Genomic DNA, 288,358 nt, shown 5'->3' with positions numbered 1-288,358 from the left:
GGCTGTAGTTTCAAAGAGGAGAATGGGGAGAATAATTGTGTGACTACGTTAAGTGCATTCATTTACAGTGCAAACACGTGCAAGAAGGGCAAATGAGAAGTGTTAAAAGGTTAACTAGCAAGGAAATTGCAAACCAAAGGCCAAGATAGTCCCGGACTGGTTAAAGGAAATACAAAAAACTGGAGAAGTAGGAGGTGTACCTTTGGTGATTGAAAAGCAGAGTTTCTGGAGATATAAACATGAAGCTACCAAACAGCCCCTCCTATACTCTCATTAATTACCCAAGCCTGGAATGGCTTATGCTTCCCAATTTATAGAGGTAAGGATGCTCCACAAAGACTGACAAACTAAGAATTGAAAAATTGTCTCAAATAATGTCTTTATTATAGTACAGGCCTCAGTAAGTGTTTACAATGTAGATCATAACTTCAAACTGTTCACATCTTAGCCCAAGGAATATATACCCTTATTACTTCTCTATTTCATTGTTTGGGCAACTCCCATTTCCAAATCTAAAAAGCCATCATCATTGTCATTTATAACTATAAAGATGGTTGATGATATGACAACCTAGAAATTATCACTGTTGGTCTGACCCAGGTTTTGCAAGTATGGCTATGGCCTGTCCCTGTCACTACTGAAATTGCTTGTCACTACTCAATGCAATGTGTAAATGGTGGCAGCTGCAACTGGAGCAAAGAATTTCTTGCTGCTCATCATGAAAATTGTTCTAAAAATGTCTTCTGCAAGGCAGCTCTTTTCTAAATGTGGCCCATTTTTGGAATTGTAACCATTTTTTTTCTAATAAGTCAAAGGAGTAATAGGCCAAGGAATGAATGTCTACAGAGCTGGTGATAGCCTGGTTGCCTTTGCATGATCTTTCTTGCCCCTCCATAGCTCATGAACTGAGCTAACAGCCCAGACTGAAGCCTCTCCTACTTTCTTACACATACTCAGGTTTGAGATCTACTGGCTCAGACACAATAGCTGGGCTTCTGTGCTGCAATTTGCATTTTCTTGACCACCATCCATACCTGAGATCTTATATCTTCCCCACCAACTGCAACTCAGGACAATGCCTGAGCACACCTGTAACCTGATCCACAGCTTCCCTGCCATCACTCTTATTTTCCTCGTGATCCTACCTGCTTTAATTGCCTTTCTTAGCTCTCATTCTCAATACTTTCCATTCTATAACAGAAGACCCAGGCCAGGAAAAATACAGGGTCTGCACCTCAGAGCAAATATGTCCTTAAACACTGCACTCTGGGCACCAACTTTGTTTTAAGTTAGTCCTGACCCTGAGAAGACTCATCCTGATCTATAGTCCATTCAGCAGGACCTTGATGCCCTGTGCTTTGTTAGTTGCCACTGTGTATCAAACCACTTCCAAAATTCAGTGGCTTAACATATAACAACAACCATTTATTTATATTATGATTCTGGAGAATGGCAGCTTCAGCTGGGCTCTGTTGGACAATTCTTCTGGTATCAGCTGGGATCCCTCATGGAACTTATTAAGCAGTGGCTGGGCTAGGTGGCTTTACTTCTGGGTGTTGACTGACTATTCAATGGATTGCCTCAAATTGCCTCCATGAGGTCTCTCATCCTCCAAACAGGGCTTGTTCTCATGAAAGTTAGGTAAGGTTCCCAGACAGAACAGAAGTGAACATCTTGGTGCCTAGGCTCAATGATGACATAGTCATTTCTGATGCATTCTATTAGCCAAAGAAAATCATGAGGCCAACCCAGATAGAGTGTGAGGAATTAGCTCTACCTCTTGATGGAAGGAACTGTAGAGTCACATTACAAAAAGCCTAGATACAAAAAGGGGTGAAAAATTGCAGCCATTTTAGTCAGCAATCTATCATACCTTGCCTAGCTTCACCCTGCCTAAGCCTCTTCTGCAGGACTGGCCATTATTTAAAAACCCTTAGTCCATTTAATAAAAATTCTATGCCTGATGACCCTATCAAAAACAACAGGTACATCAGTAATAAACAATTAGGGAAAGTTAACATCTCAACTGTTGTGATGCTGTGATACAGATTGGGGCAAGAGCAGACCAATCACAAATTTAACAAGATATAGGAACAAGAAGACCTTGCTAGTCAAGAACCCTATATCCAGCAAGTCTATGCTTCAAAAATGAAGATAAAAGAAAGATATTCCCATATAAATAAAGTGCTAGTAAACAGCATTATTTACAAAAGTCAAGCTATGGAAGCAACCCAAATGCCCATCAGTAGATGAATGGATAAAAAAGCTGTGGTACATTTACACAATGGAATACTATTCAGCCATATAAAAATGAAATCTTACTATGACCAACAGCATAGATGGACCTAAATGGTATTATGCTAAGTGAAATAAGTCAGAAAAAAACACAGATACCGTATGATTACACTTATATGTGGAATCTAGAGAACAAAATAAACAAATTAACAAAACACAAACAAACTCATAGACACAAAGAACAGATTGATGGCTGCCAGTGGAGGGGGGGGTGGGGGTCCATTCAGTACGGTTCCACTGCACATGGATTGATATCTAATTAATTGGATAATTAGCCAACCATTCACTAAGTTTCAACAGTCATCTGGATTTTCAACTATCAAGTCTACATATGCCTCTGAATTCATTAATATGAAAACTTCTGCAGGTTGTGCTGAGATTGTAACATTCCTTAGGCAATGTTCCTAGACTGGTATAACCTTACCAAGAAACTAGCCTTCATGTCAATTTCAGTTCCATCCTCTCCACTCCAACCCTGTCCTTGCCTTCTCTTTATCATGAAACCTCTCCCCTTTGCCCAAAAGGACCCTGGTACCTTATACCTGAGTCTGCCTCAATGGCAACAGCTGTGAAGATTTCTTATCAACATCCATGCTTTTCAAAAAAACAATTTCATGCAAAAAAAACCAAAGTTGTACCACTACCTCATATCATATACAAAAATAACTCAAAATGGACCAAAGACCCAAATATAAGAGCTAAAACTATAAAACTCTTAGAAGAAAACATAGGGATAAACCTTCATGACTTTAGACTTGGCAAAGGATTTTTAGATATGACACAAAAGAAAAAATAGATAAATTGGACTTTAAAATTAAAAACTTTTGTTTATCAAAGAACACCATCAAGAATGTAAAAAGGCAACCCACAAAATGGGATAAATATCCATACACCATGTGTCTGATAAGGATCTAGTCTCCAGAATATACAAAGAAGTTTACAACTCAACAGCAAAAAGGCAAACAAATCAAGAAGTGGCAATGGATTTTAGTGAACAGCTAACAGCTGCTGCCACAGCAGGAAAGCCAAGAACTTGTGCCTTGCTTGGGGCTGAGTTACTCAGTTTTCCTGGCTAGCATGGGTTAAACAAAGACCAAAGTGGACAGGGCTAGTTTCACCCTGTGCTAGATTGCCTATTTTGGCCCAAATTCATCACAACTTTCTGCATTCACATCCTTACCACAGCCTCATCATGGGCAAAATATACTTCTCTGTCCCTTGGCTGTTATTTTGGTCATGGGACTTGCCTTGGCCAATAAATGAAAGAGAAGTAATAGTGTGCCAATTTAAAGCACAGGCCTTAGGATGACTTTGTCTTTATGCTTTCTCTTTTCTATTTTTACTACCACAGTGAGAAGAACATGCTTAGGCTGCCCCACTGATCTCAGTAGGAACATGAGAGACACATAGAACAAAACCAAATTGCTCCAGCTAAACCCAGCTTAGGTTAACCAATCTCCTGTCAACCCCCAGATTTGTGAGCCAAATACTCACTTTTGTCTCCTGACATTTTGTAGTTGTTTGTTATATGGCATTATTGTGGTTATAATTAACTGATACACTGCCCCAACTCCATCACAACTACAGTTAATTGTCACATGGCCAGCAGTGCCCTCATATATGCCAGGTTGGGGCAACGCTTTCAGTCAGCTACTTCAAGCTAAATGTCCTGCTGATTTTCTGGTAAAGCCAAATATGGCTGCATTCTAGAACCCATGGATGCCCAAGAAAAAATACAAACATTCCTCCTTGCTGGTTTATTAGGTACACGATGCTGCTAACTGCATCATATTCAAAACCTCATGACTCATAACACATTCCACAGAAGAAGCAGATGTCATCTGGACAGGATTTCATTGTTTTCTTAATGGGTGCTTTAAGAGCTGCCCATGCTCTCAAGAGCAGGCAATTTATCCAGAGATCAAGATTATTCACTGTGTTTTATTAGTACATTTTATGCAGTCATACTGATTTCAAACAAAGGTGTCTCTTGTCTAATTGTTTTTGCCTCTGATCTGATGGGAGCATTATTTTAGAACAATTGTATCAATCCAAAAGTTATCTTGAGTATAAAATGTAAAGAGACTACACAAAGTGCTTCTACCTATAACAAAGTGTCAAAAACTTCCTGAATCTGACAGCCTTACCTAAAAATTGAGAGTAGCGTTTTCCTTTCTCCCCCTCTGTAATACTATTTCCCTTTTTAAGCAGGAAGACATTAGATGCCATGGAATTCTCAAAAGAACATAGTAAAACCAGCTGCAAATCAAACTAATCTTTTTAAGCCCGCAAGTGGCATGTTGAAATTTTATGAACATGATAATCCCTGAATTGCCCTTACTCTCCCATTTCTACCAACAAAAGTTCCTCCCTCTCTATGAAACCACTTTCATGTTGTGAAACCCTCCCTCTGAACCTCTGAATACAGTAAGCAAAGAGAGGTATACAGATTGCTGGTGAATCTTAAGAACTATGAATCATGTACATTAATGCAGCCTAGAAAATCACCTCCCAGACATCCAGCCACTTCTGCATTTGTGTAGGGATGACATCCCCCACGGGTGCTCACAGCCAATGACTGAACATGGCAGGGGTAATAATTAAGGTAGGCCCACTCCTAGGAGACAGGGAACAGGTCTGATGGTCAATGTTAGCTGGAGGACACCTTGACAATCTTCCCAAACCTTTACTTGACTCCACATCTGTCTAGGATGCTTCCACCCAACCTCTCACTCTTCTCTTCACTACAGCTCACACTTGCATCACGGTGTGACGGTTCTCCTAGCCTTCCCAGGTCCCGTCATCATGTTCTCACACAGGCATTTTTCTTAATAAAAGCCTCACAGACTTCCTGTTTTCTTGACATCTGCTTCTTAGAGGACTGGAACCAACACATACATATGCTCATCCTAACTTGCAGGCCAACTGCTTACAGGAGAATGGTCTCTGCTCTTAAGAAAACCTACTCTTAAGTAAACCCAGTGAATTTTCTGGCTGGCCTAACAGTAAATTCTCTACATTTGCTTATTATAATGTCTGTATGGTGAAGACTCTTTCCCAGAAAAGAGGGTCCTTCACTTGGTGGGGAAGAGAGGGTAAGGGCAATTCAAAGGTTGTTAAATACCTGAGCAGGTTTAACATTCAATCATACCACAACCCAACTTCAAAACTTTAAAGTCTTCTTATTTAGAGACCACAAAGTCTAAACTCCTTGACATGATATATATATACTGTATTTTTAGGACTATCAAATGCACCAGACCATAAGACACACCTAGGTTTTCGAGGAGAAAAATAAGAAAACATTTTTGAAGCAAAAAATGTGGTAAAATATTTAATAACCTGTGATGCCGCCCCCCCAGCAAGCCAGGTAAGCTACATTCAGACTATAAGATGCACCCCCTTTCCCCCCAAATTGGGGGTTGCGTCTTATAGTCCAAAAATACAGTAACTCTGTTATGAGAGCCAAAATCTTTCAAAAGTCATCCCAATTGACCTTCCAAGTTCCCCCCACCTCCTATCACTCAATGCTCTCCTCTGAGCAAATCCATTCTTATTATTTCCCACATAATTAAAATAACATTTGAATAATAAGAGCTCCTGCCCTGCTTAATCCCAATAGTGACAAAATGAAAGTTGGGGGAGGGAGATCAACCTTGGTTGTCTAGGAAGAGTAAGGGAAGGAGAATTAGCATCTGAATAGGGCCCAACATCTAAGCATTCACAACCTGTCTTTGTAATTAAAGCAGCTGATCATTTCAACATAGTTTTTTTTCCTACAAAAATACTATTTGCCTTGGATATTGGTCTTCATGTTGACAAATAGCTGTTTCACAAATGATTTTTAGTTGTCAACTCACAAAGCAGCATTTTATCACAGTTTGTAAGGAGAGTGACTAAAATGTGCTAATACTGATTTGCCTCACCAATGTGCAGGGGCTAACTGAATGGGAATGCTTAGTGACACCTCATCTTGGACACTGCCTTAGCCATGAAACCTTATCTGGAATGTTACATGCCAGCCTATCAAGGTTTGGTCTGTGCTAAGACTCTTACTGCTTTATAGGAATGACATATTCTGTGTCTCCCCATTTCCTGATGTCACCACTATCTCTACCTTGAATTTCCAAACCCATCTTCTGTTCTGCACCCCAGTGATATGATCTCTTCCTAGTTCTTATCTGATTGGTTCCTGATTCCTTATTGGTTCTTGGTCTCTACTATACTTTCTATTTGAAGTATGATTGCTTGTCCCTTCATTGCCCAAAACACAGGGTACTGAAGCACCAGTGGCAAATGGCTCCAGGCCAGGATGTAGAATAATACTAGACTACAAATAGGCAAGAACAGGAAGAACATTGGAACAAAGGCACCATCCCATTCCTCCCAAACAACCTTATCTAGCAACATTAATAAGAGTATCTGTTGCATCTCTAAGGATCAAAAGCCCCCCAGGTCATCTGTGAATGAGACCTCAACACAGAGTACAGCCTGGGAAGATCACAGAATAAAAACAGACTTTAGGGGAGTATTTTTTTCACCAGAGCCTTTATCTAAGAAATATATTTCTCCAGAATGTGATCCACAGAAAACTAGTTCCATAAGTCACTAAAAGGTACTGCATAGGAAAACTATGTTGTATCTTTACTATGGGACTTCACCAGACTTTTGCTTCACTAATAGGAATTATGAATCAGCAAGAAGTAGACACAGGATGCAAGAGTTCTCAGAATCATTTGGCCATGGAAGCTGTGTTTTATTTTGTTTTATAGTGAAGACCTATTGATGTCTTACATAGCCTAGTGGTCAGAGGATTGTGATTTGGGGAACACTAATCAAAAATAATGTCTCTTAGTCATATAGGGGAATAAAAATGATGAAGGACAGTTTCTGAAAAGCCATGCTGCTCCCCTACCCCAAGTGATCCCATACAGTCTTTTCCCCACATGGGAAATTACATCACTCTGGGTAACCAGTTCTGCAAAAGAGTTTGGCTGCAGTGACCTTGAGAAACTTAACAAACCTATCTCAGGCATGGTTCCTTCATTTATGACAAATGGCCATAGAGATGTATCTTCCTACTCTAGTTCCCAAAGCTATAAGAATTAATGAAGTCATTCCTAAGGAGTGATGTGAGTTCCTTGGAGAAAGTCTCTATGTAAATAGAAGGTCTTGTCATCTCAAAGGCTGTGGATTTATGACCTGTACTATGTAGTAACAGCTCTGCAGAGAAAGAACTCCGTTATTTTTCAAAGCCATAGAAGTCTGATCAACATAGTAGCCTTTCAGCCATTGTCATTTATAAACTATCCTTCCAAACACAGCCTTTTCACATGAAGTTAATATTTCTTTTTCTGTGAACTGGTAAGATGTGGCAGCAATGTACCCATGAAAACCAAAATTCTTTAGTATCTCAGTATTAATATTTCTAAGGAATAGAAAAACTAAAGAACTTGCAATGTGAGGTGCATGTATATTACAACATTTACTTCCACAATAGAGGGGAGGGCCCCGTGAATAGGGTGAATTGGGTTCTTCATTAGTTATGCAAATTGGCCTTTGAGACCTAATTCTTAAGTGTTCAATTACATGAAGGGAAAATTAAAGCAAGATTTCAAATTAAGTTGGCACAAAGATAGATTAATTGCATTGATGAATACAAAATGTTTTGGTAATGTGGATTTGTGGTATTTGAAACACTGGTTCAAACTGACTCATAATTTTTATTGCAGACCAGTTTTTTAAATGTTAAAAAGACAGACAAAAGAAGTACAGATAGTAGGATAATCATAAGCATGAAGATTTTTTTAAGTAGCATCAACAAAGATAGAAAACACATGATGTTGATGGACTAATGTAAACTTGGCCAATGTCATGTTCATTGCAGGTGCTCATGAATTAAGTGGGTATAGAACATCTGGCTCAGAGAAAACAGCTGATTATATTCACATTTCATTTTTTTTCAGGGATTCTTGTGCTTTGTACCTAATTTATTCTTGTGTCGTACCTGCCCCAGAGAATTCTTTGCTAGAGCTGAGTTCTTTCTTCTATATAAATGTATCCTCCCACCTTCAGATGTGCCATCTCCATTACCACAATTTTTTCTCTGCCCAAAAGGCTTTTTATCTTCTAACCTGTAATTTTACTTTTGCTCCCACTCTACCTCAACAAAAGTTTCTCAATCCTTTAGAGATAAAATGATAACTGAGAAGTTTTTTTTTAATATCGTATTGCCCCTTCAGTTTTTTTTAAAAACACCCACCTAGTTCAGACTCCTAGGAGGTTCTTGGACTCTGCTTTGTAAGTTCTGCATGTATCTCAGAGTATTGATCTTAATCTAAAATCCCAAATTGCTGCTTCAGAATTAATGATAGCTTAAAACATTCATTCTCTTGCTTTTGAGTCTCTGAAATACATCCATTAAATAGTTGCATAGCTTGTAAGAGTTGTGACATGACGCAGGTGAAGATGAGTGGATCTTTGGGAACTTTTAATCTTAGCCTACTTATGTAATCTCTCTGACAGCATAAGCATTCAAATATACAACCTGTGATTAATTAATAATGACAAAATAGTATGATACCAGCATAATAAATTCTGCACAGAGCTCTCTGGGAACATGCAGAAGGGAGCCAGTCACTTGACATGAAAAATCAGAAGGAGACCACTCAAAGAAAGTGATGTGTTTATCCCCATTATCTCCCTGTACATCATGATTCTATTCAGTAAAGTTCTATTTTTTTTTCAAAACAATTGTTTTGGCCTTAATTTTCTAGTTAAACTTAAGTGACCTCTTTGAACTGTAAACTCAAAGTTCTACTTCTGACTCCCACTTGTGATGTAGGGGGTTTAAAGGAATATTGTTTCCATGATCACAATGAAAAAACCGTATTTCCAATTTATGAGTTTTTCAACCCCATTAAAGAACAGAAGTCACAGAACAACCAAAGGGCAGTGGCAAGAATGCAGAGTAACCAGCCCTCTCTGCTGATGGGAATGCAAAATGATAGAGCCACTTTGAAAAACAGTTTGACAGTTTCTGATAAAACTAAACATACACCTATCGTACATACCAGCAGTCACACTCCTACATACCTGCCTGAGAGAAATGAAAGCTTATGTTCACACAATAATCTGTACATGAATATTCTTAGCAGCTTGATGTATAGTCACCAAGACTTAAAACAACCAGATTTTTTTCATGTAATATGAACCAGAGAATATATAAACAAACTGGCATATTTATATAATGGAACATTATCCAGCAAGAAAAAGGATGAACTATTAATTCATACAACAACATGGATGTATCTTAAATGAATTTTGCTAAATAAGCCAGAACCAAAAGGCTATATACTGATATTGTGTGTATATATATAAAATCTGGAAAAGACAAAACTGTAAGAACAGAAAACAAAGCCGTGATTGTCAGGGGTTGAGGGGTCAGGGAGAAGTGACTATGAAGAGACAGCAAAAGGCAATTTTTCGAGTGATGGGCCTGTTTTGTAAAGGACTCTGGTGGTAGACACATGACTCTATGGTTTGTCAAAACCCATGGAACTATACACGACAAAGAGTGAATTTTACTGTATGTAAATGAAAATTTTCAAACTCTCAGCTAGGATATGGGGGAGAGGATAAAATACAGACTATAACAAATCAAACTATACTACAAATGAATCACATAACCACTCTGAAGGTAGTGAGGGGAACAAAGAACTGACCTAAATCACTTTGGAAAACAGTGTTTTGGTTGGATATTATAAGACTAAAGGCAAAAAGAGCAGTACACAAACACTATAGTCTAGTTGGTAAATTTCTTTCTCATAGGATTATAGATTAGCAATTATGCAGCTATTTGTACTCCAGAAGTTAAAGAAGTAAATACACTGTAGATCATGAGAGCCATGTTGTCACTGTCAGAGCAATAAATTACAAATAAAGAAAGGGGGAATGATAGAATAAACCCTGTGGTGCTACATTGGAGTCAGAAATACCAATATGGGGGTGTGGGTATGTGTCTCTCTCTGTCCAGAAAAAGTCAACCCATTGTTCGTATAACAAGGACAGTTTGAGTGACATCGATGTAATTTGGCAGCCAAGGAGAGTGGACTGGAATGTGCATGTGTAAACAATGATGATTTCACTGTACTAGTCAGTGGGGGCAGTAGACACTGTTGAGTAAGCGTGTGTACTGTGTGACTGTCACATTCAAAATGACTGAGCCAGTAAAGCAATGAATCTGCACCAAATTTTGTGTTAGGCTTGAACATTCTTCCATGGAAACTATTCAGACAATTTAGAAGGCCACAGGTATGGGCAGCTGGTGATTAGGAGCTTCATCATAACAATGCTCCCACTCATGCATCATGTTGTGTGCAGTTTTTTGTTGGAACATCAAGTCACCCAGGTGACTCAGGTCCCCTACAGCCCAGATTTGGTGCCCTGCAACTTCTGGCTTTTCCCAAAACTGAAATCATCTTTGAAAGGGAAGAGATTTCAGACCATTGATGAGGTTCAGGGAAATACAACAGGGCATCTGATGGCCAGTGGGAGAACTGTGAGGTCCCAAGATGTCTATTTTGAAGGAGACTGGAGCTTCATTGTCCTATATACAATGTTTCTTGTATCTTGTACCTTCAATAAATGTCTCTATTTTTCATGTTATATGGCTGGACACCTTCTGGACAGACTATGTATGTATACACACACATACATATATATGCATACAGATAAATATAGAAATCAACAAAGAGGCACATGTACATGTATGACACCCCAGTAGCAGAGTTTTAATCTAAGTACCCAAATCTTGGTTTCTAAATACCATTCTCCAATAAAAGGAACCAGGGCTCCTTGAAGAATTGCCTGATTCCAGAGCTTTGGCAAAGAAAGCGGAAGATAAACCTGGAGCATGTTTTGGTGCTGGAAAGTGAAGTACTCAAAAAATTAAAAATAAAAAAGGATGAGGGCTTATTGAAAGGTCATAGGAGTAAGCTGAAAAGCTCCCAATGGCCAAAGTCAGAACAACTTGAACAACAAAATAAATGGTGATAATATTGGAATATAAAACTAAGAATACATACATATCCATGGGCCTATGATGATATAAGTGAAACTGAATAAATATACAGGGAAGAAGAGATAGCTCTCCCATAGAGAATTCTAATGAAGTAATATAGACGGAATGAGGAAAATTGAAAATAACCATTAGAACACCACAGTAGTAATTGCTACAGGCAAGATCCACCAATGGATGCTAAAATTAGTTTGTCAAAGTTTAAGTGGAAACAAGATTGTTTGCTTAGTGTCAAAGTGTCTCTCCAAAATATTTAGTAATTACAAAAATAAAAATTGTAAGTTTATACTCAAGAATACTGGTAGACACCACTTGGCAGATGAGCTAAGTGTTCAATATTAACATCACTAATACATATGAATATCATGTACCTCCTAATATGATGTGCTGAAAAGGGTGCCTCCCCTCTGTGGTATCCTTCCCACAAATGCATGGCCTCAGTCTAATCATGAGAAAACATCAGGTAAACCCAAATTGAGGGACATTCTACAAAATGGCTCACCAGTACTCTTCAAAAGGGTTTAGGTCATGAAAGACATACCAACACTGTGGAAATGTCACAGATTGAAGGGGCCAAGGAGACAAAACTAAAAGTGATATGAAATCAAGGGTTATACTCAGGAACAAAAAAAAAGGATATTAGGATAAAAAATTAATGAAATCCATATAAATTCAGTATTGCACAAGGTTAATTTCTCAGTTTTTATCATTGTTCTGTGGTTATGAAGGATGAATCACAAGGGAAGACTAGGTGAAGGGTATATGGGAACTCTGTATTATTTTTGCAACTTATCCATAAGCCTACAATTATTTCAAAATAAAAAGTTATAAAACAACACTACAATAAGTCAGAGGGCAAGGGCCCTGGCTGGTGTGGCTCAGTGGATTGAATGCTGGCCTGTGAACCAAAGGGTCGCTGGTTCAGATCCCAGTTAGGGCACATGCCTGGGTTGCGGGCCAGGCCCCCAGTAGGGAGCATGCAAGAGGCAATCACACATTGTTGTTTCTTTCTCTCCCTTTCTCCCTCCCTCCTGCTCAATAATTATTTTTACTTATTTAATAAAAATAAACAGCCCTGGCTGGCATAGCTCAGTGGATTGAGCGCGGGCTGGGAACCAAAGTGTCCCAGGTTCGATTCCCAGCCAGGGTACATTCCCGGGTTGCAGGCCATAACCCCCAGCAACCGCACATTGATGTTTCTCTCTCTCTCTCTCTCTCTCTCTGCCCCCCCTCCCTCCCTCCCTTCCCTCTCTAAAAATAAATAAATAAAATCTTAAAAAAAAATAAACAAACTTTTTTAAAAATCAGAGGTATAATTATTAAACTCCTATGACTGTCTTTTCCAACAATGGTTCCACTTGCTCTTCCAGAACCTTGACACCTCCCTCCCAAGAGATGCTATCTAGGACTTCCGGCCAAGATGGAGGCGAAGGTGAACGCACCGTACTTCCACGCACAACCAAGATTGGAACAACACCAATTTAGAGGCAGAATGACACCCACAACTGACAGAAAATTTATATGAATTAAAGTCAGACAGACAAGAAGTTGAAATAGACCCGTTCATCCAGACTGGTGGGAGGGGTGGAGACGAGCAGCCAGGCGCAGGTCACGGCTTGGAGAACCGGGAGAGTTGGGCGCGTAAGGCAACTGGGAGTGCGTAAGGTATCTGGGGCACGCAAGATCGCAGTGGGTGGACCCTGAGTACACAAGCTGCAGCTGGCAGACCCAGTGAGGTGGCAATTGTGGAGCAGGGCAGAGCGCGCAACCCAGGATCCCAGGGAAGGGACTGAGGTCCCACGAAGAACAGAGCTACCGCCATTGTTCCCTCTCAACCCTGCCCTCGCATACAACGTCACAATCTAGCAACTGGAGTGCCCAGCCCTGGTGAACACCTAAGGCTCTGCCCCTCAACATAACGGCAGTGACGAGATGGAAAAGAAAAGAAAGAGAGAGAGAGAGCAAGAGATGGCTCAAACAGAAGAACAAATCAGTGCCCCAGAACTCATCCTTTTGAGCGACCAAGAGATAGCTAACCTATCAGATGCACAGTTCAAAACACTGGTGATCAGAAAGCTCACAGAATTGGTTGATTCTGGTTGCAAATTAGATGAACAAATGCAGGCTACCATAAAAGAAATGAAGGAAAATGCACAGGGAACCAATAGTGATGGGAAGGAAACTGGGACTCAAAACAATAGAGTGGACCAGAAGGAAGAAAGAAACAACCAAACACGAAAGAATGGAGAAATAAGAATTCAAAAAACGAGGAGAAGCTTAGGAACTTCCAGGACATCTTTAAACATTCCAACATCCAAATTATAGGGGTGCCAGAAGGGGAAGAGGTAGAGGAATAGATTGACAATGTATTTGAACAAATAATAAAGGAGAACTTCCTCATTCTGGCAAAAGAAATAGACTTCCAGAAAGTCCAGGAAGCTCAGAGAGTCCCAAAGAAGTTGGACCCAAGAAGAAACACACCAAGGCACATCATAATTACATTAGCCAAGGTAAAAATGAAGGAGAGAATCCTAGAAGCAGCAAGAGATAAGGGGACAGTAATCTACAAAGGAGTTCCCATCAGACTGTCAGCTGATTTCTTAAAAGAGACCTTACAGGCAAGAAGGGGCTGGAAAGAAGTATTCCAAGTCATGAAAGGTGAGAACCTACATCCCAGATTGCTCTATCCAGCAAAACTTTCATTTAGAATGGAAGGGCAGATAAAGTGCTTCCCAGATGAGGTCAAGTTCAAGGAGTTCATTATCACCAAGCCCTTATTTTATGAAATGTTAAAGGGACTTATCTAAGAAAAGAAGATTAAAAAAAAACATGTATAGTAAAAAGACAGCAAACAATTATTAACAACCACACCTAAAGCAAAACCAAAAGAAACTAAGCGAACAACTAGAACAGGAACAGAACCACACAAATGGAGATCACACGGAGGGTTAGCAACAGGGGAGTGGGAGGAGGGAGAGGGGGAAAAGGTACAGAGAATAAGTAGCCTAGATGGTAGGTAGAAAATAGACAGGGGGAGGGTAAGAAGAGTATGAGAAATGTAGAAGCTAAAGAACTTATAAGTATGACACATGGACATGAACTAAGGCGGGGGAATGTGGGTGGGAGAGGGTGTGCAGGGTGGAGGGGAGTGAAGGGGGGAAATGGGACAACTGTAATAGCATAATCAATAAAATATATTAAAAAAAGAGATGCTATTTATTTTCCCTCCCCTCAAACCTAGGCAGGAGTTTATGACAACCTCAAGGAAAGGAACAGAAACTGCATGACTTTTGAGTCTGTGTCATAAAAGGTGAAACAGTTTCTACTTGTTTCTTTCTCTTTCTCTCTAGATACTCATCCTTGGAATGCACTCACCATTTTGTGACCAAGTCCAGACCACATGAACAAGTCACATGTAGATGTTTCAGGTGAAAGCCCTGCTAATATGTAAGCTAACAGCCAGACATGTGAATGCACATTCAGATAATTCTAGCCCTCAGCCTTCAAGGCATCTCATCAATCACTGAATGGAGCAGAGATATACTTTCCCCAAATTACATATTTGAGAGCATAATTATTGTTTTATTGTTTTAAGTGACTAAGGCTTATGGTGATTTGTTATGCAGCAAGAGATAACTGGAACAGCTGCCCTAAACTGATATGATTAACTGCTATTAGAAGATACTGGATTATATCCATGTCATCCCTTAAAACAAAGCTTGACACACAACAGTAAAAAGAGAATGCAGAGGTGGTATGAGTTTGGTAGCATTTTTGCCCTTTTGTTTCTTCAATGATTTATTTTTCAATATAGTACTCCTTTCTGAAGAAGATCAATACGACAGGGAGTTATTGGAACATATCCTAAGGGCCAATTAGACCCATGTCTCATTCTAAGCACATCCATATTCAAGTTTACCTGTTTGCTTTCAGAACTATATCATCCTGTTTGTCAGTAAGAAGCAAAGTAATCACTGTCCTCAATTTCTCTTTTTCTTCTGTGCTCAATACTCACCCTTTAAGTTTGAACCAATAATCTCCAGGGTCATTAGAATTCTTGCCTTCTGAATAGAGCTGGGACCACATGAATAACCATCATTTGCTTGTAAGGGGATGTTTTAATGGTCTTCGATTAGATTTTTTCCAAAATTTGTCAATTTACACACTAAGAATTATGCTGAAAGTAGAACATCAACTTTGTAAAATATAACAAAAATACCAAATAATAGTTGATGGGTCACTAACCATCTTAGGAATATTAGAGAATACCTTTTCCTTAGAGAGCTCCTAACTTAATTTTCACAGTTAAGCTAAATTTCTACCTTGGTCTTAAAGAAATTCCAAAATAAATTGTGTCATCTTTGAGATATTAACATGGAGAAAACAAAACAGAGATTTTTCAATGCTTATTTTTTCTTCTTAATATAATTAAGGAACAGACTAATATTCTAGGGCAATATATTATAAATCATTTTGTTCTTACATATTGAACTGAAGTGAGGTATCTTTCAACATATTGTCTTTGAAGTCACTGTTACCATCTGAGTGCACAATAAATTCTTGATTCTTTCTACTTTGACAGCAAGGAAGACAGCATCAGAAGACCACTGAATTTTGAATCAGAAACACCTGAGTTGGAATCCTGGCTCTCCATCACCTACTTGCTATGTGTCAAAATTGTAACATGCGTCAAAATCATGTGGAGGGCCCTGACTGGAGTAGCTCAGTGGATTGAGCGCGGTCTGCAAAACAAAGCATCGCAGCTTCAATTCCCAGACAGGCCACATGCCCGGGTTGCAGGCCACTACTCCCAGCAACCGCACATTGATGTTTCTTTCTCTCTCTCTCTGTCTCCTTCCCTTCCTATTTTTTACTCTAAAAATAAGTAAATAAAATCTTTTAAAAAATCACGTGGAGGGCTTGTTAAAACAGACTACTGGGGCCCAACCCAAGGTTTTTAATTCAGTAGTTGTGGGATGAGACCTGAAATTTGTATTTCTTACAAGTTTCCAGATGATATGAAGTTGTACACACTCAAACAAAATTATTCCTTGTTTTTGGATCTCACATTCTATAGCTGAAAAAATTAGGAAGTTTCTACCTACACCATAAATATTTATTTCCTTTATATCAGTTAATACTTATGAAACAGGTTCAAGATCTCTTTCCACGATTCTGAAACCCAAACATTTCAGAAAACAGAGCTTTTGCTTTTTTCTCTTAATTTTTATTCCAATTCATTTGGCAAGAAACTTGGTCTATTAACAGGTTTTTATTACATATTATCTTTATATATTCTTATTATATGGATAGTTTGGTTATTGGGTGCTGTGGACCTACCCCAGTAAAGTTGTTTTGTATTACACAAACTACAAACCATATTACCTTTCTAAAATGAGAAAAGTGAGTTCTAAACTTCTGGCTCTAAATGTCAGATAAGGGACTTGGAACCTGTTTGTAGCACTTCAACCTATTTATATATTTTCCTTGACTTATTTAACTGTTTTCAACTTTCTCAACTTGATCATAAATCCTTCAAGAGCAGAATCATGTATTATGTGGCAATCCTCACATTACCTAGTTGTTGCGCGTGGGTCACCGGCCAGCAGTGACCACGGAACGCTGTGGATGGCTCGCCGAAAAACACGCGAGAAACAAACACACAAACATGCACAGAGACAAGACTAGTTTCTGTGGGGAAGTAGGGACAGAATGGCCACCCCCCCTAGTGGGGAGGGCCCCGATTTACAGTCCATACCTGCTTTTATTGGGCTCATTTTGCATAATAATTCAGGTAAAGTACAGTACTTATCAGGGGGAAGTAAGGAACTATAGAAAACAAGGAACTCTGCTGGTCTATTGAGTGGGGGTCAAAGAGCTGTAAGACTTTGAGGAACAAACTTCCTCCTTGGACCCTTCTCATTCAACTGAGAGCATTCTAAACAAAGAAGGTTTCACAGTAATTTACATGTTCTTTCTTAGGCCTGATCACTCAGGGAATCTGCCCTTTCAGCACAGAGCTATACCACCCTGTCATTGTTTCAGGCTTAGCACGGGAACTAAGGCAATAAGGAGATTTTCTCCCAGATGATGAGAACTCAGGCTATGTCAAAGCCGAGGAGCGAGGGCCCATCACCCCCTTTTGCTGCAGCACCCCAAGTCCTTCTTTTGGGGGGCCTCCCAAAGTGATCGTACCTGGCTTAGGTCATTCCCCGCGTGGGGAATCTTACCCGTCTTTGGCTAACTGACCAAGCTTTTTGGGGTTCAGCAGCAGAAGCAGCATTTCTGCCTGGGAGACAAGCCCTTGTCTCCTTGCTGGCTTATTGTTCCAAGGGCGTTCCCTTAGCCTTAGCCTAGGCAGGGGTTTCAGCTTCTGATACCAGTCAGGGCGGTTCCCAACACCTAGTATATACTGTACATGAAGTATGTGCTAAATAAATAACCACCAGTTTGAATTTGTTCACCCTAACAAGATCTGAGCAACAGATTGACACAATTCCATACTGTTATTTGAAAAGGAAAGATGAATTGAAAATATTGCAAGGCTCTTAAAATTGAAATTCTGACTATAACCCCCATAGTCCCAAATAGTTCTGACAAGAAGAAAATGTGATGACATCCCTACTCTTCTTTGTCCTTGTCACATATTACATACAAGGTATTGAAACTGCACCTTGTTTCCTCTTACCTTAATGAGGACCTGTGCCCTATTACTCCCAATTTTTATTTCACCTCTCTTTTCTACTGGCTCATTTCCATAAACCTTTATATATACTCTCAAATCTTTTTTCATCTTTTAAAATGAAAGAGACTTTTCAATAAATGGTTTTGGAGCAATTGGACATCCATAGGCCAAAACAAAAACAAAAAACTCTTGACCTAAACCTTATACCTCATATAAGAATTAACTGAAAGTGGATTAAGGATTTAAGTGTAAAACACAAGACTATAAAACTTTCAGGAAGTATATATGATAATATCTTTGGGACCTATGGCTAGGCAAAGTGTTCTTAGAATCAACATCAAAAACATGATCCATAAAAGAAAAATCGAGCCCTGGCTGGTGTGGCTCTGTGGACTGAGTGCTGGCCTGTGAACCAAAAGGTTGCTGGTTTGATTCCCGGTCAGGGCACATGCCTGGGTTGTGAGCCAGTCCCCACTAGGGGATGTACAAGAGGCAGTGACACATCAATGTTTCTCTCCCTCTCTTTCTCCCTTCTTTCCCTTCCCTTCTCTTTAAAAATAAATACTTTTTTAAAAAAGAAAAATTGATAAACTGGACCTCATTGAAGTTTAAAACTTTGTCCTGTGAAAGGCCATGTGAAAGGGTGAAAACAGAAGCCATAGTCTAAGGTAAAGTATTTGCAAACCACAATCTCCAGGGAATTTTTCTCAGTAAACATGGCCAATCCCAAAGGGTTATATACTGCATCATTCCATTTATATAACATTTTTGAAATGATGAAATCATATAAATGGAAAACAGAGTAGTTGCCAGGGGTCAAGTTTAGGGTGGGAAGGTGAATGTGGTCATTTAAAGGAGCACATGAAGGATCCTTGTGACATGGAAATGATCTGTATCTTAACTATGGTGTTGGATACACAAACCTACACATGTGACCAAATCGTAGAGAACAAAATACATACACACACATACTAGTAAAACTGGGAAAAGTGAAATCAGATCAGTGGATTGTGTCAATGTCAACATACTGGTTGCGATAGTATCATATAGTTTTGTAAGCTGTTACCATTGAGAGGAAAAGGGTACATGGGTCTCTCTGCGTTATTTCTCACAATTGTATGTGACTCTATAATTATCTCAAAATAAAAAGGTTAATTTAAAAAAATGAAGAGAATTGAACAAAATTTTTTTTCAACCCCACCCAATTTTCCATCTACCTGCCACCCTATTTATTTCTTCCTTTGGTCAGCAAAACTTCATCAGAGATGGTCAGATGCTCTTTACTTTGTGACCTTCCAATCACCACTAGACTAACTTCAGTTTGGCTTCTAACCCCAATGCCCAACTGAAATAGCTATTGCCAAAATGATCGAGAATTTCTTGATCACTAATTCCAACGGACACTCCTCAGTCCCTATCTTAATTGACATCCTGCAGCATTTGACTGAATCAAATGCTTCTGCTACTGCTAAGTCTCCTACCTTGCTCTCCATGACACCCCACTCTTCCAGTTTTCCTCCTACTTCTCTGATAATTCCTTCTGAATTCCTCTGTAAATTTTTGTTTTCTTAAATGCTGATGATCCTTCATGTTCTTTAATCCCAAACCATCTTCCTTTCTCACGTAACTCATTCACATCATCTAAATGCTAGTAACTCCCAAATCTATATCTTCAGGCCATATCCTTGGAGCCCAAACTGTTGTAACTACCTACTACTGTCATCTCCACAATTAACTCAAATCAAGTGTCCAAAACTGAATTGTGATCACTTTCCGTTTCTTTTCCCATGTCTCCTCTGGGTTATCCAATCTCAAATCATAGAAGTAATCATTGGCTAGTCCAGTGGTTCTCAACAGGGTGCAATATTTTTCCTGACCCAGAGGGACCTCTGGCAATCTCTGGAGGCATCTTTGATTCTCATAGCTTGGGAGATGGGGACTACATGTGTTACTGGCATCTCATGGGCAGAGGTCAGGGATGCTGCTAAACATCTTACAAGGTAGAGGACAGCCCCCACAATACATGATAATCTACCCAATAGTGCCATGTCAGTAGTGCCAAGTTTGAGAAACCCTGAACTGGATCCCCACCCTGACCACCCATGTCTAATAATTTCCATGGCCATTCTACCTCCTAAATATCATTTGAATCCACCCAGTATTCTCCAGTACTATTACTCTTGGGCTGGTCAGCATTATCTCTTACCAGGATTACTAAGAGTGTAACTCATTCCCCTGCTCACAATTTATCCATTCTTCTCAATATTAACAGAATGAGTTTTTGAAAATATTAATCTAATCTTGTCACTCTCCTAGTTAAAATCTTTCAGTGTCTTCCCATTGCCTTTATTTTTTAAGTTTATTTTTATTGTATTTTTTTACATTATCATTTAGCCTCCTTATATCCTCTTCCACCTCCACCCACCCCCTCCCCTCTGCAATCACTACACTGTTGTCAGAATAAAGACCAAATATAGACAATTTACCAGAAGCATTTAATTCAGTCAAAAGAAATAAAAATAGTGCCCTGGCTGGTGTGGCTCAGTGGATTGAGCGCTGGCCTATAAACCAAGGGGTCACCAGTTCGATTCCCAGTCAGGGAACATGCCTGGGTTGCGGGCCAGGTCAGGCCCCCAGTAGGGGGCATGGGAGAGACAGCCACACATTGATGTTTCTCTCCCTCTCTTTCCCCTTCCCTTCCCCTCTTTCTAAAAATAAATAAATAAAATATTTTTAAAAGAAATACAACTAGCAAGTAAATACATGAAAGAGTTCAGTTCTTGTAGAAATCAACAAAGTACAAAATTAAATAAGATAGTCGCTCCCAATCAAATTGGGGAAAACACAAGATGGGGCAAAAGTAGGTTTATAGTTGTGAGTACATGAAGCAGAGTTTATTCTTGTATTATTATTTATTAATTATTGTATTATTTTCCAAACAAACCACTCTAAAGCTATTTTCCCCCACCCTATACAGAGAAACAAGTGCCCCTCTATACTGATGGTGAAAAAAATAAATTGATGTAAACTTTCTAGCAAGTAATTTGGAAATATATATCAGGAGCTTTCATAAAGGTCATACCTTCTAACCCAGTAATACAATTTCTAGAAATTTACACTTACAAAATAATGAAGGGTACAATAAAAGGTATATATAGAAATCCACTGCTGCATCATATATAATTTGCAAACTATTGGAAACAACCTAAGTGATTAATAGTACAAAAATTAATAAACCATTCATATATACATGTATATAGTACACATGTGTACACATGTATGTCATAGAATACTGTACACATATTTTAAAGTATCTTTCCAAAGAGTATTCAATGGTGGGAAAATGCTCTCAAGATGATTTTAAGTAAATAGATTATGTTGTAATATTATATAGAGTATGACCCCAATGCCATATGTATGCATCAAAACTTGATAAGAACGTGTACTAAAATGTTAATAGTGTTTATTTTGGGGTAGTAGGTACTGTAAGTTTCTTCTCTATGCTTTCCTGTATTGTTGAAACTATGACAGCAGGCAAGCATAATATTTCAAATACACATTACTAAAAATATTGGTATATGAACTATGTGTGAATGCACATGTGTATGTGTATAAGGGATAAAAAGAGGAAGAGAGAGAAAGCATGTTATGCACAGAGGAACACAGGTATTCAGACTTGAGTTGTAATCTCCATGACAAGGTGACAGATTCCATTTGAGATCCAGGAAACAAAAGTAAGGTTGGCAAGCAGGGTAAGGACAGTCAACAAGGCCCACTTATTTTTTATTGACTGATTTTTAGAGGGAGAAAGAAACACCAGTTTGTTGTTCCACTTATTTATACATTCATTGGTTGCTTCTTGGATGTGCCCTGACCACAGATCGAACCCACAACCTTGGTATATTGGGAGGACACTCTAACCAACTGAGCTACCCAGCCAAGGCCAATAAGGTCCGCTTTCAAGAAGCTCACAAGTCTGAGCTCCCATCCAGGAGGCAAGCTTTGATAGGTAACTAGCTCCCAGATCACTGGTGGGTTAGTACAACAAAGCTTGTTCATCCAGGCTTGCTTTATTTGGCAGTACATACGTAGACATTTTTGCCCTCGTGGTCTTAAGGTTACTACTCTTTTAACAATCCTTCTATACTACATCCCCACACCCAGAAAAGTCCCCTTGAAACTGAGAGCCCAAATAAAGAAAAAAGCAATGCTATTCATATGCAAGAATGGTGACACAAACAAATTAACATTCTCATCAAGAATTTCACACACCATTGCTTAGGCTGGACCACAGGACCTCCACTCCAGATATACGAAGTGCATCAGTGGGTTTTCAAATTAACACTTATTGAAATTTGAAACCTCTTCTTTTTCTTAATTTTTTCCCAGTAATATCTATTGAGTTTCACAGCTGGTATTCTGAGTAATACATATGTGCTTGCAAAGACAAGAAAATAGAGAGAATGAAACCATGAAAAGAGAGAGAGAGAGGAGATAGAGAAACAATTAGAATTAGCTATATGAAATTGTTATACTCTCATTTTTTAATGTATAAAAATGGCAACTGCAATTTCATGTGGTTCACCTCAAAATAAATATCATTCTACATTTTTATAAAAGAGAGGCATTATACATAGGAATGAGCTAGATGTATATGGATTCTACATCTCCCTAATACTAACTCTGATCATCCACTTTTGGATATGCAAAAATATGTGTCTGTTATGTATTGCGCCATGATTTTAGAGACCCACACGAATGGAAGGAAGGCCTTAAAACGAGTGATGTCAAAATGAATGGCTAATGGGTCAAGTGCTAGACCCATGTCTTCTGAGTTGCCATTCTCCCTTTAGATTCTTAACTCAATAAACTCTTGATTGCCCACTTTCTCCGGGACCGGTAAAATCTGTCACTGTGACACCGAGCATTTATTCTTAGTGCTACCTTTACTGCAAAAGACCCAGGTTTCCCCTGTGGTATCAGTCAGAGTGCCCAGGTGCCCATGGTCTGATAAAAGCACACACTTCCATTCTATTGATTTCTTTGTTTTCTGGGTAAGAGCAAACTGCTTCTGATTTTGTCACTTGACAATTTGGCTTTTGTCAAAAGTCAGTGTCTCTCACCTCAGGGAGAGCAAAAGGAGGAAAGGAAACAGCAATAACTGCTTTTCCTCCACACATATATTTTTCTGGCACTCCAGTTTCCATTAGTTGAAAACTGGATCTTTGCCAAGATCTCAGAATGAGGAAGGTGTTGTTCAGCAGAAAAATAAATTGGGCAATGGTTCTCAACTCTGGCTGATTAGTGCATTTTGAAACATGCATTCCCAGGCCCCACCCCAGGCCTACTGAACCAGAATCCCTGAGTCTGTCTTCCTGGGTTAACTCAACAGTTTTTGACTGAGGGATGATTTTGTACTCCAGGGGACATTTGGCAACATCTGGACACAGTTTTGGTTGCCATAACTAGGAGGAGGAGTGTTACTAATAACTAGAAGGTAGAGGCCAAAGATGCTGCTAAGCCTCCTACAGTGCACAGGATGGCGTCACAGGAAAGAATGATCTTACCTCAAATATTAACAGTGTCAAGGTGGATAAACTCAGGTGTAACTCTTCACATAGTTCTGATAATCCCACAGGTTTCAGAACTACCAGTAGAATTAGATATTCTATGAAGATGGGTAAGACTGGAAAAGAGTCTAAATGGGTCATTACAACTTGCTGGCAAGAATAGTTATGAACCACTGAATCTAGCCTATATTTGAGAGAGAAAGAGAGAGAGAGTGCGCGCGCAATAAGAAAAAAAACATACTTCACATTTTGCCCCTCCTGTTTCTTACATTAGTATGTGTGTGGTGGGGGTAACATATGATATATATATAGATATATATATACACACACACACACACACACACACATACACACACACATATATAAAATGAATACACATAATCTTATTTTCTATATATCTGAAAAAGTGGCATTATTGAAAGCAAGATGCATACCCATGGCTTAAGGCATATTCCAGGGGAAGCAATGTTATTAATGGAGGCAAATAACACTTGTATCTAGTTTTGTGCCTTGCCCAATCTTCTTTATAAAACTCCAGAGTTTTGTAGTGAATACTGAGATTCAAATAGGGAGTCAGTAAGCAGAAACAGAGGTTCTGCTATTCCTACTTAATACAAAAGTTTCTACCAATGAAAGTGAAAGGATTTGCATCATTGTTATTCCTTGTTTGGAGACTTTCCCATGGTTTCTGGGAACAGCAATTGCTAGTGAAGAGAAAACATCCCCACAGTCTAGAGGTGGGTGGGAAGTCCATCTTTTTTTAGACTCCTGTATCTCATAACTTCTCTCCTTACATGCATGTTCATTTCAGGGAAAATTTATATAAAAAGAAGATAGCCATATGGGTCTTATTTCTACATCCATTCATCCATTCATTTACACATCCATTATTGCTTGTGAGTCTATTATCCAGGCATCATTGTAGATGCTGAGCCTATAGCACCAAACAGACAAGAGCCTGCCCCTATAGGATTTGCCCTTGCTGGGGAAGATGTACATACAAAACCCAAACAGCTACTCTGCATATAATTCATTAGATGGGCAGAAGTGGTATGGAGACAGGGGACTGAAGCCTGGAAAGGAGAAGAGAGAGTGTCATAAGTGGAAGTGAGAGTACTTACTATTCTATAGTTGATGGTCAGGGAGGCCTCCATAAAGAGGAAATATTTGGGCAGAGAGCTGAAGGAAGCAAGGGAACTGGGGTAGTAGCCAAGTGATTACTGGATGAAGTGTATGCGTGGCCATGGAATAGCAAGTGCAAAACCCCTTAAGGATGTATATGAGAAGCAGAGAATAAGGGACTATCTAGTGGATCTGACTGGACTCAAAATTTTGAAATTTGTTTCATGGTCTTCTGGGGACTTTGTTAAGCTAGCTTGGGTACTGCAACTCTATTCACTCCTTTCCTCCCCTTTTGAAAGTCAAAAACAAAGTAACAACCAACTAAGGTCAGGTAATTATGCAGTTAATTTGCAAAAAACAGAGAAATTTGGGCAATGCATTGTTTTCTGAAAGGAAAACAGAATGGTTCATGGATGGGGAAATATTGTGCTTCTTAGTAAGACAGCATAGCAGTTTCCAACCACTTTGCAAGTGACTAAGGGATTTAGAAAAAAGGAAAAGGAGATGTGACTCCAAAGCTTGATCCTACCAAATAATACAAGTAAATAAACAGAGACACTTACCCAAGACATGTGGCTACTTGCACAGATGGAGTGTCACCATCCCTGGAAAATTATTCATGCTAGGGAAGAGTCAAAAACCAGTGAGCCTTATTAGGAAAATGAGGAATGTGCCCAAGGCCTTTGAACTCTCTCTATTAAAACATACTGATTACTGTACAGTGAATCAATGAACAGGTACCTTGAGGGCCCATGGAGAATGGGGCAAAAAGAAGCCATCAAGGAAAGATTCTCTTCCAGAGGTCTCCCAAGAGGGCCCCCAAAACATGACAGCAGAACAGAAGAAGGTAGTTCCAGACATTTAAAAACTCAAAACAAGAGCAAACCCTAATGTCTCCCTGGTAAATTGTGCATGTTCCCAGATATGGCCTTTATATCTTTAAAACCCCAAGCAAGCTGTCACCTAATGGCTATGAGATGTCCATACAAAAAGGAGCAATATTTTTGTTTCTTTCGCTTTTTCATTTTTCAGTAGCAGATTTTTTTTTCTTACTTCATCCAAAAGCTTCTGACTTCCTGGGATTGTATGCAACGCCCCCAAGAAAGCTTAATTATTCTAATGTCTGCATCAGTGGTTTTTAAACTTATGACCGCAGAATACCCTGGGAGCTTGTTAAAAATTTCACTATTAGCCTTCTCCATCCCCCCCATCCTGCCCTGCCCAAAGGTGATAAATGGAGGTCTAGAAAGAGGCCAGAAATATGCATTCTTACACAAATCCAAAGGCCTTCTGAGGCCTGTAGGTGAAAGGACCTTATGTGGAAAACATTTGGCCCGTCCTCTTTCATTTCCACCAAAATACCCTTTTTCTTAATGATCAAATACGGTTGTTTGGGGAGAGGTGAAGAAGGGAAGCAAAACATGGCAATTGCCCAAATTGCCTTGCAATTGTCTCAAATCTTGCTTCCTGGTTGCAGAAAGTTTGTGTTTATGCTCTTCTCTGTTCCCAGATTCAGGCAATTGTTGACCTAGTACATACCTGTCTACATGGCATAAGATGAAGAGAGGTGGCAGGTCTGCCGACCCAAGGTTGTTGTTCCTAAACACCTGCCCAGAACTGCATCACACCCGGTCAAGTCACAGCATTCCCCTTAAGAAAACAGGAAGGTGCATCAGCCATACCTTGCACCTGGCAGAGACCGTTCAGAGAGCACTAGAGGGTGCAATCCAGAAAAGGAAATCAGGATGTGTGTTACTGTGCCCCTATTTTAATGAAATCAATCAATCTACTTCCTGTCCGTGCCCAGACAGTTAGCTTGTATTTCTTTTATTTGACCAAAAGCAGTGAGTGAGTGAGTGAAAAGAGAAGAAAGCTGGGAGTAGGGCCCCACCCCTGCCACAGCCTCCCAAGTAGCTGTGAGATCTTAGCAAAGTTACTTCTTTTCCTCTGAAGAATCGGAAGGTGGATTTAAAAAACAAACTTCTGAGGGCTGTTTTGCTCCCACTAGTCATGAATCCCATGAACCGAGGAGGGTTCATGTTTAGCTTTCACCGTGGAGATGACAGCCAAATATGAAGTTCTCTCCAGGCAGTGGGGGAGGAGCAATTGGGGCCATCAGACACAAGTGACAAGATTAGGTTGTGAGGACCCAGGGCATCAGAAGCCAGGGTGGAGGCGACCTGGCAGGGTGGATATTCTGGCTCCAGTAGTTCCCTGTTGTGGGGCTGTCCTGTGCATTGCAGGATATTTAGCTGCATTCCTGACTTCTTCCCACTACATGCCTATAGAATCCCCCCACCCAGTTATAATAACTAAAAATGTCTCCAGACATTGCCAAATGTCCTCTTGGCAGGAAAATTGTCCCTGGTTGAGAATCACTAGTTTAAATGCAACAAAACACTATGGCTTTATCCAGCAATAAGTATCCTATACAGTCAAAAGGAACATATGTAATTTGTAGTTTTAGGGTACCATTGTACCCTAAATTGCTTGGGTATTTACCTTGTGAACAGTGTATTTGCTTGGGTATTTACCTTGTGAACAGTGTAAATATGAAAGGTAAAAACTACTGCTTCTCGCCCTGGCTGGCATAGCTCAGTGGATTGAGCGCGGGCTGGGAACCAAAGTGTCACAGGTTCGATTCCCAGTCAGGGTACAAGCCTGGGTTGCAGGCCATGACCCCCAGCAACCGCACACTGATGTTTCTCTCTCTCTCTCTATCTCCCTCCCTTCCCTCTCTAAAAATAAATAAATAAAATCTTTAAAAAAAAAAACTACTGCTTCTCAATTCCAACTCCCAGCAAATTAAGATATATGTAAATAAAGGGAAGTGTCAGGGGGGTGAAGGGGTGAAGACCCAAAGGAATCGAAATGGAGGATTAGAAAAGGCATGAGACAGGGCAGAACCTGAGATTATGGAGGGTCAGCCTTGGTTGAAAGAATGAGAAATCCCTTGAGGGTTAAGGGAGAAATATAAGGTGAGAGAGGAAGAAATCAGAACGTACAAAAGGAGGAAACTTGAAAAGCTGGAGACTGGTCATAAGGGTGTGCATATATGTGTGTCTCTGTATGTGTGCCTGTTTGAATGTACATATGTATGTATCTGAATGTGTGTGTCTATGTGTGTGAGTGTGTGTGTGTGTGTGTGTGTGTGTGTGTGTTTTAAGCAGGTTTCTCAGGGTGGATATAGATAGGGAAGTCTGGAAGGATAGGGAGTTACCACATCCTAAGGCAAAGAGGCTGGATGAAAAGAAGGAGAACTAATAGCTGAACACAAGAGAACAGAACCAGAGGCTGGAGCCAGAAGAAACGGAGGCATGTGTGGGGTAACGCCTGAGCATAGGACATCAGCAAGACAGCAGCAGTGATTTCTAGGAAAATAGAGTCAGAACAGCCACTTCTAGTCCCACCAACCATTCAGTTCACATCCACTGAGTATACACTGGAGCTACACAGAGAAAATTCCTTGGCTCTGCTCTCGAGAAGACTGACTATTTGGTCAAGTTCATGAAGAATAAAACAGTCCATGATTGCCTCTTTGGGAGGAAATACTCTGAGACTTTCAGTTCATGTTGCTTAGAAGATGAAACAGCATAATCAGGAAACAAAAGCAGCTCTCAATCATGCTTCCTACCATCTTCAGTTGGCTTGAAAACAGTGATAGGGATAAGGGGCCTTATATAAGTTTCCAGAAACCCTCTAGTGACCCCTCCACTTGAAGAACGAAGCTCAGATTTACAGCACTGATTTTCACAGAGACCCTCTTACTGTCAAGTCAGCTGAATTTCTGTGAATTTTAGATGCCCAAGGGTAGGGTTTCTGTTTTGAATTAGTTCTTCTTGCCAAGGGATATAAGAAAAGGCTCCCGAAGGAAGCCTGCAGAAACAGCTCATTACTGTGCAATCCATTCCCCCGCCACCTCGCAGAAGATTCAGGCGGAAAAGCTTTGTTGCCACCGTCTGATAACAGAGGTGGTGGCCTGAATACTAACCAGAAAGCCGCAGAGAAGGAAATGTTTTCTGAGAAAATGTGTCTCTTCTGCAAGGAGGAAAACAACAAGACAAAAAAACCACAGGTCTCCGTTCACAAATCTCAAGTGGGCAAAGCTGCCAAGTGTCTTGGGAACAGCTAGGAAGGTCAGGTCTGGGGGTCTGGTGCTGTAGAAGCTATTTTCAAAGCCTCCCTTCACACGTGCTCGCATACAGCACAGTTGGTTTGCTCAAATGAGCACAAACAAAGAAAAAATATGTTTGAAAGGGCAGGCTTCATTATACTCTAATTAATGTAAATCTCACAGAGAAGAACCAAAATAAATACAGTAATTAAAGTTTAGGGGTTTGGTTTGGTTTTGGGGAGGAAGTTCACAAGTGCCTGACAAGGATTCAGATTTGATGTAATTTTAGGAACTGGTTTTTGTATGATAATTTTTCAAAAGAATGAACTAGCTAAAACAATTGGGTTGTTGTCCCAAATCTACGATAGTAGAATCTTTCGTCTCCAGGAAGGGAAATGCACCATGTTCCCACAAAGGAATTTCAGAAAACAAAGAGACTAATGTTAAGTACCAGAGCTCCTAGAGATATTAAAGAAAAAATGCCTGAAACAGTGAGGGGGAAGAAAATGAAACCATTACAGCCCTGTCATACTGAAATAACCAGGCCAGCAGAGCTGAAAGATCAAAGCTGAATCTATTGCTCACTAGGGAAGGGGAAATGGTGCCATGACAAAGTAAGCTCAGTGAGTCTCCCCAAACAGGACTGGGTAGGGTCAAAGAGGAATTTTTGTCAAATAAAGAAGGATACTAAAAGGCATTATTTGACTGGTTTAGAAGGAAACTATAAACTCTCATTAGGGATTGATCATTGCCTGATATATGTCACAAAAGCACAGGCAAATTTCTTAAAGTGGTCCAGGGTGTGTTATAGTGAGGTTCTCTCAGGTTCAGGGTCATGTAGCAACCACCTCAATAATAAAATCCCAAGCTGGGCTAGCAATTTCCAAGTTGTACTTTTCAAGTTTGCCTAATGATCTAACACAGGATGTCAGTAAGGCCAAGTTCAGTGAATATACACATTTCATCGACTGGCATGGCAAGTAATGCCGTGCTTGCTTTCATCTGTAAATACTCACATGCCTTGTGAGGGAGCCAAACATGCAAGATATCAGATTAGGAGGATGAACAAGTACAAAGACCCAGAAGCTCAAATGAGCCTGGTGTATTTTATAAACAGCAAGAAGGCCAGAGGGGTTAGAGCCAAGTGAGGGAAGGGGAGAGTGATAAGAAAGAAATAAAGTAAGGTTCGGATCTCCCAGGACAGGGACTTTTACTCCAATTGTGATTGAAATCCATTGAAGAATTTTGAGCAGGGAAGTGACATGATCTGATTCACAACTTTTAAAAGGTTACCCTGTCTGAGGTGTGAAGATTCTCTAGGCAAGTAAAAGTGGAAGCAGAGAAACCAGTTAGGAGGCTTATTGTGGGAGTCCAGGAGATGACGGTGGCCTGGACTGGAGGAATAATGGGTACAGGTCAGATTTGTGATCTATTTGAAAGGTAGAGCTGACAATGCTTGATGAGGGATGTAGGGTGGGAAGAAAAGAAGAAAATTAAAATGACTTCTGGATTTTCAACCAAAGCACACCTTAAGTATATAGTCAGTATTGAACACTAGAAAAGTGAAGGATTTATGGGGAGGATTAGAAGTTCTAAACACTTGAACATGTTATGTTCAAGATTCTGGTGAGACATCCAAGTTTATATGTATACACACACACAGCTGGATATATTAATTTGGAGCTTATATGAAAGGTAGAGATATAAATTGCAATCATTTTATATAGATGTTTTATAAAGTCATGGGACTGGTTGAGGCAATATAGAAAGTAAATATTGACAGAGAAGACAAAGAGGGGGAGGGAGGGGAGACAAGGAGAGGAAAAAGCACAAGACTGAGCCATGAAGGTATGTTGAGATCATGTTGTGGTTGTTTGTTTAGATGGAAAGTGTTACAGTATGTTTATAGGTTGCTGCTAGAGAGGGGGAGAATGTGTGATGCGCAAAGAAAAGGAAATGAGTGAAGGAAAAAAGTCCTCCGGTGGTTGAAAAGGAATGGGGGGATGCACAGAGGGATACGTTGACCCTAGAGAGGAGTGGTAACAGATGAGTTGTAGCTGGAGAGACGGGAAAATATAATGTTATAGATGCCTACAAGTAAGTTAGTAGAGTCAGTGCTAGTAGGATGAGGCAACCTTTTTCTGAGTAATTCTGGTTTCTCAATGAATTAAGAAACAAGATCATTTAAAAAGAGTGATAAAAAGAGTGATGTTTGAGAGAAAGCAATACTGGTGTTTTTGAGAAAAGAAGACAAGTTTATTAAATAGTGGTGTCAGAATGGGAGAGTAGTCTGATCAGGGAGCTATCACAGGATTGTCCAAGTTGAAATTTATAGTCATCAATTTAAAGTAAGGCCAGTAGCAGGGCTGTGTATTTTTCTCTGGTGACATTCAGCTCCTTATATGTAAATTGGGCAGGGATTCGAATTTAATCTGGATCAGGAGGATCAAATAACTTGGAAGCCAGAGGTTTGAGTAGAAGATCTACTTGGATGTCAAAGTTACAGGAGAGTAATCACCAGAGTAGTAGTGGAGAGGGAGAGAGGAAAGGAGGGAGAGAATCACAGCTAAAATCTTCATTGAAAGAGGGAAGGTGACTAGGAAATCTTCAAATGCAATAAAAGGCCTGTAGTGGAATAAAAAGCTAGCAAAGTGGACGCGAGCACTTCAAAGAAGCTTTAGGTTGGGTGGGGGGGTGGAAGTAGGGGAGCTTCTAATGGGAAGTGGCCAGGGATGCTGCTGAACACCATGGTGCACAGAACAGCACAGAGGCTGAGAAAGCCTGACTTAAATCAAGAAGCTAAAGAGAATGCTCGTAGGAGAAGGGGTGTCTCCATGGGCAAAGTAGATGAACTTGTGGCATGAACAAACTGCAGAAAGCCCAGTGCAAGGAAAACATAAACAAAACCTTATGGGGAAAAATGTGTGGACATTCAGAGGGACCAGGGAAGGCTGACTACTTGATAGTGGCTGGTGGGGGGTGGGGGGGCGGTGCAATATGTCAAGGTCTTGGTTCTGAGAAGAAGATGGAAGAACAGTTCTATTCACAGCCTTCTTCTTTGGAAAGTTGTGGATGGAGATAAGGGCAGGATGGGAAATGGAGGGAGCACTCCTGGTGGGCTCACCAAGCACAGAATCAATCCCTAGGGCTGTTCTTCTGTCCTGCTCTCAGTCTTAAGACAGCAAAGGAAGGGGCCATCTTAACAAGAGATTAACCTAAATTTCCAATATAGCCCATGAAAAGAAGACAGAGTTTTATTGTACAGTATCAAGATAGATGTCTATAAATAGGCAAAACCTCAGTCATAAAATCTTATATTAAAATGTCAGATTTTGAAAATGATGGAAACAATGTCCCTTAAATGTGTCATTTACATTTTGTCAATTTCAAATGTTCCTTTTTTTAATCCTCTCCTTTGTGCTCAAACACTGCAAATTCAGAGAAATTTGTGGCTTTTGGTATAGAAAGATGCCTCCCCCCATTTTCATAGATTTATCAAGTTGAAGAAAAAACTACAGATTTCTTAAAAATGTCTTTTCCCAAAACAGATGAGCCCTGGTTGGTGTAGTTCAGTGGACTGAGTACCAGCCTGTGAACCAAAGGGTTGTCTGTTCAATCCCCAGTCAGGGCACATGCCTGGGTTGCCAGCCAAGTCCCCAGTAGGGGGTGCACAAGAGACAACCACACACTGATGCTTCTCTCCCTCTCTCCCTCCCTTCCCCTCTCTTTAAAAATAAATAAAGTTATATTTTAAAAAGATGAATAATTTCACTGAGATTTTTTAAAAATAAAAATAGTATTAATGAGTACCCACTCTGTGCCAAAAATAAGCCCCAAAGGAATACAGTAGTTTAGTGATAATATTTCTAGCTATTTCACTAAAACGCATTTTTTATTCTCTTGGGGAAAATCAAGAGGCATAAAATTTTAACATGATCATTCAAATTCAATTGTAATGTTTTTAACTTTACAAGAATTTTCAAATTTGCCCATGTGGGATATTTCATATTTTAAAATATTCCAGCTCAAATTTAAAATATAGCTGTAATTTAAACCACTGAATAAGATTTCAATATCAGGTATATTAAAATTTAGTCAACAGTCAAAACACTGTTTACAATGCTGAATTATTTTCAAGTGCCAACTTATTAAATCATGCATTATAAATCCAAATTGTTCAGAGATATTTCCATAATGAGCAAATGGCCAAATGGTATCAGTAAAATTGTTTGACTGATTGAGACCAATGGTGATTTTTCAAGTGATCCTCCTAGCTTCTTACCATTTTCTCAAGACGTATCCTTGGTCTCAAGGGGACCTGAGTTTCACCGTGTGGATAGATCAACAGAAATTCAACAATACTACTGGGAAAACATCCTAACATTGATAATGAGTGTAAGGAAAACAATGGAAATCTCACTTTGAAATAGTGTTTAAATATCAGTAGGATGTTTTGCTCTGTGTGAATAATAGTCTATATATAACTGTTTCTGAGTAACTCTTTTACTGAGGTTGTTGGTAAATTTTGGTGCAGGCAACCTCTTGCTAGAAAAGTATCATCTGTAGGTGAAGCTCTATCTAGTTCCAACTCTTCCTCCAAACAAGCAAATCAAGATGGAAAGGAATTGAGGTAGGTGAATTAAAAGGAATGAAGTCATTTATTCCTTTAGAGAGGGAAAAAGAAAAGGGTGTGGGAGGGAATGAGAAAATTACTATATCCATCTGAAACATCTTGGTAAAGACTTTTTTCCTCTTCTTTGTATTTGTCTAGCTAAGAGAAAAACAAAGAAGAAGAAAGAGAAGAGGAGAGGGGGAACAAGAAAGGGAGAAATAAATGCAAGGAAAGGTAATGGAGAGTAGATGCTGTGTCATTCTCTCTCTTCCCCACATTGCGCCCCCTCCACCCCAGGACTCCTCCTCTGGCAGCTGATGGAAAGAGACTGAGAAAGCAGTTGTGGTCCTGTTGTGAAAGAAGAAGCTGTGAGGACTTTAAATCAAAGCAAAGTCACAGAGCAGTAAAATCAGGAGGAGCTCAGGGAGTTCAGCGCCACAGCAAGCAGATGAGAAAAAGGAGCCAAAGGTTTGCCTTTCTAAAGATGTAAAAGTTAAGAGAGAGGAAGACCAGGCATTATCATACTTATCAAATGGTGGACAAAGGAAATATTTTAACTTAGGCTGGCTAACTTCACAAGCTGCAATTAAATAGCCTTTTAAAATACTGTACCTTTTATAATACAAGTTTAATAAATAGATGCATGTTTGATGATTATAATGTAGAAAATGCACAGTCATTCATCCTTGGGAGAGAATTTTGGCAGAAAATACCATCCAAGCTTCAAGAAAGCTGTCATAACAGCCACAGTAAAACATGAAGAAGGCATTGGCACTCAGATGGCATTCAATAAATATTTGTTGAAAGGATCAGAGTGAATTTTGGTCAAGATGGAGGCATAGGTAGACACTCATTGCCTGCTCGCACAACCATATAAACAATTACAACCAGATCTCAAAAACAAATAATGCCCCAAAATGTCAGAACATCAAGCTGTATGAAAGCCTGACAACCAAGGATTTGAAGAAGACACATGCATCCAGATAGGCAGGAGTGGAGTTGCGGAGCTGGGGTGGAGAAGATGTGGTGCAAAGCAGAGAGGTGGTGGCAGCGGTGAAATGGACAGTCCCACATTCCCATGTAGTAGATAAAAAGTGGGAGAGTTACCTTGGGAGTGAGTGATCGCACAGCCCAGGGTTCCAGTGCCAGGAAGGTAAAGCCTCACAACTTCTGGCTGTAAAAACTAGTGGGGGTTGGGGTGGCAGAAGTCAACTGAGGGATTTTCACTGCTTAAAGGGCCCACACAGGCTTAGAACATACACAAACCCCACAGCAGCAGCTGGGAGGGCACCAATCACATAGGGGAGGTAGGGTAAGGTGACTGGAAGTCGGGCAAGTGTCTGGCAGGCCTCCAGAGGCCAGGCAGTGGTATTGTCCCTTCTCTAAACCCTCCCCCATAGAGAGCCACAGAGTAATGAAGTGGATTGCCTGAACCTGGCAATTATTTAAGGCTGGACCCCATACAACTTACAGGTGCCTTTTCTGTAATACACCATGTTACTAAGACAGGGAGTAAAAGAAGCTTTACCTAGAATACAATAGAAACAAACACAGGGGAGCCACCAAACTGAGGAGACAAAGAAATATGGCCCAAATGAGAGAACAGAACAAAACTCAAGAAAAAGAACTAAACAAAATGGAGATAGCCAACCTATCAATGTAGGGTTCAAAACACTGGTGATCAGGATGCTAAGAGAACTCATTGAGTACGGCAAAAAACATAAAGGGAGAAATGAAATTTACACTAAGTGAAATAAAGAAAAATCTACAGGGAACCAACAGTAGAGGGGGTGAAGCTGTGATTTGAATCGATGATTTGGAACAAAAGGAAGAAATAAACATTCAACCAAAAGAGAAAGAAGAAACAAGAATTGAAAAGAATTAGGAGAGGCTTAGAAACCTCTAGGACAACTTTAAATGTACCAACATCTGAATCATAGGGGTTCCACGCAAAGTGGAAAAGCAAGAAATTGAAAAAATTATTTGAAAAAAATAATGAAAGAAAACTTCCTTAATCTGATGAAGGAAATAGATATATAAGCCCAGGAAGCTCAGAGAGTCACAAACAAGTTGGGCCCAAAGAGGTCCATGTGAAGACACATCATAATTAAAATGCCAAATGTTAGAGATAAAGAGAATCTTAAAAGCAGCAAGAGAAAAGCAGAGAGTTACCTACAAAGGAGTTCCCATACAACTGTCAGCTCATTTCTTAAAAGAAACTTTGTAGGCAAGAAGGAGCTGGAAAGAACATTCAAAGTGATAAAAAGCAAGAGTTGTAGAGTCACCTACAACCTAGATGACTCTATCCAGCAAAGCTATCACTTAGAATGGAAGGGCAGATAAAGCAATTCCCAAAGTAAAGCCAAAGAAGTTCATCATCACCAAGCCATTATTACGTGAAATGTTAAAGGGAGTTATTTAACAAAAAGATGATGATCAAAACTATAAACATTAAAATGACAACAAACTCACAACTAGCAATAGCTGAATCTAAAAAATAATAAAAGCGAACTAAGCAAACAACTAGAACAGGGACAAAATTATAGGTATGGAGAGCACATGGAGGGCTATCAGTGGGGAGGGGGGAAAGGATGGGGGAAAAGGCACGGGGAATAAGAAACATAGTTGGTAGATACAAAATAGACAAGGGGTGTTAAAAATAGTATAGGAAATGAAGAAGCCAAAGAACTTATATGCATGATTCAGGGATGTGAAATAAGGGTGGGAAATGCTGGTGGGAGGGTGAGTACAGGGCAGAGGGGGGCAAGGGGAGAAAATTGTGACAACTGTAATAACATAATGAATATACTAAAAAAAGCATCTAGCACTTGTCTTGAACACAGTAGGTACTCAATAATTGCCCTCTCTGGAATCAAATAAATCTGGGGTCATGTCACTTTCTCTTCTCACCATGGGCACTTGGCAGGCACAGCATCTAGCATCCAGTATCCAGCACCCAGCAGAGTGGACAATTTAGTGGGTAGGATGGCAAGTGTTGGGCCCAAGTGTTCTTACCTTGGTGGTGGTGGTGGGGGGGGCACTGTCTTCACTCCCTGTCAGGTCAACAGGCAAACCTACTCCTCAGATTCTGATACCCCTCCCCCACCTATGACATCACCGCCAGGGTTGTCAATAGTAACCGTGAGGGGTCTGTGAGGTCACCGCATTCTACTGCACAAAGACTCTCACCGAGCCACAGCCGCTGGCTCCTCTCTGTCCCAGGGAAGCTGCCGAGACCCAGAGACTCGAGAGCCGTGGTCACAACAAAGCTCCTGAGAGGGACGCGGATCGTTGGTAACCAAGGACATTCCAAGTACTGACTGTGGGAGGCCAGAACCAGGGGCAAAAGTTTTGTGGGTGTTAGGAGGGTCATTCAGCAGTTCCGGGAGACGTAGTTTGGGCACTGTCACTGTCGACAGCCACCATGGTCCTCGGCTGGCTGCTGTTTCTGGTGATGGCTCTGCCTTCCGGCACGACAGGCACCAAAAGCTGCATGTTCTGTGAACTGACTGACTCCCTGAACTGCCCCGGGATCCTCATGAGCTGTGGCGACGACGAGGAGTGCTTCACTGGCCAGGGGACTGCTCCCGGCCTCGGCTCCATCACCAACAAAGGCTGCGTGAGATCCAGTTCCTGTGGCCGCGAGGAGCCTGTCACCTACCAGGGCGTCACCTACAGCCTCATTTCCACCTGCTGCTACGGACAACTGTGTAACAGGGCCCTGGACCCCGCAGACAGCCGGATGGCGGAGACCCCTACCGGCCTGGCGCTGAGCGTGCTGCTGCTCCGTTGGCTCTGACCAGCATGGAGGGCAGGGCCTAGGACTGGTCTCAAGGTTCCACTACTTCTTTTGCCCCCTGCTTCCTCCCCGCTCCCCCTTCCCCCATTAAATGGCCAGAGGCCCTAGACAATTCCTTGTGGTTCTGGCTTCATTCATTTCAGGGCTTACCAGTGGGGACTATGCCTTGTGGGTTTCACTGTACCACTGTATTTCATTGGTCCTAAAACTGCATCTTTTCACATTTTGATCAGGACACTTCCTTTCATTGGTGTTACCTTAGAATTGATGAAATATGGTAAAAAAATAATAAAATTAATAAATGCTAGCTGATATTTATTTAAAAAGAGGGATCAAATACCATATAATCTCACCTATAAATGGAATCTAATCAACAAAACAAACAAATGAGCAAAATAGAACCAGAGACTTGAAAATAAGGAACAAACTGACAGTGACTGGGGGGGGGGGGGGGGCCGGGGGTGGGGGGGGGGGATGAGAGAAAGAAGGGGAAGAGGCAAGCAAAGGAACACAAGGATTCATGGGCATGAATAATGGGGGGTTGGCTGTTGGAGTAGGGGGATGGGGTGAGCAATGGGGAAAAAGGCAGGACAACTATAACTGAACAATAATAAAATAAAATAAAATAAAATTAAATTAAATTAAAATAGTATAAAATAAAATAAAAAGAAAATATACAAAATAAAATATAGATAATAAAATAAAATTTAAAATAAAATATATAAAATAAAATAAATAATAAAATACATAAAATAAAATAATTAATAAAATAAAATAATAAAATGGAACAATAAGTGAATTGTTGAAAGGTAAAATGTGGCAATATTAAAAGGTTTAAGAGTTTGAGCAAAAATCAATTTGAATTGGGTAGATTCAGTCTAGCAGAAAGAAAAGGGCTCCAAGGAGCTGTCCAAAATAAAATAGTTCTATAGGCAGAAGGAAGCAGAAATAAAAATGTTATAGTAGACAAAAAACCTTGTTGGTTTCTGCAAGGTCACTTTCCTTTAGGGGATGACAGAGGTCTATCAGGCAGATGACCTAAATAGTGCTCACAAGGTGACTCCTGATTGACTGGTGTAAGATTCCATTTCTGGGAGAGCTGAAACTATAATTAAGTCTTGGTTTGGTGACATGGGGCTTAGCATAAGCAACTCCATTTTGGGTCTATTGTATTAACAATAAATGGATACATGAATAAATAAATGAATGCAAGCAAGCTGATTGTAAAATCCTGAAAATTTCAGGAAACTATGTTAAGATTGAAAAAGTAAACTCTGGATAACAGATAACCAAAGCTACAAAATAACAGAAAATGCCTTTTCCTGTGGAGAGCATTGCTCAGCTTTTAATGACGCAGTACATACATATTTACGTTGAACTAAACACATGGACTTGACAGCTAACTTTACAGTGTTTTCTCCTCACCACTGTATTTCTTCAGAAATCTGCTAAACAAGAACTAAATGCCCAAATGTATGCACTGTGGCATTTCTGATGCTGAATGACAATAAACAACCTCTATGGCATAATATGATAGGCATTTCCTCCCCTCCAATTAAAGCTTTCCAGAATGTAAAACTTGCATCCCATTTGTGGTGCTTGAGATAGAGTGATTTGCCCTGCATTAAACGTGCTTTGCAGTTAATCCTCTCAAAAGTGTGTTCATAAGCCAACCAAAGAGCTCTGTGCATTAAGAGATTTGGTCATGACCATGTTTTAATGACCATCAGATCACCAGGCAGTGGAGTTCTTTTACCTGCAATTTTCCCCTGATAGGACCTGTTTTAAATATGCAGGTGCTGGGAAATGACTGGAAAGCCAAGCCAAGAGGAGCAAGTGTGAATTATAAGCACATCAGAGCTGTGGAAATTGGCAAGCCCGCTTCATAAGTAGAAATGTCCCTTAGCAGAGGCCATCTATCTCATATTCCATATTGAGTCTTTTGCCTGTTCTTTTAAGTAACAAAATATGGAACAGCAGGAACCTACCACTCGCAGGACACATCTTCAAGAACAAAGTAATGGCTCTATTTACAAGGCACTCAAAATATTGAGTGCCTTGTAAATGGGAACAAGCCTATGAGTCTGGGGAACAAGCAAGGCTGGCCTACACATACCTTTCCAACCTCACTTACCACTTCCCTCACCACTCATGCCCCCACCACTACGAAATATACAGTCTCACCTTGGTCTTCTGTGGCGTTATTTTGTGATTTTCATTTAGCATTGGTCAAAGCGTCAAAGATATTGATTCCAGTGACTTCCAGATTTGGCTCTAACACCTTCATTTTCAGGCAATGTAATCGTGCAAGAAATAACCTGAACCTCTCTAGGACTCAGTTTCCTCATCTGTATAATGAGGTAAGACTAGTACCTTTCTCATTGGGCTAATGTGAGACATGGGGTAATGCATGCAAACTGTTTAGCAGAGTGATGTGTAATGCATATTCACTGGATGTTCACCAATAAGAATATAGCTCTCTAATACTATTATTACAGCTATCCTATGCAGTTGTTGAACCATGAAGCTAGTAGGGGCTTTAAGAGCATTAAAAATCATAGCTCCCCATTAAAATTCACTGTTATCATTGTTTTGTTTTGGTTTTAGCACTGATCCTTCAGCTCCCACCCTCAGAGATTGTGAAGGAATTAATTTTGGTGGGGCCTGAGTAGTGGGATCCCAAAGTGCTCTTTTAAACTCTCCTAGGGATCTAAAGTGCTGCCAGGGTTGAAAGCTACACCCCTCTTCATTTTACAGATGATGATGCTGAGCCCCCAAAAGCTGAATTGACCTCCTCCAAGTCACGCAGCTGTTTGGTGTGATCAAAGAAAAAACAGAGCTAGACAGTAGTTAAAGCGGTAAAAATGGATTCTATTCAGCATTGTTGTGGTTACCGAGGAGCATGTTCTCACACATTTGTTTCCCTCCCTCTCTTTCTCTTTCCCTTCCCTTCTCTCTAAAAATTAAAAAAAAAAAAGAATGTATTTCTCACCTACAATGAGGCTTTAGAAAAAGAAAAAAGATGCCTACTCCTTACCTGGTAAGTAAGAGGCATCAGTTTAGGGAACCTAAGAGTTTAAGGGTCTATGACCCAAAGATGGTTTCTGGGTCCTGGCCACTGAAGCACAAGTTATTCAGATGTTGTCACCAGAGGCATGTGTGACTGAGGGCTTCCCCATCTGGTGCTCAGTGTAACAGCAAAATATACAAGAAGGTCACATCTACTAGAGCCTGTTCAATATCCAGGCTGTGGTTTTGCCTGCTTCTGTTTTTCTTTATTTTGAATCATGGATATCTAAGCATGAAATCTAAAACCTTAAACAACATAAATTTTGTTATGCAGTGGCCTTACTCCATCCCAGGGCTTTCCTGCCTCCGGGCCTTTGCTTATGCTGTGCCACCCTCTAGCAGTACCCTCCCTTCTCTTCCTCCTTTCTCTCTATGTGCAATTCTACCTGTTTACCAAGGTCCAACTTTGTCTTAAATAGCTGTATACCTTGAAAATTTTTACTTGCCTATGAGCTCACCAAGTCAATATCTTTGACTTATCACACCAAGTCAATATCACACAGTATAATATTTAATCCAATTTAGAAACTCAGTTATGAGCTCCTCAGGGTAGGGAATTGTGGGAACATTTTTCTGTATATAATAAACACTAGAATGTAGCTGAGCACACACCAGATTTTTTGATAAACAACTCTGGTTTGGTTTAGTTTGGGTCTATTTTGTCTTAAAAGGGAAACAATGGGTAGGTTAATGAAGGGAAAAATAGTACAGGTAAGCTAAGAATTAAAAACTTAATGGGCACATCAACATTGTAAGAATAGATTAGGAGGAAGTTATAACAACAAGGAGGAAACAAGCATATAAAGAATCAAAACCTCTACTCCAGAGAGCAAAAGTAGGCCTCCTGGAGGTAAGCATGGAAGAGAAGATGACTGCTTAAAGTCCTCATTCTCAATTCGCACAGAACATTTACAAGGAGAGTGTAGAAAGTGCTTTCTTCCCTTTGAAATCCAGAGAGATTTCTGAGGTGCCTTCTGTAACAGCTTGAATTATTGTTAAGCAAATATTCCTTCTCCCCCCACCCACTATGAATACACTGTACGTCTTCAACCCCCTTGATGTTGGGCTTCATCATGTGACTTGCTTTGAACAATGGCATGTTGGAAGACATAATACAAGCAAGACCTTAAATGCACCTATATAATTGGGCTTGAATTTCTCATCCCCAAATTCATCCATGAAAAGGCCATGCTGCAAAAGTCACTGCTCCTTCAGCCTGGGACCCATAAAGAGATACATGAAGCCAACCAACAACTTGGAGCCAAGTCCAACCAACATGAAGCTGGAAGAACAGTCATCCAGCCTTAAGCAGCCAAACCACAATGAACTTAACCTGTGAACAGGAGAACAGATGCTTGTTGTTATAAGCCACTGAGTCTGGGGTTGTACAGTATTACTGGGGCAGCAGCTGGTTAATATACCTCACATAGTCTGAAGGGGAACATTGGGTTGAATGTGTTGAAAAGTAATAACCCAGATAAATTCATTATCTGAGCCTCAAACACCTGGTTTTATAGCTTACATGACTCACGGCCCTCCAAGTTACAGCTAGCTAGAAACAAAAGTTCTAAAAAGGGAGAAAATATCCCCCTGCTCAGGCAAAAATTTTCTTCAGTAGTAACACTGAAATTTCTATATAAAAGAAGCTTTGGAAAAGTAATAAACTAGAGGGGGGTGGCAACTGCTGAGCTTAAATCTCTATTTGCATAACACTTCATTGAGAATTGGTCAATGACAAGTTGGAGGGAGGTCTGCAAAAGCCCTTATGCGACCCTTTGGTGTCATGTGTTTTTTCCTCCATATTAACCCATGGAGGAAAGGAAGGTAAGCATCCACATGTTTAAACAAGACTCATCTGACCTGATTCTATTTGGGGGTTTAAAAGAAGGTAAACTTAATAAGGACAACAACAGGGAAAGAAAAGGAGAAGATAAAGATAAAAGGCTAAAAGTGGAGGGACTAAAATGGCATCAGAGTAGGAAGAAGCAGATTTGGCTTCCCTCTGCTCAGGGGAGAAAATCCTGACCGATCTATGGAGTAGAGAAGCAAGCAACCAACATACTTCAGCATATGTGAAAATAGGGGACCGAGGATTATGGCGGAACCGAAAAACCGGACCCTAAGAAGAGTGCTGCAACAAGGTAGGGTCCCAGGGACCAGCGTGTGGTCCTGGGGGCTGCAGCCCCAGGCCCAGGGCCCACTGCTGGGTTTGCCACAGAGTCCTTGGGAGAGAGCTGGGAAAACTGCTCCCTCCCCAGCCAAAGAAGGTCTGAGCGGCACTGGGAGGAATCCGGGTGCTGGCAAACACATAAGGGCTGTGAGCACCTTTGGAGGCTGTGGACACCAGATGGGCTGGGTCGCACAGCGAGCCCTGATCCCCACAGTCACCGGTCTGGCTGGAGAGTTTGGCTGCGGGAGAAGTCAGGCCACTGTGTGGAGCAGCAGGCTTGAACAGGAGGAATTTCTCAAGAGGAAGGAGTGAATAGACAGACACTGTTTGGGGAATTCTCCTAAAGTGATCAATCGTTCCAGCTTCCCTGCCATCCAGCCAAGGGCACGTGCATGCAGGGAGAGCATCCCTGCACCCCAGTCCACAGCAGTAACCCTGGGGAAAGACTTGATTCCCACACCCAGGGTGCAAGGCTGAGGAGCCACGTTAGCTTCCCAGACAGTGTGGGAGCCAGTGCAAGCGCCACTGACCAAGGAAGAAAAGCTATACCAATCACCCCTCAGCCTGCCGCAGCCAGAAAGAGCAGAAAAAACAGTTTGAACAGTTTGAAACCAAGAGACTTTTTAATTTGATTCTATTTTTTAACAATTCTTAATTTTTTAATTTTTATTGTTTTTATTCTCTTTTGATTTTTTCCTCTCTTTCCTGATTTCTTGTTCTATTCCTTCCTCTTTCCTTTCCTCCAGTTTTATCTCTTCTTCCTTCCTTTGTCTGCCTTTTCTATTTTTATTTTTTTAATTTTTTTTCTAAATACTTACAAGTGAGATAAAATCCTGGATCTCTGAAAAGACTAAAGTTGAACCCAAAGAAGGGGCATCACAACAGCTGGGACAGTGAGACAAATTTCACTCTGCTATTACAGAGAACCTGCAAGTTATTGCATATTTGTATTATTATTATTTTTCCAGTATTCTTACATCTTCTTTTAATAGTATTTTTATATCCCTCTTCTTTTTGTGTAGTCTGCTTTGCTAGGCTGGATATATTGTATGACCTGACAGCTTCCCCTTGATATCTCTTTCCATACTGTATTGCTAATCTACTGTCCTTTAGCTCACCTATGTCCCATTAGCACACTACTCAAGGTTCTGTACTCCCTATTCTTGTTACCTAGATCTCATAGATTCTGTCATATGATTGTTGCCATAATATTATTGTAAATAATTGCTGTTCCATGCAATTGTAATTACTTCACAACACCCTTCCCAGATCTTAGCCCATTTCAAAGTTTCCTGAACTCTATTACTGTAGTGGTTAACTCTATTTTCTCACGCACTACACCTATTTACTATCCTTTACTCTCACCTTACCTCAGAATCTGACCTCCCACAACCTCCCTGCTTTATAGATCCAACTCACAACCCTTCCTTCCCCAACAAGAGTCTTATCTTCTTTCCATCCTTTCTAAAAATCAGCTAGCTGGGTGGAAGATCACAGTTAACACAATACATAGTGAAAGGATCTCCTATCTCTTCTCTACTTGCTGCTACTGTAAATATCATAGAATACTCTGTTGCTGTCTTAAACCATTTTGCCTTCCCCCTCCAACTGATGACAAAAAAGAATAGGTGGAGGCGGTGAACACCAGGATACCCACTGAAGGAGGAAATCCAACAACAAAGGAACCACTAACAGATAACAACAGAAGAAGGTGAAGGAGGGAGTGGTAACCACACAAACCTCAATCCAGGACCTACCTGGAAATACAACTAAATAGTAGAGATAGTACCCAATACAAACAACTGAACAAGAGCAAGAGATAATCCTTCAAACCTTATACACATGGAAGAACCAGCTTCAACACAACCTGCCCTCACCAGCACAACAAAATACAAGAGGTGGTGGACAGAGTGACCCTCATTTAACCAGCTGGTGGGAAGGAATCACCAAAGAAAGACCCAACAACAATCAAAACCCAAAGGCAAACACAAAGCCAACTTAAATGACAGCCCAAGACCAGTGAGTTTAGGAGCTCAAGGAAACTGCACCACTGAAACTCACTGCTATTCTACTAAAGAAGTTCACACCACAAACCCAGGGAGCCAGAACAGATCAATTTAAGAAGCTGAGCCTAACAAGAAGAGTCTCACAAACAATGGGAAGACAAAGAAACAATCCCCAAATGAAAGGAAAGGAGGAAGCCTCAGAAAGAATGCTAAATGAAATAGAGGCAATTCAACTATCAGATATTGAGTTCAAAGCAATGATCGTCAGGAAGTTCAATGAGCTCACACTGAGCTACCAGAAACTACAGGGAAGCTACAATGAACTCACTGAAAACTACATCAACACGAAAAAGGAAATAGAAACTATCAACAAGGGCCAAGAGGAAATGAAGAATACAATTTCTGAACTGAAGGACACAGTAGAAGGAATGAAAAAGCAGGATCGATGAAGGAGAAGATCAGATCAGTGAGCTAGAGGAAAAAGTAGAGGAAAACACCCAGAAAGAGCAAGGAAAGGAAAAGAGGCTCAGAAAGAATGAAGAGGGATTAAAAGAAATGCAAGACAATATGAAACATAATAATATCCGTATAATAGGGATACCAGAAGGAGAAGAAGAGCAAGGGATAGAAAACCTGTTTGAAAAAGTAATGATGGAAAACTTCCCTAATTTGATGACAGAAAAAGTCACACAAATCCAGGAAACACAGAGAGTCCTAATCAAGAGGAACCCAAAGAGGCCCACCTCAAGACACATCATAATTAAAATGGCAAAATTTCAAGACAAAGAGAGAATATTAAAGGCAGCAAGGGAAAAACAGGAAGTGACATACAAGGGAGCCCCAATAAGGCTAACAGCTGAATTCTCAATGGAAACACTCCAAGCCAGAAGAGAATGGCAAGAAATATTCCAAGTAATGAGAACCAGGGGTCTCCAACCAAGGCTACATTCCTCAACAAGGTTCTCAGTCAAGATAGAAGGCCAAATAAGAAGCTTCTCAAACAAAAAGTCTAAAAGAATACACCTCCACCAAACCAGCTCTGCAAAAGATGCTAAAGGGACTGCTTTAAGGAAAGAAGGGAACAGAGAAAGAGAGAGAGGAACACACGTACATAAAAGGCAATGAATAAGTACCTATCAATAATAACCTTAAAATTAAATGGATTAAATGCTCCAACCAAAAGACATAGAATAGCTGATTAGATAAGAAAACATGACCCACACATATGCTGCCTACAAGAGACCCACCTCAGGATAAAAGACCTGCACAGGCTGAAAGTAAAGGGCTGGAAACAAATTTTCCAAGAAAATGGACAGGGGAAAAAAAGCTGGGGTAGCAATACTCGTATCTGACAAAATAGACTTCAAAAAAACGGCCATAAAGAGAGACCCAGAAGGTCACTTCATAACACTCAAGGGAAGAATCCACCAAGAAGACATAAATATTGTAAATATATATGCACTCAACATAGGAGCACCCAAATACATAAATAAAATCTTAGAGGACTTCAAGAAAGATATTGACAGCAGCACAATTATTGTGGGGGATTTTAACACCCCACTATCAAAAATGGACAGATCTTCCAAACAAAATATCAACAAAGATATTGTGGCATTGAACAATACCCTGGATGAAATGGGCTTAATTGATATATACAGAGCCCTCCATCCCAAAGAAGCTAAATACACATTCTTTTCTAATGTACAAGGAACATTTTCAAAGATAGACCACATGATAGGACACAAAACAAACCTCAAGAATTTCAAGAAAATTGAAATCATACCAAGCATTTTCTTGGATCACAAGGAACTGAAGCTAGAAACCAATACCAAGGGAAAAAAAAAAACAAAACACTCAAAATCATGGAGATTAAATAGCATGCTATTAAACAATGAATGGGTCAAGAATGATATTAGGGAAGAAATCAAAAGGTTTCTGGAAACAAATGAAAATGAACTCACAACAACCCAAAACTTATGGGACACAGCCAAGGCAGTCCTGAGAGGGAAGTTCATAGCGATACAGGCCCACCTAAAAAAGTTAGAAACATTGCAAACAAACAACCTAACCCTACATCTACAAGAACTCGAGGAACAACAACAAAGACAGCCCAGAGCAAGCAGAAGGAAGGAAATAACCAAGATCAGAGCAGAATTAAATGACATAGAGACTAAAAGCACAATTCTAAAGATCAATGAATCCAAGAGCTGGTTCTTTGGAAAGATAAGCAAAATTGACAAGCCTTTAAGCAGATTCATCAAGAAAAAAAGAGAGAAGACCCAAATAAACACAATCAGAAATGAAGGAGGAGAGATTACAACAGATACCACAGAAATACAAAGGATTGTAAGAAATTACTACAAAGAACTGTATGCCAAGAAATTTGAAAACCTAGGTGAAATGGACAAATTTCTAGAAACATATAATCTTCCAAAACTCAATGAAAAAGAAGCAGAAAGCCTGAACAAACCAATAACAGCAAAAAAAAAAAAAAAAACAACAACAAAAATGAAGCAGTAATCAAAAAACTCCCAACACACAAAAGCCCTGGACATGATGGTTTCACAGGAGAATTTTACAAAGCATTTAAGGAAGAGCTAACCCCGATCCTTCACAGACTATTCCAACAAATCCAAAAAGATGGAAGACTCCCAAACTCTTTTTATGAGGCCAACATCATCCTAATTCCAAAACCAGATAAAGACACAACAAAGAAAGAAAACTTCAGGCCAATATCACTGATGAACATTGACGCTAAAATCCTCAACAAAATACTGGCAAACTGCATCCAACAATACATTAAAAAGATCATACACCGTGACCAAGTGGGATTCATTCCAAGGATGCAAGGATGGTACAATATTCACAAATCAGTAAATGTAATACATCACATCCACAAAAGCAAAGACAAAAACCACATGATCATATTAATAGATGCAGAAAAAGCATTTGATAAGGTACAGCACCCATTCATGATAAAAACACTCGGCAAAGTGGGAATAGAGGGAGCATTCGTCAACATAATAAAGGCCATGTATGAGAGACCTACAGCCAACATCATACTCAATGGGAAAAAATTAAAATCTTTTCCACTAAGATCTGCAACAAGACAAGGCTGTCCACTTTCACCACTTCTATTCAATATAGTACTGGAAGTTTTAGCCACAGCAATCAGACAAGAAAAGGAAATAAAAGGCATCCAAATTGGAAATGAGGAAAAAAAAACTGTCATTGTTTGCAGATGACATGATAATGCACATAGAAATTCCTATAGACTCCACCAAAAAACTGCTTGACCTAATACATGAATTTGGCAAAACAGCAGGATACAAAGTCAATATCCAGAAATCAAAGGCATTTCTGTACACCAACAATGAAACAGTAGAAGCAGGAATCAAGAAAAAAAAAGCCCATTTGAAATAGCAAAAAGAAAAATAAAATACCTAGGAATAAACCTAACCAAAGAGGTAAAAGACCTGTATTCAGAAAACTACATAACACTGAGGAAAGAAATCAAGGAAGACACAAACAAATGGAAACATATATTGTGTTCACGGATTGGAAGAATTAATATCATCAAAATGTCCATACTACCCAAAGCAATTTACACATTCAATGCAATACCTATTAAAGTACCAATGGCTTATTTCACAGACATAGAACAAACACTTCAAAAATTTATATGGAACCATAAACAACCCCCAATAGCTGCTGCAATTTTGAGAAAGAAGAGTAAAGTAGGAGGGATCACAATACCTGACACTAAACTATACTACAAGGCCACTGTAATCAAAACAGCCTGGTACTGGCATAAAAACAGGCACATAGACCAATGGAACAGAACAGAGAGCCCAGAAATAAACCCAAGTCTATACAGTCAATTAATATTTGACAAAGGAAGCAGCAACATAAAATGGAATAAAAATAGCCTCTTCAACAAATGGTGATGGGAGAACTGGACAGCTACGTGCAAAAAAATGAAACTCGACCACCAACTTACACCTTATACAAAAATAAATTCAAGGTGGATAAAAGACTTAAATATAAACCGTGACACCATTAAAGTCCTAGAAGAGAACGTAGGTAGGAAAATCTCAGATATTTCACGCAGAAACTTTTTTACTGACATGTCTCCTAGAGCAAAGGACATAAAGGAAAGAATAAACAAATGGGACCTCATCAAAATAAAAAGCTTCTGCACAGCTAAAGAAAACAGTATCGAAATAAAAAGAGAACTAACTGTATGGGAAAACATATTTGCCAATGATACCTCAGACAAGGGTTTAATCTCCAAAATATATAAAGAACTTATACGACTGCACTCTAAGAAGACAAGCAACCCAATTAAAAAATGGGCAAAGGACTTGAACAGACACTTCTCCAAGGAGGACATACAGAAGATCCAAAGACACATGAGATGATGTTCAATATCGCTAGCTATCAGAGAGGTGAAAATTAAAACCACAATGAGATACCACTTCACACCAGTCAGAATGGCCATCATAAACAAAGCAACAAACAACAAGTGTTGGAGAGGTTGTGGAGAAAAGGGGACCCTAGTGCACTGTTGGTGGGACTGCAGACTGGTACAACCACTATGGAAAGCAGTATGGAACTTCCTCAGAAAACTAAAAATGGATCTGCCTTTTGATCCTGCAATTCTACTGCTGGGACTATATCCTAAGAACACTAAAACACCAATACTAAAGAACCTTTGCACCCCAATGTTCATAGCAGCACAATTTACAATAGCCAAGTGCTGGAAGTAACCTAAGTGCCCATCAGTAAATGAATGGGTCAAAAAACTATGGTGCATTTACACAATGGAATTTTATGCAGCAGAAAGAAAGAAGGCGCTCCTACCCTTCGCTACAGCTTGGATGGAGCTGGAAAGCATTATGCTAAGCGAAATAAGCCAGGCAGTGAAAGACAAATACCACATGATATCACCTTTAACAGGAACCTAAACAACAAAGCAAACAAACAAGTGAAATATAACCAAAGACACTGAAATAGAGGACAGACTGACAGTGATCAGAGGGGAGAGAAGAGGGAATTTCAGGGGAGAATGGATAGGGTTTACAGGGAACAAATGTAAAGGACACATGGACAAAAACTAGGGGGAGGGTGGTAATGGGAGGGAAGTGGGGAAGGTTGGGTGGGTGGGCTGGAATGGAAGTAAAAGGGAGAAAACTGTACTTGAACAATGATTAAAATTTAAAAAATTAAAGAAAATTTTTAAAAAAGGCTAAAAGTGTTCAGGACTTTAGCATCTCTAACCAATAATATACCACAGCACCTTTAAATTTTAAATACATATATTTACTTTTCCAAAAGGTAATACGTTCATGTAACTGAACATTTATATGTGTGTGTGCATTTACATGCATGTATATGTATAAGTATAGTGAAAACACTGTCTCCCACCCTGCCCCACATTAGTCTAGCTCTCCATCCTCTAAAATCTACAAGTAATGACTTTTATTAATTTCTCAAAAACATCTCCATAATTCCTTAAGCAAATAAAAATATGGTATTATAATTTCCTCATTTTTGACATAAAAGATAGCATACTATAACCACTGCTCTATAGTTTTGTTTTGTTTTTTAACTTCAGAATATATCCTGGAGATCTTTCCATTTTAGGACACACAGATATTCCTCATTTTTAAATAGCCCCCTAATATTCTATTCCCTGATTGTTATTGTGGCCTTTTAAACTTCCAATAAGACTGTGTTATTGCTTGAATGATTTCAGGTTTTATATTTCTTACAGATAAATGGGTTATTACTACATTTATTATAAATGGGATAATGATGATTCAAACTGAAAATGTGGTCATTACAGGATGAGTTTTATGGTGTCTGAAACAATCTCTCAGATGTCAGGAACCAGAAATTTTTTTTAAAAGCCTCAAGAATTCCAAAGACTTCTTGGCAAAAAAATGTGAATTTAAGAGTAAGAAACTCCTCTGGGGGGAACCTACATTACAAAATGGAAGAAGAGTGGACCATGTTAGTGAAATGCCCACAAATATGAGCTAAGGGATCCTGTCCTTAGGAGTTTGTGTTTTAAATCTTTTCCTGGGGAGCAAACTAAGTTGGGCAAAGTCCTCTTTTTGCTTTCCATAGAATTTTGGGGATTTGACTATTGTTTCCACAGGTCTTTGGGGGCCATGTTTTCTCTGGTTTCTATCTTCTGCCAGGGTACCATCTGGATTTGGATTTAGTGTCTATTCAAAACTCTCACTTTCATAAAATTAAATTCCTTGGTTTTCAAATACAAGCTGTTGAAATCACTGTCTGAACCATCATCAGTTATGACAGAGTTTAGGATGAATTCCACAATACCACCTGGTATGAGTTCAGGAATGGGATTCACTGGGAAAAGGGAAATTTACAAAGCTGAGTCCAGGAAATATGGAAGCCACATGTACCCCATCCTCTATTTTCTAGTAGAGAAACACACTAATACTTGGACAATCTGCTGATCATGCAGCATGAGTTTGTCTTCCACTGAAGCAGTCGTTCTTAGCTGGGGATGAACTTCCCATTGAGGTCACTTGGCAGTGTCTAAAGACAGATTTGATTGCCGTAACTGGGGTTGGGGGAGGTACGGAGGTACTATTGCCCTTTGATGCACAGAAATCAGAGATGCTGTGAATCACCCTACAATGGATAGATCATCTCCCCATAAGAAAGAATTGTAAGGTCTATAGCATCAATAGTGTTGAGGTTGAGAAACCCAAGCTAGAGGGACTTTCCCAATATGGGGATCTCTCTCCAACTAGGTTCTGAATTTTAAGAGATCTACTCTGCTAACCTTGCATGCTACAGTAGAATGGGCATATTGCCACCTTCTGAATTTAGTTCTCAAAAGCAGAGCCTAAGACAAGGCTCTCATGGCATGGCTTGCATACAGGTAGTTTATTTTGGAATGTAACCCCAAGGAACATAAGTGGAGGTATGGAGAAGAGTGAAACAAGGAGGATAGAAAGCCAACCTAAGGTGACCTTATTAAGCTATCACTGCTGTGAGCAACTGGAGCTTAGTCCTTCTGGAGATCCCTTGAGGGACCATGTAGAATGCACCTCAGAAATGTCTACCCAGGGGACTAATATTTGTCTACTGACTGCCATTCCCCAGAGGTCAAGCATTTTCCAATGGGGGTTAACTCCCTTCAGGTTTACACATACCATCAGAACACAGAGGCTACAGCATGGCCTTGGGTCAGCTCATTAGTTAAGTAGCTAAGGTAAGGTGCATATATCCATGTGCACAAAGCTGGATGCCACCACAGAAATATATGTGGGCCAAAAGGATAGGCTAGGCACAAGATATGCCCAGCACATTCATTTTAGCAATTTATTTTGTAGTTGGGGGAGGAGGGCTGTGTTAAACCCTTCCTAATGCCCACAATTTAGCTTTACAGATAGAAACAAGCAATCAAATATCTAGCAATTTTCCTAGCTAAGAGAGAGGCACTAGCCTGGAGGGAGCCTGATTTTCTTTCCTGGTAATGTTCCATTTCAAGCTGTACTGGATTTTTTCTAAACGGCTCCTGGGTGATGTGCTTAGGATGCATCCAGCTGTCCAGATAGCATCGTAGTATGAAAAACTTTCTCTCCATCCTCTGTCCTTGGAGCTCAGGGCTTCCAGATTCTTGAGGGAAAAGAGTGGACTACTTCAGCAAGCTGATGCCACCAATTAGCACCCCCAATTCTGCTTTCATAGTGAACCCACCACCCCAGGACTTCCAAATGTCAACCAGCTCCATGTCCTAATATTGTCAGATGGACAATAAAGCTACTGGATCTCCTGGGCTGAGTTGCCTGACCTGTCCTCCCAGAGATTGTGGTAATTCAAGATCACTGTGGTCATGCAGTGGCCTTCCCTCACCACAAATAAGCCTGCTCACCAGCCCTCCAGATATATCGTCTACAACCCCAAGAGGGGTGTCCCTTAATTCCAAGGTGGCATACTGGACCCTTTTCTGCTGGGCAAGAGAAACTTTTTCACCTGATGTATCAGGCAGGTCCACTGTGGTTATCACCTCATGTGTTAAAAGACTTGAAAAATATTCCACAATGTCACACCATATAATGTAGAAACATACAAGGCTGGGGTCATAAGAGAAGAAAGGGCACAGATGTTCCTCCTCCCATTAGGTATGTGGAGAGGCTACATCCCAGGCACATCCCAAGGCCTGGTCACAGGTTTGCATTCCAGGAAATGACACTAGCCCTTTCACTGTCAGTCTTAGAGAAAACATAAAAGAAACTGGTCTCATCAGAGAGGACACAAACACACTCCTAGGCACCATACTGGCTGGATTTGGGTCCCAGTTGCTTGCAGGAGTTGCCTTAGAACACTAACTGGCAGGTATCTGTGGTGTGTGGGGTGTATAGAAAGCTACAGCCAATTTTGTCCAGGTATGGGCACTACCACTCGCATGGAAAGCTGAGGTTGGGCAAAGCCCCTCCCCCTGGGAGAAAAGACGCTGAGTAGGCTGGATCAAGTATTAGTCATGTAATATTCTGTTAGAATTGTCTTTCTCTCTCTCCCTACCCCCATTTCTGAGAAAGCTAATGATTTATTTCATATATCATACAACCTGTTTCCATATTTACATAAAACATTATTAAGAAATAGATAAGTTGCTTTTTATTTGGCTGCCACTTAGTTATCTTCATTATTTAGAGCCCATTGTCTTTTTAACAAAGAGATGGCATAAGCAAATATATGTTTTAGAAAATAATTTACGATTAGCAAGTAAATACTGGGTACCCAGACACCTGTACTGAGAGAAAGAGGGGCTCCAGTCCCACCAGCTCACTGACCAGGTCACCTAGAATAAGCCACCTGGGTCGCTGCTGTTTCAATACAATCCAACTCCTTGCATCCCAGCACCACTGCAAAATACTAAAGTCTTAGCAATGTCTCAGCAAACTATTTCAGCTAAGAGTTCTAATTTTATTTCTAGGAATGCCCTCACATTCCAGTGCATCATTCTCTTCTTCTCACAACATTTCCCTTGCTCTGCACATATGCACCAGCTAAAAACCTAAGCTCCCTACACCGATTACAGAAAGGAATGTAACTCTCACTAAACAAATTTCCAAAGCAACTACCTATATGACCGTCCAATTCCTTCAAAAATAAAAAAGTCAAAATACATGAGAGATTCACCATCATTGCATTAAAATTCTAAAGAAGTCAATGTACATGACTGCTAAAATACAACCTAGAAGAATCAGAAGGGGCTAAGCTGACATTCCATACTGGGCTGGGAAACAATGGGGCTGCAAAGCATGGCCTCTGTTCCAATTCTCTCTGTAGCCACTACTGCATCCATTAATTTTCTGCCCGGATGACAGCATGCCTCCTAATGTTTGCTTTGCCTCTTTTATTTTTCTCAATCAGCTGGAGCAATACCCCTGCAAAAGAAAAATAAAAACAAGTGCCTGGTAAGGAAAACACGAACAAAGCTTCACAGGTCTAAATAGACTTGTGCCATCAGCAGTTCTGATAACACCCTAAGAAAAGGAGCAGCCGAAATGATTGCGTTCCACTAAAACAAAAAATTAAGAAGGAAAAAGATAAAATTACAATGATATTGATTGGGGAGGTTTCCTCAAATAAAGGAGTTAATAAAAAAAAAATACTGCCATTGTGTTCACACACAGTTGATTTCCAGTGTGTTTGTAGCACAGATGACAAAAACATGAGGAGCTGCAAGTAAACAAAACTGCAAATGTCATTTGGTCCTGAGGGGTGCAGCACCCGAACAGCTAGTGCACAGAGAATCAGTAATCACGTCTTCCTCCCTTCCTTTGGTGGTTAACAAATCAGATAGCCGCACAGGGCTCTCTAGGTATAATGGCGTTCTAAAAATAACCACCTCGCCTCCTTATGTAACCCCCAGGCAATCTCATTGAGTTTCTAAATTTAGAGCCCTCAGCAAAGGCTGGTCTGGTGGGGAGGTGGCTGGTGGTGCCAGTTAGCAGAATGAGTCATAGAGCTCAGCTAATCAAAATTAAGTTTCTCTCTCTCTGGAATAATACATAAAAGCATACAAGTATGGGGACTGCTTTTAAGAGCCCCAAATAAGATAAATTGAGCTCCATCATTGCAATCAGGGAGGGAGGAGATGACTCAAATTCTCTTGTAATAGAGACCAAAATCATACTATGTTTATCTGGTAATCTGACAAGGAGGAATCCTGCAAGTATCAACGTGAAGCCACTGCTTGCAGACTGTTTGTATGTGTGGGTCAGCAACTGGGTTCTTGGTGACAATTTCCGCCGTAAGAACCAGATTTACTGACTTTTAAGTTTTCCATTGAACAGACACATGCTTTCTTTCTCTGACCCTCCCGGCTGTCCATCTTCTGTATCTGTTCTAACAGCAAGCTTACAAACCAGACTGCACACACCAACACACACACACACATTACAAATGCATATCTCTGTCATAACATACCAGAATGGTTAAGCAATAAAACCATCAGCTTTGTTTCTAGTCTCTATTCACAAATTATCATTTACCCTGGTAAAGATTCCATTTATCCAGCATCTACACCACCAGAAAATTCCAACAGCCAGGACTGTTCACAGTAATGTTCCATAATAACAAATGCTCACAATGGTGGTTGAACTGTAACAATAACCTGAAGTATCTTTTGAATTATGGCAGAAAGGCAGCTTTCTGGTTTGAAAGAAATTGTTTAAATGTAGATGGGTAAGAGGAATTTCCCACACGCTCCAGGACAGAAATCTTGGATTGGAGTCCAGCCTACTAGCATTTCACCTCAGAATAATTCATTTAAACTTCCTGAGCGTCAGAAATCCTCACCTATAAAATGGGGCTAATAATAATTTCTTTGCAAAGTGCTATAAGCCTCAAATTGTTCACTTTTGGTTTTTATGCTCTAATGGCTAGGTGGAATGAAATTTGTCAGCATAATCCTTTCAATAACTATTCCAGATAAATAAAAATTTATTGTACTTAACTTGTGTATTTGTAACAAATAGTACAGTATATTTTGTTACAGTAACAAAATATATCCACAATGAAAGAAAACTTTTATCAAATTCATAACTTCCACTTTTATTTACAAGTCCATTCCCAAAGCTAATTATTTATTCACATAGGAGCATCTTCCCTAAGTAGAGCCTGTAGGGAAATGAGATGCTGGGGAAAAAAAGGAAATATAATAGTAACAGTTGACACTTATATTGTCCTCAGGTTATAACAAGGGCCTGCTCTATATTGTTCAAGTATTTCACAAACATCAATGCATTTAATCCTCCTAATCACCCTCTGAGGTGACACTATTATTGACTTCATTTTTTTAGGTGGGGAAACTGAGGTGCTGGGAGGTTAAACATGACTTTCCTCAGATATCTCAGCACCTGAGTGACTGCTAAGAATCCCAAACTCTGAGTCCAGCCCTTGAATCCGGGTCTTTATTTCAGCACTACACTACACTGTCTAGACCTGCGATCTTTTCCTCCACAGTAAGAATGCAGTCTGCTGACCCTGAGTTTGATTCCACTTCCAGAAGCACCTGTGTCACCATCTGTAAACTGTGCTCATTGGACAAGAACCATGAACCTTTTATCTAAAAGTCTGGTGCTCTAAGTACTTAAGCAAAACATTGACTTGACTTAAGCAAACAAAAAATTAAAAGTAAAAATACACACATAAGAACAAGTAAGGGTGATTGTAATAGACTTTTGGGGTCAGGTTCTAGAGCCTTGTTTGCCTCTACAGTCAAAACCTTTTGGAGAGTTTCTTGCCCAAAAGAAATGCCCAAAAGTTCTTGGACCCTTTAGATGAATTGGGTCCCCAAACCCACCCAGAAAGTCCATTAGAATCATCTCCTATTTTCAGGTGGATCTCCCAGCTCAACAAAGAGAACATCTGAATGTGTTAGCCCTACCCGGCATACAATACTCTATCAGCCACACCCTCTAAAGTTCCAATCAGAACCACAGAAGCCACCATTCAGTGAGCCAGACTTGGAGGCTTAGTGAGCATTAATGCTAGAGAGAGAAGGAAAACTAGTGGAAAGCCAGCCACTGAAGCACCAGAAAGAAATGCTGTGATGGTCCCTAAATTTAGAGCAAATGATTTATGAAGCAAGTAGGAACACACATACATAGAATATGGTCACAATTTTCTTGTCTGTTATTACCTATCTAGCTAATTTAACTACATAGATAACAGGAAATTACAAGGGAAAAAACAAAACTTCACGCAATCTAAATACATGTTGCCAAGTTCGTGTACAAAGCTCATGCACTCTCCTCATAAAAAAAAACAACCCTCAGCTCCTCACTGAGAATTTATGTGATCTAACTTTACATGCTGTTCCAATACACTGAGTTACCTGCTTGCCACATTTTTAAAGAATAGCTGCAACTTTGAAGGGGAGATTTGTAGAAATAGACAATCTGAGTGGTGTAATAAGGAGAGAAAAAGATACTTACAAAAGGAAATCCAAGGTACTATTCAAAAGGTACAGTAATGGCAGGCCACTTCAGGAATCAAAGCCTCTTGATTGCATCAGTAGGGCTTAAAGACTCAAAACCATCACTATTCATGGTGATAATAAATCATTCAATATATTTAGACCACGTTCAGAATTCTCAAGAGAAGGAGTCGAAGAGGTAAAAATACTTTATTATACATTTCCATCATATAATTAAAATAAAATGTTGACATGCATACAGTTTTTCTGTAAATGGAAATTTTCTTTACATTGATTACATCATTCCTCATAATGTCAGCACATTTATTGGTGATTATCCTGAAGAACCTTTGCAATGCACTGCACTAAGAAATTGAAGTAATGGAATACAAATTAGAAAGTCAGAGAAAATACAGAAATAGGGTTTAAGGCTTGCTCTCTAGGCAAGGTTAATGGAGAGGCTGCATGTGATGAAGAAGGTACAAATGATGAGACAGGAGACGAAAGAGCATTTGCAGTTGGAAAGACATTATCATTTTAGATACAAAACCCCTGGACTGATGATAACATTATCAAAGCTCTGAAATCCTAATAAAAATCCTTATCATATGTGAAGAGATGTTATCTCAGAAATTTAAATCCCTGGACCTGTTTGCTTATGATTTCCTGAGATTGCAGCACCAACATCTAGGTTTTCAAGGGGTGCTTAAAATTCTCTGGAAGACAGCAATCTTCCAGGGAATGCAGCCCCACACTGTCACAGGGCAAAGGCATCCCATGTGGGGAGCTTGCTGGCACCACTACACCTTTAAAGGCAGGTGAGCGAATGAAACAGCCAGAAGAGTTCTGGGGTGTGGAAGTGGGCTGAACGAATCTTCTTACTTCACACTTTGAGCTGGCCATGAAGCACTAAGCAATAAGATGCTTGTTTTGTGCCACCAGGGCCAGGAAGCTCAACAAATCGTAATATGTATATACACATTACACATTTAGCTGAGTCCACAGTATAAACGTTCTTTATTTCCTCCTAGAGGCACAGCATATTGATTCAACTGCTATCCCTGGGCAGAGAGACGGAATTAAGATTTCATCTATTTGCCTTTGTACAGAAAATCCTTTCCATCCAATGGGGCATGGAGGAATGACCTACAGAAGCAGGGACTGGTATGTTTATCTTTCTTTCTCAGATATTTGTATTTTCCCTATATATGTGTGTATATACAGCATGGTTTCCCCCATGACTATTGAAATGAAAAAATTTGGAATACGATGATGGAAAATCCCCTCACAGAAATCCCTACTGTCAAACAGCATCTCTTACTGAGTCATTTACTAGTCTAACTGCCTAGAAAATGGCCTCTTCCAGTGAACTAAATAGCATCTCAAGTTGCTTGAGAAATCTAATGCACCACCTTCTACCAGGCATCTGTTCTCTTTTCATATGTACCATTAGGCCTGTTATCCTTACTTCCATGCCCACACAGGCTGTTACCTAGGCAACAACATCGTGGATCACAGAATGGTCAAGCCAAAATTTTCATCCATCTTTGTGAATCAAATGGGTGGCTAATATGATCAATGTACCAAAATTCACTTTCAAACTGTTATACAAGGAAATTTGTAAAAATATCTAAAATTTCCATGGTCAAAAGGAAGGTTAATGTGTGCACGGAGGTGTTTAGATAGTTTTCAAGGCATAAAGAGAAGATGTCTACAGGCCAGTAGAGCCAATATTTACTACTACTTAGTCTCCCCAATTCAAGTAGCAATTAACGAGGTACTGGTGGTGGTTTGGGAGATTTTTGTTGTTGTTGTTTCTTACAGGAAAATGTATGATATTATATCACTTTTGGATGTCCCAGAGGCAGATCCTGGGCCCAGGATTTGGGTACAGGCTGTTTCTTTGGGAGAAGATACTGGAGAGGCAGAAAGCAGAGAGAAGCCAACAAAGCACTAATGAGGTGATTATTGCTGTGGACAGTTGGGTCACAATCCCACTTGCCACCCTCTAGAAAGAATATGGAGCATAACTCAGAATTGTCTGACGTGCAGCAGGGAAGCTTTATAATGTGCTTAATATCATGCCTAGTGCTCCCTAAGCACTCCCTAAATGGTAGGGCAGGGGAAGAAGAGGGCTTGAGTGGGTTTGTAGACTGAGGGTATGGAGGGTGTGGAAAGTGAGATGTCTGATGATAAAGTTGGAGAACAGCATCCTATAGGGAGAATCAGGAATCAAAAGCATTATATTCCCTAGGAAATTCTGCTTAAAACTCTCTAATAATGACTCATGTTGCTGTATTAGAATTCATTGTTTATGGGCCTCAGTTTCCCACTGGACTCAACTCCCCCATCAATCTATACTTGTTGAGCTCAACCTATGTGGCAGGCATTGTTTTAGGCACTACAGCAGTGAACTGAACAAAGCACTGCCCTCATAGGTCTTATGCTGGACTCGGGGAGGACAGGCATAAATAAAGACATAAACAAGTATGTAACAGGAAGAGCATTCATGAGGGCTGAAAAAAAGAGGATGAGGACATGGGGCAAGGGAGGTCAAGATCATCAACAAAAGGCTGACAAATTGACATTTGAGTAGAGATCTGATGCAAGTGAAGGAAGGGGTCACATGGGTATCTTGAAAGGAGCATTCCTGGCAGAGGAGACAGCAACACTAAAAGCCTTGAAGCACCAGGACCACCACTGAAGAGTGTGAGGAAGAGCGTGGAGGCCAGTGTGGTGGCCAGTGGGGCTGGAATGAATGGGGAGGGGAGCTGTCTGAGCTGAGGTCCCAATAATATGAGGAGTCTGAGATCAGGTAAGGCAAGGGGTGTTAAACGGCAGTGTACAGTACAATCACATGGGATGCTTTGGAAAATCCTGAATTTCAGGCTGTGACACAGGCAGGATTAGTTAGAATCTGGGGGTGGGACCCAGGCAGCAGATCCCCAGGAGACCAATGTGGAGCAAAATTATGAGAACCACTGACCTAGGTCTTTGAGGGCCATTTTATGACATCTGGCTTTAAATCTGAGAAGGGAAGACACTGGAGGGTTTTCAGCAGAGAAGGGGCACAATTTCTATTGTAAAAGGCTTGCTGTGGCTGCTGTAAGTAGAATAAGCTAGAGGGGAGAGAGAAGTGACACAGCTAAAGCAGTTCGGAGGCAAACACTGTCTTATTGATTTTCTGTATCCCCAGCACCTAGGACAATTGCAGACATAAAATTAATATCCCAAAGATATTCCCTGCCTGAAACCTCTTCCTCCAGACATGTGCATGGTTTATCACTACAGTTCCTTCATAAGGATGCCAGGAAAAAATCAGGACATCCAGTTAAATTTGAATTGCAGATAAACAATGAATAATTTTCAGTACTGCATGAGACATGCTTATACCCAAAATAATATTCATTGCTTATCTGATAGTCAAATTTAACTGGATGCCCTGTATTTTTATTTGTTAAATCTGGCAACTCTACCTTCAGTACTTACTCAGAGAAAGCTTTCCCAGACTATCAAATATAAAAATGAAGCACTGTCCCCCAAGGATCTTCTAGCTTTTTTTATCCTACTTCATTTATTTTCAAAGCTCTGATCATTATCTGACGTGATATACACTGATTTGTTTCTCACTTGTCTCACCCACTAGAGTATGCTACAAGAGAGCAGCAATTCTGTTATATTCGTTGTGGTATCCGTAGAACTGAGAACAGTGTCGGGCATATAGTAGATGCTCAACAGATACAAAAGGAAGGAAAGAAGGCAGGAGAGAAAGGGAGAAAGGAAGGGAGGGAAGACAATGAATATATATACAAGATAAGAATACATGACACTACAGAAGTTTTCTGGAGTAGGAAAGACAGTTTAGAAAGCTCAATTCTGACTTTTCCTCAGGACATAGGAGTTGAGGTTATCTGGTAAAACTATGGGAGTCACAGTTGGATAGCAAATTCAATGAGAGAGGAAGTCTTTAGAAAGTCACAGTGGAGAAATGGGAAAGTGAGTAAAGAGTGGAAAATACAAAGGATTGTTAGAATAACAAGGACTATCAGAGGTTGATAAGCATAATTTGTAGTACAGCTCATCTAGGTAGACTCACAATGATCCCCAATGGGACTCAGAAGACTAAGATTAAGAGAAAATGCACCCTGGCTGGTGTGGCTCAGTGGACTGAGTACCACCTTGTGAACCAAAGGGTTGCTGGTTTGATTCCCAGTCAGGGCACACCTGGGTTGTGGGCCAGGTCCCGAATAGGGGGTGCACAAGAAGCAACCACACATTGATGCTTCTCTCCCTCTCTTCATCCCTTCCCCTCTGCCTAAGAATAAATAAATAAAACCTGTAAAAACAGAGAGAGAAAATACACATAAAGCAGTCTGGGCAAAGAGCTAAGCCTTGAGGGCCAAATGGTCACGGAACCCATAAAGTTGATTCATAATATCAGATAACCTAAGATTCAGGTTGGGTTAGGAGATGAGAGGATCTTAGGGGGAGTTATTAGACATGTACTCATGGAAGGGGCTGAAAACCAAATCTTGGTATAGGGGGGTGTTAGGTTAGGACATTGTAGCTAAAGAGAAAAATTTTAGAGTATGAATCACTGGAAGAGGTAGTAATATTACATGAATTGCTCAGCCTTTTAAAGCTAGTCTGTTGGAGTTTGAAACCCAGCCCTGCCACTTTAGCTGCTCAACTTTGGGCAAGTTATTTAACATTGTTGCACCTTGGTTCCCTCATGTGAAATAGGGATAATAATTGTACTTGCCCTATAAACTGTGTTGTGGTGATTAACTGGGTTAATGTATGTACTTAGGATAGTGTATAGTAGGTAGTTTGTAAGTATTATTTGCTATTATAACAACAGGTGTGGGTAGTTTCTATTTAGTAGAAATAAAAGAAATTGTAATACAGGAGATCCACAGTGAGATAAATAAATCAAATATGCCAGACCAGTTTCATCTTGAGAAAAAAGTAAAAATTACTCCAAGTCAAACAAAAGAAAGAAAAAAGTAGAAATAAAACAAACACATAGAAAATAAACTTGAAAATATCACAACAACAGAACTCATCAAGACTTGGTTCCTTGAACAAGTGCTGGCAAGGATGTGGAGAAAAGGGAACCCTCATGCACTGCTGGTAGGAATTCAAACTGGTGCAGCCACTCTGGGAAAGAGTAGGAGGTTCCTCAGGAAATCAAAAATATATTTGCCATACAACTCAGCAATCCCACTTCCGGGTATATACATCCAAAGGAAAAGAAATCACTATCTTGAGGACATATTTCCCACTCCTATGTTCACTGCACCATGATTTACAATAGCCAAAACATGGCAACAACCTAACTGTCCATTAATAGATGAATGGATAAAAATGGTGGTATACCCCCCCATTTCTGCAGGGGATATGCTCCAAGACCCCCAGTGGATGCCTGAAACTGTGGATAGTACTCAGCCCTATGTCCACTATGCTTTTTTCCTGCACATACATGCATACCTATGGTAAAGTTTAATTTATAAATCAGGCACTGTAACAGATTAATAATAACTAATAATAAAATATAACAGTTATAATAATATACTGTAATAAAAGTTTTGTGAATGTGGTCTCTCTCTCAAAATTTCCTATTGCACTGAACTCACCTTTTCATTTAAAGGAAGCACTGTACAGCTCCTCTTTGGCATATCCAAATAGCCAGCATCACTATTCTTCTGCTTTGGGGCCATTATTAAGTAAAATACGGTTACTGGAACACAAGTGCAACAGCCCATCTGATAACTGAGGCTAAGGCTACTAAGTCAGGGATAAGTGCCAAATGCATGCGAGTGTCTAAAGTGTGAAGACCCTGGATGAGTCATGTCCCAGGCAGGATGGGGAAGGAGTGCATGAGATTTCATCACTCTACTCAGAATGGCATGACTTTTAAAACTTATAAATTGTTTATTTCTGGAATTTTCTATTTACTATTTCCAGACCTCATCTAGATAGGCTCATGAAACTGAAACTGTACAAAGCCAAACAGCAGATAAGGAGGGGCCACTGTATATACAAATTCAAAGAAGGAAATCTGCTTTGCAACAACATGGATGGACCTTGATGGCATTATGCTAGGTGAAATAAGTCAGACAGACAAAGACAAATACTGTATGATCTCACTTACGTGTGGAAACTAAAAGAGCTGAAGTCATAGAAACAAAGAGTAGAATGGTGGTTGCCAGGGGCCAGGTGGTTAGGGAAACGGGGAGATGTTGATAACAGGGTACAAAGTTCCAGTATTAAGATCAGTAAGTTCTCGGGATCTGATGTACAATATGGTGACTATAGTTATCAGTATTATATACTTGAAAGTTGTTGAGAATAGATTGTGAATGTTCTCACGCCAAAAATAGCAATGTGTAAGGTAATGGAGGTATTAACTTTTTGTTGTAATACCTTCAAAATCATGTATTAAATCATCACATTGTATGCCTTACACTTCTACAGTGTTATATGTCAATAATATCTCAATAAAGCTGGGGAAAAAAGACTTAGCTCTTTGGAAACTAAATCTATTTTTAAAGGTTAAAGCCAAAAATTTTTAAAATAATACAGGGCACAAAGTATAAGATATTCATATTTTAATAATTGTAATCACACATGAGCTACTGGACAGCAGAGATTTTATCTTTTTCATCTTTGTATCTGTTGCTTATTACACTAGTGTGTCATCAAAGTTTTGCTGGATAAATAAATAAATAAGTAAATGGAAAGTATGTTTACATCTTTTAATATTTATCTTCTATGATCTTGCCTTTTCCCCCTAATTTGAATAAGCTTCCAGGTGTAAAGGAATTCCTGGCAGCAAATCAATTTTGGGGTCAAGAAACAATAGAAAAACATAATATTTAGAAGAAATAGCCCTGGCTGGTGTGACTCAGTGGTTGAATGCTGGCCTGTGAATCAAAGAGAGAAAGTGGGAGAAAGGAATGGAAGATGAGAGGATGGAAGGAAGGTCTGTTTGAAACAATCAGAGAGCTGCTAAGGCAAATAGCAATATGGAAGAACATAAACTCAAATATATCAGTAATTACATTATATAATAAATTATATTACAAATATATGTTACAAATTAGTGGATTAAAAATCAAATTGCAAGTATAAGAGAAACATCTTTTTAGTAAATGTATTGGGATAACATTAATAAAACTACATAAAATTTAGGTGTACATATTTATAATACGATATCTGTACACTCTATTGTGTGCTCCCCATCCAAAGTCTAGTCTCCTTCCATCACCTTGTATTTCAACTCCTTTACTCAATTTGTCCTCCCCCACCCTTTCCCCCTCTGGTAACCACCATTCTGTTGTCTGTATCCATGAAAACTATACAAATGAAGAAGCAAGGTCCTTCACCCAGCACCACAAATCTACATGTCAAGTCCAAAAACAAGTGGACATTATTTGGAGCACTGGCATGTGAAATTGTTGATTCATTTATTTAACAGGCATATATTGAGCTAGTTTTCCATACAGGCCACAGTAAGGCACTGAGGTAGACAGGAAAAGAAATAAAATGTTGGTACTCTGCTATCAAGGACTTTCTAGCTTACAGCCACATTATGACAGGTGATGCTATTCAAAAAAAAGCACTGAGTCACAGAACCCTAATGTTCTCTACATGTTGTTTCTTTTTTAAAGTGAAGAAAAAGCAATACATTTTGATGTTTAAATGGTCTGGTCCTAAATCTGTTCTCTAGGGAAGTTGCTACAGATGGATGGATGGGAGGCCATCATTACTGTGTGGTGTGTACAAAGGTTGGTCACCTTAATCTAGAATGGCAAGAGAAGAGCCACAATCATTCATACCCCACAGCACAATGACTTCCATTTAAGCATTAATATTATGATCACACAGAACTTTAGGACTGCACATTCTTTAGCCCACATAAAAAGCACAAAAAAGTTGCTCCTATGTTTGAAAGTGTATTGATTTGGGGACTGTTGAAAGCAATATATTTCTTTTCAATTTCTTTAAAACAGGAACCTGCTGGGGCCTCCTGGGGAAAATAACCTATTCTCAATGCTGAAAGGACACTTGAATTAAAGTGTAGGTTACTCAATTTCCATGATAAATATCCCTCATAGCAAATATGGCCTTGAAAAGTTTCCATTTGGAGCCTGGAAGGGAACAAAGTTATTTCTTAGAAGCATGACTTCTGTAAGGTAGGTGCATTAAAGGAGGTGGTGAAAGCTGGTCTGTTAGAAGAAAACACATCCTGCCCTGGCTGGTGTGGCTCAATGGTTGAATTCCAGCCTGTGAATCAAAGGGTTGCCAGTTTGATTCCTGGTCTAGGGCACATGCCTGGGTTGCAGGCCAGGTCCCTTGTAGGGAGCACGTGAGAGGCAACCATACATTGATGTTTCTCTCCCTCTTTTTCTCTCTCATTGCCCCTCTCAAAAAAATAAATAAGTAAATAAAATATTTTTAAAAGAAAACACATCCTACAAATCCCCACCCATTATGAAAGGACTATAGGAATGTGGAAAATCAATGTCCTCTTCTATCACTCTCCTAATCTATGTTCCTGTATAATGGGTGGCCCAATGGTCTAATTCAAGGTAGCATTTCTTGTGTGGTTAGGTAGTTGTTGTGTGGGTTATTACAGATGCCTGGTTAAGAGTTAATTTAAGCATATTTTATAAACAGGCAACTATAGATGCCAGGCATGTGTAGTCACAGAGAGTTTTGGAGAGATTCCAGTTTAACTACCATTCCTTTTTCACTAGGAAATGGCTAAAACCACTGATTAAGGATAATTAAAGATAGCAAGCTCTTTATGGTTGTAATTCATTTTCTCTCTCAGCACATTCCTGGTACATTATACACAAATACATTTCTGTACAGCCCAATGTAGGTACAAGCTGTTTTGTGTTGGACTCACTCTGCCCTCATTCAGAGGCGATAGACATTGCATTTGAGATGTATTCTTGGTTTCCACATGGTAACTTATCAAAGTTCCATGTTTAAAATTCACACCCTTCATCAAGTGCATTTCTGTGGCTCCATCTCCACTGCTATTTACTAGTACAAATGGAAGACATGAAGGTTATAACTATTCTGCAGTATAAATGAGTTGTATAATACCTTCTGCCAAATCCCTGCAAGGCAAAGTGTCTTACAACATGTCTGCAGGGGTTCTTCATCTCTCAATCCTCAGGCAAGAATAGGAAAAGTTATGGTTTTAAGGTTAGGGTATCCCCATTATTCAGACCACTCTCAGCTCCCTGGAGGCAGCAGCTGAAGTTAAGAGCTGTTAAGATATGGCCATTTAAGTGTTTTTGTCTCTTACACTTAATTTACTTAACTAACTGAAGAGGTGAACAGCCCTCTTTGGAAACTGGAGACCCAAAGTTTCTTATATGGACAAGATTCTCGAAGCCAGGGCTGGACACAGAAATGAAAAAGGGATTGCTCTCAAATGGGAAGCACGGAACTGGAGCAGACCATACATATTCGTGGGTGCAGGTAGATTGAAAAACACACAGGCAATTCAACAGAATCACTAATCCCAAGCCAGATGAGGAGGAAAAAAGCAATATAGTAACAAGGCAACCACTGACCACAGTGCTCTGCAAGATTGGGTTTGGAAGATAGATGAGAAGCAGATATGCCCATCCACCTGGGGTTCTTAAACATGCGGGACTTTTTAAAGGACATCTCTGGCTCTAACTATGAATTTTAAAAAGTACCACTCACAAAAGCCTTGGCAAGTTGTCAAGTTGTCAAGTTTAATCTAAAAACAGGTTCTTGTATGAAGGACACATGGACAAAGCCAATGGGTGTGGGTTTGAGGGTGGGAGGCAGGGGTGGGTGAGGTGGAGGGGTAGTGAGGTGAAAATGGGGACAACAATAAAATAATTTTAAAAAGTAAAAGTTGACCCTCTAACAAGTTAAATATTAACAAAAGAAAAAGATTGTAGGAAAGGTAGAAACTTGAAAACTATTTTTCAGAGCATAAGATAAATGCATAAAAAATATACACCAAAAAGTCACCTGTAAAATTACAGATAATTTTAATTTTCAATCCTTTCCTACACTGTATGGTCAATAATGAGCATATATTGTTTTCTTAAAACTAAAACAATTATTTTAAAGCTATTTCCCTAATAGAAAAATAAAAATATTTTTACTTACATTCTTAAATATATTCTAAACTGAAAACCTAAGATTATGCAGACATCTGTCCCTAAAACAGATGTTTACCCAACTGCCTCCTTGCTGTTTAAAATGCAGCCAAGTGGTCTTGGTGACAGACATCTGGGCTTATACAGAGCTGGGGAGGGTAAGAGCTTGTTCATATGTGATTGGAATATAACAAAGAGAGATGAGGAAGTTGGACTAAATAGAGAAAAAAAAGTTTTAGGGCATTGACTTGGAAAGCCATTTCAGATTGTTGGGAACCATGAAAGGATGAGGTTAAAAGGATGTTTTTCCTCCAAAGTAGTCCATGCTAACTTGAGCCTCCTTAGACATGAAGATAAAGTATATACACCAGCCAGTCAAGATGGAGGCATAGGTAGACACATTGTTCCTTCTCGTACAGCCAAAATAAGAACAACAATTTAGAAACAAAAACAACCAGCACTGGCAGAAAATTGAACTGTATTGAAGTCCAACAACCAAGGAGTTAAAGTAGACATATTCATCCAGACTGGTAGAAGTGGCAGAGTCCGGCGGCCAGGCAGAGAGAGGTCGCAGCAAAGTGATGGCTGGTGGACCCCAGGAGCACAAGGCAGCAGCTGGTGGATCCAGCAAGGCAGCGGATTGTGGAGGGGCGCGGCACACAAGGCAGCTAGTGGGCCAGGCCAACCCACATTCCCATGCAGATAAACCAGGCAAAACTGGGGAGTGAGGCAGACCATGCAACCCAGGGTCCTAGCTTGGGAAAATAAAGCCTCAAAACACCAATTGAAAACACCTGTGGGGGTTGAGGTGCCAGGAGAGATTCCAAGCCTCACAGGAGAGTTCGTTGGAGAGACGTGGGTGGAGAGACCCTGTGGAGGGTCCTAGAAGATACACCAACCCACTCACATAGGAATCAGCATCAGAAGGGCCCAATTTGCTTGTGGGAAGTGGGGGAAGTGACTGAAATCCGGCAGAGAGCAGAGCAAGCGCCATTGTTCCCTCTCAGACTCCTCCCCCACATACAGCATCACACCCAGCGACTGGGTTGCTTCACCCTGGAGAACACCTAAGTCTCCGCCCCTCACTATGTAACAGGTACACTGAGACAAAAAAAAAAATGGTGCAAATGAAAGAACAGATCAAAACTCCAGAAAAAATACAACTAAGTGACAAAGAGATAGCCAACCTATCAGACGCACAGTTCAAACCACAGGTAATCAGGAAGCTCACAGAATTGGTTGAATTTGGTCACAAATTAGATGAAAAATGAAGGCTACACTAAATGAAATACAGGAAAGTGTACAGGGAACCAATAGTGATGGGAAGGAAACTGGGACTCACACCAATGGAGTGGACCAGAAGGAAGAAAGAAACATCCAATCAGAAAAGAATGAAGAAACAAGAATTCAAAAAAATGAGGAGAGGCATAGGAACTTCCAAGACATCTTTAAATGTTCCAACATCCAAATTATAGGGATACCAGAAGGAGAAGAGGAAGAGCAAGAAGTGGAAAAGTTATCTGAAAAAATAATAAAGGAGAACTTCCCCAATCTGGTCAAGGAAATAAACTTCCAGGAAGTCCAGGAAGCTCAGAGAGTCCCAAAGAAGTTGGACCCAAGGAGGAACACACCAAAGCACATCATAATAACATTACCCAAGATTAAAATGAAGGACAGAATCCTAGAAGCAGCAAGAGAAAAGGAGCCAGTTACCTACAAAGGAGTTCCCATCAGACTGTCAACTGATTTCTCAAAAGAGATCTTACAGGCAAGAAGGGGCTAGAAAGATGTATTCCAAGTCATGAAAGGCAAGGACCTACATCCAAGATTGCTCTATCCAGCAAAGCTTTCATTTAGAATGGAGGGGCAGATATAAAGTGCTTCCCAGATGAGGTCAAGTTCAAGGAGTTCATTATCACCAAGCCCTTATTATATGAAATGTTAAAGGGACTTATCTAAGAAAAAGAAGATATAAAACATGTACAGTAAAATGACAGCAAACTCCCAATTATTAACAACCACACCTAAAGCAAAAACAAACTAAGCAAACAACTAGAACAGGAACAGAACCACAGAAATGGAGATCACACGGAGGGTTAGCAACAGGGGAATGGGAGGGGGAGAGAGGGGGAAAAGGTACAGAGAAGAAGTAGCATAGATGGTAGGTAGAAGATAGATGGGGAGGGCGAGAATAGTATGGGAAATGTAGAAGTCAAAGAACTTATATGTATGACCTATGGACATGAACTAAATGGGGGAAATGTGGGTGGGAGGGAGTGTGCAGGGTGGAGGGGAGTGAATGGGGGGAAATGGGACAACTGTAATAGAATAATCAATAAAATATGTTAAAAATATAAAAATAAAAAAATATATACCATAGCTGACTGACAGTAACCAGAGGGGTAGGGGGAGATGATAACAGAGGAGAAAAGGGGAAGGGTCAACAAGGAACATGCATAAAGGATACATGGACAAAGCCAAAGGGGGGGTGGGATCAAGGGTGGGAGGTAGGGATGGGTAGAGTGGGGAGTGTGGTGGGGGGGAATGGAGACAACTGTTTTTTTTTTTAAAGATTTTATTTATTTATTTTTAGAGAGGGAAGGGAAGGAGAAAGAGAGAGAGAGAGAAACATCAATGTGCAGTTGCTGGGGGCCGTGGCCTGCAACCCAGGCATGTACCCTGACTGGGAATTGAACCTGCGATGCTTTGGTTCACAGCCCGAGCTCAATCCACTGAGCTACGCCAGCCAGGGCTGAGACAACTGTATTTGAATAATAAAAAAAAAAGAAAAAATGAGGTAGAACTCAAGATAAATAATATTAAATAAACAAAGTTATTCAAGAAAAAAATTGGCCTATATTCAGTATCCATTATGTTTTCCTTTTATCATGTAAAAACTATATTTGATATTAATAAAGGATAATATTATATATTACAAAAATAATATATACCATAGCAACTATGGCTCTATATGCTCCCTGAATATGTATACGTTCCTCACTCATAAAGAACATAGCTTAATCTTTGAGGTAAGAGCAGACCCCCATAACTCAGCTGTTGCACAAATGGCCGCTGCAAACTTAGGAGATCCCAAGATAGCAATTCAGAAGAGAAAATCTGGAATAAGGCTTTATGCTGATGAGTATGAGACTTTGCATATAGTCTTCAGTAGTTTGATCACCAAGACTCTCGGAAACACCAGCTGCATACATAATGTCTACTTACGCTAAATTCTCCACAATTTGTTCAAGGTTACTATGCAGTTTCTTGAAGGTTAATCATTCTTATAACTTGGATATTAAGGAGGAAACTGGGAAATAAGTATGTGAAGATGATGAAGCCTGAAGAACATATTTAGCATATTAAAGCCTTTCAAAAGTCAACTCTTTCTATGTCTGAACATCAGATATTTGTACTCACTGTTTTAAAAATACCCCATTTAGAGTAAATTTTAATTGTAACACTGGACAGTGTGTGATTCTTTGCCCACAGAGGAAAAGTGAGGGCAAAAAAATGGCTTGTATGAGTTAGCTATCACTGTGTAACAAAGCATCCAAGCTCAGTGACTTAAAGCAATAAGCATTTGTAGTACTGCTCACAAGATGACAGGTAACCTGGGTGGTTCTTCTGCTCTCAGATGAGTTGCTGCATGGGTCTGTAGTGAAGTGTGGCTTAGGCTGGTAGTTCTGCTAATCTTGGCTGAGCATTCTCACATGTTTTGAGGTTGGCTGACTTTAGGCTGGTCTAGGATGGCTTTGAATAGGAAAAAATGAGTTCTCCTCAATGTGTTCTCTCATCTTCCAGCAAGGCAGGCAAAATTGGTGGCAGAACTCTGGGGCAGAGTGGAAGAACACAAGGCATCTAGGGTCAGAACTGGCACACGACACTTTTACCACATTCTACGAGTCAAAGTGAATCACAGGGCAAACCTATATTCAAGAGGACAGAAAACAAACTCCTTCTGATAAGAAACTGTGAAGATATACTGAAAGGGTGTACATATAGGAAGAGGTGAAGAACTGAGACCAATTTTGCAATCAGACTCCCACGTATATAAACCAAACAGGAAATCCAAGTCAAATATTAGGAAAAAGTTAAAACACAGCAAGCAATAGTCAATAAAGTAAGCAGTTCATCTCTTCCTATAGTGTGATGACATGATTTTTTAAAAAGTATTAGTTTCATTTGACATAGGAAAAGGGTTCATCCCAGTCATATAGGAACTCCATCTGTATTACAGTTTACCTAGGTCTGACCTCAGAAGATGGTTAAAATACAACTGAGTTCTCCCTGTTAGAAATAAAGTATCTGTCGACTATTTTGTCTTTGGAAAAAAATGTATTATTTTATTCAGCATGATGTTTTTGCAACTGTTATGAGATGTGCCAAATTCTGACACCTTTCAGAATGATTCAGATAGAACTTTGCCAAGAAAATTCCAATACCTGAGGCATTTTTATAAATTATCCATTTAATTACCTATTTCTTCCCCTTCCTTCATTTTTGTAGACATAGTCCAAGCAGATTGCATTTTCCCATCTGTGGTTACTGAGCCATTTGAAAATGAAGAGTAGCTACACCCAGAGTAATGATAAAAATATTTAACAAACAGGATGGCATGGGCACTGACCAGTCAGAACATAGCCTGGCCCCAGAGTTTGCTCTGCTGGGACTCCCACCACCACCTCCCACTAGGAGCAAGGCATGCATGATGCCTTCCACTTCACCTTTCAGAACAAGGGGACTGTAACAAGACCACTGTGAGGGCTAAAGAGGTGTTCTCTGGAGCATTAGTGACACTCTAGACTGTTCTCTGGAAAATGCAAGTTGCAGGATACAAGCAGACTAATGCCCCTGACAGCCGAGGAAGCTGCTAACAGGGAGGGAGTTGCTAACATCGGGATTGACCAGCACGACCTGAATTTATGAGGGAAAAGAAAGTGTTTCTCGTGGGCCAGATACTGCCCCTCAGTAGACCTAATATGAATCTGGAGGTATGAATACAACTCAGTTGAAGAAGCTGTGGGTATTGCCAGATTCGCACGGGCTGAAGGCTAAATAGGGAGCTAACTGGAAGACATGCATTCATCTTCATCAAAGGAACTATAGGGAGAGATGCACAGCAATGACAGCAAGTCTTATCAACTATGAAAGTGCCCATGAAAGAATTAATTCTTAAAACTTGTAGTCAGGCCCAGAAATCACTAACTAATCCAGTGTCATAGAGTAGCAATCGAGCAAGACCTTTCTTACCTCCCTCATCTCTCCAACCCCAATCCCTTGCACTCCAACTCTGGAGGCTCAAGACTTCCACTTAGTGAAGTAGAAGAGAAGAAATAAAAGTAAATGTGGATACGGCAAGAAGTTGATCACAATATTCTCCCCCAACTGTTACTTTTCCACCAGACACAGCTGGGGAAGTGGGCAAAGGCCTCACCCTTAAATCAATTCCAAAGTTTGATGATCATGTCAGACTGGGCATTTTTAATTATTAACCACAGGGCTTTCTATCTGACAGTGTAAATAAAAGTCATGAGATGACCTTAATTTTCACCCGGGGACAAAGAAAATATAAGAAGCAGCAAACAGCCAGAAATGAAATAAAAATATTTTATAATTACCCATCGCTCTTTGTATTTATTTCATGAACCAGTATGAAGACCCGCGTCTCTTGAAAATGACATTCTTGTGGAGGATACAAAACTAAGAAAGCAGTAAGTTATAGAACAGGTAGTGCTAATGCCATGAAGAAAAATTAAGCAAGATTAGGAAATACAGAGGGGAGGTGGGGGTAGTTCTGTTTTTCAGAGTAGCAAGGAAGGTGTGTGAGCAGAGACATGAAATGAGAGAGCCAGCCATATGAAGATCTGAAGGAAGATAGGTGAAAAAACAGCAAGTACAAAATGCAGAGGCAGGATGAACTTGGTGGTCTGAGGACCAAAGAAAAGGGTATATGGCTAGAATACAGGGAGTGAGGAAAGAATGGAGGTCATGAGTGTCGAATATTCACCAGGAGACTAATCATACACAGTCATGAAAAAAGAATTGCACCTGAAATGCAATGCCAAACTATTTGGGGGCCAATTTCCATTCTGAAATGATTACCATGGCTGCTGCATACAGAGAAGATGGTAGACCCCTGAGAACAGAGACTGGATGACTAGTGACTAAATTTGTCTGGCCGCTGCTTCCCAATCAGCTAGGATAGTTATTGAAAGGGCAGATAACTAAGCCCCACCGATCCCCCTCAGAACTACTGAATCAGAATCTCACAGGAATAAGGCACAAGTTGCTATTTTTAGCTGACTCTCCAGGAGATTCTCTCATGCTGTCAGATTTACACAGTGACCATTTTATGAGCAACCACAAAAGAACAGTATCAGACTTGTGCTTTCCCTGAAATATGTGTGTTTTGGCTTGCTTCTTTGCTTTAAGCACATTTCATGCAACGTTAACAATGGTGCAGGACCTTCTGGTTCAAATTTTACTGGTTCCAACTTTAATTTAGGCTTCATTTTATTATTTATTCTACCTTTATTGTCTCTTTCCCTGATTTTTATTTTATTTCTTATAAATACTATTTTTTAAAGTATGTGTGCCTCCATTTCATTGTTTTTGAAGAATTACAATGCCACTTCAGCAGTCTTTGGAGTAATACAATGTTTTACATATATTTAATTTACACTTATGTTAACTATAGCTTCAAAGTCTTTTCTGATACAAGGCAAGGTTGACATTATTTTTTTCTTGAAGAAACATTAACAGTAATCTGAATATCCTTCTACCTACCACAGCCATTCAAACAATAAATGGAGTTTACTCCTAATGCCATTTAAAAGTTTTATCTGCTACGACTTATTCATCTGATCTGCTTTGCTGCATGACACAGATTTCCTAAACCTAACTGAAAGTGAATCATTTTTTAAAGTCTGCCTTTTTAGCATGCGGAATTTTATCATGATGCTGAATTTTTTGTCCAATACAGTATCCCAGGAGGTTTCAGACCACATTCAACCCTAGTGAATTTCAATAAAAGCAGGAGAGCTCTTCATACATCATTGAGAAGACTTAAAGTGATTTTGGCTATTTTCTTATTCCAGGAAGCACGGAATGATATTGTATCTTAACAGTAATATTTTAACAGCTCCTGAACTTGGGCAAAAAAAGGACTCAAGCTTATACCAGTCCAAGTACCTATGAAATATAACAGGAGCATTTACCACCATCGTTTCACACTATTGCACTCTGAGCTTCTAATAACAAAGCTTTCTCACCAGAAATATTGCATTAACACTGCACTCTCAAATTGCGAGGTGTGAAAATATCACTTACTTTAGAAAAAGTGTATTAGTTATTTCAGACTGGTCAAGGTCAAAATGGCCATTTATATGATTTCTAACTTCAGCTCCAAGCTCAGAGGTGTGTTGGCATTTGATCAGCCAAAATAAGAATTTGTTTTGCCTGTATCCAAGAGGATAAAATGATAAATTAGAAATCAGTTCATTCTTGGCCAAACAGAAATGTGTTCTAAATTCATATACTATAAACTCTCTAATAAGTTTATCTACATACCACACACTTCATGTTTATATTATGCAGCATTTAGGGGAAGAAATACTTCATGAGGGTTTATTCAAATGACATACCCTAAGAATGTCAACCCAAACACATGAATTCTGTATAAAGTGTAAGTAAGTGGTCATCTTAGCAGGGCTCTAACAAGTCCCTAAAATGCAAAAGCTGATTTTAAGACACCTTAAAACAGCGGTGAAATTTATATAATTTAGTCATTACTTTTCTGCAATACAAAGTTATCCGGTATTCTTCACTGTTAACTTCATGCTAATATGTTCCAAGTTTAGAATCCTTTACCAATAAAAGAAATAGGAAAGAATTAATAGTTTTATTTCAAGTAAGAGGAAAAACACTTATCAAACAGTAATAAAACCCAAGCAAATGTGGCTCTGTGACTATAAGAATGCCTATCATTAATACATTATTCAAATTCCTGTATGGCACTTAAATTGTAATTTAAAACCCAATAAGCAAGAAAACCATAATAAGAAAAGGACCAAACTCTACCATGAAATAAGGAATTATAATAAAGTCTACTCAGCCCTAAATATTTAGTTTACAACAATGAGCAGACTAGCACACACTTTATCTAAATGACAACATTTAAACAGTGCTACAATATAATATTACCTAAGACTAATAAGTATGGTACATTATGTGATTCCAACCATTCTGAAAAAGAGAGTACTAACAAGTACTGTAACAGCATCCCCACCAGCTTGGAGCCTACAGAGTCAATTACATTGGTCATATCTTTCCAAATGATTTAGGAATGCCTTTTAATGTTACAAACATAAATCTAACAGTGCTGGAATTCCGATGCATTTTTGTGCTTCTGGGGCTGCCTAAAAATGAAAAGGCATCCAAGTGAAATGCATTATATACTTATTATACCTCAAAGTTTCAGTGCCTAAAACGTGAAATAATTCTCTATCACTTAGCTGTCAGCCTTACAGTATATTCTAGATTTTCACTTCTAGACTTTCTATTGTACTTTGGAAAATTAGTGGTCAAACCTGGTTTAAAAAAATAGTATGCGACTATGCTTAAATTTATATAAAAATAGCATTTTACAACCATTTTGAAATTTAATGCTACACAAGGCAACAGAATATATCCCACAAATAAAACTAAAGAAAAAAATGATTCTTTTGAAAGTGAAACAAAACAAAATTATTTCAGGAACTCATATTAGTCACCTCTGGGTCAATGTACCACACTAAAGGAACAAAGTTGTTAAAATACAGCTATGCTTAACAGAACCATTTATGCGCACTACAGTATAGAACTTGAAATAAACCCTCACATCAAGGTTTAAAGCCATTTTAAGAGACATTTGTGATCTTAAGTGTTTTATAGCTCTCTCTGTAAGAGATGCTTTTCCTTCCTAAAACAGAGTTGAATTAAAAGGTTGACTATATTGAAGGTTTTTTCCTCATCAGCTCTTCAGTTGAAAATACTATTATTTTTGTTAATATGATCTGTACCTTGTCTGATCTGAATGACTCGATCCAGGAAGTGAGGTTGGGGAAAGTGGACCTTGCACTGGTAGAGGAGGTAAAGATCCTTTCGATATAGGCCATATACCAGGATGAGTTTCATCTGATTGTATAAATGGAGGGCTCAGAGTTTCTTGTTCTTCAGTGAACTAGGGTAAAGAGTTAGGAGCATGACGGCGAAAAAAGACACTTACAGGTAGACCACCATGTTGAGATGGAGGAGATCCAGGAAGGCAAGAGTTAATATAAGGTGAACCTGGGCAATAATATATCCAGGGGAAAAGTTATTGGTAATGAATCCGAAGTCATGGATGGAGGTGGCACTTGACTACAGACCAAGTGCGGAGTGCCTGAATCCTGGAGAGGATATGACATTGGATGTGTCACCGGTGGTGGAGTGTTGGGAACCACCCTGCCTGGTTTCAGAGGCTGTAGCACCTTCCATGGCTAAGGTTGAGTGAGAGACCTTCAGACCATAAGCCACTAAGGAGACAAACTTTATCTCCCTGGTAGGGGTGCTGCCTCTGCCCCTTTTACTTCACCCTGCCGGGCCCCCAATGCATGATTGGTTAGCCAATGATGGGTAAGATTCCTCAAGGGAGGGGTGACCTAAGACAAGCATGATCACGGGGGTCCGCAGGGAAGGACTTGGGGGGGACATAGCAAGAGGGGGTGATGGACTCTTGCCCCTTGGCTTTGACATAGCCTGAGTCCTCATTCTGTCTGCGAGAAGTCTCCTAATCCCTTGGCTGCTTACTTCCCCTGCCTGACTTAAGCCTAAAGCAATGACAGAGGGCGGTACAGCCCTGTGCTGGAAAGGGTGGGTTCCCCGGGTGATCAGTCCTAAAAAAGAATACGTAAACTCCTGTAAAACCTGCTTTGCTAAGAATGCTCTCAATTAAATGATACGGGTCTGAGCAGGGAATGAGTTTGTTTCCCAAAGTTTTATAGCCCTTTAGCTAACAGACCCTGACTCAGAATAAGCCCAATTAGTTCTTTGTATGCCATCTATTGTTTGATCCTTACTACCTGACAATGATTAATGAGCTTTACCTGTATTCCTGTGCAAAATGAACCCAATAAAAGCCCATTGAGGAAAAGACTTTTGACCCTTCTCTTTTGAGAGATTGGCCACCTTTCCTCCCCAAGTAGATCATGTTTTGGTAGACTTATTCTCATCCGTGGTGGCCGGGGGCAGGGACCCTGTGGGCAGAACCCCCCCCCCCCCACAGTGTAGGACATGGAGTTGGTGCATGTTTCTCTGGAGGCAAAATACGATAAGGGTGTGATACCACTGACTGACTTTGATATTCAGGATGACCATGAGCAGGTGCTGGGGCAGGAGGTGATGGTTATTTAGCAGCAGAATTTGAGTCGTACTGAATAACGATGGTTATTAAGTTGCCTTATTGTCTTGTTGAAATACTAATGCTTTCTCGATGAACTGAAGGAGGTGGGGGTGGAGACAATTCTCCAGGAGAAGCACAAAGATCCTCCTGTAACTGAGTACTGTGCTTGTGTAGCCACCACATGTTGCAGGGGAGGTGTACACAGCATGGTGCACTGCTCTGCTGCTATACAGCTCACGTGGACCCTGACTAGCAGCATTTTGGGGGTATCAGTTGTTGCTGAGGCAGTACAAGGCTGAACTTTTTCCAGTGGAGCAAAAGTAACAAGTTTGGTAGCTCTCTTATGGCCATGGTTGATATGAGCCTGTAAGTCTCTGAGACAAATATGTTCTCTTGCACCCTTGGATGGTACTACCGACGAAGAGAGAACCTCGTGTATCCCCCTCAATTAGCAGCACAAGAATACGACAGCCTGGACACATTTCTGTTTGGTTCGTTTTTTGTATGAATTAGCACAGTCATAGCAAAAAGCATGCCTGCGTGGAATCATTTGCCCATAGACTTTAATAGAAAAATCACATTTATCACAGAAAGGAACTGGTAAATCATCCTTTCTACCTATGATGTTTACCTTACAGCCTTCCCAAAGGCATTCAGGAAGGCTTTTCTGTTTCCTCAACAGGTCACCTCCATTACAGTCATACCCTTCTTTGTTATATTCACATACTTCCCCCAGCAGGCATCCTATTCATAATCCTTGGAGTTGGAGACACAAATCTGCCTTTGTTCACTTGCTTGAAAATGAACTTTAAAGGGATTCATCTTCAAACATCAAGGCCACCTGAGGATCCAGAACGCTCAGCACCTGGTAATCTCTTCTCAGCAGCTGTGGGACCCATGTTGGTATAACCATACCAAGCCCAGGAGGCAGAAGTAAGATCAGATTCCACTCCCAACCCATGTAGCTTTGACCTCCAATGGCTTCCTTCTCCCCTCCCCTGCCCTGTCCCACTACTCTGGTGAGGGAGTCTAGCATAATTTGGACAGGGGAGAAAGAGTTTTGCTGTGTTGGTTGTGAAGGCTTCTCTCCATATGCCCTAAGAGAAAGTGGCCTTTAACTGGAACAGGGACTGATGGGAATGGAGAAGGGGAACGCAACCAAAAGAATAAACTCTCTGTAGGCCCCACAAAGCATTGCCTTATGCGATTTCCTAATTTTTATCCTATTGCATTTTTGTCAACTGCCATAAATCCCTCAATGGTATATGTATATGTGTGACAATGGATATGTACATATATATGTATATGTGTATGTATGTATACAGGCATACACTCATGTATGTATACACACACACACACACACACACACCTTTAAAATTTCATCATGATACAGTGAATTTAAGATCATCATTGTCTGGACGAAGGGATCACTATATTTATCTTATCAAGGAAGAGACATGTAAAAACTAGTGAACATGGTAATTTCACAGGGCTAGACATTTGATGTCCTTGCTTAAAGAATGATTACGGGGACTAAGGACAAATTGCCCCTGGTTTCACCTTCCTGCAAGTAGAAACTGGGCCACAAAAATAGCAACAAACCATAATCACTTGGCTCCACCCACATCTATAATTGTGGCTCCTCCACACCTCCGGGGGTCTCTCCTGAACAGGCACACATTCACCCTTTTGGCTAAACTGTCAAGTCGTCCCAGAAAACACCAGAAAAAAAATACTGATCAATCAAAGAAAGTGTTTAGGACTTGCTGAAGTATAGAACACTACCTTAACAGAGCCTAGTGTCTCAGAAGAAGGCTATCAGGATAGGATATCAGGGACTGAGCTGGGTGATTTTAGGACAGGTCTTGAAAGATTTATTGCGCAGATTTTATAACATGACAGCTATAGATTGGTAGCCACAGGGAGGTGAGAATACTGAAGTGAGTATTAATGGGGAAGATGTTATTCTTGCTAAGTAAACTCTTTGAGTTGGCTCACAATTGTATCTTTCAGGAAAAAGTATTTCCTGGAACAAGCAGCTAAGTTTACTTACTCTCAGAATTATTTAGCACAAGAACAGAAAACTACCCCCAGTCCCATTATTGTTTTGCATAGTGACAGGAAATTATGTTGCTTTCCTTTTCTCTGATGTAGTTTGTTGGGCTTTTGATTCTTGGCTACAGCAATGGCGAAAATACAATAATGCCCAAATAATCACCAAAGGCACCAGTACCCACCAATGCCCGAAGTCACTACTGCCCCAGCAAAGCAACAATACTTGCTGGAGGTGCTGCTAAGTCCAAGAAGAACAATGGACTTCCTTTCCCTTTTTTTCTCTCTATTACATGGATTACAAAGCAATTCAGACTCAACACTTCCCAGTGTGCTAAAGAGATTTTTCTGAAATTGCTCTTTTCATTTTTACTTACTCTTAACGATTACCCCCTGACAAGGACTCAGGAAGTGCAAGCTGATGGTAGGTGGTTTAAATTTGAATACACAATGCCATTCACCTCAGTCACCCCGTCTAGTTCTTGAGCCTTTTCAGTATTCCAGGGATGCTATCTTTTGTTAGGATCCATTCACTCCCAGAAGGCAACTTCATCCCTCATGCAAATGAATTCTTTATGGGCCCATCTCATGAAGTCTCCAAACACATCTAACCTGTCTCAATTTTAAGGCCAACAGACTTTGTTCTCTCAAGCCAGGCCTCCCATTATATGTTGATATAAATCTTAGATCATGTGAAAATTTTTGGGCTTTTTAAAAAACCTTTATTTTTTTTAATAAGCCAAAGTAGTTCTTAAAAAGTATGGATGTTCTGTCCCTATTATAACCAGCAAATCAGAATTCTGAGCAAAAACTGAAAGATAGAATTAAGGAACAATGTGAAAATGTTCCTGTTTTACAATTACAGTTACTTGCTTGCCAGGTTGTTTATGGGGGTTCAGTATTTTTTTAATTGATGTGCATGTAATTCAAATGTCATGAATACAAAGGTAAAAAAGTCTGTCAAATATAATATACATACCTTCTTTGCTTTTCTTTCTTGGAAGCAGTGTTTTTCTGGCTAAAGTGAGATATTTCTCACATGACAAAATGTTGTCCTTACACATGACCCTGAGGGAAAAAGTCAACTTTCTTTCCTAGTTGGCTAAATTTGCTTTTATTGCTCATTGGATCTACTTCAAATTATTTGAGTGAATTCTAAGTTTAGCTTTTGAGTCATGGAAGCATGCTTTCCTATAGACAAGCGATGTTAACTTCTAGTGTACACACCCCAACACCCAGGGTCTCCTCTGGTTCAGCACTTCCAATAGCTCTGCATAAAGTATTTGCTTGTTTACAGCTGAGAAGCTGGACCTGAAAGCCCTTAATAAATATTATTTGGTGAAATTGTTGATAAAAATGAAGGGTACTGACCTTCCCTTTATCCCTATCATATCTGAGAAGCTATCTTGCTACACTTGAAAGCTACCTTTACAAATTGATCCTTATGTAGTGCTTTTAAACAGCAAGTTAAATGGGCTTCCATTCAGCCACCTCCTTTAGGGCATAGAGACTCTGTCCTTCAATCTCATTCTCTTAAAAGTTGCTAGACTTACATTCCATCGACAAAAGATCCAGTATCTGTTGGTCTGTAACAGTAATTAGATATTTTAAAAAATCACATTTGGAGATTTAAAAGAAAGTGGATTTTTTGAAACTGCTTGGATTCATAGAGGCTTGTCTGAACTCAGCTGCCTCAAAAATATCTAAATGAAGTTGGCAATGAAGAATTATGGACTGCACAAGGAAGCTCAACGTGCACAATTAATGCTGGGAAACAGGTTGAGACATCTCCGTTTTAGCCACGTTGCCATCTGGCCCAGAAGCAGTCATTCTACTAGAGTGACACCAAAGGTCGGCAGGAGTGAGAACCGTATGTCCCTCTGCCAGGCTCCTGGATTTTATTTCTCATTTAAAGGAATCTGATCTGTCATTCCTCTAGCTCCTGTGGGCTTTAAATTCACATAATCAACATATCACTGCCAGAGACTTAGTAATAGCTGAGGCAGTTTAAAGGTGAGTGGAGAATAATCGTGCTCCCAAACCAGATGCCTTCAGTTTTGCAAAGAAATAAAAAGTCCATCTCAGGTCGAAAAAGTAAGGCAAATTGCCCTGTGTGAAAAAGACCTTGGCTGTCCTCCCAAATGTGCTAGTAGCTGTATTTTATGTCCAGGGAGGGCTGGCCCTTTGTAAAAGTTTAGAGCGGTGGTTCTCAAAATGTGGTCCACAGACCCCTAGGGATTCCCAGGTTCCCTTCTGAGGGTCCTTGAGGTCAAAACTATTCCCATAATAACACTAAGATGTGATTTGCTGTTTGACATTTGTAATGGCACTGCAAAAGCAATGGTAGGTAACACTGCTGGCGTCTTAGCACTAAGTAAGCCAGTGGTACCAAACTGCACTCATCATCCCTGTACTACTATTTACTGCCACACAGTAAAAAAGAAAATGTCAGATTGCCTGCAAGACGGCACCGAATGTCAAGAAGCCTAAAGGACAACCTGGAAGTTTGGTTTGGACCTTACTCATCCAGTATAAGATAGATTTTTTTTGTATTATGGAAATTTGGAATAGTTTCTACAGGAAAAGGTTTAAGTCCATGGAAAAAATGGAAATCTTGGGAATGTTGTTCACATAAAGCATTTCAAGAATAAAATCACAGTTGTTTCTGAGAAACAGTTCTCTAAAAGATATTTGAAACATCTAACCAAGAAATACCTTAAGAAGAGCAGCCTTCACGATTGGCTTTGTGTGGTTGTGCCTGATAAGGAGACTTACGAACTTCGTTACTTCCAGATTAATCAAGATGAAGATGGATCTCAGTCTGAGGACTAGGTGGAGCCAACTTTTATAGGGCTTTGCTTACTAATGAAATGAATGAAGCATATAAGAGAAACATTTAGAAATGGACTTTTAGTTACTCAGTGAATAAAAAACATAGTACTCTAAAAAATGCCAGTTTCACTCAAGAATGTCCCTCATGAAACTCTAAAAATTATTCATTATATTAACTCTAAAACCAGAGTGCACCTCTTTTTTCATAGTTTGTGTGACAATATAAAGTACTCATAAAGCACTTTTGCTGCATAGCAAAGTACAATGGCTGCCTCAGGGAAAGGCATTTATGTTCTCATTTGAGTTGCAAGGTGAACTATCTGCCTGCTTTGTGGATCACTATGTTCACATTGTTTCACTTTGTGGAGCACTTGAAAGGGCAAGGACAAACTATGGCTATTCAATCTTGGGTATTTGGCAGACATATTCTCAAAAGTGAAGAAACTTAGCCCACCACCTCAAGGAAACAACTGACAGTGTTTGCAATTATAAAATTCAGGCTTTTGAATGAAAATTAGAATTTTGAAAATCTTGTATTTGCCACCATGATCCTGACAGCTTCCCAGCACTGATCTGATGACATTGGTGGTGATTAATACTGAATGTAATTTTGTGAAAGTGTATGATGAAATGTGTCAGCATTTAGAAGTGCTGTATAAATCGGTGAACCAATATTTTCCAATAGTTGATGTTACAGAATCATGCATAATTAAAATACCTATTTAAAATCAAGACAACGAATTTTAATGGAACAGTGTATGAAAACTTCACTAATACGCTTCAGATTCCATATTGCAACTAACCTTTAGGAAATTATCACTTGCTGAATTTTAGTAAGATATATTTACTAGATTTACTATATAGTGTTAATATCTAGAAGGCTATTGCAAAACTCCTGCCTTCTCCAACAAATCTGTAAGAACCTGGATTTTCTTCCTTTCTTTCACCAAAACCAAATATCATGAAAGACTGAATGCAGAGGCAGATATGAGAGTCCAGCTTTCTTCTATTAAACTACACATTAGAGAGATTTGTAAAGATTTAAAACCATGCTGCCCTTCTCAGTAATTTTTTTTCCTTTGGGGAAATACATTTTTCATAAAAACATGTTGGTTTATTACTGTTATTTTAAATGAAATAATACAGAAATATGTTCAGAGCTTTTTGATAGATATACTCCACATGAACAAAAGATCTTTGTGGTCATCAATATTTAAGAGGGACAGGAGCTCTGAGAGTAAAACATTTGAGAACTGCTGCTCTTGGTGACCTTCAATACCATTTCCCCTTCCCTCTCAGAGACACTGACATTTACTACCCCAAACTCTGTCCCATCAAAATCAAAGTGGCCAGAAGGTCCCAGCAGGTCCCCATCTTCAAAATAAGCAGATTGTGGCATGGGAAGGAAAAGAAAGATCAAGATCACTTGAACACCAAATGCTGTGCAATGAACCTAACATATGGCATCTCATTTAATCCTTGCAACAGCCCTATGAAATAATAATAATATGACCAAATAATGGGGCATCAGGACACATGGGGAGCCAACATTATTGCAGAGGTCAGCAAAACCACATGCTCACTAAGAATTATCTGTAGATCAAATAAATAAAAGCATCTTACAAATACATCTTACTGGTTTTCAAACATATGTGGATGTTGCCATACTGAAATAAAACTTAATTGTAAAGCACTATCAAATTCACAGAAGTTTCTGGTTATTACAGTTTTTTAAAGATTTCAACCAATGAATCACAACACATGTGTGAGATACAAATTTTTTGACAGTGTAAAGGGGACAAAGGGATACTCAGTCATCTTTGAAAAATATTGAGAATCACTGCACCATAGCATTGTAACTACACTGAAACCATGGCAAATTTAGTACCTTCAGGACAATGCTAAGCCATTTAGAGTAATGTCTTTACCATGAGAAGCCCACTTTTGCCATCAAAGCATTTAAAACTCTAGACAGGAATATCAATAAACACACATGAAAGCCAACAAACAGCCTGATACAGTACAAGATTGGATGGGGGAAATAGAAAGTGCTCTGAGAGTACTCAGGGCATAGGGACTTTTGGCCAAGATCTTGAATGAACTAAGACTGGCTCTGCATCCTTAAAGACAGAACTTAAATGGGCACAGAAGAGAGTGAATGGCCTTCCAAGGGAATGACATGGGCAAAAACTGATGCAGAAAGCGCTTGTGTTCTAAGGGCAATATACTTGGCTCAAAAGAAGGTTCAAATAGGGAAGCAGTTGGGAGACACAGTTAGGAGAAGTACTTTAGGGCTAAATGTTCGGAGGGTGGTCTGGATGGACTAATGAGGGGTATAATGAGGGGCACATGTTTTGACTCCATTGTTTTCCCAGACCCTGTTTAACCCTGCCTTTTCCCATAGGCAATTCAAAAATCATCAAGATGTAAAAGAAATAGACTAGGGCATAGTGTAAACTGGCAAACTGGGACAGCAATCAGAAAGTCCTGTGAGGAAGCAATTCAGGACTGAGACTGTTCAGGTCTGAGGGCAGAAATAGAAGGCAAAAAGGAAGAATATGAGGGAACCAATGAAAGGTCACAGTCCGGTGACTTACTCAATGGCAGCAGGCAATGGAGAGAGGACTCTCAAGTTTTCAAGCCCCAAAGACTCTCACATGGTCCAATTAGGGAAGAACCATTTGGCTTGGGGCACACCTACTTACTCAACATCTCAAAAGTTTGGTCCTGATCCATCAGAGGGTCTGAAGCCTATGTTTAGTGACATGGAGAAATTTCGTCTTGGCCTGAAAAGGAAAGCCAAATAGTACCCTGAACTCAACGTTGATCAGTTCTTCAACTGCTTGGCAGATGCCTGCTCTTCCCTACCCCATGTAGGTGACACATGAACTTTAAGGCTGCAGCTGCCTACTCACTACCCTGGTCCATACCCAGGCTGCTTCCCTCACTGAGCAAGTCTTCTGGATTCTCCCTGGGCTTTGGACCAGCAAGGCCTTTGGACTTGGCTTTGTTTTTTGAGGATGCTACCTTGGATTGGGGACCTCGGTTTTGTACTGACATCTGGACTTTCTGACCCATGGCTGAACTGTTCTTGGCTTTACTCCACAGCTGTGCATAAGAAGCACATGTTTTGACTCCATTGTTTTCCCAGACCCTGTTTAACTCTGCCTTTTCCCAGCAGATGAAGAGCAAGATCAACTGAGCTTTTTGCATAGTGCTAAGTCCAGTTCTGAAAAGTGTATGGCAATAGTTAAAAGTAAGAGGATCAGAGAAGTGACAAGAAGGAGAAAGACAAGATAAAAGCTAAAAATGAACATTTTCAGTCTGGGGAAGGAGGGTGGTATGATGATAGGATAACTGTCTTCAGGACAGAAAAGACTATTTGGAGAGAGGAAGCATGGCTGTTCTTCCGTCCAACCAAGGGCTGACCAGATGCAGACCAAGGGCTTAGTTACGGCATGGGGGATTTACAGAAGATAAAATAATTTCTTAGACAAGTGCAGAAATGGGCTTCAGAGTGGTTTTGTGTAATTACCTTGGCAGGAGATGGCTAAGCATAGCACAGCTACCCTGGCAGCTGGAAGGCCATGAGGTTTTCTGTGGAAAGCAGAGGTGAACTGGAGTCTTTTCTTGTTGCCCCTTCCATAACTCCCCCCCTTGTTTTACAGTAGGAATGGAAATTTTCACACTCTGTTAGGGCCCCAGGGCAGAGCAAAGGTTCTGGGCCAATTCCTGATATTTTTAGAATAAAATCAGCCAGTAAAGCTGTTGCCCCGGTGGTCACCAGAGCACTGCAGTGGTGATAATTCCAAAAGCCATAGAGGCAATTTCTGACTAAATGATATCCTAGGCAGACTAAAAATTGTTTCTTTAACTGAAGGGTTGCATGGCTGGTTTTTAATTAGAATGGATTAATGCAGTGTTCCCATTTATAAAAACCAAAATTGAAAGGAAGGAAATGCAATGAGGTAAAGTAAGGAAAATATCCTCCAGATCTGCGCCCACCCAAATATAACCTTAAGAAGGTAAAATTCTTTTAAAAAAGGAAAAATTAAATAAAAATGTTATTCTTTATATACCTAGACAATGTCTGTATCTAAAATCTTAAGCCCTGGGTGGTGTGGCTCAGTGTATTGAGTGCTGGCCTGCAAACCAAAGGGTCACTGGTTCGATTCCCAGTCAGAGCACATGCCTGGGTTGCAGGCCAGGTCCCCAGTGGGGACACGTGAGAGGCAACCACACATTGATGCTTCTCTCCCTCTCTTTCTCCCTCCCCTCCCCTCTCTAAAAATAAAATCTTAAGGAAATAAAATCTTAAGAGTATCACAGTTATGTAAGTCTCTAGTGTGTGTGTATACATGTATAGATACACAGATGTGTATGTTTATTCATATCTGTGTATACATATTTTATACCTATATAATCATATATGCACATGCACAGGTTGTTTTTTGTTCATAATAGTATATGACAGTATATATAGGTACCACATTTTTTCTATTCCCAAAATGGCATTAACTCAGGGCTTCTCAGATAAACCACCTTTTTCTTTCTCAACTGACTCATTTGGCAAATTAAGAAGTTTGCATGCTAGTGCATAAGATGACCTACATAAATGCTCCAGTGAAAAGATATGAAATGTGTCACTAAGAAGCAATGGGAGTAGTTGGTAAGCTTTCTCTTGTTGTCACAGCAACATCCTTGGACCTATGTAACTGCAGAAAGCTGTTAAAGGAGAAATGAGAGTCAGGAATAAGGTTAGATGAATTCCAGCAGTTATCAAATTAAAGGCTATACCATTTTTTATTTACTAGGAAAAAACAGCATGTTCACATGCCACTTCTAAACTCATCAGTGGCCAAGTCCCACCAGAACAACTCTGCTTCCTTGACAGCTCTCGTATCTGTCCCCACCTGTCTATCCCATGGCACCAGCAAGTCATATTTTCAGTGGATTAATGCAATGGCTTCTTAACTAGCCCCTGCCCAGGCTTCAGTCTCACCCTTCTCCCAGTATTTTCCACACCATCACCAGCTTACTCCTCATTAAATAGAAATCTAATTATGTCACTGGGTCAATTTTAATTGTTCAGTGGATCCCAGATGCCTACAGGATCAAGTCCAAACTCAGCAGCATAACCCTTCAAGGCTCTTCTCAATCTGGCCTCTGCCATCCTCTCTTGCTTATCACTAACAGCTCCTCAGCCACTGTTCAAGCTCCAGCTCTAGCAAGCCATTCCTAGCCCCTTCCAATATTTTTTTTTTCTTTTTTCATTTTCTTTATTTTTGGTAACAGGTATTTATTTTTTAATGAAATTTATTGAGGTAATTTTTTAATTAAAAAATATTTATTTTTAGAGAGAGGGGAAGGGAGGGAGAAAGAGAGGGAGAGAAACAGCAATGTGTGGTTGCCTCTTGCTCTCCCCCTACGGGGGACCTGGCCTGCAACCCAGGCATGTACCGTGAACTGGGAATCGAACCCGCGACCCTTTCCTTTACAGTCCGGCACTCAATCCATTGAGCCACACCACCCAGGGCTTATTGAGGTAATTTTACATATAATTAAGTGCAACCAAGTGTACAGTTCAAAGAGTTTTTACAAATGTAGAAACTCATGTAAAAATCACCGCAATTGCTTCCATTATTCCAGAAAGTTCCCAATTCATTGACCATTTTCTTTTTCTTTCTCTAGGTATCATGCATAGTGATGCATAATATATTTTACATTAAATTTATTGGGGTGGCATTGCTTAATAAAATTATATAGGTTTCAAGTGTACAATTCCATGATATATCATCTGTATATTTTTAAAATATATTTTATTGATTATGCTATTACAGTTGTCCCATTTTCGCCCCTTCACTCCCCTCCACCCTGCACACCCCCTCCCACTCACATTCCCCCCATTTAGTTCATGTCCATAGGTCATACATATAAGTTCTTTGGCTTCTACTTTTCCCATACTCTTCTTACCCTCCCCCTGTCTATTTTCTAACTATCATCTATGCTACTTATTCTCTGTACTTTTTCCCCTTTTCTCTTCCTCCCATCTCCTGTTGCTAACCCTCCATGTGACCTCCATTTCTGTGGTTCTGTTCCTGTTCTAGTTGTTTGCTTAGTTTGTTTTTGCTTTAGGTGTGGTTGTTAATAATTGGGAGTTTGCTGTCATTTTACTGTACATGTTTTTTATCTTCTTTTTCTTAGATAAGTCCCTTTAACATTTCATATAATAACGGCTTGGTGATAATGAACTCCTTGAACTTGACCTTATCTAGGAAGCACTTTATATCTGCCCTTCCATTCTAAATGAAAGTTTTGCTGGATAGAGCAATCTTGGATATAGGTTCTCACCTTTCATGACTTGGAATACTTCTTTCCAGCCCCTTCTTGCCTGTAAGATCTCTTTTGAGAAATCAGTTGACAGTCTGATGGGAACTCTTTTGTAGGTAACTGGCTCCTTTTCTCTTGCTGCTTCTAGGATTCTCTCCTTCATTTTAATCTAGGGTAATGTAATTATCATGTGCCTTGATGTGTTCCTCCTTGGGTCCAACTTCTGTATATTGCAGGGTTTTTCTCACCACCACGTCTTCATGCTTTCCAGCAGCCTAGCCTTGCTGCCTGGTACTCTCTGTACTCTACTTGCTCCCCTGACTATCTCCAATGGATGCTACAGAACTCAGGTCCATCTTTCTCTCTTCCAACAGGGCTTCCCAGACAGACCCCACACCCAGTCTAGTCTCTTACCTACACTCCTACGACTAATGCAGGGTTCCCCAAGAGTACCAGCAAAGCAAGAGCTCCAAAAGTGGGTGGGAAAAAGAATTTTGGAGGGGTTTGATATTCATCACTTCCCTCAAAAAAAAAGCATCAAAGTAGTTATTTTGGGGGGAAATTCAGAACTTATGTGGATTTTCTTATATTTATTTTACTGTTTTTTAGAACTTTACAGTGAAATATACATATATAAAAGTATAGAAATCATTAACGTATGTAACATCCAGATTAATAAACCTCATATTAGCAGTATCTCAAAAGCCAGCCTTGTGGGGCCTTCCAGTCAATTACCTTCCAAAGGCAACCACTGCCCTGACTTCTGATAGCATATGTTAGTTTTGCATATTTTTATGTTTCATATAAATAAAATCATAAAGTGTGTTCAGTGTGTGTTTGCCTTCTTCCAGCCAATATGATGTTTGTGAGAAACACTCCTATGTGTGTAATTGTAGTTTGTTTATTCTTGTTATTAGCTGAATAAAAACCTAGTATTCAATTATTTACTTGTTGGGGATTTGGGCAGTGTCCAGTTTTGAACTATTACAAATAGTGTTTCTATGAACATTCTGCTACATGTCTTTTGGTGAACACGTTTGTATTTCTTTTTGTTTTTTAACTTTTTAACAATTTTATTTGTTGTTCAAGTACAGTTTTCTGTCTTTTACCCCCAGCCCAGCCCACCCCCCCAGTGCTCCCCACCCCCCTCCCATTCCCACCCCCCCTAGTTTTTGTCCATGTGTCCTTTATACTTGTTCCTGTATTTCTGTTGGGAATACATTATATTGAACAATACGAAATTGCCAATATTCAACCATTTTGACCTATTAGGACAGTAACTTAACACCTAGAAATGCACTTACTGTGTCATAGGATACATGAATATTTTAGCTGTAGAAGATATTGCCTAATAGTTTTCCAAAGTGTCTGTACCAGTTTGTAATCACACCAGCAGTATATGAGAACTCTGCTTATCTAAATCCCTTTTTTAGCGCTTCTTCAGGCAGGGGTATGTAAATGAATCACACTGTGGTTTTAATTTGCATTTCCTCGATGACTAGTGAAGTTAAGTACCTTTTCATAGATTTTTTTTGAAATTTGGATATCCTAATTTTGTAAACAAGCTCAAGTCATCAGCCCAATTTCCTATTGAGTTGTCTTCCTTATTCATTTTCATTATTATTTTGATTTCGCAGCTGGGGAAATTATAATTCTTTCATTGCTTACCTTTATAAATTATTTTATCCAGTCCTGTTCCCAAAGAAATCTTGCTCACCTCTATTCAATAATATATTACACTGCTGAAATTGTTATTTACATATCTACTTTTCCTGAATTGTTAAATAATTTTTAAATCATTAAGTAATTGGGAGCTACAACTCCTACTCATCATTATATTCCCATCCTTAGAATAATATCTGGCAAGTGATTCAATAAATATTTGTTCAGTTACTTGATGTACACCTAACATTGTGTTTTTTCTCAATTTGAGTTCATTTTTTAGACTCTTTTGTATGATGCTTATTCCACCAAGGTAAATTGTATGAAGTAGAGCGTTCTGTCTGTCTCCACTGCCTTACAAAAGAATACTAATAGCAGAAGTACAAAGATGAGGATCCAAGCAGAGATAGCTGTAGAATTTTTCCATTTAAATAAATGACTACAAATAATAAGCAATAAAATCTCACATAATAGAAAAGAACAAAGTCAAGTCGTAATAGCTTAATGGGCAAAGAACATTGATTGGTGTGTGGATAATTTACAGGAAGTGAGGTAAAAATCAAAAAGTTAATTAGTAAAGCTAACAGCCAGTCACACTTTTATATATTCAATAGATGTAAAATATTAGTAAAGATAAAATTAGTAAGGCTGAGAACTCATCAGGTTTTGCTAAATGTGGTACCTTCTTATAGCATTCTTTATTATAGTTGTTGGCTACACATCTATTTCCCCCCGTATGCTGTGTCTTTCTTATGGTCAAGACTTTTTTCTAATCTAGTTGTGTTGTAAAACAATATGTGTATCCCCATACATACAACCTTGTTAGAAAACAATTTGTTAGTATATTTCAAAAGCCACCAAAGCATATGCATACCCCTTTGATCAAGTAAATTCAGTCTTTAATATTTATTCTAAAAAAAACAATCAATAGGAAAAAACCTCTACATATTAAGATACTTATCTCTGTCTTATTTATAATAGTTAAAAATGAATTCAATAATAAATTTGTAATAATAAAAAATGACTGAGTAAAATGTTACAGAAACTCTAAAGAAGATTATGCTGCTATTATAAATGGACTATTATAAAGCACCATGGACACATGCCAATACTGCTGAATGAAAAAAAAAATATGCAAAATCGTATTATGCTCTGACTAAAATTATACCACGTAATTATGCCTGGATCCAGAGAGAAACATGGAAAAAGACATATACAACAGGAATAATTGGAAATTTAAAGTAGTGGGATTATGAAGGAGTTTTTTTCTTAAATTTTGTTATTGTTCATTTATTGGCTCCCCCGCTGCACTCCTGGACACAGCCATCTCTCACCTGGATGATTGCCAACAGCCTCCTAACTAGTCTTCCTGCTTCTTCCCTGGTTCCTCCACCGTCTTCTCTCAACACAACCACAATCATCCTGGAAATCATGAGCCACATCTTACCACTCTTCGGCTCAAAAGCCTCCAATGGCTTCCCCTCTCACACAGAGTGAAAACAAGAGTTCTTAACAATGGTCTACATAGCCATCAGCGATTTGAATGCCACTTTTTGTTCTCACAGCATCTTGTCTTCCACTATTCTTTGCTTACTCCACTCCAGCTACACTAGCTTTCTTGCTATTCCTCAAAGTCCTAGGGATGCTTATATGAATATTGGGAGGTTTTATTTTATGCAGAAGTCCATTTTATTTTTTTCTTAGCTATTTTAATAAAGCAAGCATGCATGAACATTTAGTACTTCTCCTAAAGACATGTAACTTAGTCTTTGGAGAATTCATTTCAGATGAAAGGAATGTATTTCTGTCCACCTTCCAAAGCTGCCTAGGAATGGATATAGGAGAATGCAAGAATGGATTTGTCATGAATGCTCCAAAAGGAAATTTTTACTTATCAGCAAGAGCTAAAGTGAGGGATGGGGAGGGTGGGGGGAGGGGGGAAAGGAGGATTGGAAACTGATTAGCTCTAAGAAGATGTAAGCTAGGTGAGATGATAGACTAGAAAGTGGAGGGTCCTACCTTCGATAAGGTTATATGGAAAACATGCAAAGACCGTTTCAGGCTAAGCAGGAAAAGACCTGAGACTGAGAGGATAGGAGAAAGCTTAGCAAACTGAGAAACAAAAAGAAGACCGGTGTGACTAGCAAACAATGTTCTGGAGACATGACAATGGAGGACCTTCAGGTTAGGGTAAGTTGTTTGAATTTTAGTATAAATACAATGGAAAGATCACTGAAGAGTTTTAAAACAGGAATGATGATGCTGTTATTATAAATTGTTTATGAAGTTTAAGGTTAAAGTCACCAAATTCTGGGTTAATCAAAATGTAACATGACTGTGAGCAGTCTGCCCCATGTGTTATAGGCATACATTAAAGGACAGTTGATTTTTTTTTCTTATTCTGCAGTAAATATTACTTCGTAGTTATCATTAAGACTTGGGAGAGAGAGTATGTTCATTATTACTGGCATTTGCAGAGTATTTTTAATAAGCAGAATGCTTTATTTTTTATCATTTTAATTGTTGTTCAAATACAGTTTTCTGCCTTTTACTCCCATCCCAACCCACCCCCCAGCCCTCCCCACCTCCCTCCCGTCTCCACCCCCCTTGTTATTGTCCATGTGTCCTTTATACTTGTTCCTGCAAACCCTTCCCCTTTTCTCTGAAATTCCCTCCCCTCTCCCCAATATACTGAATACTTTAAAATGGTTTTTATTCAATGTTTACAATAGAATTGAGGCACTGAGCTTTAAAGAACTATTTAAGCTTAAAAAGGCCTTTGACTGATTTCTTCCCAAAAAGCTATGTGCATGAACTCAAACGCAATGTGCACAGGAGCCTACGTATGTGTGCAAATGAGGGTTTGAAATGTGAATCTCCAAGAATGGAACTTGGCCCTTGTTGACAAGTAATTTCCTCCACAGCATTCACGACAAATCCACTCTAGCATTCTCCTAGATGTATCCCTAGGCAGCTTTGGAAAGTGGACAGAGATACATTGCTTTCATCTGAAATATATTCTCCAAAGACTAAGTTATATGTCTTTGGGAGAAATGGATTAATACCAAATGTTTATGTACGCTTATTTTATTAAAATAACTAAGAAAAAACAGGATTGACTTTTGTGTAAAAAAAACAAAACCTCCCAATATTTGGCAGTTTAGAAGCTTTAGACTTTTTAGTCACTGATACTGATGGGGACAGGCAGTAGTTTAGTATAGAACTATATAGCAGCATTTCTTTCAAAATGAATTTTTGTTATACAGTATTTCCATTAGAAATCAAAATGTAGGCTTCCAGTTACTCAGATCTTGATGAACTATTCTCCTGCTAACAAAAAGAGGTACTAAAATATTTTTTAAGGACATAACCCCACATGGACAAAAATAACAGATGCCTACTAGAGGCAAGCTCAAGTGCCCTGTAGAGTACCAGAAGGCCTCAGGCCTTGGAAGCTCCAGATAACAGTGAATGTCAGGATGCATGACAGGGTTAAAAACAGAGCAATTGCTTAAAACTCTGTAACTGAACTTACAGGTCCTCTGCCGCCTACAGGAAGGGTAGCTGTTCTCTGGAGAAGGTGACCTAGAGACATTCTGGTTTCAGAAGACCAAACAGAGAGAACCCAGGCAATCACAGGGCTGAACACAGGTAAATCAACTGAACTGGGGGGTTATTCCAGCCAAGAAATCCAGGACTTAGGGTCATCACAACTACACATTTGCCTACGGGAGTACTTGGATAAAAATGGATTCAAATCTGGCCCTGCTGCTTCCTAGCTAAACATGTATAGGCAAGACACTGAACTCTCCAAGCTTCAATAACAGAATAATAGTGGAGTTATTATAATGATTAAATTAGATGGAATTTTAAAATAAAGCATTTAGTGCATATCGGGCAGGCACATGGTACATCCTCAAGAAATGGTACCTAGTAGCATCAGTGAAGAACAGGTTCTGAAGAGCTTTCTGAAGGAGTCAAGATAGAACTATAATATCATTAAGTACAAATCCCTGTCTGCTGACTCCTGTCTGTGGAACATAACCTGAAATCTTCAGTAAGTTACAGGTTAAAATCAGGTTTGTGAATATTGTCCCATTTGCCCAATAGAACATTAGAGAATGGTCTTTGAAGTAAGACAAAGTTGACTTTATTCCTGGCTCCTCCAATTAATGTGGTCTTGGCCAGTCATTCAAATATTCCTCACCTCTAGAGTGACAAGGAATTTGCAAGACTGCTGCGAGCATTAGCTGTAACGCATGCAAGACCCTAGCAGAATGCCAAGGACGCAGTGGGTGTCAAGAAATGGAAGCCATTTTCATCATGATCATTATTAGGGAAAATATCATTTACAAATGCCAACTAAAAATCTGGCCAATTTTGGAAAAATTTGCTCTGGGCTATTTTTTTTCCTTCATCAAATGTCACCGGAGTGGGAGGATTGCGTGACTATTCACAGGGGACTGATTCCGCTGACTTCTAAATCAGTTTGGAAATTGACAGAATAGACTTCTAAACTGTAAACTATACTTCTCTTTTTGCAGGCATCCGCAGACATTCCAGCCCAGCTGGCAGCATCAATGATACTTAACAGTGTAGGTAGCTTTTATGTTGGGGATTTCAACTTACTCAGTTCTTCTCTTTCTGTAAAGTGGAATCTCAAGCCAGTATTAATTCAAACAGTACTCTCGTGGTTTGTACATGGACACTTAATTTCTTGGACTCCTGAGCCTCAGTTTCCATTTCAAGTGGAGAAAGCATAAAACAAGAACATAGTATGTAAAACTTCTCACCTCATATAATCAAGGGAGAAGTAAAAACAATTTTTATACAAATTCTCTAAAAATACTAGAAGATATAACACAATATTTTATTTCATAGAATGTTTATTTACTGTGTAAATGGGATATATTTTAAAAGCTTAGAACCTATTGGAAACCCATGGCACAGCCACCGAATCTTATATTCAGTTATCTTCCTAATTGAGACAATTAACAAAACAAAACACACATTCAAATGAAACATGTATCTAAACCATTTAGAAATAATTAAAATTATAGATCAGGTTTTCTTTCACTGATCACAAATTATGGTAATGCTTCTATGGTATTTGTTTCCCAGCTCACTTTGCTGTGTTTATTAAAATACGGTATTGTCAGATCACAGGGAGTATCTTATTTTCATTTTCATATCTCTAATTCTAAAGGGGATTAAATTATCCAATTAAGCTGTTAATTAAAAAGACTCCTACAGAATAAACTGCAGGCTACCAATTGCATTTTACATTTTCATTGTGCTGTGCTCAAAAGCAATTTCCTAAATCCTTAAGAGCTCAAAGTTACTGCTTCATATTTCACTTTACAAGGTGTAGCTGGGATTGCTGGCTGATAGCCAAACCCATTTCCTCTTCTTTCTGGGAACACAACTAGACTATACCTCCCAGCCTCCCCTGCGGTAGGTTTGGCCACAAGACTGAGCTCTAGCCAATGGAATATGAGCAGAAGTGATGTAGATAACTTCTAGAGTTTGAGCAAACCTTCCATTCAGTATTTCCCATGGCCTCTTCTCCTTCACCAGCTTCTTGGAGATGAGCATGTTTTCAATCATGTGAAGAATGGTGAATCACAACATGAAAGGAAACTGATTATTAATACATACTTTGTATGTAATAAAAAAACTTCAATTATATTAAACCACTCACATGATCTGTTTTAACAGCTGGTGTGATCTTAATCAAGATGGCAGCTTAACTGTAGGGACATTCAAATACCTTAAACCTAATCAAAAAATTAGCTTCCTTCAAATTTCGATTATATACAAATCAAAGCGGACTCAATACCTCTTGGCCTGTATGGTCTATAAAATCTATCACATAAACCAAAGCAAAAGAGATGCTAGACTCCCTGCCTTCATTCCCCCAAAGCCCCTTCTTCCTGTCCATGCCTCAGAGATCGCTCATAAACTTGGTCATTTCCATGCATCCTTCCTTCTGCCACTACACTACACACAAATATTCTTACTTCAAGGATCAGCTCAGAAACTAGAGAAAACTCCCTACGAAGGGCATTAATAGGCTATACTCAGCTACTTACTACCCACCAAGTCTGTATCCCATCTGATGTCTACCTCTTGTACATGGATGCCATGGCATACCTTCTACAAACCACTGCATACTTTCCCAGATCTTTGAACATATATACATGCCAGAAAGATGTTTAAAATAATCAACAGCAGGCTTTACTCGCACTCTCAGCCTGACACCAAAATGCGCCCTAGAAAAGTCAGTATGAACTCTATGACATGCCTCTGGATTTGTGTGGCCCCAGGCAAGGAAGGCAAGCTTCCATTGTCCTGTACCACTAAGTCAATGTCCAGAGGTCAGCAGAGGATATAAACTCCCCAGTACTTATGGGTCTCCGAAAGTGCACGGGGCAAAGAGGCTCCAGGCACACGAAGGCAGCCATCCTAGAGAGCTGAGGCTAATGCAAAAGGAAAGCACACAGAAGGCAAGGTTAGGGGCCCAGTAAAAGGGATTTGCTGGGATCTGGGCAGAGAGAGCACCGACAGTGTCCAACGGAGGAGAGATGAAGAATTGCTTCTTGGTGCACCAAACCACAACCTGATGTCCTTATATATCATCATACCTGTCACAAAGTAGGGTGATTGTAACAGGGCGGATTGTATCTGCCTCCCATGTTAGAGCTGACTGTTCATTGAGACTCAAAAGTTGCATATGATCTGCCCACACACAGCTAGTTCAGACTCAAATACACATCATGGGTGCTCGGGCACTGTGTGCTGCGTGAATGACTATAAATTAACTAGGTTATTAAAAAAAATGACACCACACAGATACTTTGGTTTGATTGTAACTGTAGTGCAGGGGTGTCAAACTCATTTTCACCAGGGGCCACATCAGCCTTGCAGTTGCCTTCGAAGGCCTGAATGTAATTTCAACTCCTTAACTGTTAAAGAGTAGTTACATTTATACAGTCCTAAAATTATTCCGGCCCTTTGAAGGCAACCACAAGACTGGTGTGGCCCCTGGTGAAAATGAGTTTGACACCACTGCTGTGATGTTCATTGTCACTGTTGCAAGACAAACCCTATTCTGGGTGATAAGTTGCTCAGAAGCCTCTTTTTCCCTCAATAGGAATATTATTGCTTAAGTGGGAATCCACATCTGTTGACTTATATCCTAGAAAGGAATACCATGATGACCTCACAAATCTCTCATTGTCTATGGATAAAGTTGCTACCTTCAAATCCCACTTTCCTGAGCCAAGAAACCTAGTCTAGCACAGTGGTTTGTATACTTTTGGGGCAAATCTTATGGTCTACAAGAGAAGTAAATATGTTAATAGATGTAGTAGATTTTAATATTTTTTAAAATAAGAGGAAACAGAGCCTGACCAGTGAGGCTCAGTTGGCTGGGTGTCAGCCCACCAAGTGAAAAGTCACTAGTTGCATTACCAGTTGCAATGTTCAGTCTCTGGTCAGGGCACATACGAGAAGCAACCAATCAATGTTTCTCTCTCACATTGATGTTTCTCTCCCTCTCTTTCTCCCTTTTTCTAAAAATAAATAAATACTTTTTTAAAAAGAGGAACAGAAAATTTTCAACTTTTTATTGTCCTTAAAGCGATTGTTCGTATTGTTTCACAAGCAGGGAAAGAACATACAATAACCCTTCAGATGTATAATGTATAACACAAGATCATCTCTCTTTAAAACAGGGGGACAGTGCCACTGGCGATGAGAATGTTGTTGCATGAAATAGTCATATATTTTCCTATAATTTAATATGTAACTGAGATATTTTGCTAAAAATATCAAGGAAGAAGCTTATCAAATGGCGAGATTATAGAAATACTGATGGAATGAATGTATTTAGAGATGCATAATCTAAGGGATGAAGGTTCACGCCAAGGTCAGCAGCCCAACACAGACTCTGCCCTTCCTGGCTCTGGGATGCCTGGCAAGTGATTTCAAATCCCTCTACTCCTCTGGCATGAGCATAACCTGTGTGGAAGCCATAGCTCCTACTTGCTTCTTAGCAATGCTCCAGGGCTAAATACGATAAAATTTATGTGCTACGCTTTAAGCTCCATTGAGGAAAGGAACTGAATAAACTTCAGGATAATTTATGAATCTTGAGCTTACATTAATCCTGTCCAAGTCCATCTCATAAAAGGAAAAAATGGAAATTGGAGGCCGATGCTGTGTGGTTGGTGAAAACTCAGCTAACTCTGGGCAATGGTGAGAAGTCCAAACGATACCACTTTATATACATAAAATCCTTGACTAATTCAGGAGAATTTCACCAAAAGCTAACGCCTTCCAATGCCCAGATAAGAGTTCACTGGCAGAACATCTGGTATATGAATCAGAGACGTGTGGTATGGCAGTCCTAGTCTGAGATCCAATGTCTAATTTCCTTTTAATTTACCATAATTATCTTTGTAAAACTTTATGGCTCTCCTCCAGTGGATGTGCTTAGCGAGGACTGCCAAAATCCTGTCTTCTCTTCAGAATCACATTCTTGGGCCAGCTTCTCCCTACTTCTTTCCTTCCCATACGATTGCATTTTGCCTTCTTGCCTCTACCACTTAATCAGTATCTGCTTCTTTTAGCAATCTTGTCCCTTTTGAAGAAAAGGGACAAGAGTATAATCTGAAAACTTCAACATGAGCATGTATTAGCACAGTCCTACTGGTAAAATTGTTCTAGCTAATAGTGATTTTTTAATTAATGCTTTGGTTTCATTTTGTTTTAATAATGGCCACCTTTTCTATCACTTGCAGTATAACTGAGTTATATCAAGTCAAGTTAACCATGACAAGGTAGCCTCATCACTTAGAAACTTTGAGGGCCCCAAGTGATCACTAACCAGTTTTCCTAAACCAACAAGTGACTAAACAATTCCCATTTTCAAAGTCATAATTTGATGCTTTTATCAAACACTTTCTCTGATTTGCAGGAATGGGTTTATTTGGAGTTTAAAAAAGACAAACCTAGAAGGAAAGTGCTTTGCATGTAAGCATAACAAACCTCAGCTGATTTTCAATGTCCAAATCCAGGAATAAAACAAGGAGTATCTTGTGTGTTAAAAACACATTAGAATGATTCTTCCAGAGAAAAGGCATATACATTTCCAGTACCCCTAACCTAATAATGCTTGTTTTTAAAAATTACAAACTAAGGTCATTCTTAAGCTCTGGTTAAGAGAAGGAAAACATAGTTGCCTTTCAGAAGTGTATCCATTTGGAGAAGAAGAAGTCAAGGGAAAATCACTCTCTTCTGACTAATGCAGTATAATCATTTTCCTCACGATGGTGCCCTGCATTTTTCTCCCTTTACAAGTTCCCATGGTTACAAAAGGATGTGACACAAACATATTTTTTTTTAAAAAAGGATGATAAATCACAGGGATGCAAAATGGCTTCCTATGGTTAGTCAGAATTTGTCATTTTGCTCTTGACATTTTCCTATTGGGCCACTTAATCCAGAGCCACAAACACAATGAATAATATAAAGGGGGGTTGCTATTACAAGAAACCGGAAATGCCAGGTAACCACTTTAAGGCCATTTCAATTGTATCCTGCCCGCATATGCACATGCACATACACCCACTAGTAAGAGTTGGAGGAGTTCACTTGAAAGGATGACGCTCTGCAGATGGAAGCCATGGTACTGCTCTTTCTCGCAGTCTCTTTAGAAGAAGACTGGAAGAGTAAAAACTGTTTCTTTGAACTATGAGGAGAATTTTACATTTAATCAATAGATTCTAAAATGTCTCCAATCAAAACAAACTTTCAAAAAGCTGTTTTTAAAAGAGAAGGAACATTAACTGAGCCCAAAAAGCAGGGCACTTCGCGTCCTCCTCAGTGTAGTCTGGCCCTTTGCACTAAAACGGAATGAAAGCTGTTGTGCCTAACGGGAAATCAGAAAGCCATTTGCTTGGTGCCTACTAGATTTAGAAACAGGAGAATGCGCATATAGGAGGGTAACAAGACAAAGAGAAATCGGGCTAAAGGAACAAGCCTGGCAGACAGATGTAATCACTGAGGTTTGGCAGACGACATCAAATTTTGGACATTTCATCTCCTGGTGTCCATGCTGTTACATGACTAAGAGTTTTGACTTCTTCTGGGACTTGTAGATGTATCCTTTTTTTTTTTTTGTCTGTTTGATAAACTCAAGTCCTTTATCAAGTAACCTTATTCCCTGCTTTGTTCAAGCTGACTTAAACAGGACTATTGGCTACAGTAGATACAAGCCATGAGGCCATTTTCATCCCAATAGAGTCCAAAGCTAAAGGCAAGAACTGCATCAAAAAATTTGTAAAATGAAGATACAACATATTTCAAATTTAACTGCCTTAGATTTAATAAATGCTGTGTAATGACAATACATAAAATCTAGTACCACAGTTCACAGAGCAGGAAGACCTCACAGGTATCCGCGCACGTGTTCTCATCATTGAGGGTTAAAAGTTAATAGACTGAATTTTTTTCTGGGTACATTCTACTTAGGCCCCTGCAAAGCTATACATTAAAATGCTATGTACTATTTAGCTTTGGCTTACACACTAAAATGGACAGCTACAACGATTTAGCAGATAGTGTTTTAACAAAACTAACTAGCCCAGGGATTTATTTTTGTTGGGTTGGTTTGCTAAAGAAATATACTTCGTTCACTTCTTGTATTCCATTTTTTAAGCCTTACAACTTTGCAAAGATACTGTTTAAATCCAAGCAGCACCAAAATAATGAAGATGCATTAAAAATAAAAGTCCTCGGGGGAATATAGGCCTAAAGGAGGCAGGTGATGCATGCTCAGTGCAGCCTCTGCTGGCACCGTTCGGCTCTCCCAGGATGGCACAAACCAGCAGTCCAGCTACCAGAGTCGGCAGGAGTCCGTGCCTCTGTTCATCGTGGAATTGGAGGGACAGTTAAAAGCTTTCTGGAATTCTTCAAAGTTGCTAATTGCACCATTGACCCTGAAAAAGACATGTCAAAGCCCGTGTCATTTAATTCTTACATATCGACGGATTCTGGAGAAAACTGGAGCAGCATATTGCTCCAAGGGATGTTGCATTCATTTTATCTCTTTTCAGGGGAGGCAACTGAAGCCCAGAATGGTTAAGTAAACTTCCAAAAAAATCAACAGAGCTGACACTAGAACCAGCACCTCCTGAATGCCAGGCAAACACTCCTACTAAGCTTCCATGTATTTTCAACTTCTTATGAACTGTAAAATTTACAATTGCTATATACAGAGCATAGGACTGTATATTCCTCTAATTTCATTAATGTCTATAAACTGTAGAATTTACCAATACTTAGCTTTTCCATTTTTAATTTATCTTTTTATGGAAGGTATAACTGATACAAAGTGTACATGTCTTAAACGCACAGCTCATAGATTTTTTTGCATGTATGTAACATACCCATGTTACTACCACCCAGATCAAAACATCAGATATTTCTAGCACCTAGGAGGTGAGTCCTACCAGTAGTACATCCGAGGATATCTACTAGTCTGACCTCTGTTGCCACAGATTAGTTTTGCCTGGTTTTGAATTTCGTATGAATAGAATTACAGAGTAGGCACTCTTTCGTCTCTGACTTCTTCTACTCAACATTGTAACGGTATCGCTATCTTTAAAGAACTCATTCATTCTCCACAAATACTTTCCCTAAATTTCTATTGTGTTTGAAGGCTCATATTTCTCTCGAGTTTGGTTCCTGCAACAATAAGCCAGCAAATGGTGTCTAGCTGTTATTGATGAGTTAACTGGAGTTTACTTCAAAACCTGGGATTTTGCAAATTCCCCCAACCGCAGTAAACAGTACAGATTCCTACTCAGCACTCTGACTGTATTTCCATTGTGTGGTTTCTGCTGCACTCAAAATCTATAGCTACTGCAAACATCACTGGCAAGCCAGCAAAAAGCTCCCCCTTCATCCATTTCTTATGCAAGTGCATGTTCAAAGGGCTGACCAGAGTCAGCATTCTGAGTCACGATTTCTTCCCCACTGACTTCTTTACCTATGAGCCTTTGAGTGAATATAATGGCCAATATCCCACCCACCCCCCAAAATTCCCCATAATCTCCTATGTGTTAGCTGGAATGTTTAAGTAGGGATGCATATTTCATGATGTGATTCACCCTGGGTAAATGTTACAGATAGGATTTAGCTAATAATTAGTAAGTATGCTCTGTAAATGATCAGTTAAAGCCCAACATTACAGGCAACTAGTTAGTAAAAGGAAATAGTTTCTAACAACTTATCTGTTGACTAATTAATCTACTATGTGGCTTCATTTGCACCATTTGTCAGTAGGAGCACATTTTAGTCCATTAGAGACTGACAGCATTCTTGACAGTTTGACCCGGTGGGGGAGAATTTCTAATACAGTGATTAGACTTTATGCTATTGGGTAATTTATAGTCAACTTCTGAGGCATTTCTAAAGCAAGGTTTTAGGAATAAGACTTTTAAATACAGGAGAAATTTTAGATGACTTTCCTGAAATATGCTAATGGATTCATTTAAACATTAAATATAAAAATATCCAGGTATAACATGTTCTAAGCAAAGAATGAATAAATACAAATTATTATGGCTTTGTGAATTTCCTATTATAATTTTCTGTCCCCTACCACAGAAAATTTCCCTCAAACTACACTATAATTGTAGCACAGGGTTAGTAATATTAACCTTAATTTTATTTTTACCTAATATTTTATACATTCTGATAATTATATAAGACTGTTATTCATAATCCCTTTCCCTTCATATATGAGCAACTGTTTCAAAATAAGATACCAACTAAAAGCCAAATGTACAGCTTTTGACTCTAGGTGTGTATTATAATAGCTAAATATGACCGTATGTCTTCTTTGTGTTCAGGGCTACGCAGAGCTACTCATTTATGATTGTTGGCTGGCCACATGAAAGAACAAGATGCATTGAACAGAGTATTCCATAACACAAAACAAACCAGAGCTCTGAGTGTTTTAAGATATGGCACTGCCCTGGCCAGTGTGGCTCAGTGGACTGAGTGCCGGCCTGCAAAGCAAAGGGTCGCCAGTTTGATTCCCAGTCAGGGCACATACCTGGGTTGTGGGCCAGGTCCCCAGTAGGGGGGGTGTGAGAAGCAACCACACGTTCATGTTTCTCTCTCTCTTTCTCCCTCCCTTCCTCTCTAAAAGTAAATCAATAAAATCTTTTTTTTTAAAGATGGAGTACATAAAATAGCATCCTTGTCTAAGAAAAGAGACTTTTTTGAATACAAAAAAGGTAGGTGGTTGGATAAATTGCATATTCCAGTTTACTAAGCACCCATGGTGTTCACTGAGTCCATGGGTGGTTTCCTTTCAAAAACTCAAAGATAATAAACAGGAATTAATATTAAAACTATGAGTTGGATTCCAAATTACCTTTGGAGTCTTGTACAGTCTCATGAATCTCTTGATACATTACTAGACTAGGTGTGCACAAATGCCCACTACAGGAATTTATTTGAGAGAATGTTGACTAAAACAGCTTCCCACTGAACGAAAAGATGCTAAGTTTCTGTTTGGCCAGGTTATTTTTGTTTTTTGTTTTGGTCTGCAAAATGGAGATACCACTAATCACAATACAGGCTTTTACTCACATCACCTATTTGGTCCAGCACTGGAATGGCTGCACGGGGGAAGAAAAGAGAAGATGCGCAGTGAAAAACCAGTGTCACCCATTTGCCGTTTTACCTAAACTCAGGTGGACTGTGAGCACCAATTTGAACTTGTTCTCGGGCAGCTTCCGGTCTGTAGGAATTGCACCTTACCTAGAAGAGAACAGCATCCTGATAATCATATTTCCATTCCAATTATGCATTTTCTACTGGTTTAACTGCTCCAAATTATACTAAAGAGTAATTTTAGACTTGATGGATGACAGTTTTAGGACATTAGATAAAACCTTCATCAGTGGTAACATTTATTATTCTAATCCCCAGAGCAGAAGTTTTTATCACTGTAAATAATTCCACAACTTGAATAAATTAGGAAGGTTTCCAGACAAATGCAATAGATCAAGAGAACAGTACATGTACCCAGGAATCAACCAATGTATTCATTCAATTAATATAATGCTTACAATAACCCTTATGAAATGTAACTGCATTCATTTGAATCAGGAAAATGAATCAAGCACCCATTATTGAGTACGGTCATGAGAAGTTAGTATTTTGCATGCTGGGGGCCTTGTTTGCCTCACCCTAGAGCAGCCCTTGGGCAGGAGAACCCTTCCCCATCTCCTGTGCAGTTGTGCACGGCTGTGTGACTTGTGCTGCCCAGTGAAATGTGAGGAGAAGGGATATATGTCCTTTCCTGGAGAAGTTTTAAAAAAACTGGCAGAAGTTTTACGAGCCTTCAGAACAATTTAAAATGCTACGTTAAGGGCCACTGCGCATTTCCTCATATTCCTTTTGTACTCCTGTGGTGACCATGGAAGCCCATGTCAGGATAAAGACTCTAAAACCCAGGCCCCTGAGTAATAACTACGAGCAGAAACCCAATACCAGCCTATGTTGAACAAAGGGCATGAACAAAAAATAAACTTCCCTTGTTTTGTCTCTGCACCATAAGCTACCTAAGCCTGGCTCGAGGCATGTCTTCAAATATGACATAGTCTTGAAGTATGAGAAGAACCAGGATGCATGAATATGATGGGGAGGTAGTTCAAAGTGGAGGAGAATGGAAGCGAAGGCATATTTGAGAGGGGAAGAAAAAGAGAGACATTTGGTGTGGCTAAACTGGGGTGCATAAGGGGCAGCCCCAGGGGACCGGGGAGAAGGTGCCAGGTTTCTGAAGCCCTGAGCAACAGCCTCAAGTGCTTAAAACTATATTTAAACACTGTGATGAGCAGGAAAATGATAAAAATCCTATTTTAGAAAGATTTCTCTGGCAGGGATATATAAAAGTAGAAGGAAATTAGACACTAGTTAGAAGACTATTTACGGGCCCCAGGAAGGCTCCCAATGAATGTCTACTAAATAAGCAGAGACGCAAATGGAGAGAAGCAGAAAGATAAGAATATCCGAGGGGAAAAGGTGGCAGGTCACGGGCACCGCAGGAATACGGGAAGCAGGAAAGGCAACATGATGCTATGGTTTTCCATCAAGATACACCACCAGTCACAGTGGTTCTGACTTTAACTTTGAAGATGTTTTTGTCATATGATTCTTCAATTTCCTCAGAAACTAGCTACTGTGAAGTTGTTTCTGGCACTCCATTTTACCTGAGTTTTTTCTTATGTTATTTTTCCTCCTATTCTTACATTATTGTACAGTATTGTCTTTGCTTCATACTATCATTTCTGAGATTACTATAAACACATTATGGTTGTTACTGTTTTCCTAGTGTCTTCGTAGGAGGGAAGATATAACTTTACTTCCTATAGGTAGACTTATTCAATGTACAAGAGACTGAAAATCCCCTCATTCTGTCAGTGGGAAAAGCTCTAAGAAATTTCTCATTAGTGATATAAAATGGCTTTCTATTTTTCCTAGATCTCTTTAGTTTAAAATAAATCAGATATGGCTTTCAACCTTATTTGGAGACATTTCAAAAAGATGACTGTAATGTTGCTATGCTATCAGTTAGTTCACTTCATCTACAAAGACATGTTGTGAACTAGGGTGTAACTAAGGTGGACTTTGAGTAAGTAAGAACCTAAGTAAGAACTGATGGACCTTGTACTTTGTCTTCTAGAATAGAGGTCAGCAAACTTTTTCTATAAAGCAAAATGTAGTAAATAAATCAGGCTTGGCAGATCATAAGGTTTCTGCTTCAACTACTCAACTCTGCCACTGTAGCCCAAAACCAGCCAGAGGCAATAAGTAAAAGAAAGTCTGTGATTATTTTGCAATAAAACAGTATTTACAAAAACAGACAGCAGGTCATATTTGGCCATGGACCCTGGTTGACCAAGTCCTGCTCTAGGAAGTTCTGACTATGCCTCTGTGTGCGCTTCTTTTAGCTATATGAAGTCTGTCCAGAAAGTATCTAGCCATAGAAGAAGCTACAAGATACAAGAAACACTGTACATAGGACAATGATGCCTCAGTCCCCTTCAAGGTAGGCACCTTGGAACCTCACACATTTCTCCCAATTGCCATCAGCTGCCCCATCATATCTTCCTGAATCTCATCAATGGTCTGAAATCTCTTCCCTTTCAAAGGTGATTTTAGTCTTGGGAAAAGTCAGAAGTTGCAGGGCACCAAATATGGGCTTTAGGGGGACTGAGTCACCTGGGCGATTTGATGTTTCACCAAAAAACTCTGCATGAGATGCGATGGTATTTCAGTGGCATGTAACACAGACAGTGGTGAAAAGATACTAGTCAGTAAATCATGTCATGAGGCTGGTGGAATATCCAGAAAAGAAGAGTTCAAGACCTAGCCAACAGATGAAAAGAAAGAGAGGCTGAATACGAAGAGCATTTAAAAGAATGAAACATCTAGCTCTTGGAACACACATAAAAACAAGGATAGAAAAACGAAATAAGACCTAAGAATCCAGGTTTTCTAATCAGGAAGACCCAAAGACTGGGGGTGTTTTAGGAGAAATGAGAAAACTAAACAGAAGTCATGTTGTTCATGACTCCAGTTTTGTTGGTGTTAAATGGATAAATGATATTTTGTTTAGGGCTGTCATGTCGGCTTTAAGAAATAAAACACCCCAAACAGGTGGGAATCGTTTAGGCAGCGTTGAGTGAAGAAGACATGCGAAGGTACGAACTTAGTGAGGAGAAATAGGAGGGACAGAAGGCTGTGCCGATGAAAACTCTGGTGGAGTTGTGAGCATGCAGAGACATATATGCCCACTTGAGTCCATGTGTCAAAACCTTGCACAACCCATCCCTGACTTCTTTGAAAACGGGGCCTACAAATTTGTGACATAAGCCAATGCAGTAGTTAATAACAAAGAATTGGCACTTGCTTCACTAGCCAGACTCTCCAATGCAGAAATGCCCCTTATTTAGTGCACGTCATCTATTTCTGCTCGGAGAGCCCATTAAACTCACAAAAGAGTCACGTGACTCTCCTTGCCTTTGTTGTTTTTTTCCAGCTGTCGTAGTCATCACCTATTCATCTGACAGTTGGGAACACAGCCTGTGGCTCCCCCACAGGGTGAGAGTGGTGAGGTAGTCCGCAAACAAGGCAAAGGGGACATGCAGGAAAGCGCGGGGTCATGAAAGCCAATGGGTGAGCCACTTGAAATGGCTATTATAAATGTTTTCAAATAGTAACATTAGAAGTCAGGCTGTACTACCCAAATATCAAGTGAGTTCCCATAGGGCTGGTAACCCACTTTATTAAAAATGCCAATAAACCTTGATTCAATTAGTTAATTATGTCTGGTAGTTAGGGGACTGGGTGAAAAAGGAGAAGCGATTGAGAGGTACAAATTGGTAGTTACAGAATAGTCATGGGGATATAAAGTACAGTATAGGAAAGGTAGTCAATAATATTGTAATAACTATGTATGGGCCAGGTGGGTACGGGAAATATCAATGGGAACACTTTGTAGAGTAGATGACTGTCTAACTGCTATGCTGTATGCCTGAAACTAATACAAAATAGTATTGAATGTAAAAAAAAGCTTCCAATTAAAGTACAATAGGCTAAAAACTGATGTCTCATGGAACATTAAGAAAATAAAATTTGCCCTGGCCAGTGTGGCTCAGTGGATTGAGTGCTGGCCTGTGAACCAAAGGGTTGCCGGTTCGATTCCCAGTCAGGGCACATGCCTGGGTTGCAGGCCAGATCCCCAATAGGGGGTGTGCAAGAGGCAACCACACATTGATGTTTCCCTACGTCTCTTTCTCCTTCCCTTCCTTTCTCTCGGAAAATAAGTGAAATCTTTTTTAAAATGAAAATGAAATTTATTGTGAAAATAAGCAGCAAGATAAAAATTTCAACTGAGATGAAAGTTATGCCGTTAAACATTTGTTCCAAACCTTTAATCAAAGAAGCAAGCCAAAGTCCCACATTTCATCTCTGATGCCCCTTCCTTGGTCTACTCACATGAGCATAACTCAGGAAGAAGAGCTGGTTGTTGGTGAATGTGATACCCGGTAGAAGAGGCTCCTCCACTCCCTGCCTCTTGTCATTTATCCATTTCCTGTAAGCCTGACAAGAGAAGCAGCACAGGTGACCCTCTGCAATGATCGCTTTCCTCCTTTACTATCCAGTGCAGAGATGTCAAACATGTCCTCTACTATGTCCAAAATGTACCTTGTCAAGGTTTCCATTAAGAAAACAAACCTAGCCCTGGCTGGTGTGGCTCAGTGGATTGAGTGCCAGCCTACAAAGCAAAAGGTCAGCGGTTCGATTCCCAGTCAGGGCACATGCCTGGTTTGTGGGCCAGGTCCCCAGTGCGGGGCATGTGAAAGGCAACCACACACTGATGTTTCTCTCCCTCTCTTTCTCCCTCCCTTCCCCTCTCTAAAAATAAATAAATAAAATCTTTAAAAAAAAAAGAAAGAAAACAAGCCTAGAAATGCATGTCAATATTATACTGCTTAACAGGGAAGTAGGTTCACCTGCAAAAAAACCTTACATTGAATAAATACCAAAGCAGTAGGGCCAAAGCGTTCACTTGTTAAACAACAACCCTTCCCCACAAAAAGATGTTCTTTCTCTTCTTACCAGGGAACAAACAAATCTAACACAATGACAAGGGCTGTGGAAACAAATTTGGGGGTCAACATACTGAATTTTTTTTTATTTTGCCAGGTAAGAGGGAATACTCTCATCAATCACCATCAGCTTGTAAAATAAATATATTTCAACTAGAATAGAAGAAGGATATAATCTCAGAATAACAGCCTTTGTCTTCACATTGAATGCATTTAGCTTTTATGGAAATCTTTCCTTATCATCCTTACGTTTGTTGTTTAACCACAGACCAGTGGATGATGAAAATATTATATGGACTCTTACCTGGCCAGCTACATAAGAACTGCTAGCCTCTGGTCATAATATAGAAGTCCGGTATTTTAAGAGAAAATTATAAGGAAGGAAAACTCACATGAACCTCACCCTGAAGAGATTTCTGTAGCATGCTTTGATATTATTATGAATGTTATCTTCTGAAAACTATCTTTTAAATACATGATTCTTAATAGCAAATATTATTCTTTAGGAAGTGATTTTATACCCAAAAATAAAAGATAAAGAAATGTAGCTCTATATAACAGAGTATAATAGAGTCAATGGCAAAATATAATACTAATTGCAGAAATTCACAGAATTTACAGAAATCTTAATCCTCAAGAACATGTCTGTGGTGTGAATTGAGGTGCACCCATATGGTGTTTTAGAGCTTAATTTTTTAAACCAGAGCAACTGTTGCAGTACATACCCTAAAAGCTTCCCGCAGACCTCCATTGTCAGCAATATTTTCTCCCAGGGTCCTCTTCCCCTTCACCTAACAAAAAAAAATAGTATTTTGCAGTCAACACTATCATTCAGCAAGAGATATAACTAAGATAGCAAGAAAAAGTGCCACGTTTTAAAGAGGAAATTACATTCAATAAATAAGAGGTATATATAATACAATGTGTTATGATCAGAAACTAACCCCAGCAAGGTACTCCTGAATATAATCATTTCTATTTTATTACGCAACACATTTCTTTCTCCCCCACATCTTTGTTCTCACCCATTTAGCCAGCTCCAATAAAATGTTAAAAATATTCTGAGTGACTCTAGTTTAACGGGGAAAAAATAGAAATGTCAATATACAGATTACATTATTGGATTAGCTTGCATAATGGCAGTATTGTTTATAGTGTGCTTGTGTTTCCAAAAATTTACCATCACATGGGAACAAGAGCTCCACACCAACCATCACCATTTCACCTTCAGCAATTTCCATGAAAAATTAAAAGGAAGGTAGTTCTCACGGGGAACAAAAATCAAACAGAAGTAGCACACACCACAAGAGCAAGGTTTGCAATATGTATGATAACCGGCCAAGCATGGTGAAGACATTCTTCCAAATAGTTGAAGATTGTTCCTTAAACCCTTAAACAGGCTAGGACAAAGAATCTAAACCAATACAGCCCCAAAGCCAAAAGCCAACCTGCTGCTGTGTTTGTGCCGGCTGCAAGGTAAGACTGGATTTTGGACTTTTCAGTCACTGGGGGAGGGAGGGGAATCAAAAGCAGCACGGTATTTTGTGGCACGTGAAAATTATATGCAGTTCAAATTTCAGTGCTCATAATTCAAGCTTTACTGCAACACGGCAATGCCCATGTGTGTACATGTTGTCTGTGGTTGCTTTGTCACCACCGTGGCAGGACTGAGTAACTGCAATAGAGACCTTTCAGTCCCCAAAGCCTACATTATTTACTATCTGGCCCTTTACAGAGACAGTTTGCCCATCCCTGCCTAGGAGGCAGAATCATGCTTCCTGCCAAATGATGTCTATGTCCTAATCCCTGGAATGTGTGAAAATGTTACCTATGTGGCCAGAGAAACTTCTAAGATATGATTAAGGTTAGAATGAAGACATTAGCCTGCATTGTCCAAGCGGGTCCAATGTAATTACAAGGGCCCTTTTCAATAGAGAAAGAGGAAGTCAGGAGAGAGACGGTCTCAGTGTTGCAACGTGAAAAGACTCGGCCTGTCATTGCTGGCTTTGAAGATGGAAAGGGCCATGAGCCAAGGAATGTGGGTGGCCTCTAAAAGCTGGAAAAGGGAAAGAAACAGATCTTCCCCGAGAGCAGCTAGAAAAGGAAGCAGCCTTGGTGACACCTTGATTTTGGCCCACTGAGACCTGAGTCAAACATACAGAACTATCCAATAATAAATTTGTATCATTTCAAATCACTAAGTTTGCGGTGATTTGCTATAGCAGCAACAGGAAACAACACACCCTGCTCTAAACCTTCAAGCCAAGGATCCTATCAACCCTTTAGTTTCAAGCTAGCCCAGTCACCCAGGTACTGGCAATACTGATGAATGAAAACAAATCTTCAGATAACACTCATCTCTGTAACCACCCAGGACCTTCTTGGCTTCAGTCCCCAAAAGTTACCACTCCTGCTTTACACACATTCTTTCACTACAGTCCTACAAGGTAAGTGCTATTGTCACCACCCTCGCTTAACAAATGAGGAATCTAAGGCTCAGAGGGTGTAACACATGCCATTGGTGGTGACACACCAGATCTCCTTTCCTACCAGGACTGTATGTCTACTCCTGCACCTGCTGCCAGCTCAGGAAGATTAAGCTTGGCTTAGGTCATGTGGAGATTCTTGGGAGGTGATACCCCACCTCTCAGTAGCCGACGGACATGCAGTTAGAACAGCCCCTACCCTGGGCTGAACAATTTTTGTGGTACAATTCATGCTCCAGTCACCTCTATGGGATCAGGCTGAGGCTGAGGCCAAACTTCTGAAACCAGTGTGTTTTCCTCACCCTCTTATAGGTCTCTCCTGAAACAACCTCCACAATAAATCACTTACCCAAGAAACCCCTTCTTGGGCTCTACTTCTAGTGAATCTAGCTAAGACAAAATTATTAACTGAACTGCTCACATTTCACAGGGATTCAAGTGCAAGCAGTCTGTCACCACAGCCTTTGCTCCATAACATTCTACCTTCTCAAGTCTCAACTACTATAGACTCTGGTGCTTCTCTTTATATCCACTCATGCTCATATTTAACCTCCTTCCTTGTTCCCCTAGCCTAAACTAGAGGTTTGGGGAGTACCTCATCCTTCTGGCTCCCCCTACTCAGGACCACTTCAGTCAACCATATGGCCCTACTTTTACTTCTCAGGATTTGACACCTGCTAACAGTCTGCTTCTGTGGTTCTCCACTGAGCTCTTCCCAATTCACTGCAAAGAATGATTCAGGCAGAGAGGTCTGGCCTCCACAAATAGTTTAAAAATCGGGAGAACCAAGTCAGTGTTTATAAACAACAATGCCTTTCAAAGTACACTGATTTTTTTTACCTAAATACTTCTGCAATGGTGAAAAAAAACAAAAGTATAATAACTATAGCACAACAAGGGTTTGGGTGCTTTCCCAGCCCCAGTGAGATATCAGGAAGGCACATGTGCTTAGTTAAGGAACCAAGAGGCCCTGGGGAAACCATGTGAAGATATACTACTGATGTACTCCAATTTCCAATTCCGTGTGGTCTGCTTCTCTTAGGTACTGTGCCCTTGAATAGACAAATTAGGAGCATACAGTGTGTGCATGTGTGGTTTACAGGAGGGTCTTCTTACAGATCCATAAACTTTAAACAAGTCTTCCTTATCGGTCTCTTATTGTCAAATACAATGAGACAAATTTCTGTCTTACAATTAGGGAAGCTGGAACAGGAAATGAAATGGAAAACTACAAGAAAAAATTATATAGTGGGGGAAAGGGCACGAAAACTAACTTGATCAAACCAACAAAATAAAGAAAAGGCAACTGAAATAAAAACAATGTATGAGAGAGAAACTATATAGAGAAATTTATAAAATCATATTTGAAAACCTAAAACGAAAATCAAACAGGTGGGAAAGCATACCATGTTCTTGAATGAAATTACATTATAAAATTTAATTCCATATATTTAATGTTATTTAACTTATAATCCTATGGAATTTTCCATGGGCGGGGGTGGGGGGAGAAGAATGGGTAAAATGATTTTGGAGTACATACAGAGGTATATTTGCCTGAGAATGGCCAAGAATATAAAAGAACAGTGAGGGAGAGCTTGTATTGACATCAGAACAATGCATACACCCACAGTAATAAGGCTTTGGTGTAGAAATCAACAAATAGATCAGGAGAACAGAATATATAATACAGAAAGTTATCTCAGGATATATGAGATTCTCATACTTGACTGAGATTCTAATAACTGACCAACGTTCAGCTCAGTGAGGGGGAAAAAAAAGTCTTTTAATCAATGATGCTAGATCAATTGGCTATCCTTTTGGAAGAAAATAAAAGTGAATTCTCATATTAAACTCCACAGAAAAATAAGTGTCACATGCATGAAGATTTAAATGGAAAATAACAAAACAACAAAAACCTTCTCAGAAAAGCCAGGAGACTACAAATATGATTAGAATGGAAATATAGAAACCATTTCTTAATACAGAAATGTTTGATTTTTATGTCAAAAGATATCATATACAAAGTCAAATGGATAAGTAATATATTTGGAGGGAAATACTATAATGTAAATAATGGACACAATTTAAACATCTATAAATAGTTTAAAAGGCCCTAACTGGTGTGGCTCAGGATTGAGTGCCAGCCTGTGAACCAAAGGGTCACTGGTTCAATTCCCAGTCAGGGCACATGCCTGGGTTGCGGTCCAGGTCCCCAGAAGGGGGTGCGTGAGAGGCAGCCACACATTGATGTTTCTCTCCCTCCCTTTCTCTCTCCCTTCCCCTCTGTCTAAAAATAAAATAAATAAAATCTTTAAACAGCAGTCAAAAAATTCTCATAAACTGACAAAATAACGCAATAAATAAATGCTCTTTCATACATAACTGGTGGAAATATAAACTATTATAACGTGGTGGTACAGCAGGAACTACCTATCCCATAAGGAAAAAGAATACGTGCATAATAAAAGTATATGTGCAATAAAAATAATTGGAGGCAAAGTGTAACCCTTCAACAAGAGGTTAGTTGAATATGCTCTAGTACATTCACACTGCGAACGTTTAGGCAGCCATTGAAAACAATGAGCTAAAGGGGTGTGTGTGTGTGTCTCTATGAGCATGAGAAAAAGTGTACCAGGGTTATTAAGATGGATTACAGGTGGGTAAGTAAAGAATGATGAGAATGAAAAGGAAAGGAGGTGGCAGTAAAAGCCAAAAAGGGGTAAAATTTCACACACACACACACAGATGCATAAAATTTCATCTGTGCCTTTATGAAGGTTTATATATATACATATAATAGAAAATAAACATTTTAAAAGTACATTTATTTTGTCGAGAATTCTAAAACTAAGAACTCTTGACCAATTCTGAGTCATTAGTTCAAATTAATGAGGTTTTATTTCAATAATTTAAATGAAGAGGGGATTCACAGTGGGAGAGGGGGTGGGCTGGATGGAGGGGGCAAAAGGGAAAAAATTGGGACAACTATAATAGAATAAACAATAAAATTTTTTAAATCTGTTCTCCAAGCCAGAAACAAACAAACAAAAGAAACAAACCTAAGCAGTAGTATGGAAGGAAACATTTTAAAAGGAAATGGAGTGTAGATTTCTAAAAATTTTATTTTTGATCTTTGCCATAGGATTTTCCACATTATTCTACATTAATCCAAATCTAGGAAAACAAACTAATGTTTAGGCCTGTGGTTCTCAAACTTTACTTTGTATCAGAAACACTAGAAAGCTTGCGACGAGAGCGACTATTAGGCCCCACCCCCAAGAATTTTCATTTCTAACAACCTAACTGTACACATAAAGGAACTAGATAAAGGAGGAAATGAAGCACAAAGTTAGTAGAAGGGAAGAAATAAAGATTAAAGGCAAAATAAATGAAATACAGATTAAAAAGATGGTAGAAAAGATAAATGAAGCTAAGATATGGTTCTTTGAAAAGATAAACACACTTGACAAGCCACTATTTAGACTCAGCAAGAAAAAAAGAACTCAAATCAAATCTGAAATGAAAGAGATGTTACAACTCATATCACAGAGATAAAAAAGAATCTAAGAGACTACTATGAACAACTGTATGCCGACAAATTAGACAACCTAGGAAAAACAGGTAAATTCCTAGAAACATACAACTGACAAAGACTGAATCATGACGAAATAGAAAATATGAAGAGATTGACTACTAGGACATTGAATTAGTGATCAAAGACCTCCCAAGAAATGTTAAGTCCAGAACTAGGCTGCTTTACTGAATTCTACCAAATAGTCAATAAGAATTATTACCAATTCTTCTCACATTCTTGCAAAACAATAGAAGAGGAGAGAATTCTTCCAAACATTTTGTGAGTCCAGCATTACACTTATATCAAAACCAGACAAGGATGCCACAATAAAAGAAAATTACAGGCCAATGTCCCTGATGAACATAGATGAGAAAATCCTCAACAAAATATTAGCAAACAAAATTCAGCAGTACATTAAAAGGCTCATAGACCACGAGTAACAGCATTTATTCCAGGGATGCAAGAATGGTTCAACATCCACAAATCAATCAATGTGATATGCTACATTAACAAAGTGAAGAATAAAAGCAGTATCATCACCTCCGTATGTACAAAAAAAGCATGTAACAAAATTTAACATCAATTTATGATGAAAAACTGTCAACAAAGTTGTTCAAGAGGGAACATAGCTCAACATAACAAAGGCTGTAATATAGCAAATCCATAGCTTACATAATACTCAATGGCGAAAAGCTGAGAGCTTTTCCTCTAACACCAAGAACAAGACAAGGACATCCACCCTCACCACTTATATTCAACATAATATGAGAAATCCCAACTAGGGCAAGTAGGCAAGAAAAAAATAAAAGACATCCAAATTACAAAGGAAGAAGTAAAACTGTCACTATTTGCAGATGACATGATATTATATATGAAAATATATATACACTATATATTAGAAAACCCTAGAGACTCCATAAAAAAAAAGAAGTAGTAAACAAATTCAGTAAAGTTGCTGGATACGAAACACAAAAAAATATCTGTTGAGTTTCTTTATATCAATAATATCAGAAAGATATTAAGAAAATAATCCCATTTACAATTGCATCAAAAAGAGTAAAATACCTAGAAATAAATTCAAATAGGGAGGTGAAAGACTATATATTGAAAACTGCAAGGCATGCATGAGAGAAACTGAAGAAGATACAAATTAATGGATATTACATGTTCATGGTTTAGAAGAATGAATACTGTTAAAATGTCCATACTATTGAAAGCAAAAATACAGATTCAATGCAATCCCTATCAAAATTCCAATGGTATTGTTTACAGACATGGAACAATCATAAAATTTGTATGGAACAATCATAAAATTTGTATGGAACAACAAAAAACCCCAACTAGCCAAAACTACCTTGAGAAAGAAGAACAAAGCTGGAGGCATCAAACTCCCTGATTTCAAACTATATTATAAAGCTATAGTAACTAAAATAGTAGATCACTGGAACAGAATAGAGTCCAGAAATAAACCCACGCATACATGGTCAAATCATTTATGACAAGGGAGCCAAGAATATACAATGGGAAAATACACTCTCTTCAAATAGTTGGGAAAATTGGACAGCCACATGCAAAAGAATGAACCTGGACCACCACCTTATACCACAAACAAAAATGAACTCAAAATGGATTAAATATTTGAATATAAGACCTGAAACCATAACACTCCTAGAAGTAAGAAAGCAGTAAGCCCCTTGACATAGGTGTCGGCAATGATTTTTTAAAATCTGACAGCAAAAGCAACAAAAGCAAAAATGAACAAGTGGGTCCCCAGTGAACTAAAAAGCTTCTGCACAGCAAAGGAAACCATAAATAAATAAAAAGGAAACCTACTGAATAGAAGAATATAATTGTAAATCATATACCAGTTAAGGGGCTAATATCCAAAATATACAAAGAACTCATACAACTCAATAGCAAAAAAAACCAAATGATTTAATTTTTAAAAAATTGGCAGAGGATCTGAACATTTTTTCCAAAGAAGACATAGATGGGCAACAGGTACGGGAAAAGACGCTGAACATCATTAATCATCAGGGAAATGCAAATCAAGAGCACAATGAGCTAGCACCTCACACCTGTGAGATTGCTATTACAAAGAAGACAAGAATTAACCAGTGTTGGCCCTTGTGTACTTTTGGTGGGAATGTAAATTCATGTAACTACTATAGGAAATGGTATGAAGGTTCCTGCCACCCCAGAATTAAAAACAATACCACTTCTGGGGGTGTAACTGAAAACAATGAAAACACTCATTCAAAAAGACATCTTTACCCCACATTCACTGCAGCATTATTTACAACAGCCAAGATACAGAAACAACCAAAGTGTCCACTGATGATGTATGAATAAGTAAGATGTGATACACACACGACGGAATACTACTCAGCCATCAAAAAGAATGAAATCTGGACATTTACAACAATGTAGACGGACCTAGAGGGTATTATGCTACATTAAATAAGTCATACAGAGAAAGATAAATAGCATATAATCTCACTTATATGTAGAATCTTAAAAAATGAAACTGAATTCATAATTAAAGAGAACAGATTGGTGGCTGCCACAGGCAGAGGGTGGAGGTAGGGGAAATAAATGAACTGGGTTTTGTTTGTTTTGTATTTAGTTTAAATACATTGAATTTAAAAATTTTAAGGGAAAAATAAATAAAGCTACTGATTCTCCTAGCAGCAGCTGCCTTGACACTACTGCTATTCTACCAGTTGAAAGAACGGTTTAGCTGGGTTCTTGATCATTGTGAGTATTGGCTAGGGTGGGAGCACACCCTGGACATTTTTTCATGGAAATATTTGTACAATATATGGTAAAAACCTACATAAATTCATCTAGTCATTACAGGAGATGGGTAAGAGTTTTTATTAGGCTGCTGTTCTGTTTCAGCATCCAAAACAAACAAGCAAACAAACACAAACAAACAAACAAACTCTGGGTGACTAGATGGCTTGTTCAGGACAAAAAGGTAGAATCTGTCCCTTACCACCCTGTGGCTACCAAATGACTGCAATATAAATCCATGCTTTTTTCAGTTAATACCGAAAGTCCCTTGAACCACTGTAGACTTGGACTTCAACTACTCCCCAAAACACAGCACGTCTTGTCACAATCTTCCTACGGAAATGTGAGTGAATTGGGGAGAAAAAAAGAATTTGCATTCCTAACAAGTTCCCGTGGGAGACTGAGCTGGTGGCCTGGGAACCAAATGGTGCAGGGCTGTGCAACCCCAGCCCAGGGTGGCTATGAATGCAGTCCAATGCAAAATTGTAAATTTACTTAAAACCTTTTTTTTTTTCGCTCATCAGTTTTCATTAGTGTTTGTGTATTCAGTGTGCAGCCCAAGACAACTCTTCTTCTTCCAGTGTGGCCCAGAGACGCCAAAAGGTTGGATGCCCCTGGAAAGCAAGCTAATGTATAAACAAGAAAAAGGACCCACGACACGCCCTCTTCACCGCAGTTATACTCACATGTAGGCCAGCTTTCTTCCAGTAATAGTTGCTATACTGGTTTACCATGCACTTTGTTTTTTCCTTAAACTTTTCTTCTGAGTCCAGAGACCACCAAGGATCCAGGTTTCCATTTTTATCGTATTTTCTACCTAACAAGAAAAAAGTTAAAAGGTGTTTGTGTTATTCACTGCAATTCATTTCTTCACCTTCCCTATCCATCGCCTTGATAAGCAGTCCCAGCAACAAGCACTGCTCTTGACAGCAACTCCCACCTTCTCTCCAGCATCACAGGTCAATTGTAAAAAGTGGGAAAAGGAGAAACAGGTTTGCAAAAGTTCTTTCCTTCTCAGCAACAAAGAGCATTTTAATAATAAGATTCATCCATTTCTGGCATGCTACCATTCTTCACCAAGCTTGGATTCTTTATTTTCACTTGATCTGACCCAAAATGTTCTGTGGGTTCTGAAATGAAATGGCTTCATTCAGAAAGCCCATGGAGGGAGCTGGAGCACCACTACCGGTGAGATTCCAAATGATCCATAGGAACAGCCCCAATGAGTCACTCACACCCTGCAACGACAGCTCCTGACTCAGCCTGATAGGAGCGTGTTTCCCAAGTTGCCAGGAACTGAGAGACACATAAAACCTGTGTTATGAATCATTCCACAGCCATCAGTGTGGATGGAAGGGCCATCTGTCCTGCTTTGACAAGGAAGGTTGCTCTAAAAAGAGAACTTGGAACAAGAATGGAAATCTCCAGAACATAACAAAAAAAAAAAGATTACCATATTTTGCTGTGTGTAATGTGCACCCACATTTTTGTGCATATTATCCACGGGATTGTTATACTCATGGTATGTAATCATTATACCCATGTATAATGTACATCCTTATTTTTCCCTAAAAAAATTTGGGTCAAAAAGTGCACATTATAAATGGCAAAAAACAGTAGTTAATACATGCTTTTTTGCTACAGGCTCACTCTTCACTTTCTCTATAACCTTCCAAAAATGTTTGGGTGTATCTGAACTATCTTCTATACTCACTCAAGGTTACTAATAGTTTAAATTTAATTATGCAGAGAACTCTGTTGGGCATATAAGAAAGTTCCCTAAGCAAAGGTGTTAATGGGAGCAATCCAAAGCTGTTCTATAGGCTGGATGCCACTACCACCCTCCTGGGAGAACACAGACTCGCTGTCCTCCACCCACTAGCCAACCAATTATTAAATAGTTATTGGGCATGCCCTTATATGTGCAATGCGCTGTTCTAAGTACTGATTACAGAGGGAAATTGCCATCATTAGGTTTTCTCCTTTGAGAAATAATCCTCAAGGCCTCTAAGAGACTGAGGGAGAACAGTACATAAATTTCCTGGGACGAAAGGCCCAGAACCAAGAGACCACTGCTGCCTTTTGTTTCTTAGCTACGATTATCTTCTGGGATAAACCAAGCATGCAAATACAGAAGGTATAGCTCTGGGGATTCAGATGACTACAAGGTAGCTATATTTTAACACGGAGGGGAGACCAGGTGAGCACCAAATCTGTGTGATTAAGAAAGGGCTGGCTAGTGGGAGCACCAGAAGAACTGTCCAGAAAGAGAAGAACCAGAAGGGTCTCTGGCTCTGGGAAGGCATCCAGAAAAGAATGCTGGAGATACCACAGACACGGAAGAAAGAGTTCCCTCTATTAAATATCACCTTGCACCAGCTGGGGTCTTGAGTCCTTGTGTAAATCTTTGTGTAGTTATAGGTGTGATCACGATGTGCTGCTAATTGGCAAGTTTTAGAGATTTCACACAGCTCTCCAAGAATATTCCAAAGTTCAAGGAAAAAGGAGTGTTCATTTAAAATGATGATAACACTCAAAGACTGATCATTTCTTTCATTTACACCATAGTCTGCTCTTTCCTTTTGCTTAAATGTCATCAGGGTACATAGCATATTCTATACTCTGCAGTATTAGGGAAGTGTAACCTTTGTAAAAATCTGAATCTATGCCAGCATAGACAAAAACAGATTAAGCATTGCATAATCCTTGAAATAGTATGAAGGAACCAGTCAGCCAAGCCCCAGATCCCTAACTCACTGAGGCCTAATTTGGCAGCATGTACCATCCTCCTCAGAGCACAGCTCGCACCTCCAGGGAGAGCATCTCGAGATGGTGAATAAAGAAATGACAAAGGGAGGAAGCTACACAGTAATTCCTATAATTATTGTGGCAGCTACAGCAATTATGATCTAAATGCAAAGCTCACTTCACTGAAATTACAAGGTCATTTTTTTCATCATCCTATTTTATCACTAGCGGGAACAATGATGTATTTATTGAAAGCTATCACTGCAAAACATGGGGGAAAGTTTTCAATCAGCAATCATACTGCATTGGATAATCTTCAATCTATGGTGATGCCACTGTGCAAAAGTAATAGCAAGAATTAACATCCATATAGTTAACATTATCCTAAAAGCAGCAGCTTATCCAGTGAATCAGTACTTACCATTATTATCAAACCCATGTGTAAATTCGTGTCCGACAATTACTCCTATAGCGCCATAACTCAGAGATCTACAACATAAATATATAATTTGGAGAAAATTATAAGCATGAATCTCAGAGCATAATCCTTTCATTCGTTTTCAATGACAAGCCAAGATAATCTGTTTTCTAGTAACCATGGAAATAATCTAATAACCACAAAACTACAGAAACTCGAAACTTCTTGTAGAAATGGACAAAGAAAATACAAATTCTAACGTTGTCATTATGACCATGTGTGGGCCTTATTTCTCCTACCCTGTAAAAGACATGGTTTCTCAAGTCCCTTCCAGCCCTAAGGTTTCTAGAATTCTATATCAGCTCTGGCTGTAGTTTATATTTATAAACACCCAAAGCAGTGGCAGGGTTTAAAAAGATCCTGTCAGTAAACATACCATTTATTTTTTATCTGAGAACCTGTTGAAAAATCACTATAGTCGCAGAAGTTAAATTGTTTTCCAAATGTAGTCATAAAAAAGGAATAGAGCCGAGATTAAAAGGGATCACTCTGCTGTCAAAAGGAGTCACATTCCTCCGCTTCCGTGACAGACAAGCTCACGAGTGAATGGCAAAGACTGTGAAGCCTTAACCAGATTTGGGAGAGGCATTTTTATCATTTCGCTTCACCTCTGAAGATGCATGTGGTAGATTATCAACAAGGGTGACTACTGACAATTCCTAACACCCTGAATGCAGTGCCCACCCCCTACCATCAAGAGGCCATCTACAGGGTCCGGCAGAGGTAAGGCCTGTTTGAGTGTGGTTGGTAGGACAATAATATAGGTATAATAATTTATAGTTTTCATTTGAACATTTCACCTAATATGTCATGTGGTGTGACTGAGTGTGATATTGTTATGTTGCAGATTTTAGCATAAAAATGGGGGTATTATTTGTGCCAGACTCTGTATTTCCTTTCCCTTGAATCTGGATTTCCTTTTCCTTTCAGTACTTGCTATGACCAACAGAATGCAACATAAGGGGCTGAATGTGGCTTCTGAGCCTAGCCCTTGACAGAACTTGTAGCCTCAAATTTCCCCCCCTTGGAAGTCAACTCCAATGTAAAGAAGTTCAACTAATCCTATGTAGACTCAAAGGCCTAATGAAGCAAGCAAGAAACACCAAAAGCTGAGAGACTTCTTTTAAAGCAAGAGAGGCCCAGCTGCAAGGCTGCCGGTTGGATTCTGGTCAGGGCACATGCCTGGGTTGCAGGTTCAGTCCCCAATCAGAGCACGTACGAGAGTCCATGTTTCTGTCTCACATCAGTGTTTCTCTCCCTCTCTGTCTTCCTCCTTTCCCTTCCCTCTAAAAATAAATAAACAAAATCTTAAGCGGGGGGCCCAGCCAGGCCCCAGCCACTCCAAGCCAGTTCAACCAGGACACCAGACATGTGAGCGAAGCCATCTTAGATCCTCTGGTCCTACTTAAGTTGCCCTAGCCAACAAACACCAGATGGAGCAGAGACAAGCTGTCTCGGCTGAGTCTTGCCCAAATTGCAGAATCATGTGACAAGAGTGGTTGCTCAGTGGTGCTTTGTTGCACAGAAATAGATAACTGAAACAGAGGCATATTAATGATATGTGAAGAAAGCAATAAGGGGCCTTCCATAAATGTGTCTGGGATCTTCTGTCTCAGCTTTAAGTTCCACAAAGATCAAACCCTTATCTACCTGATTGCTGCTAAATTCTCTGTACCTCGTACATAGTGAAAAGCAACAACAATTTAACTAACTGATTGACTTTATCATTTCCTGCAAGTGACAGATTGACATGTAACTTATTTTAGTTATTTAATGTGTGGATGAGGATTATAAACAACTTAAAATTCTTGTTATGAGGATATTTCCTGAGATTTGCAATCATGCTAAAAATATTTCACAGTTGCTTCCTGACATGCAACATCAAAGTAACCCAGCAAATAGGTAGGACCCATAAGTGGAAGGAACGACAATTTTTGAAGCAACAGTTATTATGGGACATAATGATTCTTAACATGCTAATTGTTTGTCTCAACTATACCCAAGGAAGTGCTGTAAGATTTAATTTTTCCCCTTGGTGGAAATTCTTTCCTTTGTTATTTCTTTCCTGCAAGGTAATTTGCATTTGAAAAAAAATGCTTCCTACTGTTTTTCCATCATTGCAAACCTTCATTAAAGAAGTAAGAGTAAAATTATGCATTTCAATCATAGAGCTATCATAGCAGTGCGGGACAAACTTGTAATTTTACATACTGCTAATTTTTGCAGCAGTAGCTATCACTGTGCAGCCTGTAACATTGCATTTTTCTAGACCTGTCAGCCCTGAGAATCATATTAAAACCTCTACAAGCCTTGGTCAATGCTGTTGACAGGATGAATTTAAGAAATGAACAATGGAGGTTTCTAACAACTATTCCTCAGCAAATGTCCCTTAGGAGGGACTGCTCCAATCAGCTTCCTGTTTGCATAGGGTTATAGAGAATTCAGAAAATGATTGAATCATTGTAAGTTCCAACTCTCAGGCACATAATTAAAATCCTTTGGACAAGAGACAAAGGGGTAATTTTACATGACTAAGCTTTACAATGATAACGTTTCAAGATACTAAATTCGCATCTTCCATTTTATCAATGAACATTATTTAAATTATCATGTTGTAAAAATAAGTAAGCTTTATGCCTTTTAAAATGTGACTGGCTGGCCACAATAAGAAGACTCCTGAAGAGAAAATCTAGCCTTCCAAAACTAAAAGGGCAAAGATGACAATTTTCCTATCCACTCAGTTTCTCTGCTGTTCTTACTACCCGATGGATTTAACAAGTGCACAGGGTTTGCTGTCAACAGGGAAGCAACTGCACTGCCGCCTGGAGCAACCCCGACCTCAAGCAGTCATCAAGTCAGGGCTATTCTATGCCTGAAATGTAAATTCACAGAAATCCCAGTGTTGGAAGCATCTTTAAGGTCATTTAGTTCTATTCTTTAGCTCAGGCGTAGGCCCCCTCTACAAAAACCCATTCAAACGGTCCTCAGACTTCTCCTTCGGCATTTTCTATAACCAGGAGGTCATCTCCCTTCTCAGGTGGCCCATTCTCTCTTCGGGTGGTTCTCAATAAAACAGCTCTCCCTAATGTTAACCTGAAACCTCTTTCCTATTTCTTCTATCCATTGGTCTAGTGTAGTCTCTAGCTGAACACCCTCGCAACCCCCCTCAAATATAGTAAATCATTCTGCCACCTTCATTTTCTTTCAAGAAATATGAAGTTATGAGGTTCAAGTTCTTTCAACTCTTTTTCTTTAGTCATGAGTTCCAGAGCAGCATTTCTTAAAACACAGAGAAAGATGGATTTTAGTAACCTCTGGGTTAAATACATTTAAATAAATTTCTTTCTTAGAGAGCTTCTTAGGAATTTTTATGCTGCTAAGTATTGTGATTCTCCAAACAAAAGGAAGGGGAGGATGACTTCCCTCTCTTACTACTTCATGGAACACACACTTTGGGATATGTTGTCTTAGGCCAATTAAAATCCCGATTCTCTCCTCTGACAACAATTCAGCTTTCCAGTTTACCCATAATTAGACCCAACACTCAGGGGACGGCTAAGCTGACCAGTGGAAGCAGAAAGGATAAGCAGTAGCTGGTTCTGAATGCTATTCATCTAGATCAGACACATGTGTGGGAATCCATCTCACTGGACTGAGATCCCCATGAGGCCAGCATCTCCGTATTTCCAATGCCAACCTTAACAGAAGAGGGATGGTTTCAGTGCAGACAATGAACTCTTTAGGGAAAAAATGCAAATCTCTCTCCACTCAAGTCTCCAATATGGCTCCATAGAAGGTTGAACAAATAGATACTGATATTATTTCCTAAGTTCCTAGAATTTTGACTTCTATATCAGAAAATCATCTCACAGACCCAATAAACAAATTCATTGAATCAATACCTTCAAAACCGAACCAGGCTATTTCTAAGTCTCCAGGTATATAACCATGATAATAGAAGCTCAGTTAAAATGCTAGGGATGAGCAGAATCAAAGAATTCCAGGACTTTTTTAGTTTGAAGGGAGCTTAGCGAATATTTGGGCCAAACCTCTGATTTTATACAAATATACCTTAATTTCTAATCTTAACAATAGGGAAAATTGATTCCAAATATCTGAACACTCATGAAGACTATGCAGCTGAGGCCTGGGTTGATATTAATGGATTTGAGCAATACAAACCATTTTCATTTTCATTTACGTTAACGAGGCTGCTTTCCTACAGCAGGTTTCCTCGATGCCTGCTCCTGTCCCCTCGGCACTGACCATTTCTGAGCACACCAATCTAACAGCTCCCAACTGCCAGCACCTGAAACTACAGATGTTCCTCCATTTACAGCGGGGTTACATCCCAATAAACCCATCCTAAGTTGAACATATTGTAAGTCGAAAATGCATTTAATACACCTAACATATAGAACACCCATAGCATAGCTTAGCCTACTTAACCATGTTCAGAACACTGCCATTAGTCTACAGTTGGGCAAAATCATCTCACATGATGAACACACTGGAGATTATCCATTGTTTACCCTCGTAATCACATGGCCGATGAAGAGCTGCAGCTCATTGCTGCTGCCCAGCAACACAAGAGAGCATCATACAGCATATTGCTAGCTCAGGAAAAGGTGAGAATTTCCAGTGCATTTTCTACTGAATATGTATCAGTTTAACACCATTGTACAGATGAAAAATTGTAAGTGGAACCGACCATCTATAATTGCTTGAGGACTTTCTCCAGACACCAGAGCCCTCTTGGTTTAGGCTGGGTAACACCAGGGAGCTTATACACCTGGGGGAAGCCCCCAATCAATGACAGAAGGTGAGCTGTAGGATAAATACCCAGCTCTCTTGCCCCCGAGATATGATCACCTATATTCTACACCCTCGCAGCAGGACTGAGCCCCAACTGTCCAGAGTGATAACTGGCTTTGTAACAGATGTGTCATAGGCAGAATAATGGCCACCCAAAAAATGTTCACGTGCTAACCATCAGAACCCATGAATATGTGATTACATGGCAAAGGGGAATTAAGGTTGTTAATCAGCTGAGCTTAAACTAGGGAGACTATCCTGGGTTGTTTGGGTATACCCAATGCAATCACAAGGGTGCTTGCAAGTGAAGGAGAAGGCCAACGAGGAGAGTCAGGAGAAGATGGGACTATGGATGAATGGTCAAAGACATTCAACTTGGCGAATTGGGAAGATGGAGGAAAAGGGCCACAAGCCAAGGAAGGTGAACCATTTCTAGGAGCTAGGAAAGTCAAGAAAATAGATTCTTCCCCGGAGCTTCCAGAAGGGAACGCAGCCCTGCTGACACCTTGTGTTCAGCCCAGTGACACCCAGGTTGGACTCCTGACCTACAGAACAATAAGCTAATAAAGTGACACTGTTTGAAGCCATTAAGTTTATAATAATTCATTATGGCAGCCACAGAAAACTCCTATGACACAACTTACTGGCTTCCTTCCCTCATCTCACTTCCTCTCTCCTCTGCTGGTGTTTGTTCCCTGGTGTCACTGTCCAAAAGAACTATGTGTGCTTCAATCCATGTCATAGGGTCTGCTTCTGAGGAAGCCCAAATCAAAACCGTAGTCAGTCAAATTTAAATTATCATGTATCCAAGCCAAAACACAAGAAGACTAAACTTCTAAAATCAAGACAATTTTCTGTGCATTAAATCACCAGAGCAAGCAAAGGCACATAATAAAAGCGGTGATATTATTGATAATGAATATTATCAGAATTGCCACATATAGAGAAATTCTGAATTACATGAAGTCTACAGTCTGTTGCTATTAATGGCCTTTAAACCAATATCCCTAACTCTAGACACTGTCAATTTTGGAACTGTTGTAGAGCTACCCAGGTTATATTTCTAAAGACAAATTTGATTATCATTACTTGCTCAAAAACTTCAGTATTTTCTATTGCCATTGAATGTCCAGTCTCCTTATGAAACATCAACCTTCTTTTCCAGGCTTCTTTTCCACTGTTTCCCTCCATATACCACCTGGACTAGCCAAACTAGAGTCTTTGCCCTATAAATACACTTCTTTCCTTTTCTCACATTGTTTCTTCTATCTGGAATAGTTTTAGACCCATCACCATCAAATCAAATCCCAACAATCCTTCAAGGTCCAAATATTTGCAGTTTGAGCCAATGCATAAGTGAATAAATGCATAAAAATGAAAGCTACCTGTGTACTGGTTGGCTTTTCTGTCCAGTCATACACCCCGGTATAAAGAATCAGAAAACAAATACCTAAAATGGTGAGAGTGGGGCCAGCCCATGCCAGGTTCCATGCTGTCTTTCTGCCGAACCACCACTTGCTTTGGTTTTTGTTTTATTGGTGTTGTTGATCTTTACTTCTACGCTCTGCCACAGCAGCCTGTCCTTCCTTATTTGTTAATAACTGCTTTCTTTACTCATGTACTTACCGAGGATATTCTGTTCCCCAAAAGAAAGGCTTCTGGAGCTCTCCTGCTGGAAATCCTGGGAGAAAGACAAAGAAACAAAATTGTAAGGCATACAGAGATTGATTTGATGATACTAAGTACCTGGCTCCAGCTTTAGCACTGAAGTTTCAAAGGCCCATATGAAAGGTACTCATGGAGTCGGGGCCCTCTAAGGGATCCAACTGTCACTAAGATGGTATTGACTGAACTGAATCTAAAATAAGCACATTCCATAAGTTTCAAGGAAATCATTTTGCATGGATACACTACTGGCAGTGTCCAGCCTGCTATGGACTGGAGTCCTTCACACACAAAATGTGCAGGAGGCCCCCAGCTATCCAGCAGCTTTCCCTACCCAATACCAAAAGGGCCACTTTCGTGGACACACAACCTGTGCGATCACACAGGGCCTCCCATGCGGAAGGACCCTGAACTTGACTTCATGTTCTTCTGTTACTGTTTTGAAAATAAATGTTATCTTTGAATGTGATTTTGTTAAGGAGCATCCAATGGGGCAAGGAAGCATGTGTGTGAGCAAAGGAACCATGCACGATATGGGTGCCCACGGTTCCTAGATGCCTCATTTGCATAAAGCATCCATGTTACTGCCCAGGAGCACAGAACTCTTGCAGACCCATACTGCGTGGGAGTTCAGCAAGACTCAAAGTGAGTACAGGGTAAGCATGTTACATCTAGGACCGAGCAGGTGGGGGTTCTGACAGCCCCAGAGGGCTCTTTCCATCGGAACCAGAACTGGCTTTGATAGGCATTCTAAGAAACATGAATGATTAGCGAACCCTGTCAAACTCTTTCATTCTCCTATTACTTCTGTACATTAGCCAACCCCATACACCAAAAATGATGACAGAGAAGAAAAGGGAAAGATGAAGTGAGCCATAGTTTCTTTTCCTTGCAGTCCTTTCTCACTCATCAATAAGCTGAAGTAGAGAGTGTTGGTAGAATGTGTGTGTATTAAGAAGTGAAATAAAAACAGCTGAGTTAGTTTTGTGCACCGTTTGTACTGTTCCAGTGAAGAACGAAATACACACATGTACAAGCTACAAAATACAAACTGTATACTTTCGGTGATTTCACGTACAAGTTGAAAGCCCTTATATTTGCATTTAAAACTGGCATTGTACAATATAAAGATGAATGGTAAAATTATGCTGAAGATTTAAAATTTTAATTTTCCTCAGAACAGCATTAAATGGCAAATTTTAATAAATGACAAGTCTAGAGAAGGAAAGGCCACAGAAGGCAGGATAAAGCTTTACATTTTAGTGCCTTTAATAGTACTTTTTCTTGCTTTCTGAACAAGGGGCCCCCATATTTTTATTTTACACTGCACCCTGCAAATTATGTAGCTGGCCCTGGGTAGAGATGAGTGGGAGAAATGTTTTGCTTTGCATTGCAGCTCACTACTAAGTTTAACACCCTGAGTGGATCCTCGGAGCTACACTTGCAAGTCATCTCAAGAATAGTAACAAAAACAGAGAAAGAGAGACGCCTTCTCCAGTGTTCTTGCCAGAGCCACTAGGCAAAGCCCCTTGAGACTGGAAGTTGTTTTCATCAGTTAAAATGCTTTACAACATTCTTTCTACCTGCCCTCCATGGCAGGATGCTGTGAGAAATGAGGGTAGGAAAGCCAGTTCTTAATTTAGAAATGAAATGTTAATTCTATTTATTTGTAGGTACAATATATTCTTTATATTAATAATATCATAGTTGGAGGTTTCTAGGTGAAAAAATCTAATTGCAAAACAGAAATGATTCCAGAGAGTAGTTCTCTCTCTTCCTGCTGCTCTCACATAAAGGAAAATGCCTCTGACTTTGAAAGACAACATCCTAGTCATCATCTTAATCTCTACATTTCCTTTAATATCTTGTGTATCTTTATATCAATATTCCATCCTCTTATTGGGAATTACTCTTAGTAATTCGTTCTGATTTTGAAATATATACCCATGTTTTGCTGTGCATAATGTGTACTTTTTTACCCCAAGTTTTGAGGGAAAAATAAGGATGTACATTATACATGGGTATAATAATTACATACCATGGGTATAATAATGGGTACAATAATCCCATGTATAATGTGCACAAAAATGTGGGTACGCATTACACACAGCACATCATACACAGCAAAATACAGTGTTTATGTATATATGCACATATATTACACACATATATACAACCCACAGTGCTTATATGAAAATTTCATCTCACACATTATATCACCAAAAACCAATGGCATTTCCTAATAGGAACAATGATCATAAAGCAACGCGATTTAATTACTCAATCATTCTGGCTTTCCTGCTTGGTAATGTACCCACTGGAAGCATTTATGTCCACTGCCAATCTCTTTCCAGGAAAACATCTGACACCTGCATGAGTCTCCATTTCTGGCGCTTTCGCTATTAGAGGCCCCACACTCACAGGTGGCAGCCCTCACACTCCCTGATCAGCTGTATCTTTCCAGCTTGTCGGGGCCACGGAGCCCAGCACTGATCAACAGAAGAATCTGATGGCCTCAGGACTGTTTTGCTGAAGTGAATGGATTAGCAGTTTAAGCTGCATTTTTGGAGACGTCAACTGGCAAGAGTGACAGATTGAATCCTAACAGGGCCACCTTGGTATCTTATCTCATGAAGTGGATTAAGTTGCATTTAGCAAAGGTGGGAGTAAAAAAAATAAATAAATGAAAAGGGAATTCTTTTTCTCTCTCCTTTTAGTAGGATTTGTCAGGTTTTCTTGCATATCTATTTCATGTCCCTTCTTCCCCATTTCATCACTGCCTCACCACCCGTTTCACTTTTAAGGCAGCTCTTCTTTCTATCAGTATATTTATGGGAGACATTTGTCACAGTGTAAATGTGTGTGTGTACACACACCCATACATATGTGTGTGTATATATCTATATGAACATAAGAGACATGAGAGGGAGGGAGAAGAAAGAGAAATGTAACTACTGAGTTAGCAAAAATCAATGAATTTGATAATAGCTAATATTGTCCAGGGTGTAGGAAGCATGTTGGTGGGAGTACGTCATTGCAAGCATTTTGGAGAGAACAATTTAGTCATCTCTTAATGCTTTAAATACCATTTAGTAGTAAGTGCTGCTACAGAGAAAGCTCAAAAAGATGTTATCACATGAAGAAGATAAGTGAGGTAAGTGAAAAACAGCATTCAGTGGTGTACGGGGCCCATTTATGTGTGATATGTGTAAGCGTATGTAGATAAAGTCAGTTCTGCTTATAACACTCCTACTGAAAAGGCAAATTTGTTCCACCATGATGGATATATTAGTGGAAAACCTGGGGCAATAAGGACATAGAATTCAAGCCAAAAAGGCAATAGTTCTCATAACACCCTTATACGCTTAGTCACTTAAAAGACAGTGGGTATCTTGAACACACCACACTCGATCCAGGATGAAGTGGAGGCAGACCTCGAGTCGTGGGTTACTTTGGCCACTTTGGCTGAAGAGCAGGTTCAAGGTATTGGTAGTGTTTTTCGGAACTCGGCCCTGCAGGTACATCTAGGCTTCTGTGAGTGGAGAAATCATGTGGGCGGAAACAGAGTACAATCCCTCTACCCTCTAAAGACACAGCTTGGTTTCCTGCGGGAGGAAGGGTCAGAGGGGTTGATATAATAATGGAGACTACTGCATTCCCTGGCTGTGTTTATCTATTTTTCCCACCTAATCATTTCCCCATTTTCTCATTGTTTCTACATTCTGTTTCTGTGATTTAAATTTTTAATAAAATTAAAATATTAAAAAACTGGGGCAGAACTCCAATTTCACATTTGCTCATGTGCCATTTCCTTCACAAGAAATGCTAGATGAAGGCAGAAAACTGCACCTACGTGAGCTAAGCCACATAGGAATACACAAAATGCACACGTCCCAACACGGACCAGCTACCTCCATTCTCTGCACATGGTAAAAGCCACATCTGATGGTAAAACTTCCCTTCCAATTTCACATAACCCTCCTTCGTCCACTGCACAGTAACTCACTAGCTGGAAGTCCTCCGGCACCCACTTCCACAAGCAAACTTCAGGTCTTTTCTAGGAAAAGCACCACATTCACTGTAGCATTTATACATTTACCCATTTAACATGGGCAAAAACTGTGCTATTTTCACTAGGCACCTAGATTTCGTTTTGTGTTACCAATAAAGTTTCTGATTGTTGTGTCCTTAACCCCTTTTTTTCCATGAGCTTTGTGGCTTCTATTGTACGATTTGCCATAGCACAGTGATGTTTAGGAACACATATGTCACATTATAGCAGAACTAATTGTATATGTATGTATGTGTGTGTGTGTGTATATATTTATATATGTTTGTGCATATATACACATATATTCCTGTTAGTGCTTCTCAAATTTTACCATGCATCAGAATCACCTGAAGGGCTTACTGAAATGCAGAGTACTGGGCCCCACCCTTTGAGTTTCTGAGTCAGTAGGTCCTGAGGAGGGGACAAAGAGTCTGCATCTCTAACAAGCTTGACTGTGATGCTGATGCTGCTGTCCCAGGGACCACACTTCAAGAACTACTGCGTGACAGCATGGCTGGAACTGGTGAGCATCATGCTAAGTGAAATAAGCCAGGTGGTGAAAGACAGATACCATATGATCTCACCTATAACTGGAACCTAATCAACAAAACAAACAAGCAAGCAAAATAGAACCAGAGACATGGAAATAAAGAGCAAACTGACAGTATAACCAGAGGGGAGAAGGGAAGGGATAATGGACTGAAAAAGGGGAAGGGTTGTCAAGGAACATGTATAAAGGACCCATGGACAAAGCTGAAGAGGGGTAGGATTGAGGGTGGGGGTGGGCAGGGTGGGAAAAACTGGTGGCAGGAGAATGGAGCCAACTGTACTTGAACAACAATAAAAAAAAAAAAGAACGACTGCCCAATCACTGGCTCATGTACACCGTGGAGTCACGGCTTAATCTGTAGATGGCTGTGTTGCTGTAATTAAGAAATGTGCAACAAACGAAATATCCATCAGGAGGTGAATGACAATTATGTATAGCCATATTATGGACTGCTATGCAGCAAATGAAAAGAAAAAGGCAGGCCTTACAGCCTAGTGTGAAAAAAAATCCAAGACATTGCTGGAATAAAGCAAGGCACAAATGCAGATATATAAATACCTTTTATATCTTTAAATAAATATCTCATCAGTAAAAGTATACTGGTAGGTCAAAAGTAGGTTTACAGTTGTGAGTATGAGAAACACAGAGTTTATTCTTTTTAGAAAGATTTTATTTATTTATTTTTAGAGAGAGGGGAAGGGAGGGAGAAAGAGAAGGAGAGAAGCATCAATGTGTGGTTGCTTCCTATGCATCCTCCAATGGGGGTCTGGCCTGCAACCCAGGCATGTGCCCTGACTGGGAATCAAACCAGCTACCCTTTGGTTCGCAGGATGGCGCTCAATCCACTGAGCTACACCAGCCAGGGCTTATTCTTACATTATTTATTAATTATTGCGTTATTTCCCATATATACAACTGCAGACCTACTTTTGCCACAGCCTGATGTATGTAAATGTACACAAAAGGTCTGTAGAACACGTATCAAAGTGATCAGAGTGATTACTTCTTGGAGATAATTGAGATTTGGGGTAATGGATAGCTAAAGGAGCTGTGGATATAAATGTAATGTTTTCACATTTGATTAATCAAAGGTAATCAATGTGTGTAATTAAAATTAACTCTTTTAGAAATAAATGTGCATATTACAGAAAATTCTAAATGTTATCAAAAAACAGTTTATAGTTAACTAAGTTTACATAGTAATATTTTGTTCTTACATTCATTAACACCTTCAAGTTTCATTTCTATTTCAAGAAAAAATACAGATTATGATTATAAAATCCCAACACTAAAATTCTGACAAAAGAAAGTATTAGTGTCTACACGTTGTAATAACCTCATTATTTGTTAGCAAAAACTTCTCTTTCTCCAACCTGCACCCAGGAAAACCACTGAGGCCTTCATTTGATTTTCTAGTCGAGTTAACCTTTCATTTTTACAGGAGTTTCTCATAACTCTCATATCAGTGAATATTGATTAACCTGGGTCGAGTCTTAGCAAAATGCTGACCATTAAAAACATAGACTGTTTTGTTAAGGACACAGTGGCCAAAGAACTGATTGCATTCAGAGGGCAACTGACCCAGGCAGGTTCAACTATTTGAGCTTTACAGCCGTAAAGGTTTATCCTAACTATAGCTACAGCTTTCCAGGAAAAGTTAAATGCCTTGTGTGTCTGGGTTTCAGTATCCATTTTATTTACTGCAAATTGACATTAACCAGGTTCTTCAGTATACACAAAGATAGAGATGAAAACAAAATTAGCCCATCATCGCACAGCTGAGACCTAAGAAAACTAATACACACACACACGTACAGACATACACATACACTCAGGTATAGTACATTCACACTACATGGGAATACATGAAAAAAATAGTCATTTCCCTTTTCCCCCACTCCTACCCTACCCGGAATTTCCTTTCCACTGCTATCTGCATAGTTAGCTTCAGATATTTACCCAAATGTCACTTCTCACTACGGCCCTCCCTGGGGCTTTTTAAAGAAGAGATGTGTTATCCTATCTCCTTTTCTTGCTGTATATTTCACCGTAATACTACCATCATTGGTACTCTACATTTTACTTACTCGACATATTATTCTCTTTCTTTCCCCAGTGAGAATGCAAGCTCCATAACAAAAGGACTTTTTATTTTATTTATTTTTATTATCTTTCACTGCAGTATCTCCAGAGCTGGAACACTACTTGGCATGGAGAAAGCACTCAACAAATACTTGTTGAGTGAGGGAATCTGCCCCTTGTGAAACTCAAGGAGGTGACCGTGTTAAGAAGTACCTATACTTATGAGCACTTCTTGCTGGCCAAAGTCTAAGACACTACATGATAGTATTTCTACCACCAATGCACTGCTTCTTGAAGTTGCCATATTCACTACCACAATGGGGACACATTCCATTATTCAAGTTTGGGGATTCGTTTTCCTTCTATGTTAGGAATTTTATTGGTTCCATTCTCTTGTATTCATGGCATAACTAGTGTAGTTTGGAGGTCAGCACAATTTTTTCAATAAACTCTCAATCAGAATTCCGTTATTGACCAATGAGAAGCTCTGCCCAGCTCCATACAAGTTCCATCACCCCTGTGTCCTCTTAGCCCTCCCTGTCACCAAGGAATAAAGGCAGCATATTCTCCTTTTTTATGGTTGTAGCATATGCCGAAAAAAGAAAATCAGACAAAACACTTAGATCAGATTCCTCTGGTCCTAATAATATTGAAAATAATCTTTTTTCCCTACATTCTTTGTATGCTTTCATTAATTTTAATGAAGTTACACAGCCCCATTAATTTTAAGTTGCATACCCGTAAGTGCACGTTTCAGGAACGTTCTCATAGAGCAAATATTTGAAAGCATTATCTTCCAACATTTTATGTTATTTATGTACAGGGACACTTACCAACGGGGATTATCTTATGACAACTGTAGCCAGACTCTCCCATCCTTTTCTATTGTTTCCATGTTTGGTCAGATTTAACAAAACGGGGGGCAGCCAACTTTTACTACCAGTCTTCAACAAACACACAACATCCGCTTCTTCCCTTTCCGTATAGTAAACTCACTAATGTGATGCAAGGCAACTTGAACTCATCTAAAGTTGGGAACAGTTCATCCTTAAATTCAATCTGTCTTTTGAGCCCTTTGAAGGAATTAGCATTATTGAATTTGTTCAGTTAAGATTCCTCCAGTCGCCTCTGAGGCAGAAGTGGCACAGCCAGCCAGGGGCAAATGACAAAGTAAGTTCAGTCCAAAAGATGGTGATGGGGGGGAAATTCTAAAGGAGGATCCAAAGGGCTTGAGGCTGCATGGACTGAAGTACACACTCAACTGTTTATGTAATTAAATCCATTTCCATATACGTTACAACTGCTTTCACCAGAGAGCTATACTGGGGTTTCCCACCGAGTATGTATCTGTGTCTGTTTCCTTTCACTATGCCTGTCTGTAATATTTTTGTTAAGGGACTGACTGTATCACATTACATTACATTGTATTATTAGTTTTGTCAGAGAATAGGATGTTTGGTGTTTTGCATGGATTTATGATTGTATTAATGTGCCTTTATTCTAGCACATGTTACGACAGTTATTTTCAAAAGCCTAAGTGTGTGTTTATATTACTGAACTAATCCATGTTATCAGTGCACATTTCAGAGCTTACTGCAACATTATTATCCTTCTTGGTGAGAGTCACTTGTAGTTCTTCTGACCTACTTGATTTGACTTGTCCTGTACAATTCCTTCTAGTTCTATAGTTCACTAAATAGACATATTTTATGACCCTAATTTTGGAGATGTTAGTATATTTAAATCGCATTATAAAAACAACTGGGAATCATTGTGTTTGGTTATGATGATGCTATTTCCATACATAATCACTGACCACTATCATTTACAAAAGCTCTATGATGTTCCAAGCAACAAAGGTAACTTTAGATGTATACATGTCCTCAAGGAACTCACAACCTAGTGAGAGAGAAAAGATAAAACCAGGAAAAATATCCTATTTTGCAAGATCTAGAAGAAGAAGGGCAACTGATATCAAACCTCTCTAAAGTGAATTTTTAATTAAAAGGTTTTAAATTCAGCAAAGAAAAAAATACTGGACACATGGGAGTAGATGTGTAGAGGTCTTCTGGGAGAGGGGTATCTATACACAGGCCTATACTAAGGGGAACAGGTATGACTGTAACATCAGCTGGGGGTGGAGGTAGGAATGGTTTACAACACTGGTCCTCAGTGTGAGTGAGGTCGGAGAGCATCAGCAGCAGCATCACCAGGGCATCTGCAAGAGATGCGAATTATTGGGCCCCACTGCAGACCCGCTAAACACAAAACCTAGGGGTGGGTTCCAGAGTTTTCAACAGGCCCTCCAGATTATTCTGGTGCATGCTAGTTGAGACCCACTGGTTTAGGTCAGGATAAAGATTCTCCACCCCAACTGCACATTAGAATCCCTGAGGAGATTTGTTAAAATATAGCCATGTTCAACCCCTGCTCCAGACCTATTAAGCCACAATTTTCTGGGACAGAGCTCTGAGCATCAGTATGCTTTAAAAGCTCCCCAGGTGATCCTAATGTGCAAACAATTTCAGAACTCTTGGTTTATTTAGTAAAAATAAGGAGCCACTTATATTTAACTTAGCTGATGTATATAAATCAGCGCTCCTGCCTCATTCTTCTCTCTTCATCACTTCTCAACAATGTGCTGGTAACATACGACTAAATATTTTTATTATAATTTTGCAGAGTGTTCTTTCAAAACTAAAACTTTACATGACTTACACATTATGACTGTACAAAAAGACAAAAATAGTTTTAATTGCACCTGCCTTGGAAAATCCAGGATGAATGCTCACTCTAAGAAAGAAGGAGTATTACATCTTATTCAGGATTAGTTCTTGTATTCGGACAAACCAGATACCATTCTTCTGGAATCTAGGGGGCCATCAATTGAGACATGGAAATTGCTGCAATTACAAAGCTCTTTTGGTTATGTTTTTCACTGTATAGGGATTTCATTGTCATCACTGCTAAGATTAATAGTGGCTTTTTTTTTTTTTTTCAGTTTGGCACCTTGCAGTAGTTTGGTGAAAACCAACCTTCCCCTTTCCAGAAAGTATCAAATTCTAACAGCTGTGAGTCACGTCAAGGGATTCAGCAAGATGCCTTAGCCATCTGCTGGCTTCCTGCAGGTAACCTCCTGCCACCACATCTATCAGCCTAGGACTGACAAGCAGAATGCAGCTTCTAAAATCTGCCCTCCATCTTGAAACCTTCTCTCCTGGCCCTTCTATTCTTATTCTGCCATAATTACCTTCAGGCTGCAAAGAAGAGAACCTCCTCTTCTTCCCCAGGATGACTAACCATCCTATTTGCCCAGGATGGGAGGAGCTCCTGGGATGTGGAATTTCAGTGCTAAAATTGGGACAGTCCCAGGCAAACCAGAATGAGTTAGTTCCCTTATCTTTACTCAAGCAAGCAGGATTTCTTTTTAATTTGCTGCATTTTTATCGCTCACTGCTTCCCAAACTTCATCATCTAGCAGAGGTTTGATGGTTAAAGTCTTAAAACATGAATTGCTGGGCCTACCCCCAGAGTGTCTGATTGCATAAGTCAGGGGTGGGACCAGATAATGCTCCTTTATCACAAGTGATGCTGATGCTGCTGACCCAGGGACCACACTTTGAGGACCACTGCTATAGTTCCGGATCTGGCAGAGAAAACACAAATATCCTCCCACACGAAGGAAATACTCTACATTCCAAAAAATGCCTTTCATACACACAGTTGGTTTCTTAAGTATTCAAAACCGATGCTAGAGGCAGTGATATTTAGCCCAGGCCTGGGAAAATAGTAGGTTCTCAGCAAATACTTGTGTGGGTTCATCATCCATATCTGGGTATGAGATAGCGGTCTCAGGAATAAAAATGTGACTAACATTTTCTCCCTTATCAATTGGACAAAAAAACCTCTGAGTCTCCCTATTTATCTCCTCCAATAGCATCTTTACAAGGTATACTTGGTAAGAAAGAAAATCTCATCTATTAGGAGTGGAAATATAAACTGGTACCACTTTTCTCAAGAGAAGTCAGGTATGGTGTATTTTAAAATCCCTAAACTGGTCATATGGATAACATTTGGCTCAGCAGTTCCTCCACATCTAGGAATTTTACCTTTAAAAATTGGTCTCAGGTTTGCACAAAGACTTAGCCACAAAACATCAGAGTTTTTATTGTTATTCTATTACAGTTGTCCCAGTTTTTCCCCCTCTACCCTCCTCTGTCCAGCCCACCCCCACCCCCACAGTCGGTCCCCACCCTGTAGTCCATGTGCATGGGTCATTCACACATGTCTTTTGACTGATCCCTTCCCCCTGTTTCCACTGTCACCCTCCTCTCCTCCTCCCCTCTGGCAGCTGTTCATCAGAATCTATACATTATTAGAGGAGGTATTGTATAATAGTGAAACACCCTAAATGTCTGTTGTTAAGAAAGTGAAAAAAAAGTAAAGGGTTTTATTTGGTGGAATACTATGCATGATGACTTAGAAGAATATATAACAGATGAACATACCCGTGTTACCATGTTCGGTGATGGGGGGAGCAGTATCATTGGATGAGTCCACATTAAATTTCAATTTTAAAACATGTATATGTAAACATGAGTTTGAGTGGTTTTCTTTTTTTTAGTTTTAATTATTGTTTAAGTACAATTTTCTTTTATTCCCATCCCAGCCCACCCACCCATTCCTCCCCACCTCCCTCCCATTTCCACCCCCCTAGTTTTTGTCCATGTGGCCTTTATACTTGTTCCTGCAAACCCTTCCCCTTTTCCCCTGAAATTCCCTCCCCTCTCCCCTCTGAACACTGTTAGCCTGTTCTCTATTTCAGTGTCTTTGAGAGTTTGAGTGGTTTTCAACAAAATTATTAAACCATGACTATTTTTAAATGATATTAACTTTAATTTTTAACTTATCTAAAAGTTTTTGGTATTTTCTATGATAAATATGAACTACTTTTGTTATAAGGATCAAGGACAGTTGATTTTTTCCATCGAGATAAATGACTGAGACTGCTCCCTGACTTCCTGTCCCGGTCACCACGGCTCTCTTCCAGCTTCCTGGTGCTCTCCTCACTCTGGCTCACATCCAGGTTGCTTGCGTCCCACTCACACCCTACCTCTTTAATTGACTCTGATAATCATTCCATGCTTTCTGCTCCCAGCCCTGCAGCGAACCTGCTCAGTCCTCTACTATCTGGAAACATTTGTCCTTCCCCACAAGTGTTTCCAAAGTGCCCTGCAGGTAGCAGATGGGTCCCTCTGGGCATTGGTTCTGGACTAAGCACAGTAGCGGGAATGCCATGAGATTGCAGGGCTTCCCAGCTGAGGGTATCCTTATCCTCCCATGACACTACCCAGAATGTCATTCTTGGCTGCCTCCTTGGTCGGGCCTCAGAGACAGGGGCTGTATCAGGACCTCTAGAGTCCTCAACTGGACCAGGACAAGAACATCTTCAAATAGTTGTAGGAGGTACCCTTCAACATTGCTAAGAGCATCACCTGGCAATTTCGCAAACTATTCAAAGTTTGTTCATGATTTAACTTCAGCTCACTTAAAGCTTTTTTTCATAATGAAATCTTCTTTTAACATTTTATTTATTTATTTTTAGAGAGCGGGGAAGGGAAGGAGAAACAGAAGGAGAGAAATATCAATGTGTGGTTGCCTCTCACATGCCCACTATTGGGGACCTGGCCTGCAACCCAGGCCTGTGCCCTGACCGGGAATCTTTGGTTCACAGCCTGTGCTCAATCTACTGAGCTACGCCAGCCAGGGCCACTTAAAAGTTTTTAAATCTCACAGTAAATTTTGTCAAGTAAAACCTTTTTTGAGAGTATATCTCATTATTCTTTTATAAGTAGCTAATAACATCTCTCAAATATCCCCCCCACACACACTCTACCTCACTCCAAGGATGCAAGGAGATGATGGGGCAGAGCCAAAGGGCTTGCAGAGAGCAACACTCTTACAGGCGGAAATCATGAACTGCTGTTCAGTACTGCGGCCCTTTGGGATATGGAATCAGCAGGACCTGGGGACCACTTGGCTTTCTGACCTTCACCTGGCTGTCCACACATCCCATAAATCTTGTTTCCATACCAAACAGAAACAATCTCCCACTGCATGGGTGAGCACATGATATCACACACATTAATATCATGCTTTTCACCCTTGTGAGAGTGTGTTCATATATGTAATTTCATGTAAGTCTCATACTTCCGATCCAGTATGCAATGGTGTAGGGTGAAGAGTAATAGCACACAATTAGAAAAGCTGAGTTATACTCCCAGCCCTGCAAATTACTAGTTGTGTGGTCTTCGGCAAGTTAGTTAGCCTCTCTGAGCTTCAGTTTCCTCTTCTGTAAAGTGGACCCGCAATGCCAAGCTTCACAGCTACTGTGAAGGTTAAAGATAATACAGGGTGGGGCAAAAGCAGATTTCAGTTGTTCATACGGAAAATAATACAATAATGAATAAATAATAATATAAAAATAAACTCTGTTGCACATACCACCGTAAGCCCACTTTTGCCCCACCCTGTCTATGTTAAAATATCTGGCACAACGCTTGGCACATTAACAGTTCTTAGTGAAGGACCGCGGCACCGGACAACTGTAGTCTCCGTCTTAGGGGAGTCCTTCGCAGCACCGGTGGAAAGTTGGAAAATTGCTGCCTGTATTACCACTACACAATTATTTGAGAACAATCTTTTGGGATTTAATTTATTCACTCCCTTTTCCCCTTCACCTCTGCCACTGCCTAAATTTAAAGCCTCCCCACTCTTTTCTTGAACCACCTGCCAAACTCCTAACCGGTCCAAGTGCCTCCATCTACCCCTTCTACAAACCTCGATCTTTAAGAATAAAACTAAGGAAAAGAAATTTAAGTTCCTTGCCTCCCAAAGAAAACTATATGAGTTCCCTGTAGCCTATTCCTCAGTATGGCTTACAAGGCCCTCTTCTTCTTCTTCCACATAGCATCTCGAGCATTCCTTCTTCTCCCTTGCCCAGCATTTGTGACCATATCAACATCTGTTTCTGGACCATTCTCTGCTGGGTGTGTTGCCTCTGCAACAGCCAGTCCTTCTAGCATTTCCTTTATGTCCCCACTTTCTTTGTCAAGAGAATTTCTTTTTCCTTTCAAAGCCACTCAAACGTCACTTTCATGGAGAAACCAATCTTGTCTCTCCTAGATTAATTATCCCTCCTCTGTGGCTCCCAGGATGCACTGCACACCCTTCTGTTGCACATTCATCATGTCTTATAAGTGAGTAATAACAAGTCTGTCTCTTCTTACTCCTCAAAAGCAAGGAGTCTTAATAGCTAAGATTTATTGAGGATCTACTGTAAACCAGTCTCTCTTCCAAGCACTTTATATACATTATCTCCTTTAATCTTCATGACAACTTTATAGGATAATCACTATTATCTCCATTTTCAAAATAATTAAACTGAGCCTTAAAGATATTTAAGTAACTTGCCCAACATTGCAAGTTACTAGTGGCCAAGCTAGGAATTAAAATCAAAGCCCACACTCTTAACCACTGCACCATAAGACATTACATACCCTAGCACCAAACTCAGAACCTGGCAAGTTGTAACTTCTGTACTAGTTTCCCTCTTGCTGTGTAACGAAGTATCCCAAAATATAGCGGCTCAAAATGACAAACATTTACTATCTCACAATTTCTCTGTGCCAGGAATTCAGAAACAGCTTACAGGGGTGGTGTGTCTCAGAGTCTCTCATGAAGTTGCTGTCAAAACATCAGCCTGGGCTGCATCGTGTGAAGGCTCGACTACACGGAGGGTCTGCTTCCCAGGTGGAAGCACACTCGCCACCAGGTGCTGGTTATGGGCAGGAAGTGTCAGGTCTTTCACATGCGGAACCTTCCACCAGCTTCTTGAGTGCCTTCCTGACATGGCTGCTGGCTTCCCGGAGTGATCAATCCAACAGAGTAAGGCAGAAGCCACAGTGTCTTTTATGACCTAGCCTCAAAAGTCACACTCCGTCATTTCCACAGTATCCTACTGGTCACAGAGGTCAGCCTTATTCAGTGTGGGAGGGACTACACAGGGGTTGAACACCAGGACGTGAGACTCACTAGGGTCTCTATAAATATTAAGTGAGTAATTGGAAAAATTACTAAATGTTGCTCTGAGTATCGAGATTTCTTCTAGATAATAAGAAATTTGGAATTACACGGCCATTTCAAATTTCCTTCCTTCCAGCTCCCAAACTATGGAAGACTATTCCCAAAAGGTCCCCCAATACAGCAGCAAGTGGATTCAGTAATTTAATTTCATTAAATTCCAGCGAGGCCACGGGTGTATATTTGTTAACTTCACTTCCACTTTATGGTTTCAGGCAGAATCACCGAAGTATGAGAAATTCTCCCAGCTTGAAACACAGTTACTTCCTTAACAGCAAAATAAATCTATGTTTGATTTCAGGATTAATTTTAATTCTTTATTTTATTTATTTATTTTCAGAGAGAGTGGGAAGGGAAGGTGAGAGGGAGAGAAACATCAAAATGTGGTTGCCTCTCATGCAGCCCCCGCTGGGGACCTGGCCTACAACCCAGGCGTGTGCCCTGACTGGGAATCGAACTGGCGACCCTTTGGTTCATAGGCCTGCACTCAATCCACTGAGGCACACCAGCCAGGGCCAGGATTAATTTTATAGTTTGATGCTAACATAAGCCCAGCCTCTGGACAAAGGCTTATGTTCTTGAGCAGAATATCTGTCATTAAACTGGGGCGACCAAATCCCCTATGTGCAACAGCAAAGATAATAACACCACTGGTGTTACCCCTAGGCTGTGCCTGTTTACAAGCCAAGGTTTTATTTACTTAAAATAACTCTTTAATATTATTTGAGGCATATGATGATTAACTAAAATGAGGCCCTTTGCAGATACACATTGATATTGAATATATAAAATGAGTTTTATTCTACAGACCAATCCATGTTAGTAGAAATGAAAAGCAAATGTGAGCTGTTCACTCTACCATCCTCCCACTTTCGGTACTACCACCTGATTTGATGCAAAGTAGTTTAAAAGCTGCATCAGATCCCTCGTCAAGGGTCCCCGGATCCCATCCTCCAATAAAAGTGCTCTACAACAGAGATTGGCAAACTGCAGCCCAGGTAAACAGTTTTAGTGGAACACAGCCATGCTCAGTTGTACATAAATTGTCTATAATGGCAAAGCTGAGATTTTTCAACAGAGACCACATGGCTCACAAAGACAAAAATATGTACTACCTGGCCCTTCACAGAAAAGTTTGCTGATCACCAGTCCATACCTCTACAGGCTTGGCCTAGGTAACCTATTATTAATGCCAAATGTCTATGCATGCTCTACGCTGTTCCAAATAATTTTATGGGGGGAAAGAGGGTGTCACTGTACATGTTGAGGTATTACATACATACAAATTTAAATGGTAGAACACACTGTTTTTACATGTGAATCACCTGTGCAACCACCTCCCGGATCAAGATGTTTCCTGTGCCCCTTCCCAGTCAATACTGCAACAAAAATAGCCATTATTTTATCTTCTACCACTTAGAGCACAGATTCATTGGCTTGTTCTTGAACTTAATGAATGGAACCGTGCAATGCTTCACCGGGCATTAAGTCAGCACCGTGCTTACATACTGTAGCATGGAGCCACTGGCTGTTTTTCATGGCTATATAATATTCAACTGTATGACTGTACCTGTTTATCTACCTATTCTTGTGTTCATGGACATCAGGTTCTTTCCAGGTTTCTGCCATTATGAATGAAGCTGCTATGAACATTTGTGCACATGTCTCTTGGTGAGCATAAGGATCCATCATCAAAAAATGGAACTTCTGGGTTGTAGAAGGTATCAACAAACCATCAGACACTTTTCCAAATTGGTTGTGCTTCTCCAATACACAAAAAATAGTGTTTTAATTGATAAAAATATTTTGAGATCAAACGTCCAAACTACTTCTTTCCAAATTCTCTATATGTCGCTGTTTATTCTGTGACAGACTGGCTATCCCGGGGATTACTGACATTCCAGTTTTAGACACACGAACCCTAACCTTGGCGATGTTTTGGCGCTTTTTAAATTCCTCTTATTAAATCTTCACTCAAAACACTGTGGGCTAGGTAACCTCAACATGTAGCAGATGAGGAAAACAGGGGTCGGGAAGCATAAACAGCTTGACCAAGGACATACAACTAAATCAGTGGCACTCGAGGTCTGCCATCGAGGCTCTTGTGATTTCTCTACAAAAACTAGGTAGCCCTGTTTTGCAGTTGTCACCAGGGCAGAGAAGCACAAGCTTGGGCACCAACACCCTCAGCTCGTTGTGTTCTTCTTTAAGCACCTTATCAGTTCAAATATAATTCAATTTTGCAACAGTTTCTGAGTACAAGTCCACGTAAAGCAGACTTAAACCATTATTATTTCACTGCACTTTGTATCTGAGGACATTGGTATCCAGCCTGACAAGGGTAGAAAAGTAGGGAAGTCTATCCACCCTGCAAAAAAATCTAACATTGAAAGATGGTCACAAATCATAGAGTTTCACACAAAGCCGTGGATTTGCAAAAAAAAAAAAAATCTTCTATTTTCTACTCAAGTCTCTACTGCATGCAGAAGCAGGCTTAAGTGGCATAAATCAGAAAATGATAATGGGAACTGAATGAAATTCTCATAAATCACGTTACTAAGTATAGTTACATCTTAGATGTGAAACCCAATTAAACAGATGGCCACATGCTGTCAGAATCAGCCCCTAATCAATAAAGATGTTCATTTTACAAAATCACCTCAATTTTTCATTTCTTCAGTGAAGCAAATAGAAGGCAGTTGGGGGCTGGGGGAAGTCCCGGGAAACCCAGTGGGGGAATGTATAAGAAGGAACTCCACCTGTCTTAATTTGTAGTCCAGAAAAATCAGAAAGGAGAGAGAAAAAAATCACCCAAAGGATTCCTTGTCATCTTGCCTGGGAATGTAATTTACAATGAGAGCAAGCACTGGTCATTAGGAAAATAGAAACAGCTTGAATCTCTTAATTAAAATATTGCTTCAACTTGTTCATCACAAACCCCCTCTGCTCATGAGCTTTTGAGGAACCACTGGGCTACCCTGCAATGGCGGCTTCTTCAGGAAACCTCTCATAGGATCAGCTCTTCCCAGACAAGAAGAAGGTTGGACAGGGGTTAATCCTGGAGACATAAATATTATTAGACTTAAATCCCCAAAGGAGCAGTAGGCACTCACTGACACTGGAAAGTGAGTGTGGAAACACTGGTGAAGAGTCTATCTCAGTGCCTTTTCTTGCATAAGAGCTGATTCACTAGGTTGGTAAAAATGAAGTCTACCGATGCCAAGGCAATGACAATGAGAGTTGATGCAAACACTTCTGTACTTTGGAATACTAACTTTGGAAAACATTTAGTGATATCTGGTAAAGCTGAGTATTTGCATACCCTACAAGCTAGTAAAAATATAGCAGTGCTGTTCATAACAGCAAAAATCTAGTGGGGAGAGGGGAGGAATATAGGTCTATCAACAGAAAAGGTTTGTAGAACAAGTAAGGAATCTGGGGTACAGTCACACAATGGAACATTACATGGCAGTGAAAAATGAAAACTACTGCCACATGCTACATGAATGAGTCTAATAACATGTTGATTGAAAAAACAGTTGCTCAAGATTGCATAAATATGCATATCATTCTTTTTATGCTAAAACATAAACAAAAAATAAACCATATATTGTTTAGAGATACTTAAATTATTTAAAATTTATTTTAAAAACCAATGATATCACGAATGTTCCGGTTCATGGTTAGGTGGTAGATTTATACATGTATATTTATCATGTATTCTTATACTTTATAACTTTATATGTTCTAGGCTGTTACATATATTGTTTTGATGTACCAAATATTATACAAAGCATTTTCTTTTACAATAGATACTATAAGAATTTTCTATTGCTCAATAGGTTATTCTAAGTAATGTAATCCATATTATATAAATATCATTCATATTATTATAGTGTTTATAATTGATATTCCTAATACCATCAGTTTCCATATGCAGCAAAGTTCTCAACTTGGAGTTAGATCAAAACATCATGTTGTATGTTTTAAGTACAGACAATTTTTATTTGTCAATTACGTATCAATAAAGCTGTGAGGAGAAAGCAATGGTATTTTCATGATAATAATGAATATTTTTATAGTACAGAGAGACATTTGAAATATTTGAAATATTTAACAACTGATTTCCTTACATAAATTAATGTAAAAATCCAAAATTACCACCATCTGCTTGTTCTCCTTCTGTTTATCACCTTCTCGGGCCAGTCCTGCAGAGACTGCCATTCCCACATTTGGCCACATGAGGGCAACTCTAAGGAGATGTGCCTGCTGGACACAGGGCTGTTCTGTCGGGATGAGGGCTAGCTAGCAAGGAGGAGCTAGTGTGAGCAGGCAGGTCGCCTCACTGAGAAGGTGGCATTCGAGCAAGTATTTGAAGGAAGTGGGAGTGTGAACCTTGCAGACCACTTGGGGAAGCTCTCCCAGGCCAAGAGAGCCCAGAGTATCAATGCCAGGCAGGAACACTGTCTCATGCTCTAGGAACACGAAGGAGGCCACTGTGGCTGAACAGAGGGGACATAGAGGCAGCCTGGTAAGAACCCCGTGGCCATTGCAAGTCACTTGGCTCTTATTCTGAATGCAATAGGAAGCTGATAACAGGTTCTGAGCAAAGGAGGGAAATATGGTTGTAAAACATCTTAAAATGGCCGCAATATAACATTTAGAATAGACTGAAGGGGCATAAGGACCGAAGCAGGGAGGCCAGTGAGGAGGCTATTACATACAGGAATGGGGGGCGTGGTCAACCGCGGCAAGTCTTCATAAATTGCATCCCCCACACTCAGCAACATAGAGATGTGCTTAAAGCCGTGAGGTTAGATATTATTACCAAGTAAGGGAGTGAAGATGGAGACCGGGAAGGGTGAGAGGGTTGGGGGGAAAGAGAAACTAGCAGGAGCGGCCGACCCTCTCCCAGCAGGTCACTGCCAACCTGAACTCGCTGTTTCTCATTCTCGTGTCCTCATAGTTTTTGCTACATATATAGAATTGTCCTGCATGCTTTTCAGCCTTATTTATAGAGTATCACACTTGATATTTATTTTCCCAAGTTGCTTTTTTGCCACACAATCTAATATTTATGAGGCTCATCCATGCTAATGTGTGTCATTCTAGGTCACTCGCTGTTCACTGCTATGTGGCATTCCTTTCTGTGAACATGCCACATCAGATTCATTTTCCTGTGGAGGGACACACAGCTTATTCCACCTTCCCCCTTATTGTAAACAGTATTGTTATGAGCATTCTCCCATGGGCCTCACTGTATAAGACTTCTCTAGGGTGCTGCTTCTCAAACTATGTTAGAGTTGCCTGGAGGGCTTAATAAAACAGATTTCTGAGCCCCCTGTGAAAAACACATCTGGGGTGCATTTCTGACAAGTTCCCCTGTAGGGCTGTTGCTGTCAGTCCCAGGACCACAATTTGAAAATCAGAGCACTAGGAGAGATGCCAAGAATGCAAGTGATGGTCAGAGATATATGCATGCACATCTTCGGCTTTTGTAGGTGTTGCGATTTCTCTGCAAAGTGAGCGGACCAATTTACAATGTCACCATCAGTGAGTGCCTGTCTCTGGTGCCAACACTTGGTGCTATCAGATTTTTACTTTGTGTCAATCTGATCTTCAATAATTTTTAAACTTATCATGGCATTTATAATTACATGTGCCCAAAACATGTAAATAGAAGAAACTCAAGACAACATCCTGGGATTAATCAGAATATTTCCAAACTTTTCTTATGTACTGATAGTCCCCTCAGGTTCTACAGTCTGCCCAGTTACCTACTTGTTTTTCCCATTGATCCTAAAGAATAAACAAAATGGTATGGACAAAATCTGCAAGACCATTATGAGAGGAAAAGTGGAAGCTTGCTTCTCTTCGTGGCCAACTTCATTTTAATTTTATTTATTGTCATTTTCTTTTTACTCAATGGTGATACAAAGCTTTAAGAAACTTATAAGGTGAACGGAGTGAGGAAAACTGGGCATATGGGTATATGAGGGGTCAAACTGCCTTCAACAACATACCTGGTCATTTTGGGGGGTGAAATAAAGAATGCTCTACCCTAACTCACAGTCTTGGAAAAGTTCCTTCCAGTTTGTACCAGATTAACAAGGAGACAAGAAGCCAAGTACTCACGGATCTGGTTGGTGGATGCACTATAGAAAGCATTGACAGTCGTTGGATTTGTAAACCACCTGTAGCAAGAGAAACAAGTATCACCAAGCGATCATCATTATCCAGGCAGGAGGGCAGCAGGAACAAACAGAATATGTTGGAATTCATTAGCAAATAACCAGGGAACAATGGGGATATGGGACACACGGGGAAATTATCGCTTCAATTTAGGGCTATTGTTCTGCTCAGTAAACAATCTCATCCTAAACTGAACACGGTTCAGTGAGAATATATTAACATGCCTAGTTATTCACTGTTACTAACTTAACAGAAAAAAGTCAGTGCCAGCGCTTCTGAAAGAGCTTTAATGAGAAATCCTAGACTCTAAAGGGCTCTCCCTGCAGATGGAAGCACAACAAGCAGCCGATGTTTGCCAGGCCCTATTTAATGGGTCCACGGGACAGCTCAGTTACTACACTGTATAGCCTCTGATCTGTCCACATTAAAAGCTTCTGGACTAGTGTTAACACAGAGGTCCATGTAAAGAGAGATTAACGAAGTACAACAATGCTTCTCAGAGGATCTGCTTACTCTGGTAGAAAGTTTGCTTGTTTAAGCACCAAAAGAACTAATGACTTGTCCTGCCTGTATCACCAGCTACCTGGGTTATGTCGAAAGAGCTGCCTACCTTCTTGGGGCTTGCTTTAGCTATGAAAATGAAGTATTGCATTAGGAGATCTTGGGAGTACCTTCCAGCTATGAAGATTCTATACTCCATCTTAAATGTACGGTAGGTTACTTAGATCAGGGTTCAGCAAATTTTTTTGTGTGAGGAGTCAGATGGTAAACACTGGGTATTTTGCAGGCGACAAAGCAAAAATCAAGGATGTTACATAGGTACTTCTACAATGAGAGAAATTTTTCCATAAATTTTTAATGAAATTCAAAATACAATAATTGAGTACAATTTATTATAATACAGGCCTATTAATGAGAAGAATGGTATTCTTTGAGGGCAGGATAACATTTTGTGTAATTGGTGTTCAAAGTTAGCACTTCCAATCATCAAATCTACTGCAAACACTTATTTGTAAAATCATTCTTGGCTCATGAGCCATACAAAAACAGACAGCAGGCAAGGTTTGGCCCACAAGCCACAGCTTGCTGACACCTGACTTAGGTGGCTGTGAGCCTCAGCCATTGTCCTCTATGATTAAAACCAAGCAATTTGTTTTAAACTAAATTGCTTAAAATAAACTTGGATAAATTCCTTTTCAGAATAATTACTTTACTAATTTTATGTTTAATATAGTAGTAATTTGTCAGTAATATGAAACTAGCAAGAAACCCAAGTGTTGATTCTAGCTGGTCCACCCATATCTTCTCCCCACCTATAAAGAAGTCTATGAATATGTCATGCTATTATTATTATTTTTATTATTATTATTAGCTAACATTCAATGAGCACTTACTATGCCCTATGCACTTTCTATTCATAGGCTTTTCCCCATAGCAATTGTAACAATTATTAGACCAGTTCATAGATGAGGACAATGTGATTTAAAAGTATTATATACTTGCACAAAGTCTGGTCTGACTTCAGAGAAGTTCTCTTAAGTATTACATTATACTGGAGACATTACTGGACATCAAGAAAGACAGTATCTCTTCTCTTGTTAAAATTGAAACCCATACTCATTTCCATAAGTGTATTTTTCTCCTTCAACTTTAGGATTAATATTTCAATACATCTTAATGTTTAACGCAAACTTACTGACTGGACTTTTTTCCTGAGGAAATAAGTGGGTGGGAAACTGCCTTTATGGACCTAATATTGCTACCTATAGTAGGTAGAATCATGGCTCCCAAAAGGACATGCACATACTAATCCCTGGATCCTGTGACTGCAGGTATAATTAAGTTGAAGAACCTGAAAATAGGGAGGTTATCCTGGAATACCCAAGTGGGCCCATTCAAATCACATGAGCTCTTATGAGCAGAAAACCTTCTCTGACTGGAACCTGAGAGAGGCAACACAGGAGGAGGAGGAAGTCAGAGAGATTCCGAGAGTGAGAAGGATTCCCCACACTGTTTCTGGCTCTGAAATGCAGGGTCATATGCAAGGAGACCCAGAGAGAAACTTCTTGAGGGAAGAGTGGCTCCCAGCCCACAAGGAAGGACGGACCTCAGTTCTGCAACCACAAGAAACTTGAGCCTGGAAGAGGATTCTTCCCAGAGCCTCCTGCTAATAACCCAGCCAGCTGACACTTTGATTTCAGCCTTGCAAAACCTGGATGCAAGAAATGAGCCAAGCCAACCCACACTTCTCACATACAGAACTGTGAAATAATCCATTTGTCATTTTGAGTTGCTAAAGTTGTGGTGATTTATTATAGCAGTAACGGAAAACTAATACACCGCCCAAAGAATCAAGCATTTGTATGTCTGCTCTTTGGGTCAAGGGAGGAAGAATCCAGGTATCTCTCAACTTGCCTTTCAATGACATTGGACTCAACATAATATGTACAAAAGATTACGTGTATTGCTAGAGCTCATCCCTTCTCTTCCCATTCCTCCCAACTCCACTCCCTTTTGCAAAGAATAAACTTTTAGAACATTAGGGTAAAAGTCATGCAAGAAAAATATTTTTTATATTACTTTTATTTATTTTTAGATAGAAGGGAAAAGGAGGGAGAAGAGAAGGAGAGAAACATCACTGTGTGGCTGCTTCCCACGCTCCCCCAACTGGGGACCTGGCCCACAACCCAGGCATGTGCCCTAGACTGGGAATCGAATTGGCAAACCTTTGGTTCACAGGCCGGCGCTCAATCCACTGAGCCACACCAGCCAGGGTGCAAGGAAAATATTTCTAACTACTGATGGACAAAGGTGGACAAAACAAAGAAATCAACCAACCACATGGGGCCTCTGAAGCTTCAGCGTGAATACCTAAAACATCTTATTTCAGACACATGGCCACAGCTTTCCTGACCTCCCAGAGCTCTTGTTGATTCTAGGGCATGTTTGGAGTCTTCATTATACCCAGAGCTCATATTAAGTGGCTGCACCAGTAGATCCTACCAGTTATGGATGCTATTATGTCTTCTTATTGGTCAGTGCCCATGCCAAAGCAGCCATTAAATATTTTCTATTATCACCCTGATTATACCCATTTATTTTATATTTATATGTATTATTCTCTAATGCAGGAATACCTGTGCTTGTTCTAACCTGTTTGCAATTTTTTGTATACTCCTTCCATTAAGAGTTGGGATCTAAATTCCTCTCCTCTCCATTATGGGCTAGCCTCAGGGACTCACTACCAAGACATCCAATGCAGTGAAGATGACACCACATGACCTCCAGTGAAAGGTAGTTAAAGGCGATTCAATTCCCTCCACCCCGTGTGCCCGCTCTCCCTCTCTCTTTCTTAGAAAACTCACTCTTTGAAGTTTCTTGCTCAATCAGCATGCTATAAAGAAGCCCAGTGCCCACAGAGAGCTACAGAAGGCCTTGCAGCCAACAGTCAGCTCCCACATGACTCCAGTCTCAGTCACTACCTGACTGAGACTGCATGAAAGGCCATGAGCAAGAACCACCCGGCTGAGCCTAGTGACCTGCAGGGCCACGAGAGAGAACAAACGGTAACTGTGGTTTCAGCCCTGCACATTTTAGGGTGGCTTGTTGTACAGCAGCAAAGAACTGAAGCACTGAAAACTGGCCTGTCCACAGACTCAGTGCTACCCAATAGGTTGAATTTCCCCATAAAAATGTTTCATTTGCCCAAGACAATGGTTTTAAAAGGTACTGAACTGGAATGTGTTTAAATGAGGTGTGCAATCACTAGTGCTCCACAGTCCTCTCCACCCCCTATCATTTACCCCCACCTAGGTGGTACGCGCTGAGCAGAGGATCACTCAATCTATTTAAATGAATGTATCACTAGGTATACATCTGTCTGAATACACAAGCAGTGTCACTAATGTGCTTTAAACTCTTACTATGACGTTAGGATGTTCCTGCAGTTTATGTTTGGGGAAGGATAAGGGGGAAAGAGGTCTTATTTAATTTCAAATCCAAAAATACATAGAAATGAAATTATACTGCATAATGAGGTACATAAAAAGACTAATACTAAAATACAATAATCTAAAGAAAAACACATTGCCACCCTGATTTCTCTGGGCCCTATAAAATAAACATACATCAAGCTTTACATTGTGCCTATCAACTCTTCAAGATAATCTAAGGCATATGGAATAGAAAAACCATAGAGCATTTATTGCTTTATTTCTAATAGCCTGCAGATCACAGGTGGCAAACACAAGGCCCGCAGGCTGAATCCAGCCCTCCACCTTGTTTTATCCGGCCTGGCACCTTGTTTCTACCTGGAAGCAACACCTGAGATCTTGCTTAACTGTTAAGGAGCAGTTACATGTACACAGTCCTAAAGTTACATTCGGCCCTTTCAAGGCAACTGTGAGGCTGATGTGGCCCCCGGCGAAAATGAGTTTGACACCCCTGCTGTAGATTATATCCTTTCCATTCCATATCCTAGATAATGCTTTTACAAATAAAAATTCTGGGCAGGACCATAATTTGTATAGACATTTGATGTATTTTTACATACTTTTTCAGAAGAGGGAGAAAGAAAATCCAGTCATGTTTGGTCACAGTGGAGTTAGAGCGAGTTAATAGGGAAGCTAGGTTAAAATCGTTTCTGTCAAAGGAAGGGTATTCTGAAGGAAAGAAATTACTTTTGACTCAAGTTGAGAAATGAAGTAAATCCTCCACTTTTAAGCAAGCTGATGAAATGACGATTCTGAGAACCAACCCTAAATGTGTACCTTCAGGGATGACCATCCAATTAATTTCATTCTTGCTGACATTTATCACCACATTAGAAACTTCTTAATGCACATTAATGCAGCAAAAAATGAATTCCACGAGAATGAAAAATAAAGGGGATTTATCTCCTACATTCACAAAGAAGCAAACTGTTATTTCAGGGCTTTGTAGAAAGATAATCACGGTGTGCTATACTAAGTGCACTAGTGTCGAGGAGATACTCTGGAACCAATCCCACTCGATGAACTCCTGAATTTTCAGACCCCGAAAGATGTCGACTGAGGAGAGTGGGTATCATGAAGTTAAAATTACCTACCATGCCTGAAAAGAACCAGCCCAAATTTTTTTTTAGAAAATTAAGCCCTGGTTGGCATAGCGCAGTGGATTGAGCGCGGGCTGTGAACCAAAGTGTCGCAGGTTCGATTCCCAGCCAGGGTACATGCCTGGGTTGCAGGCCATGACCCCCAGCAACCACACACTGATGTCTCTCCCTCTCTCTCTCTCTCTCTCTCTCCCTCTCTCTCTCTCTCTCTCTCTCTCTCTCTGTCTCCATCCCTTCCCCCTCTAAAAATAAATAAAATCTTAAAAAAAAAAGAAAATTAGCTGTCATACCACTTTACCATGTAAAAAGGACCTTAACTTTCTTAATGTTGCTTTCCCTGAAATAGATATATAGTCAGAAAAAAAAAACAAGAATTACTAGCATTGTTTTCATTCCTGGAAATTCCCAGAAACATTAACCAATTTAATGTCCTTCTGAAAGAGGTATTTGTTTTCAATGACAGAGAATAAAACTATGCAAATCAGTTTTCCTAAGCCCACAAAGTCAGCCAGCATTTTTCCAAGGGAAGAATAAAAAAAAAATTAGAACTAGCCAAGGCTGTTAGCATCTAACAGCCCATCCATATTTTAGGATGATGTTAAAGATGACACATTTAGGAGTTTTTCAATTAGCAACCGTGGCTTTGCAACACACCCAAATAAATAATGTCATTTTGAAACTGAAGAATTAACTTGGCAGCATCTCCAATATGGAGGAATCCCTGAGAAAAATTCACAGAAATACTGGTAAGAGCTCTGAATTTTCCATAAGTTGCAAAAAAGAAAAAAGAAAAGAATCTCAACTGAAGTATCGTAGATGTGAAAGGGCAGGATGATGTCCATAGATCTGTGACTATCATACTACACGTAGATGCTCACTGGGATATTAGAAAGCATTTGCTGAAGTGATTGGATGTGAGAAGCTAGGTTTAGAACCCTGAATGTAAAACTGCTATTGAATAATTTAGGTTGGGGATGAAGCAGGAGAGATGGACTAAGAAATACTGTGATGAAAAGACGGAACCAAGGACAGTGGAGTAGATGGCTTTAAACTAGTTATCTGTCTTTTCCAAAGAAGCTCTAAAGCCTTCTGCTTTCTCCCTTTGTGCTTTTGATTGGAGTCAGGGATGGGTAACGGAGGGATTCAGCTTAGGCCTCCTCCCTAAGTCAAACACTTTTAACTAACTGTGTGGATGTGTGTTGTGGAAAGGTTTGAAGGGCAGAAGGCAGGAAGGGCTACATGGGAATCGTGCCTAAGAGAGAGAGGTGGTAATCACAGTTTAAGCCAAGGGAGAGTGTGGGGGCTAGAGTGTCCAGAGGCCAGGATAGAGCAGGGAGTTGGAAAGAAGAGTAACAAGAGACCCAGAGAGCATAAAAAGAGCCAGCCAAAGATATAGAGGCCAGAATATCAGCCAAGTTTAGTAAAAATGGGCCATGAAAAAAAAATGTGGGCATGGAAACCAGGCTTCCAGCTATGATGGGATGAAAAGGTCAATAAATCCTTTCCACAAAAATCAAGTATAAAACTCGACAAAGTTATTAACAAACAACAATTTTAGGGTTCTGGGAATCAATCTAAGGCAAACAACAAATAAACACAAAAAGGTTTAATTCTGAAAAACTGCTAGAGCTAGAAGAAAGCAGAATAGGAGTCTATAGCCTTTTAGCCCAGACTGCTCCCATCCCTCCCAGGTCAGTCAGTGAGAACTTAGTTTTATTAATGCAGAGCTGCCTGGAAAATCAGCAGCTTTTGATGTCACAGGGACTGGGCTCAATTGGGAGTAAAAGTGAACACCTGCAGCTTTGTCAGCTAAAAGTAGAGAACTTGTTATAAAAAAAAAATGAGGAAAACCCACAGCTCTGCTAGCCTGAAATTATAGTTCCCATTGGGGAGAGCAAAGGACCAGCCAGGAAATTTAAAAGGGAGATCCTGGAACAAGAAGAGTCATAGAAGAGTGAGATAAGCTCACCACACATCCCCGGCTGGCTACAAAACTGGGTACACGTACGGGGGACACCAGAGAGAGCAGACTGAGAAGCAAAATCCAAGGCTGGCTGAGAACTGGTTGTGACTTTGAATGCCCTCCCAACCCCCTCCCAGAGCAACTGGCAGAGGGTAAAAGCCCTACAGGCAAGAAGCGTTTGAGCACAAGCGCTGTCCTGATTTCCTGAGCACTAAACTATGCAGATACAGGGACAAAGTCTAAGAGGTGAGGCTAAAAACTAAAAATAAGAATTTTAAAAATGAGCAGAGACATTCATGGCTGCACACTGTAAGGAAGACGGATTCTGCAGTGTAAGTCCAGGAATGATACTTTTTTAAAAGCCTCAGAAAAATAAATCAGAATCCACAGCTTCTATAATACTTTACCTAAAATATCATTTTCACCAGAAGAAAAATGAAGCTATGCACAGAAAAACAACGTATAAAACAAAAAAAGCAAGCAATAAAAACTGACTCTGAATGAGCCCCCACGTTGGCTTTAGCAGACAAAAACTTGAAAGCAGTCCTTATAAATCAGCTCCAAGAATTAAAATAAACTATATTAAAAGAATTAATGGGAAATACGATGACAATGATTCAACAAATAAAGAATCACAACAGAGACCAAAGAAAAAAGACTATAAAAAACATCCAAGTGCAAATTCTATAGTTGAAAACTCCAACAATCAAAGGGAAAAATTTATTAGATGGGTCAACAGCAAATTTGAGAATACACAAGAAAGAATCCATGAATGTGAAGACGGAGCAACAGAAATCATCCAGCCTGGAGAAGAGAAAGACAAAAACACTGGGGAAGTGGGCTACAGCAGAACAGAGTCAAAAGTACCAGCCAGCAAGAACAAAAAGTAATGTAAACCAAAACTGAAGAATTTCTCAACTGTAAGCCTCTTATTCATTTGTGAAATGGGAACAATAAATACTACCCAGGCCTCACAGCATTGACAAGAGGATAAAATGAATTAAAACATATAGAGCACTCCCAGGAACACTATACAGACACAGTAACTGTTAGCGGCTGTCATCACCACCATCGCACACATCTTGCTGCGGGAAAATCATGGCTGGCCTGGCCCCAAAAGTGCCTGAGAAAACTTTCTTATCTGTAGGGAAAGTTCCTACAGGCAAATAAATCACAACTACTACTGGAGGTAAACAATAGTGCTAACATTTCTTTAACATTCATTACCTTAATAAATATCATCTAGTTACTTAAAATTATACAATCACTTCTACATTTGTAATCATACTTTTTTTTTAAACAAATGTACTTTTTCTTTCTTTTTTTTTAGATTTTATTTATTTATTTTTAGGGAGGGAAGGGAGGGAGATAGAGATAGAGATAGAGAGAGAGAGAGAGAGAGAGAGCGAAACATCAATGTGCGGTTGCTGGGGGTTAGGGCCTGCAACCCAGGAATGTACCCTGGCTGGGAATCGAACCTGGGACACTTTGGTTCCCAGCCCGTAATCATACTTTTTAAAAAATATTTGTTCCTTTTAAAGGTCTTCAAAAGTCTCTACCTGAGTGTGATGTTCTAGAGAAAATATACACACACACACACACACACACACACATCAAGATCTAGAAATGATTTGAACACTGGCATCCAAATAAGCCTTCTTTTCTTTTCATAAGTGTTGATGCTAGGAGTGAGGGCAACATAATTAAATTGAACGGCTGACTCGTATAATATCAGAAATGAGAGTTGCCAAAACGTAACACAGATTTTGCCAGACAAGATAACTGGCAAGCCAGCTACTCTGACTTGAGGGGAATTACAAAGTTTGATCTAAAGAGAATCCACTTCCCACCAATGTATTGATCTCTTTCACTTTTTTTTTTTTTTTTTACTCACTCTGTTTTTGGGACAGCTTTTCTCAGCCAGAAGAAATCAGACTGTGCTAAATACTTGCGGGTCTGCAGGACGTTGCCAAAGTAGTCCGATTCTGAAAACTTGATCTGAATAAAACAAACCACAATGATCATTGTCCTAAGCGCAGATAAGAGCCAGCTCTGAAAAAAGACTTCAGCGCACAAATGAGCAATCAACGGAGAAGCTACAGTCCTCACAGCATCGCTCAGCCCTCATCGGTCAACCCAGTATTCACACAGCCATGAAATTTAATCTCAGTGATTTTCTTTTAAAGGAAAATGGAGACAACTGTACTTGAACAGCAATAAAAAAGAGTAATCAAATTCTTATTAGTTGTAATATTTTGTAAATTTAAACCATGAGATCTTTTAGAAGTAAAAATTAAGATACAGCAAGTGAATACGTAGGAAACCCAAAGGATCACAGCACAGATATGAATGTGTATTATACAACTTGACCATTATAGACTTGACAGCAGCCTATTTGTTAGCCAATGTCTGCCTTGGGTTTATCTGTTCCCTAACATATGGTGGGTACTTATTATGTCTGTACAGTAACTTTTGTTAGTGATTCATCTTAACAGTCTTTCCAGGGGGCCAGGCCAAAATACAAAGAAAGGAGTTATGTAACTAAAAGCACAGGGAGAAAGGTAGGAATGAAAGTATCAATTCCTGGCATCCTTGGCATTCCACTTGGCCAACACATTATAAAGATAAGACATTAAACTGCCCTTCCCTCAATCCTCTTATGGGGGTAGCTGATGGATAAATTGTGGTATAATCACATAATGGAAACCAGTTTAGACAAATGTTCTGTATGCATGAATGTAAAATAATCTCAAAATCAATGCTGAGTGAGACAAGTGTATGTATGAGAGAATTTAAAGTTTTATAACATGTAAAACAACATCACATGTTGTTTATAGAGAAGTACCCATGTAGCAAAAGCATAGAGAAATGCATAGGAATAATAAACACTGAATTCAAAATAGTGTTTATACCTAGGGAAGGAGGTAGGCAGCAAGGAAGAACATTAGATAAATGACAATTACACAAAGAATTTCCAATGTATTTGTTTCATCACTTTAAAACATGTGTGTGCATGCATAAAGCTAATACAGCAATATGTTTAATATTTGTTAAAGCTCTTTGTTCAAAATATGATTTTACATACTTTCACAATGTTTGAGATTCTTTATAATAAAAAGAAATCTTACCATCGACTGTATCTTAAGATGTCTATACTCGGGCTCAGAAGAAACAGAGTAAGCTCCTTGTTTTGGGGAGCAATCTCATCTAGCAATCCCAATGCATTCCTGGATCGTATAGTTTAAAAAATGTGTCCACTGTTCAACCCTTAGCTTTCTCAGTTTGGTTCCCAAGATAGCTCTGCCATAACTCTCAGAATATGATTGTGACTGATAGAAAATTCAGATATGTTCTTGGGTTCAGAACACTTTCCATGAAGTTCTCCCAAAGGAATTTCCTTCAAAAATATTAATTTTCTGTATTATCAGTAGGGTTAGTTGTTACTTTTAGAAGTCTGCTATTCGTTAAATTATCCTGTTCATCTGAGAAGAAAAAACTTGTTATTCAGGTTGTTCTATAGAGATATCAAATGAAAAACCATCCACAAATTTCCTAAAGAAGAGTCCCGTGTCTAAAAATTCTTTGAGTATACGGTCCTACCACAGCCATAATAACCACGAGAGGCAAAACTCAGAGGTAAGTAATTGCAAACAAATTTGCAAACAGCTTATCATCTATGTTTAGAAGAATTATTTAAAAACTATTTTAGTAAACTGAGAATATTTGCATTTTCCTAGCTTGGTTTGGTTGATGTATTCCATTTATTTAATGTAAGTCACAGCTGATAGGAGACACATCTTTCCTGTGAGACAGGTTAAGTGTGGGGGCTGAAAGGGCCAGCCATAGTTATTACCCTGTGATAGATGGGACACAGTGTTACAGTAATTATGCAACTTGGCAAAGCAATATAGTCCAAGCCATTAGGTTCCTATTCAATGTTATTTTCATTGGTCCTAATAAGTAAACCAGTGATTTAACAGAAAGAGTACAGGGAAAGAGGAGGAGAAGGTAAGAATTACAGTGAGAGGAGAGGCAGTAACTAAATAAATCATGGCGCAATTTATTGAACACATACAGTAGTTAACATAATGGTAATGAAGGCTGCAGAAGGCAAGGACAAAATAATATGTTAACTATAAAGATCGGTACACAAAATTATATATAAACATCAATTACAGCTATAAAAATTTTTAAAAATACACTAAAACAGATGTATTTTTATGTTTTAGTACCAATATTATGAGTGTTGTCTCATTCCTTTTCTCTATATCTCAAATTTCCACTATGGGATAATAGTTTGATAATTCCAAATACTGAACAGGCCCTTGAGTGAGAAAAAACTATGAAAGTCAGCAACCACCGGGAAAGTTCCACTTGTAGAGATGGCAACAAGAAGGAATGAACATGCATATTTTAAAACCGCTTGTAATCATCAAAATATGTTTAAACTCTGCAAGGGACAATAGGTGGCTCAAAAGCCTCTTGTCCTTTCCGTTACTGGTGAAAATCGAGGTCACCTTGGTAATGACTTGTAATCAGTTCCATCTCCTGACTTTTCAATTGAGTGACCTTTGGAAAATTAATTGGGGCTCTTTTCTCATTTCCTAGGAATAGGTGTCCAAATCATAAAATTTAGGGGAATCTGAATTTCTCACCAAATACCACAGACTAAATAGAAGAATAAAGCTATCGCCCCACCAAAGGTGAAGAACACATAATAAGGACAGAACATGGAAGCGTGCTCAGCTTTCCTGTAGAATCACTAAGTATGTGTTCATTAATAACTATATAAGCCAATAGGAAGTACAGATTCTAGAACACTTTTTGTTTATGTTAAATCCATTTTAAAATATGTCCAAATATGTACATGTCATGTTAAATCCATATAGAGTATATCCAGTATGTGTAAGAAAGATTTTACATTAGGCACACAAAAAACTTTCTGAATACAGAAGGGATCCAGATTTTGTATTTACATTTTCCCTTATGCAAATAGTAAAGTAATATGCAAGACTGTTTTGTTTAGATGGCTTTGCCCATAAGTAGTGTGTGTGCACATCACACCTACATTCAAACTGTTTAGCAACCTACATGCATGGTACACTGTGGAAGATGCAGGTCCCACAGCAGCCACACAAGGCCGAGGTAGCGGTAGTCAGCACGTCAGCCAGAACTAGACGGAACCAGATGCCCTGCTGCCACCTCCAGGGGTAGAGGGAGGTCTTGGTTTGCTCTGGCCAGTGGAACACTCTAGAGGAAGGCCAGTGTGGGGGAGTTCCGGAGGGCTGGCTGTAAGGTTGGCAGACACCGCCCTCCAGTGCCTACTCTTGACTCTCCAGGGCCACGGTGGCCAGGGATCTTTGGCAGAGCCGAGGGCAATGTTGTTTTGTTTTGACTTAATAGCACAGAAGGACTTCTGTGTTTTAACAACCTGTCTTTGCAGAGCATTCCACATAACATGACCTCATTACCACTTTCATATACACATAAAACACACAATGCATATAAATATTGATATATTTATATTCTCTCTCTCTCTCTCTCTCTCACACACACACACACACACACACACACACACGAGTGCTCCACTGGCCAGAGCAGACCAAGACCGATACTGCAGACTATTACATTGATTCACATAATATCTATATATCTGCATATGCACTCTTATATGTATGTATATTTGTATCATTCACTAGAAGCATTGATTTTTTTTCTGAAAAATTACCCATATCCAATTCTCCTAAGTAGATGGAGGTCAGCTGTGTTTCTGACTTTAGTCCCTACTCCAATTATCCCCTGGCTTTCACAAGAATGAGTGGAGGTGCCTAATGGTGCCGTGTATTTACCTATTGTCTCTCAGAGGCATGCCCAGCCTTTCACTCTGTCCTATAATGCTGGGGCTGGGCATGTGAAACTCTGTTTCTCGGGCTCCATTGCCATTTGGCTCCCTGCCAGCAGGAGGGACTGGGGCAAATCAGCAGGTGGCAGGAGGGGAAAGAATGCTGTGTTTGGCCTCTTTCATTCTTGCTCTCTTTCCTCTTTCTTCTTCTGACAATGACTTGCAAAGGATCTTCATCCCCTCCTCCGCAGCCACAGTTGGAGTGGCAGCTCCCTCTCTGTTCTCCTAAATGATGGTACCATCACTTCCTCCCTTTTGTGCCCCTAGACGCAGGGGTGATGGTAGCTTCCTGAAGTTATTAACGTCTGGTTTACCTTGCCTTCCCAATCTTTGCCTTCCAACCTATTTCCTGTATTAAATTACCTCTCTTTGAAATACCTAGTGTGCTTCTGGACTCCTTGCTGACACAGCAACCTTTCCAAGTTGGTATCACACCGCTCTTAAAGTCTGTTCCTACCAAGGATCAATGGAAGAACACTTAATAAGGCTAATTTGAAAGTGGACTGACCCCTACTTTTTAAGGCTAATTAGTAGGCTTTCCTGCATTTCCTTTATTGCTCTTGTCAAAGACTACAGAAAGATTATTATTCAGAAACACTTCTTGGGGTATCTCAATTTACCTGGTCTTCCTCAAAGAGGGCAAAAAACAAATGCTCTCTAATTCTTTGCATTTGCCTCTAAGTTCTTTTCCATTTGCTCTTATCCGCACATAGTCCCAACTTACATTTTCAACCTTTCTCCTTGACCTTCATATGATCCATTACCTGATCTCTACCTCTTTCCTTTTGCATTCATACCTGCTAAATCATATCTTTACTGTGTCAAATAAACTAAGCTGTTTTTCACTTCTAAAAGCCTCTCATGCTCAGAGCGTGTACAACCAGACACATCTTGTAGGTCCGACAGTAGTCCTTATCTACACGTTTCTCAGAACTGGAAATACAGCCCCATTGTGTACCCACAATACTTGAGTCCTTTTGCTATTAACCTCAGTGACACTGTTACTATCACATCAAGTATCCTTTACCTATTCCCAGGTTGGATTTTATTCATTGTCCCTATTGGTTTCCAAACACAACTGTATGTTTATTTCCTGTATTTGACTTTTTTTTTCACCATCTATTTTTTACAGCATTAGAAACTCTTGGGCATAATTGTTCCTGCTTTGGCAATGAGTCACATGAAAGCCATTTCTTCACAAGTGTGCTTAAAAATCTTAGTGTCTAATGGGTTCTGTTCAGGCACTAGAGAAATGAGGGGAACAGACCCAACGCTGCATCCTGTTTGGCATCTGGTTTCTTTTCACAAAAGGTACTGCATTCAGTGAGTCTTTCAATTTGGGACACTGACTTTAAACAGTAGCACACTGCCAACAAAGCCTGATGAACTAAATGTGGTGAATGAGCTCTGAATGCTATCTTATTTGATTACAGCTTGAGATTGTTCCATTTGTACAGCCTTTTTAAATCAATTTGAGGCACCTGGATACCAGATGAGTTAATTCATAATGATTTTTCCAAACCAAAATAATTTACTATCATAAATGCAAACTGAAGATATCACAACTCTTACATTGCGCTTGGTGTGGATGAGGACCAGCTCTAAATATTTTATGTATGTTAACTTATCTGATCCCCACAGCAGCCTTATAAGGGAGGGATTATTATTATCTCCATTTTAATATGGGGAAACTGAGGCACAGAGATCCTAGGTCACACAGCTAGTAAGTGGTAGACTGCTACATCAAACTGGCTATCAAATGTTGTTATCTGTACCCTTGAGTTGGAATATTTGCCAATCACATGTAACTGTACAGGTTCTCTTGCTAAGTAAGGTACTTTGTGCCCTAGTGATGGTCTTCCTAGCAGCGACAGTTCTCATACTGACCCACATTTACAGGGAGCCTACATATACACCAGACATTATGTTAGGTGCTTTTACATTTATCTAATCTCACTTAATCAACCCAACAACACTAAGACTTGGTTATTATCATCTCCAGTATCCAGATAACCAAAGGGAAGTTAATGAAGTAATGTAACCTGCACAAAACCAAACAATTAGTAAGTGGAAGAGGCAAAAAGCTTGTACTCTTAACCACTTGACAATATGATCTCCTCGCCCCTCCTCTCCCTTCCAACCAGATCTAGGCAAGCAGTTCCCACCAATTCTTCACACTCACTCCCCCATCCCTGCAGCAGGCTGCCTGACAAGGACCCTGCTGCACCTCTTCTCCCCTTCCCGGATTACAGGCAGGGCTTCCTGGGTCCTGACTTTAGTCCTGGCTCCGACAACTCTGTGGGCTCAGGAAACCGCTTTACTTCTTTGAGTATCTACTTCCTTTTCTGCAAAATGGGGCTAAGGGCCATCTAACTTCAGAGGATCACTGTGGGGCTTAAAAGATAACACGTGTGAATGTGTCAAATGCATCAGTATCTTTAATTATCATAATGATAGTGAGATTTTTCATTATCAAAACAATGTATAATAAGATGGGCTGTCTGAGCTTTGGGATACTGTGAAGCATAATTATCTTTCTGCATAGCAACCAGATCAATACTTTAGAAGGCCATATCTTGGAGGCTAATGGAGAAACTTCCTAATTAAAGCCTTCTCTCGCTTTTGAATAATTTTGCAAAACTCTGATATTCATCTACAAGGCTGGGATTGCTTTCAGATATGCAACTTGTCAAACCTCAATTTCAGGAAAGAGCTACACCTCAGGACCATTGCTATTAAAAGAATTCTACCAAAAACAAACCCTACTTTTTCAAGGAAATCCAGTGAGTGGTAAAAACCGGGATCTGCGGGGCATCAGAATTATTTATAGAAAAGGAAATAACAGTGGTTGTGATTAGAAAAGCCTGTAATGAATATATCTACTAGAAAATATAGGTCCCAAAATACTGGAATAAAAAAGAATCATTACTATTCCTCCATCACTAACTTACTGCAAATATGGAGTCCAAATCACAGTAAATTATAGTCATATGTATATGCACTTAATTTGCAAAAACACTCATAAAGTTTAATGAAGTCAACTCCCAGCTAGCAGATTTATTACAAGTCATTTAATGTGAATGAAGCATATAAAGATTGTTTAACAACAAACACCATATATTCCCCATTAGAACATGCCCACTAATTGTAAAATACCCGATTTGCTTAATTCTTTCCTTTACGATGAAATTAGGCCAAATCCAAGTCCATTTGCTTTACGGTACCCACTTAGCTATACATTCCTTCTGACACTTCCTTTATTTGGAATCTGCTCTAAATCTTGTGATATGCCTGGCATATTGAGGCTCATATCTAGCCAAGGAATGAATCAAAAGTTGGTGCTTTCTGGCACCACCAGGTTTAATTGCTTGGACTTGGGTTAGTTGAAAGGCATGAGGCCAGTAAAACTTGCCAGAAAAAAAAAATACAGTAAATTTAGCACTTACTGCTTTGAGGTCTTCATTAACATGAGTATCATTCATTATAAACTCAGGATAGCCAACTTTTGCCAAAACAGCTCTTGCCTATACAAAGGAAAAAGAAAAGTGATGTCAGAGTTGCAGCACTTAAATCATTAATAATCACAGGATGTAGGAATGCAATCTTCATCTGAAAACTCCATTTACTGAATATCTACTATGTGCAACCCACTGCAAAGGGCAACCAAATTAAGTTAGTCACTGCTCTAGATTTCATTTTATAGATAACAGAGAACTAAGTATTCTTAGTAGGAGTAACATGAGAGGAGTCATCCTTCAGCAAGATTATCCATGCAACATTGTGAATGATGAAAGACTGGATGTTTGATAACCATACTAATTATTCCCTGTGTTGTACATCATAGAGAGAATGGATTTTAAAAATCATCTCAGGTACATACAGGGAGCCTCTACAGCAGGGACTGGCAAACTATGGCCCCTGGGCCAAATCTTGTCCTCCCTCCATATCTGTTTTTATAAATAAAGTTTTATTGTGACACTGCCATGCCCACTCATTTGCATGTATCTATGGCTGCTTCTGCACTGCAACGACGTTGTTGACTAGTTAGCACAGAAACTCTCTGGCCCACAACACCTCAAATATTTACTGCCTGCCCTTTATAGAAAAGATTTTCCAACCCTTGCAGTTCCAAGTGAAATTTTTTCTCTCATTGTTGGGGCTTTTCCCCAGGTCCCCTGGGATCCCTTTAATCACTTCTGTACATCCCTCCCCAGCATCTATGTTGTTTTTCTTTTCTAATAACCAGCACCTGAGACTCTTTGAAGGCCCCTGAGAGTTTATCTGCCTCCAAAACCACCCCCACACCAGCAGCCCTCTTAGCCAATAACTAACTGTGCAGGAGAATGAAAGCGCAGCAGCTCCTTTGCCACAATTCAGGACAAACTGTGAGGTATAATTGGCGCTCCCAGAGTTCCACACTGGACCAGGGTGCCTGAGACTTCCCTTCAAATTTCACCCTTACCAGTCTCTCACCCTTCTCTGCCTGCCTTCCCCCGTCCCTTTACTGGTTTCTCTTGGGAACACTTGCTGAATAAATCATAAATCACTTGCACAAGAATCCACATCTCTAGCTCTGTCTCCAGAAGACCCAACATAAGATCCCAAGCAACCCTAAACACGCTGATTTTATTCCAGCAAAGAAAACCAGTGACCTTCTCACACTGCTCTTGGTATTGAGCTTTTTCCTTCACTCGCTTTCAATTTTTCACACTCAAGAAATAAACAGAATAATATAGTACGTTGTCCTTATCTCCTTTGAGATAATTTAAATATTAAATATCAGCAGAAACCTGAAACTCAAGGCTCAGAGGATTTTACAAGTGCCATAGGACCCAGTCATAATGGTTTTGCTGTTCCAGAGACTGAAATATAGCACAGATCAAATTGTGCCTTCAAAACCCCGTGAGTTATGCTGAAAGCCTGATGTCACTTGGGTACCAGATAACTGGAGGTTACAACTCTCCCCCCAACACCAAGCAATACGTCATGTCTATGATTTACCTTGTTCCAAATTGTTTTTATTATCATCCTCACTGTGTTTAATACCTCACTGTATTTTATCAGCTCTTCACAAGTCACAGGCATAAATACAGCAAATAAAGAGCTCCAGACAGTTTCCCCCAAAATAAAAACATATACAAGCTGAGTCATCCGCAATTATTTTCTGAACACTGATCTCTCCAGAGCATGCTGGTGAATTATGCATTGTTTTACAAACCTCACGCTCTGGGACCCCCACTGCATTATGGAGCTTCACAGAATATATTATCTTCTGCACTAGATATGCAGGTCATTGAATCCTTTGTTATTATTTATTTAGCAACAGTATGACTTGAAGAGAGCCGGAACACAGATACAAATAATCCTTATTCATCTCCCAAAAACACATAGATGGAATAAGGTAATAATACTAGTAGCAACATTGCCAACACCTGAATAGAGTGCTCTTCTTCCCAAAATGTGCTGAATAAATGCCTTTATTCAAATTCAAATGCTCCTTCTGCCTAACAGTCTGTTGTCAATTCCACACCATCCCACTCCACCCATTCTGCATTCTTCCCTGAAAAGCTTCACAACTGCATCTCTCAAAAGTCACGGGCATGGCTCCAGGTTAGACTCTGCCAATGAGAAGCACTAGCAGGAGATTCAAAAGGTAGAAGAGAAAGAGATGCCATTTATTCATTTGCTGTTGGTAGCCATGGACAGGCACAAGGGCATCTGTAGACAGCAGATACAAAACTTTGCCAGAAGCTTCCAGACATTCTCCTGAGAAGGCCCCTCTGTGTGAGGGCAGCAGAGGTCATTGGCAGACTCTGCCTTCATTCCTCAGCCTTCCCAATGGTTGCATAAGCCTCTGATGCCCCGTATTACATATATTCCTGCTTGATATACTTACAAGGGAATCCCTTCTCCTGAATAAACTCTAACGGATATACCATTCAAGGCAAATACTGATCACATCACTTTTTTAAAATTCTTACCCAAGGATATGTTTATTGATGAGAGAGAACAAGAGAGAGAGAGAGAGAGAGAGAAAGGAGAGGGCAAAAGAAACAGGGAGGGAGGGAGAAAAAGACAGAAACATCAGTGTGACAGACAAATACCCACTGGCCTCCTGTACATGCCCAACCTGCTATCGAACCTGCAACCTAGGCATATGCCCTGACCAGGAATCAAAATCGCAACCTTTTTGTGTACAGGACAATGCTCCAACCAACTGAGCCACTTGGACAGGGCTGATCACATAAATTTTTAATTTTTTTTTTCAGAATAAAAGAAATGAAGCACCAACATGGTTTCGTGAATGGTAAAGTCTTAGTGAGGCAGACCTGAAGTCGATGATCTCATGGGCTACATGGAGAAGAAGAAAAAGCAAGTCCCATTGCAAATACTGAGAGAACAGTGGTATAAATAGACAGCAGGCTGCATGTTATATCCCGCAAAAACTATTTCCTATGCTGCTTGTGTTAATCAAAAACCCCCAACTTTCCCTTAACCAGTGCATGCACTTCCAATCCTTATTCACACAAACCTCTGAGAAGAGGCTGCTCAGGACAACCGCCCATGACAACTGCCTATTGTCCACCCAATATCCATCCTCTCTTTCTTCCCTTACTGTCAGACCCGAATTCTGCTCTAGGTGACAGTGGGCCCAACAAAAAATAGCTTCATTGTCCAGCTTCCTTTGCAGCTACAGTTGACTTTGGGATGAGATTCTGGCCAATGACATATAACAAAGTCCTTGTTTCTTCCAAGAATCCATTTTAAAAGAGAGCAGACTTGGCTGGCATATGCTTTCTGCCTTTAGACCAGTTCCTCTGTCTTACAACTATTGACATTTCAGGCCAGATAGTGTGAGCACTGTCCATTTTTCACCCAGCCCCACAGCGCCCCCTGCCCCTGACAGCTGTCAGTCAGTCTGTTCTCTATGTATGAGTCTGTTTCTATTTTGTTTGTTCATTTATTTGGTTCATTTGATTCCATATATGAATGAAATCATATGGGATTTGTCTCAGACTGGCTTATTTCACTTAGCAAAATGCTCTGCAGGTCCATCCATGTTGTCACGAATGGTAGGATTTTCTTTTTTGTGGCTGAGTAGTATTTTATTGTGTACATACACCACTTAAGAAAAAAAAGATAAAAAACCCTCATAGACACAGACAAAAGGATGGTGATTACCAGAGAGAAAGGAGATGGGGAAAGTCAGAAGAGGGTAAGGGGGGATAAATGTGATGGAAGGAGACTTGATTTGGGGTGATGAACACACAATACAACATACAGATGAGGTATCATAGAAATGTACCTCTGAAACCTATATAATCTCATTAACCAATGTCACCCCAATTCAAAAAAAAGGAAATATAAGAATAAATTTTTTTTAATTAAGAAGAAACTAGACACTAAATTATGAATCTCATATACTTTTATGTATTATGATATATTCTTTTGATGTCTTTAAACCATTTAAAAATGTAAAATCCATTCTTAGCTTTTAGGCCATACAAAAATAGGCAGCATGCCGAATACGGCCTGACAGCCATAGTTTGCTGGGCTGACAGAGATAATTCAGTGAGGGCAGACTGTTCAGCGAGCTGCCTCAAGTAGAAGCATAGGGCCTAGTATACAGTAAGTGCTCAACAATGCTTGCCAAACTGAACAGTATGAAGTGCGTGTGTGTGTGTGTGTGTGTGAGTGCATGTGCCCACGGGCTTGTATCTGTGTGGTTTAGCAACTTTTAATTTTTTCATTTTGCTCTTTGCTATCACTAACATGTACATGCAACAAATCTTAATTGCCTGGGAGTTTATTTCTTGCCCTAAAATCTTAGGGCTAGAGCTTTGAAAATCACAATTTCTGTGGAGACAACAAAGAGTTTATGGAGATTATTACTTTGAGGGAGAGAAAATATCACAAATGAACTCAGAAGAATAAGGAACATTGGAAATTTAAAAGGCAACATGATTTAAACTCTCAAGCCACCCCTCCCTCCTAGAGTTTTCCACAAGGTATACTACAACTTGATAGTGCTGGGAGAAAGAACAGAACCGAACATAATTCTGCTTTATTTGGCTACGAGCTCTGAAACAGCATATAATTTTTACACAGATGAACAAACTGATTTAAAGAATGATTAAGTTGACTGCTTTACTCCTGAATTTTCAAAGCCACTTAGTATTAAGCTGATCGGCAGAAAGCAAGGGGGAAAGCTCATTTGTTTTAATCCCCACTGACTTGGCTATTTAGGGGAGTCAGGTAAATTCTCAAATGTCTTGTATGTATTACATCAAAGGGATTGCTTTAATCACATAATTAAACAGCTTTGTGTTTCTTCTACATAGTTAAGTCTCCACATATTTTTCTTTTTTATTAAATTAACCAACATGAGAAAAAATGGAACAACTGATGATCAACCGTCCCTTTCTAAACAATTTATAGTGCAACATTCTTAAGTTTGCAGTGGCTTTGAAAGCTTCAGTCAGGCTTAACCACACCAAGGCCTCATTTTCTCTGATGAGTTCTGTAATAACTACTAAACATCAATCAAAATTCTGAGATTTAAGCACCCAGAAGTTCAGGAGACAGTGCATAAATTATGCTATCCTTCAAAACAATGGCAATTTCCATAATGCCAAACAAATGATTGGCTGAAGATATTATCCTAAGCAGAGCTAATGGTATTGATGAAAATTAGCCTGGGGAACAGGCTTTAATATCCTTTGGGGCTATCTGCATCCCACAAATAATAACAATGCAGTTATCTAACAAATCTGATTTTATCATCTCAATAAAAAAGGCACTGATGTATTATGAGTCTTCAAACACTTTAATTCTGCAGATTGCTTTTGGGTGTGGTTCCTCATGCTGGGGTGGAGTATAGATAAGCGTCCCCTTGAATCAGAGAGCCGTATCAGTACCAGCCTCAGTTCTGATTTTACAAGAATCGGAAGACAGAAACGCTCAGCCTTCAGGTCTCCCATCTTTAACTCTGCCTGAGGAGTGTTCCACTGCCGTAGACAATCCCCACTTCCCTCTGATATGGACCACAGTCTAGGAAGCAAGCTCCAAATTGTTAACCAGCTGCATCCATCCATCGTCTCTCTTGAAAACACCAGTTCCATGTGTCTTGGAGGTAGGCAGTTTTCCACTCCAAAAATGGAAACTACTCAGGCCCAGGTACATCACAATTGAGCCATAATGGCACTAAACCTTTCCCTGGTGTCTTTGTGATGGTCCTCTCACTTGGGCGAGCACTGTATCCAACAGAGTTAAGGAAAGAAATCAATATTTGGGTTTTCTTAGTAAATAAATGGATCAGGGACTTGCAATAGAGTTAAGAACTCAAAACCATCTTATGATTAATCCATAAAATATCATACCCTCCTGAGGGTGGCAGCAATATTACCTTAAAAATGTAGGCAACTTACAGGTATTCCCTTTAAAACTAAATAGGAGAGTGGCCAGATCATATAATTTTTTAATCTGTCTTTTTATTACTTTCAATTACATGTAGTCAATTGTGCTCACAGAGTTCTTGCAAATAGAACAGCTCCTAGACCTGCTCAGATCAGTACCCGAAGTGTCAATTAGCTGAATCCATTTGTGTAGACATAGCCAAGATAGATATACACCCAAGAGCCAGAACAATCCTATATTACAGTTAGGCTTTTATATGGGCCAAAGTAAATAATATCTGTCTCTATCCAACAGATGGGGTCCTACCGTCAAGGGCCAGTAAACTGCAACCCGCAGGCCAAAACCAGCCTACCACCTGTTTTTGTAAATAAAGTTTTACTGGAACACAGCGAAGGGCTCCAGAACATGCCACTATGATGCAGGAATTATTATATTCTGACCTGAAGACATTTGAGAATCAACAACTGCAGGAAGAGGCTTTCTCTGTACTACCCTTACCTGCCTGAAAGCAGAGCTTTCCTAAAAGAATTCCACTGCCACAAGTCCCCTTTAAGGGCGGAGGCTTCCTGTTCTAGGAGGAAAGAGTGGCTCTTATCACCAGAGATGAGAAATCAGCGCCCGGAGGAGAAACTGCATAAACAGACCTACTGAAAGGCACCTAACCTTCCATTAGTTTCCCCCATATATTTCTCAGTCATTTCCCAACATTTATTGTCCCTTGAAATCCTAACTCACTCCACTTGTTAATATGATATATAAGGCCCAAATTCTTACTGCTTCTTTGAGCTACAATTTCTGTGAGCTCCCACCTGCTCAAGGGAATAAACTTCGCCATGCTCACTCATTTATGTACTGTCTCTGGCTACTTTCATGCTGCAAAGCTGAATATTTGCGACAGAGAGCACAGGACCTGCAAAGCCTAAAATACTCATTATTTAACTGCAAAAAAAAAAAAAAAATACAACACCTCTTCTATATAACAGATTCTCAAAATTTTCAAAACCAGTTGTAACAAAAGCAAGGGAAAACTAAGGAACAAAGATTAATTTGTAAGGAGGTATAACTGACATAAAACATGATATTAGTTTCAGATGCACAACATAATGATGCAGTATTTGTATACATGGCTAAATGATTACTGCCGTAAGTCTAGTTACCATCCATCACCATACAACATGACTATTTTTTTCTTGTGATGAGACCTGTTAAGATTTACTGTCTTAGAAACTTTCTAATACATAACACAATACTGACTGTAGTCACCGTGCTGTACACTACACTATGTCCCCGTGGCTTATTTATTTTATAACTGGAGTTTGTATGACCTGACTCCCTTCACCCATCTTGTCCACCTCCCAACCCCATGCCCCTCTGGCAACCGCCAATCTGTTCTCTGCATCTACGAATTTTGTTTTGTTTAACTGTTGGTTCTGTTTTTCAGATTCCACGTATGAGTGAAATCATGGTATTTGCCTTTGCCTGTCTGCTTTATTTCACTTAGAATAACACCCTCAAGTTCCAGCCACATTGTCATAAATAGCAAGATTTCATTGTTTTTTTTTAAAGATTTTATTTTATTTTTAGAAAGAGGGGAAGGGAGGGAGAAAGAGAGGCAGAGAAACATTGTGTGGTTGCCTCTAGTGCGCTCCCTATTAGGGAGCTGGCCCGCAACCTAGGCATGCGCCCTGACTGAGACTTGAACCGGTGACCCTTTGGTTCATAGGCTGGTGCTCAGTCCACTGAGGCACACTGGCCAGGGCAAGATTTCATACTTTTTATGGCTGAGTAATGTTCTACTGTGTACATATACACCACATCTTATGTATCCATTCATCCAGCAATGGGCACTTAGGTTGCTTCCATATCTTGGCTATTGTAAATAATGCTGCAATGAACGTGGGAGTGTAGATGTCTTTTTTGAATTAGTGTTTTCAGTTTCTTCAGATAAACACCCAGAATACCCAGAAGCAGCCCTGACTGGTGTGGCTCAGAGGACTGGGTGTTGTTCTGCAAACCAAAAGGTCCCCTGTTCAACTTCTAGTCGGGGCACATGCCTGGGTTGCAGGCCGGGTCCCAGGCTGCAGGCACGAGAGAGGCAATGGATCAATATTTCTCTCCCACATGGTTGCTTCTCTCCCTGTCTTCCTCCCTTCCCCGTTCTAAAAATAAGTAAACAAAATCTTTTTAAAAGTACCCAGAAGTGGAATTGCTGAATCATATAGTTCTATTTTTCATTTTTTCTGGAACCTCCGTATTGTTTCCAGTAGAGGCCGCACCGATTTGCTTTACCCTAAACAATGCTCAAGGCTTCCCTTTTCTCTGCATCCTTAACATTTGTTATCTATTGTCTTTTTGACGATAGCCATTCTAACAGGTGTGAGGTGCTAGCTCACTGTGGTTTACATTTGCGTTTCCTGATGATTAGTGACAGTTGAGCATTTTTTCATGTGCCTGTTGGCCATCTGTATGTCTTCTCTGAAAAAATATTTATTCAGAACCAGTGCCCATTTTTTAATCAAATTGTTTGGTTATTTGCTATTGAGTTATATGAGTTCATTCTATTTTCTGGATATTAACCCCTAGAAGGTTAATCTTTTTGGACACTTTCATCAGGATATAAAACTGTGATTAAACTTGCATAATGCTTCAAGTTTTATTGAGGTAAATACCTGAATTTTAACAGAGTCAGCATAAAAATATAAACCAGAAATGGGAATCAATACCATGGGGTAAAAATCCATACACTTTTTGGGGTAAGGGGAAAATGTACATAAATTGTTAAAAACCACTTGTAAATGTCAAGATTCAAAGAGCTCAGAAATGCCTGTGCAACATCTGGTTCCTAACACCTAACATTTCTCAGATAAATTTAATCAGCTACTTAATCCTCCTCCGATTGTTAAATTACTTATTTAAACAAGAGGCAAGCTGGAGATTAACTTAAATAAGCATACCCCATTCTCTCATCAGCAGCTCAATTGAGTGGGAATTGTCGCTATTCTTTCCATTAAGATTTACCTCTGAGAAAGACAAGTACCATATGATTTCACTCATATGTGGAATCTAACAAAACAAGTTAACAAACAAAATAGAAACAGACTCATAGATATAAGGAACAGACAGCTGTCAGAGGGGAGAGGGTTGGGAGCTGGGTGAAAAAGGGGAAGGGATAAACCAAGGAATAAAACCTCATAGACACAGACAAGAGTATGTGATTGCCAGAGGGACAGGGGGTGGGGACAAACAGAAGAGGGTAAAGGGGGGATAGGTGGTGACAGAAGGAGACCTGACTTGGAGTGGTGAACACAATACAACATACAGATGATGTATTATAGAATTGTACACCTGAAACCTGTATAACTTTATTAACCAATGTAACCCCAGTAAATTCAATAAAATTTTTAAAAAGAATTTACCTTTGACATGAACAATTCTTCATTAGCCTTAAAAGAAAACAACTTTTGAACTACCCTTCTCATATCATAGGGGGGGAGGTCCAATTAGATAACTTTTCTAAACTGTCACATATTTTTTCTGCCAAACGGGGATGCTGTAGGGTCAATGCCCATACATACTGCGTGTGCCTTCAACACTGGAGTCCTCTAGTTCAGGGCTTCTCAAAGCTTTGGCCTTAGACTGGCAGCATCAGCATCACTTGGGAACTTAGTAAAAATGCAAATTCATGGACCTACCTCAGACCTACTAAATCAGAATGTCTCTGGGCTGCAACCAAAGAATTGGCATTTTAACAACTTCACCATAAAGTAGGGTTTCTCAACTTGCCACTACTGATATTTGGGCCAACTGATTCTTACTAATAGGAGTTTGTCCTGTGTACGGTGGGATGTTTAGCAGCATACCTGGCCACCACCCACTACATGCCAGTAACTCCCCTCCCCACTGTCCAGTTGTGACCAAAAATGTCTCCAGACCTTGCCAAATGTCCCCTGGGGGTACGATAGCACACCCTGGGTTAAGGATAATTGCTGCAGGAGATTGTCATACATGCTCACGTCTGACATACTCTTTGTTCTAGACTGAAACTCACCAAGGTTTCTGGACTCACTTCTGGGAAGCATTGACATTGTATTATCCATTCATAAGAAGAGGGCTCATCTACTCCTTTAACGTTCCTCAGGGATTTCACTAACAGCCACCACTACTGTGCCATCAGGAGCACTTTACAGAGAAAACACCACGCTATCCTCTCCCACCAATTTTTGAATGTGCCTCAGGCATTTGCAGTTCAACTTAATTTCTGGCCAATGGCACCTAAATCCCAGGATGATTAGGGCAAAGAATTCAATAACAACTGGGAGATGCTTTGCAACTATAACTCACGATATGAATATACCCCAAGATCTCAGAGTTGTTTAGATTAAAAGTTCTATTAACTTTTCTCTCAGTAATTTGGCAAAATCCATTTTTAAGTACTTTGAGTCATCTAAAATCCATGTTAATACAATTACAGTTCACTGAAAAATTAGCATGCAATCCGGTTTGAAAGCTAAAATCAGTCATAGCAGGGTAATATTCCATTTAATTATAAAGATTAATTCAACCTTCATTTATTTGCGCATGTGTTTGGTCTTTTCATTTTTCACAGAACACCCGAGATTCAAATACCATCTGGTAGAATTGCTGCACAAGTGCCAGTCAGTAGCATCTATTAGAGTTGCAGACTTTATTTCAAAGTAGAACTGATAAAAGGACAAGGGGAGGGAGGAAAAAGACGGAGGTGAAGGCAGTGGAGACTCAATTTAAAAATGAGATTTTCCACCAATTTGATGGGCCTTTATCCCTCATTCTCCTTTGTTCCCTGCATGCCACCTGCACAAATGGTTCCAAATAACAAGTCCTGCCATTCCAATTTACCATATTTTCTGAAACAGGTAAAGATTCAAAGTGTTGTAAATAGCAGTGTGAACTATAGTTATAAATTACATGCACTGAATGTTTCAAGTTGTAATTACAGCTTCCTTAAAACTTAGCCTTTAATCTTCCTTAATCACCTGGTGATTAAGACTGACCACACTTTGCCCTGGCTGGTGTAGCTCAGTGGATTGAGTGCGGGCCTGTGAACCAAAGGGTCCTTGTTCGATTCCCAGACAGGGCACATGCCTGGGTTGCAGGCCCAGTCCCCGGTAGGGGGCGTGCAAGAGGCAACGCACATTGGTGTTTCTCTCTCTTTCTCCCTCCCTTCCCCATTCTCTAAAAATAAATAAATAAAATCTTAAAAAAAAAAAACTGACCACACTTTGTTCGTCACAATGTAGTTCAATATTCGACCTTTCCTTGAATGGCTACTAATTGCCAAACAAGCATTGCAGACTGAAAAACATCATTTTAAATTCTTTTTTTTAAAGTATTATTTCTTTGACATTCTCTTTTTTTAATATTTTATTTATTTATTTTTAGAGAGGGAAGGGAGGGAGATAGAGAGAGAGAGAGAGAGAGAAACATCAATGTGCGGTTGCTGGGGGTTATGGCCTGCAACCCAGGCAAGTACCCTGGCTGGGAATCGAACCTGGGACACTTTGGTTCCCAGCCCGCGCTCAATCCACTGAGCTACGCCAGCCAGGGCTCATTTTAAATTCTTATTGAATTACAGCATAGACAAAAGAACACAAATATTAAATGTAGAGATCAAAGGTTTTTTAAATGCGCACACACACACACACACACACACACTTGTATTCGTAGCTCTGAGAAAAGATTTAAAATATTTACAGCACCCAGAAGGCTCCTTTGGGTGCTTTGCCACTCAGTAACCCTTCCACCCACAAGATATCCACTATTCTGGCTTCCCTCCATAGGTTAGTTTTGCCTGTTCTTGAACTTCAAAGGAAAGTGTATACTCTTTGTTATCTGGCTTCTTTCACTCAACAGTACATCTGTGAAATTCACCCATGACACACGGTTCACTAAATTGTATTCCTGTCCTCAAGAAGTTCACAGTTGGTCACATATGGAAAACAAGATGCAAAAAAATAAAGCAAAATCAAATAAACCCACTAGAAGAATGTAGAGGATGGGATGGGACAGGAGGGGACTGCAATGGGAAGGGAAGGGAAGTAGCTTGTGAAAAGGTCTTCTTCAAAGAGGAGATCTCAGAGCTAAATGAAATCGGTAACAATAGAAACAACACTCTTAATAACAAAAATAATTCTCTTCTCTGAGCGCCTACTACCAGGTACTGAGCAATATGCTTCACTTCCTCATCACATCTAAATTTTACCTCAACTCCACCAGGTAGGTGCAGATCATCTCCATCTCACAGCTGAGGGAGCTCAGACTCAGAAGGAAGTGACTCTCCCCAAAGCCTACAGGCAATAAGGACCAAAACCAGCTTCTGAGCCCGGATTAATTTAGTTTTCATCTGACCTTAAAAAGCCCATGTTTTCCCAAAATACCCCATATCTTGATGGGTGAAAATAATATTCTGTTATATAAATATTAATAATTTTTATAAATCCAAATAGACTATAGAATGCATAATATACATGCACCTTTGCCTCAGTAACCATATTCAACATACCAGGATAAATAACGTTTTCAGCTGTAAGAATGACAAGATGCTTGCAGATCGAGTTTAAATACTTTTAAGAATTTCTCCATCCTTCCCTAAAAATCTTACCTTTGCACTTTCAGTTCTGGATACCAACAGGACTAAACTTTGACTAAGAGCTACTGGCAGACCAACGCTTGGCCAAGACAGGCAGTCAGAGCAGAAAAGGAAAGCTAAAAAGTATTTGTAGTCAGGAAATAGAAGTACCTCTATTTTTCAGACCAGTCAAGGTAATGAGGTAAATGAGATTTCACCAGTAAGAGAAACGTTCCAACGAATGGGGCCCTGGGGAGAGGAGGTTGTCAACCTCACAGAACAGATCCACTAGTTAAAAAAAAAAAAAAAAGCAACCCAAACCCTGAAAAACGGAGTCTAGCATGATCATCGAGGTGCAAGGATTTTTGGCCCTCATCTTCCCATTTCAAAAGAGGAATAACCTCTCTCCCTTAGGGATCTTAAAACTGTCATAAAGACAAATGAGAGCCAGTTTCAGTTTTGCACAAGAACAACTCAAAACTTTCCTGAAGCTTAACTGTGACTGGCTTTGGGATTAGAAATGCAGTAACGTACCATAAGCACCCAGCCAGGAACCTTTGAACCTTACCCCAGAAGTCCAAGAGATGGAACATGGACCTTCTGAGTGAAGAGTCCTTTGTTCCAAATTTGAGTCCCCCCAAACTGATCATCGGGTCCTGTATTATCCGCTTGTAAGAATATATTACCAGCAACATGCAACTTTCTGCTGCTGTAATAGCCATGCTTATGGGTATGTCACATGTCAATGTGAATTCCGTGGGTCCAGGTGCCTCGCTGCTCTCCACCTCTGCAATGACCAGAGCACCAGCCTCCATCCTTACAGACTGAACTCCAGAAGTGAATGACAGAAGACAGATAAAGGAAATGCAACCCAAAGCCACCCTGTGCCTCCACAGTGCAGAGCTGGTTATTTATTCTGAGATGCCCATGGGCCACATTTTGGAACAAATCCTAGCTCTGTTTTGATCTACCTTTAAAAAGACAAGTCTAAGGAAGGAAATCAGAAAGGCCACCTAATCTCAAGGCAAAGCAATGAGCCACAGCCAAGGGACAACGTGGGCTGTTTGTAAACAGCAGCCTAAATGTCATCATCAATTATTCATCATTCAACAAAGCCACTGAATAATCTCTTACAAAACCACTTAATTCTTACTCAAGATTCAGCCCAATAAGAGAGGAAAGCGGCAAGATGTTAGTCAAAAACTTGAGACTTAGGAAAGTTCTACACTACTATTGGCAAGCCATGGCTTGCAGGCCAAACTCCAGCTGTTGCCTCTTTTTGAAAATAAACTTTTATTGACACACCCCACACCTGTTTATTCACATATCATTTACAGTTGCATCCACACTATAACAGATTTGAACAGACACAGCAGAGACCACACGGCCAGCAAATCCCCAAATATTAACCATCTGGCCCTTTACACGAACGTGCCGTCAGCTCCTGCTCCACACAGTCACTTCTCAAAGTCTAGTCTGGGGGCATCAGCCTGACCTGGAAGCTTGTTAGAAATTCAGAATCCTAGGCTTCACTGCAAACTCACCACCAATCTGCATTTTAACAAGGCTCCTGAGAGACTGGTATGTACACTCAGAGTTAAGCAGCACTGCTCTAACAGGGCTCTGCTTCTCGAACTTGGCTGCTTCATTACTCACCATAGTCAAAACACGGAAGCCACCTGTGTCCACCACTGGGTCAATGGATAAAGAAGTTGTGATTGACATATACATATGAATATTATTCAGCCATAACACAAGGAAATCCTGCCATGTGCAACATATGGATGGACCTTGAGGGCATTATGCTAAGTGAAATAAGTCAGACAAAGACAAATACTGTATGATCTCACTAATATGTGGAATCTACATTGATGAAAAAACCCAAACTCCTAGAAAACGAGATCATATTTGTGGTTAACAGAGGCATGGGGTGGGGTGAGAGGGACCTGGAGGAAGGTGGTCAAAAGGCACAACTTTCCAGTTACAAGATAAATAGGAACGAGGGATGTCACGTACAGCCTGGTGGCGACAGTTAACACTGCTGTATGATGTCTATAAAAGTTAACAAGAGTAAATCCTAAAACTTCTCATCACAAGGAAAACACCACTTTGCTTTTTTTAATTGTGTGTCTATGAGATCATGGATATTAACTAAACCGATTGTGGTCATCATTTTGCTACACACATCGAATCATCGTGCTGTATACCTGGAACTCATACAGTGCTGTAAGTCATTTCCTTCTCAACAAAACTGAGAGGAAAACGTGGCAGCCTTTTGCAATCACCTTTGAGGAGCTGTTTTTTAACTTCTGATAGCCTAGGTCTGAGGGGCTCCAGGCTGAAAGTTCTCGGAGCTTCCAGCTCCTTCTCACAGGGTCACGTGGCCGGCCCCACAGCTCTTGTTCTCATTGGATGATGAGAAGGCACACTTCCATAACTAAGCGATTGTTGGAGAAGGTTTGAGAAGTGGGGAAGAGAGAAGAGGGGAAGAGGCTCTTTCCTCTTCTACCCTGTCGAGTTTTCAAATTTGAAAAATGCTCCGATGAGCTCCTTTTTGTGAGTAGTTTTTAATGGAAAGCAGAAATTACTTAGAACAACTGACAGGACCTTCTTAGAACACAACTTATCACAGATTTCTACAAACCACTTTGTCAAACTTTAACTTTCATTTCCACAAGCCTAAAAGAACCAGCTGAATTTATTCCATAAGCTTGCAGATTTGTTTCATAACTTCACATCAGAATTAAGCAAGGGCTCTGGTTCTGCAGACCTAAAAAACACCACCTCAGCATTGTCCTCAACTCTACCCTGCTCCGTGACATTGCCATTCGGCTCATTATTGTAATCCGGACAAGCCTCACCAGAGAGTTCTCGTTAGCCGGCATGGTGAGTGTCAGTGCTGGGAACACTGGGATATATCAAAAGTGGCCCCACCTGCCCCTTTCCCTTAGGTCAGCAAGGACACATATTCCAACGTCAGGAGTCATTGGTTATGGGGTACATACAGGAAGTCAGTGTAGGGGGTATCTGTACTGATAATTAAGTTTGTTTACTAAAGAACTCAAATGTAAAACTGGAAAAATGATTTGTCTGCTAGGATGGGGCTGGGTTCCTTGCAGTTTAGTCCAGTTCTGGGCTCTCAAGCTTAATAGGAATTTCTTGCATTTATGCAGAAAGGTCTTGCAGCCTCAGGCTGAGTCCCTTCCCCGTCCTAGTTCAACAATAATTAGGTTCACTGAAATAATTCTGTGAGTCAATGTACATAGTGATCTTGAGCTACGGAAAAAAAAATTCAGTCAATAATAAGAAACAACCAAACCAGGGGACTAGGAAAAAAGGGAAAAAAGGGCACTGAGGTGTTAAAGAGAGAGGGTAAAAATAGTTCAAAATTCTCTAATGTAAACATAAAAAACTGAACACAGATGACAGAGGCAAAGAATACAGACTATAGGTAGATAGTTCCCAAAGATGGATGCCGACCATGCCACCCCTCCCTGTGTGTTCACGTTGATCCTTGCATCGGGGATGGAGTCTTTCTCCTGCCCTTGAATACAGGCTGGCCTGGTCCCTGGGTTTGACCAAGAGACTATAGCAGAAAAACAAACATTCTTCGACTTCGGAGCCCAGATCTTAGGAAGACTGGCAACTTGTGCTTCCTCTCTCTTGGAGCCTGTAGCTCTCCGGAAGAGTGCCACACTATGTTGCTGGAGAAGGAAGCCATACAAGGAGCACTAAGGTACCAGACACGTGACTGAAAAAGCTACTAAAATGTCCAGCCATGGCCGCCATCTGAATACAACTGCACGAGAGACTCCAGGTGAGGCCAGTAGACAAGTAATCCTGTAGAGCCCCAGGCAACTCACGAAATCCTGAGAAATAATAAAATAGCTGCTGCTTTAAGCCAGCAAGTTTTGGGGTGGTTGTGACACAGCAATAGGCAACTGAAACACAGAACCACTGCAGTAGGTGAGTCATTCTACCTGCATGAAGAAAATGAAAACCTGCTCTCTTCCCTCTGGCAACTGACCCAGAACCAAAACAAACTACAAAATTCCAAAATCCTGTGTAAGAAATTGATCCTTCCATCATTTCTTTTCTTTTTTAAAAAAAGGAAATGTTGCTCATTTGAAACACCAAGGATAGTATTTAAAATGAAACTGAGATTGATCTTGTAAAACTGGCACATCAGAATACTCTCTATCAGAATACTTTGGTCATGCCATTTCTTCCTAGCCCTGCTTCCAACCCCAAATCTTTACCTTTTTCCCCCAATTGCTTTCACTCTTTCCATTGTTTCTCTGGTTCATAAGTGAAATTCCGTCAGCAGTGGATTTGCTGTCATGCCCTCAGCCTGCCTTTACCCAGCTATATAGGCTCTAGGAAATGACAATTCAGAAGACCAGGTTAAATACAATTTCTCTCCCTTCACCTGTTTTCCACTATCTGCCTGTCTGGCCCTCAGGTTATTAATGGAACTGACATTCCCATACAACTGACTGTGCAGGGCCAGCAGCCAGATAAGAAGTGAGCCACTGACGGCAATAGCCGCAGCCCCAGAGATGGCAGATAAGCAGGCACGTCATGGCTATTAGTTTCAGCTTGGGCTGGAGAGGAGGAGCATCGCAGAATATACACAGAGAACTTGAACATCCCTAAAGGACTCTTTCCCGTGAAATCAAAAATCAATATATCAAAACTGATTCTTTTAATTAAAGCAAACTAAATATGTATTTTTAATGAATTCCTAACAATTTGGATTTTGACCAAAAACGAATAATAAAGACAAGCATTAAACCTCCTCCACCCATCCCCAGAATAAAAGTAATAAATGCTCTCCATAATTTTTAAAAAGCAGCTCTAGGCTTTGGGCCTCTGGAATTCACTCTGTGGCTATCATAGCATTTCCGGATTGCTTTCAAAGGCTTAAAGGCAACCAATCCCTTGATCCAAAATAATACCTGATATACACTTGAAAACTAAGCATTTTTATAGTACCACATTTGAATTATCATTGCTCGCTGATATTGTAAAATGTTTAAATAATTACTATTCCAAGTTTCATCTCTTAATATAGTTCCATTGTTCCACAATGTTCAAATTAGTTCTATTCCTTGGCACTAGCATTATTATTTTTTAAATGTATAGCGTGGTTACACACTAGTTCGAGATTTATTTATATTCTTGATGATCAACATTAAGAACGATCACTGCAGAAATTTGCAAAGATCACAGACTATACACCACATGTCTGTCCACTGATATGCCCCTTACAAGTGACGATTCACATCAACGTCTCACCCATATTTCTGCAAATTTGCTTCTTATTGAAACTCTGTATTTCAAGTTGGTAAGGAGCCTCTCCCTTCCCCCATGACCAAAAAGTCAATATACTGCTCATTAGTGGAAGAACTAATTAAGGCACTGATTATAAATTGTTCAAAACAGTTGGTGATTAAATAAATAGAAGTCAAACACAACAGAGGTTATCTTGTCATGCCAGGGAGCAAAGACACTGTCAGGAACAACCAGAGTCATGTCAAAATTCCCTAAAGGAAGAGCCTCCAATTGGCCGACATGGGACAATTTGAGCTATAAAAGAATAATAACTGTAGATTTAAACAAATCAAATACATGAAATCCCCTGAGTTTGTCATGACATATACATATACAAACTTTATATATATATATATATATATATATATATATATATATATATATAAACTGCCTTGGCATCTTTGGAGGTACTAAGGTACCAACTCATAGTGAAAATTAATAAATGCAGACAGACACATGCTGCCTTTTCAGCAGTGTGTATCAGAATAAACTATATGTCAGCATAATCATGTAAGTTGATGAGAGAAAATCCTTTTTATAAAAAAATTCTAGCTAGTAAATGCAGAAGATGATAGAATTTTGAAAATCGACATTTACAACCCATAATGAACTCACATATCTATGCGGTATTATCAGTGACTTCAAAAACAACTAAGACAGTGGTTTTCAATCCTGGCTGAATACTTGTATCTCCTGGGAAACTTTAAAAAATGCTGACACATGGTCCCACCACAGAGAATCTGATGTCGTTGGTCTGGGGTTTGGTCTGAGCATTAGGATTTTTTAAGCTCTCCAGCCGATTCGAAGGAAGAGACAGAGAAAGCCTCACCTACAGGCTGCAGGGACATGGACAGTGATGAAGGACTCCCCGAGTCAAGTGCCCCCATACAGCATGCTGGCCTCCTTAGAAGCTTCTTCCCGTAGACTCCCAGAACCGCTCTGCATTGCCGTCACATTAACTAACCCTTCTCCCATCCGCCTGGCATCCACATCACTGCTGTGCTCGCCTCTCCCGGGAGTGTGAAAAACCCTGCAGAAAAAGGGACTGCAGCTGATCTCCACCGAATCTGCTGCTTCTGGTACATCATCAGTTCCAGAAATGTTTGTGGAATTGCGTTTGCTGAAGTGGTGCTAGAGTCCAGATGCAGTCCAAGGTGCTGTCACCTTAAGGTGAAGAAGGACAAGGAGGCCCCAGAAATAGGCCCCAAGACAAGGATTCACTTGCAAGCAGTTCATTTGGGAGGTGGAACAGACACCAAACACCAGTAGAGGACTGGGGAAGTGGGTGGATGGAGAAAAGCAGGGTATCTTTTGGAGCCGGCTGTCAGTGTGACCAGCTGGAGCTTCCCCCACTGGGGAAATTCCAGGAGCCTATGTAGAATGCACACTTGAGGGAAGAGGGGGCTGGGACACATGCATGACAAACCCCTTCAATCGCTAGGTGTGCTCGTTCTCCAGACCATTGGGCCTCTTCTGTGAGTAGCACAGCAGACTCCAGCAGGAAGAGAAAGCTCTTGGGCAAAATGCAGGTGCTGGTGGCTGGAAGTCAGACAAGTGTGCAGTGATGGTAATGACAAAGGCAGCAGGCCTCAAACCTAGTGTGCATCAGAATCACCCAGAGGGCTTGTTAAAATACAGATCACAGGACCCCACGCCCATAGCTCAGCAGGTCTGAGGAGAAACCCGAGAATCTGCATTTCTAACAAGTTTGCAGGTAAGATTGTTGCTGCTGGTCTAGACACACACTTTGAAAATCACTGGGCTCAGGATGTGCGCAGGGCACCGACACAGTTGGTACAGACTGGATACTCGGGATAACCCTAAAACCTAGGGCTGAGCAGAGCTTAAAGCTAAAGGAAACCAGAATGTCACCCCAAAATATCTCTTTAGCATAAACATTATTTTGAGCTGAAGGCAACTGAGAAGCAGCAGATGCAAGAAAGGCTCTCTGCCCTCCTCCAATGTGCCTGGAGTCAGGACATAAACTTTCAAAGTTGTCCCTCCTCTCCTCTCCTCCAGAAGGTAGAAATTCACTTTAAGTGAATCACTGGAGACAACTTTAGACACTAATAACCTAGAGATAGAGACAGGAGAATCTGTGCAACAAATTTCACTAACTAGCCTGTAGCTACCATTAGTTTCCAATATATTTACCTTCCTACGACTGCCACACTTGGACATTTCAAACCACTTTCCTTTGTCTTGTCATTTCTCTACGAATTCATTATTGTTTGTAGAAGATACCATATAAGCCCGAGTTCTAAGCCACCTCTTTGAGTTACTCATTTCTATGAGTTTCTCTCATGTAGGTATGCGATATACATTAATAAACCTCTGTTTGTTTTTCGCTTGTTAGCCTATCCTTTGTTACATGAGCCCCAGTCAGAAACTTAGAAGGGTATAAGGAAAGATCATTTTTCTTCTGAAACAGAAACAAAGCCAAAGAGGTAAGATATACTTTTGTTTGGACCTTCTATAGGAAAATCCTTCCCACCTCACCCAAATCCTGTGCCCAGGTGTCATATGCCTGTGGAGATGAGACCATGTACCAGCAACCCTCACACCTGCTGTGGCCAAGGTTAAGGTCTCTCACAGCATCCTGAGGATACAGCCACCCTAGGAGTTCCATCAGGGTCTTTTTGTCTGAGGGTGGCCAGGCAGGCATAGGTCCCAGTGGTGAAGAGTACAAACAAACAATTTTTCTGAAAGGATCCAGCTTTTGGCTTGAGAATCAAATCCAGCTGGTGACCAACTGAGTTTAGGAAGCTGCTTCTCTAGGTACAACACAGAGCTTGCTAGCAGCAGCTCTGCTCCCACTGCCAGGACAGTGGCAGGCAGTGCTGTGTCCCTTCCTGTCAAGCCTCAGAATCATTGTGTAGTGACCTTGACATCCTCCTGCTCTGTTCTGGAAAAGGCAAATCTTTCAGAAGATACCCCCCCAAATAATCTTTATCACCTACACTCATTCAACATCTCTATGGTAACCAGAAAAATAACAGGCCTCCTGTCCTTTGGTGCTTATTTACCACAAGAGCACATATTGGCAGGGAACAGAGAATCCTAAGTAAAAACTGATGCTTATTTCACCATACTCAATTTCCAGTTGAAACCTACACTGTTGGTTTCACAACACAAAACCCCTCACGACCTCTTATGAGATGAGAGCAAAAGGCAGGGAGGCAGAGATAACAATTTTATCCTTCAGAGGAACAGAGGCATCCTCATTTATCTTTTACAGTGATCACCCCCAGCAAAAGAGCATGACAAAGCCACATCCCCATGCTTCCATTTTGAGACCTGGGTCACTGCCACAAAAGCCACGGTGTTAAGCCTCAACCCACTGCAGATATCTGGACTCTTCCAGTTCAGGCCAATCAGTAGGGAATGCTGAGGTCAACACCCCTTAGGAGGCACTGTAATTAGCTGCAGTCCAGAGCTGAACATTAAGGGAAAGAAAAGCTTCTCCCCCTTGCAAATCAGAACGTTTTTTCCAGCTTTCCCAATGGGTTGCCAAGTGACTCAGCATTGGCCTATGTGGGCACTATTATTGATGAGAAATCTTCTGCCTGGGTGATATACTGCATATAACACATGCCCAAAGAACAGTGCCAAGTCATACCAGAAAGAGAAGCGAATTATTCACCTCCACTTCGAATGTAGGCGAATCCTGTCTTAATGCAGGGGCTACTCGGCATCAGAAAGACAAAGCCCTAAGATCATCAGAGACTTCCTTCTAAGATTCAAGGAATTATTAGGCAGAGCCTCTCCTTCCTTGTTGACTATTAAAAGGCAATCAAATTGAGGACAGCAGAGAAAAAGGACAAGAAAAAAACAATTTTTCAAAAACAACCCCAGAGCAGAAAACTGCATAAAAGCCTTCAGCTAAGTGTTGTCTTTGTGAGTACTACGAGCTCCACCCAGAGGCCATTTCTAGAACTGCATGTTTGTTTAATTTGGAGAAAAAAAATCTTCATGGCCTCACTTGCCTTCCAGAACTGCTGGAAATTCTTGGACAACAGTCCCTCTTTCTTGTCTTTCACTAAAGGAACTGCTCTGAATTCTGAAATACAGGATATACTTGGGAACAGGATAGGATCCAGTAGGACAATAGCTTTTTATCTTCACTTCTGGCAGGTTGAACCCAACTAAAAGACAACCCGAAGTGTTCAAAGAATACAGCATGTCCTCAAAAAACATCATTTCATTCAACATTGTTTTGTTATAATGTTGATGAGATGCCATAGGAACTTAAATCTTGTTTATATCAATTAGCCTATGGTAAAAACTGGTCTCATACATTGTTTCGCTCAAAGTTGTAGAACCTATTGATGATGGTAAGTGGGGACTTACTGTACTTTTAGAAGAAACACTGAGGGTTCTCATGGAAATAAAACATAAAATTGGAGAGCAACTCTGGGGGGAGGCAATCAGGAACATGTCTAATATTAAGACTGAGAATAATCCTCCTTCAAAAAACCCATTGGCCACTTGCCTAGAAGGCCTAATTGTAAGGCCTCCACTCCCTTATGCAACTCAGGAGATCTCCCCAAGACAATCACCCTCCATACTTCCAAAAGAACTGACTGCAGTCCCCAAAACATTCCCCTGGTATCCATCCATTCACAACAGTCACACACCCCTCGCCACTCCACCCCATCCTCCACACTGGCTACGAGGGATCGGGCTAGGCTCAAGAGCCCCCGCATGCACTGAGCCGTCAACTACCCAGTGGAAAACACATCCTGTTCCAGATATCGCAAGCTAGCCCAACAAATAAATGAAGCCTTCAAAAAAAACCCAGTATGTTGGTGTTGAAACTTTCATCTACCATCTGGAAAGCTTCTCATCACAGCCTGCATGCTCCTGCCTTCATCAGCTTACACCTTACATGACTTAAGACAACTCTGACAGATTCTGAAGATGGCAAAAATCCAACTTGCCCTTTGTCTTCCTCCAACAGCCCCTAACCCCCGCCGTCCAATTCTTTCTTCACTGTAAATAGTGAACAGCCTTTTCCTGTCTATTGACAAAAATATCTATGGCAATGTTTATCCATCTCAGGAGTGTTAAAGCTTTTGAAAATGTCCTTGCTAAACTTCTGCAAGTTCTCATTTGAACAAGGCTAAGTGTTCCCAGAATGTTGCCCTTTTTTAATGGACTTGACTTTTTTAGAGCAGACTTAGGTTCACAGCAAAACTGAACACAAAGTTCAGAGATTTCCCATGTACCCTCTGCCCCCCACACCTGCATAGCCTCCCCCATCAACAACATCTGCATGAGACCAATGCATTTCTTACAATTGATGAACCTACGATAACACATCACCACCACCCAGAGTCCAGAGGTTACATTAGGATTCATAGGATGTTGTACATTCTAGGGGTTTAAACAAATGTATAATGACATGTATCCACCATTACAGTATCATACGGAGTAGTTTTAACACCCTAAAAGTTCTTTCCCCTCTTTGTTTCTTGAGCATAAGGCAAAAAATATTTGTGCTCAGCATGACTCAATCTGACTCTAAGCAGTGTTTCCTGGGCCTGCCTCATGACAATAATCGCCAGGGAGACTGGTGATCACAAATACTTAGACCACACCCTCAATTCACTATATCAGACCTGGTTGGGGAGGGGCCCAAAAAACTACAGAGTGTCCAGACACCCCAGGTGATTGCTATCATGAGGAAAGTCTCAAAAACATATCTCTAAAGGAGAGATGCTCCTAATTTTAGAGTCTCCCAGCTGCACAGCAGCACGTGTTAAGAATGTAGCAGGTGTTCCCTATGCACTTGAGCTCCGGTTCCATCAGAATACCTAGAATTCAAGATGGGTCCCATTCTTCATTCTCAACAGCATGGCTTCTAATACTTTTCTCACTTATTCCCTTATCTTGTTGCACCATACCAGAAAATTTTATAAGGCCTCACAGGTGTCTACTTCTATTAGGAGATATTTTTCTATTCCTACACAATTGTCTGCCACTGGTCTGCAGTTCACTTGCATGCTAGTTGGATCACTTGTGCAAAATGATGGGTTAGAGAGCAAATCTGCTAGGTTACAGGAAAGGATTCGCCTAAGGGCATTTGCACACATTATACACAGAACAGAAGGACACAAGGCCAATATGGGTTTGTCTCCTTTGTGCCTTGAGGGCTCTTCTGCCAGCTGCTCCCCAAGGCTCCCCACTGCTCTGCATTCTGCCACAGCCAATGATGTTTTATGGCAAAAATTCACTGGGCAGCAAGCCATGTGTCTCTTACAGACGGCAATTAGGAGAGAAGGAAAGGCTGAATTACAAGGTGTTTGAAAATGCAGTTCAAAAAAGAAAAAGTCATCGTATTTTCTCTCACCTGCTGGTGATGAAATGTATGTATTCATCCAAAACAGACATCTAACTTTAGGGTCATTCAGACTCAACAGCTCACTCAATACAAAAATCAAGTTCACCATGTTGTGCATGAAAATCTATTAAACCAAAAGTCAGGATTTGGCTTTTTTGTTTTGTTTTGTGTGTGTGTGTGTGTGTGTGTGTGTGTTTTGTTGTTTGTTGTTGTTGTTGTTTCATAAAAAAAGAATCCTTACCTTTTCTTTGGCTTTCCTTTTGGTCCCTGCATCCATCCACTCATTTTCTTTCTCCAGCATGTCAATGAAGGCCCAGCGAACACCCTCAATCAATTCCTCCATCTACAAAACCAAACAAAAAATACCCAAAGAGGCACAGGTCAAAAACCAAGAAGCTTCAGACAAGGTTTTCTAGGCTATGGGAAATAGTTCAGTGCTAAACAAGGTATGAAAGAGGCTCCTTTCAGCCTGACTCCACGCTCTAGCGACCTGACTTTTCCTAGGAAAAAGCTCCCCCGCCGTGAGAAAATAACCATTTCTTTCCATCAGAACAGCCATTAGCCCCTTCTTATCAAGGTGCGACTAATTTCAATAGTCTAATAAGGGTCTGGGAGACAGAAGCAACGGCATGGGCTGTGTATTTCAGACAGGTATTGCAGAATAAAGTCCGTGACCAGTTGAAAGAGATACTGTGAACAAAGAAACAGGCAAGGAGAACTAGTATTCGGAAATACACACCCCCAATATAAATCACCCATGTCAGGACCCCAGTTCTTTCCGAAGCCAGTGCCAGTGGTTACACCAAATGCACCAAATGCTTGGCTGTTCTCCGTGGTCTCCCTACTCTCCTCTCCCCTCCCTCGCTGCTCAGAAAAGCCTTATGCTATTTCAAATCTCAAATGGGTGATCTAAAGGGGGCGCTACAGAAAGGCTACCTCTCGAAAGACCTGTCCCAAGTGTTTCAACAGTGAGACCACACCCGTGTTCGTGGTTTTCTTCCAGCATTCATTCGTGCATCAGCAGAGAGGACTCGCGGTCGCGGGTAGACGCTAACACTTCACTTCAGAGGCCCACATGGAACAGTCTGGTGAGGCCCTGCCTGTTTATGGATGCAAACCTCTCGAAATTCCAGTCTCCTGAAGAGATGCTTCAGTTGTATTAATAGAAGACTCAAGAAAGAGTAAATAGTGGGTTTAGCACCAGAATAAAATTTTCCATTTGACATAATGGGGTGGCAAATCCATTTTTAGAATTAATTCTTAAAGGAAAAAAAGTTTAGATGTTCCCTTGGTTCTAGGATAAATTGTCAGCACAGAGCTCAAAATAATTTTTTTCTGTTTAATAAGTTTTCAGCTATGTTTTCAGTTCAATAACAGTTGTAAGGAACCAGAGTTGTAAATCAGTGGGCTGGGTTCCATCGTATGTAAATAAGAACAAACAGCAGATGGAAAAGGATGGGGGGAACCTCACAGCTATTTCTTCCCAACTTCGTCAAAACATTAAAAGAAGAGAAAATCTCAACTTCGGATTGGGACATGATAAAAACATGAAATGACAGAAGAGCAAAGACCTTTTAAAATTATTAAGTTACTGGTTCTCAATCTTGTCTGCATACTAGGATCTCTGGGGACAGCTTTAACCAGTCGCAAGGCCTGAGAATCAGGGTGCTGGTGGCATTGGTCTGGGTGCAGCCTGGGTGTCCAGAGTTTTAAAAGCTCTTAGGTGATTGTACAGACAGGGTTGAGACCCACTGCTCTAGGGGAAGCCATTTATTTTACAGGTAAAGAAATAAATGTCAAGAGAATCCACAACGTGTTCCAGCTCTTACAGCTAGGGAGGGTCAGAGCCAGGGCCCCACCACAGCGCTAAATGATAGTCATGAGCTCAGAGCTCCTAGGAGCAACAGAGGCGTCCCTAACAAATCAGAGGAAAATGCTAGGGAAGTGGAAGGGAACCAACAGAGAGATGCAGAAGTAAACATTTCAAACAGAAAAACTACACAAGGAGGATGCTAAAACGACAAGGAAATCTCCAGGGACTAGATCTTTTGCCTGTGCAGTCGCCAGCGCCCCTGTGTCATTATGACCTCCTAATGCAGTGACACACATCATCCCATCCATGCCCTTCACATAAAGAGGTATCTTCCTGAACCAGGGAGGGGCCATAAGGATGCAAAGGCGTGGGTGTATTGATTTGAGAGAGATTCAGTGACCAAATCAGTGGAACCAGATGATTAATTCGTATGTGGACAGGTGACGAAAGTGGGGAGAGTCAGATTAAATCCCAGGCTTCAGGTGTGGGCAACTACATGGATCCCGCTGCAATTTTGTAAGACTGGGAATATTGCAAGGGAAAGGGCTGGGGACAGAAGGCAGACATCAGTGGGATGAAGAGGACATGGGAAGTGGAGACAGCAAGTCTGGGGAGAAAGCAAAGACAAAGTAGAAGAGGATGTAGGGTTAAGAGAGGGGTCTGAAGGTCTGGGGTTTGGGTTGTGTGCGTATGTTTGTTGCTGCTGTACACTGCTACTGTTGCCTCTGTTCTGGTTGTTGACCATATGAGGAATTTGGAAACTCGACAATAAGAAAACAAACAACCTGATTTTAAAATGGGCCAAAGACACCTCACCCAAGAAGACATACAAATGAGAAATAGCCTATGGAAAGATGCTCCACATCATATGTCATCAGGAAAATGCGAGGTAAAACAATGAGATACCAGAACACGCCTGTTACAAGGGCCAAAATCCACAACACTGACCAACACCAGATGCTGATGAGCATGTAAAGCAACTGGAGCTCTCAGTCATGAGTACAAATGGTACAAATGGTACAGACACTTTAGAAAACAGTTTGACAACTTCTTACAAAACTAAACATACTCTTACCATATGATCCAGCAATTGCACTCCTTGGTATTTACCCAAAGGAGTTGAAAACTTATGTCCACACAAAAACCTGCACATGGATGTTTATAGCAGCTTTATTCCTAATTGCCCAAAGTTGGAAACAACCAAGATGTCTTTCAGTAGGTTATTAAATGGGTAAGTAAACTGTGGTTCATCCATATAATCAAATATTACTCAGTACCAAAAGTAAATAAGCCATCACATCCTAAGAAAACATGAGGGAACCATAAGTACATATTACTAAGTGAAAAAAACAATCTGAAGAGGCTACATATTATATGACTCCACATATATGACATTCAGGGAAAGGCAAAACTATGAAGACAATAAAAAGATTAGTTTCCATGGGTGAGGGTGGGGACAAGATGGATAGGCAGAGCACAGAGGAATTTTAAGGTAGTAAAAATACTCTGCATGATATTATAATGATGGATATGTGTCACTACACCTTTTCCAAACTCATATAATGTACAATGCCAACAGTGAACCCTAAGGTAAACTATGGACTTTGGGTGATTACGATGTACTGATGCAGGTTCATCTTTGGTAAACAAATGTAACACTCTATTAAGTGATGTTGATAATGGTGGATACTGCATGTGTGGGGTCACAGGGTATATGAGAAATGCCTGTACATTCCTCTCAATTTTGTTGTAAATCTAAAACACTAAAAAGTATCTTTTTAAAAATAAAAACAGCCCCAGCTGGTATAGCTCAGTGGATTGAGAGCTGGCCTGCGAACCAAAGGGTCGCCTGTTCGATTCCCAATCAAGGCACATGCCTGGGTTGTGGGCCAGGTCCCCAGTTAAGGGCGCATGAGAGGCAACCACACATTGATGTTTCTGTCCTTCTCTTTCTCCCTCCCTTCCCCTCTCTAAAAATAAATAAACAAAATCTTTTTTAAAAGAAATGAAAACAAGATACTGATAGAAAGGATCCAGTGAGGAAGAAAATGTTGAAAACATGGGAGCGAAAGAAGACATAAATGGTCCATGAGAGGGCACAAGGGGACAGTAACCAAAGAATACAGTTGACCCTTGAACAACACAGGTTTGAACAGCAAGGGTCCACAAATATGCGAATGCTTAGACACAATGAGGTTTGAACTCCAGGGGGCGGGGGTGGGTGTCCACTTATAGGTGGATTTTAAATGCCATTCCTGGGCATTATAATGACTATGAAATTACTTAACATTTTAAGCATTCTGCCTAAGTTTTTCAAAGCTCCCCGTCTGTACACTGCTGATTGGCATGTCAAATGAAAATAAAAAGAAGCAAAACCATTCCAGCCTATGGCCAGGGGAAAGAATGACCAATAATTGCCATATGCAGCTTTATTCTTACTCTTCCATTCCTTCTCACCCCACCACCTGTGTCTTTTCTAAATCCAAGCCTTGGTAAACTCAGTATCTTTGTGGCCCTCACCGATGTCAAAACCCAAGTAGTAGTCACTCCCCTCTTTGCTTTCCCAAGAGCTTCAGCTGGTCTCTACTCTCGTCCTCTCAGGTGCCAGCACCCCTCGCCCCACTCCCCATCACAGGTTCTCATTTTCGTCGGTTTTGCAGCCTTTACAGACTTATATAACAGTTCTGTGAAATGGTGCTGAACTAGCCCAGCAGACTTGAAGAACAAGGAAAATCTTGAAGGTGACCAATGTCATCAGTAGTTGGCACGGCAATGCAAACAAGAGAAACAATGATTTTAGCATGCTGGAACTACAGAGATAAATCGGTGAACACTTCTTATTTTTATCTTTAGACTACTCTACAGCATCACATAATAACATGGCCTTCAGTCAACTCATGTTCCCCAAGGCAGTGAAAGCCTGCTATAATTTTAAAATAAATAAGAGAAATCTTGACCTAATGCCCCAACCAGGCAACATATAACATCAATAGAAATTACTTAAAGTGGAAGTCATAGGTTGAAGTGATCCATAGAAAATATTTATTGAGTCAAAAGTCAAAATACAACATATAAAATTTAACTCAAGTGTTATTATGGTAAAACCTGGCACATTCAGGATAAGGGTCCTCTAGGCAAAGCAGCGATTTGTTAAGCATCTATTTATTTTGGATTTGATGGATCTACACTATGAAAATATAATGCATCTGATTGGGCAGTTGTTAGTTTTCTACCTTAGGCAGTGTTATTTAAAAGCCAGTTCCCCTTCTTATTCCCTGCACCCCAGGATTTTTTTCCATAGTGTTCTACATCAGACACCAGACACTGGTAAATCACCCATGCCTATGCATGCAATGGTTACGCTTCCATCAAAGGTTTTTTGTAATGAGAATCTCCTGTCTTCAATTACAAATTGTTTCACCTGTTGTTTCTCTTTGCCCTCTTCTTACCCTTTCTCCCATCACATGGACATAGGAATTTTGTGGGTTTTTTTATAAGATCGTTCAATGAATACACTTGAAGGGGGACATATGCCAATACTGGCATGCCTTGTTTTATTGCATTTCCCTCTATTGTGCTTCCCAGTTTTGCACCTTTATCAACATCGTGCGAGACCTGCCTGCCCCCACCAGCAAATAAGATCGCTACTTTCTGAAGGCTCAGGTGACAATTAGCATTTTTAGCAATAAAGTATTTTTAATTAAGGTATGTAACACTGTGTTTTTTTAGATACAATACTATTGAACACTTAATAGACTATAGTACGGTGTAAAGCTTTGTCTCTGGCAACAAAGACATCCTACATGGCCAAATCAGATCCTACCTCATAGACATGAATCCCAGACAATTAAACCCACACTTGCAGTACCTTCTCTGAGTTCCTGTTAGGCTTATAATCGGAACATAGGTGTGTGTTCAATTGCTATTTATATTTACTTGGTTTGTTCAACAAGCTCTGTAAGCTCTGAGAACGGGGATCATGATTTAGATCAAATGAAATCATGGGCACATAAGCAAATGAAAAAGTGTTGAAGGGGATCAGAATTTGCCACCCCGAAACATGCCTCTTTGGCATGAGGATTATTGTAGGCTGATTACTGTTAAGAAACAGCAGACATAGGAAAAGCTCCAAAAACTGAGAAGTTACCCTTCTGTAAGAGACATTTATGTTTCTAAGGGAAATGATTTGTCACGGTGTCTCCCTCTCTGTGCCAGAAGAGGATGACTCAATCTCTGGAAACAAGATCTTATCACTGGAGAAGGCATAACAACCTATTCTCATTTACTTTGCTTCTCCTGATCACCTCCCATAACTGACTGTCCTCCCTCCTCCATATATCTTTTGTCTGTAGCTGAGGGTGGTATTTAAGGTGCTGTCTTGAGCCATTTTGAGGAGTTACTCAGTTTTCCTGGGTCTCTCCCATGGATACAGGAGGTAGACATGTTATTAAATTTCTGTTTTGTTTTTTTTTCTGTTAGTCCTTTTTAGTACAGAGGATACTCAGCCAAGAACTTAAATGGGCTAAGTGAAAATTATTTTTTCCTCCCCTACAATGCTCTGTAAACTTAAAGTGGTTAGTTTTATAATTGCACGTCTCACATATGTTTCACATGATGATTTCATCTCTCACATAGTACATATAGCAGATGCTCAATAAATACAAGTTGATTTATGCTTTTCAAAATCTCCAGTGCATATCTAGCAAAGACGTGAAAGTGAACCAAATATTGTTTACATATGCTGCGGTATAACAGTTATGCCAGCAGTTATTTCAAATATAAACTTTAGTGGGAATCAAATGACTCAGTAAGTTAGCCCAGTTCATTCTGAGACTGGTGATTACAGCATGGTACAGAACAGATGGCTAAGAATGGTTTACAGATGTATTAATGTATCTGGTAGAAATAATTATAGGCTGATAGAGTTCTTTCAAAAGAAGAGAAAAATCTTCAAGGTCGAGTGTGTGCAGTAATCTTAAAATAATGTAATTTTAATGAAATTCTTAAAGACAATGTTGAATAGATTTTTCCCATTTAATTTAGAAATTATAAGGAATATCTTAATAAAACATAAGATTAAAAATTCTCCAGTATCCCCATTGGTCTAGATCAGGGCAATGTTCTGAAGTTACAGCCACTTGATTAATGAATGTGAAAACTGATCATTACCATTAATTTATGTGGTCAGCCCTGAAGAAACAGACTGAAATCTGAGGGAAATCCCTAAAAGTTCTTTGTGGAAATTTACCAAAAACTAGACATTAAATAAATCAATGCACCAAGTAATACTAAATACTCATTGTCTCATTATTTATAATGTAACTACTTATTAAAATGGGTTTGAATTGATTCCTGATAAAGATATAAAAATGGCATTAAAATAAGAAGCGAAGAACAGACCCATATTGATGTGGGAGAAGGGGTAAGGCCAGAAAAACTAAGGATAGTTAGAAAATGCTAAGGTTTCTGGCAGCCAAGCGAGCTAATAAAACAATTCATACCAGTTTGTCAGGATTAACAAACTTGCATAGCTATTAATCATGCTGGCAAAGGAAAAAAAAAAGAATATCGAGCTATTTGAGCCCCAGACATGCTATAAAGCATGTTAGTTTGGTGGTACAAAAGTTCAGCGCGTCCTTTTGTCAGAAAGCATAACTAGGGTGGAAGCAATAAGGACTAAAATCCTATCTACTGCCCTGGCCAGGTGACTCAGTTGGTTGGGACATCATCCCATACCCCAAAAGGTTGTGGGTTTGATTCTGAGTCACGGCACATACCTGGGTTGCGGGTTCAACAATCCCCAGTTGGGCACATAGTGGAGGCAATAGTGCGTGTGTTCTCTCGCTCTCATTCTCTGTCTCTCTGTCTCTCTCTCTATGTCTCTCTATCTCTCTCTCTCTCAAGTCAATAAACATATCCTTGGGTAAGGGTATTATTTTTTAAGATTTCATTTACTTATTTTTAGAGAGGGGGAAGAGAGAGAGAATGAGAGGGAGAGAAACATCAATGTGTGGTTGCCTCTCATGTACTGGGGACCTGGCCCACAACCCAGGCATGTGTCCTGAATGGGAATCGAACCAGTGACCCTTTGGTTCACAAGCCAGTGCTCAATCCACTGAGCTACACCAGCCAGGGTGGGTAAGGATATTTGAAAATCTTATTTAGTAGATATGAACAGATAGACTGTGTTCTAATTTTATAACTCCTCTTTCCCTGTTTCCCACTTTGCATTGGTGACAGGAAATGAAACGGATACCAGAATAATATTTAGAAGTCAACCAGTCTCCCAACGATCTAGCCTTCGGCTGTGGGTAAATTTCCCCAGCAAAATAATTCAGCCTGGTCCCTTCCAAAAGTCAGCTCTGGTGGAAGGCATAAATGCTTCCCTCCGGTGAGTGCATTTCCAGTACAGGGTCTTTGCAGCCCACAGATCTGGTCAGATATGTGTGACAAGACTATAGCTGATAATGTGACAAAGGCAACACTGTCCAATATTATCCAGAGATGTAGACAACAAACAGGAAAGGCGGGCCAAATATGTCATCATTGTGGCAGCACACTGAAGAACAAGGGCAGGAGTGGTGTCCACACTTATTTCAAGAGAATTCCCAATGAGCTAGCTAAATTATTTGTTGTGCTGGATGTCATTTTGTCAAAGGTTGCTTAAAAAGAGCTGTCAGAATTGGGGTCTGATGACATTCTTGTAACAAGATTTAGTCCTTAGAGAGTTGTGAAACCAGGATCTGTTAGAGAAATTACATTTGGCTCCTTGAGTAGTTTCATGAGACTATCCTATGAGTCAGTTTTAGCATTAAATGATAGAGCAGGTTGTGGAATATGGCCAGGGAACTAGCATTAAAAGGATCTTTAACCCGACTGAAAGCTACGACACAGGGCATGTACAGAGGACTAGAAACAGCAAAAACCCCAGGCACCTTCCTCACTCCCACTTTTTCCAAGAGGAATTAGAAAGAAGAGATCTCAGTGCAGAAGAGTTGCCACAGTTGATGCCAGGACTTTGATGATACGAATTCTCTCCTTATGATGAATCTTAGGCATGACACACAGAAAACCGGTAACTAACAATCACTGGGCACTTACTATGCACCAGCCAGTGTGCAAAGCCTTCTACATAGATGAGCTCACTCAGTCCTCACCATGAACCAGTGAGCTGGTGCCGTAGTCCCCTTTATCTGTGGTTGCCCTTTCTGTGGTTTCAGTTGCCTGTGGTCAACCATGGTCCAAAAACATTTAATGGAAAATGCCAGAAACAAATCATTCATAAGTTTTAACTTGTGTACTGTTCTAAGTAGCATGAGAAAATCTTGCGCTGCCCCGCCCAGGGGGTGAATCATCCCTTTGTCTGATGGACTCACAATGTCTATGCTTCCCACCCATTAGTCACTTAGTAGCTGTCCTGCTTACGAGATCAGTTATGAGAGAGAGACAGACAGACAGACAGACAGATGGACAATGACCATATTGACGTAACTTTTATTACAGTATATTGCTATAACTGCTCTATGTTATTATTAGTTATTGTTACTCTCTTGATTTATAAATTAAACTTACCATAGGTATGTGTATACAGGCATGCCTCATTTTATTGTACTTTTCTTTATTGCACTTCACAGATGTTGCATTTTTTACAAGTTGAAGTCAAGACCCTCCACCAACATAAAGATTACAACTGTCTTTATTGTGGTGGTCTGCAACTGAACCCACAACATCACTGAGATATGCTTGTATAGGAAAAACCACAGATATATAGGGTTGGGTGCTATCCATGGTTTCAGGCATCCACTGGGGGTCCTGAAATGTAGCCCCCACAGATAAAGGGAGACTGCTGCTTTCATATCCCTATCTGTGATTCGCTGCCATGATGGTTTATCCCCTGCCTTTATCCCTTTGCTGTGTGGCTTTGCAGTTCCTTTCACTAAAAATGCAGAGTCTATTTCTCTACTCTCAGGCTGGGCTGGCACTGGGGCTTGCTTTAGTTAAAAGAATGCAGATATGATATTATGCCAATGCTGAGCCTGGGCCTCAAGAGGCCGCACACGGGTTTCTGCTTGCTCACTTGCACCTGTGCCATCGCTATGAGAACATGCCCAGGCTAGCCAGGCTGAGGGAAGTAAAACACCTGGAGCAGAGCCGAGTCATCCGGATCACCTCTGCTGAAGCCAACCTAGGCCGGCCAACCCCCAGACATCCAAGAAGCCCAGCCAAAATAAGTCGAGTTGCCTTTGCAAACACCAACTGACTCCAGGTGTACCAGCCGTAATTGCTTATTGGGGAAGCCCACTGAGGTTTTGAGACTGATCATTATGCAGCATTGCTTTAGCCGCAGAAACTCACGTACCATTTATAAACAGGAAGACAGAGGCACAAAGAGGTTAACTAACTTGCCCAAATTAATCAAAGTAGAGCTGGGATATAAGATGCTAATGCAACTTTGCAGAAAACCAGATGTAATTTCTATGTAAGGTCAATATTTTATAACTATATATTTTTAAAAGCCCTTTAAAACTCAAATCATTTTGGTTAGCCTTAATGCACACAGGTCTTCAGCAAAGACCCAGAGAAACTGATCTTGACAATGCAGCTGTTATCACTGACTAGACAAACAGAAACACAGGCCCTTGGTAGCCAGAGAGAACATTCTCCGCATGACTTGTGTAGAATGGCCATACTGAGACCAACCCTCGTGAGTGGCAGCCTCTGCAAGGAACGAAGAACCCCTCCATAGAAGGGCATTGCTATACTGCATGACACTGACTTTCTTGTGACTTCTGCCACCAACACGAGAGTTACATCTCATCTACTCAACTACTGAGAGAAACAGCGATGGGGGAATTGGAGAACTTGAATATTAATGGCAGTACATCGATTCAATTATCTTGGCTCACTAATGAGGTGAACTCCTAGTGTATGGAGGTTGCAAGTTCAAACTCCACCACTGCAATTGGACCCATGTGGGTACTTAAGTCCTCAGCACCAGCTGCAGCAGTATGGGGTGGGAGGAGAAACCTGTTCTTGGGATAAGAATCACTACAGGAATTGCTCACGCAGAGCAGCTCAGAAAACTGGAAGATACTGCAGGTCACGTATTTCATTACTTGGGAACATGAACAATGTCTTTACCATAAAGAGAAAAAAGAATAAGCTACTAGGGTACAGGAGAAATTAGTGAATTGTTTTACACAGTAAGTAAAGTTTCAATTCCTCACTCAATCAAGTCTGTATCTGAAGTGAAAGAAGAGATTTGTTCCTCATTAGCTAGACAAACCTTGTACATACGGAATGTTTTAAGGTATAATGAGAGACCAGTGACCTTAGCTTTGATTTGAGGGTTGACAAAGACTCTCTCCTTGACTAAACTTTAGTCAGGTTCCTGTAAGCCCAGGCCTCCACCCTGGCCCCCATCCTGCCCTTGCCAGGCCCACACAGCCTCCTTTTGTCAAGAATCCTCATTAAGTCAGCTTAGAGAGAATCCTCCGCCCTTGGCATCTGAGCAGCCTCCGTCTCTGGTCAAATTCCTCATCCCCCACCCTTGATATGTGAGCACTCTGGCCTGCCTTCAGCAAAAGTCCCCTGACCCTTGATGTCTCCTCTTGGTAATTTTCCATCCACTGATCCCCTTAGTCTGCTTGTTGGTTATGAATCCCCAGCTGTTTCCTCCTTTTCGATGGGAGGGAATTTCAGAGGGGAAGGGGAAGTGCTTGCAGGAACAAGTATAAAGGACACATGGACAAAAACAAGGAGGGGTTGAAACCGGAGGGAGGTAGGGAGGACTGGGGGGGTGGGCTGGGATGGGAGTAAAAGGCAGAAAACTGTACTTGAACAACAATTAAAATAAAGTAAATAAATAATAAAAATAAAATTTTAAAAATCAATTAAAAAAATCCCCAGCTGTTAAACCCCATCTCTACCCTACTGTGAAAGTCTTCACACCTTCTGCAATAGTCCTGAAAAAAGTCTCCCTTACTATTTTAACAAGTATCGAAATACTTTTTTTTCTTAAACAGGAATCACCCTATAACAAAATCACAGAAAATTTGAAGGAGCAACAAAAAATGCCTATTGGCAGAATTGATTACTTGTGAATAGGCATAAGTAGTTTGGAACACAGAGTCTATAATGAAATAAAATAATATGGTTTTTTTAACTTAGCTCACGCAAAAGTTTAAATGGAAACCCCAATTTTACAGAATTTTCTAGAAACGACAGTAGGAGCAGAATGAGATTTTTTTTCTTCTCTCTCTCTTTTTTTTTTTGCTTCAACACTTAATAGAAAATTGTTCTTAGATGTATATGCCCACATTTCTGCCTTAGTAACTAAAGAATGATAAACATTTTAAAAAGACTTTAATGAAAAATGTTACAGAGCCTTGGGTGGCCATGCCAAACATCAAGGATCACTCCTCAGAATGATGTAATGTAGAAAATACTGAAATTACAGCTCACTGTGTTGGCTGAACCAAAGATATACCTCAAAAGTTGCTCTTAGGTGAATTTTCTGATAATCAACTTATTTCATACTGTTTCCCTCTTACTTCTGAAAATTATGTGAACACAAAAATGCAATGTGCACTAGTTGAATCTGAATTAAAATTTCAACTGTTATTTGTCTTTAAAAAACTGAAATACTAGGTGCAAAATCTATTCCAACTGTTTCTTATCACTAAAATGCTGAGAAATAGAAAGTGTGTGTCTTTTATTTTTATGGTATCTTAATATATGAAGAAATAATTTTCTGGTAAGGGTGAAATAATTCTTTAAAAAGCCACTAAGTCTCCTCATTATGACAGGTCTCCTCATTCCAGTCATAAAAATGGTGAAAATTCGAGTTTTTTTTTTACAGAGAAGCAAGGGAATAAAGCACTGGCTTAAAGCTAGATCACCTGGGCCTGAAACCTACCTAAACCATTTTTGAGCTGTATGATTTTGGGGAATTTACTCTCTGAGCCTCAGTTTTCCCATCTGGAAAATGGGGGCAGTAATAGTAGTTCTAGGTCCAATGTTAGGATTAAATGAATCAACACATTAAAAGCACTTAGAAGAGTGCCAGACATTCTGTTAAACCTCAGTAAAAGTTAGCTACTTCATCATTATCATCACCAGATTTTAAAAACATTATATCCTGACCATCACACTCACACCAGGCCCATGGTGACCATCCCTTCCTTTCCCAGCCGTCGCTGGGATCTTCACCTGCCCTCTGTGGATGTGGCTCTCTAACTGGGGACATGTATCCATATACTACAGATATAAATTATCATTAATAAAAGTGGAAGAGAAAAATAGCAAGTAATAACTTTAGACACCCCCCCTACACACACACATACCCCTAATCCTCTCTCCTGTCACGAAGGTCATGAGTACACAGATCAGGGCGTGTCACTGGGGACTGGAACATCACCTCTATTTATAGTGACAATGCAGGATGAACTCTGGAAGGATCCCCACTTTCATACCCTGGATATAACTTTCCACAAAACAGCTTGTTAAATATTTAGCTAATATGCTGTATTTCAAAATTATGCATGACCTTTGACTAAATAACATAAAAAATTAAAGACGTGCTCTGACATAAGAGGTCCTGAATCTGGGTTCTGAAGATCAGAGAAAGAATGTTTGCATTTAAAGGCACAAAATGCTATTTCCCCAGGACGTATTTAAGTTTGGCTTCCAAAGTATTGACCAAGATTTAAAATGTGGGAGAATTCCACATAAAAATCTGTATTTCTGACTTAAAAAAAAAAACTCCAGAAACCGAGCAACCCTCGATGGGCGCCCTGAATGAAGACAGCCCAGGCTGCACCGTGGATTTCCCATTCATTCCTGTCCACCACTACTGTGTCCCAGACACCGAGGCTCAGAGACAATTACCACTCCTCACTGCAGTTGCCATGGCTTTCGCTGATACCCAGCTTAGCTTTACTCCTGTAGATCATTTAATGTTCCTCACTGACTGTGAGGGTATTTGAGCTTGGAACCCCTAGCTTTCATCTTGACTGAGTCCCTTGCATCTCCCAGGCCCTGAACATCTTCAACCTGCAGATTCCACTCCACCCAGTTCCAGAGTCAATGAGAGCCAAGCCTCCGAGAGGTACTCCATCAGAGTAGGGTCTGGAGGTTCTCCCCTCCTCTAAGCCGGTATGCCAGGGAACCTGAGACATCCTCACCAAGAAGCAGCTTGACTCCCACTCCTGCCCCATTCCCAGGCCCAGAATCCCTGTCTTGTTTGAGTCTTTCCCTTCCGATGTTAGAGCCCTCCATGGAAGTCAGCTGGCCAGGAACCAGCGACTCCACCTTCCAGCCCTGGCTACTAGTACCTGCTCACCCAGGGAGGTGATCTCTGAACTCAAGAGACTCCCCTTCAATTCTTCAGATGGTCATTGTTCCATCTGGTAACCACATGTCAATATTACAGCCACACATGGCAACTGAAGTGTGGCTAATCCAAATTGAGACGTGCTCTAAGTATAAAATACACAGGGGGCTTCAAAACCTTAGATTGAAAAAAGCCTATAACTGTAACATCAATAACTTCTGGATTAATTACTCATTGTAATGATATTTGGGATTACTTGGTTAAACAACATATATTATGAAAATTAATTTCACCTGTTTGCTTTTAGCTTTTTTAATGAAGTTACTAAAAAGTGCAGAATTACATATGTGGCTCATATTCAAGTTCTATTGAAGAACATTACTTGATGTGACAAAGACAGCCACAGTCTAAAGGATTCTGCCACTCCCTCCCCTGGCCTGTCCCTCAGGGACAAGTAAGGCTTGCAGCCAGTCTCACTTGGGTGAGGGCCCTGTCCCACTGTCTAAGAGGCAAGAGACTGTTCCCTATTACCTCTTTAGGTGGCTTTTTGTTGAAGGATTCTCCTTTCTCTACATGGTATCCTTCCCATTTGTAATGAAATTTGTAAACCCCCCCCAGTTATGTGTCAGTGAATATATGAGTGCATGGTGTGTACGCACACGCACACTTCCGTACGGGACGTCATAAGGAAATACCGTGGAATTGTGTGCTTTCCCCAGTGAAAAGGAGGAGAACTCTGCTAGCTTGGGGGTGGGGGATGCTTTCTCTCCACACGGGAAACCTCAAAGTGAAATGTTCTCTCCCAAACTCTATGACAAAGGGTGCCAACCAGAGGCAACCTCGCCATTTGCCGTTAAGAGGCTGCAGAAACAGAAATACTGAGAAGCAGAAAGTCCCTTGGAGGAATCTAGGTACCAGCTTTCAGAGGAAATCTAAACAGTTCAGGACAGAAGAAAAAAAAAAAAAGGCAAGAGGCCTGGAGGCCCTCACACAGGGTTTTGCAAAATCCAGTTAAACCAATCTGAATCAGAGACAGTTTCAATGATCTGAAAACTGAAGCAGTTGCTTGTACTAATGCAATAGGCTTTGCTCACTGAAGTACTGCTGCCCAACTCAGCAGCCTGCCCGGCTCCCAGGAATCACCAGGGCAGGGTTTCTCAGTGGTAATGGTAATTCCTTGCCAATGAATGAATCAAAGGCCTTGTTCCTTCCTCCAAGTGTGATCCCTGGGCTAGCGACATCAGCATCGCCTGGAAGCTTGCTATGCAAATTCTTGGGTCCTACCCCAGACCCAAGTGAAAAGATCCTTGTTACAACTCAGTGAGATCCTTGTGTGATTCTTGTACACATTCAAGCTTGAGAAGCACCTGAATTTTAACCTTCTGACTGTGTTCATTTGCTTAACAACAGATTGTTGTAAATAAAACAAGGGTAGCCTTCCTTCTGAGGTAGCTTCTCTGGAATTTGTCCAATTGGGGATCTTTCTGTTTTTCTTTGGTCTGTAGCTAATAATGCAAAATATGTTTTCATGTAAATCAGTGGTTCCAGGTGGTTCTTGGATAGTAGCCCTGTAGCAGGGCATAAAAAGCCAGCTATTTCTCTTATAAATTTCCAATTTAAGTATTCCCTGAGGCAAATAGCTTCAGATTAAGGGATGCAAATGACTTTATGTAAAATAGATGAGTATCTACGCAACTATCATACAATTTCCATGTCCCGTGTACATCAAAATAATGGGGAGGATGCCAAAATCAACTTTGTTTTCAAATGTTACACCCTGACACATAAAAAAGGGACTTTCACACCAAAACTGAAGAAAACAAATTAATCCACATACCTTTCATATTACTTAAAATTCTTGTACTGCCAAAAAAGTCCTGCTGTATAAAAAACACCCCCTTTATCCCTTAATTGTTTTCGTATCCTTCCAAGAGGTTATGTTACCACAGTGATTAGCTGATAAATCTCAATCTATTTACTCCAACCAAGGAGTGAAAGAAAACACACAGTGGGAATAGTGAGTATTTTGAAATAAGACATTCTTCAGCGGAATTATTTGCAAGGCGGGAACATTCAGGTTCAAATATAAAGTCTCAAACTTGGCTTAGTCCTCCAAAGTATCAAAAGACAGCAATAATTCAGGAAAATAGTTCCAATGCCAACTTCAGCACAAAATACACAGTTACATACTATATACGGACACATGACACCAAGCAGCTGGTGTCATTATGTAGCAGCAGTACGTAAAACTAACCATGCGAATGATCATAACTGACTTTTGTACTCTTTTGTCTTTAAATTCAGTATTTATTTGCCACCTGTATCCAAGCTGCTCATATATTTGTATCTGATTGACTATAATGGATTGTTATTAGTGAAGGGGAGCAAAATATACCACCCCTAAAATACGCCTCTTTGGCATAGTGATTATTTTGGGCTGATTAGTTTGGAGCGGCTGCAGAGACAGGAGAAGCTCTGAAAACAGAGAAGTTAGCCTTTTGTGAGAGAAATGAACATTTGCAATGGGAATCTCCATTGTAACAGTCTCTCTCTCTCTCTCTCTCTCTCTTTCTTTCTCTCTCTACAGGAAGAGAAGGATGGCTAAATCTCTAAACTCTTATCAGTGGAGAAGGCAGGACTTAAACCTGCACAATAAGCTTTCCCTTGCTTCCTGTGCCTTTCCTGGTCACCTCCCATAACTGCCCCTCCCACCCCAACATCTTCTTTTGTCTTTACCTGGGGATAGCATTTAAGGTGGCGGCTTGGGCTATTTCAAGGAATTACTCAACCTTCCTGGGTCTCTCCCATGTACACAGGAGGTATACATTTTACTAAACTTGTTTGTTTTTTTTCTCTTGCCAATCTGTCTTTGATTGTAGGGGATCTTAGCCAAGAACCTAGAAGGATAGAGGGAGAATTATATTTTCTTCCCCTACATTAGTTAATCATGCCTAGATAATTTGCTTCATGCCATTTGTAAAATATAAAACTTCACAGAGAAAGTGCACACCAAAGAAAAAACCTGGCTAAATCCAAATTTCTAATTTAAAATACACACCCTCCTCCAATGCAGCTGAAACAGATGAAGAAAAAAACACTGCCAAGGTAAGGAAATGGGGACAACTGTAATTGAACAATAAAAGTGAACAATTAAGAAGGAAATTCATGACCTTCAAACTCACCTAGACCTTTGCTGCCTCCAGGCAGCCATACTCTATTGCCTCAGCTTCCTCATTCTCCCACTCCCCTCCACGAGTAGTTCACACCTTCTCCTGTCCCGACTGACCTTCATCCCTAACCTCTGTCCCGAACTTAAGATTCATATACCCTGCAGTCTCCCTGACATCTCCAGCCAGAAGTCTGATAATATCTCAACTTTGGCATGGTCAGAACTAAACTCCTGATCTTCTCCTCCAGACCTGGTCTTCGCACAGTATTCCCCTTATCCATTAACAACTCCAGGCTCCCATTTAATCAGACTCAAAGCTCTTACTCTCGCAACTGTCATTCAATGTACCAGCAACTGATTCTCCACTTCTGAATGCAGTCAAAATCCACCCCCTTCTCCCAACTTCTGTGGCTACCACCTGGTTCAAGACACCATCCTCTTTGGCCTGGTCCCTCTAATAGTCTCCTAATTGCTCCCTGCTTCTATCCTAGACGCTCTATAGCACAGGTGGCAAACACAAGGCCTGCGGGCCAAATCCAGCCCTCCACCTTGTTTTATCCCTCCCAGCACCTTGTTTCTATCCAGCGGCAGCACCGAGCTCCTTGCCCCTAGTTAAGGAGTAGTTACATGTATACAGTCCTAAAGTTACATCCAGCCCTTTGAAGGCAACCACGAGGCTGATGTGGCCCCCAGTGAAAATGAGTTTGACATCCCTGCCCTATAGTCTCTTCTCAACAAAACAGCCAGGGTGATCTCTCAACATAAGGGAGGTCACATCAGGCCTCTTCTCAAAAGCCTGCATTACATCCCCAGCTCACTCAGGGTAAAAGCCAACATTCTTATGATGGCCTACAGGCCTTAGAAAGTGCCACCATCCCTGTCACTGCTCTGACCTCAGGGCCCACTTCTCTCACCCTTGTTCACCCCACTCCAGCCCTGTGGACCTCCCTGCAATTTCTGGAGCACTCCAGGCACTGCCTTATGGCTTTTGCTGTTCCTTCTGCCTAGAACACTCTTCCCCCAGATGGCTGCCATGTCTACTTTTCTCACTTCCTTTAAATCTCTGCCCAGTGTCATCTTCACAGTGAGGCTTTCCTTGACCGTCTTATTTAATCCTACAGCCCACTCCCCACATCCACACCTTGCAGCATGCCTGATTCTTCTTTACCCCATCTCCTTTCTTTTTTCCAGAGTCCTTATCATTTTCCAACACACTTGTTAATTTAGGCATTGTGTTTTCTATTGTCTGTGGGCCCCCCCCCCATTTGGATGTCAACTCAATGAGGCCAGGAGTCTTTGTCTGTTTTGTTTTCTTATGTATCCCATGGCCTAGAACAGTGTCTGGCGTGTAATAGGTGTTCAACAAATATTTGTTGACTAAATGAATGAAACTAAACCTCATCTCTTATCAGATGTATCTGGCCGGACCAAATAGCCAGGGACCAAGGTACCTGGAAGTTCATTATACTGTTCTTTCCACTTTCGTATGTTCATATGTTTAGAAATTCCCAAAATAAAAGGGTTTAAGTTTGTGAAAAAATACATATGCAAAGTGTTTTCTGTGAGAGAAGTGTCATACTCCTTTAGTTTTTAGAAAACAGCATAAGAAGAAAAGAATAAAAGACCTGCATCTTATTTCTATTTCTGAGCCACTTAATAACTTAAATATATTACAAATCATTCCATTTCTGGGGCTCCAGCTTCCTCATCTCTACAACAAAGAGGCCTGACTGGGAAACCTCTACCTTTTGTAATTATAGCAGCTCAAATATCCAATCAAAAATGATCCAGTCCCCTTTTTTCCTAAGCATGAACTTCACACATTAATTTCTATAGCAGAAATTCTGACTGTGGCATGATTTCATGCTTTTGTCACTTCTAAATTTCCTTAATTTTCAGGACTACATTCTATGTTTGAGTTTTCAGTTAACACGAAACCGAGAGTGGCCTGCGGACCATATCCGTGTCAGAGCCCATCAGCTGCCTTTGGTTTTAAGTTGGGGAGAAGCACTTACCATCTCCTTCTTATCTTCCTGGAAGTGCACATCCACAAACATTTTTCCAGCAACATAAGGGAGGGCGCTTTCGATAAAGTTTACACATTTGTCCCACTGAGGCAACAAAGTCGTGGTCCCCTGGATTACCTGTAGGAGATCATTGATCCAGGTTTAGTTTCACTTGGATCAAACCTATGGCAGAAACAAATTCAACAGCCTGAAGAAAACAGTCTGTGAAACACCGCACACTCCGACCCACACACATGTGTCTGATAGTAAAGCCAAAGGTGTAATCAGATGAAAAACATTCTGCTTGTCCCCAGTTATATTAAAAAGTAAATGAAAACCTTTTGACAGTAGAAAATAAGGTATTTCTCCTTTCCTTCCACTTTTCCCCAATAAACAAAGGATTTAGGTAATAGAACAGCTTTTCTGCAGTTTATAAGGATATAAGGAGATGCTTTCCAAACGGCCGGCTAATGTTTAATATCTACTGAGAACTGAGATTATGCCAAGGAAGGTCTGGAGTCGATTGGTGGTCAAAGTTCCTGCCCAGCGAGGGTTTCCTTGCTCTGGGTAGTACGCTCACATGGCAGGCCAGGAGCACACGGCCCACCGTGAACAACCCAGGAGCGTATTTACATTGTGTTCCAAAGAACACACTGGTAACCAAGTGAAAACCAGATGTAAATGTTTCTCTCATCTGTCCCAATTAAATCATCGTAAGAAAACATTTACAAACAAGTAAAGAGGTTCCCAAGCAGGACTTGCAAGGCTCAAAGGTTTACTCTTGGGGATGAAAGCAGAGAAACAAGTATTACGTAGTTGCACTGGGAGGTGGGGAGTTCAGAGCACTCACAATGGGAAGAGAAGGCGGGCAGTGAGGAAGGCAGGCCCTGAGCCTGGTGGCTGGAGGCGTCCCTTGAACAATGTTAGACCCAGGCTGTTGCAACAGGGTGAATGGGATTAACAATGAAGTTCATCTGTTCTTTCTCTACTCTCTAGTAACACAATCCCTCTCAGAGATAAGGAATGAATCTATTGTTAAAGCCTCTAGAGAAAGAGGCCCTATAACTTTCTTGTGCAGGTCAGTATTATATTTAGCATTTCACATTCAAAACACATCCCCTCGTACCTAACCTCAAAATTGTCATACTCTACTTCTTACACCTCTCTCTCTGATTATCCTCACAGTGGGGGTGAAAAGCAACTGCGTGCCATATTTTATGTGAACCATAGGGAATGGATATGTGTGTGTGTGTATATGCATATGCATAGGAGGAGTTTACAGATATATACATATATATACAATATATATATGTAAAATCTACTTGCCTTTGTAGGTTAACCCTTTGATATGACCTCAATATGTACAGTTGTTTTCTGCTATTCTATATAAAACTCATGACTTTATATAGTGACTTTAAAAGGCCAAAATGTATTCCAAATCACTGTGTTACTACTCAAGAATAACGATCCACTAAGAATTTCTGTACTTACCAGTATCTGTAGTAACTAAAACAGTTGTTAAATGAAATCATAGCTTATAAAATTCATCACACTCTTAATTTCAAATTTAGAGAAGAATAAAACATTGTTTAAAGTCACTGAATTCTTAAAACGTTAATTTTTTTTTTTAAAAAGCCACAAAATCCTGAAGTCCTCTCGTGGTGGGAGAATTATTCAGACAAAAGCTTCCGAAACAAAGACAAGCGGTAAAACCTCCGTAAGATCAGGATAAAAGTGGGACAGAAGCAAAGATCAAAGTGCCAACTGAGGGAGGGGGAGGAGAAGAGTGTTTCAGACAGTTGAAGGAGGTCTCCAAGGAGTCTGGAGTTAGGCCTCTCCCGCCGGGCAGAGTTAGGCTAGGTTCAGAGATTGGAAAGATCAAGGTAAAGTTAAAGACAAAAATTGATCCCTAAATTAAAGAAGAAACTTTACCATCTAATACATAGAGCGTGCACATTTTGAATATTCAGAATGCTAAAATGAAAGATAGTTAAAAATGCATCACTAAGAAACATTAGAACTGTAATTACAGTGACCCAGTTAAAAACAGTGGCAGAAAATGGGAAGCAGTTGATGCAAGTTGGGGAGTGAAGACAGTGTGACGGTCCCAAGTACTGCCCTACGTGTCTTCATACAGCCCCATCAAAGCAGGGTGCGAGTGTACCTTACTGTATGTAAGGTTTACCTCAATAAAAAGAAATCAAGCAAAAAAAAAAAAAAGCAGAAACTGGCCAGCAAAACTCCCTCTGTCCAATGCTAAAGATGAGTTTTATTGGATTAGTTAACATGTGGACTATTCCTACAGCCAGTGAGGTAACATTGCAGTATTTTTAAAGCTTACCCTTGAGAATTCCAGCCACCTATACTGAAAGCGCCTGCTAAGGTTTGGAATTCTGGAATAAACCATCCTCCACACCAAATAGTTGGCAATAGTCCTGTTAACAGAGAGAGATGCACATTTATTATACTTAGGTTGCTATCTGATGCTCTGCAGAACACCATGGGGAAAGCTGTTGGCAAAGCTCCACGGAGGGACCTCTTGCTTATAAAAAACCACATGACTTTCACTTGAAAAATGGCACAGGATGATACAATGCCAATAAGCTCAACCAAAAATGGCCTGCTTTTCACCACCTACTAGAAAAAGAGGAAATGAATATTCCATCTCCAGGCCTCCCTGGGAACGTTCTGCTTTCCCTCTCAGGGCATGGAGTCCACTATTGCCCAGCCTTTCATGTCTAGAAATTGGCCACACCCACACTGTTGAATTATTAGGTGACTTAATAAAAATGCAGATGAATTCTTATCTTTGGAAGCAAACAGCAATATACTGGCGAATACCAATTACCTAGATTGGCTCCCCGGTTCTGTACTCATGACATGTGAATTTGGGCAAATTGCTAAAGCTCACTGTTTGCACCATTACTTGTCATACAATGCAAATGACCCCTACCTTCCAGGGTTCTTGTGAGGTTCATATAAGTAAGAAAATGCTTCACGAAGAGTAAATTCCAGATTTCTACTGTTTCTGTGCACTTCCAAACATAAACACCATATGCTCATGTAATATCCATAATACATATTGTAAAAATCCATTACACTTTGTTAAGTGTTGGCTTTTTCTATAAGAAAAAGATGCCTTGACCTCAGAAGGATGTGTGATCTGCGTTAATTTCTAACTCAACAGTGATGATGAATTTTTAATGACCCATCTCCTCCCAGCTGTGCCATTATCGCGGTGACTAATGACACACATTCCTGCAACGGCTCCTGAGTCAGCCAGCCGTGTGAGAGTGGCGTGACGTGATGAGGGCAAGTGCCCCATGAAGAACAACTCTCACGTGTACTAGACCTACTGGGTGATCACTCCCTAAGTTATGTGTCTAACCACGATTTTGTATGTCTGAAACTAACATAATAGTGTGTGCTAACTGCAATTGAACTATTTAAAATATTTTTTAAAAAAGAATACTCATTTGCATGGCACTGAGTAAACTTATCCATTTGAGTTGAACCCAGTAGATGTGCACTCCTAGCACTAACATATTTTTCAACATATACACACGTGTGTTTTATTTCCATGCATGTAAACTAATATTTGAAATGTTTTGACAACTGTAGAAATAGGAATTTCAAAAGATAAAATGAAGCCCTGGCTGGTGTTGCTCAGTGGATTGAGCACAGGCTGCGAACCAAATCATCGCAGGTTCGATTCCCAGCCAGGGCACGTGCCTAGGTTGCAGGCCATGACCCCCAGCAACCGCACATTGATGTTTCTCTCTCTCTCTCTTTCTCCCTTCCTTCCCTCTCTAAAAAATTCAATAAATAAAATCTTTTAAAAAAAAGATTACTTTCACAGTGTAGGGCTCATGAGAAGCTCCCCCCGCCCTTGGAAAAAAAAGATAAAATGACATAAAGATATTTTCAAAAATCATTACTTAAACGTTTAAGTATCACTAGTTAATTCTTGCAGAAGCATTATCCACATAGGGTATTACAGCAATGACGGGGGGCGCAAATCAACATTTCACAGAGTTTCCTTGACCACTTCAAAACATTTGGAACCATATCCTCACCAGATCTGGCTATACCACCACTGTCTTTACCTTGTCATCGGTCTAACCAAGACAGCACACTAGCATGGGAAAAGGGCCACTTCTGCCAATTTCTTGCCATCCACTTGTGCTTACTTTACTAGCAGTAAGCTTCAATTTGTGTTTCTGTGCAATAATTTTTAAAGCCATGTGTCCATTTTTTAAAGAGTAAAGTACATAACAAAATTCATATCTCTATAAGTATATGTGAACAGTTCAAGATTATTTTCAACATAGCTAATGAAAACAAATGGCCAAGGGTGGCACGGTCCCTCCCACCCCCACGCTCATGTGTCCCAACCAATGCAGCAGGGCCAATAGCCATCCATCTAGAACTCTATAAAACCTAATATTTTCTCAATAAAAATAAAGACACAGAAATGTTAAGATTTTCTTCTTGAATTCGGTGGGTATTGCTGGGATATGTGCACTCACCCACAGACCACTGCTCTTATCAGTAAAGTCTAGCCCTAAGTCATGCTGTGTTGAGGCTACTGTGATAAACACATAGTTTTATATCATTCCCTTGGACCTTTTGAGTTCACGTCACCACTCGTGAGCAAGACAAGAACTGCCCATTGAGCATTTACTGTTGCCCACGTGTTGTTCCAGGTGCCATGAGGAATGTAAAGAAACAGGTACCAGGAGCTGACATTCATAGACCTGAGAGTCTGGTTAGGAGACACAGGACGTCAGATTTCAGCCTATTCAGAGAACCAGGTTTCTGAATCGAAGGCACGCATAGTAACTACATAGGAGATCCTCCCTTCACTTGATCAGCACACCTGGAGCACCTAGGTATGTACTAATAGTTCTGCATACTAGGGAGATGGAAAGGTGAGAAAGATATAGTCCCTGATCTCCTGAAGCTTGTGGCTGAGCAGGGAAAATGAAGCAAGTGCATCAATAATGATTTGCCAGACCCTAGCACCAAAATGTGCCTGCCAGACACTTCAGCAGAAGGAGCACACAGCTCAAACTGAGGGATGAGAGCACTTCATGAGAGGGGCATGAGCTACGGCCAAAGGGTGGGAGGCTTGGGGGTATGAAGCAAGAACATGAACTGTGGACAAGCTAAATAATGAAGGACAGCTTATGTGTTGGCGGAGATTGTGAGCAGGGTCATCACTCTCAGAGCCAAAAGGCCACTAGTGTAGAGGAATGTCAGTCAGCAGGGGAGAGGCTGGCCCTAACACAAGGTATTTGTATTCTTCAAACTTAAAATCCTGCTTGCTGGGTGTGAGAGCTATGCTGGATCCATACGTGTGGGTTAGAAGGTCCGTGGCCACCAGCTGTATTACGTGAATTCAAAAGATATTCCCTCAAGGGGACAGTGATAAGCCAGATTAACTGGGAACATTGTTAGGATGGGGCCTGATGGTGGTAGAAAAGGGCATGGTGGTGGAAGCTTACTGGAGTTTTAGAAGTGTAAGCCTCTCCAACTCCCTTGAAATCACACCATGTTGGCATTATCTAGAACCCCCCACAGCACCGCTATAGGAGAGATGTTATTGCACCCATTTTAAAACCAACGAAACTTGAGGCCTAGAACCATTAAGTAACTCCTCGTGATTATATAGTCAGTGGGTCTCCAACTTAGTAAAATCACCTGGGGAGCTTTAAAAGTCCCCATGTTCAGGTCCCTTCACCCCAATTACATGAAAATCTCTAGGGTGTAAACCCAGCATGCATAGTGTTTTTCCAATCCCTCCAGCTAATCCCAGTGACCAGCCAAGCTGGAGAACCAGTGTAATAAGCGATGGGAGCTCGATCAGACCCAGGCATGTCTAACTCTAAGTCTGTGTGCTATTCCCCGTTCTACACAGTGATGCACAAATCCCCATAATTCAGCACCAATTTCCAGACCGATCATGGAGACCCCAAAATACTCTGACAAAGGCACTTAAAGGAAATCTGTAGGTACAAAGAAAGAACAGCATGTGAGGACTTCATGGGCAAGGCATTACTAAGATGTCAGCATTACAAGACCTCAGAGAGCCGGGAGATGGACCGCAGGAAAACACACGCAGTCAGACAATGGCGCTGAAGAGCTGCTCCGCTGTGTGATACATACCCTGATGGAACTCAGGGAGCACACAGCTTGAGAGTGCTAATATTACCACACCAGGAGCAGATCTGACCATAATGACTGGGTTGCTGCTACCTAATGCTCAGACACACCAAAAAAAAAAAAAAAAAACCCACTCACATTCAGCAACAGTCCTTGAAAATAACAAATACTATTTTTTTTCCAAAAAGCATTTTCAGCAGTATGGTAATTTCCCCCAAATAACAATAAATAAAGCAGAGGAGAGCAAAACATCAGAAGAGAACTCACTACTATGAGAGCAACATGAAATCATTTCTGAAAGCCTCTGACTGGGAAGCTTGTTTTTAAAGCAGCTTTTGCTGCCCTTTGTTCTCAGTTAGTGGCAGCTTACACTTGCATCGCATTTCGAGGATCATACAGTATCTTTAATGATGCTCATGGCACAGCTATGGGTAGTTATTATCATCTCCATTTTCAGATGGAAAAACAAAGGTCAGAGGTCAAGGGATGTCCAAGGATGTGTCAAATCCAGGACTAACGTTTAAGCCTTCACATCCCAGAGCTTGCATTTGCTCCTCTGGGTCATACTACCTCAGGTAAGCCAAATGATTTCTTCTCAAAACCCCTCAAAGCCAAAGAAATCTTCCTAAATCCTAAAGGCTGCCCAGAGCTATGCCTAGGACTGGTTCCCAAATTGTGTCCCCAGACCAGCAACTTCAACATCACCTGAGAACTTGTTAGAAAATTCCTGGGCCTCGCCCCAGACCTGCTGAATCAGAAACCGTGGAGGTGGGGCTCAGCAGTATAAGAAGCCCTCCATGGGATTCTGATGCTCGTCAGGTTTGAGAACCTCTGGTCTCGGAAAACTCCATCTTCTCATCTTTCTGCACACACATAAACTAGGACTTTCTAAAACCCAGATCAGTGCTTCTTATATTTTATAAATCCCCTGGGGAGCTCCTTAAGTTGTAGATTCTGATTCAGTGAGCGTGGGGCAAAGCCTGAGGTTCTTCTCCTACCAGGCTCTCATGCAAGGCCTACACTGCTCTCCATGGGCTATGCATTGAATAGCCAGGCCCTCGGTCACCCTCAGCATTGCTGAATCCTGTTAAGAGGTCCACACGACAGCATACTTTCCAGGTAGCCTCTAGAAACATCTGTCCAAGAAGAGTCATCTCACTTTAATGTACACTGTGCTTCTTTTATATGAAAATGAACTGAAGACAAAAGGGATCACAGAGGCTTGGCAAAATCTCCAAGGTTTTGTTTTAGGTCAGCCTGCTAAACACACACACACACACACACACACACACACACAATTCTGACGCAAATGACCTCCAATAGGCTAGGCCACGCCTTGCCAGGAAGAAAATCTCTTTGACTCAATCTTTCCTCAACCTCTTACCTCCCATTCTTGCTCCTCAGACCACATTAGGTGGTATTGGGTTGGCCAAAAAGCCCGTCTGGTTTTTTCTACAAGATGGTTATAGTAGGCCTTAGTCATCTTTAACTTCATTGGAAACAATTTTGTTAGACTGTATTGTGACAGCTGTCATATCAGCATGCATTTAAAAAAATTATCAAAATTGGTGAATTTTTGTGAAGCTATTTTAATGGTAAAGATGGCAGAAAATAAGTAACATTATTGGCATAGTATGCTTTATTATTTCAAGAAAGGTAAAAACACAACTGAAATACAAAAAAGATTTGTACAGTGTACAGAGAAGGTGCTGTGACTGACTGAACGTGTCAAGAGTGGTTTCAGAAGTTTAGCGGTGGAGATTTCTCACTGGATGATGCTCCACTGTTGGGCAGACCAGTTGAAGTTGACAGCGATCAAATCAAGACATTAATTGAGAATAATCAATGTTAAACCACGTGAGAGACAGCCAACATACTCAAAATATCCAAATCAATCAAGTTATTGGTGAAAATTTAAAAAAAAAAACATGTCTTTTCTTGGATGAGAAAAACTAAGCAGACTTTTTGGCCAACTCAATACTTCATCAACCTCTATGGAGGAAAGGCCTTGGAATCTGCATTTTACCATGGGCAGCTGGTCCGTGACTTGCAGTTTGATTATCATGGCTCTACTCCACACAAACACTATCTACCTCTAGATTCAATTTTCACTTACAGAATTTTAAAAGAATCACTGCTTATCTTCGGTAAAATTTTAAGTGAAATTTATTCTTTCCTCTCTCCCTTCTCTGTATGTATACTGCTCTGTACGCTTTCCTCAATGAACACGTAAGAGCTTTTTCCATACGAAGATATCGTCTTAGAAAGAACAGCAGCTCCTCACAGGTCTGTGTCTGGGTAGGTGGGGAGGGATGATGAACTGTATTCCTAGGACTTTCATAGGCGCCTTTGTTGAAAACATCACTCCTAGCAACATAGCCTTGGCCAAGTCCAAATAAGAAAATATGGTGTTTAATCACGGCCTGGTGATTAGCCTTTGTCTTTGTAAACTAGCTGACCTTTCTGTGCTTCGTTTCCTGTAGTCACAACCTAAAGGGCTTTACATGAAGATGTCAAATTCTCTTTCCTGGTCATTTTGAGGATTTCCTTGTTCTGTAGTGCCAAAGTAGCACAGCAACAGATCCTAAAACATTCTCTCAAATTAAAAAAAAAAAAAAACAAACCCTGTCAGTTCCTGAAGTTGTTTCACCAGTGCAATTTCTCTACAGCTCTCGGAGTGATCTTATATCTTTTCAATATAGGTACTTCACTTTATTGCCACAAAGTGACTTATTGGCTAAAAAGAAACCAGGAAAAAGAGCAGCAAAAAACCTAGAAAAAACTAGGGGGAAAAAGATGTTTATATAGAAGTCTCAGAAAACAACATCATTATATAACTATTTCCCAAAACTAACAACTTAGGTTTTCAGAGGGAAAATATGGAGAAAAACCAGAAATAAGGGCAAAACCCTTGCGCATGTGCTGTTATTGCAGTAAGCATAGTATACCAGACAATGGTTTTGGCCGATTTGTCACAAATGGCACCACGATTTTCCCCAAAGCTCTTCTGATGTAACATGCATTAAAAATAGTTTCCAAAAGACATGGGAGGGGAGGCCTTGTAATTTAAAAGGAACAACAAAAGTCACAGCAAAATACACAGGGAAGCTCTTACTTCTTCCTCTCAGAGCCTAATATCCTAAACAGGTCCTTAAAGTACTGAGGGACGCGGACGACCACATTCTCTGAGGGCCCGATGTCTTTCAGGTCAGGGTAGAGCCTAACATCAATGACCTTCTTGATGTAGCCGAGCCAGTCAAACTGCAGAGAATGAGAACAAAAAGCAGAGTGAAAGTTCCTCTTGTTACGTGGCAAGCAAGGCAGATAAGTATACAGTCAGTGAAACATGATCCATTGCTTGTGATTTCAAACCAAATAGTTAAAGATGCAACTGCTCAAACCTGTACAGTAAATGCCCGATCGCTGCCACCCAGACCCACTGCTGGCCTCCTAGGTGGAACATGTGTTCTGTACCATCTGCATGTGGACACTCACCTGGTAATATGCACACTGACTCTGCGGGCACCCCCAGCACTCTCACCCTCCTTCCTCAACTCTCCTCCCCTTCATTCTCTCTCCCCTCCACTCCATGCCCTCCCTCTGTCCCCTCCTTCTCTCCTGCATTCTCCCTCCTGTCCCCCCTGCACTCTCCCTGGCTCCCATGTTCAGTCACGCCTACTTCACACAGACACAGATGCCCGAGGACATTACTGGTTTTCCCTCTGGCACAGCCTTTCTTACACAGGGGAAACAAGCTGCAACAAAAAATAATGTGTCCCCTCTTCAGTGCATCATTACCTTCTTGTTTTCATTGGCTCCCCCAAAAGTCATTTCCAACCTCCTTTTGTTCTCCCTTGCCTGCCTCCACTATTGGAATGGAAAACCGGTTACTCACTGGCCCAGCCTTCCCTGTAGTCAGGGATGGCCATGTGCCCCTATTCTATTCAATAAGAAATAAAAGGAAGACATCTGAGAATATTCTAGAAAGGCCATCACTGTGCCTTCCCCATATGGCAGGTGAAATATATGGACCTGTGGCAGGCACACTGCCAGCCTGAGTCTTCGAACATGAAGTCAAACAGCCAACACACTAAAGAGAGGAGAGCGGAAATAAACAACTTGGGTCTTTGACAACATTGTTAAACAGTTAAAGCAACAGCAATCTCCACCTATGTCTGGACTTTGGTCATATAACAGAATGGGCTGTGAGTTTTTAAGCCATCTTGGAAGGTTTTCTGTCCCTTATAGCAGAAAGCATCATGACACACAGACAACAGACATTTTATACGATAATGGACAAAGATGATGATAACTGAGAGGATGGATAGTAGGTTTTACAAGGCAGAAATGTACACACAGATGAAATACAATCACTTGTAAAAAAAAAATCCGTGGATTGTTTTTACCAACCTGGGGAATCATAGCACTCAGTTCAGAAATGTTCATTTTGTTGTACATCGCTTCACTGGTTCGGTTTTCATGTGGAATCATTATCTGTTGGAAGGAGATTTTGGTTACTTTTTCAAAGGAACCATTTCTTACTGCACAACACTTTCTACACCACACGTACCCAAACATCTGCATGGTATCATACAGTTTTTCAAGAGTTTGGTGTGGTGCTGAACTTGGCAGAGGAAAAAAAGACATCGGTTTAGGCAAAATTAAGATTAAGAAAAGAAAAAGAAACTCCTCTGTCCTGTTCACTGTGAAATGTTTTCCTCAGCACAAAAGTAACTACCCAGAATCCTTTCCTCATTTACACTGTGGATGGATAACATCTATTATTGGCCCAGTTTGGGCAGGCAAACTGAGGTTAGTCAATTGAGACAAACCTCCCACCTTCACCTGTGGTGTCCAGATAATGACCTCAGTGTTTCATGAACCACAGCCGATCGATCCTTCATCCCCGGGGCCACATTTTCACTGAAGAACACTAGCCTATCTGGACACCACTGCCACCTGTGACCATTCTGTCAACAGACCATTCTCTCACTTCCCGTCTTCCCTCTGCTTTCTCTGGCCTTGAGAGTCCCCTGGCCTCGCCACTGGGGCCATGGGTTCAGGGACCATCCAGACACACAGTTCCAAGTCTGCATTTCCAGCCCTTACTCTCCACACTCTTTCCATTCCCAATATGCCTGCCATTGGCCATCTTGCCAACACCAAAACCAATGGAAGCTTCTAGCCTCTGTCACATTGAATCTAATGTAGGAATGGCAGCAATGATCATCTTTCTCATGGGCCACCCTAATCACTTCCACAGACAGGCTTCATTAGCTCCCCGTACATACATAGTCCTGAATCACATCATCTGATTCTCTTGCATTACACTTGCCACCTACCACTTCCCACAGGACTCTCCTACCCTTGCGCCCTCATCCACCATCACCACACCCAGGGTTTGAACTATGATTAAAGACAAGGTTCATTTCCTCTGTCAAGCCTTTTTATTAAACTCCACTTGGCTCCAATCACAAGGGCCACTCTGTCAGTAAGACCCCCCCCGGTGCACACATCTCTCTAGCCGGGACTGGTTAAATGCTTCCATGGCTGGATCTACAATGACTGAATTTGTGCTGAGCCAGGCTGCCCTGCCTCCCCAGGGAAGCTTCAGAAGTTTCCGTAGGACTATGTGCAATTTTGAATGGCGCCTGTGACCCAGGGTGTAACAGAGGTGAGCGTTACTAACAGGCCAAAAATTCACGTACCATGGATTTTCAAGGCAAACTCACAGAGGGCTGAGTGGCAGGCAGCTGCCCGCTCTTTTTCTAAATGCTTCAGTGCCCTTAGCTTCTCCCTCCTCGCCCTCCACCCCTGCATCTTACAAACATCTTCTTGGCTTCGTTTGCATCATTGCCTCAGAGACTGTCCACCCCTCCCTCTACTCAGGCTCGCAGCCCCAGGTTGGAGCCCTTTGGCCTCAAAGCTGTTTTCAGCTCTCTGCCAGCTGCTTCCCCCCACCCCGTGGATTTGTCACTTCATTTAGCCTCTTGACAATTCCCAGTCTTGCCTCAGCCCAGCTGTGTTTAGTTCCCTTTTTGGTCTAAATCCCAGGCTCATGGCAAGGCCTTCCCCGATGCATCAGAGCTTCAGTCCGAGTCAGAGCCCTGGGTCTCCTCTGTGCCTAGGAAGGGTATACAGACAGCCTTCACACGCGGCCTAAGAGGCATAGACTTTGAGTCCAGGACATCTGCAGTGGCCTTCACAGTCTTCAAAGGTGACATGCAGGAATACACTTTTTGTGCTGCAAGTAAAGCTTTGGAGAGAAGGACACGCATGCATCACCGCTACTGAGGGAGAGACGAACTCCTCCTCGTTCTTATCCATCGCTCCAACTCCACACTGCAACACCCCACCACCACTTCACCAAACACGAAACCAGGCAACACTGGGACTCGCAGGCACTTCAGGATTTTTACCAACTTTTTAGAGAACACTACCAACCCATATACAAGTGTTTCTTGACAAAACTTCTTTTTCTTTTCACCACAAGGTACCCCAACAAGCAGATCTCACTATATTTGTTCTCTCTGGACCTGGGAATGTGTAGGGATTTTATGCTTTGGTTCTTCTAGAAAAAAAAGTTATTCTATAAACAAAGCAAACCATTTAGGATCCGTCGTTCTCCCTCAACATTGTTCTCATATCTTTTTATCTCCACCATTTAGCCTGAAAGAACCTAAGGTGACTTAACACAGAACATAGTATAAGACAAAATGACATTCATTAAAGTGGGGCAAAAAAAATGAAAAACAGGGCTGGGTACAAAGTAGCACCAGAAAGGCAGGTAAAAATGCTCACCAGCATGCCCCCTATACACCTTCTACATCTAACTGTGTATACAGTGCGGGTGGACAGACTTCCTGAGGTCTGCATCTTAGGTCAGACTGACCCTGAGTGGGAATGGGGAGCAGGAGTGTCCAACCTGTGGCCCCCGGACCACTTGAGCCCAGGATGGCTATAAATGCAGCTCAACATGAAATTATAAATTTACTTAAAACTATTTTATTTTATTTTATTTTGCTCATCAGTTTTCATTAGTGTTTGTGTATTGAATGTGTGGCCCAAGACAACTGTTCTTCCAGTGTGGCCCAGAGACACCAAAAGGCTGGACACCCCTGGAAAGAGTAGATTAGATTAAAAATTACCTTCCACTCAAACCAAATCAATAAGGATAAGAATTTATTAAATACAAGGGGGGGGACCCAAGAAAACTGGAATTTATTTATTCAAAATTGTGTTTCTTCTTACATGTTTAAACTTCCATCACCTTCAAAGTACTCTCCATTTGATTCAATATACCTATTGAGACGTTTTTTCCGCTGCTCAAAACAGTTTTTGAACTAGTCCATTTTGGTGCCTTTTAGTGTTCCTGCCATTTTTTGTTTCCCCTCTTCCACATCGGCAAAATGTTTCCTTTTGAGGACTTTTTTCATCCAGGGAAACAAAAAGAAGCCTCTTTAGGAGAGAATGGCTTAATAGGGAGGGTAGGGCAGAGGGCTCATACCGTTTTTAGTCAAAAACTGCTGAACACTCAGTGCGCTGTGGGCAGGTGTGTTCATAAATCACCCATCGTAAAATGGGCAAATGTGTTGAGTCTTCAAAAAGAAATTCACTGAAGCCAAACACAGCCTCTCACAACAACACCAGCTGGTACACCAATTCAGATAGGTTCCTGGGACACTCGCCTAGTGGGGAAAGCCTGTACTATAAGGGGCCCACCCTCCAGGAGACAATTTTGGGTTTTTATGCAGGGCCCCCCTCATATCTATTCTTCTATTGGAGCCACATAGGAATTTCTCTTGGAAAACACAGTCAGGGGGTCTTTGGCCGTAGCTGAGCAGTATAAGGACACTGAATGGGCTTCAAGTGAGAAGGCCAAAGGAATAAAGAGCTCTTCTTTCTGTCATGGTTCTTCTTCCTGTTACTTTCCTGAGTTCTACATTGGACCCAAAGGACAATGTCACAGAATGCCATTTTATATATATTTTTTCATTCAGGATATACTGCCTTTAAAATAAGAAAAAGAAAAAAATAGGTTTTATATGGTCTTACCTCAGCTATCTTAATTTCTAATCTAAGCACCGACTTCATGTCATGCTCTGCTCGGGAGCTATTAGCTCCCAGAAGTACGGCAGTATCCACCATGAACTTGTAAAGGGCATCCCGATACTGTAAGAGATAAAGAGGCAAGTGACCATGACAACAATCTATTAGGAAGTATGTTTCAGGGACAGAGGGAAGCAGAGACAGCAGGTGGAAATACATGCCCTTTACCTTCACCTGTACTCAACGTATGGTACAAGCATGACGCCATACCAACCACCCACGCACCACTTCGGGAGAAAGAGGAGTGATAGCTACTTGGATACTGTTTCCATGACAGACAGAGATGTCCAGCCACCAAGAATCAAGAGAACTAGTTTTGTGGCAACCGACAATATTATGGATATGTGAAACATCTCCACACGCGCTCAGAATAGAAAGTTAAAGGTCAGGTTCCTCTTCCCAGGCAAGAGAGGCTTTAGTAAAATAATTGGAAAGAGCTGTCGCTAAAAGCAGGCAGCATGACTAAAAAATAAAAGACCAGCAACTGCAGCCTTATGTCTTTTCAGTTTTGTGTAGTTTTTACAAAGTTCTCCTCGCCACCTCAGGGAAAAAAGGAGGGAGAGATGAGAGAATGATGAAGTGAAACTGAGATAGCAAATATAGAATTTCCTCCTTGCCTGTCCATAAGCCCATTTTCATGACATTCATGTCATTGGAGGGGAGAGCCTTATTTTGTGGGAAGTGAGGAAACTCATTGGCAGTCACCTCTCCTTTCAGACATACTTGTAAGAACTCAATATACCAGGTATTAAACAACCTCAGCTATAGGACTAGGATTTCCTGACACATACCTTGATTCTGTAGGCTATGCTGACTGTGTTCATGACCTTGGAATTGTATACTGTGTTTGGCATATAGCAGGCCCTTAAAAAATACTTGTTGAATCAGTGAGCAAGCTTTGCAAATACACGTAATTAGAAACAATGCTTCGCAATTCCCAGTTAGATTTAAAGAATATTTAATAAATCAATACATGTGCAAGATGTCTTGCTAGGCATTATGTGCATTTGGGAGAGGGGGTACAGATGGAAAATTAAATAATGCTTAAGTCTGATTTCCCAGTGCGTGATCTGGTTCTCAGTGTGTGAGGGAGATAAACATGTAATTACTAACTGTAACATTAGAGATACCAAAATAATTTCCTTAATAAAGCTGCTAAGTGCTTGAAAACTCAGGAGCTGGAGAAGAATTACAGCCTGGAGAAATCGGGGACCCAGTGTTTGCAGAAGACAGGTTCAGGAGCAGTGAGGAGACCTCCTGTGAGGGGTATGAACTGCCTTTGTTAGGGGAAGAAAAAATAAATACATGACACAGCGAAGGTGGTTTGGGAGCAGGTCACAAAGAGGCCCTGAACTCCCTCTAAGGTGTTTAGATCCTAGCTCATGAACAAAAGCACAATAGGGGCTGCACTCTGAGAAGAGATTTTATCAAGTGGTACTATGGAGGTGATCAAGGGAATGTAGGAAAGGAGGTAACAGTCAGAAGGCTATCTGCTGTAATCAAGCCGAGAATAACCATGGACCTGACCTAGAGCTGTGAGAATAGAGAGGGGAGACCAGGTGGAAGGGAGAATTTGAAGGCAGAATCCATAGGACCTGACTGGTTGGTTATAAAGGGAGACGATTTCCAGCCTGGTTGCTGATAGGGTGGTGACCCCAGCAGAAACAGAGGTGCCCCCAGATTGACAAAAGTTCATTCCATCCACTTTCAAGAAGAAACACCTGCCAACCTTCTCTGATGACTGCCCTTGGCCAAAATTCCCTTCCTGCCCTCCAGAGCCTTCTAGGCTTTAGTATCAGCAAAGGAACAGAGACTTACATTGTGAGCCAGCACTTCCCAGTCTAAGTTTCTGTATTCTTAGCCTGGGCCAGAAACCAGAGAGCTCCCTGGTCAAGGGGACCCTGGGTCTGAGGCTCCTTTGGGAGTTCAAGGAAGTTTCCAAAATGAATTCAAGGTGTCAGGAATGAACCAAGTGTAATCTAATAAAAAATCTAGGTTTCCAAGTCAACCCAAGAAATCTAACTCAACTGACCCCCCATCTGGTTCTCATTAGTCTGGGTCATTTGTTAAGAAAACAGATTCCTGGGTCCCACTTGACGTTTACTAAAGCAGACTCTCCGGGGCCATGGGCCAAGAATCAGGCATTTAAGAGAAGCTTCCCAGGTGATTCTTAAGCAGCACATACGATTTGAGAATCATTGGGTGACTGGGTATCCCTCCCCAAACATTACTTCTGTGGTGTGCAGTGAGCTCTCCTCACTTCTGGGGGATGGCTCCAAGCTCATTTCTTGATTACTTCATCATTTGGGAATGCTGTCTCCCCAGCTCGATCATGAGGGCACTGCGCATGGGCACGCATACAGCCTTGATGCCCAGACTTCCAGAAAACAGGGAGCTCCATTTACCTGTCTAAGTAACAGACCTTTGCTCCCTGTACTGGGAATATGGTCATCAAATAGCCACATTGCTCATTTTCAGTAAAGAAGCAGGAATTCTTGAACAACTTATGAGGCCAACAAAGGCCTGACAAAGTGCAGAGTTGAATATGAGTAAAACTTACAGACTTGGCTTCTGTGCTATTATCAAGGTAGTCTTCCCTCACAGCTAAGGAGAGTGTCGCCTGGTCCAGCTGTTGAAATAAAAAAAAGTATTGTGCTCACACTGTCAATTCTTACGTATCCTGTCAATGAGAGTCATGAGCTCTGCATCCCAGTCATACTTTGAGCTTGTGTTATCATTATAAAAACAATTCAATACACTCAGAGCTACATGGAAATAGGCATTTCAGCAAAGATAGATATTATCAAGTATCAAAGAACTGTCTCTGCTTCCCCAATTCATGGTTTCTAACCCTTCCAAGGTTCTGTCAATACTAAATAGCATCAAAGCTTTTGGAGTGGGAATAGGTCTTAGAGATGATCTGGTTTTCCCCCTTATTTGATGGGTGGAGAAACGAAAGCCAGGGGAGTGACGTGACTTTTCCAAGGTAACACGGCTGGGCAGACCTCAGAGGAGAATCGCTGTCTCCCATCGCCAGATCCAGCACTCCTGTCACTGCAGTATTTTGTAAAATGCCAATCTGGATGGAACTGCTTAATGAGATTGTCCACTTCCCCACCCCGAAAATACTGTATTGCATTGATTTATTTTATTTGAAAGGAATCAAATGATAATTTTGGAAAATCTTAGCAAATTTTAGAACCCTCTGTAGAAAGCTTAGGATAGGTGATAAAAAAAACAAATAATAGACAACAAAAATAACTAGGATTTTTATGGAAAAGTATAGCATCGTTTTGTGATTTAAAACTTTCAGCACTTTAAAGGCACTCAAAAGGAAGAAGACAGTTGTTTCAAGGTATGTGCTACAACCAAACAGGACATCCATATATGAAAAAAATGAACCTCGACCCATAGCTCACACCCTCTACAAAAATGAATTCAAAATGGATCACAGACCTAAATGTAAAACCCGAAAGCTATACAATTTCTAGAATAAAATATAAGGGAAATCTTGTGACCTGAGGTTAGACAAAGAATTCTTAGACATGACGCCAAAATCATAATCCATAAAAGAAAAAATAACATATCATCAATGTTAAAAACTTCTTCTCTGAGAAAGAACATGAAAAAACAAGCTACAGACAGGGAGAGAGTATTTGAAAACTCACATTCAGGATGGGACAAAAGGTTTAAGTTGTTTATATGGAAAATAATACAATAATCAATAAATAATAATACAAGAATAAACTCTGTTTTGCATACTTACAACTGTAAACTTATTGTACTTTTGCCCTATCCTGCATATGGCAAAGGATTTATATCTATAATATATAAAGACCCCTCTCAAAACTCAACAAGAAAACAACAACCCAAATTAAAACTAGGCAAAAGATCTGAACAGACACTTCACCCATGAAGACATACAAACAGAAAAAAGCACATGAACAGATGGTCAACATCACTGGTCATTAGGAAGATATAAATTAAAACAATAAACACAACTACCCATCTATTAGAATGGCAAAAAAAAAAGATAACACCAAGTGTTAGTGAGGATTCAGAAAAACTGGATCACTTGGACATGGTTGGTAGAAATGTAAAATAGCAAAGCCTCCTTGGAAACCAATTGACAGTTTCTTGTAAAGTTAAACATACACCTACAGATGACTCAGCAATCCCCCCCTACGTATTTACCCAAGAGAAAGGAAAACTTATGCCCACACAAAAACCTGCATGTAACTTTACTCATAGTCTCCAAAAACTGGATACAACCCAATAGTTCTTCAACTGGTGAATAGATAAACAAACTGTGATACGCAATGGAATGCGACTTGGCCATAAAAGGGAATATACCTCTCCTACATGCCATGACAGGAGACTTTTTATAACATTCTGGAAAAGACAAAACCACAGGGACAGCACACAGGGACTGGGGATGGGAAACTGGCTGACTGCGAAGAGGCAACACAAGGCAATTTCAGGGGATGATGGACTCTTCTGTTTCTTGATTATGGTGGTGATGGCTATGCATGTGTCACAACTTACAGACATATGCACCACAAAAACTGAATTTAACTGCATATATATATATATATGTATATGTATATATATATATATATATATTAAAGATTTTATTTATTTGTTTTTAGAGAGGGAAGGGAGGGAGATAGAGAGAGAAAGAGAGAGAAAAAAATCAATGTGCGGTTGCTGGGGGCTGTGGCCTGTAACCCAGGCATGTGCCCTGACTGGGAATCGAACCTGTGACACTGATTCACAGCCCACGCTCAATCCACTGAGCTATGCCAGCCAGGGGCTGCATGTATATTTAAAAATGAAATTTTAAAAAAGATCTTTCTCTAAATCTATTGGGGGTTTTTTTCTTGGATATCAACAACTGCCTAAAGGCTAAAAAAAGTGGATCACAACAGCAGATTGTCTCATTTAAATCTGATTCACACATTAAAAAGTTAAGTCAAATTACCAGTATGTAAAATCTAAACAACAAATCAAAATTTAGTAGCATGCTAGTAAAATATTAATTACATTCCCATATCATTCGTTTATACAATGTTATATTGCTTGGATCTGTCTCTACTTTCTTATTCATCATAATGTAATCTCAAATATTTTCTTTCTTAATACTTAAAATCTGTATAGGATCATAGTTTTCCATGAAAATCCCCTTCATACACAACAAATTCTACAAAGGCCAAGTTAAGAGTTAGCAATGTGCCCTGGCTCAATGGATTGGGCACCAGACTGTGAACCAAAGGGTTGTAGGTTCAATTCCCAGTCAGAACACATGCCTGGGTAGTGGGCCAGGTCCCCACCATGGGCGTGCGGGAGGCAACCACATACTGATGTTTCTTGCCCTCTCTTTCTTTTTCCCTTCCCCTCTCTCTAAAAATAAATAAATAAAATCTTTGAAGAAAAGTTAGCAATGTTATGAAAAATTCAAGGAAAAATATTGTTTTTGTTTCAAGAGCAAAAAAGATATTTTCCTAACATCCATTTTGTCCATGTGTTCCTAAAGTCCTCAAATTATTGTGTTCAATTTTCTCCTCTAATTGGCCCCAAACCCCAAGTCACAAACCAGCCTGGCTTCATCATAATGCAATTCCCCATGTACCACCATTTCTTCCAAAAATTAAGTAAGGCAGGACCACAAAATGCAATATTATGATTAAGATGCTTTGGCTTTCAATTAGATTTGGACCACTTGGAGAATCTTTTGATCTGCAGTCTCACAGGAAAGGAAACTGTGTAGACAATATCAGGAAAGCCAAAGCTTCCCTCTGCTGAAATGAAGTTTAATCCACTTATTATAAAAGTCTCAATGATTCAAATGAAGTTACCAGACTTTTTTAAACCTTCAGATTGTTATGGTTTCTAGGGAACATTTTAAATACACCAAACAGATTGAATAAGGTCTGTCAACCAAATCTCATTAGAAACATACGAAGTCTTGAGGCTAAAGACTTTCTCAAGAGGCCAACATTAGGACACTGTGTTATTTGAGGGGTTTTTTTTTAATCCTTGCATCTGAATATTGCAGGTCGAAAATAAAATGTGCTTAGGAAACCCAACACATTGAATTGAAATAGGAATTTTTTCTCCAACTGCAATAAACCTCAGGAAACAAAATAATAATACAAAAAGAAACATCTGACAAATTATGATGCAGCAAAAGGAAAGACAAAAATTAGAAAAACTTCATTTCCAAAAGTGTCTCTCCTTGTCATCCTTATGGATTTTGCTGAGTCACACAAATATAGGCCACTGAGTGATGATGACTTTAAGTCGCTGTTTCAGTGACACGTATATTTAAGTCTTTTACTGTCCCTTAAATCCTCATTCTTGCTACCTCTTTACATAAAATAAATGCAAACACATATAACAAGGTATGGTTTGGGGCCTCGACTTCTGTCATTTCCTGCATGTTTCTATTTAAGCCTGTGACAAGCCCTGTGCCATCTCACCACAGGGGAAACGGAAGTCTAAGAGCACTGAGAGAGGAGAGTTTGGGGTAAGAGAGACTTCTCGTAGAGCACGAAGAGGATCTCCTAGGCAGCCAAAGAAGTTCAAGTTTCTCCTGAGCAGAGGGACCAGTGAATGAGCATAGAAAGTGGCAGGAACTGAAAGGGAGTGAGAGGCCCAGGGCCCCAGCAGCAGAAAAGGGCACTTGAAGGGGAAACAAAGGCTGGGGTGGTGGGTTTCTTTTCAGAAACAGATACCCGATGATTGGAGGGTCTCCCAGTTCCCAAGAGGAAGGCTGCTAAACGGGGCAACCAGGACGTAGGGGCGTGCCAAGACTGGTTCAATTTCCCACTAAAAGGTGGTGGGAGCGCAGAGGCAGTAATGACTGAACAAACAAGATGGCCGAGTCCCCACTATACCTTCAAGATGTGTTCATTGGATGCCTTGTCATCGGGGGACACATACAAGCGGATGAACACAGAATTGCTGTATTGACCACGAAACGTTGCAAGTGTGTGCAGAAGGCTGAACTTTCTCTCTGACCAAACCCCTTCCGGACCAATATTAGACTCGAGCACAGGCCAGCGAAAAGGTGAATGCCGCAGGATGTGTAGCAATGGCTTGGCGTCTGCTTTTTCAATCGCTTCTGAAAGGGAGCAAATATGAAGGGAGAGTTAGAATTGCAAACTGGATCACCAAACTAGAATGTGAGGGTATCTTCTCAAGAGAAAATTCCTGTAAGGCCCCAACTTAACATTTCAGCTGGTACAGAGAGGTGCAGTGGACTGAGCATAAACAGGCATAGAGCCACCTATGAGTCACACTGCAATGTAGCTGTCTAAAGCTGGTGTTCTCACCAGGAGAGCGAACTAGGCAACCTGCTGGACGTTCCCTGCAATAAAAAATAGGCTCACTACACTGACCCCGGGCAAGGAGTGATGTTCGGCTGGTAATACTCTGCAAGACTAAGGAACAACCCTGGCTAAAGGAAACTGCTCAATGAAACCAATCACTCCCCAATAAAAGTGAATTAATGCCTCAGATTCTTTCATCATCTTTGACTGCCCTCTTCTAGCTAACAGAATAATGCCCCAAGCCCTAAACAAGTCAACACGGAGGCACTGGCTTCTTCCTGCAATGGCCTTGAGAAAGTGGACCAGGTAAAAGGACAAGTGTCTCTCTTAATTCCAGTCAGACCCAAGATACTGAGACATACCTAAGACACCCAACAAAAATGACTATTAGGCTGGTGGAGAAGCGGAAGGAGACTGGCCTTCCTGGGAATCTGGATTTCTCTAGGCCCCAGGAGGTCACTGGGGGACACAGTAACACTCCCACGGGCCCTCCCTCCCAGGCTCCTTCTCAGACCACACCTGGCCTCTGGATTCTGATTTCTGCATCACAAAAGTGGGGTTTGTCCTCCTGACCCTATCCAAGTTTCTCATGGAGTAACTGATACCCAAAAGAATCCATGCCATAGAAATAGAACTGTTTTCTCCACCAGGCAAGCAAAGCAACATTAAGACAGGGCTAGTTGAAATCCGGTTTTTGAAAGCCGTTCCTTTCTTTAAACAAAACCTTTAAACATTAACAGAATTCTTAGTTCCCCTTTTCCTTCAACAATATCTTTCAACATTAAAAGAACTCCCAAGAATAAGGGTGGTGAATATGTTTTTTGTTTTTCTTCATTACTCACTCTCATTCATGCAAGATGAATAAAGGATTTTGGCTTTCTGGATGGCTTCGATGTCCCGCCTTCTACTGATCGATTTCTCCAAAAGTGCTAGGAAGGTTAAGAAAGGATTCATTAGCATCCGTCCGCATGTGGGGCTGGGTTGGAGGGCATTGATAATCACAGCCTCAGCCTCCAGCCTCCAGCAAATTAAAGGTAAAGACAGGCAACCCTAGAAAAGACACATCTATAAAAGATATGCAGACAGCTGAACCGATGCCAAGTTGCTTGAAGTTCAAATAAAAGCAATTTACCATTCCTTTCTCAAAGGTTCTCCTAACTCAAAGAAACCAAAAGTTCAATTTCCAACTGAGACTGGACCTTCTGCAGGGGTTAATGTTTCCTGCCACCTACACAAAAGGAAACAGAATTCATTTATTCAAGAACCAAAAATAACTGAATTCTGTTCCTTGTTTTCTGCACCGAGTAATAGTCTCAACGGAGGCAATTTCATCAGGGTCGGGTTTCTTAAGATTTCTTCACAGCCGAGCCTCTCAGGAAGGTCACCTGGAAGAAATTTCCCATTAGAAGTTTTATTCAATGTTGTATAAACATGCTGTGGACATGGAAGACGTTGTTTAGACAGGAACTGTAGAGGCAAGACTAGGAAGCCTATCCAAATTGCCTGAAAACTTGCCATTTACACATTTGAAGTCCTGACCATTTAAATGAGGCCATGTGTATAAAACAGTTGCCAGCACAGACCTAAGCCTGCCTGGGAAATGATTTCTATTTATAAAAGTCACTGATGCTATTGTTTGAAGGTGGAAAATGACAGCTATCACCACTTCATTAAATAAGGAAAGAGGAAAGCCAAACTTCAATTAAAACCACCCTCCCTGCAAAAGACCACCTTGGTTACACTGGAGAGGACTGAATTACCAGCAGGAGGCCAAGACAAAGTATCCCTGTGCGGCTCCGTGGCACTGCCTCCGTCGAGCCCTACTATCTCTTGTTGTCAAGGCATTTGGGGTTATTTCTGAAACAACCCAGCAGCCTCCAAACGACGGTACAACAGATGCTCCTACAGTACTCCGAATGGCTTCAAAACACAATGTACAGTGCTAATCAAATTAGGAAAGAATGACATAGTCTCTGAAGAGGAACTGACTTCTAAACTAGAAGTTCTGCATTTCCAAAAAAAAAAAAAAGCCATCCAGAGCTCCTGTCCAGCTTTTTAAAGTACCCTTACTTCCAACAAGTCTATGTAACTAGATTCAAATAAAATAAATTGAGTTGGATGTGGGCATTTTCTATTCTTTAACACTGTGTGTAGTGCTTATTTCTTGTATATTACACAGAAATAAAAGGAGGACAACTAGCTCTGAGGATAAAGAACAGAGGGTTTTTTTAAGAAACAAAAAGCTCTATAACTATATCCACATATATTTCTATTCAAATCAGATCATGCGCCTTTCCACCATGTTGCTTCCACAGTCACTGATTGGATTGTCGGGGAGACACATTTGGAAGTAAACACTCCACATTTCATTTAGAGATGCGACATTATTCCAATGCTATAAACATTCCACAGGCTGCAAACATGAAGGCCATGAGGACCTAAAACAAGCCACAGCAGCAAAACAACTCAAAGTATGAAATTTCTACCTGCGTGTCCACTGAGGTACTCTGTGTCACAAGGAGGAAAAAAGAGGACTTGTATATGCTAAGTAGGGTAATCCCAAAATGCTAACCATGCTAAATATCAACAATGTATAGATGTCAAAATTCTAGTTTCTATAGCAGAATTTGGCTTTAAGAAAAAATTCAGCTACCACAGGTTATTTGTCTTACCCTTTCCCTCGTCCTCTTTTTCTCTTGGTACCCAAGCAGGCAGGAGAGCATTGATATGCAGACAGTGATGTGTCAGTCAGCTGGCAGCATCCATTTTATGTACCTCTATATTTGCATTAGTGGAAAGAGAAATAAAATCTAGTGTAGGGAGTCATTAATGAACAGAAAACAAAGCCTGCCTATTAAAGGCAATTACTCAGGTTATTAAAATGTCCCTAAAGCACAGAGATGGCCTCACAGGTCACCCATACAAGGGCATTCCTGTTATAATCAGTGTTGTTTCATGGAAGATTTCTCATTTGTCTCCCCACTCCACATCCAGGTATTCCGAACCATGTTACAGGAGAAAAGGAAAACTCCAGTTTATAAAAACCTGTAGTGCACAAATCTCAGACTTTAAAATTGATGTCAAAGTGCTTCTGGGCTATCAAGTCTGAGCTTTACATGTATTATGTAAGTCTTTTTTCCTCATTATGCCCAATCAAAAACAATTTTTTAAGGACAACGTATCCCCATGTCAAGGGGATGAGCTTTCAAATCGCAGACACAGATTTCAGCTGCAGCTTGCTGATACTTTCCAGCTGAAACCTGAGCAAGTGATTCCATGTAATCCTCAGTTTCTCCATCTGTAAAGCTGGATAATAACAGTGCCTGCCTCCCAGAGTGGTGGTGAGGATCAAACATTTTAATGCACAGAAAGTCCCGATTTCAATGCCTGGGCACATAATAAGTGATCCATCAATGGTGGCTTAAACAGGATTACAGGCGGAGTCAGCCCTACCCAAAATTGTAACTTAAGCTTATTTCTACTGCTTCCTCCGTAAATGGTTTTTCCTCTGCCTTTCTTAGGATACTGCAGCCAAAGGCCTTGTGCTAACCCAAGACACTGACACTCGGTATGTAGGACAACACACACTGGACCTGTCCTGCCGTCTTACGAAGTCCCACGCTCCCAACACTTCCCCTGCCTTCACAACAGAGGCAATGCTCCATGAAGAGAGATATTTTGCAGGCAGGGTTAACCTCTGAGAACATTTTGTTCGTCCTGGAAACGAGACATTTTCCTATTTTATGTAAACCTTTTCGATGAAATTACAGAAAAGTGCGCTGATCATAATTTTCAGGACTTTCACACAGTGAACACACCCACATAATCAACATTATGACCAAAACCCCAGAAGCCCCTGGGGCTATCCCTTCTAATCACTACCTGCAATCAAGACAACCAACATCCTCTTTTGTGAAGAGCTTACTCAAGTCTATTTCCCACATTTCTATTGGGTAATCTACATTTTATTGATTTGTTTAAGTTCTTTATAGACAAGAAAGTCCAGAAAGTATCCAGCCATGCACTATGAAAAATAGAGACATGTATTGAAGAAGATACAAGATACAGGACACACTGTACACAGGACAATGATGCCTCAGCCCCCTTCAAAGTAGGCACCTTGGGACCTCACACAGTTCTCCCAGTCACCATCAACTGCCTGATGAGATTTTCCTGAATCTCATTGATGGTCTGGTATGTTTTCCCTTTCAAAGGTGATTTTACTTTTGGGAAAAGCGAAAAGTTGCAGGGTGCCAAATCTGGGCTGTAGGGAGCCTGAGTCACCTGGATGATTTGATGTTTCACCTAAAAACTCTGCATGAGACATGATGCATGAGTGGGCACGTTGTTGTGATGAAGCTGCCAATCACCAGCTGCCCATAGCTGCAGCCTTCTGAATCATCTGGACAGTTTCTGCTGGGGACTGTTCAAGCTTAACACAAAGTTTGATGCAGATTCATTGCTCTGCTCACTCAGTCATTTTGAATGTGATGGCCACACAGTGTACACGCTCACTCAGTGGCACCTACTGGCCCCACTGACTAGTACAGTGAAGTCATCATTGTTCACACATGTGCATTCCAGTCCACTCTCCTTGGCTGCCAGGTTACACTGATGTCACGCAAATCATTCTCATTTTATTAACAATGGCTGGACTTTTTCCAGACAGGCCCCATATTCTACATACAAGCCCTTTGTTTAATATGTGTATTGCAAAATCTTATCCCATTCCATAGATTTCATTTTCTTAATGTATCATGTGATGAACCAAAAGTTTTTATTTTAATGTAGCCCAATTGCCCATTTATTTTCCTTCTATGATTAGCATGTTTTGTGTCCTATTTAAGAAATCTTTGCCTGTCCTAAGATCATGAAGGCATTCTCTTACGTTTCCCCTAGAATCCTTATTTTTTCAGCCCATTTAAAATTTGTTTTTTTTCCTACAGTGTGCACAGCCATGCCTTTGCAACATAAGCCTGGCCTCACAGGGGTGAATTCCATGAGAATTTTTTTTAAATTTATTTTTAGAGAGGTAAGGGAGGGAGATAGAGAGAAAGAGAGAGAGAAAAACATCAATGTGCAGTTGCTGGGGGTCATGACCTGCAACCCAGGCAGGTACCCTGACTAGGAATCAAACCTGCGATACTTTGGTTCACAGCCCGTACTCAATCCACTGAGCAACACCAGCCAGGGCAAATTCCGTGAGAATTTTAATGAAGAAGGTACTTTTGGTCACCGGGCCTCAAATATTATCACCAAAAATACAGTTGGTGCATAAAATTGGCATTAAGAATGGCTATTTTCTACTAAATTGAGTAGTCTTTGGGCAGCGACTGGGTCACGTTCATCTTTGAATACCCAGGGCCTAATGCTTGGCGTTGTTGATGCTCGATGCACACTTGCCTAGTTGAATTCCTTATGAGAGAGTTTTTAATCATACTGAAAAGGAACTGTCAGAAGTTAGACTGACTTCTTTTATTATTTCTTTTTATAATCAACCATGTTCTGATTGTGCTAACATCCATAATCTCCTTTTCTCACATTTTAGTCTGTGTATCATACAAGGAAATCCAGGATACAACCTGTTTTCATGAACAACAGTTGTTAAGATGCCTAAGTTTCATTTACCGATGGTCTCAGCTAATCACCCACTTCTATTTCACTCCTAGGCTGGGAGCAGGGGATTCTTAGTATGTGACTTCCTTAAGCACAGAAGCCAGACAGGACTATCAATTCTACTCACTCAATTCACTTCTTCTGCTCAGACAGGCCCTTTATTTAGAGCTCTGGAATAGGGAAAGAGAATTCTCAAGGAAGAAGAATGAGACTCCTGAGGACTTGGCACTCCCCTGATAAGTCAAGAGCTCAGACAGACATTTGAAGTTTCTGCAATATTTAGAGCCTTCCCACTACTACAAAAACTCCACACGCGCATTGCCCTGGCCATGTGGCTCAGTTCGATAGAGCATCCTCCCATAACGGAAAGATGGCAGGTCTGATTCCCAGTCGGGACATATACGTAGATTTCGGGTTTGGTCCCTAGTCCAGGTGTGTATAAGAGGCAACCAACTGATGTCTCTCTGTCACATCAATGTTTCTCTCCCTTCCTCTCTCCCTAAAATCAATGGAAAAAATGTTCCTACGTGAGAAGTAAAAAAAAAACTCCACATGCACAAAGTTTTAGGCATTTGAGCAAACACCTACCAAGAACCTCAATGTTGAGCTGATGCCCTTTTAACGAGATGGCTCAAGAGCACAGAATTGTTTCCACGCTTGCTCCTCTGTGTTCTTTCCCTGACCCTGCACGTCTTCTATGTACCTGTTCTGAAGGGAATCCTCTGGGCTGTGGCTGCTTGCCTCATTTGCTTAACAGAAACAATAACTGCAATCTAAAACCTTCATGTCAAATGTCATCAAGGTGAATTCCCAACTTCACGTAAACTATACCAAGATTTCTCCCTTAGAAATCATGGGGAGTGTCCTCTTAATTCTAGCGAGAGAGAGAACACAAAAAAATAACAACTCTGGAAAACCAAATCTACATTTTAAGGAAAGGTGCGCCCTTCCACACCTACATAATGAACAGAATGTTCTCTAGACATATATATTTTTTAAACCCATCATAGCATTAGCCTGGCTTCTCCTTTGGTGGTACTTAAAAACCACCTTCTGATGGTCTGTGCTTGAATGTCGCCTCTAATCTTACTATTTTTAGTCCTTGTTGATTTTCCAGGCTACAGACTTCAATTTGGTTTCCAAGCTCCTCTGTTTATTTACCATACTGAAAAATTTCATTTTTCTAGCTCACACTGCATGGGTATTAAACTCACATGCAGTCAAACCTAGACACTCTAAATCAGCTTGCAAAGCCCATTGTTATTCTCATTAAATAAAATTCAAGTTAACTAAGTCATGGTCTGTGGATTCCATAACCCTCATGTTTTCACGTGAATTGTGTGACACTCGACTCCACCGTTCCTAGGCCCCACAGCCGGTCAAGCGTGGGATTAACTGAGTCTGTCTGACACACGGAAAAGACAATAAAAGGTGGTATTTCTCATTCTTCTCAAAAACCCCCACCTAAGTATAAGGAGAGAAACTGTCAGAATGCTTTTCTCTGTTCATTTTTTATGATCACCTTATAAATGATAATTGCTGGTTGGCATCAGCCTAAGAAAAAGGGGCAGAGATTATTTTAGGGGAATCAGGAACCTCTAACTCATCAATCTAAATCATAGGTTACCAAATAACATAAAAAATACCCCACTTTTAACACAAAAGACCTCTCTGTCCATAATGAAACCAATTTTATAAAACTTCCAGACACTACAAAATTCTAATAGAAGATAACTCTTTTATTATCTTCACTTATAAGAGAAGTTATAAGGATTAAACTTATCAGGGTTACACTTCAAAATAATTTAAATTAAATTTTAACATTACTCTTTGATAGCACAGTATTACAATGAATCTGCCAATATGATATTTTAACTCATAAAATTAGCCTTCCTACTTCGATAATTTGTATCTTAGCAGATAATTCAATGTAAGGCCTGTGCTGAACTTCAAGTCATTAAAATCCACCTTCAGTTCTTTTCCTATAATAAAAACCCTAATTACATTTTTCCTGCCTCCTATTACTACCATCTTAACATTAAGGAAAAGACCGTATATGGTTATATATTCCCTGCACTGGTCCTTCCTGAGCTGTCCTCCGGCATCCAAGGACCCAAGGGTGACAGCATTCATTTATTAAGTACCCGCTCTGAGCCAAGTGTATGACCTCAATTAATCCCTGACCAACCCTAACAGGCATGTATTATTAACCCCATTCTATAGGTGAGAAACCTGTGAGAACCTTTCCAAGGAAACTCGGCTAGTAAAGGTTAGAGCTTGGATTCAGACACAGGTCTCTAACTCCTGTTCATTCCACCAGCAGGTAGCCAGTACAATGCCACAAGTTGCTCTCCTGTGTGAGAACTAGGCCCCAAGCAGCTGCACCAGAGGCAGCACTGCCCTCCTGGACGTCCCTGACAGAGCTCTCAATCATAACAGAAAGAAAAGTCTTCCCTGGTGACATAGAAGACTTGTTTTCTCAAGTGGCGGAATGACTGTGCTGAGCCATCTAACCCTATTTGTGACCACAGACATACACTCCTGAGACACCTAGCTAGAGACAGGAGGCCTGGTAAGGCTAGAACAGAACAGCTAGCTGGTCCCTAATGTTGGACTCCACATTATGATCTAGTCCAGTAATTCACATTACTAGGCCAGACCAGTGGTTCCCCAACCGAGCATGCAGAATCAGTATCATCGAAAGGGCTTGTTAAACAGTGTTGGGTCTTTTCCACCAGAGTATCTGATTCCATAGACCTGGGTGGGGCCCAGAAATTTGCTTTTCTAACAAATTCCTAGGTGATGCCAATGCTGCAGGTCAAGGGAACACACTTTGAGAACCCCTACTTTAAGCCAACAGTACCCACCAGTCCTTCTTTTGTCCCCATCTTTATTGAAGTGTGGTTAACAATTACCACCACCCCTTCAGGCCTGTGATCCCAGGACAGGTCACCAGTCCAGATTCCCTCCTCCCCCACTGTCCACCCAAACCCAAAGGGAAATAAGGAGCCTTTGTCTTATCTGCTGTTTTCACTCTGCAGCTCCACTTCTTCAAGGACATCACTTCTTTGTTTTATTCTGGAACACTCTCTTTACATTGGCCCATTTAGGTATAAGTCAGTGAGTGTCTGAGTTCTGCAAAACCAGTGTTACAACGTTCCCTTCTTTTTGTTGAATTTATTGGGGATAATGTGGGTTAATAACGTATGTTTCAGGTATCCACTTCTGTGATACATCATCTGATTACTGCACTGTGTGCTCACCACCCAAACTCTAGTCTCCTTCCGTCACCATGCACTTGACCCACTTTACCGTCCCCCGCTCCCCTGCCCTTCTGGTAACCACCATACTGTTGTCTCTGTCTATGATTTTGGTTGGTTGGTTTGGTTAGATTGTGCTTTCAAAAATGATGAAATATTGCTGTGTGCAATGACATGGATGGATCTCAAGAGTATCATGCTAAGTGAAATAAGTCAGATGGAAAGCAGTATTCCATGTCATGAAAGGCAAGGATCGACATCCAAGATGACTCTATCTAGCAAAGCTCTCATTTAGAATGGAAGGGCAGATAAAGTGCTTCCCAGGTAAGGTCAAGCAAGTTAAAGGAGTTCATCATCACTAAGCCCTTATTATATGAAATGTTAAAGGGACTGATCTAAGGAAAAGAAGATGATCAAAACTATAAACTGTATGGGGAAGGGAGGCAGGGAGAGCTGGGGTGGTGGGGAGGGGTGGGGGGAAAGGGAGAAAACTGCACTTGAACAACAATTAAAAAAAGAAAAAAAAGAATCAACCAATGATTCTTGTATGTAAATAAATGGAACAATAAATAAATAAGTGGAACAATAAAAAAAACTATGAACTGTAAAATGACAACAAACTCACAACAACCTAACCTAAAAAAAAAACCTAAGCAAACAACTAGAACAGGAACAGAACCACAGAAATGGCGATCACATGGAGGGTTATCCACAGGGAGGGGGAGGGAGGAGAGAGGGGGAAAAGGTATAGGGATAAGTAGCATAGATGGTAGGTAGAAAACAGGCAGGGGGAGGTTAAGAATACTACAAGAAATGGAGAAGCCAAAGAACTTATATGTATGACCCATGGACATGAACAAAGGTAAGGGGAGATGCTGGTGCGGGGTGGGGGGGTTCAGGGGGAAAGGGAAGAAAGGGGAGGAAAAAAACAGGACAAGTGTAGTAGCATAATCAAAAATAGTTTTAAAAAAGAAGAGGACAAGAACCATATGATTTTACTCATATGTGGGATATAAAGAAGTTCTTTACCTTCCTCAGAGACAAAATGCAATAGAGGTTTGAGAAGACAGTTAATTCACTAGTTCAAGAGGAGAAAAACTCAGCACTGTGCCAGGAAGACTCCCAAAGTGAAAAAAAACACAACAACAACAACAACACAGGGCAGCTATTTTTAAGTCCAACTTACACCACACCCTGTGAGGAGGAAGAGTGGGATAAATACTGCATCCCTAAGATCCTAAAAAATCTGAGCTCCAGACTTTACAATTCCTCCCCTCATCTATGACAGCAGCATCAGAATACTGTAAACATACGTTTAAAAAGCCACTTCCCAACTAACCCGTTTTCACGCCCACCTTCCACGAGGAGGTGAGAGCAGCAAAGTTCTATTCTTAGCTGTTCAAACCACAGTGTGTGGTGGAGGGAGGCTGTCCCTCTAACACTGGGTTTCTGACAGTGAGGGACCAGGAGCTGGACTCGCTTGCTTTCTCTATCCAGAATCTTCTCCTCCAAAACGGGGAAAGCAAAAGCACCTCTGACACAAGTGAAAGATCTAAAGGAGGAAAAGGGCTGGTGAGCTGAGAACTTGCTTCCACACCCACTGGCTGCTGCTGTGGCTTCCGCAATGGCTTCTGCTGGGTGACTCGGCACAGCGCCTTTCTGACTTAAAAGAAACCAGGAGCTACAGAGAAGACACGATGACCCTTTACTGCTGCACTGGGGAGAAAAGAAAGAAAAGGATGCCAAATAATGCTTGGGGGTTTCTGTAACAAGGAAGACAAACTTTTGTCTGGACCAAACTAGGAAACAGAACAGCATGATGGGGCCTTCTGAACCGGTCTCCATATATCAACTCCTTCCTCTGAGCCATTCTCCACATGCAGCCAGTGTACTATGGAAAAACACATCACTCATCGAGCCCCTAGTCATGACATTTACAAATGGCTTCCCATTGTCCAAGCACAGAGGCTAAAATTTTTACATGACCTGCAAGGTCTGCATGCTCTGCCCCCCTCCCATTCTTTTCAGTTTTGTCTCTTGTACCTTTTCCCTTACAATTCTGAGCTCCAATCACACTGGCTTCTTGGGTTTCCTCAAAGGCACCAGAGCCTCTGCTCATGCAGCTCTTTCCGCCTGGGTTAAAATGGGAGACATTTGAAATGTTAGACCCATAATCTGTGGGGGACAAATTATATGGCTGGACCGGTTTGGGCAACTCACATAATTTCCTTGACCTTCGCTTCCTCAGATGTAGGGCAAAGACAGAAATAAACAATGATGGCCGACATCACAGAATTAAAGTGAGGGACCATAGAGAAAACAAATGATTTGCTAAAGGAACGAAATTAGTAACAAAAAACATTTGGGCCTTGGGGAAGTGGATTTACGAATTCAGAATAGAAAGCAGGTAGTAGAAGCAGTTCGATTTGGAACTGAATTTAAATGACCACAACAGGAAGTCTCCGGTTAGTGACACAGGCAAACTTGTGAGAACACCAGCACATATTTGTGTCTGCATGTGTGCACACACACATGCACCTCTCCCTCTCTCTCTCACACACAATTATAAACTCCCACATTTATCTTAATTGTTGATGAAAACAAAATTGCCTTCTCACTTTATGAAAAATCCATGCATGTTTTCAAAAGTATCTCTCACTGTGCAAATATCAACACCAATGAGGCTTTCCAAACATACATATCTTCTTTGTGACAAGCTATCATCTAACCAGCATATAATTAATTTTCCTGTTATGGGTAGTGCCTTTTTTACATGGAATGTCCTCTTGACACTTTAAAGCAAATAGTCCTTCATTACTAATTCATTAACCATTCACACAGATGCTATTAATCACAATGAATTAATGTGGTATTAATGGGTAAGTTATTAATCTGCAATTATAAAAGATTTTCTAATAAATTCAAGTTGCCCATGTGTTTTGAGGAGGAAGGCAAGGGAAAATGAAATGAACAAACCTTTCAGAAAACAAATTAAGGGGAGAAATATTTCTCTCTGTATGATAAGACAGGACATACAAAATTCTTTTCCTTTTATCCTAAGAAATCTCTGTAGTGACCCAATACAATGACATTTACAATAACCAGGTCTTCATTGAAATAATAGTATGAATGGAGGAAAAGCTAAACTACATGCACTCTGGGAAGGAGCTGAATTTCTTCAGTGATATACCATGTGCTTAGATGTAGTAAGGCCTGGCTACTCAATGTGTGGTTCCCAGAACAGTAGGGAGGCCATCACCTGAGAACTTGTTAGAAATGAAAACTCTCAGGTCCCTTCTCAGACCTACTGAATCAGAATCTACATTTTAACAATGTTCCCAGGTTATTCATACATTCTTTAAAGGTTGGGAAAAACAGTATTAAAGCACAGCTTTAGCCTTGGCTGGTGTAGATCAGTGGATTGAGTGCCAGCCTGCAAATCAAAGGGACCCCGGTTCAATTCCCAGCCAGGGCACATGCCTGGGTTGTGGGCCAAGTCCCCAGCTGGGGGTGCACAAGAGGCAACCACATGTTGATGTTTCTCTCATGCTTCTTTCTCCCTGTGTTTCCCTCTCTAAAAATAAGTAAATAAATACATTTTTTTAAAAAAGTACAGCTTTATAGCTGCAAATTGGAATGGAAGAAGGAAGTGGGGGCGTGTTGCTTATACACCATTGGACACTGCAGCTGAGGTATGCTGAGGATGGACCATCACACAAATCTCATTGAAATTCTTTAAAGCAGGTAAAGAAGGTGGATGTGACAAACAACTAGGGGGACTGCATTATCGAAAATACAATTTACATACCATAGTTCATCAATTCTAAGAAGCACATTTTCCACATCTGAACATCTATGAAATTGGAATCCATCTTAAAACTGTCAGCCAGTCACAGGCATGATGTAGTGGCCGTTGCCTGCCCATGCGTGAACTTGATCTAGCAGTTCTTACAGTTAGCACCTCAAATGAATTGGTTGCACGGTTAGTAAATTGTCACTGAAAATATCTGCAGAAAGATTTCACTACAGTTTGGCAATGAAATGAAATCTTACTGCATATCCAAAAAGGCAGCCTTGGAGGAAAAATCCCTGAAACTATTGGCAACACTTTTTAAAGAAATGCCGAATCACTGCTGTTGTTGATGGAAGGAGGACAGTATTTGGTGAGAAAAAAAGCACTGATGATTTAAAATTTAAAAAAAACTGAACAACTTTTAGGAATACCTTAACCAATCTCTTTTGCTTGCACTTTCCATTTTAATCACATTATTACATATATGATAAACATTAACGTCGAAGTCTAAAAGAACCCTTTCAATGAAAATAAAATTAAAATCTAAAAAAAAAATCTCAAGTGATATGGAAGCATTATGCAATAGCTTAGTGTTTATTAGCATACATGAACTAATGGTACATCCTAGATTTGCCAGCATTTTTGAATTGATGAAAGGTGGTACTGACTTAGTTAAGGCTCTGGACGACTAAGCAGTATTTGCGTGTTCTCTGGCTTAATTTTAAGACAAATACAGTTAACCAAGAAAACTGCATGTAACTATAGTGTTACCACTAGAGAAGACCAAGTATTTTTTTTTTTTTTACTCTAGGAAATAATGTGCCTGGAATAGTAAAGCTGTGTTTGGATTTAAATAAAAGAAGACATTGTAAAAATTATTCCAAAGTACTCCCAAAGCATTTTAAGGACACCGGAACCTCCGGGTGCGATGAGACATTTGAATTCCTGAATATCAGGTTTCACATCCAGGTCTCAAGGGCAGAAAGACAAGTTTGGCCAAGTGAGAAGGTGGTGTGAGGCCTCTGGCAAGAGCAGCTTCGTGGGCGTCCCGCCACACCATGGGCTGTGCAGCCTTCAGACCTCAGCCGAAGCCACAATTGCCTCCTTTCCTCACCCAGCACTTCCCATGCATTCCCCACTAGGCATGTTTCGTTCTGGCAACAACCTGCAGCTTTCAAACCCCAACTTCCTCTTCTCCACAGCTCAGAGGTTCCGGACGGACACCAACACCTTTGCCCTTCATAGAATTTTATGTCTTAATTTACCTACACTGGAGTGTGTAGATCAAGCGGGGAAAAGAAATCTTTTCTTTTCTTACATTATCCAGGGACTTGGCCAAAATGTTGGGAAAATGTAAATTGAGAGAAAGTAATAAATTAGGTAGGGCATTACCTGGCATTCTTTGATGTCAACTAGAAAGGCATATTGCCAGAGTGGTTATTTTGAATGGTTCTCATTTCAGAGAACTCACAGAATCTTCTCCATCTTCTCCAATAGGGTGGTGGCTACAGTTCACTAGATTAGTTTTGGCATTGGCCTTGAATAGGTTCCCAACCTTGGCTGACCATTAGAATGGCCTGCGGGAGGCAGTTAAAATCCAGAAGCCCAGGCCACACCTCGGACCCATTACGTCAGAACCTCTGAGAATGAGACCCAGGTGTCTATGTTTTTAAAGCTCCCCAGTGAGTGCACTATGCAGCCAAGGTTAAGAGCACTGCTCTAGAACTGTCCTGTCCAGTACAGAAGCCAGTAGTCACATTGGGGCTATCAAGTGCTTGAAATGTGGTTGCTCCACATGGAGATGTGTTGCAAGTATGAGTACCGGATTTTAAAGACTTAGTAAAAAAGACAGAATGTAAAATGCCTTGTGAAAAAGTTTTTATATTGATTACGTGAAACAGCAATATCTTGGATGTGCTGGGTTAGATAAAAGAAAGAAATTTACCTGTTTCCTTTTTACTTTTTGAATGTGACTGTTAGAAAATATGGAAAATGACATGTAACTTGCATTTGTGACTCACATTACACTTCTATTGGACAGCGCTGCTCTGGAAGTGCCTTTGTAGATCACTAGCTGCATGAATATAAGTGAATTACTCAATTTCTTTATGCCTCAGCTTCCATGACTGTAAAATGGAGTAAATCATCTTCCCAGTTTTCAGGGATTTTACCAGGCAATAAGGGTCAACCCATGTGAACTCTATCCTAGCTCCATTACCTATTAGCTATGCAATCTTGGACTGGCTATTGTACTGCTTAGGGCCTTGATTTCCTCTTTTGCAAAGTGTGGATAAATCTTACATCTTATAGGCTTATTGGGAGCAGTTCAGTTTAGCGAGTTCAACAAATAGTAACAAGTAGTAACTAAAAGTGCTATTAAATAAGGTCACCTCTCTATAAAGTACCTGGCCAGAGTAGAACAATACACTCATTTGTGAATGTTTTTTGAAATTTTTAAAGACTCACTTCACAGCAATGAGTAGAAACACCCCATTAGAAGTGAAATGGGGATTTTGTCACATTGTGAAGATGCTCGGCCTATCCACAACTTCAAGTTGCATGTGAAAACTTCTCAGAATTCAGGGTGTGACCACAGCTGAAGCCATCTATCTCCTCATGGAATTCAGAAGTACAGGGATAAAACTGTCAATTCAGTCTGGTCATGCATTTTTATAGGCAACCAACTTTTTAATTTTTCTAGTGCCCAAGTTTTGCCATTGACCAGCCGGGAGTATAGTAAAGGTAAAGAACTGACCCATTTCTCTGACACACAGGTTCCAATTCAAGTCCCAGGAAATGTGAGTCATCTGTTCCTGGTAGGACATCTGGATGACGCTCGGAAATCCCCGCAAATATCCCATATTCTCAGCTCTATTATTCTTCTAGCTTCTGGCAACCAACAGCAGGAATACATGGGGGCTTGGAGGAACTTCGTTCTTCATCTGCCCATCTCATTCCTGTCATCTCTCACCAATAGCCCTGGTCACTCCTTCCAACAAAGCCAAGTTATATTGATTTGGTCTTCCCCTTGGAGCTTCACTCACGGAACCTCCAGTTTTATAATCCCTTTCTTATCCCTACCCTCCTAAGTTCAACCAAGAGTCCCTGTCCTCAAGATCAGATAAGGAACAAGCTTTTTCCTCTACCAGATAACATATACTTATAGATAAAGACTCTACTCAGTATATTACTATTTTCAATTGTTTGCACTGTTTGCAAATATCTGTTCATTACACCACAGCAAAAACTCTATCATCTCTAGTTGGGCACTGACCTTTTAACTGTTTTCATGATAGGTATGTGGCAACACTCAGTCATTTAATCTATAAATATATTTATTCCATGGTTTAAGTAATCTCATAAAGCTTACACTTAATCAGTTCAAGTCTTGGCACTGGCACAAATCTCCAAACACAAACCTTTGGTTCCATCTACTATCCTTATAAACACAAACTAACTGTCAGTAATGTATTAACTGTCAGTCACGTGCCCACCACCCAGGGATTCTAGACAGTGGACTGTTCACAGATTTGGGTATGAGTGGACCTACGGGGTCACATAATTGCCAACTGCACTCAAAACACCTGGATTAGGATGCATCAAAAGGCTGGAATTAAATAAAACTACACCTTCCTGAGGCCTATCCCAGCAATCTTTACATAGGCAAGGGTTCTTCATCTTCTTTGTGCCACACTTCCCCTGGGCAGGCTCTTAAAACCTACAGACCATTCTCAGAATAATGTTTATAAGTGCATAAGATAAGGAAGACAGGTTTACAAAGGAAACCTGTTATTCAGAAAGACAGCTAACAAAACAGTTGCTTTACTGTTTGACATCATAATATTTGTGATACTTCATTAACTCATTCAGTAAGATCCAGTTTGGGTCTAGCCACGACTATGATTTTGAAGGGGTGATATATGCAGATAATATTTCAAGACAGCTGTAACACGTGTATTAAGAGAGAAAAATAACAATGACTTGCATTGATAACAAAGTCACAGCTAATAATATGAGTTTGTTGCCTAGGGTCAAATAAAGAAAATGTTAAAGTTCTGTCAGAGACGAGTAAAACTAAAGAGAGAACAGACAGTGGGGAGGACAATATGCAAAAGGGAGAAGAACAAGGAACAAGGAAGCCAGTGTACAATAAAGATTTTCAAGTGGCTAGAACTTCCACAAAGGACATTAAAAGGGTAATAGGATACAGAAGGACTGGAGATAGCAATAGGGGATTTTTTTTATTAAAGGTGACCTCTGCCCCTTCTCTGTCACTGAAATATATCTGAATTCATTCCCAGATAACTCACCTTTCTAATGGCCTCTTCAGGGCTCTAGAGCAGCACTGTCTCATAGAAATATTATCAGAGCCACATATGGAATTTTCAATTTTCTTGTAGCTACATTTCAATAGGTTAAAAAGGTGAGATTATATTTAATAATATATTTTATTTAACCCAATATGCCTTTAAATATTATCATCTCGATACATAATTGATGAAATAAATTAATTAGGTATTTCATATATTTTTAAACTCTTTGAAATCTGATATGTATTTTATTTACACTTACAGCACATCTCAATTCCAGCTAGCCATATTTCAAGTGCCCAAAGACACATGTGGCTGGCAACTATCGTGATTAAACTGTGCAGCTCTATAGTCTTGATTACAATATCTATTGAAACATTTTGTGATGTGCAGATTTTTAATTTACACAAGGATAATCTTGGGGACTTCATTAATCTCTGCACTTCTGCATCCTCTTGTATCTAACATGATGCCTCTGCTAGATGTGAATGAGAAAATGTAAAATCTGGTTGCTATAGGCAACAATCTTATGACCATACAGGCTTAGAAAGAAGCACAAGACAGCAGATGTCAGAGTAGAGAGACAGAAACATGAGCTTTCGTGAAACAGTTCGGCTGCTGGATCAACCCTCACCTAAAGTCCACATTATTACTAGACATGTTGGTTACATGAGCCAGCAAAATTTCTTTACTCTTTAAGCCAGTTTGAGTTTGGGGGTTTTTCACTTGTGACTGAAAGCAGTTGGTGCCAGGAAAAGAGTAAATGCTTGGTAAACAATCTTCAGTTCACAGATTAATTAATACAGTCACAATGCTGTGCATTTCAATCTATTGAAAGTGAATGCACTTCCTCAAAATTAAAGAGCACACAACTCAGAATGAAAAGATCTGGTTGTTATCAAGCATACTTATGTGTAATATTAACCACTATGACAGAAGAACTACATAAAAGCCCTAGGGGATAAGATCAGATCTTAAAATCAAATGCTTAGAACACATAAGAGTCACAAAGTAAGCCAAAGAGATGTACTGGGGGGTGGAAAAAAACACACAAGGAAACTGTGAAAACTACCAGAACGCAAGCTTTTACACCAGGTGGCCATTCTCACGGCCTCTTTACTTCCTTCAGCCATTTAGAGAGAGAACATATCTCAGAGCTACATGAACATTTTCCACTGCTTTCATGAAGAATTTCATTTCTGTCCTTGAAGTGAATGTCTCCTAACTGAACATTTCTAAATCTTTTTAATTTGACAACTTCTTCCCCCTCCTCACACTCCATGCATTTCCACCTCCATCCAAGCTCAAATGGTGGGTTGAGATTAGGAGAAAAGGAAACCACCATAGCAACAAACTTTGTGAGGAAGATCATTACATTTGACATTCTGCAAGTCCTCTACACAGGCGTAAGTCTTCATGCAGCACCCCTCTGTGCGTACAGGACTCATGGTGACATGTGTATAATCTAGCAATCTGTTGCTTCCTGGGTGGCCACATGAATAGGAGCCAGCGTGGTCAGAGAAATAGAAATCTTCTCCGACTGGGCGCACCCAGTTTACATAGCAGATTATTGAGACTTACAGGGCCTGAGTTTTCACCAGGAGTAAAAAGCCCACTACGTTGACTGGGTGCTCCCTAGCACTTCCCCACCACACCCCATTTTGTTTTTACTAGTCTGACATCATTGTTTCAAAAACCTTAATGATCTCAAGGCTAAGATTGGTATCACATTACGTTATGTCCATGGTATGAGGAAAATGACAGTTAACTGTATATTCAATAATCTAATCTTCCTAATTATCAAACGACTTTACAGGAGCTGAACTGAAGTTTTCAGCTTTCTCTTATCTGTAAAAGTTGATCTGGCTAGGATTATTTGCCGGACAAAAAAACCCCAAGAATATAGAGTGTTATTAAATTACAAGAACCATTTGAATCTAAGCCAGCGGGTTATTTACAAATAAAGAACTGATCTATGAATCACCATCATCTTTCTCTGCTCATTAATGCATAAACCCTACTTCATCTTATTGTTCTGCTGGTGCTGTCTGTGTTTGAACATAATAATATACTGCATTCTTTATAAAATATTGGCAAAGATTGCTATTCCATAATAGAGATGAGCTGGCCCTACCTTAAGTCATCTGTCTTTTGTTTGACACAAGTGTTCTGTCTCACTCATTGCCTCATGTTTCATAAGTGCTCATTTGCAAAATTTTCATCTGCTCGTTCATAAGCAACGCATGCTATGTCATCTCCATGGCCACATGAAGACAAATTTGAGAGGCTTTGCAGAAAGGAGATTTTGAGACATTCAAACGCATGACTACACGCAGGCTTTTTAAAACAAAATCCTGCTTCTTGAAGAAAACAAGAAATAATTTTATTTTCCAAGTAGAAATCTGAGTCTTATATGCCATTGAAAGAAAAAAATTCACAAAGCCAGGCTGCTGACTTCAACAGAGGGCAATTTTTCATCAGCCAGGTCTGTCAAAACCACTTTATTCCACAAATTGGATAGCCGGATCTGTGTGTTCTCTATCAGCCATAAGAAAATGGCTTTCTTTTGATTGGTAGTATTGGGTTTTAGTTTTGGATGTTCTCTTTATCAAGGGTGAGGGGAAATAGCTAGACAATATTCAATATTTTTGAAAGCATGTGATATTTACAAAGGATAAGAGCAGAATAAAACTTAAGGATTTGATAGACATTACTCTGTTAGTCTTAGAACTATCTTTGAGATAAAATGGAGAAGCAAAGGACAAATATGTATGGAGGGCCTGCCGTATAAAAGGAACTGGACTGGGAAACTTACATGGGTCAGCATCTTTAGTCCTCCCAAACCCCATAAGTTGGGTATCCTTATGTCCACTTGAAAGATAACAAAACTTCAGCTGGCTGAGATAAGTAATTAGCCAAAAGAGACACAGAGGAGAAATGAAAGAAAGCAGGACTCGAACCCAGCTCTGTGGCTTTAAAACTCAGGCTCTGAGTAGCTTACAGTGAGGAAAAAAATTTATAAACAACCCACATGGCAACATAGGAATTGCTTAAATAAAGTGTAGTGTACCCACACAAAGCAGTCATGGCAAATGATGCTATAGACCTATTTTTATTGACATGAAAAAATGTTAATATGTAAACATCAAGTAAAAAGAGCAGATTATAAAAATAGAATATACATGTAATCCCTTTTGAAATACACATATAATTTATATGTATATTTGCATTTAAAAATTATCATGGGGGTGATAGGATTTGAAGTATGTTTCTTCTTGTTATTTACTTATAGTTGCTATACAATTAGCTTGTAATACTTGGATGGTTGAATGAATGGGTAGATAGATGTATAGATACATACTTGGATATAGAATATATATAGATAGAATCTAAAGATCTAGTGTTTAAAAAATAAGATTTGTCAGCATATCTGATATTTGAAAAGCTCGTTTATATACTTTAAGAATACTCATCTCCAACATACTTGCAGAGTTCATAAAAACACATCTACAAGTGTATCTGTATATCAATATCTATATGCTTATATTTTCTCACTATCGATATATAAATGTACAAACATAGACAGAGAATGATACAATATCTAAATTCTTATAGAGAGAACAAAAGAATATAATGATAAAGCAAATACAGGAAAATGATAATGATCAGGGAATTTGGGTAAAGTGTATATTGGAGTTCCTTGTGCTATTCTTGCAACTTTTCTGTAAATGTGAACTACCTCAAAATTGAAAAGTTTAAAGAACCAATATACATTTTACATTTCCAACACATAGGTAACCTGGTACAATATGATGCCAATTTAAAAAGTGACACTACTCCACCACTTGGTCTCCTTGTCCACACTTGAAGCAAGAGCCTGTGATCCATTTTTTAATTCACCCTTTACAGTCCTTGTCACAGAACAGCTCACAGTTTATTTGGCTGTGCCTTTCCCAGGGCACAGAAATATATGGAAGCCTCCCATTTTGTTTCACAGGGCCAGCATGATCTTGAGAACAGAATATGACAAACCTAGCACACAAAAATCCATCAACCAACATGAATCTTAAATACAGACACAATATATAATACAAATACTAGCTTATGCAAGTCCAGCAATGCCTTAAAAGAAAAAGAATAGGTAGGGTTTATTTCACCATTATAAGGTAAATTCAGCATAAGAAAATCTAGAGAAGTTAAAAGAGATACTCCATTTGAGTCTCTTGATAAATAGAGAGGTTTTTCTTTAGTAACTCCTTTCTGCAAACTTAAACTAACAGAACACAATAGAGAAGACTGCCTATTACAAACAAAAAAGAAATCTATCTGGGGGGAACACTAGAGACATTAGCACCCAAGCTAGGAATAAGAAAAACATACCCATTATCATTGCAATTATTCAACACTGTTCTGGAGGCTCCAGCCAATACAGTAAAGGGAAATTGTAATTATTTCTTAATTTCATGATAACCTATTTAAAAAATGCCAAAGAAGCCACCAAAATCTATTAATTCATAAGGCAGTTTTAATTAGATCCCATATAGCTATATCGAAGCTTTGTGCCAAACATCAGGAGTTCGCAAACTTTTTCCATAAGGGTCAGAGAGTAAGTATTTTAGGGTTTGTAGGTCACGAGAACTCTGTAGCAACTATTCAGCTCTGCCGTGCAAAAGCAGCCATTGGAAATACATAAATGAATAGATATATCTGTCTTCCAATAAAAGTTTTAATAGTTCATGTTATTGTATTTCTCCATTACCATTTTATGTCCCCTCTACCCTCTTCCACCTCCACCCACGCCCTGCCCCCCAGCAATCACCACCCTGTTGTCCTTGTCCATGAGTCTTTTTCCCCTTTTGTTTGATCCCTCCACTGGCCACACCCCCCAAAAGCTGTCAGCCTGCTATCTATGAGTCTGTCTGTATTTTGGATAAAACAGCTATGGAACATCACGCAATGGAATACTGTTTGGCTATAAAAAGGAAGAAAAAAATGTTTACCCTTTGTGACAGCATGGATGGACCTGAAGAACATTATGCTAATGAAACAAGCCAGTCAGAGCAAGACAAATACCATATGATCTCACTCACATGTAGAATGAACAAACTGAGCTAACAATACGATTTTATTTACAAAAACAGTCAATGCGCTGTATCTAGCCCATAAGCCATAGTTTGCTGACGTCTACTTTATACCACAAAAAAACAGCTGGTGGAGAAAAGTTACCGTGTCAAACAGTAAGAAAATGTACAAATAACTTTTGAAAGGCCAGTTCAGCTATATGAATCAAAAATTAAACTATGGCCCTAACTGCTGTGGCTCAGTGGGTTGGGCATCATCCCACAAACCAAAAGATCACCAGTTCAATTCCCAGTCAGAGTGCATGCCTGGGTTGTGGGCCAGGTCCCAGACTGGGGATGCATGAGAGGCAGTCAGTCGATGTTTCTCTCACTCTCTTTCTCCCTCCCTTCCCTTCTCTCTAAAAATAAATAAAATCTTTTTAAAAATTAAACTGTGAATATTCTTTCAACATAACAAGACCATTTCTGAGAATTTATACTAAGGATATATTTAGGAAAGGACATAAAAATGTATACACATGGCCCTGGCTGGCGTAGCTCAGTGGATTGAGTGTGGGCTGCGAACCAAGGGGTTGTCGGTTTCATTCCCAGTCAGGGCACATGCCTGGGTTGCAGGCCAGGTCCCCAGTGGGGGCCACGTGAGAGGCAACCACACATTGATGTTTCTGTCCCGCTCTTTCTCCCTCCCTTCCTTCTCTCTAAAAATAAATAAAATCTTTTTTTTTAATGTGTACACATGGATATTGATTATAGTGTTATTTGTAAAAAGAAAAAATATCTAATGACATAATCCATGTCTACAACAAACAGATCCATTTTTAAATTTTTTTATTTATTGATTTTAGATACAGGAAGAGACGAGAGAGAGAAGGGGAGGGAGAGGGAAAGGAGGGGGGTGAGAGAGAGAGACAGAGACAGAGACAGAGAGAGACAGAGAGAGAGAGAACACATCAATTTGTTGTTCCACGTATTCATGCATTCAACCATTGCTTCTTCTATATGCCCTGACTGAGAATTAAAGCTGCAGCTTGTGGCAGATCAGGACAACTCTCTAACCAGCTGAGCTACCCAGCCAGGGCTGAAATAGGCTGAAATACATCACTTTTAAAAAGATGTTATTTCTTTATTTTTAGAGAGGGGAAGGGAGGAAGAGAACGAAGGGAAACATCAGTGTGTGGTTGCCTTTCCAGTGTCCCCCACTGGGGACCTGGCCTGCAACCCAGGCATGTGCCCTGACTGGGAATCGAACCAGTGACCCTTTGGTTTGCAGGCCGGCACTCAGTCCACTGAGTCACACCAGCCAGGGCTGAAATACATCATTTTTTAAAGCAGGTGACAGAACAGTATGCATATCAGATAATTTTTAAGTATATGGGCATGCAATGAGGTTATACATATATACTCACAAATGGGGGAGAAACATGGAAAGATACATACCCATGTACTTTCTACAGGTGGATTTACAGGTAACATTCTTCTTACTTTATGCATGTTATTTTTGCTCTTTCCTATTTCTCTACTGAGCTTGGAAATGAGCTTGGAGCATTTTTTACTTTTTAAAAGAAGTCAGCAAACAAAAAAGAGAACCAGTGATGCTCTGAACAATTTACTCTTAGTTCTGTGAATTTTAAAGAAGCCCATATACAATATCCTCCTCAAACAAAGCATATCAACAACGATTTTAATCGTTCCTTAGTTGTTATCATTCGTGTGTAAATTGATACACATTTAATTTTCATATACTTAAAATCTTGGGAAAGAAGAGGAGATGGACAAGAAAAATGATCCTTGTAACTTCTCAGAAACTCTTTGGAGGTATGACTGGACACAAGTTATATGGCGTAACTCACAGTTACCAAAAAGAGAAAAAAAACTTTTGCCTTCTCAAAACAACAACCTTATCTGGCTTGGAAATCTACTAATGTCCCTCATGAAGTGGCTTTCTCCAATAGCTCAGCATAAAAATTCGATCTATTGCAAAGAGAAGATCTAGTAAAATACATTTTCAACGTCTGTAGTGTGTGTGCACACACATATGTGAGTATGGGCATGCATGTACATGTGAGTAAGTGTCGTTGCTAAGAGAGGCCATGGGAAAAAGATGGTCTCCCCAGAGCCAAATTAGAAGTTAACAGGAATAATATGACAAACACAAGGTCATCCAGAGTTCTCAAAAGTGATGTCAAACAACGATGAGGTGTTACAAATATTCTAGAAGCCATCAAAATGTAAGACACAATGAGCAAGTGGTAAAGTGTGCTGTGAACACAAGCGACTAATAAGTACCCTGACATAACATGGTTTTCATTAACTATTCCTTTGCTCCCAATCCCAATCACACGCTATCTATCTTTCAGTAGCAGAAATCACTATTGTCAAACACGAGCATAATGACCCACACTAAGCCTGTGTTGAGATTGAAGAGATTGGAATTCCACAACTTTCCTTTCAATCTTCCATTTTTTTAAAATCTTGAACATAAATTCAGTATAGCTAAGAAGTGAACAGTCATGCTTCAAATCCAAAATTATGTTTTTCTTGTCAAATACTGCTCTCTGTAAAGTGCATCACCAAACCCCAGTAGAAACTTACCCTTCAACTTGAGGTCGACATTATGTCTCAGCCAAGGATAAACCCCATAGCTTGGCATATCTTCAGGAATTGGATTACTGCTTATCCAGCCATCACAAGCAAACCGGAAAAAATTATCACAAGGGTCCACAGACGGATTTACTTTACTCAAGATGGCAGCAGCTATTTAAAAGGAAAATCATAGGATTAATGACAATCACTAAATGTTGTGTGCTGGCCTCTTCCAAATTAAACATCGGTTTCTTATCAACCAGTTCCTAAGCCTTGTCTTTTACATTTCCCCTTAAAAGACTCCCTGAATCAACTGCACCATACCCAATTACCACATTCAGAGTGTGTTGGTTGAAAGTTTGCTATTATTGCTGTTAGGTTTTACAGGACCACTCCTAATAATCTTTGGGACATAGGACAGGCATACAAGTGGAGTATATGTTAAATTGTTTGCAAAGGTGCATGTGACATTTCTTTCCAGCCCTCTCATCCTTCTGCAAGGTGATTTTGCCACTCTTCCTATCGAATGGTAAGATCTATTCCCCCTGCCTTGAATCTGGACTGGCCTTGTGACTTCCTTCAACCAACAGACTAAATCTTAACAGGCCTTGCATCCTCCATGTTAACTCCCTTTGACAGTGACCAGATGGGAGAGGGGAGGGAATTTCAGGGGAAAAGGGGAAGGGTTTGCAGGAACAAGTACAAAGGACACATGGACAAAAACTAGGGGGGAGGAAATGCGAGGGAGGTGGGGAGGGCTGGGGGGAGTGGGCTGGGATGGGAGTAAAAGGCAGAAAACTGTACTTGAACAACAATTAAAATAAAATAAAATAAAATAAAATAAAATAAAATAAAATAAATGGAACTCCCTTTGAATGGAGCCCTGCGACTGCCCTGGAGGAGGTGAGGCCACATGGAGAGGAACCAGGCCGGGACCAACTACCAGACTGAGGCCGTCATGGACTCTCTAGGCCAGGCAACCCTCCAGGTGAATGCAGCCCAGCAGAGGAACCCCCACTGAAACCACAGAATCATGAGAAACATTAAATCACTCTTGTTTCAGGCCTCTAAAGTTGGTTTATCCCACAACAAAGGCTAACTGAAACAGAAGCCCAATGTCATATCTAAAGATTTAAAAGATACGTTTACAATACACCTTCATAAAGACCTAGAAGGCCAGGTGTGAATCCTCAAGCCGCTTGACATTCAGAGCAGCTCTCAGGGTAGTGAACTCACCTATGAGACCCACACAGTCCGTGAAAGGAGGCATGGGAGTAGCTAGCAGGGAACTCTGGGCTGTCAAAGGCTGCTGACTTGGCCCAATAGACTCCTTGACTAGGGAGGAGGACAAAGTGGGGCATTCTGAATGACGGACCAAAGGCAGAGGCCTCTCCTCCCGAGGTCTAAGAGCATAACTGAGTATTTGTGTAAAGTGAACAGAAAGATACAACAGACTGATGTGGCATTTTTTCCCCTTTCATAAGCCCACACACAATTACATATGAAAGCTTAAAAATAATCTTTCACTACAAAAGGAGAAGGTTCTCAAATTCCCAACATTGAACTCCAACTCTCTTCCGACTGTCATACAATTGCTGGCTACCACTCTAGCGCTGAGATATGCGCCAACTGATTTGTTTTCAAAGACAGCCAATATTTTAATGATATTGGAAAGATGACATCCTGGGTAGTTTTCATACTCTAATTAATGCCAGAATACATTTCTATTCAAAGTAATGAAAACCCAGTGAGTTTTCAGCTAAATTTGAATAAATTGCCCCCAAAAGTATAATCTTCAGAAATTTAGATACACATATTAGTTTGGTCACATATGTGGTCCCCCAGGTTTAAAAGTAAGGCTAGATATTTCTCTTGCCTTGACTTTCTATGAAAATTTCAAAGAGCTTTCTGTCTTCAATGAAGCAAATAATATACAAACCTCCTAACTTCTATAGGACTTCAAAATCCCTACCATTTTCAACCTCCCCAAAAAAGGAACAAAGAAAAAAAATGGTTTAGAAGTCAGATAAATTTAAAATTGGCTTAATATTTTCACCTTTCAGAATGTGGTTGTCTCCAATTACATTTTAACTTACTGCTACCGGTTCATAATAATTTAATATGCAAATATGGTATGCTAGGTCATAAAATCTTCATTACAGCTTGTACTTATAGTTATACTGGCTGTGCAGCCACAGAATGAATATTCTATGTAACACCTCAGGGTCATTGATCATGCACGTTTCCGTCCCACACAGTATTTACACTCACACAAAGGAACCCTTACACACATTTTTATTCACATAAGCACATTGTTTTCTGGATGCCTCCCAACCGTCAAATGTATCCCTCCCCATCTCCTCAGTATTCTTGCAGGTACCTAGAAAAACTGCAAGGTCAGCTCTGACCTCGGCCCTGATATAAAGTGGAGGAATACATCACTCACACTGAATTTGGAACTGAGCCCGCTGAACAGGAAAACTCTAGCTTCAGCCTCCCAATTCATCATTCACAATTCACAGCTGGGCACCGAGCTGCACTTTCAGAAGGGGAACTGTGACTTCAAATTGCAAGGGACGATAGCTGTCAAGACACCAAAACTCTCTTCCCCTTACTCAGCTTCATGGAGAAAATCCAGAGAGTCTTGTTTCAATAAAAGAAATATGATGATGAAGGAAACCTGTTCTATGTATTCTCTCAAGTCACTGCATATAAGGTAAATTGTTACATGGTTTCCAATTAGTGCTTATGTAGTAGAGGGGGCGGTACACCCGGTATACCAGGCTGTTTGTAAGTTTAATGAGGGCTGAAGAGAGAGGAGGAAGGTGTTAATAATAATAAATATTGGGCATTTCCTCTATGCCAGAACTATGCTAGCCCTTTTCAGGCAGTATGGCATCATCGCAGACTCCAGAGCCAGACCACCCTGGTTTGAATGCCAGCAATACCATGCAATAGCTATGTAACCCCAGGCAGGTTACTTAACCTCTCTATGTCTTAGTTTTCTCATTTGTAAAATGGAGATCATAACAACACCCCATAGGATTTTCATGAAAATTAAATGAGTAAATACATGTAAAGTGCTTAGAACAGTGCCAGGAACACTGCCAAATAATACAGTTGCCAGGTACAATACAAGGTGACTAGTGAAATTTGAATTTCAGACAAATGACTACTTTTATAGTATAAGTTCACACCAAATATTGCATGGGACACTTATACAAAAAAAAAGTAGTCATTGTATGTCTGCAATTCAAATTTAACTGAGCATCCTGAATGCATGTGTGTAGCTAAATCTGGGAACCATGCATATACATTTTCAGTATTATAGTTTTACAAACACTTAACTGAAACTTGAGACCAAATATTTCAGACCTCATAGATGTTGAAATTTTAGAAAAGTAATACAGTGCATATAGCACAGATTATATAATGCCTCCGGCAACATCTGGAGTGGCACTCCTAAAAAAGCACATTAATAATTCTATTGGAACTATATACATATTCTCATAAATACGAAAAGCAAAGTCTAAAACAGCCTCTCATAAGTTAACGTCCAGTTTTGCCACCACAGGAGTTGCGGTCAGGTCCAATCTTACCAATATTTACCATGCTTTCTGGGTTTGGGGTTAAGGATCTGGAATTGTAGACCTGGGATACTACACCACCATCATTTTCTTCTAGTCTCACAACTAGCATGTGAGGTAAAAACTGTTATTCTCACTCTATGATTGTGAAACTGAGACTTTAGATGGCTATGATCACATGGCTTGTAAGTGGCCAAATCCTGCTAAAAACCCAAGCCAGACTGTTTGCCCTTATCCAGCATTAACATACCTGTTCCTTTCATTCTTCTTCTCTTCTTTCTCCACTTCCTTTTTTAATGATTTTATTTATTTATTTTTAGAGACAGGGAAAGGAAGAAGAGAAGAAACATCAATGTGTGGTTGCCTCTGGAGCTCCCCCTACTGGGCACCTGGTCCGAAACCCAGGTATGTGCCCTGACCAGGAATCAAACCAGCAATCCTTTCGTTCACAGCCCACATTCAATCCACTGAGCTTCCCCAGCCAGGGCTCCACTTCTTATTTTAAAAGAGGGGTTAAAATAGGAGGAAGTGGAAAAGGGGACGAAAAGAGACACACATAGGAGACATCTTAGAGAGCGTCCATCAGCCAATCACTTTCTAGCACACAGTGCCCACACACGCACGTGGCAACCACGCATGCATGCACGCACACAGCGCATGTGCCAGCATGCTGGCATGCACAAAGCACCCATGCATGAACGCACACACACACAAGGCACAGATACACACATGTGGGACCACGCATGCACACACTCCAGCATACACAACACATTCAGGCACGGTGCCCGCAGGATCACAGTCAGCACGTGGTGCCACCCAGGCACGCACCCACAAGACACCCACGCATGCGCAGAGCATGTACGCAGGCATACTGGCACGTACAAGGCCCCCACGCACACACGCACGCATGCACAAGGAACCCACGCACAAGGTGCGCACGCAGGCATGCACGCACGCACGCACAAGGTGTGCACGCAGGCACGCACACACACACAAGGTGAGCGCGCAAGTACACTGGCGTGCACTAGGAGCCCACATACGCATGCGCTCAGGCACGCACAAAGCTTGTATGCACACAAGGTGATCGTGCACGCACACAGCATTGTTCTGGACTTTCTTTTCACCGCAAATTGTGCAATGTGCAGTCTGCAGCTATTTTGCAGAGCTCTGTGCGTAGTGGGGCTCGCATTACACTAGAGGACTATATCTTTGGTGAGTCTTTCACCACAGAAACAGCATATTTTTTTTCAATATTAGAAAGCCATTCTCCAATGTGAAAATTAAAAACAAGATAGCAAGGCAAAACACACTACCTGGCAATATGTGAAATATTATGTAAGTTTTACGCTTGCCTCATTATGATTCATTATAAAAAGACAAAATTCATGAAATAAGTGGCCCTCTGTACGAAACGTTGACTAAACTCAAATTGAAAATGTGTGCGTTCAAAAATTTCATTTTCACACATCTACAAGAACCTTACCACAGCAAAAGCACAAGGTAACATAAAGTCTAAAACCCAGCCTCTGATAGTCCAACCTGATGCCCCACCCTATTCGAGGTCATTCTCTCTCCTCCGGAGAAAAGCCTAGGTCAGCTCAAGCTGGGAACAAAAAAGGGCCTGGAAATTGTATCTTTCTTGCCCTTTAGGGACAAGATCAAGAAGCTGAAAAGGTTGCCTAGTCACTTGACTCCAGTAGATCTAGTATTATGATAAAAAGAGCAACACAGGGCAAGGATCAAAGAGAGGTATCTGGCATGGTGTTGTGTGGCACTAAGGACAAATGCAGAAGAGCCAGACATGAGTGTGAAGTCCAGCGGTGCTTGCTAACTCAGGATGTGACCCTGGGCGAGTTAGCTTCTACAAGCCTATATTTTCTCATTTGTAAGTGAGCCTGGTGATAGCACTGACTTCATGGGGTTCTTATGTAGATTTTATAAGATGGCACATGTAAGTCACTTAACACATTGCCTGGTTAAAAATATATATATTAATATATTGATAAGAATGGAATAAAAAAACACTAACATAATTATCTACCCCATTACCTTTGCATAAGGTCTGAGTTTAAAAGCTCTTCCACCTAGGTCTCTCCCATCTCAATAAATGCCACCAATCAACCACCACCAAAAATCTAAGCATCACCGTGCTCTACATCTTCTCACAGCCCGCATACAATCTTTCAGCAAACCCCCCATCTCCTAAGCACTCTAATCTCCCTTTCCATCTCTTGAATTCAAGACAGCACCACCTCTCACCTGGCTCACCAAAATAACCTCCTGACGCAGCAACTTCATCCATTTTTACTCCCTATAGTCTCTTCTCCCTGCAGAAAGACTCTCAAAGAGTGTAGCTCTCCGAAGAGAGAGGCAGTCTGGCCATCCTGTCACTTGCTATCATACCATTCTATTTTAATATTTTGATTTTCTGCATAACATGTATCACCAGCTGATAGTTTCCTTGTGTACTGATTGCATTGTGTATTTGTTCATTGTCTTGCTTCCCTTACCTGATCATTCTGCTTCGCTGCCGTACAGGCAGACCCCAGAGATCCTGCAGGGTGGGTTCTGGACCGCCACAGTACAGTGAGTGGCGCAATAAAGTGAGTCATAATATTTTTGCTGGTGGAGGGTCTTACTTTCAATTTGTAAAAAAAAAAAAAATTCATGCCCTGGCTGGCATAGCTCAGTGGATTGAGCTCAGGCTGCAAACCAAAGCATCACAGGTTCGATTCCCAGTCAGGGCACATGCCTGGGTTGCAGGCCACAGCCCCCAACAACCGCACATTGATGTTTCTCTCTCTCTCTTTCTCCCTCCCTTCCCTCTCTAAAAATAAATAAATAAATAAAATGCAACATCTGTGAGGCACAATAAGTTGAAGCTCAATAAAGTGAGGTATGCCTGCATTCCCAAAACCTAACTCAGTGCCTGGAGTGCAATAAATATTTGATGAATTAATCCATTAATCTCTTTAAGGCCAACAGGAAAGTTAAAGGGTCATGTGCTTAACTTACCCTACGGCTTTCTCTTTGGAAGACACAGTAGTGTCCCTGTCCACCTGAAGAATGGGGATAGGGGCTGGAACCTGGGTCCTGTAAATCTAGGCCCTAACACTGGCTTATGGAGGAAATCTAATAGCTGTGACAAAACTGAGACAACTTTAAGCACCCAGCTTCACTTGAGTGAACCCACTGCTATACGGCCAGATCACCTCAAGAAAAATTTGACTTGTAACATGGTTTAGAAGGACCCAAAGGGATTGAGGTTACAGTGGAATCATGAATGTACAGAGGGTCCCCGCTTAGCTGCAAACAGTTCAGACCTACTAACCAGAAGATTCAGAAAGACTGCTTAAGATAAATAGGAATCTATATGCAGTTGAGGCCATTGGAAGGTCAATGGTCTCTGTCTTTAGGCCTTAAGGGAGGCCATTCAGCCTTCTAAGTCCCTTCCTGATTTCCTTGTACAGGAATACGCTAGCGTCTTCAGAGGGAGGTTTCTTTCTTTTTATTAAATTTATTGGGGTGACATTGGTTAATAACATTACAGAGATTTGAAGTGTTTTTATTGCACTTTGTTTTATTGCTCTTCACAGATGTTGCGTTTTGGGTTTTTTTTACCAACTGAATGCAAGACCCTCCCCACCAGCAAAAAGATTCCTACTCACTTCTTGCAATACTCGCTTTATTGCGGTGGTCTGGAACTGAAACCGCAATATCTCTGAGGTCTGCCTGCAATGACTTGGAATACCGCACGGCTGTTTTTTTGCAAGGAAAAAGAAAACAGGAAACCTGCGCTCCACGACTTCACACCAAGACTTGAAAGTAAACTTAAAATTTCATCAAAATTGCATTTCGTACTTGGTAAACCTCAAGCAAACAGAATACTAAAAATACCACCTGTTTTCTCTTCCACTCCCCAAGGTACCATAATTATAACTTGACACAGGATGGAAAACTGACTTACCAGCTTCGATGCATTCTGGCTTCAGGCAGTACTCCTGTTTAGCTTGGAGACTTAAGAAACCTTGACTCACTGAAAAAACAGACCAAAATAAAGAAATGACTGGCTTGAAGCAGACCACCATCAGGTAACCCACCATCAGGTAACGCACCGTCAGGCACATATGCAAGACATTGGACATCAGTTCATGCTTCTCGGTACTGACACAGAATTCAAAAACCCAGTGGGCTCAATATCACAGAACCAGACTCTGGTCTCTAGCTGTGTAACCTTGGTGAGGCTCTTGGTTGCTCTGAAACTCAGTTCTCTAGAACATAAGATGAGTGGGGACAATTGGACCAGTGCTTCCCTGGGCAGTGGCAACAGCATCACCTGGGAGCTTGTTAGAAATGCAAATCACTGAGCCCTGCAAACCTGAATCAGAAATGCTGGGATGGGGTCCATCCATCTGCATTTTAACAAGCCCTCCAGGCTCACATTTGAGAACCAGTGGGCTAGAAAATCTCTAGTCTCTTCCATTTCCTATTATATGTGATTTAAGCCTCATAATTTTACTCTTTTTGTTTGCAACTACATTCTTGTGTTAGTGATGGGAAAATTGAAACTCGTGTGGAGCAAATCCTGAAGGAAAAGATAAAGCTGACATGTGGCGTTTAAAGTTCTGGATCTTCTCTAAACCATCCACATCGATAAGGCCTAGAAGGGGCAGTAGGTAATATACAGGGTCTGACAGAAGTAAGGCCTGCTTGAGTGTGATTGGTAGGGGAATAATATGGATGTGATGATTTATAGTTTTAATTTGAACATGTCACCTAAAATGTCATATGGTGTGCTTGAGTGTGATATTGTTATGTTATGGAATTACATGCTTATGATTTTGTAATAAAAAGGGCATTATTTCTGCCAGACCCTGTATATTGTATTTAACTCAATCATCTAGCAAGACAGTCATTATCTGCTTGCCCCGTACCCCACACACCATCCTCCCTCCAGACCCAGCCTAGCAACCAGACAGATGCAACTGCATGGACCAAGCTTCCAACTACTTCCACCAAGACAACAAAACAGAACAAAACCCAGCAAGATGGAAGCAGCTTTTCACCAATAGCTTAATTTCCCCCATCTGGTGCAACATTATCTAAATGGATTTCTGCAGGAATACAGAACGGTGCCCCATTTGTAACCTCCAGGTAGCACCTGGGCATTAGCAAATGTGAGTTTAGATTTCAAAAATATTTTTGGTAGTCAAGGAAATTGTGGAGAAACCATCATCACTGTACTCTGTGGGCAGAAATAAGGAATCATTCGAAGCTGTGGCCATGGGGAGATGGATGGTGGGGGCGGGGAGAAGGGGGAGCCAAGGTCTTTCCTGGCATCCTCAACTGAGAAGCAGGATCAGAAAGCGCGGCAGTACCTACATTTCTGCTGCAGATGGAACGCCTGTACATCACTTGCCAGGGTGGCAATTTGTATTATTTATTAACCCACATTCTAAGAGGAACCGGCTTTTCTTTATTCTTACCTCTGCTGCCATCCCCCGAAGAGCCTTTTTACTTGTGTTACGCTATAGATTCAAAAAACTGCCTATGGAAAATCTCAGGCCTATTTTAAGAAATAGTATCATCGCATAAAGGTGTGTTTTGGTTTCTCTAAAAGGCAAAGAAAAAAAGTTAGGTAAAACATATCTGTGCAGTGTGTAAAGATTAGTACTGGGTATTTCAGTGTGCCTGGCTGGTGGAGCCATGGAGAAAGTTTTCCCTTCAGTCTATTTCCATATGTTTACCAAATGTTCTTTAATGAGCATGTGTTATTTTTTATAATGCAGAAATAAACTTTATTTGAAAGAATAATGTTATGATTCTGGACAAAAGTTTCTTGATACCAGCCTTGTTTAATTTTATTAAAAAGATAATGAAGTATTTACTTTGAAGACTTACTACTTTCAAGGTATAAACTTCCAGTTATAAAGTAAATCTGTTATGAGAATGTAATGTACAGCATGGTGACTCTTGTTAATAATACTGCATTGCATATGTGAAAGTTGATAAGAGAGTAAATCTTAAAAGTCCTCATCACAAGAAAAAAACTATATAACTATGTACGGTGATGGATCATAGCAGACTTATTGTAGTTGTTTTTGCAATATATACAAATAATGGATCATCATGTTGTACCCCTGAAACTAATATTATTTGTCAATTATATCTCAATAAAAAATTTAAAGATTTAGTCCTTTAGTGGAAAATACTTCTTGACCCAAAACCTCTAAGGAAGCAGAACTAAACTCAGATATCTTTATCTGATGATGAGTTAAAGAAAGGTTTAGCCTGGATGGTATGGCTCAGTGGATTCAGTACCAGCCTAAGGACCAAAAGGTTGCTGGTTTGATTCCCGGTCAGGGTACCTGCCTGGGTTGTGGGCCAGGTCCCCAGATGGGAGAGTACGAGAGGCAACTGATCAATGTCACACATGGATGTTTTCTCCCTCCTTTCCCCGGTCTCTAAAAATAAATTTTTTAAAAAAAAGATTTAAATTAAATAATTAAGATGGAAACAGACCTAACCCCTAAGGAAGAGCATTATATCCATGGCAGGGCGGGGGCGGGGGGTGGGAATTATCTTAAGACCCTGCAAATAAATAAGGGTCAACAAGCCCAGATAATGTGAAGGTGTACGTGAATGAAGTAGAGACAACAAAGAAAATCTTCTTCATGCAGGAAATGAAAATGTTAGTTTTTACTGATTAGGAGCTTTTAGAAAACGTAAAGAGCAGTTTGGTTTCTCATTTTAGGTTCCTCTATAACCAGCAGAAATGACCTCAGAGCGCAGTGGAGTCATCCACAGATGGACAGCATGGGAGTGATTGACATAAGCAGGGTCAGCAAGCATGGCCTGTAGGCCCAGCTAGTCCACTGCCTGTTTCTGTATGGCCCACAAGCTAAAAATGGTCCTTAACATTTTGAATGATTGTCACAAAATCAGTTAAAATAGAATAATATTTTGAGACACGTAAAAATGATCTGAACTTCAAATTTCATTGTCCAGAAATCAAATTGTACCAGAACACAGCCGTGCCCTTTGTATACATATTGTCAGTGGCTGTTTTTGTGCTACAACAGAGTCGAGTAGCTGCAACAGAGACAGTATGGCCCGGGGAGCCAAAAATATTTGCTATCTAGCCCTTTACAAAGAAAACTTTGCCAATCATTGCATTTGAGAAACAGATCCTGGGGAGAAAGGGTGAGGGAAGAGGGAGGAGGAAAAAGGAGACTTCAAGATAATCTGGTTATAGGCATATTGTTATACTTGACATCTTAACTCCTAGTGCTCTAAGTTCTCTGAGACCACCCCGAGGCCTGTGGCAATCCCTCTTACTGTAGAAGGACTAAGGTTCAGAAAAGAGATTATTACCCTAGAGCCTAAAACACAAAGAGGTAAAGAGAAATGCTACAAATTGCAGACATGTGACTGAACTTGAACAGGCAGAAGTATATACCACAAAGTCAACCTGGAAGCACCTTGAAGAGAAGAGGACCTTAACTAGAATATTGTCACAAAGAGCATTGCCTGACAGGTCCCAGGGGATTTTCAGACAAGGACTTCGTTGGGTACAGGGTGGAGGTGGGGGGCAGAGCCTGCAGAACTAGGTAATGAAAAGGGTGGGGGAACAGAAGGAGTCTGAAATAGTGCAGAGATGTTTCAAAAAATTATCATTTATTTTTAATTTGAGAGTATAAATATATTTTAAAGCAAAGCAAGTGTCTCTGAAGGTATGCATCCAAATGGATGTGGTCACCTGAAGCAATGCTTCTCAAACTTTAATTTGGTGAAAATGCAGATTCTGCATCAGTGGGGCTGAGGTGGTGACGAGCAGGCTTGCAAGTGATGCTGATGCTGCTGGTCCACGGACCACACTTTGAGTAGCAAAGGCATAAAATGGTCACACCTTAATTCATTAGAGCTCCTCTTAAAGATTCACAGTGAGAGCCAGGTTACTGGGCACACTGGAAAGTCACTTTCTTTCTATTACATGCAGACCTCCTTACCCATAACAGCATTGACTGGCTTGGTGAATTTTCCTGTGCTCTAAAAACTTCAGAGGTAATCCCAAAGAATCATATTCTCTCAAAGAACAAAGATTTGCTGCCATCAAGAATATTCCTACTAATATGCTACAGCCTCGGAATGTAATCATAGCAATGGAATTCCAAAAAAGTTCAAGCAGCAGTAACATCATTAAAAAAGAGTACATATGGTAACATAAACAATCATCATTTGGATTTTTAGGTTGGGAGTGTTTTCAAAATACAAATTGTGTAACTTTGTGGTCACGTCCCACATGGTATACAGTGCCTTGGCATGCCCTTATCATTTTTCCTCCAGGTTTGAATTTTTGGATAGGACACTTGCCTAAAACCCAGGTGCCAAGAAATCTCATAACAGTTTACAAGAGCCACGAATTTGGTCGCAGGAGTAGGAGGTTTAACGGTACCAGAAAGCTATCAACCCATCTAATTCCCTTACATTTTCAGCCACAGAAAACATGGAAAGATGGTTTGCTCGTTTTAGCAGAGTTTTCAACCACACAACCCTAACCCTTTTAAACTTTAATTACTGGTTTTCCCCTGCCAAGATAAACATGGTCTCCTGCATCCTGTATATGCCAAGGAATGTTTCCAGGCATGCTCCATTTCAAACTGCACCTAGAATCTCCTAAGTATAGTGTTTGGTCCCACACAACTTTCAAACTAATGAAATTGTACAGGCCATATGAGAAACATACAAAAGCTGATTGTCAAGGATTCAAAATGCCTACAGTCTTTCCAAGGTATCTCATTTTTTTTTCATGGAATATGTTTTCATCATCACATATTCTCCCTGGGTATCTTATTCTCACCAAGAGTTATTAAAATAATTGAATCACTATCCTTTTCAAATCTTGGAAGAAAACTTGTTTTCCTTCATATCAATTTCTAAATCTAATGGAAAGGTCAAGTTAAAATTTTATCCCACCAGAGTCACTGGATTAGAAAGGAATTGAAGAATATCATTAAAGGTGCATTTAAAAAATGAATTTGTATTTTGTGAGTTAAATTTCATGATTCATCCAGGCAGAATTGACAAAAATCAAATGGAGAGAAATTCCAGCACGGTTCTGATCACAGTGCAAGTCTTTCCTCACAAAATAAATGAAAGTATCTGACTATGAATTCATAAATGCTCATTTTGCTAAATGTAATGCATAAAAACAATGTTTGCCCGGTGCAACCGAATCCTCCCGCCACTTGAAGCCAGTTTATACCCACTTCGCATTCTACACTATGCACGGTGTCCTTGCATGTATTTATTTATTTAGCCTTCTAAAGAAAAGGCTTCCTCCATTTGCATATTTAATAGAAACTAAGGATGCACCCCCTCCAACACAAGCAAACAGCCCTCCACCTGCATCCTGACAAGGTCTGACAGAAGGAAGCACAAAGAGATTTCACTGCACTTGCCCAGCTCCCTGGCTTCCAGAGTGCCACTTACCTAGAAAGAGGACGGTGCCCAGCACCAGGGTGCTACCGATGAACACCACCAGGGCGATTCGAGCGCCTCTGTTGGCCACTTTCCCAGTCTCCATGCTGCTCCCCGTTTCTGCTTCCATCGGGGAGGATGTGGAGGCCACGCCAGAAAAGAGTCACCGTTTGTGGTTCGTTGGCTGGTCTCAAGAATCTGTTAGGTGTTGACATCCAAAGTACTCTTGCTCTTCTACTAATGGGCAGCTTTAAAAAGTCCCATCAGGAAATATCCCCTCGCCACCCCTTCTCAAATAGTTCTTCACAAATGAAGGAAAAGAAACCCAAAATATTGGTTGCCTTGGCTTTCCCCCTGACCAGACAAAACAAACACTGGTTGCTTTATCTTGGTGTGCTCCCCCCAGCAAAGTCCCTCTCAAACGATTGTTTGGCAGGCTCTTCTCTCAGGCGTTCCGGGTGTACATGTTTTACTGTGTTGCTGAACAGATGTTTTAGCTATTTAAATGTATAGTCACTTGGGGAGGAAAAAACAATTGTCTTTATCAAAACTGGATTCTCATCAAATGCCCCCTGACCATGATAAGTTAGGTGGCAAGGATTCTCCAGACCCACTTCGAGATCACAAGGAATCATGTAATTCTTCTTGCAATAATCAGTCTGCTCTCCTGAATTGTCTTCATCAAAGATATTCTTTCAGTGAGCAAGTTCCTTTTTAAAGCCTTCTAAGAGTTCCTGGGATATCCTGGAGCATTTTATTTTAGGAACTTTGTGTATGACAGCATGTGCCAAAAATCAGAGTCATAGTCCAGTGCAGTGCAAAGTAGCAATTAAGACAACCTACAGAGGCTGACGGTTTGGACTGGAACTTTTTATTTTAAGGAGGAAGGAAAAAAGCACGACCTGTCTACAGTGCTAAGAATTGTACAAAAGACAGGTAAGTGTTCAAATTAAGCATATTAGCAACCAAGAAAAATATGGTAAAAGATTTCTGTGCCCTGCATGGATTGATGAAAAGTGTCCCCCGTGTATTTTGTCCTCTTAGTCCCACGGAGGCAGCCATCGGTTACTACATTGTTGTGTTTACATAAAGTACCCGTTTCGGCAGATTCCCCAGGATAAATTCAAAGGCAGTTGGTTTCATTGGAAAGACTGATTAATGGCTGGATCTTTGATGTCTTTTATTAAGCTAAAGTTTTAAGTTACAAAAATCTGCTTTCTTCCTGGGAAAGGGTGACCAATATTCCAAGCTGATTACAGAGATGGGTACAAGTAGGTTTATAGTTGTGAGTATATAAGAAACAGAATTTATTCTTGTATTATTAATTATTATATTGTCTGTTATTATTTTTATATTTTCTGTTTATATTTTATATATAAAATTATTATATTGTCTGTTATTATTATGAAGCTACTTTTCCCATCCCTGTATATAGATATCATTAATTCACAACACAATTATTACTTACCTGTTCTTGTCTTACTGGAGGTCATAAGAAAGTGGGACTGAGCAGTGGAGAATTCAGCTACATCTAAAAACCAGTGGAGCATTTTTCTCATACAAAATCTGTGCCTGTGGGCCTGGAGGGCACATCAGAGCTCAGGAGAGACTGATGAGCCTGGAATAATGTGGCCCCGTGTTCATGGTTTTATCTGGCTGATCCCAGACAGGCTTTAGACCCTTAGCATAGGATTCTCCCAAGATTTTAAACTTATTTTATAACATCCTACCTTCTCACTGTCTGCTCAGTGCATGTTGCCTCAAAGTCAGAAGAGCATAACCCTTGTCCAAACTATATCATAGCATGTATAGATATTATGTGCTCTTGGGCTGTTGATTTATATATCTTTTGTGATTCTATAACATATCCTAGCAGGCCTTAGTCTCCTAGGTTGTTCTTCCAAGAGTTTTTGGATTTGACTCCACAATGCTTCTTAGACTGTGAGTTCCATGAGGTCAAGGATCATGTCCATCAAGTTCAGTGCTGCAGCTCCAGCATCTACAATTCCTCGCCCATAACAGCAAAGGGAGAAATAAGAGCAATGAAATTCATCCAAGTTAGTCCTAGCTATTTGTTCTTAAAAAGCAGCTTCAGGAAGCTCAGATGCTAGTGGCTGGGGGGGTTTCAGCCTCCTAATTCCTTCTAAATGCTCAAATGATAATGATAGGTCACAGGGGCATAGCGCTTTCACATCCCCTGTTAACCTCAGGGCAAACCCATATACTTGATAACAAGGGTATTTTTATCTCTGGTTTACAAATGAAAACACTGAGGCCCGAGGACCCAGAAAATGGAAAACTGGTGAGGAGGATCACTGTCACACATACGCTCCAAACCTCCTCACACATTGTGGGTGCAGACTGACCTGCAGTGGTGGCCATGAGCTGCCAGCTGGCATAGCCTCTACCCTCCTTAGACTGGCAATTTCCCCACAGGTAAGGGTACCTGGGGCTTACCCTGATGTACGCCTATCCATCCCTTACCAACATGAATTCTTTTTTAAAAGATTTTATTTATTTTTAAAGACAGAGGAAGGGAAGGAGAAAGATAAGGAAACAGCATGTGTGGTTGCATATTGTGCGCCCCTACTGGGGACGTGGCCTGCAACCCAGGCATGTGCTCTGACTAGGAACCAAACCGGTGACCCCTCGGTTCACAGGCCAGCACTCAATCCACTGAGCCACACCAGCCAGAGGCAACATGCATTCATTCCCAAACATTCAACTACTAAGTGAAAACCCATAAACCAAAAGAAAATAGTTTCCGTAATTATAACAGAAAAAGTATAATGCATTCCATCCCAAACCAAGATACACAAATGCAGATAGAAAAGTATACTAATTGGACGATGAAAACAACTCTATAAAAATTATTCACAGCTTTCAAAATACTGAAAATAATTTGTATTGATGTAATATAATATAATGAAGACTTATTTTACTCACCACAGGAATACAGGAAGACTTGAGAAGGGGTGGGGAATGGTACAAGAAAGGGTATGGGTGACTCATTCATTGTAAGGTGCATTCTTCATCCTGTGCCATTGTCCACATTAATTTCCAACCTTTGGGGAGATGATAATTATCTGGCATTCAAGCTGCTTTTAAAAGTAAAGTTGTGAGCCCTGGCTGGTGTGGCTCAGTAGACTGAGTGCAGGCCTGCAAACCAAAGGGCTGCCAGTTTGATTCCCAGTCAGGGCATATGCCTGGGTTGGCACCAGGTCTCCAGTAGGGGGCATGCAAGAGGCAACCACACAGGGATATTTCTCTCCCTCTCTTTCACCTTCCCTTCCCCTCTTTCTAAAAATAAATACATAAAATCTTTTTAAAAATAAATAAAGTTGTAGCACAGAAAAAAAATCCTCCTAGGGAAAAATAGAGAAGTCCAGAACACAGAAATAATGTGTGCTCATAAAAGATGCAAGAGTCTGAATACTATGGCACATGGGCCAAACTCAGCCCACTGCCTGTTTTTATAAATAATGTTATATTGGAACAAAGTTATGCCCATTTGTTTACATATTATTTATCACTGCTTTCGTGCTACAAGGTCAGAGTTGAGTTGTTTTGCAACACATATAATATGGTCTGTGAAGCTTAGAATATTTACTCTCTGGCCCTTTACAAAAAGGTTTACCGCTCTGCACCATAAAAGAAACCATCAACAAAATGAAAAAGGAACCCATTGAATGGGAGAATATATTTGCCAGTGATACACCTGATAAAGGGTTAATTTCCAAAATATATAAGGAACTTATACAACTCAACACCAGGAAGGCAAACCACCCAATTAGGAAATGGGCAAAGGACCTGAATGCACACTTCTCCAAAGAGGGCATACAAATGGCTAATACACATATGAGAAGATGCTCGATGTCATGAATCATCGGAGAGATGCCAATTAAAACCACAAAGATGTATCACCTCACTCCTGTCAGAATAGCTATCATCAATAAATCAACAAACAACAAGTGCTGGTGAGGATGTGGGGAAAAGGAAACCCTAGAGCACTGTTGGTGGGAATGCAGACTGGTGCAGCCACTGTGGAAAGCAGTATGGGATTTCATCAAAAAACTAAAGATGGAACTGCCTTTTGACCCAGTAATTCCACTGCTGGGATTATGCCCTAAGAATCCTGAAACAGGAATGAGAAACAGTATATGCACCCCTATGTTCACTGCACCGTTATTACAGTGGCCAAGATCTGGAAACAGCCCAAGTGCCCATCAGCAGATGAGTGGATAAAAAAGCTGTGGTACACTTACACAATGGAATGCCAAGTGACTGTAAAAAAAGAAGAAACTCTTACCCTTTGCAACAGCATGGTTGGACCTGGAGGTTACTACACTAAGCAAAATAAGCCAGTCAGAGGAAGAGAAATACCATATGATGTCACTTACACGTGGAATCTAATGAACAGAATGAACTGACAAGTAAAATAAAACCAGAGTCATGGAAACATGGAACAGACTAACAGATATCAGAGGAGAGGGGGGTGAGGGGACTGGAAGAGAGTAGCCAAAGAACATGTATGATATATGCATAGCCCATGGACACAGACAACAAAGTGAGGAAGGCAGGGCGGGTGGCAGGAACTGGGTGGAGGGGGGCAAAGGTGGGGAAAATGGGGGACATGTATAATAGTCTCAACAATTTTTTTAAGAAAAGGTTTACTGACCACTGGACTAAAGAGTAGTAGATAATGCTAACTGTTCACCCCACCTGCATGGTGCACATAATCAAAACAAAAGTATTCATTCACACTTGACCTGCTTCTCAGTGGCATTCCATTCAGGGTGCTCCAAAAACAAGCCATTGTGTCAGGGAAATTGGTCGATGTGTTTTTGCCTGAAACCACAACATATTATTTAGTGTGTTTTGGGGGTAAAAAGTCATTATCCTGGAATACATAGGGAGAGCTGTCCAAAATTTTATAATTTCTCAAGAGCTATGAAAATTAGTTAACTGAAGTCACTATGCATATAAATCTGTTAATGATCTCACCTGCACCCACCCAACTGTTTCAATGGAGAACTGCCAGGACTATCTTGAGCCTTAACTGGAATCAATCAATGAATCAATAGAGGTTTCTTAATATTTCTGTTTCCTCACCCCGTGCAAGGTCCTGTGAGGGAAAACAAGGAAGCCGTGCCAGAGATTCTGGACTAGTAAACTGGGCTCAGTCATGAGAATATGCAAAACCCTTAGCAACCTAATTACAGAACACTAAAAGCCAGTAAGTATCCAGAGAGATAGAAAACCCTGAGCAGTAGATTTGCTGGGAAGACTTCCAGGAGGAGAACCTGCAAGAATGGGCAGTTTGCTTCTAGGTCAAGACCCACCGTGAGATGGGAGTTGCCTGACCATTTGTATCTGTCCCTGCAGGACTCACAGGTAAGATTATTTATTCGGAGATGACTAAATCCTGCAACCTCAGTGCAACTTCAGTGGCTGAGATGACAACTGAAGCCGAGTCTTTATGCTAGACAAGAGTGCATCTGGTCATTATTTGGATGTGCGGGGTCTTCTGTTTAAGGCAGTAAAATCCCATGTGGGCCACAATTTCAGTGAGAAAGAAGGAAATGATTCAAATCCTGAAAAATGTATTCATCCATCCCCTGGAAGGAGGAAGGAGAGAGAGAAGAGAGGAGAGGGAGAAGAAAGCTAAATGCTGAAAACTCAGAGCTGGGGGTATGGCGGGAGTCTGATTTGTTGGCAGGTCCTATGGACTAGGGAGGCTTGAAGTCCCAGGCCTTTCACTAATGAGACTCATTACTCATATTATATCTGATCTTTTTAAATATCTTTCTTAGCAAAGTGTTCTATCTCCCTTTACAGATGAGGAAACTAAAATTTGGAGCTGTTAAATGATTTGCCTAAGGTCACATAGCAGATATTTGTCTTAAGGCCTGAGGGGTTTCCAATTCCAACCTCTTTTCTTTCTGCCACGTTAGCTGATAAATTTGCTTATCTGCCTCAGGTAATTAGTGAAGGTAGGGATAGCATGTCAAAATGACACTTGAGCCAAGGAAAAGCGATAAACTATGCTTCCTCTAATTTTCTTGTTGAAAAGACTAATTATCAAGTTTCATTTCCTGAACAGGAACAGCAGCCATCATTTAATATGGGGGAAAAGATTTTCAGTTCTGGAACAAAAATAGCAATATACAAAATATCTCTTGATTTGAACATTACAAAGAACATATACATTCGAGAGGCTATTATATTGATCTGTGTATTGTACTTGTTCATTTCCAAGCCTAAAGGGGGATATTATTCCTTGATAGTCTCATGTCCTTGGCCACACAGCTACTGTCTCTTCAGGGTGCACTCAACTTTGTGTATTATCATCAGTCCTTATAGCAAGCAGTCCTATGACATAGGAATCTTCTACCACATTGCAAAGCTAAGGACCCTGAGGCTGGCAGAAGATAAGAAATAGTCCCAAGGTCACATGATGGGTAAATGACAGAGCCCAGTTGGAACTCAAATCAATCTGACTCCTGTTTCAAAATGTCCCTGGACTTTGTTTTCATCAGGTATGGTAAGAGGACAGACAGAGAGACAGCCTTTGAAAGAAGAGTTTATTACTCGCAGTTTTCAAGAGGAAGGGGCATGCCATGCAGGGCCATGTGCAGAAGCACCAGAGCCCATCAGATGGCAGGAGTGAGGGGGAAAGCATGAGCAAGAAAGAAGCCTGTACTGAGGTTTTCAGGGGAAGAAATGGGTAAGGCAGGGTAAGCAGCTGAGTAGGTTCAGGGTTGAATAGTCTGAGTAATTTCAACAGGCTCTGGTCTATAAAAGTGGTCTCTAGTTGTCCAGTACCTGGCCCTGGGGTAATTTAGGCAGGAGGTTAGTGACCTGGCCTCCAGGAGCCTGATGAAAGGAGGTGGGTGACAGTATGGACTTGGGATTGCTTGGTTTGCATTTCAAAGTCATTTCAAGTCATTTACTATCTCTAGGGGTTAGCTACCTCTGGGGGGGCAGCCCCTCCCTGGATCCACAGGCCCCCAAGATGTCAAAAAATCACAAAATGTAGAAAATAAAAAACATGATTAATACAGCTCCAAAACCTGTAAGCCCTTTTCCAAAGCATTCCACTGCATAACACTTTTTAAAATGTTTTAACTATTCACCCAACTAGTGCTTACATGCTACATCCTCAAACTGATCAGACCCACCCAGACCCCTCAGTGAGGCTACAAAGATATAGAAGTTTATGCCTTCGATTTATTATAGCTATTTGTTCAAGGATGGCTTACTCAGACAGTTATGAAAGCAAGAGACATAGAGAGAGGAGTGATTCTCAAATTTGAGTGGTCAGTTATCAGAATCCTCTGGGGGCTGATTAAGACACAAATTTCTGGGCTCCATTCCTGTGGGGTCTGATTCAGCAGGTCTAGGATGGTTTGACGTTTGCATTTCTAACAAGCACGCACATGATGCCAATGCTGTTGGTCCAGGGACCACATTTTGAGAACCAGTGGCTTCAAGAAACCATTGAATCTTTTGGTGATGTAGCAATGTGAACTGAAGAACTAACAAAACTAAACAGTAAAGTTATATCATGAAATTAGGGATGACATTCTAAACATTTAACATCCGGTATGGCATGGTACTGACCAGGGGACTAGTAGGACTAGTTTCAGTGGCCACTTAGGTTCTATTCTGATAATCTCTGTAGAAATTTGTTCCATTACAGATAGGTTGAGGGACATCAATTTTAAGAGCAACTTTTATGAAGCTTTAACTAGCTCTACAAATTACCAGCTGGCAACGTAGCATAATTTGACAGGATGTTTCTCTCTTAATAGTACATAGTATTGTGGTACATCTTATAATCAGCTATACCTTAGATTCAATGAAATACATTTTTGTCCTCTGTATGCACATCTCCTTGTACAGTACTGAGCATGTAGGGTATGTTTTTGCTCTGAACCCTAACTCTGACCTTCCAGCTTGTGGAACGTCACACGGGCAAACCTTGCCAGCTGAGCTCCTGCTCGATTCTGTCAGTGGGAGGTATTAGCCTGCTTTGGTTTTCCTTCACTGCTCCTGCTTTTATCTGTAGCCCTGGCAGGCAAGTGTGGGCTCCTACAAGAGTAGAGCCAGAGATGACAGCAGCAGAGGCATACATCCGGCTGCCAGTGACCGCAGGCTCCAGGAGCAGCAACGTGACTGTGACTCCTGGGGTCCTGCTCAGCAGCAGCCGCTGCAGGGGAAGTGTGCTGAGGACACAGGATCAACAGTTCCCCTCCCTTTGTGGCTCCAGCCTGGAGAGTAGTAGCAGCTTTCCACCGCTACTGACCTTAGGTAACACCATCCCCTCTTTGCCTCTTCTGCCCTTCCAATACCTTCCGCAGCCAATTCACTGCAGTAAACACACTCTCTTTGAAATATCTCCCGCGGTTTCTTCCTGAACCCTGACAGCTCCAGCTTCTTTCTGTAACTAGTGCTGGCGACACTCAGGCCAATGTGCATTGCCGTGACGCCAGGCACTACAGCACAGTGGCGACAGTGGTTAATTGCGTGGGATCCACAACTGAACTCCCTGGGTTGGATTGCTGGCACTCACTGCCACTAACTTCTATGTGACCTTGAGCAATGTGCTTAATCTCTCACATGCTCAATTTTGTCATCTGACAAATAAAGATAACAACAGTGTCTACCTTATAGTTATAAGATGAAATGTTTACAATGGTGCCTGAAGAAATGTTAGGCGTGACTATTGCCATGCTTCTTAATACTGCATATATTTTATCACCCACGAACATACTCATAGATGCCTTCTATTGTGTTTTTTTTTTTTTAATTCTTATTTGGAGCTGTCTATGCCTCTGGGAAGTATTCAGTGCAGGTTTGTTGGAGGATGGAAGGAGGAAGGGAGGGAGAAAATGGAATGGAAAAGAAAGGAGGGGAAAGGTAAGAGATGAAAAGGAGGTTGGAGGGGAGGGAAGGGGAGGCTAGAAAAGGGGAAGACACGGGAGTGGGCCAATGCAGTGGGAAGCATTGAGGGTTCAAAGCAGTAGGTATTTTCCAAGAGGCATAGAATTATTTTAGCAGTTGAAGAATCAGCATAGCCATGCGTTTGCTTACCTGCAGAACATCAGCCTAGCTCCCTTCCTCATCCATTATTTTTTCCTGTCTCTTACATCTTCTGGTATCCAAGTGGATTTTTTTCTTTTCCAACTACAGTTTCCATTCAAGACTATCCTGTATTCGTTTCACATGTACAGCAAAGTGGTTAGAAAAGCACTACTTTACAGAGTGGTGCCCCCGATGTTTCAGTCATCTATTATCTTAAAGTCACACCAACTCCCACTCTTCCCCAACACAAGATGCACAGATTAACTCTGCCAAAGGCACTGCTGGTGGTTTTCTCTCTGCCTGGAAGGTATATTACAATGGTGTCTGTCTTTCATATCCAGAATACATACAGAACATATCCAAAGCAGTAAGACAGAAAAAGTGGACCAAAGACTAAAAGGGACACTTCAAAAAGAGGTTATCCAAGTGCCTAATAAACCTACATAAAGGGGCTTGACTTCATTACTCATTAAGAAAATGCAGACTTGGCCAGGTTGCTCAGTTTGTTGGAGCAACCAAAACCTTCATCCCATACACCAGAAGGTTTTGGGTTCAATCCCCAGACAGGGTACATACCTAGCTTGTGGGTTCAATCCCCAGTCGGGGCATGTATGGGAAACAACTGGTCCATTTCTCTCTCACATCAATGCCTCTCTCTCTCTCTCCCTCCCTCCCTCTCCCCCTCCCTCTCTCAAATCAATGGATACATCCTCAGGTAACCATTTAAAAAATAAGAAACAGCCCTGGCTGGTGTGGCTCAGTGGATCAAGTGCTGGCCTGCAAATCAAAGGGTCGCCAGTTTGATTCCCAGTCAGGGCACATGCCTGGGTTGAGGGCCTGGTCCCCAGTGGGGGGCATGCAGGAGGCAACCACACATTGATGTTTGTCTCCCCCTCTCTCTTCCTTCCCCTCTGTCTAAATAAATAAATAAATAAACATATTTATTTATCAACATATACCTCGCATTGTTTCCTCCAGTCTTTGAGTCCCTTGAGGGCTGGGATCAGGATTTGGATATCTTTATGTGACAGAGGGGGCACTTAATATCTTATGATGGACGCGACTGCAATCCCAGTGAGATGACAGAAATGAGCCTGAAAAGACTAGGTTTAGAGCAGGAGTTTGCAGCCAGAATGTGGAGAAAAGGACAGAGGTAGAGGGCTGATAACAGGCCCTTTCTCTGAAGCTACTAGACATGATCAAGGACAAGAAGGAAATAATTTCTTTCAAGGTCACAGCTGAGGAGTCTTGTTTGCACCGTCTCTGCCATAATAACTCACCACTGGATTCCTTAATGTCAAGCGCCCTCTGGATACATTGAGCCTGGCTTTTATCAACTGAAGACATATACGTATTCTCTAGAACTTTCTGCCAAGGCAATATTTAGTAGAAAAGGAAAAAAAGGATGAATGGGCATGAAGTAGGGCATCTTATGCAAATGAAGGGAGGGAACTAAGGGAGTTTTTCTGGCTTCTTCCCAGCCGTCCTCAAATAAGAGAGGCAAATCAGAACTGGATGCTGTGGTCTGAGCTGCCCATGAAATGGCAAGATCTGAATGATACGGCAGTCTTGGTTTCAGGATGAAAGCAAGGGTCCGGCAGACACTGTTAACCCACCTGTGTATCCTCAGGCCAGCGTACTGATGGAGAAGATAGCCTAGGGAGCTCAGGCGGCCTCAGCTCTGAGCACCAAGCAAGTGGCCAGGTGACCAGCTTCTTTCATACATTGAAATCTACTTAAGGAATAGGCAGTGTTTCTTTTTTACTGTCAGATTTTCACATTTGACTGATCATTTTCAGTTTTATAATGCATTTGAAAGTTTTAGACTCTAAAAAGAGCTTGTTTGAGCCATGGCTTGTGAGGCTCAGTGAAGTGCCGGCCTGCGAAGCAAGGGGTCACTGGTTCGATTCCCAGTCAGGGCACATGCCTGGGTTGCAGGCCAGGTCCCCGGTAGAGGGTGCGTGAGAGGCAACCACATACTGATGTTTCTCTCTCCTTTCCTTCCCTTCTCTCTAAAAATAAGTAAATAAAAATCTTTTTTAAAAGGGAAAATAAACTCTGGCCGGCATAGCTCAGTGGATTGAGCGTGGGCTGCGAACCAAAGCATCACAGGTTCGATTCCCAGCCAGGGCATATGCCTGGGTTGCAGGCCAGGTCCCCAGTGGGGTCACACAAGAGGCAACCACACACTAATGTTTCTCTCCCTTTCTTTCTCCCTTCCTTCCCCCTCTCTAAAAATAAGATCTTTTTTTAAAGAGCTTGTTTGAGGCACTATCACATTTGCCATTATCCCTCCCTCCAAACGTAGCTTAATGAGTACTCACTGTCCATATTTTTTTAAATGTAATACAATTCCTCAGGCCTACTCCTACATAATGGAGCCTAAGACCAGAGTACAAACGAAGGTCCATCCACATAGCATTTAAAGCTGTAAATCAGGCCACAAACGTTAAATGAAACACATTCTATCCTCCTAACTTGAAAATATACCGCACATTAATCTGGAAGACCAGGTTCCAATTCAGAATTCTCAGACTGTGAAGTTCCATGCAGAAAATGCTAGCACAGGACCCCCAGCCCACTCCCTTCTCTCTGCACACACCCCCACCACTAGCAGCACCTTTACCGTTTAGCAGCCCCTGGAGCTTGAGCAAAGTCTCACATCAGGTTGATGGGATAACAAACTGAGAAAGAGACCCCCATGGGCCCTGGAAATGGGCTCTGAGCAGTTTGGGCAGGAAATTTCCAGTCTCGGGAACACAAGGGGAAGCAGGCACATCCCTCGGCGCCGCAGACCGCTCACCCTGTGCTGAGGGACAGAGCCAGAGGAGGGCCAGAGGGAAGCCCTCTGCGACCAGGACCCCGGGCCAAGGGCCAAACGGGAGTCCTCATCACACAGCTTACAATGGTAATCCTTTTGCATCAAACTTACTCAAATGGATTTAAATTACAATAATTTGTAAGACTTTATGTATTTATTTTTAGAGAAGAGAAGGGAGGGAGGAAGAGAGAGAAACATCAATGTGAGACAGAAACATCAATCCATTGCCTTTCGTCCATGTCCTAACTGGGTACTGAATCCGTAACCCAGGCATGTGCCTTGACCAGGAATTGAACTGGCGACATTTAGGTTTGTGGAATGATGCTCAACCCACAGAGCCACACTCATCAGGGCTACGGAAATTTTCTTTAAGCAGAGAAATATAGATTTCAGGTGTTGCAGATGAGCTACCTACTGCAATTGAGGGCCTTGACAGCTAAAGCAAAACGGAAAAGACCTCAGTAAGGTATTCTTAAAGGAACTTATTCAAGTTCATTTGTTTAAGGAGGCAGTGTTTTTCAACATATAGAATTCCAGGAATATTGTACTGGATTGTATTAGTATTATATAAAGTTCATCAGGTCATATATGAATTTCAAAAATGTAATACATTATATAAACCGAAAAGGAGGTAATAAATACTACATTACACAATAGGCTGCCTCACTGATATTATTAGCCATGCATTCCACGGGGAGTTGACTGCTCATCTCAAAGACTAAGCAATTTAACTGTAATAACTCCGAATCACATCCACTCAGATGATCAATTCTGTTTAATCACTGATGTTCCTGTAATGGTGAAAGGCTGGATTATTTTTGTTTGAAGCTAGCACACCAAGTCCCATGGTATGGTATAATTAAGAACAACTGTTTACTTTTTCTTAAATTCAACACCCCTCACCCCCACCTCAAAAGCTAGACATTAAAGTACTAAATATAATGATCTTGGTAAACCAAATTGCTATGTTCCTGGCAGCCCTTCCCTGCTGTTTCCCTTAAACATTTCTATCTGAAATGATGAATAAAAAAAGAAAAAGAAGAAACCTGGAAAATATACAGCTACCCCTTCACTGTATCTTCCACCTAACCATCAAAAGTTTCCGTCTGAGTACTTCAAAACACTCACTCCCTCTTTTTTTGGTCCCTTTTTGACCATTTTAGATTGTTACTGGCATTGTTGCAATTGTCCATGGGGCACACATGCAGGATCGTGAGAACCCAGCCCACTACTTTATGTCAGTGAGTTAGTTTCCGCAAAGAGACTGGGGTGTCTTTTTGAGGGCCTTCAGTTCACATCTTGGTTCATTCAGCCCCTTTGCCAGGGCCTAGTGCAGAGAAAACATTCTTAACGTTATTGAATAAGTAAATGATCACCTTGTTGCCTTCATGAAGTGCATGGGATTGAGTTACTCTGGCACAAAGAATATCAGAATGAAATAAACAAACAGGACTACATCAAACTAAAAAGGTTTTGCACCACAAATATCTGCCAGGAGAAGATATTTGCGAATGATATTTCTGATAAGGGATTAGTATTCAAAATATAGAACTAGTAAAGCTCAACAACAACAAAAAACAACCTTATTAAATTATGGGCCCTGGCCAGAGTGACTCAGTTGGTTGGGTGTTATCCCACAAACTGAAAGGTTGCCGGTTCAATCCCTGGTCAGGGCACATGCCTGAGTCAGTCCCCAATCAGGGCGCATGAAGGAGGCAACTGATCGATGTTTCTCTCTCACATCGATGTTTCTCTCCCTCTCTATTTCCCTCCCTTCCCCCACTCTGGATCAATAAAAAGAAAAAAAATTAAAAACAGGTAGAGGATCTGAATAGACATTTTTCCAAGGAAGATGTAGAGACAGCCAACAGGCCACATGTAAAGATGTTGGCCGTCACTAATCATCAGGGAAATGCAAATCAAAAGCACAATGAGTTATCGCCTCACACCTGTCAGAATGGTCATCATCAATAAGTCAACAAACAACAAGTGCTGGAGAGGTTGTGGGGAAAAGGGACCCCCGTGCACTGTTGGTGGGATTGCAGACTGGTACAGCCACTATGGAAAGCAGTATGGAACTTCCTCAGAAAACTAAAAATGGATCTGCCTTTTGACCCAGCAATCCCTCTTCTGGGTATTTATCCAAAAACATAAATTCAAGAAGATATATGTACCCCTATGCTCAGTGCAGCATTATTTACAGTAATCAAGATAAAGAAACAATTTGAGTGCCTGTTGACAGATGAATGGATGAGGAAGACGTTGACAGATGAATGAATGAGGTGCATATCTCCAACGGGATCCTCCTCAGCCATAAGGAAAGATGATATACTGCCATTTGTGACAACATGGATGGACCTTGCAGTTATCATGCTAAGTGAAATGAGTCAGACAGAAAAGGACAAATACTGAATGATTCCACTCATATGTAGAATACAAAACAAAAAGATACAAATGAACAGCAAGACAAAAACAAGCTCATAGATACATACAGTAGATTGGTGGTTATGAGAGGGAAAGGGGTGTGGGGACGGGAAGGTAAAATGAATAAAGGGGCTGAGACATATGGGGATGGATGGAAACTAGATTTTTGGTGGTAAGCACGCTCTAGTGTATACAAATATCAAATTTCAGTGTTGTATAACTGGAAATTACATAGTGTTATTAACCATTGTTACCTCAATTAAAAACTAAAAAAACAAGTAATGTGTACCACCTTGGATAAAATAGTTGATTGATAGCATCTTCAGCAATTTGTTACAATGCAGTTCTTTAGTCTTTTATAACTTATCTCACATAACTGCTAATTCAAATGTTTACATTTAATGTTTAAAGATAAATTACATAGTGGGACACCAGAAACAATTTCATCTAAATTGTGATCATCTTTTTCCTTTTCGTAATGTTATAAGATGAAAATACAGGGGTCCGGCACAAATAACATCCCTTTTTTATTACAAACTCTTTTATTACAAAATCATAAGCATGTCATTATGTAACATAACAATATCACACTCAAGCATACCACATGACATTTTTAGGTAAAATATTCAAATTAAAACTATAAATTATTACACTCATATTACTACCCTACCAACCACATTCAAGCAGGCATCACTTCTGCTGGACCCTGTAGAATCCACTGACACTCTGTGGCCATCTGTATATCTTTTTTAAAGTACATTTTTGGCACACAGCCCCCCATTCACTATCACCTTCTCCAAGTGCAAAAAATCTGTTGCCCCAGAAACGAGCCCATGAATAAATGAATAACTTAATGTGGAACAACAAATGCGTTTCCAATCATTGGGGAATGAATGGACAATTTAATCAAGGGTATTGGGACAAGTGGTGATCACATTGGAAAGAACTTTCCTTACAACCAAAAACAAAAATGAAAAACAAAACAAAACGCTTCCTCACATCCTACCAAATACAAAGGGGTAGGAGGGAATGCCAGATAAGCAAAAGACCTAATTATGAAAAGTAAAAGTGGAAAATACTGAAAAAATACTAATTTAAGGGAAAATTAGGCTAGGAAAAGCTTTCTAAAATGGACACAATAAATGCAAACCATACAGGAAACAGACTGACAGATCTGACTATATTTAAATTAAAAACTCATGTGCATCCAAAAATACCATTAATAAATGAAAAGACAAAGCAGAGCCAAAGCTAGTCTCCTGATGGTTATAAAATATAATTAAAACAAAATGCTTCTGAAAAAGATTTCAAACAGGCAGTCTGGGAGTAGATACTTGTAACAAGCAACACGGGATTACTATCCTGAAGATATACACACAATAGATCAATTAGAAAACAAAAGCTCAACAGGCAATGGACAGAAGACAGGCATTTTTCCAAAGAGGAACAGTGGCTGGCCAAGTAACTTAGAATAATGTGCCCAACCTCATTGGTAATCAGGTGAATGAAAATTTAAACCACAAGAAATTACCATTTCACACCCCCAGACAGGCAAACATTTTAAAGTCTAACAATGCCAAGTATTGGCAATGGAGCAACTTCAGCTCTCATGCCCTGATTATAAGTGTATAAACTGGTACACCACTTTGGGAAGCAATTTGGCAACATCTAACAAAGCTGAAGCCTAGAGAAGCAAACATGTGGGAAGACACTGGAAGAGCTGGGGGGTTTTGTTTTTAATGAGTCTACAAGGAGGTGGCTATTTCTAAAGGAAATGCAAATGAAGGCCTGGAGTCAAGTAGTGTGGGTAGCAGATAAGAAAAAGGATACAGTTGTAGATCGCCTCTAATACGCTTTGCCAAGTGCCCTTTTAACTTCTGACAGCTTTTATTAGCCCTTCACATGCAGAGATGTTTTAAAGGAGTTATTTTTTTAAAAGGAGCTCTTTGGTGCATAACAAAAACCTACAGTTATGAGAACATTTTCCAACTTCTGCATTGTTTTTTTTTTCCTGGTAGCATTTATTGGAGCATTCTTATTCTTTCGGGAAGATGTTGACATTAGTCTTCTAAATTTTGAAGGCCTGTGGGTTTCAGCTTGGTTAAATGTATTCATTCCATGAAAGAGAAGCTGGCCAAGAAGCTTTTTTGGTGGTTAATTTCTTTCACAGGGTTGAGTTAAAACATAAATCACTTACTATTCTTACTGGTATGCTGAATGGCCTAAGTCTTTTGTACATTACTAGGTTTTCCATACCCAAACTGCCAGATGTTATCTTTTTCATGATGTATACTTCACAGTATGACTTTGATCATTTATAGTTCATTCTCTCTTTATTGGGTACTAACTGTGTGCCTGGTATACTCTGAGGATGCAAAGCTCAATAGGGCAGTCCCTGCTCTCCAAGAGCTTATGTAACATAAATATCCAACCTTAACCAATTTTAACACACAAATGGAAAATCACCAAAACCCCACTTACATGAATCATTCCAGGACACATCAAGAACATCTAACCTTACCCTGGCTGGTGTGGCTCAGTGGATTGAATACCAGCCTGTGAACCAAAGGGTTGCTGGTTTAATTCCCAGTAGGGGTGCATGCCTGGGTTGTGGGCCATTTCAGGCTCCCACTAGGGGGCGCATGAGAGGCAACCACACACTGATGTTTCTCTCCCTCTCTTCCTCTCTCTCTAAATAAAATATTTCAAAGAATTAAAGAAAAGAACCTCTTTACTGCCCCCATCTAATTATCACTTAATATAGCCAGTTACCTTGAAGACATGTGGAGAAATTGGAAAAAATTGAGCATTTGGGAGAATTAAACTAGTAGGTTTTTAAAAATTACATAAAACCAATTCTGTATCATTGTTCTTGGTGAATGTGAAGACTGGAAAGGGCATGGCACTTAACAGTCTTTAAGAACCCACCAGCTGATTTCTTCCACAGGTAGCAGTGGCGTGGCTCGGAATACTAGACAGTCTGGCTGCACTAGTATAAATTCTGACTTTGCGTAACTCCATTTTGGAACCTGATACTTGTTGGTAAATAATAAGAGCTAGTGTTGGAGCAGTTACTCTGTGCCAGACACCAATCTAAGCATGGGTTATATCATTTGTTCCTCATAATCCACAGGGAGATTGCTGTACATCGAATGTTTCTGTTCCTCCGTATTCACAGGATGAAATGCTAACCGCCAATGTGATGGCGTTAGGAAGTGGGGCCCTTGGGAGGTGACTGAGTCAAAAGGGTGCATCGCAGCCCTCAGGAACAGGATTAGTGCCCTTATAAGAGAGACCACAGAGAGCTCCCTCAACCCTTCCACCACACTGGCGCAGAGAGAAGACACCATTTATGAAGCAGGAAAGAGGCTCTCACTAGATATATAGCACCTAGATCTTGGACTTCCAGCCTCCAGAGCTGTGAGCAACAAACATCTATTGTGTGTAAGCCACCCATTTAGGGTATTCTGTTAGACCAGCCTGAAAAGACTAAGGCAGAGGTGTCATTACTGTCTCTCTTCCACAGAAGCAGAAACAAGAGGGCCAAGATCCCAGAGCCAGGAAGTGGCAGAACCAGGATTTGCAGCCAGTGGTTTGAGTCCACAGCCTATGCTCAAAACCACTTCTATATCCTGCATCCAATGAAGTAGTATTTGCAGGAGTTGCCATTGTTTGCCCTGTATACTGTAACATCACTAAGTACTTGTGAAGCACTATGGACTTTTATGCCTGGGAATTTAGGGTGGTTTCTCAAGCCAGTCTGGATAGCACTACTAAAAGCAAGGAAAGGAGGAACAATGCTGCCTTCCAACTCTTGACTTCTAATTCCAGTCTTGTGTTTCAGGGTCCCTAATTACCAAGAGAGTGTGTTCACCAAATGACACCTTTCCTAAGTTTCCAGAACAGCGCTCCTTCCAGGAAGCCACAAACGTTGGCATCTCATACCAATGTAGGATGCATACGCAAGTCAAAGCTCCGTTTTACTCCCGAGGTGTCTATCAGTGCCTTTGGTTATTTCCTTCAGATGTACACCATCTCTTTGCTAGTAAGAGGCCATCTATTGACTGCTCCACTGAAAAGTGTGATACGGGGCTCTAAGGTTCTGTCTTCTCCCATTTGTCACAGTCAAGGTAGACAATTTGCGTTGCTCTCTCTGAATAAAACATTTTCCTCTTTCCTTAAACACCATGAATTCTGAAGAGGGGGCATTAAGTACTTCTTGAATTTTACATCAAGTTCTGAAGTTTAATGTGTTAGATTGAATTACTGTTCCCAATTCTTCATTCCCCTGTCATTCATATCCTGGTTATGGCCTCATTGACAGAGTGGACTTCCTTGCCTCCCTGCCTCAGGCTTGGCTGTGCAATGTGCTTTGGCTGATGGCACAGTGACAGACATGGCAGAGAGGGGGTGGAAACGTGCTTGCATCATCGTGCTTGCCCTCCTGCACTCCCGTCTTTCCACATGTCTCAGGTAGCCACTGCTCCAAGGAGGTTGAGAGATGTGAAGCAGACTTAGACCCAACACACAGCTTGGAGCAAAGCCCAGCAGAGCCCAGCCTGGATCTACTCAACCCCAGCCAACCCACAGATAGGTGAAAGAGAAATGAACAGTTATTGATCTAAGCTACTTAAGTAAGAAATTGATCTAAGCTATCTAAATAAGAGATTTCAGGTTTGCTTGTTATATGTAATATTGTCACAATAATAGCTAATAGATAAACTGTCCTACATCTGCCGTCTATTTTGAAGACCACCTGTATTCGTTTCCAGGGGCTGCTGTTAAGAACGCACCACCAACTGGGCTGCTTCAACAACAGCAATGTTTTCTCAGTTCTGGAGGCCAGAGGCCTGAGGTCAAGGTGTCATCAGGGTTGGTTCCTTTGAGGGCTGTCAGGGAGGATCTGTTCCAGGCCTTTGTCCTCAGGCATTTCTTGGTTTGTAGGATGCTGTTCCCCCTGTATATTCACGTTATATGGGTTTCTGAGTCCAAATTTCCTCTTTTGCACCCAGTCATATTAGATAAAGGCCCACCCTAAGGAGCCCTCCTTCACTTGATCTGCAACGAACATATTTCTAAATATGGTCACATTTACAGGTACTTGGGGTTGGAACTTCAGCACTCTCGGGGGGCGGGGGTTGGCAATTCAACCCTAACACTATCCCAGGTGTTTTCCCAGTAGGGAAGAAACAAGACTCGAAGGACCTGATGGCCTTTTGGTTAATGGGAAAATCTAAGAGTTTATCTTTCCACATAGCTGCAGCACAGATAAATATTAGGTCTTGCTGCCTTCTTCTAAACGTTTGCTGTTTTCCAAAGCACTTGTAGTAAATCACCTCCACCCCTCCCCATCCCTTAACTGAAACACGTGTGCCTTCTTTAGAGCCTTCGCCTTGGCAAGTGTACATTTACTCCTTCATACTTCTATTTCCAGCAGCCCTGATGGTACCCTGCTACTTTGGGTTGGTGTTTTATGCCACTTACTTTTTTGCAGCTAAAGACGCCGCCCACATGTTTTTTCCTCTATACATTGACTTGAACGTATCTCATTGTCTTCTTTGACCCCTTCAGAGACTGCGGCAAGTGGCCAAGAACTGCTACTAAAAGCTGTTTTAGTACACTGTCAAAACTGAATCATGAAACCTCTAATCCTTCCCCTTCCCCTTATTATGCTTTGTACTTGGAATAAATTTGAAAAAGACCCAGGCAGAAAATGAAATTTGTTCCAGTTTTACTCTCCACGGAAATAAACAAACTTACCTAACCTGTGAAATTAAAACACAATCCAGACTTTCAGTAAATTGCATGTTTAGTTGAATCAAAAGCATAATCAACCCTGGCTGGTGTGGCTCAGTGGATTGAATGCCGGCCTGCGAACCAAAGGGTGACCAGTTTGATTCCCATTCAGAGCACATGTATGGGTTTCAGGTCAGGTCCCAGGTAGGGGGTGCTCGAGAGGCAACCACACATTGATGTTTTTCTCCCTCTTTCTCCCTCCCTTG

The 288,358-nt window shown here is 40.5% G+C and overlaps 2 protein-coding genes and 1 pseudogene across 3 annotated transcripts; 2 read left to right on the top strand and 1 right to left on the bottom strand.

Annotated features, from left to right (window-relative positions):
* The first annotated feature begins 36,851 nt into the window (after window positions 1-36,851).
* On the top strand, window positions 36,852-37,276 carry LOC114504540 (sperm acrosome membrane-associated protein 4-like). Its single transcript, XM_028522213.2, has one exon. The coding sequence runs from the start codon at window positions 36,902-36,904 to the stop codon at window positions 37,274-37,276; it is 375 nt and encodes a 124-aa protein (XP_028378014.1). The 5' UTR covers window positions 36,852-36,901.
* A 40,194-nt stretch (window positions 37,277-77,470) lies between these two features.
* LOC114505587 lies at window positions 77,471-82,499 on the top strand (annotated as a pseudogene).
* An 18,141-nt stretch (window positions 82,500-100,640) lies between these two features.
* PHEX (phosphate regulating endopeptidase homolog X-linked) lies at window positions 100,641-268,965 on the bottom strand. 2 transcript variants are annotated; one of them, XM_028522759.2, is made up of 22 exons: window positions 268,037-268,965; window positions 262,512-262,580; window positions 254,967-255,128; window positions 231,157-231,243; window positions 229,880-230,106; window positions 225,544-225,612; window positions 222,930-223,046; window positions 219,285-219,368; window positions 217,990-218,135; window positions 211,051-211,144; window positions 208,719-208,847; window positions 189,629-189,730; window positions 165,136-165,213; window positions 157,682-157,785; window positions 148,676-148,734; window positions 127,677-127,731; window positions 121,179-121,246; window positions 118,696-118,826; window positions 109,879-109,944; window positions 108,540-108,644; window positions 104,218-104,294; window positions 100,641-101,458 (listed from the first exon to the last, which is right to left on the bottom strand). In XM_028522759.2, exons 1-22 carry the CDS (start codon window positions 268,152-268,154, stop codon window positions 101,356-101,358), a joined length of 2,250 nt encoding a protein of 749 aa, XP_028378560.1. In that variant the 5' UTR covers window positions 268,155-268,965; the 3' UTR covers window positions 100,641-101,355. The 2 variants fall into 2 exon arrangements, with proteins under 2 accessions (XP_028378560.1, XP_035872230.1); XM_036016337.1 differs by lacking the exons at window positions 254,967-255,128; window positions 262,512-262,580; window positions 268,037-268,965 and adding an exon at window positions 232,075-232,275.
* Window positions 268,966-288,358: the final 19,393 nt, after the last annotated feature.

The sequence above is a fragment of the Phyllostomus discolor genome, chromosome X, assembly GCF_004126475.2.
Source record: "Phyllostomus discolor isolate MPI-MPIP mPhyDis1 chromosome X, mPhyDis1.pri.v3, whole genome shotgun sequence".
NCBI classification, from domain to species: Eukaryota; Metazoa; Chordata; class Mammalia; order Chiroptera; family Phyllostomidae; genus Phyllostomus; species Phyllostomus discolor.
The sequence above is the reverse complement of the archived record's forward strand: the minus strand, read 5'-3'. Positions and strand labels throughout refer to the sequence as shown.

What these genes read in the sequence shown, in the direction of transcription:
- PHEX (XM_028522759.2), bottom strand. Translation starts at nt 268,154, where the DNA reads ATGGAAGCAGAAACGGGGAGCAGCATGGAGACTGGGAAAGTGGCCAAC. An exon ending in TTCATCTTGCATGAATGAGA is followed by an intron (nt 230,107 to 231,156) that starts GTGAGTAATGAA and finishes GCTCCCTTTCAG; the next exon opens with AAGCGATTGAAAAAGCAGAC. An exon ending in GTCTGCGGGAAGCTTTTAGG is followed by an intron (nt 108,645 to 109,878) that starts GTATGTACTGCA and finishes TTCTCTTGTCAG; the next exon opens with GCTTACAGGAAATGGATAAA.
- LOC114504540 (XM_028522213.2), top strand. Translation starts at nt 36,902, where the DNA reads ATGGTCCTCGGCTGGCTGCTGTTTCTGGTGATGGCTCTGCCTTCCGGC.